The sequence below is a fragment of the Bos taurus genome, chromosome 5 (assembly GCF_002263795.3).
Source record: "Bos taurus isolate L1 Dominette 01449 registration number 42190680 breed Hereford chromosome 5, ARS-UCD2.0, whole genome shotgun sequence".
Taxonomy (NCBI): Eukaryota; Metazoa; Chordata; class Mammalia; order Artiodactyla; family Bovidae; genus Bos; species Bos taurus.
Window position 1 is genome coordinate 78,758,781 of NC_037332.1, and position 288,358 is coordinate 79,047,138.

General features: G+C 38.5%; 2 protein-coding genes and 2 long non-coding RNA genes across 24 annotated transcripts; 2 read left to right on the forward strand and 2 right to left on the reverse strand.

Moving 5' to 3' along the window:
- The first annotated feature begins 39,352 nt into the window (after window positions 1-39,352).
- CAPRIN2 (caprin family member 2) lies at window positions 39,353-82,031 on the forward strand. Of its 18 annotated transcripts, none has more exons than XM_024992582.2 (19): window positions 39,353-39,430; window positions 40,815-41,080; window positions 43,078-43,140; window positions 50,487-50,573; window positions 56,053-56,291; window positions 57,494-57,576; window positions 59,587-59,754; window positions 60,674-60,717; window positions 61,605-62,282; window positions 65,045-65,167; window positions 66,366-66,447; window positions 68,675-68,730; window positions 70,985-71,089; window positions 72,371-72,517; window positions 75,220-75,388; window positions 76,747-76,929; window positions 77,652-77,752; window positions 79,905-79,968; window positions 81,109-82,031. In XM_024992582.2, the coding sequence occupies exons 2-19, from the start codon at window positions 40,829-40,831 to the stop codon at window positions 81,675-81,677; spliced, it is 3,213 nt and encodes a 1,070-aa protein (XP_024848350.1). In that variant the 5' UTR covers window positions 39,353-39,430; window positions 40,815-40,828; the 3' UTR covers window positions 81,678-82,031. The 18 variants fall into 18 exon arrangements, with proteins under 18 accessions (XP_024848350.1, XP_024848354.1, XP_010803678.2 ...); XM_024992586.2 differs by lacking the exon at window positions 39,353-39,430 and adding an exon at window positions 39,489-39,705 and having other exon boundaries at window positions 81,065-82,031; XM_010805376.4 differs by lacking the exon at window positions 39,353-39,430 and adding an exon at window positions 39,489-39,705.
- A 2,797-nt stretch (window positions 82,032-84,828) lies between these two features.
- Window positions 84,829-98,278, reverse strand: LOC104972518 (uncharacterized). Its single transcript, XR_806853.4, has 3 exons — window positions 97,425-98,278; window positions 88,866-88,938; window positions 84,829-87,008 (listed from the first exon to the last, which is right to left on the reverse strand). It is a non-coding gene; the product is annotated as an uncharacterized lncRNA (long non-coding RNA).
- Window positions 96,925-163,580, forward strand: IPO8 (importin 8). 4 transcript variants are annotated; one of them, NM_001206120.1, is made up of 25 exons: window positions 97,148-97,231; window positions 101,172-101,253; window positions 106,740-106,896; window positions 109,407-109,565; window positions 110,545-110,701; window positions 115,447-115,536; window positions 117,208-117,302; window positions 117,740-117,824; window positions 122,136-122,270; window positions 123,138-123,237; window positions 128,735-128,811; window positions 129,099-129,215; window positions 129,649-129,738; window positions 131,150-131,315; window positions 132,350-132,510; window positions 132,961-133,086; window positions 135,327-135,393; window positions 138,135-138,260; window positions 138,928-139,025; window positions 140,450-140,545; window positions 148,996-149,216; window positions 152,050-152,255; window positions 157,105-157,308; window positions 160,394-160,510; window positions 161,589-162,141. In NM_001206120.1, the coding sequence occupies exons 1-25, from the start codon at window positions 97,148-97,150 to the stop codon at window positions 161,684-161,686; spliced, it is 3,114 nt and encodes a 1,037-aa protein (NP_001193049.1). In that variant the 3' UTR covers window positions 161,687-162,141. The 4 variants fall into 4 exon arrangements, with proteins under 4 accessions (XP_024847566.1, NP_001193049.1, XP_059742452.1 ...); XM_024991798.2 differs by lacking the exon at window positions 109,407-109,565 and having other exon boundaries at window positions 96,925-97,231; window positions 161,589-163,580; XM_059886469.1 differs by lacking the exons at window positions 97,148-97,231; window positions 106,740-106,896; window positions 109,407-109,565 and having other exon boundaries at window positions 101,169-101,253; window positions 161,589-163,580.
- Window positions 163,581-214,384: 50,804 nt separating this feature from the next.
- Window positions 214,385-215,920, reverse strand: LOC132345401 (uncharacterized). The gene is made up of 3 exons (XR_009494746.1): window positions 215,836-215,920; window positions 215,228-215,374; window positions 214,385-214,523 (listed from the first exon to the last, which is right to left on the reverse strand). It is a non-coding gene; the product is annotated as an uncharacterized lncRNA (long non-coding RNA).
- Between the last annotated feature and the right edge of the window lie 72,438 nt (window positions 215,921-288,358).

Genomic DNA, 288,358 nt, shown 5'->3' on the forward strand with positions numbered 1-288,358 from the left:
GCAAAACAGAAATAGAGACACAGAGACATAGAGAAAAGCACTAAATTCCCTAACTTGAGAGATCTGGTTTTCTTTAATTAATAATAATTTTTTTTTTAAATTTTATTTTATTTTTAAACTTTACATAATTGTATTAGTTTTGCCAAATATCAAAATGAATCCACCACAGGTATACATGTGTTCCCCATCCTGAACCCTCCTCCCTCCTCCCTCCCCATACCATCCCTCTGGGTCGTCCCAGTGCACTAGCCCCAAGCATCCAGTATCGTGCATCGAACCTGGACTGGGAACTCGTTTCTTACATGATATTTTATATGTTACAATGTCATTCTCCCAAATCTTCCCACCCTCTCCCTCTCCCACAGAGTCCATAAGACTGTTCTATACATCAGTGTCTCTTTTGCTGTCTCGTACACAGGGTTATTGTTACCATCTTTCTAAATTCCATATATATGCGTTAGAATACTGTATTTATGTTTTTCCTTCTGGCTTACTTCACTCTGTATAATAGGCTCCAGTTTCATCCACCTCATTAGAACTGATTCAAATGTATTCTTTTTAATGGCTGAGTAATACTCCATTGTGTATATGTACCACAGCTTTCTTATCCATTCATCTGCTGATGGACATCTAGGTTGCTTCCATGTCTTGGCTATTTTTTTTTTTTTCTAATTTTATTTTATTTTTAAACTTTACATAATTGTATTAGTTTTGTCAAATATCATAATGACTCCGCCACAGGTATACATGTGTTCCCCATCCCGAACCCTCCTCCCTCCTCCCTCCCCATACCATCCCTCTGGGCCGTCCAGTGCACCAGCCCCAAGCATCCAGCATCGTGCATCGAACCTGGATTGGCAACTCGTTTCCTACATGATATTTTACATGTTTCAATGCCATTCTCCCAAATCTTCCCACCCTCTCCCTCTCCCACAGAGTCCATAAGACTGTTCTATACATCAGTGTCTCTTTTGCTGTCTCGTATACAGAGTTATTGTTACCATCTTTCTAAATTCCATATACATGCGTTAGTATACTGTATTTATGTTTTTCCTTCTGGCTTACTTCACTCTGTATGATAGGCTCCAGTTTCATCCACCTCATTAGAACTGATTCAAATGTATTCTTTTTAATGGCTGAGTAATACTCCATTGTGTATATGTACCACAGCTTTCTTATCCATTCATCTGCTGATGGACATCTAGGTTGCTTCCATGTCCTGGCTATTATAAACAGTGCTGCGATGAACATTGGGGTACACGTGTCTCTTTCCCTTCTGGTTTCCTCAGTGTGTATGCCCAGCAGTGGGATTGCTGGATCATAAGGCAGTTCTATTTCCAGTTTTTTAAGGAATCTCCACACTGTTCTCCATAGTGGCTGTACTAGTTTGCATTCCCACCAACAGTGTAAGAGGGTTCCCTTTTCTCCACACCCTCTCCAGCATTTATTATTTGTAGACTTTTGGATCGCAGCCATTCTGACTGGTGTGAAATGGTACCTCATAGTGGTTTTGATTTGCATTTCTCTGATAATGAGTGATGTTGAGCATCTTTTCATGTGTTTGTTAGCCATCTGTATGTCTTCTTTGGAGAAATGTCTATTTAGTTCTTTGGCCCATTTTTTGATTGGGTCGTTTATTTTTCTGGAGTTGAGCTGTAGGAGTTGCTTGTATATTTTTGAGATTAGTTGTTTGTCGGTTGCTTCATTTGCTATTATTTTCTCCCATTCTGAAGGCTGTCTTTTCACCTTGCTAATAGTTTCCTTTGATGTGCAGAAGCTTTTAAGGTTAATTAGGTCCCATTTGTTTATTTTTGTTTTTATTTCCAATATTCTGGGAGGTGGGTCATAGAGGATCCTGCTGTGATGTATGTCGGAGAGTGTTTTGCCTATGTTCTCCTCTAGGAGTTTTATAGTTTCTGGTCTTACATTTAGATCTTTAATCCATTTTGAGTTTATTTTTGTGTATGGTGTTAGAAAGTGGTCCAGTTTCATTCTTTTACAAGTGGTTGACCAGATTTCCCAGCACCACTTGTTAAAGAGATTGTCTTTAATCCATTGTATATTCTTGCCTCCTTTGTCGAAGATAAGGTGTCCATATGTGCGTGGATTTATCTCTGGGCTTTCTATTTTGTTCCATTGATCAATATTTCTGTCTTTGTGCCAGTACCATACTGTCTTGATAACTGTGGCTTTGTAGTAGAGCCTGAAGTCAGGTAGGTTGATTCCTCCAGTTCCATTCTTCTTTCTCAAGATCGCTTTGGCTATTCGAGGTTTTTTGTATTTCCATACAAATTGTGAAATTATTTGTTCTAGCTCTGTGAAGAATACTGTTGGTAGCTTGATAGGGATTGCGTTGAATCTATAAATTGCTTTGGGTAGTATACTCATTTTCACTATATTGATTCTTCCAATCCATGAACATGGTATATTTCTCCATCTATTAGTGTCCTCTTTGATTTCTTTCACCAGTGTTTTATAGTTTTCTATATATAGGTCTTTAGTTTCTTTAGGTAGATATATTCCTAAGTATTTTATTCTTTCTGTTGCAATGGTGAATGGAATTGTTTCCTTAATTTCTCTTTCTGTTTTCTCATTATTAGTGTATAGGAATGCAAGGGATTTCTGTGTGTTGATTTTATATCCTGCAACTTTACTGTAGTCATTGATTATTTCTAGTAATTTTCTGGTGGACTCTTTAGGGTTTTCTATGTAGAGGATCATGTCATCTGCAAATAGTGAGAGTTTTACTTCTTCTTTTCCGATTTGGATTCCTTTTATTTCTTTTTCTGCTCTGATTGCTGTGGCCAAAATTTCCAAAACTATGTTGAATAGTAATGGTGAAAGTGGGCACCCTTGTCTTGTTCCTGACTTTAGAGGAAATGCTTTCAATTTTTCACCATTGAGGATAATGTTTGCAGTGGGTTTGTCATATATAGCTTTTATTATGTTGAGGTATGTTCCTTCTATTCCTGCTTTCTGGAGAGTTTTTATCATAAATGGATGTTGAATTTTGTCAAAGGCTTTCTCTGCATCTATTGAGATAATCATATGGTTTTTATTTTTCAATTTGTTAATGTGGTGTATTACATTGATTGATTTGCGGATATTGAAGAATCCTTGCATCCCTGGGATAAAGCCCACTTGATCATGGTGTATGATCTTTTTAATGTGTTGTTGGATTATGATTGCTAGAATTTTGTTTAGGATTTTTGCATCTATGTTCATCAGTGATATTGGCCTGTAGTTTTCTTTTTTTGTGGCATCTTTGTCAGGTTTTGGTATTAGGGTGATGGTGGCCTCATAGAATGAGTTTGGAAGTTTACCTTCCTCTGCAATTTTCTGGAAGAGTTTAAGCAGGATAGGTGTTAGCTCTTCTCTAAATTTTTGGTAGAATTCAGCTGTGAAGCCATCTGGACCTGGGCTTTTGTTTGCTGGAAGATTTTTGATTACAGTTTCAATTTCCATGCTTGTGATGGGTCTGTTAAGATTTTCTATTTCTTCCTGGTCCAGTTTTGGAAAGTTGTACTTTTCTAAGAATTTGTCCATTTCTTCCACGTTGTCCATTTTATTGGCATATAATTGTTGATAGTACTCTTTTATGATCCTTTGTATTTCTGTGTTGTCTGTTGTGATCTCTCCATTTTCGTTTCTAATTTTGTTGATTTGATTTTTCTCCCTTTGTTTCTTGATGAGTCTGGCTAATGGTTTGTCAATTTTATTTATCCTTTCAAAGAACCAGCTTTTGGTTTTGTTGATTTTTGCTATGGTCTCTTTTGTTTCTTTTGCATTTATTTCTGCTCTAATTTTTAAGATTTCTTTCCTTCTACTAACCCTGGGGTTCTTCATTTCTTCCTTTTCTAGTTGCTTTAGGTGTAGAGTTAGGTTATTTATTTGACTTTTTTCTTGTTTCTTGAGGTGTGCCTGTATTGCTATGAACTTTCCCCTTAGGACTGCTTTTACTGTGTCCCACAGGTTTTGGGTTGTTGTGTTTTCATTTTCATTCGTTTCTATGCAAATTTTGATTTCTTTTTTGATTTCTTCTGTGATTTGTTGGTTATTCAGCAGCGTGTTGTTCAGCCTCCATATGTTGGAATTTTTAATAGTTTTTCTCCTGTAATTGAGATCTAATCTTACTGCATTGTGGTCAGAAAAAATGCTTGGAATGATTTCTATCTTTTTGAATTTACCAAGGCTAGCTTTATGGCCCAGGATGTGATCTATCCTGGAGAAGGTTCCATGTGCGCTTGAGAAAAAGGTGAAATTCATTGTTTTGGGATGAAATGACCTATAGATATCAATTAGGTCTGGCTGGTCTATTGTATCATTTAAAGTTTGTGTTTCCTTGTTAATTTTCTGTTTAGTTGATCTATCCATAGGTGTAAGTGGGGTATTAAAGTCTCCCACTATTATTGTGTTATTGTTAATTTCTCCTTTCATACTTGTTAGCATTTGTCTTACGTACTGTGGTGCTCCCGTGTTGGGTGCATATATATTTATAATTGTTATATCTTCTTCTTGGATTGAACCTTTGATCATTATGTAGTGACCTTTTTTGTCTCTTTTCACAGCCTTTGTTTTAAAGTCTATTTTATCTGATATGAGTATTGCTACTCCTGCTTTCTTTTGGTCCCTATTTGCATGGAAAATCTTTTTCCAGCCCTTCACTTTCAGTCTGTATGTGTCCCCTGTTTTGAGGTGGGTCTCTTGTAGACAACATATGTAGGGGTCTTGTTTTTGTATCCATTCAGCCAGTCTTTGTCTTTTGGTTGGGGCATTCAACCCATTTACGTTTAAGGTAATTACTGATAAGTATGTTCCCGTTGCCATTTACTTTATTGTTTTGGGTTCGAGTTTATACACCATTTTTGTGTTTCCTGTCTAGAGAATATCCTTTAGTATTTGTTGGAGAGCTGGTTTGGTGGTGCAGAATTCTCTCAGCTTTTGCTTGTCTGAAAAGCTTTTGATTTCTCCTTCATACTTGAATGAGATCCTTGCTGGGTACAATAATCTGGGCTGTAGGTTATTTTCTTTCATCATTTTAAGTATGTCTTGCCATTCCCTCCTGGCTTGAAGAGTTTCTATTGAAAGATCAGCTGTTATCCTTATGGGAATTCCCTTGTGTGTTATTTGTTGTTTTTCCCTTGCTGCTTTTAATATTTGTTCTTTGTGTTTGATATTTGTTAATTTGATTAATATGTGTCTTGGGGTGTTTCTCCTTGGGTTTATCCTGTTTGGGACTCTCTGGGTTTCTTGGACTTGGGTGATTATTTCCTTCCCCATTTTAGGGAAGTTTTCCACTATTATCTCCTCAAGTATTTTCTCATGGTCTTTCTTTTTGTCTTCTTCTTCTGGAACCCCTATGATTCGAATGTTGTAGCGTTTAATATTGTCCTGGAGGTCTCTGAGATTGTCCTCATTTCTTTTAATTCGTTTTTCTTTTATCCTCTCTGATTCATTTATTTCTACCATTCTATCTTCTAATTCACTAATCCTGTCTTCTGCCTCTGTTATTCTACTATTTGTTGCCTCCAGAGTGTTTTTAATTTCACTTATTGCATTATTCATTATATATTGACTCTTTTTTATTTCTTCTAGGTCCTTGTTAAACCTTTCTTGCATCTTCTCAATCCTTGTCTCCAGGCTATTTATCTGTGATTCCATTTTAGTTTCAAGATTTTGGATCAATTTCACTATCATTATTCGGAATTCTTTATCAGGTAGATTCCCTATCTCTTCCTCTTTTGTTTGGTTTGGTGGGCATTTATCCTGTTCCTTTATCTGCTGAGTATTCCTCTGTCTCTTCATCTTGTTTAAATTGCTGAGTTTGGGGTGTCCTTTCTGTATTCTGGCAGTTTGTGGAGTTCTCTTTATTGTGGTGTTTCCTCGCTGTGTGTGGGTTTGTACAGGTGGTTTGTCAAGGTTTCCTGGTTAGGGAAGCTTGTGTCGGTGTTCTGGTGGGTGGAGCTGTATTTCTTCTCTCTGGAGTGCAATGAAATGTCCAGTAATGAGTTATGAGATGTCTATAGTTTTGGGGTGACTTTGGGCAGCCTGTATCTTGAAGCTCAGGGCTGTGTTCCTTTGTTGCTGGAGAATTTGCTTGGTATGTCTTGCCCTGGAACTTATTGGCCCTTGTGTGGTGCTTGGTTTCAGTGTCGGTATGGAGGCATTTGATGAGCTCCTGTGAATGAATGTTCCTTGGAGTCAGGAGTTCCCTGGAGTCAGGGTTTGGACTTAAGTCTCCTGCTTCCGATTATCGGTCTTATTTTTACAGTAGTTTCAAAACTTCTCCTTCTATACAGCACCATTGATAAAACATCTACATTAAAGATGATAAGTTTCTCTACAGTGAGGGTCACTCAGAGAGGTTCACAGGGTTACATGGAGAAGAGAAGAGGGAGGAGGGAGTTAGAGGTGACCCAAATGAGATGAGGTGAATCAATAGTGGAGAGAGTGGGCTAGCCAGTAGTCACTTCCTTATGTGCACTCCACAACTGGACCACTCAGAGATGTTCACGGGGTTATACAGAGAAGAGAAGAAGGAGGAAGGTAACAGAGGTGGCCAGAAGGATAAAAGGGGGGAATGAAAAGGAGGGAGACAGATCCAGCCAGTAATCAGTTCCCTAAGTGTTCTCCACCGTCTGGAACACACAGAAATTCACAGAGTTGGGTAGAGTAGAGAGGGGTTAGGGAGGAGACACAGGCGACCTGGTGGAGAAAAAGGAGGGTCCAAAGGGAGAGAGAGCAGTCAAGCCAGTAATCTCACTCCCTAGTGAAAAATGGGTCCTGAAGATTGGGTCCTTAAAGGTACAAAATTGGTAACAAATACATAAAAGCAAAAATTAAAAATCTAGAGTAGAGTTTGGAATTTCAAAAATACGATGTTAAAGAAAAGAAGAAGGAAAAGAAAGAGAGAAAGAACGAACAAACGAAAACAAACAAGGTCGCGAAAATTATAAAGAAAGTACAGGTACAAAATTGATAACTAATACCAGAAAGCGAAAATTAAAAATCTAGAGTAGAGTTTGGAATTTTAAAAATACGATGTTAAAGAAAAGAAGAAGGAAAAGAAAGAGAGAAAAAACGAACAAACAAAAACAAACAAGGTCGCGAAAATTATAAAGAAAGTACAGGTACAAAATTGATAACTAATACCAGAAAGCAAAAATTAAAAATCTAGAGTAGAGTTTGGAATTTCAAAAATACAATGTTAAAAAAAAAAAAAAAAGAAGAAGAAAAATAAAGAGAGAAAACAAACAAACAAATACGAACAATGTCACAAAAATTATAAAGAAAATACAGGTACAAAATTGGTATCAAATACCAAAAAGCATAAATTAAAAATCTAGAGTAAAGTTTGGAATTTCAGATATACAATGTTATATAAAGGAAGAAGAGAAAGAAACAGAGAAGAAGAAAAAAAAAAAAGTCACAGAAATTATATAAAAAAAAACTATAGGTACAAAATTGATAACATATACCAAAAAGCGAAAATTAAAAATCTAGAGTAGAGTTTGGAATTTCAAAAATACAATGTTAAAGAAAAGAAGAAAAAAACAAAAACAAACAAACAAAAAAAAACAAGGTCAAAAAATTATAAAATATATATATATGAAGTTTGCTGAAGAAGAAAAAAATAGGGTCTTTTTTTTTTTTTTTGCAAAGTAATAGGTTATAAAAGTGAAAATTAAAGGAACAATAGAGGACTTAAAATTTTTTTTTTAATTAAAAAAAAAGAAAGAATGATCGTAAAAATAATAAAAATATATCTAGGACTTTTTTTTTTTTTTTTGTGGGTGTTGTGGGTTCAGTTCATTTTTGGCTAGTTCCTTGGTCAGATTTATATTTCTCAAGATCTATAGGCCCCTTCCTATGTAGTCCGTAGTAACCACAGGGTTTTGATCTATTGCCTGTAGCTTCCAAGGCGTTTCCCTCTGTTATATCTTCTTCTGTTTGCTAGTCTCTTCAGTATCTGGTTTCCGCCCTGACTCAAAGGGCACGGTGGAGGACACTTTTTTTTTTTTTTTTTTTTTTTAGGCTTACTTGTTCAGTCGCGCTGTGGGGAGGGAGGGAGGGATGCTGCAGACAAATAACACTGGCGTGGGCTCGCAGTGCCTCAGCCACCCTGGGTCTGCCCCTGCTCACGGCGCATGTAGCCTCCCTGTCCACTCTGCTCGGACTCTAGGTTGTTCCGCCGGGAACAATCCGAGGCTGGCCCTGGGCTGCATGCACCTCCCAGGTCCAAGCCGCTCAGGTTCAGGCACTCGGGTAGTCCTCAGAGGCGCAGACTCAGTTGGGCCTGCGTTTTGTGCTCTTCCCAGGTCCGAGCGCCAATTTGCTCTTCCCAGGCGAGCGCCAATGCTGCGACTTATCGCCTCCCCGCCACTCGGTTATCTGGATGTAAAACCGGCGCACCTTCTCAGGCAGATGTTGACCGTCCAGACCCCCAAGAAGTTTTAGTTAGCAAAGAAGCCTGCTTACAATTTTATAGATAATGTCTCTCTGGGGCTGCGATTGCCCCCTTCCGGCTCTGGCTGCCTGTCACCGGAGGGGGAAGGTCTGCAGCCGGCTATCTCTGTTCAGTCCTTTGTTCCGTGCGCGGGCCTGGCGGTCTTAGGTTAGGGCTGGCTTTTCGCGTGGTAGGTATCCCACAGTCTGGTTTGCTAGCCCAAATTATTTCGCTCAGATAGCACTCAGGGTATTCAGGCCAGATTCTTACTCTCAGCGATGCAGCCCACGCCGCGCCTCCCTGCCCAGCCCCGGTTTGCTAATGGCGGATGCAGGCGTCTGCGCTGTTTCTCTGCTGGGGGAGTTACCGTAGGGCTCGCAATCTGCGAGTTTTAAATTGTTTATTTATTTTTTCTCCCTGTTATGTTGCCCTCTGTGCTTCCAAAGCTCGGCACAGATTCGGCAGTGAGAAGGTTTCCTGATGTTTGGAAACTTCTCTCTTTTTAAGATTCCCTTCCCGGGACGGAACTCCGTCCCTCCCTCTTTTGTCTCTTTTTTTTTGTTTTTAATATTTTTTCCTACCTCCTTTCGAAGAGTTGGGTTGCTTTTCTGGGTGCCTGATGTCCTCTGCCGGCATTCAGAAGTTGTTTTGTGGAATTTACTTGACGTTTAAATGCTCTTTTGATCTAATTAATAATAATTTTTGATGTTCCAACTACCTGGTCTTTCTTACAAAAACTCATGTATCCTGTGTGTGTGTGTTCAGTTGTGTCTGACTTTTCGCAATCCTATAGATTGTAGACCGCCAGACTCCTCTGTCCATGGAATTTTCCAGGCAAGAATACTGGAGTGGGTTACCGTTTTCTCCTCCAGGGGATCTTCCTGACCCAGGGATTGAACCTGCATCTCCTGTGTCTCTTGCATTGTAGGGATATTCTTTACCGCTGAGCCATGGGATCCTGGCTTCTCCCTTACTTCTTTGGAGCAGTATCTCAGAGTGATCTGAGATGCTGTGTCCCAGGCTTGAAGTCCTCAGTTTTGTCTGATGAATAAAAACTCTCTGGGAAAGATTGAGGGCAGGAGAAGGAGCGGGGAACAGAGGATTAGATGGTTGGGTGGTATCACCGACTCAATGGAGATGAGTTCGAACAAACTCCGGGAGATAATGAAGGACAGGGAAGCCTGGGATGCTGCAGTCCATGGGATCACAAACAGTGCAACATGACTGAGCAACTGAACAATGAACAAGAGTTAATTAACAGTGTCGTGTTAGTTTCAGTAGCACAACAAAGTTTCAGTCATACATACACATGAATCTATTCTTTTTCAAATTCTTTTCCCAATTAGATTGTTACATAATATTAAGCAGAGTTCCCTGTACTATACACTAGGTCCTTATTGGTTATCTAAGGCACCCCACTCTAGTACTCTTGCCTGGAAAATCCCACGGATGGATTCCATGGTAGGCTGCAGTCCATGGGGTCACTAAGAGTCGGACATGACCGAGGGACTTCACTTTCACTTTTCACTTTCATGCATTGGAGAAGGAAATGGCAACCCACTCCAGTGCTCTTACCTGGAGAATCCCAGGGATGGGGGAGCCTGGTGGGCTGCTGTCTATGGGGTTGCACAGAGTCGGACAAGACTGAAGCGACTTAGCCACAGAAGAATAAAAGACCTAGGAATGACTGAATTACACTGCCGGTCACCAAAACAGTTTCATATGCAATAAAACGTAAGTTCATATCCTCCAGAGAAATCTACATGGTTAGGGGAGTCCTTCGTCTTCTAAATGTCCAGTGGTTTCTGCCACTAGAGTATATAAATTTCCACTTATGACAACCTAAATCTAGAACCCTTAAAACACAAAACAAAATAGAACACCTTTATTAGGATATAACTCACATGCCATTTGTATTAGTTTCCCGGCACTGCCATAACAAATTACTAGACCACAATCTAGGTGGCTTAGGACAACATTTATTCTGTCATGATTCTGGAAACTACAAGTCCAAAATCAAAATCAAGGTGTTGGCAAGGCCAGTGAGTGAGTGCCTGCTCAGTCATGTCCAACTCTATGACCCCAAGGACTTAAAGCCCTCCAGGCTCCTCTGTGCATGGAATCTTCCAGGCAAGAATACTGGAGAAGGCTGCCATTTCCTCCTCCAGGAGATCTTCCCAACCTAGGGATCGAACCTGCGTCTCCTGCATTGCAGTTGGATTCTTGACCGCTGAGCTACCTGGGAAAGCCTCTCAGCAAAGCCATGGTCCCTCCAAAAGCTCTGAGAAAAATCCTTTGTCTCCTCCTAGTTTCTGGTGGTTGTCAGCAGTCCTTGCTGTTCTTTGATTTATAGCTCTGTGGTTTCAGTCAATGTCTGTTCTCACATGGCATTCTTTCTTTTTTCAGTTATATGTATATATCTACATACTTTTCAGATTATTTTCCATTATAGATTATTACAAGATATTGAATATAACGCCCTGCAAAAAGTAAATCCTTTTTGCTTATCTATTTTATGTGTAGTAGTTTGTATCTATTAATCCCGTACTTCTAATTTATCCCTCCCCGACTCTCTTCCCCTTTGGTAACCCCAACTTTGTTTCCTATGCCTGTGAGTCTGTTTCTGTTTTGCAAATTAGTTCATTTGTATTATTTTTTAAAGATTCCACATATAGTGGATAAGCATGTAAGTGACAGCATATGATATTTGTCTTTCTTTTTCTTACTTCACTAACTATAATATTCTCTAGATCCAAGGCAACATTTATTTCTTTTTTTTTTTTATTTTTAAACTTTACATAATTGTATTAGTTTTGCCAAATATCAAAATGAATCCGCCACAGGTATACATGTGTTCCCCATCCTGAACCCTCCTCCCTCCTCCCTCCCCATAGCATCCCTCTGGGTCGTCCCAGTGCACTAGCCCCAAGCATCCAGTATCGTGTATCGAACCTGGACTGGCAACTCGTTTCTTACATGATATTTTACATGTTTCAATGTCATTCTCCCAAATCTTCCCACCCTCTCCCTCTCCCACAGAGTCCATAAGACTGTTCTATACATCAGTGTCTCTTTCGCTGTCTCGTACACTGGGTTATTGTTACCATCTTTCTAAATTCCATATATATGCGTTAGTATACTGTATTTATGTTTTTCCTTCTGGCTTACTTCACTCTGTATAATAGGCTCCAGTTTCATCCACCTCATTAGAACTGATTCAAATGTATTCTTTTTAATGGCTGAGTAATACTCCATTGTGTATATGTACCACTGCTTTCTTATCCATTCATCTGCTGATGGACATCTAGGTTGCTTCCATGTCCTGGCTATTATAAACAGTGCTGCGATGAACATTGGGGTACACGTGTCTCTTTCCCTTCTGGTTTCCTCAGTGTGTATGCCCAGCAGTGGGATTGCTGGATCATAAGGCAGTTCTATTTCCAGTTTTTTAAGGACTCTCCACACTGTTCTCCATAGTGGCTGTACTAGTTTGCATTCCCACCAACAATGTAAGAGGGTTCCCTTTTCTCCACACCCTCTCCAGCATTTATTATTTGTAGACTTTTGGATCACAGCCATTCTGGTTGGTGTGAAGTGGTACCTCATAGTGGTTTTGATTTGCATTTCTCTGATAATGAGTGATGTTGAGCATCTTTTCATGTGTTTGTTAGCCATCTGTATGTCTTCTTTGGAGAAATGTCTATTTAGTTCTTTGGCCCATTTTTTGATTGGGTCGTTTATTTTTCTGGAGTTGAGCTGTAGGATTTGCTTGTATATTTTTGAGATTAGTTGTTTGTCAGTTGCTTCATTTGCTATTATTTTCTCCCATTCTGAAGGCTGTCTTTTCACCTTGCTAATAGTTTCCTTTGATGTGCAGAAGCTTTTAAGGTTAATTAGGTCCCATTTGTTTATTTTTGATTTTATTTCCAATATTCTGGGAGGTGGGTCATAGAGGATCCTGCTGTGATGTATGTCGGAGAGTGTTTTGCCTATGTTCTCCTCTAGGAGTTTTATAGTTTCTGGTCTTACGTTTAGATCTTTAATCCATTTTGAGTTTATTTTTGTGTATGGTGTTAGAAAGTGGTCTAGTTTCATTCTTTTACAAGTGGTTGACCAGATTTCCCAGCACCACTTGTTAAAGAGATTGTCTTTAATCCATTGTATATTCTTGTCTCCTTTGTCAAAGATAAGGTGTCCATATGGGTGTGGATTTATCTCTGGGCTTTCTATTTTATTCCATTGATCTATATTTCTATCTTTGTGCCAGTACCATACTGTCTTGATAACTGTGGCTTTGTAGTAGAGCCTGAAGTCAGGTAGGTTGATTCCTCCAGTTCCATTCTTCTTTCTCAAGATCGCTTTGGCTATTCGAGGTTTTTTGTATTTCCATACAAATTGTGAAATTATTTGTTCTAGCTCTGTGAAGAATACTGTTGGTAGCTTGATAGGGATTGCATTGAATCTATAAATTGCTTTGGGTAGTATACTCATTTTCACTATATTGATTCTTCCAATCCATGAACATGGTATATTTCTCCATCTATTAGTGTCCTCTTTGATTTCTTTCACCAGTGTTTTATAGTTTTCTATATATAGGTCTTTAGTTTCTTTAGGCAGATATATTCCTAAGTATTTTATTCTTTCCGTTGCAATGGTGAATGGAATTGTTTCCTTCATTTCTCTTTCTGTTTTCTCATTATTAGTGTATAGGAATGCAAGGGATTTCTGTGTGTTGATTTTATATCCTGCAACTTTACTGTAGTCATTGATTATTTCTAGTAATTTTCTGGTGGACTCTTTAGGGTTTTCTATGTAGAGGATCATGTCATCTGCAAATAGTGAGAGTTTTACTTTTCTTTTCCAATTTGGATTCCTTTTATTTCTTTTTCTGCTCTGATTGCTGTGGCCAAAACTTCCAAAACTATGTTGAATAGTAATGGTGAAAGTGGGCACCCTTGTCTTGTTCCTGACTTTAGAGGAAATGCTTTCAATTTTTCACCATTGAGGATAATGTTTGCTGTGGGTTTGTCATATATAGCTTTTATTATGTTGAGGTATGTTCCTTCTATTCCTGCTTTCTGGAGAGTTTTTATCATAAATGGATGTTGAATTTTGTCAAAGGCTTTCTGTGCATCTATTGAGATAATCATATGGTTTTTATTTTTCAATTTGTTAATGTGGTGTATTACATTGATTGATTTGCAGATATTGAAGAATCCTTGCATCCCTGGGATAAAGCCCACTTGATCATGGTGTATGATCTTTTTAATGTGTTGTTGGATTCTGATTGCTAGAATTTTGTTAAGGATTTTTGCATCTATGTTCATCAATGATATTGGCCTGTAGTTTTCTTTTTTTGTGGGATCTTTGTCAGGTTTTGGTATTAGGGTGATGGTGGCCTCATAGAATGAGTTTGGAAGTTTACCTTCCTCTGCAATTTTTTGGAAGAGTTTGAGCAGGATAGGTGTCAGCTCTTTTCTAAATTTTTGGTAGAATTCAGCTGTGAAGCCATCTGGACCTGGGCTTTTGTTTGCTGGAAGATTTTTGATTACAGTTTCAATTTCCATGGTTGTGATGGGTCTGTTAAGATTTTCTATTTCTTCCTGGTCGAGTTTTGGAAAGTTGTACTTTTCTAAGAATTTGTCCATTTCTTTCACGTTGTCCATTTTATTGGCATATAATTGTTGGTAGTAGTCTCTTATGATCCTTTGTATTTCTGTGTTGTCTGTTGTGATCTCTCCATTTTCGTTTCTAATTTTGTTGATATGATTTTTCTCCCTTTGTTTCTTGATGAGTCTAGCTAATGGTTTGTCAATTTTATTTATCCTTTCAAAGAACCAGCTTTTGGTTTTGTCGATTTTTGCTATGGTGTCTTTTGTTTCTTTTGCATTTATTTCTGCTCTAATTTTTAAGATTTCTTTCCTTCTACTAACCCTGGGGTTCTACATTTCTTCCTTTTCTAGTTGCTTTAGGTGTAGAGTTAGGTTATTTATTTGACTTTTTTCTTGTTTCTTGAGGTGTGCCTGTATTGCTATGAACTTTCCCCTTAGGACTGCTTTTACTGTGTCCCACAGGTTTTGGGTTGTTGTGTTTTCATTTTCATTCGTTTCTATGCAAATTTTGATTTCTTTTTTGATTTCTTCTGTGATTTGTTGGTTATTCAGCAGCGTATTGTTCAGCCTCCATATGTTGGAATTTTTAATAGTTTTTCTCCTGTAATTGAGATCTAATCTTACTGCATTGTGGTCAGAAAAAATGCTTGGAATGATTTCTATTTTTTTGAATTTACCAAGGCTAGCTTTATGGCCCAGGATGTGATCTATCCTGGAGAAGGTTCCATGTGCGCTTGAGAAAAAGGTGAAATTCATTGTTTTGGGATGAAATGTCCTGTAGATATCAATTAGGTCTAACTGGTCTATTGTATCATTTAAAGTTTGTCTTTCCTTGTTAATTTTCTGTTTAGTTGATCTATCCATAGGTGTAAGTGGGGTATTAAAGTCTCCCACTATTATTGTGTTATTGTTAATTTCTCCTTTCATACTTGTTAGCATTTGTCTTACGTACTGTGGTGCTCCCGTGTTGGGTGCATATATATTTATAATTGTTATATCTTCTTCTTGGATTGATCCTTTGATCATTATGTAGTGACCTTCTTTGTCTCTTTTCACAGCCTTTGTTTTAAAGTCTATTTTATCTGATATGAGTATTGCTACTCCTGCTTTCTTTTGGTTCCTATTTGCATGGAAAATCTTTTTCCAGCCCTTCACTTTCAGTCTGTATGTGTCCCCTGTTTTGAGGTGGGTCTCTTGTAGACAACATATGTAGGGGTCTTGTTTTTGTATCCATTCAGCCAGTCTTTGTCTTTTGGTTGGGGCATTCAACCCATTTACGTTTAAGGTAATTACTGATAAGTATGATCCCGTTGCCATATACTTTATTGTTTTGGGTTCAAGTTTATACACTGTTTTTGTGTTTCCTGTCTAGAGAATATCCTTTAGTATTTGTTGGAGAGCTGGTTTGGTGGTGCAGAATTCTCTCAGCTTTTGCTTGTCTGAAAAGCTTTTGATTTCTCCTTCATACTTGAATGAGATCCTTGCTGGGCACAATAATCTGGGCTGTAGGTTATTTTCTTTCATCATTTTAAGTATGTCTTGCCATTCCCTCCTGGCTTGAAGAGTTTCTATTGAAAGATCAGCTGTTATCCTTATGGGAATTCCCTTGTGTGTTATTTGTTGTTTTTCCCTTGCTGCTTTTAATATTTGTTCTTTGTGTTTGATCTTTGTTAATTTGATTAATATGTGTCTTGGGGTGTTTCTCCTTGGGTTTATCCTGTTTGGGACTCTCTGGGTTTCTTGGACTTGGGCGATTGTTTCCTTCCCCATTTTAGGGACGTTTTCCACTATTATCTCCTCAAGTATTTTCTCATGGTCTTTCTTTTTGTCTTCTTCTTCTGGAACCCCTATGATTCGAATGTTGTAGCGTTTAATATTGTCCTGGAGGTCTCTGAGATTGTCCTCATTTCTTTTAATTCATTTTTCTTTTATCCTCTCTGATTCATTTATTTCTACCATTCTATCTTCTAATTCACTAATCCTATCTTCTGCCTCTGTTATTCTACTATTTGTTGCCTCCAGAGTGTTTTTAATTTCATTTATTGCATTATTCATTATATATTGATTCTTTTTTTATTTCTTCTAGGTCCTTGTTAAACCTTTCTTGCATCTTCTCAATCCTTGTCTCCAGGCTATTTATCTGTGATTCCATTTTAATTTCAAGATTTTGGATCAATTTCACTATCATTATTCAGAATTCTTTATCAGGTAGATTCCCTATCTCTTCCTCTTTTGTTTGGTTTGGTGGGCATTTATCCTGTTCTTTATCTGCTGAGTATTCCTCTGTCTCTTCATCTTGTTTAAATTTCTGAGTTTGGGGTGTCCTTTGTGTATTCTGGCAGTTTGTGGCGTTCTCTTTATTGTGGCATTTCCTCACTGTGTGTGGGTTTGTACAGGTGGCTTGTCAAGGTTTCCTGGTTAGGGAAGCTTGTGTCGGTGTTCTGGTGGGTGGAGCTGTATTTCTTCTCTCTGGAGTGCAATGAAATGTCCAGTAATGAGTTATGAGATGTCTATAGTTTTGGGGTGACTTTGGGCAGCCTGTATTTTGAAGCTCAGGTCTGTGTTCCTTTGTTGCTGGAGAATTTGCTTGGTATGTCTTGCCCTGGAACTTATTGGCCCTTGTGTGGTGCTTGGTTTCAGTGTCTGTATGGAGGCATTTGATGAGCTCCTGTCAATTAATGTTCCTTGGAGTCAGGAGTTCCCTGGAGTCAGGGTTTGGACTTAAGTCTCCTGCTTCCGGTTATCGGTCTTATTTTTACAGTAGTTTCAAAACTTCTCCTTCTATACAGCGCCATTGATAAAACATCTACATTAAAGATGAAAAGTTTCTCTATGGTGAGGGTCACTCAGAGAGGTTCACAGGGTTACATGGAGAAGAGAAGAAGGAGGAGGGAGTTAGAGGTGACCCAAATGAGATGAGGTGAATCAATAGTGGAGAGAGTGGGCTAGCCAGTAGTCACTTCCTTATGTGCACTCCACAACTGGACCACTCAGAGATGTTCACGGGGTTATACAGAGAAGAGAAGAAGGAGGAAGGTAACAGAGGTGGCCAGAAGGATAAAAGGGGGGAATGAAAAGGAGGGAGACAGATCCAGCCAGTAATCAGTTCCCTAAGTGTTCTCCACCGTCTGGAACACACAGAAATTCACAGAGTTGGGTAGAGTAGAGAGGGGTTAGGGAGGAGACACAGGCGACCTGGTGGAGAAAAAGGAGAGTCCAAAGGGAGAGAGAGCAGTCAAGCCAGTAATCTCGCTCCCTAGTGAAAAATGGGTCCTGAAGATTGGGTTCTTAAAGGTACAAAGTTGGTAACAAATACATAAAAGCAAAAATTAAAAATCTAGAGTAGAGTTTGGAATTTCAAAAATACCATGTTAAAGAAAAGAAGAAGGAAAAGAAAGAGAGAAAAAACAAACAAACAAAAACAAACAAGGTCGCGAAAATTATAAAGAAAGTACAGGTACAAAATTGATAACTAATATCAAAAAGCAAAAATTAAAAATCTAGAGTAGAGTTTGGAATTTCAAAAATACAATGTTAAAAAAAAAGAAGAAGAAAAATAAAGAGAGAAAACAAACAAAAACAAACAATGTCACAAAAATTATAAAGAAAATACAGGTACAAAATTGATGTCATTCAGATATACAATGTTATATAAAAGAAGAAGAGAAAGAAACAGAGAAGAAGAAAAAAAGAAGTCACAGAAATTATATAAAAAAAAACTATAGGTATAAAATTGATAACAAATACCAAAAAGCGAAAATAAAAAATCTAGAGTAGAGTTTGGAATTTCAAAAATACAATGATAAAGAAAAGAAGAAAAAAAAAAAAAACAAGGTTATAAAATATATATATATATATATGAAGTTTGCTGAAGAAGAAAAAATAGGGTCTTTTTTTTTTTTTTTTGCAAAGTAATAGGTTATAAAAGTGAAAATTAAAGGAACAATAGAGGACTTAAAAATTTTTTTTTTAATTAAAAAAAAAGAAAGAAAGAATGATCGTAAAAATAATAAAAATATATCTAGGACTTTCTTGGTTTTGTTGTGGGTTCAGTTCATTTTTGGCTAGTTCCTTGGTCAGATTTATATTTCTCAAGATCTATAGGCCCCTTCCTATGTAGTCCGTAGTAACCACAGGGTTTTGATCTATTGCCTGTAGCTTCCAAGGCGTTTCCCTCTGTTATATCTTCTTCTGTTTGCTAGTCTCTTCAGTATCTGGTTTCCGCCCTGACACAAAGGGGACGGTGGAGGACACTTTTTTTTTTTTTTAGGCTTACTTGTTCAGTCGCGCTGTGGGGAGGGAGGGAGGGATGCTGCAAACAACACTGGCGTGGGCTCGCAGTGCCTCAGCCACCCTGGGTCTGCCCCCGCTCACGGCGAATGTAGCCACCCTGCCCACACTGCTCGGGCTCTAGGTTGTTCCGCCGGGAACAATCCAAGGTCAGCCCTGGGTTGCATGCACCTCCCAGGTCCAAGCCGCTCAGGTTCAGGCACTCGGGTAGTCCTCAGAGGCGCAGACTCAGTTGGGCCTGCGTTTTCTGCTCTTCCCAGGTCCGAGCAGCTCAGGTGATGAGGTGTTTGGCGAGCGCCAATGCTGCGACTTATCGCCTACCCGCCACTCGGTTATCTGGGTGTAAAACCGGTGCACCTTCTCAGGCAGATGTTGACTGTCCAGACCCCCAAGAAGTTTTAGTTAGCAAAGAAGCCTGCTTACAGTTTTATAGATAATGTCTCTCTGGGGCTGCGATTGCCCCCTTCCGGCTCTGGCTGCCTGTCACCGGAGGGGGAAGGTCTGCAGCCGGCTATCTCTGTTCAGTCCTTTGTTCCGTGCGCGGGCCTGGCGGTCTTACGTTAGGGCTGGCTTTTCGCGTGGTAGATATCCCACAGTCTGGTTTGCTAGCCCAAATTATTTCGCTCAGATAGCGCTCAGGGTATTCAGGCCAGATTCTTACTCTCAGTGATGCAGCCCGCGCCGCGCCTCCCTGCCCAGCCCCCGCTTGCTAATGGCGGATGCAGGTGTCTGCGCTGCTTCTCTGCTGGGGGAGTTACCGTAGGGCTCACAATCTGCGAGTTTTAATTGTTTATTTATTTTTTCTCCCTGTTATGTTACCCTCTGTGCTTCCAAAGCTCGGCACAGATTCGGCAGTGAGAAGGTTTCCTGGTGTTTGGAAACTTCTCTCTTTTTAAGATTCCCTTCCCGGGACGGAACTCCGTCCCTCCCTCTTTTGTCTCTTTTTTTTTGTCTTTAATATTTTTTCCTACCTCCTTTCGAAGAGTTGGGTTGCTTTTCTGGGTGCCTGATGTCCTCTGCTGGCATTCAGAAGTTGTTTTGTGGATTTTACTCGACGTTTAAATGCTCTTTTGATGAATTTGTGGGGGAGAAAGTGTTCTCCCCGTCCTACTCCTTCGCCATCTTGGCTCCTCCCCATTTGTTTGTTTTCAACATTTATTTCTTAAGCCAGTCATCTTAAGTCAGTTATCTGTTAATGGGCCAATCATTTGTTGATGGGCACTTGGATTGTTCCTGTGTCTTCGTTGCTGTTGTTCTGTTGGTAAGTCATGTCTGACACTGTGACCCCATGGACACACCAGGCTCCCCTGTCCTTCATTTCTCCCAGAATTTGCTCAGATTCATCTCCATTGAGTCAGTTATGCCATCCAACCGCCTCATCCTTTGTTGTCCCCTTCTTCTCTTGCTCTCAATCTTTCCCAGCATCAGGGTATTTTCTAATGAGTCAGCTCTTCACATCAGGTGGCCAAAGTATTGGAGCTTCAGCTTCAGCATCAGTCCTTCCAATGAATATTCAGGGTTGATTTCCTTTAGAATTGACTGGTTTGATCTCCTTGCTGTCCAAGGGACTCTTGAGTCTTCTCCAAAAAGGGAACCCTCCTACACTGCTGGTGGGAATGTAAATTGATACAGCCAAGAAGGTAGTATCAGCCATGAAAATCAGTATGGAGATTCCTTAAAAAACTAGGAATAAAACCACCATATGCTCTAGAAATACCAGTTCTAGGCTCACACCCTGAAGAAATAAAAACTGAAAAAGACACATGTACTCCAGTGTTCACTGCAGCACTGTTTACAAAAGCCAAGACATGGAAGCAACCTAGATGTCCATCGACAGATGAATGGATAAAGAAGCTGTGGTGCATATATACTATAGAATACTATTCTGCCATAAAAAGGAATGTATTTTAGTCAGTTCTAATGAGGTAGACGAACCTAGAGCCTATTATACTGAGTGAAGTAAGTCAGAAAGAGAAAAACAAATATCTTATATTAACACATATATATGGAATCTAGAAGGGTGATACTGATGAAATCTGTTCACAGAGAAGCAATGGAGATGCAGACATAGAGAAGAGACTTATAGACAAGGGTAGGAGAGAAGAGCGAGAGGGTGAGATAAATGGAGAGAGTAGCATGGATGCATATACACTAACACATGTAAATAGACAGCCAATGGGAATTTGCTGTATGACTCAGGGAACTCAGACTGGGGCTCTGTAATGATCTAGAAGGGTGGGAATGGGTGGGAGGTGGGAGGGAGATTCAAGAGGGAGGGGACATATGTATACCTATGGTTAATTCGTGTTGATGTATGACAGAAATCAAACCAATATTGTAAACCAATCATCAATTAAAAATAAATATTAAAAAAAAAGAGTTCTCCAGCACCATAGTTTGAAAGCATCAGTTCTTTGGTGCTCAGCCTTCTTTATGGTCCAACACTCACATCCATACATGACTACTAGAAAAACCATAGCTTTGATTATACACATATGGACCTTTGATGGCAAAGTGATGCTTCTGCTTTTTAATATGCTGTCTAGGTTTTCATAGTTTTCCTTCCAAGGAGCAAGCACCTTTTAATTTCATGGCTGCAGTCACTGTCCACAATGATTTTAGAGTCCCGATGTAGGGAATATGCTATGCACAGGCCTGTACTATAATTAACAGGGCTTTTTTGAAAAATAAGAATGACTTTCTCATCTCCCCCAGGCGAAGGGCTGGGAGCAGTAAAAAGTACATCTTGGAAAGACATCTTGAAAACAAGATATTGAAGTACTGATGCAACTGATGGAAAACCATTAGTGACTGTTCCTGTAACCAGAGCCTTGAGGGAGTTGCTGAGAAAGGGCGTCACTAGCTGAAGGGCTAAACAAAGTCATGAAAGGCCTGAAGGTTTGACACTGAGGACTGTGCATTCTATATCTTTACCCCCAATCTGAGATTGTAAAGAACAGATATCTCTAGAGCACGAACAAGGAAGTAGAAGTTAACAATAAAAGGCATGCAAGGATTAGTTCAGTTCAGTTCAGTTGCTCAGTCGTGTTCGACTCTTTGCCACCCCATGAACCACAGCACGCCAGGCCTCTCTGTCCATCACCAACTCCCAGAGTCCACCCAAACCCATGTCCATTGAGTTGGTGACGCCATCCAACCATCTCATCCTCTGTTGTCCCCTTCTCCTCCTGCCCTCAATCTTTCCCAGCATCAGGGTCTTTTCCAATGAGTCAGCTCTTTGCATCAGGTGGCCAAAGTATTGCAAGGATTAGGATCTGGGCTTTTGCCTGCGAATGGCATCAGGCCCCTGATTCCCACTTTATTTCTGAGTCTTCTTTTTCTTTATTCCTCTGTGGTACTGATCCCTCAGGTTGGTTCGTTGTTGGACTGGTCCCGACACCAGGAAAATAAAATTTTTCACTGCTTCCACTTTTCCCCTTCCTATTTGCCATTAAGTGGTGGGACCAGATGACATGATCTTAGTTTTTTGGATGTTAAGTTTTAAACCAGCCTTTTCATTCTCCTCTTTTGCCCTCATCAAGTGGCTCTTTAGTTCCTCTTCACTTTCTGCTATTAGAGTACCATTTGCATATCTGAAGCTATTGATATTTCTCCCAGTAATCTTGATTCCAGCTTATGATTCATCCAGCCCAGCATTTTGCATGATGTACTCCATGTCATGGATACTGTAAATGATAATGCTATGAATTCTGGGATATATGTGTCATTCTAAATTAGGGTTTTCAACTTTTCTGGATATATGCCCAGGAGTTGGATTGCTGGATCATATGGTAGCTCTATTTTTCATTTTTTAAGGAACCTCCATATTGTTTTCCATAGTGGTTGTACCAGTTTACATTCCCATCAACAGCATAGGGGGATTTCCTTTTCTCTACATCCTTTCAAGCATTTGTTATTTGTTGACTTTTTGATGATAGCCATCTGACCAGCATGAAGTAATCATTCATTGTGGTTTTGATTTGCATTTCTTTAATCTTTGGAGATGTTGAGCATCCTTTCATATGCCTATTGACCATCTGTATGTTTTCTTTGGAGAAACTTCTATTTAAGTCTTCTGCCCATTTTTTAATTGGGTTGTTTGTGTTTTGATATTGGTTTGTATGAGCTGTCTGTATATTTTGGGTATTAACTCTTTTTTGGTTGCATGTTTTGCAAATATTTTCTCCTTGTCCTTAGGTTGTCTTTTTGTTGAGTTGATGGTTTCTTATGCTATGCAAAAGTTTTATTTATATTAAAAATTTTTCTTAAGTATAGTTAATTTACAATGTTCTGTTGATTTCTGCTGTATAGCAAAGTGATTCAGTTATATATATATCTCTCAACATTCTTTCCATATTCTTTTTTCATATTCTTTTCCATTATCACAGGATATTGAATATAGTTCCCCGTGCTATACTGTAGGACCTGATTGTTTTCCATCCTATAAATAATAATTTGAATATACTAATCCCAGCCTTCCAATCCATTCCTCCCACATCTCCCCTCCACCTTGGCAACCACAAGTTTGTTCTCTACATCTGAGAGTCTATTTCTGTTTAGTAGATGTGTTAATTTGGTCATATTTTAGATTCCACATATAAGTGATACCATATGGTATTTGTCTTTCTCTTTCTGACTTACTTCACTTAGCATGATAATCTCTAGGTTCATTCATATTGCTGCAAAAGGTATTATTTCATTCTTTTTTATATCTGAGTAATATTCCGTGCGTGTGTGTGTGTGTGCACGCACACACACTCAGTCATGTGTGACCCCATGGACTGTAACCTGCCAGGCTCCTCTGTCCATGGAAATTTCCAGGCAAGAATATTGGAGTGGGTTGCCATTTGCTACTTTAATATTCCATTATATATATATATATATATATATATATATATATATATATATACACATACATACATATATATATACTCACATTTTTTTATCCATTTATCTGTCCATGACATTTCAGTTGTTTCCATGTCTCAGCTATTGTAAATGCTGCTGCTATGAACATACAGGTGCATGTATCTTTTCCATTTAAGAGTTTTGTCTGGGAGTGGGATTGCTGTATCATATAGAAACTCTGTTTTTAGTTTTTTAAGGAACTTCCATACTATTTTCCATAGTGGCTTTGTTGTTGTTGCTTAGTCATTAAGTGGTACCTGACTCTTTGCAACCCCATGGACTCTAGCATGCTAGGCTTCCCTGTCCTTTACTATCTCCTGGAGTTTGCTCAGATTCACGTCCATTGAGTTGGTGATGCTATTTACCATCTCATTCTCTGCCACCCTCTTCTCCTTTTGCCTTCAATCTTTCCAAGCATCAGGGTCTTTTCCAATCAGTTGGCTCTTTGCATTAATGGTGGCCAAAGTATTGGCACTTCAGCTTTAGCATCAGTCCTTCCAATGAATATTCAGGGTTGATTTCCTTTAGGATTGACTGGTTTGATCTCCTTGCTGTCCAAGCGACATTGTATGCATGTGTACTAAGTCTCTTCAGTCATGTCTGACTCTGTGATGTTATGGACTATAGCCCATCAGGTTCCTCTGTCCATGGGATTCTCCAGGTAAGAATACTGGAGTGGGTTGCCATGCCCTTCTCCAGGGGATCTTCCTGACTCAGGAATCAAACCAGGATCTCTTACATCTCCTGCATTGGCAGGTGGGTTCTTTACCACTAGGCCACCTCTGACGTGCCCAAGGGACTATATATATATATATATATATATATATATATATATATATGGTGGCCAAATCAATTTACATTCCCACAAACAGGGTTCCCTTTTTTCCACACCTCCTTCAGCATCTGTTATTTGTAGAAAAATCTTTTAAGTTTGATTAGATTCAATTTGTATATTTTTGCCTTTATTTCTTTTGCCTGGGAGACAGGTTGAAGAAAAATATTGCTATAATTTATGTCTGAGAAAGTTTTGACTGTTCTCTCTTCTGAGAGTTTCATGGTGTCAAGTCTTATATTTAGGTCTTTAAATCATTTTGAGTTGTGTATGGTATGAGACAGTGTTCTTATATCATTGGTTTACATATAGCTGTCCAGCTTTCTCAATATCATTTGCTAGAGAATTTTTCATAGTATATTCTCGTTCCCTTTGTTTTAGATTAATTGGCTGTAGGTGTGTAGGTTTAATGTTCTCAGGGCTCTCTGCTCTCTTTCATTGGTCTATACATCTATTTTTGTGCCAAAACTACACTGTTTTAATTACAGTGGCTTTTCAGTATAGTTTGAAGTCTGGGAGAGTTATCCCTCCTGCTTTGCTCTTTTTCCTGAGGATTGTTTGACAGTTTTGGGTCTTTTGTGGTTCCATATAAATTTTAGGATTATTTGTTCTAGTTCTGTGGAAAATGTCATGAGTATTTTCATAGGGATTGCATTAAATCTGTACACTGCTCTGTGTAGTATGACCACATAATGATATTCATTCTTCCGATTGAAGAGCATGGTATAGCTTTTCATTTCTTTGAATCATCTTCAATTTCCTTTATCAATGTTTTATAATTTGCAGTGTATTACCTCCTTGGTTAAGTTTATTCCTAAGTATTTTTGTGTGTGATTTTAAATAGTGTTTTTTGTTTGTTTGCTTGTTACCTTTTCTGATATTTCATAGTTAGTGTAAAGAAATGCAACAGATTTCTATATATTAACCTTGTATCCTGCTACCTTTCTGGATGCATTTATATAGAACAGGCTTATGGACTCTGTGGGAGAGGGAAAGGGTGGGAAGATTTGGGAGAATGGCATTGAAACATGTGAAATATCATGTATGAAACGAGATGCCAGTCCAGGTTCAATGCACGATGCTGGATGCTTGGGGCTGGTGCACTGGGACGACCCAGAGGGATGGTATGGGGAGGGAGGAGGGAGGAGGGTTCAGGATGGGGAACACATGAGAAATAAAGGAATAAAAAATTAAAAAAAAATAGTTTTTGTATGAAGAATTTAGGATTCTCTACATAGAGTATTTTGTCATCTTCAAATTAGGACAGTTTTACCTATTCCCTTTCCATTTGGATACCACGTATTTCTTTTCTTGTTTGATTGCTGTGGCTAGGGCCTCCAATACTATGTAGAAGAGAAGTGGTGAGAATGGGTATCCTTGCCATGTTCCTGAATATAATGAGAAGACTTCAGCTTTTCACCATTGAGTAGTATGTTGGCTGTGGGTTTGTTATAAAAGGCTTTTACTATGTTCTCTCTATATCCCCTTTGGTGAAGAGTTATTTTTACTATCAATGGATGTTGAATTATATCAGATGACTTTTTTTCTTTCTTTTTTTATTTTATTTTATTTTTAAATATTGTATTGGTTTTGCCAAACATAGAAATGAATCTGCCACAGGTATATATGTGTTCCCCATCCTGAACCCTCCTCCCTCCTCCCTCCCCATACCATCCCTCTGGGTCATCCCAGTGCACCAGCCCCAAGCATCCAGTATCGTGCATTGAACCTGGACTGGCGACTCATTTCATATATGATATTATATGTATTTCAATGCCATTCTCCCAAATCATCCCATCCTCTCCCTCTCCCACAGAGTCCAAAAGACTGTTCTATACATCAGTGTCTCTTTTGCTATCTTGTATACAGGGTTATTGTTACCATCTTTCTAAATTCCATATATATGCATTAGTATACTGTATTGGTGTTTTTCTTTCTGGCTTACTTCACTCTATATCAGATGATTTTTTTTTTGCATCTATTGAGACAATTTTGTGGTTCTCATATTTCTTTTCATCACTGTGGTGTATCACATTGATTGATTTACTTATGTTGAACTGGCTTTGTGACCCTGGAATGAGTCCAACTTGACTATGGTGTATGATCCTTTTAAGGGGCTGCACAAGATCACAGAGTAGAAGGACGTGTGCTCATCTCCTGCAAGATCTCCAAAAGTACAACTTGCTGCTGAACAAACATTGACAGGAGAATGTTGGATCCCACCATAAAAGGACACTCCCACATCCAAGGGCAAAGGAGAAGCCCCAGAAAGATGGTAGGAGGGGAAAAATTGCATTTAAAATCAAACCCTACACCTACCAGTAATGCTTAGAGGGCTCAAATAAAACTTTGTGTGCACCAGGACCCAGAGACCACACAGACTGAGCCAGAGAATCCTTTGAGTGTTTGAGTGTTTCCTGCAGAGATACAGGTCAGCAGTGGCCTTCCACAGGGGAAGGGACTCTGGGTGCAGCGGATCTGGGTCACACAACAAGTGGCATAAGCCCTCTTGGAGGAGGTTACCATTAATCCCACTATAGAGCCACCTAGCAGATGACCCACAAACTGTAGAACAATTATACCAAATAAATTCTTGCACTGCTAAGAAAGTTCTAGGACCCAGAACAGATTTCCCAACCTAGGTATCTGACAAAGAGACTGAGAACCCCCAGGGAATTGACTTTGGCGGCCAGGGGGATTTGATTACAGAACTTACACAGGACTGGTGAAACAGACTCTTGGAGGGCACAAACAAAAGTTTGTGCGCACCAGGAGAAACGAGCAGTGACCACACAAGAGACTGAACCAGACTTGCCTGTGAGTGTCCAGGGGATACGACACTGAAAGATGAACTTCCAGGTCAGTAGGTGCCCAATATGCTACTGGAGAAGAGCAGAGAAATTACTCCAGAAACAATGAAGGGACAGAGCCAAAGCAAAAATAACACCCAGTTGTTGATGTGACTGGTGATGGAAGTATGGTCTGATGCTGTAAAGAACAGTATTACATAAGAACCTGGAATGTTAGGTCCATGAATCAAGATAAATTAGAAGTAGTCAAACAGGAGATGGCAAGAGTGAACATTGACATTTTAGGAATAAGTGAACTATAATGGACTGGAATGGGAAAATTTAACTCAGATGACCATGATATCTACTACTGTGGGCAAGAATCTCTTGGAAGAAATGGAGTAGCCCTCATAGTCAACAAAAGAGTCCAAAATGCAGTACTTGGGTGCAATGTCTAAAATGACAGAATGATCTCTGTCTGTTTCCAAGGCAAACCATTCAATATCACAGTAATCCAAGTCTATGCTACAACCAGTAATGCTGAAGAAGTTGAAGTTAAATGGTTCTATAAAGACCTGCAGGGAAAAGGCTAGTAGAGTTTTGCCAAAAGAACGTACTGATCATAGCAAACACTCTCTTTCAACAATACAAGAGAAGACTCTACACATGGACATCACCTGATGGTCAATAGTGAAATCAGACTGATTATATTCTTTGCAGCCAAAGATGGAGAAGCTCTATACAGTCAGCAAAAACAAGACTGGGAGCTGACTATGGCTCAGATCGTGAACTCCTTATTGCCAAATTCAGACTTAAATTGAAGAAAGTAGGGAAAACCACTAGACCATTCAGGCATGACCTATATCATATCCCTTAGGATTATACAGTGGAAGTGACAAATAGATTCAAGGGATTAGATCTGACAGACAGAGTGCTTGATGAACTATGGACAAAGGTTCATGATATTGCACAGGAGGCAGTGATCAAGATCATTCCCAAGAAAAAGAAATGCAAAATGGCAAAATGGTTGTCTGAGGAGGCCTTACAAATAGTTGAGAAAAGAAGAGCAGAGAAAGGCAAAGGATAAAAGGAAAGATATCTTCATTTGAATGAAGAATTCCAAAGAAGAGCAAAGAGAGATAAGAAAGACTTCCTAGTTGAACAATGCAAAAAAAAAAAAAGAGGAAAACAATAGAATGGGAAAGACTAGAGATCTCTTCAAGAAAATTAGAGATATCAAGGGAATGTTTCATGTAGAGATGGGCACACTAAAGGAGAGAAACAGTATGGACCTAACAGAAGCAGAAGATATTAAGAAGAGGTGGCAAGAATACGCAGAAGAACTATATTAAAAAGCTCTTAATGACCCAGATAACCATGATGATATGATCACTCACCTAGAGCCAGACATCCTGGGGTGCAAAGCATCACTATGAAGTAAGCTAGTGGAGGTGATGGAATTCTAGCTCATCTATTTCAAATCCTAAAGGATGATGCTGTTAAAGTGCTACACTCAATGTGTCAGCAAATTTGGAAAACTCAGCAGTAGGCACAGGACTGGAAAAGATCAGTTTTCATTCCTATTCCAAAGAAGGGCAATACCAAAGAATGTTCAAACTACTGCACAATTGTACTCATCTCACATGGGGTCACTAAGAGCTGGACACGACTGAATGACTTCACTTTGACTTTTCACTTCCATGCATTGGAGAAGGAAATGGCAACCCACTCCAGTATTCTTGCCTAGAGAATCCCAGGGATGGGGGAGCCTGGTGGGCTGCTGTCTATGGGGTCACACAGAGTCAGACACGACTGAAATGACTTAGCAGCAGCAGCACATGCTATAAGATAATGCTCAAAATCCTTCAAGCTAGGCTTCAACAGTATGTGAACCGAGAACTTCCAGATCTTAAAGCTGGGTTTAGAAAAGGCAGAGGAACCAGAGATCAAATTACCAACATCTGTTGAATCATAGAAAAAGCTACTGAATTCCAGAGAAACATCTACTTCTGCTTCATTGACTACACTAAAGCCTTTGACTGTGTGGATCACAACAAATTGTGGAAAATTCTAAAAGAGATGGGAATATCAGACCACTTTACCTGCCTCCTGAGAAACCTGTATGCAGATCAAGAAGCAACAGTTAGAATCATACATGGAATAACAGACTGGTTCAAAATTTGGAAAGCAGTACGTTAGGCTGTATATTGTCACCATACTTATTTGACTTATATGCAGAGTGCTGCTGCTGCTGCTAAGTTGCTTCAGTCATGTCCGACTCTGTGTGACCCCAGAGACAGCAGCCCACCAGGTTCCCCCATCCCTGGGAGTCTCCAGGCAAGAACACTGGAGTGGCTTGCCATTTCCTTCTCCAATGCATGAAAGTGAAAAGTGAAAGTGAAGTTGCTCAGTCGTGTCCGACTCCTAGCGACCCCATGGACTGCAGCCTACCAGGCTCCTCCATCCATGGGATTTTCCAGGCAAGAGTACTGGAGTGGGGTGCCATTGCCTTCTCCTATATGTAGAGTACATCATGCAAAATGCTGGGCTGGATGAAGCACAAGCTGGAATCAAGATTCCCAGGAGAAATATCAATAATCTATGATATGCAGATGATGCCACTCTTAAGACAGAAAGTGAAGAGGAGCTAAAGAGCCTCTTGATGAAGGTGAAAGAAAAACGTGAAAAAATGGCTTAAACTTAACATTCAATTGTGCTTCCCAGGTGGCACAGTAGTAAAGAATCTGCCTGCCAATGCAGGAGACAGAGCAGATGTGGGTTCAATCCATGGGTCAGGAAGATCCATTGAAAGAAGAAATGGCAACCCATTTCGGTATTCTTCTCTGGAAAATTCCATGGACAGAGGAGCCTGGTGGGCTATTGTCTAGGGGGTCACAAAGAGACATGATTGAGCGATTGAGGATGCAACATTCAAAACACTGAGATCATGGAATTCAGTCCCATCACTTCATGGGGCAAAATAAATGGGGAAACAATGGAAGCAGTGCAGTGACAGACTTATTTTCTTGGGCTCCAAAATCACTGCAGATGGTGACCCCAGCCATGAAATGAAAAGATGCTTGCTCCTTGGAAGAAAAGCTATGACAACCCTAAACAGTGTATTAAAAATCAGAGACATCACTTTGTCGACAAATGTCTGTATAGTCAAAGCTATGATTTTTCCAGTAGTAACATATAGATGTGAGAGTTGGACCATAAAGAAGACTGAATGACAAAGAATTGATGCTTTCAAACTGTGGTGCTGGAGAAGACTCTTGTGAGTCCCTTGGACAGCAAGGAGATCAAATTAGTCAATCCTAAAGGAAATCAGTCCTGAATATTCATTGGAAGGACTGAGGCCTAAGCTGTAGCTTTAATATTTTGGCCACCTGATGTGAAGAGCTGACTCACTGAAAAGACCCTGAAGCTGGGAAAGGCTGAAGGCAGGAGGAGATGGGGATGACAGAGGACGAGATGGGTGGATGGCATCACTGACTTAATGGACATGAATTTCAGCAAGCTCTGTGAGATGGTGAAGGACAGGGAATCCTGGTGTGCTGCAGCCCATGGAGTTGCAGAGTCAGACACAACTGAATGATTGAAGAACAACAACGTGTATTATGTTTATTTCCTTTGTTTTTCACTTGTCTTTCTGTCTGCTGTTCTGATCTGTCTTCCAGCTCACTTAGTCATTTTTCCTTTGTTATTATTATTTAGCCTGCTATTCTGTTGTTTAGTCTGCTCTTCATTGTTTCTTGGTTGGTTTTTGTCTCAGCAATTGAATTGTCCAATTTTGATTAGTTCATAGTTTCTATTTCCTTTTTACTATGATCTGCTTTTCTTTCAATAATCTTTCTTAATCCCTTCATCATTTCTATTATCTCCTTTTTGAACTCTGGGTCTAGTACAGTAGTGAGGTCTGTTTCATTATTCTTTCAGGGGACTCCTCTCGTTCCTTTGATTGGAAGTATTTCCTTTGTTTTTTCATTTTACATGAATTTCTCTACTGTGGTCTTGAAGCAGTGTTTTAATGTGGTAGCATCCCTGTCTAGACTTCTGTGAGTGCAACATTTTTGGTGAAAGTTCTCCTTTTTTCTGCATACCAGCCATGTCTTTTTTCTGAGTGTGCCAGTTGCTATCCCCTTGACAGGGGATATGATTTGTACTGTGGTGTCCAGAGCCTGTGCTGGATGTGTGGGCAGAGCTTCCTCTGCCCTGCTGCTGTCACTGCCCTAGTGGGGATGGGGTCTTCTCCTAATTGTTGGACTATAAGCCCTGAGGTTTGGGTTCTATCAGGCATTGTTGCCCTTGAGTGTGTGCCCTGCTTCAAAGGAGGTGACTGTTGAAGCAAGTGAGGCCTCTGTGGTCATAGCAAACCTATGTGTTCCCCCTGCCAGTGTCTGCAGTTCTGCCCCAAAGCAGCTGAAGGTTGCATCCTTTCTCTGCTGTGTTTTTCCCAGACCTAGTTCAAGGCTGTGGTGTGGCATTTGCTGGGGTGAGGAAGAGCAAATTTTATATCTTTTATCTGATTCTTTTCTTGTAGCATAATATTTTCAAGATTCATCCATGCTTTTACATGTATCAGCATTTCATTCCTTTTTATGCTTCAATAATATTCCTTTGTATGGGCATGTCGCATTTTATTTATCTACTCATCAGTTGATGAACATTTGGGTTGTTTCTATTTTGTGGTTATGTGAATAATGCTCTTGTGAAAATATGTGTTCAACTTTTTGTGTGGAGATATCTTTTTATTTCTCCTGAGTATATACATATGAGTATATACTTGGAAAGCATATACTTGGAATTGTTGGCTCATATGGAAATTGTATGTTTAATTGTTTGAGGAACTGCCAAACTGTTTTCTGAAGAGGGTGCACCATTTTAGATTTCCACCAGCAGTGCACAAGGAATTCCAACCAATTTCTCCACATCTTCATCAAGATTTCTTATTATCTGTTATTTTGGTTATAATCATTTTAGTTGGTGTGAAGTGGTATCTTACTGTATTTTGATTTGCATTTCCTTGATGACTAATGATGTTGGGTAGCTTTTCACGTACTTATTGGCTATTTTTATGTTTTTATTGCAGAAATGCCAAATCAGGTTCTTTACCCATTTTTAGATTAAAAAAATATTTAGTTGTATACTTCTTCATATATTCTCATATAAAAATGTATAACATTGATGTATATAGTAAAACATATATTGATGATATAAGTACCTTAACAAGTATGTGATTTGAGAATTTTTTCTCCAGTTCTGTGAACTTTTTTATTTTTTGATGGTGTCCTTTAAAGCACAAAAGTCTTCAGTTTTGATGAAGTCCAACTTAATTTTTTCTTTTTTTTGCTCTCCATGTGCTCTCCATGCCTTGTATAAAAAATACAACTCTTTTAAGATGTATTTCTTAATAAAAATGAGTAAATTTATGTGAAAAATTCTGAGGTAATATGATCATGGATAAAAAGTAGTTTTTCAAGTGACAAAATAATTTGTACTATTTTAGGCTTTCTTTTAGGGTAATTTTTTCATGTTTCACTTAGGATTTTTGCCCATTTATGGGGGGAAGAATTATACAAATTACCATTTATTCAAATATTTACTATTATATATTATTTTTGTGGTTCCCATTTGGACAATTAACATTTCTGTTAAATTATCTAAATGATACTTTGTGTCATTTATTGTTTTTCTAACTTCTTATTTGTTCACAGGAAAGTAAAAAGAAGATAATTGACATTCAAAATTATAGTACCCAAACCTAACTCAAAATTAAAATTTAAGATTCATTTATTAGTTAATAATTGTTAATTATTATTTAATAATCATATTATTATTTCATTTGGCTGTGGTGGGGCTTGGTTGTTTCACAGGGCTTTCTCTGGTTGTGGTGAGTGGGGACTTCTTTCCTGTTGTGGGACGTGGGCTTCTCATTGTGGTGGCTTCTCTTGCTGCCGAGCATGGGGTCTCAGTGTGGGCTTCAGTAGCTGTGGCTCATGAGCTCTAGAGAGCAGGCTTAGTAGTTGTGGTGCTGGGCTCAGTTGCTTCGCAGCATGTGGGATCTTCCTGGACCAGCAATCAAGTGTCCCTTGCATTGTAATGCAGATTCTGGACCACCAAGGAAGTTGAACATTTGTTTTAAAAAAAGATGTGTAACATGTTTTAAGTAAAAATGATAGAACTGCCAAATATGTTTAGTACATTTCCATTTTTGTAAAAACATTATATAGATATTTGCTTGGAAATAAAGTCTAGATGGCTGTAAGAAGAAAATTAATAGTCACAGTTTTCATGTTTTGGGGAAAATTTTTGGTCTACTTTGCTCTCTAAAATAAACATATGCTATAAAAATAATGAGGAAAATATCGTCTAGCCTTTTCCATGCATATTTAAAATTAAATGTTTTACAAAATCACAACTGTATTCAATAATGTCTTGTGTATGTGCTCAGTTGCTCAGTTGTGTCTGACTCTTTGCAACCTCATGGACTGTAGACTGCCAGGCTCCTCTGTCCATGGAATTTCCCAAGCAAGAATACTGGAATGGGTTGCCATTTCCTCCTCCAGTGGATCTTCCCCACCCAGGGATCAAACCAGAGTCTCTTGCATCTCCTGCACTGGCAGGCGGATTCTTTATCACTGTGCCATCTGAGAAGGCCAGATGTCTTAAATCATGTTATTACCCTGCTTTTGTTTACTTTGTATAATATCATGCCACTGAATATTTGTACTGCTTGAATTATAATTCATGGGTCAGAGTCTCTTTATTTAGCTATTTCCCTAGTTTGACAGAATGATCTCTGTTTGTTTCCAAGGCAAACAATTCAATATCATAGTAATTCAAGTCTATGCCCCGACCAGTAACCCTGAAGAAGCTGAAGTTGAACAGTTCTATGAAGACCTACAACACCTTCGAGAACTAACACCCAAAAAAGATGTCCTTTTCATTATAGGGGACTGGAATGCAAAAGTAGGATGTCAAGAGATACCTGGAGTAATAGGCAAATTTGGCCTTGGAGTACAGAATGAAGCAGGACAAAGGCTAATAGAGTTCTGCCAAGAGAACACACTGGTCATAGCAAGCACCCTTTTCCAACAACAGAAGAGAAGACTTTACACATGGACATCACCAGATGGTTGACACCGAAATCAGATTGATTATATCCTTTGCAGCCAAAGATGGAGAAGCTCTATACAGTCAGCAAAAATAAGACCGGGAGCTGACTGTGGCTTGGATCATGAACTCCTTATTGCCAAATTCAGACTGAAGTTAAAAAAAGTGGAGAAAACCACTAGACCATTCAGGTATGACCTAGATCAAATCCCTTATGACTATACAGTGGAAGTGAGAAGTAGATTTAAGGGACTAGATCCGATAGACAGAGTGCCTGATGAATTATGGATGGAGGTTCATGACATTGTACAGGAGACAGGAATCAAGACCATCCCCAAGAAAAAGAAATACAAAAAAGCAAAATGGCTGTCTGAGGAGGCCTTACAAATAGCTGTGAAAAGATGGGAAGTGAAAAGCAAAGGAGAAAAGGAAGATATACCCCTTTGAATGCAGAGTTTCAAAGAATAGCCAGGAGAGATAAGAAAGCCTTCCTCAGTGATCAATGTAACGAAATACAGGAAAACAATAGAATGGAAGTTGGTGATGGACAGGAAAGCCTGGCATTCTGCAGTACATGGGGTTGCAAAGAGTCAGACATGACTGAGTGACTGAACTGAGCTGATAAAATGGGAAAGACTACAGAGATCTCTTCAAGAAAATTAGAGATACCAAGGGAACATTTCATGCAAAGATGGTCTCAAAAAAGGACGGAAATGGTAGGGATCTAACAGAAGCAGAAAATATTAAGAAGAGGTGGCAAGAATACACGGAAGAACTGTACCAAAAAGATCTTCATGACCCAGATAATCATGATAGTGTGATCACTCACCTAGAGCCAGACATCCTGGAATGTGAAGTCAAGTGGGCCTTAGAAAGCATCACTACGAACAAAGCTAGTGGAGGTGATGGAATTCCAGTTGAGCTATTTCAAATCCTGAAAGATGATGCTGTGAAAGTGCTGCACTCAATATGCCAGCAAATATAGAAAACTCAGCAGTGGCCACAAGACTGGAAAAGGTCAGTTTTCATTCCAATCCCAAAGAAAGGCAATGCCAAAGAATGCTCAAACTACTGCACAATTGCACTCATCTCACATGCTAGTAAAGTAATGCTCAAAATTCTCCAAGCCAGGCTTCAGCAATATGTGAATGGTGAACTTCCAGATGTTCAAGCTGGATTTAGAAAAGGCAGAGGAACCAGAGATCAAATTGCCAACATCCGCTGGATCATCGAAAAAGCAAGAGAGTTCCAGAAAAACATCTATTTCTGCTTTATTGACTATGCCAAAGCCTTTGACTGTGTGGATCACAATAAACTGTGGAAAATTCTGAAAGAGATGGGCATACCAGACCACTTGACCTGCCTCTTGAGAAACCTGTATGCTGGTCAGGAAGCAACAGTTAGAACTGGACATGGAACAACAGACTGGTTTCAAATAGGAAAAGGAGTACATCAAGGCTGTATATTGTCACCCCGCTTATTTAACTTATATGCAGACAGAGTACATCATGAGAAACTCTGGGCTGGAAGAAGCACAAGCTGGAATCAAGATTTCCAGAAGAAATATCAATAACCTCAGATATGCAGATGACACCACCCTTATGGCAGAAAGTGAAGAAGAACTGAAGAGCCTCTGATGAAAGTGAAAGAGGAGAGTGAAAAAGTTGGCTTAAAGCTCAACATTCAGAAAACTAAGATCATGGCATCTGGTCCCATTACTTCATGGCAAATAGATGGTGAAACAGTGGAAACAGTGGCTGACTTTATTTTTCTGGGCTCCAAAATCACTGCAGATGGTGACTGCAGCCATGAAATTAAAAGACGCCTACTCCTTGGAAGGAAAGTTATGACCAAGCGACACAGCATATTAAAAAGCAGAGACATCACTTTGCCAACAAAAGTCCGTCTAGTCAAGGCTATGGTTTTTCCAGTGGTCATGTATGGATGTGAAAGTTGGACCTAAAGGAAGCTGAGCATCGAAGAATTGATGCTTTTGAACTGTGGTGTTGGAGAAGACTCTTTGAGAGTCCCTTGGATTGCAAAGAAATCCAACCAGTCCATACTAAAGGAGATCAGTGCTGGTTGTTCATTGGAAGGACTGATGTAGAGGCTGTAACTCCAATACTTGCGCCACCTGGTGCAAAGAGCTGACTCATTGGAAAGGACCCTGATGCCGAAAGGTTGAGGGCAGGAGGAGAAGGGGATGACAGAGGATGAGATGGTTGGATGGCATCACCGACTCAACGGACATGGGTTTGGGTGGACTCCGGAAGTTGGTGATGAACAGGGAGGCTTGGCGTGCTGCAGTTTATGGGGTCGCAGTGAGTCGGACACAACTGAGTGACTGAACTGAACTGAACTGAATTAGTTTGAATGCCTCAGTTTTTGTTCACAATTTTTCATCACCAAAAAAAAAGCTGTGATTAGCATTTTGAAAGAGAAATTATTTTCTCCATGTCTGATTATTTCCATAGGGGAGATTTCTAAAGTAAGGGGTTACTGTGTCAAAAGATATGACTATTTTAGGATGTATTGTTCAATAAATTCCTTTGATGATATATTGATATGTGAAAGTACAATACTTTAAAACAACTTTATTATGCTATCTGTTCCATGAGAATCTTTCTTAGCCATTTGTTTATTTATTTTCTTGTTCTCTTTGTGGCAACACTCTAGAAAGCCTTATAGAACCACATAGAGGCAGATTTCTATCACCCATAACAAAATATCTAGAATAATTTCTTCTATCTCCACTCGTGGCAGGAGCTTCAACATCCTTTAGTGAATTAATCTTTCCAGTTTCAACAACTCAAAGCTACATAAATTTTAAGAGACTACAGCATAACCTCCGGAGAAGGCAATGGTACCCCACTCCAGTATTTTTGCCTGGAAAATCCATGGACAGAGAAGCCTGGTAGGCTGCAGTCCATGGGGTCGCTAAGAGTCGGGAACAACTGAGTGACTTCATTTTCACTTTTCACTTTCATGCACTGGAGAAGGAAATGGCAACCCACTTCAGTATTCTTGCCTGGAGAATCCCAGGGACGGGGAAGCCTGGTGGGCTGCCGTCTCTGGGGCTGCACAGAGTCGGACACGACTGAAGCGACTTAGCAGCAGTAGCACGGCATAACCTCAGATGGCTCAGTGATAAATCTGCTGGCCAATGTAGGAGACATAGAAGATGCAGGTTTGATCCCTGGGGTGGGAAGATCCCCTGGAGGAGGAAATGGCAACCCACTCCAGTATTCTTGCCTGGAGAATCCCATAGACAAAAAAGCCCCATGGGCTACAGTCCACGGGGTCGCAAAGAGTTGGACACGACTGAGTGACTGAGCATACACGCGCAGCACAACCATTCCTGCAGGAACCATGTGTTTACCAGACAATGCATATTTAAAATCTTCACATTTTCAAGGGATGTAAAGTTTGACCAATTTTTACAGAAATCAAATGATCCATTATAAGTCTTTAGTATTTTTGTTAATCTATTTTGAGTTGATTGCTTTTGCTACTTATTCCTGCCGCTTTTATTGAATTCCCACGCAGATCCATGAGGTCAGTGGCTATATCTCTCACTCACCAATATATCCCTAACACATAACCCAAGACATACTGGACAATACATACTTGGTTCAGCTAACATAACAATATGTATTTGTTGAATGGATGTGTTCTTCCCTCACTGATTTGAAACAACTTTAAAAATCATATTTGAAACAGTAATTCATTGCTGATCTTCGAGGTGGCTTTCCAAAAATACTCCTCACTGTTTGCAAGGCAAATAAAGGTGTAGAAAATAGGGAATGGGGAGGGGAAAACAAAGAAAATCACTAACAAATAAAAATTGAGGAGGCATGTACTTTCAAAATAAACCGGACTCACTGGCTTTAAAGATCTTTTCTAGCAGAAAAGCTTTTTTTCTGAATCACTTTTTCCATTTTTTAAAGAAAATATCACAACATTATCTATTAGGTACAATCTCCTATAAATGTTATGCTGTGCTTATACAGACTGTACCTTACCAGACTTGAAATTCAATTATTTTTGCTTTTGCATTCTTGATTCATTTTCTGAATCATGTTTGCAAATAAAACGGTATAGATTTATTCAGAATTATTACATTTAGTGGAATATTTAGGATCCATGGCCAGATCTATATGACACAAAGGATAGTTTATTCTTGGTCAATTAGAAGACAAACATATAATGATTAGTATGTCAGAAATACTGTTCATTCTTAGATTCACTATTAGTTCAGGCTACCACAGGCATAAACCTGAGCTGTAACTTTGTTTCTACTCAATGATACGAAAGTGTGTCCTTCACATGTTTTTACCTTTGTTCATTGCTTTTTGCTCTCTTAAGGATGAAGGCGTAGTCTTCCTCCCCTGACGTTCAACAGCTTTGTTCTATCTTTCGTTATAAACAATGAAACAAATGGACAACCTATGATTTGTCCGACCCTCAAGGTCGCATGTGGGATTCAGAGATTCAAAGCTACAATGCAACATAGACTGAAAAGAATGCCGCAAGTTGCAAAATGCTGTATCAAGAAATGTTAAACATCATGATAATTTTTGTGTTGAGTTTCCCCAACATTTTTTAAGTTGGAGTTTTGTTTCCTTGATTATACTCCTGATTTTGCAGTGTTCTTCTCTTGCTAGTCTAAATAATTTTTATCAGAGTCCCAGGTACAGGACCTAAAACATTTTTTTTTTTTTTGGTGTAGTAGCTAGACACATGTATATCTGGGTTTTTTTCTCTCTTTCTTTTCCTCTTTTGGTATGAGAAACACCATCCCTTCCTTCAAAAACAGAGTTGTATTTCCAACCTTTTCTCTTAATTTGATGCAACTGTACCAAGATTTTTATTAGCTTTTTCTCTGAGTGCCAACGAATTAATGTTTCAAAGTAACAAATGACACAGCCTAAATAAACTAAATCTTAGTACTGAAGGTTGCGGAGTCACCCAGATCGTTTTTATGGCAATGCTGGTTTGGAGTATTCTGCTCCTATGAGTCCTTTCGGCGGAAACGGTGATTCCTCTCCACTGGACAGCGAAGGATGGAATCTGGAGGTGAGGGGCAGAGGCACGCCTGCACTTCAAGACTGCCCACCTAAACCACCAAAGGCTCAGGTTCGGTTTAATTGGCAATTCCGCAAAGGGCTCTCTGCGCTTTTCGAGTGATTCAAATCACCTGTTCAAGGTCACGCCAAGAGTTACTGGCAGCAATCAGCAAGGTCGCGTAGAGCTGCGGAGTTCGCGGTCGGCCGGCTCTCGACAACTCAGCGGGCCCACCTGGTGGCCCGCAATCTGCGCAATCGCGGGGAGAACGCGCCCTCTCGCGACGACTTCTCGCCGCATCTGGGCCTGGCACAAGCGTCCCCCACTCCTGGCGGAGGCCCGCGGCGGCGGGGTCCGGCACCGGAAGGAGGAGGTGCGCGCGCGTGGGGGCGGGGCGCACCTATATAGGCCCCCCCCACGGCGTCGAGGGCGGGCCTGGGCAAGAGCGGCTGAGTCGGCGGTGTGCCTGGTGCCGCAGACGCCGCCTGCGAGGACAGGGAGGGGAGAGGGGGAAGGCGGGAGGAGGAGACACGAGTGCGGGGTGGCGCTGGTCCACCTCCGCAGCTCTCCTGGCTCCCGCCGGCTTTCGAAGGCGGGCCCGGGCTGCGGCAGCGGCGGCGGCGGCAGCGGCCTCGGCGGCCTGCGGAGGTGAAGCCAGGCTGCGGCTGCCTGAGTCGGCGCTGCGGGGGCAAGTGGCCGGCCGGCGAGGGTGGGCCGGGTTGGGCGACCGCTGCCTGGAGTGCAGGACGGCTCGGCATCCTTGGGGCGCGGCCCTGGCGGGCAGGTAGCCCGTGCGTCTTACGCAGATCGGCCTCCTAGAGGCACCTGCAGAAGTGGCCCCGGCCCGCTGCTTCGGCGACCGGACGACTGTGGGAGGGCGGGGGTCGCTGCCCTCGGGGGGCCGAGGGCCCTCCCGGTAGAAGCGCCTCTGGCGCGGGCCTTGCGGGGGCCTGGGGCCTGTTTTGTCCTTGCTCTGGGGATGCTCCTCAAGGGGAGTGGGGAGAACAGCGCTGATGCGCGGGGCTGGAGGGGGAGCGAGGGCCACGGTCGGGGCGGTGTAAGGCTCGCCAGGATGCGCCCTTAAACCGGTTGACTTGTGAGTGGTTATGGGTTAGTTTAAACAAAACTGAACACGAACTCGAAGAGGTCGCAGCTTGAGAGTACCTCGCTCCAGTGTCCAGTAGAGACGAGCTTGCCTTGTAGGCCCGAGAGCAATCAAAGGGAAGTTAGCATTCTTGTTCAAGAAGTTTCTCCGCACTTAGTCAAAGAGAGCTCTGAAAGAATTGTGTGTTTGGGATTTTCTTTTAAATGTGGTTGTTAGTGATTGGGGTTGGGGCTGGTGGTGAGAGATAATGTGAAGAGTTTCGAATGGCTGGCTGCCTTGTCCGGATGGGGAAGGCTTATTTTTTGTGTGTGTCATCACTTGACCATAGAAATTATTCAGAATGTGGGTCGCCCTCAGCTCTGAAGCCACTGTTTGATTAGCAGTTCTTCCTCCCTATGTGGGAAATTGAATTTCTGGAAACATCCCCCGTATTGTAGATTTTTGCCTATGCAAAGGCTCCAGTGCTTGGCACGAACTGCCTTCAAGATAGTGAAATGAAAGTACAGTATTTAAAACAACATTAAGTTTTGAGCTCACTTCTGTGGAAGAGAATTTTGTGGGGCGTGGGTCTAGACTTTAAAGGGAATTTAAAGCCTCTAGTCGTAATTTAGTTTTATTCCTAACTTTTTTTTTTTTCCCTTCCCTCTTTCAGCCTCATCTGTTTCAATGGTGCAACTCTCTTCATCTCCTTTTGGTTACCAGTCACCTTCAGGCCATTCAGAGGAGGGAAAACAGAGGACAATGAAGTCAGCCAAGCCCCAAGTGAACCACAGTCAGCATGGGGAAAGCCAGCGGGCGATGAGCCCCTTGCAGTCTGCCCTCAGCTCTGCTGCCTCTCCTTCCCAAGCATATGAGACATATATTGATAATGGACTCATATGCCTTAAACACAAAATTAGAAACATCGAGAAAAAGAAGGTAACTTTTTTCCCCCACCCAGCCCTGTATATACACCATGTTAAATTAGAGTTAAGGAACTTGCTTTTTTACTTTCTATCAGGGCTCCTAGATATTCTTCCTAAAGATTTCTTTCCTGAAGATTTAAGTAACCTTGAGATTTAGCTGGCTGAAAATGTACAAGTGGGCTAAATACTGACTGTATTAAACACTTTATATTTGATTTGCCAGAATAGCTGAATAAAAATATTCTTCATAGTAAAATTATTATGCATGCTACTGTTGAAATATTTGCAGAGGTAGCTACTTTAGCTCAGATTAATTCCTTGCATGTAGTATTAATATTTCTTTTCATAAATGAATAGTGTTCCTTTTTTTTTTAGCTTGTTTTCCTTGTGACTTTCTGCAGCATTTGATATTGCAGTATAACTGCTGCAGTCATTGGAAGCTTTAACGATGGCAGAGCCAGAAGATGTTTTAGCACTAATTTTTGTGTTGCTAGGTGATTGTTTCAGATTGGTTGGTGAAAGCATTGTAGGGAGCCTTGTAAAGATACGCAGGTTGTAACCAGCCTGATGTGACAGTAAATGCTGATGTAAAGATCCAGATCATTCCTCATTTCCTGAGTCATGTAGCCTGTGAAATGGTACTGCACATAGCTTTGTTGTGTCATGATTCTCTTTTGCTTGTGATAGTAGGTGAGTTACTATCTGGACCGAGGAACTTTTGAATATTTCTATGCCAAGATCTAGTTAAATCTAGGAAAGTTGCTTTTGATGCAGGAGGGTGAAGAGATTTTCAAGAGTTTGGTTGACCCTGTTCCTTTCCGTTCCCATTCCCCACCCCCCCCCACCCTCCCCAACACACACTCTAGGAAGATAGTGAAGAAGGGCCAGTTACTGGTAGCTTCTCTGTAGCCTTAGTTCTCACCAGTTGTCTTTTGAATGCATGCAGTTGATCATGAGCATGATAAGGTGAGTGTGCCTGGGTCAGCACAAATTCCCTGCCACTGTGGGAAGTTAGAGTCAGAGCAGGATCTGTTCTAAGCGGGATCTTTTGATAGACTCATAAATGTCTTACCCAGGTGGAGGAACTACATATATATGTGTAATATATGTATAATTATACTCTTCAGCTGAACTATAGTACCTCTTTAATTTTGAATACCAATCTGGTCAGTACTCATACATTTGTTTCAAGCTTCTGAGAAAGTATTTTAAAGCTATAAAGCAAACATAGAAGGTGCCTAAAATTGCTTTTAGAATACCATAAAGGGTCATGTCATTATTTGGACAATAAATGCAATTTATTTGTCATTTATTTACTTAAATATCAGATTTTTAAAAATGAAAGATGGCTTCAAGTTGAGGCTACTATAATTCTAGAAAAAAAATATATTACATTTTTGTACTTCCATTAGGAAGTTTCACTGGACAAATGCTCACATAGTTCAACAGGTAACCATTTAAGCAGGACTTTTCAGCCTCACAAACACTGTTGCCATTTTGTGCTGGATAGTTCTTTGTTGTGGGGGGCTGACCTTTGCACTGTAGGATGCACTGCAGCATTCTATAATGGCCTGGCCTCTACCCTCAGGATGCCAGTGGCACCCACCTCCTCCCTATCCCCTGAGTGGTGATAGCCAGAGATACCTCCAGACATTGTCATGTGTCCTTGGGGGACAAAATTGCCCCTGATTGAGCACCATTGGGTTAGGGGCATATGATTTATTTGTTAAATCCCGATGTGTCATGTAATCTAGTTACAGAGCCCATTAAGAGAAAAAGGGTTTATTACCACTTAACTTTTGTAATTCCAGACTAGTGTTGATTGTGTGTAATATTTTTTTTTCCTGACCGGAATTCATCTACAACTGCCTTTTATCTTGTACTAAAATGTTATTCTTATAGATTGGTAGTTTACTGCAAGAACTTTGTTCTCATGAGAAACAGTCTGGTATTTAGTTTGTTTCAGAATTTTGTATCAGATTGTGGTAGATACAAGTTTCTCTTTTGTAGCTCAAACTGGAAGATTACAAAGATCGCCTGAAAAATGGAGAGCATCTTAATCCAGACCAGTTGGTAAGTGGTTTCTGATCCTTTGGTCAGACTTATTTTCTTAATAAGACTCTAGATGAATTTGGGGGAGACCAAAGAACAGGAGGAGAAGGGGATGATAGAGGATAAAATGGTTGAATGGCATCACCGACACAATGGACATGGGTTTGGGTGGACTCCGGAAGTTGGTGATGGACAGGGAGGCCTGGCATCCTGTGGTTCATGGGGTCGCAAAGAGTCGGACATGACTGAGCTACTGAACTGAACTGAAAGATTTGATAGGCTAAAAAGGAAGAGTGAAAGTCCACTGGGTTTTTCCAAAGACTTTGTCTTCAGCTATCAGGTCTTATATCTTTGACTTTACTTTTGCACTAGTAGATAGTATATGGATGGGGGTGTGTGTTGTCAAATAAGAGTGAAGATGTAGATAATCACAAAGTGTTAATGTATGGATTTAATTAAACTTTCTCTAGAGCGGACTGAAGGAGAAGAGCAGGGAATCACCTAGCTTTCTACTATTTACTCACATATTCTAAACCTGATATCTCTCTGCTCTAAAATGTAAAAGAGTAACTGCTACAGCTTGCCTTAGTTTTCTCTAGCTGCTTCTCCTTAATTCCTTTGATGGTATCTCCCTGCTTTTCTATCCTGCATTGCTATGTTCCTTCTTAGGAGGCATGTTTATCTGATAGATATCAGGCCTTCAAATATTTACTGTTTATGAAAGTTAAAAATACTCTTTACGTTGCTCATGGTATAACTAGTAATTGCAAGTTTTATCTAATGGGATGAAGGATAGTTTTTACCATATGGAAAAATTTAAAAACGCTTTATTGATGTTTGCCTTTTTGATCTGATCACACTTCCTGGCTAAGACAGCACAAAATTAAAAGTTATTTGATCTAGCATGTGGATCTGTTGTCTTTTATGTTATTTAAAGTTTTTGGTTGTGAATTGCAGGTACTGGTATTCAAGGACTTTTTCCTTGCCATGTTGGCTCTTCTTCACTGACCTAGAATTTTTGTGATGTAGTGAATTACTGTTTTGCTGAGACACAGATTTGAATTGTCGAGTTCTGAGAATGATGTGCTCAGATGGCTGGTGAAAGGACTTAGCTGGACATTCAGCATTTCAACACGGTTTTGTTTTTAAGTAGTCCTGGTATGTTCACTAACTTTTAAAGTGATGAAACCTCTGTCTAAACACCCTTGGAGAAAGTGTTCTATTACATGTTTTTGTCTTTGGGGAAACATAGGGGATGGGAATGGGGAGGCTGGTGATTCTCACGGTAGCTCTCTAAGAAATGTTGAGGAGCTCCAGCCAGGTGAACTTTAATCTCACTAGTCTGAGATACACAAGCTACTACATGTTGCTTCTACAGTATTAACTTTGATTGCTTGAGTGATACCTGACAGTCTCCAAATTTATATTGTCAATAGAGCAGTTCTCTGAACTCTAGATTCCTCTGTCCAGTTGCCTTTTACTTCATTTTGCTCCGCAAAACCTGTTCTCCTTTAACCTCCACTATATCAGTTAACAGCCTGATTTACTAGAAGGATGGTATCACTCAAAACCTTGGAGAATTTCTCATTTTTCTCCTCATACCTCGTATCTAGCCCATCAGCAAGTGTGTGGTCAATTCCTCCTTCAAAATAAATTCAGAAACAGACCATTTCTCATAAATTCTGCGTCTGCCTTCCTGTTCCACACCACATCACCTTTCATCTGCATTACTGTAACAGCTCCCTTACAGGTTTTTCTGTTTCTGCTCTCCCTCCACGTCTGTTCTTAACACAGTAGCCACGGTGTGTGTGCCTGCGTGTTTACTCAGTCATGTCTGACTCTTTGCGACTCCATGGTTTCTAGCCAGCCAGGCTCCTCTGTCCCTGGGGTTCTTCAGGCAAAAAAACTGGAGCAGGTTGCCATTTCCTTCTCCAGGGGATCTTCCTGACCCAGGGATCAAACCTGCATTGGCAGGCAGGTTTTTTTTTTTTTTTTTTACCACTGAGCCACCTGGGAAACCCCAGTAGCCTCTGTTGCTGCTAAGTCTCTTCAGTCGTGTCCGACTCTGTGCGACCCCATAGATGGCAGCCCGCCAGGCTCCTCTGTCCCTGGGACTCTCCAGGCAAGAATACTGAAGTGGGTTGCCATTTCCTTCTCCAATGCATGAAAGTGAAAAGTGAAAGTGAAGTCATTCAGTCGTTCCCGACTCTTAGCGACCCCATGGACTGCAGCCTACCAGGCTCCTCCGTCCATGGGATTTTCCAGGCAAGAGTACTGGAGTGGGGTGCCATTGCCTTCTCCAAGTAGCCTCTGTAGTTCTGTTCAAAAACAAGTAGATATCAGTCCTCTCCTCAGAAGTCCCCCCCTATTGGTTCCCATCATGGTGCAGAATGTGATATATAGTAAAGTGTTAGTCGCTCATTCGTGTCCGACTCTTTGCGACCGCATGGACTGTAGCCTGCCAGGCTCCTCTGTCCATGGGATTCTCCAGGCAAGAATACTGGAGTGGGTAGCCATTCCCTTCCTCCAGGGGATCTTGCTAACCCAGGGATTGAACCCGGGTCTCCTGTATTGCAGGTGGATTCTTTACCATCTGAGCCACCAGTGAACCTCAGAATGGCCTGTAAGGCCTGCAAACAAATTATGCTGCCTATTTCCTTTTACATTTTCATTGCATTTCCTGCACTTCTCTCTTGCTGGCTTCATCCCAGCAACACAGGCCTTCTTCTGGTCCTCACATACCGCAGCCGCACTGCTACTTCAGGGTTTTGCTGTGCTCTTTTTACTGCCTGGGGTGCTTTTTCCCCAGATGTCTAAATGGCTCCATTCCCAACCTCCTTCACCTTTTTCTTTGAAGGTCATCTCAGTAAGGCCTGTCCTGATAACACTCCTTTGCTCCTTTCCTTGCTTTAATTTTTTTTAATAAAAGTGCTTCTCTGACAAACTAAAGTTTTATCTCTTCTTCCCTTGCAGTGTAAGTTCTGTTAAAGTAGAGATTTTGTCTGCTTACTGCTGTTTTCCTATTACTAGAATGGTTTATTGCATATGGTAGGTACTTAAATATTACATACAGATTTACTAAATATAAAATGATTGAATATTAGGTTTTTAGGTGTGATTATATAGTTAGTGGTACTTTTGAGAAATAACATCTCGTACAAGGAACATATACTTCAGGCAGAAATTTAGAAAATGCAAATAAGTCAGAAGAAAAAAAATCTATAATCTGAGCCCTCAGAGACCTGTTGTCAATAGTATAGTACTTAATTAAAAAGCCCTTAAGTTTAGTGTTTTAAAATTGGAAGTAATTCACATAGTTTAGAAATAGGAAATGTTAAAAAAGATGTTTTTTCTTTCACCCTGTCCTTCCTCTGTTCAGTACTCATCTTATAAAATAATGATTCTGATAGATTGCTTTGTATCTGTCCAAAGTTTCTTTAAGCCTGTATACAGCTTAGCTTAATATAGGTACTTTCGGTTTCTTTTTTTTTTTTTTGGCAGTTTTAGATTCACAGTAAATTTGAGCAAAAAGTGGAGAGAGTTCCTTGACCCCACACACGCACAGCCTTTTCCACTATCAGCGTTCCTTACCAGAGTGGTCCATTTGTTACAATTGAACCTATGTTGACACAGCATCATCACTCAAAGTCCATAGCTTACATTAGGGTTCAACCCTTGGTATTGTACATTCTGTGGGTTTTGACAAATATATAATGGCATGTATGCTGTCATGGTAACATACAGAATAGTTTCACTGCCTTAAAAATCCTCTGTGCTCTACCTCTTCATCCTTTTTTTTTTTTTTAATATGGTGTCTGTGTTTCCACAGTACTTTTAAATGATTTAAAAGTATTCATTTAAATTGCACATTTCTGTGATGTAGGTCCTATTGTCTTTATAAGTGCTTGAAAACTGAGATGAGAACAGTTAATGGGAAAATTGCTGGTAAATGAAAAGCTGGAGAAATGGAGGAAAAATGGAAGTTCAGTGTTATAAAAAACGAGTTGTTTGTAGAGCAGGAGGGTGCCTCTGTGTTGAAATCTTCTGAAAAGTTAACCAAAATGAGAGCTATACAAGATGCACAGGTTTAAAGGATGGGATTGACATCACTGACCTTCAGTTCAGTTCAGTCGCTCAGTCATGTCCGACTGTTTGCGACCCCATGAACCGCAGCATGCCAGGCCTCCCTGTCCATCACCAACTCCTGGAGTCCACCTAAACCCCTGTCCATTGAGTCAGTGATGCCATTCAACCATCTCTTCCTCTGTCGTCCCCTTCTCCTCCTGCCCCCAATCTTTCCCAGCATCAGGCCAGGACAGTTCTGGTGGAATGGTGGAAACAATCCAGGTTGATAAGGGCTGAAGAGGAAATGGAGACTGTGTAGACATTTTGAAATTTGTCTGAGACTTGAAGGAAGTGGTTGTCAGAAAGGCACTTTTTATTTTTCTTGTGTAGGTTGGGGGAGACTTGAACTTCAGTGCTGGTTTCAGCATCAACAGAGAGGAAGAGGCTTAAGGCATTAAAGAGAGAATCATAGATTAAGTTCTTCTGTGAATGCAGAGTTGAATAGGATCCAGGGCACAGGTGGAAGGATGTCTCTTCCACTGTATAAAAAAGGAGAGAAAGGAAGGGTGGATCCACATCTAATGATGGGAAGTTGAGTTAATATTATTTGGGAGCAGATATGAAGGGGTATTGGAGAAGGAAATGGCAGCCCACTCCAGTGTTCTTGCCTGGAAAATTGCCTGGCGGCGGGCTATAGTCCACAGGATCACAAAGAGTTGGACATGACTGAGTGCACACACACACACACACACACACACAAAGGGGTATTCCTTTGCAGTTTCACATCCCTTTGAGGACTGTTTACTATGGTTATGTTACCTGTGCATTCTTGGTTCTAATATTTGAACTGCCTGTTTTATTAAGAAATATGTAGTCCATACAAAATATTGCATATAAGTTACAGCACCTAATAAAGCAAGTGTCAGAACCCACTGCTGCTGCTGCTCAGTCGCTTCAGTCGTGTCCGACTCTGTGCGACCCCATAGACGGCAGCCCACCAGGCTCTGCTGTCCCTGGGATTCTCTAGACAAGAACACTGGAGTGGGGTGCCATTGCCTTCTCCAGTCAGAACCCACTACTTAGCTCAAATAGTATATTAGGAACACTATTGAAGGACCTTCCCTGAGCTCCTTCCTGTAACCTGACCTTGAACTTCCCCTGTTCATTCCCTTCCTTATGTTTGAAGAGAACTTACTGTCCTTAAATCTGTTAGGGTTACATTTTTTTTTTTTTTTTGAAACTTACAATAAATGTTATACTGTATATTCTGCAGCTTATCTTTTTTCATTCACTACATTTAAGATTTTTATATTGAGGCAAGTATTTCTATTTCATTTGCTTTTCTCTACTGGATAGTAGTCTATAAAGATGTATGTTTGAGTTGTTTGCTCTTATTTTTTGGTATTCTACTTTGATTGGTCTTACATGTAAGATAGAGGTGTAAGATTTCTTCAGGGTGTGTACTTATCATTGGGCTGTAGGGTATACCCATAGTTAACTTCCCAGTAAAAATGCCAAATTAGTTTCCTAAATTATTGTACCAATTTATGTTAAAACTATGTTATGTTATAGTACACAGTTCTGTTGCTCTATACCGTTACAAAGACTTAATAGTGTCTGATTATTTTAAAAACAGCTTTCTTAAGGTATTGTAAATATAACATTAACTCCTTGTAACTGCACAATTCAATAATTTATAGTAAATTTGTAGAGTTATACAACTGTTACAATTGAGTTTTATTTACTTTAAAAAATATTAATTATTTATTTTGGCTCCAGTGAGTCTTAGTTGTGACTTGTGGGAACTTCGTTGCAGCAAGTGGGTTTCTTAGTTGTGGCATGCATGAGGGATCTAGTTACCCAACCAGGGATCGAACTGGCCCCTGCATTGGGAGCGTGGGGTTTTACCTACTGGACAACCAGGGAGGTCCTAGCAGCGAGTTGTAGAACATTTCCATATCCTTTTCAAGTTCTCTTTTGTGCTGTTATTTGCTTTCTGTCTCTATAAATTTGTCTTTTCTGGATATTGCATAGAAAATTAAGTCTTGTATCTGTCTTCTTTGACTTACCATTATGTTTTTCAGGTTCGTTGCATGTTATAGCATGTATCAATAATTCATTTCTTTTTGTTGCTAGCCAGAATTCCTTTGTATGGTTATAACACATTTTGCTTATTCATTTACCAGTTGCTGGATATTTGGATTGTTTTTATCTGGGGCTATAATAAATAATGTGCTGTATAAATTTGTCTACAAGTCTTTAGGTGGGTATATGCTTTCATTTCTTTTGGGTAGATATTCAGAAGTGGAATATTACACTATTTTAACTGTAGAGGCTTTGTAATATGTCTTTATCTGATTAGATGAGTTCCCCATCTTGTTCTGTTTCATATTGGCCCTTTGTTCTTCCATGTAGATTTGAAGTAAAGTCCATAGAAACTTGCGCCTTCTCTAATTATTTACTTTCTTCATCTATGAAATTGAAAAGAAAAATTTGCCTCTTTAAATTTACAGGGAATTCCCTAGTGGTCCAGTGTTTGTGACTCTGCTTTCACTGCCAAGGGCCCAGGTTCAGTCCCTGGTCAGGGAACTGAGCTCTGGCAAGCCATATGGCATACCCTCCAAATTTGCAATATTTCTGTTATAATACTTAATTTGTTGTTATAGGTAATTATTGACAAGTTTTTCCTACCATAGTGTAAATTTCTTGAGGTTGCTTCATCTGTGACTCTCACTGTGCTACTTGTGTAATATATTTGTGTAGTGAATGAATATTGACAGAGGAATCCTGTAGGTTCAGTGTTCTTAAAACCCTCAGGCCTCTCTGACCTTAGACTTTTATGGATAGTCAACTTCATTTTTATTATTATGGTTCAGATTTCTAGCATAAAAGTTGAATTTTTGAATTTAACTTTATTTAACTTCTACTAAATACTTTCTCCTTACTTTTTTGAGTATGTGTAGTAAATGTGTACTTAGTCGTGTCTGACTCTTTGCAACCTCATGGGCTGAAGCCCGCCTGGCTCCTCTGTCCATGGAACTTTCCAGGCAAGAATACTGGAGTGGGTTGCTATTTCCTTCTCCAGGGAATCTTCCTGACCCAGGGATTAAACCTGCGTCTCTTGTGTCTCCTGCATTGGCAGGCGGAGTCTTTACTACTGTGCCACACTTGGGAAGCCCATGTGTAGTGAATGGCTAGTTTCTAAAGTGTTCAATCGCTTCTACTATTATCAAGGAGCACTTATTTTGACATATTGTACTTGGAAATTCACAGAATTGATGTTTTCTTATCTGGTTTGGTAGGAAGCAGTTGAGAAATATGAAGAAGTGCTACATAACTTAGAATTTGCCAAGGAGCTTCAGAAAACCTTTTCTGGACTGAGCCAAGATGTGAGTATGTTTTTTTTTTGCTTTTCTTAAAACCAGCTTAATTACTGACCTTGAAGAGAATGTTAGCTTCTGATAATGGTACTTGGTTATTGTTCATCTAATTCCTGCTGATTTTTTATTCTGGGAGGTGGGGTGGAGGATAGCTACTGAAGAACTCAATACAAATGTTATCTGAATACGAGACATTGTGAATAAAGTATTCATTATCAAATGTATATTATTTCACTATGGAATTATAGAAATCACTGAGAAGTGGAGTGAAAACTTTTTGACAGATTTGTTTATAAAGAAATGTGGGCTTGAAAATTTAAATAATACTGGCTTGTATGTTTAGCATTATTTGACATATGATGAAACATAGAATTGGGAGATCCTTCTTGAGAGCATGACAGTTATTACCAGGAAAATTTATGGTTCATAATTTAAATAGAGTTAAGTGTGGTCTCACTGATACAGTTTGAATTACTCTATATTGGCAATTCAAGTTTTTTTCTCCTATACATTTAACCAGTAATTAATATGAAGTCTTAAGCTTTCATTAATAGGTATTCTTCATTGTTTTAGAGTCTTAGTTTTAGAAAGATGGACCTTTAGAGATCCTGTTCTAACAACTGAGGAAATATTTTGGTGAATTCATTCTGGGGTAGGGAGAATGTCTCATAGGTTTTCTACTTTTCGGATACTTTATTGTATAGTGAATTAAAATTCTCTTCTCCATTCCCCTGGGATCAAAAACAAACAAAATACCACAAAATATCATTCTGAAGTTGATGACATCTACCATCTTAATCTTTGTATTATATAATTCTGAGTAGCTTTTTTCTGGATGTCTGACTTTTAAAAGGTAGTGTGAAATTTAAAATAGCCTAGTATAGAGATACTTCCTTCTGTTTTCTGAATACTTCTGTTAATGCAAGTCTAAGATGATATTAGATTTCATGGCATCTGATATCATGATATTAGATATTCATGGCCTCCAGTCCCATCACTTCATGGAAAATAGATGGGGAAATAAATAATGGAAACAGAGACTTTATTTTCGGGGGCTCCAAAATCATTGCAGATGGTGACTGTAGCCATAAAATTAAAAGTCGCTTGCTCCTTGGAAGAAATGCTATGACCAATCTAGACAGCATATTAAAAAGTAGAGACGTTACTTTGCCAACAAAGGTCTGTCTAGTCAAAGCTATGGTTTTTCCAGTAGTCATGTATGGATATGAGAGTTGGACCATAAAGGTGAGCACTGAAGAATTGATGTTTTTGAGCTGTGATGTTGGAGAAGATTCTTGAGAGTCCCTTGGACTGGAAGGAGATCCAACCAGTCAATCCTAAAGGAAATCAGTCCTGACTATTGATTGGAAGGACTGGTGCTGAAGCTGAAACTCCAGTAGTTTGGCCACCTCGTGCAAAGAACTGACTCATTGGAAAAGACCTTGATGCTGGGAAAGATTGAAGGCAGGAGGAGAAGGGGACTACAGAGGATGAGATGGTTGGATGGCATCACTGACTTGATGGACGTGAGTCTGAGTGAACTCCGGAAGTTGGTGATGGACAGGGAGGCCTGGCATGCTGCGATTCATGGGGTCACAAAGAGTCGGACATGACTGAGCGACTGAACTGAAGATGATACTAGCTTTGTTATCCATAGGGCACTTTAACTCATGTTCACTTTTTCATTACTTAATTTTAATACTTTCTGTTGGCTCCACATCTGTTAAGTATTTCTAGGCTATTTTATTATATTTATTTTTTTGGCTATACCATGTGGCATGTGGGATCTTAGTTCCCTAATCAGGGATGAAACCCATGTCCCCTGCATTGGAAGGGTGGAGTCTTAACAGCTCGGCTGCCAGGGAAGTTCCTCTAGATTATTTTATTATTTTAAAAACTTTTTATTGCTCTAGGCTATTTTCAGTACAGTGTTTTTAAGTCATTTTTTTTTTCTGATACATGTGATTGATTTATCCCTCTTCCAGTGTGTTGAGTTTATTTAGTTTTGGTCCATTGTGCTAAAAGAAAGATGTTTATGTTTACCTTCTGGTTAGAGGTTTGAAGTATATTTCTATAATACTTAATAATTTCTGTTAACTCTTTTCTCAGAGTTAACCCTATCAAATTTTAATTTTCTACCCAGGTGTTTTTTTTAGTGTATATTGTTCTTTTTAGGTTTAAATCTTGTTTTAAACATCATCCATGTGCCAGGCACTATGGAGTTTCACTATTTTTATAATGAAGTACCTTTCAGCCTATTGAGGAATTTTTTTTTTTTTTTTTTTAATGAAGTCTTTCTTTTGTTAGACCTCTGCTATGAGATAGCCTGTTTGCAGTTTGTGTAACATTTTCTTCTTTCCCTTCAAATCAGAGTTGGGAGCCTTCCAATTCAGTCCACATCTCTCTGTTTTTTTGATAAGAGCTTTGTCCTTTGATGGGGATTTATCATTCAGAGTCATGGTTCAGAAAATAAATTTTATGGTTTGGTACTATTGGTTGATGATAATCTACTTCATTTCTTTTTAACTGGTCCTCAACTGAAAGAAGATAAGTAACCTGACTTACTAGTTTCCACATAAATAAGGAGAAATAGGCTGCTGTTAGTGGTTTGCATGATATCTGATTATGACCTGGTTGTCATTCAGCTACTAAGTCGTTCTGATTCTTTGTGACCCTATGGACTACAGCATGCCAGGCTCCCCTGTCCTTCACTATCTCCCAGAGTTTGTTCAAACTCATGTCCATTGAGTCAATGTCATCCAACCATCTCATTCTCTGTCATCCCTTTCTCTTGTCTTCAGTCTTTCTCAGCACCAGGGTCTTTTCCAGTGAGTCAGCTCTTCACATCAGATGGGCAAAGTATTGGAACTTCAGCTTCATCATCAGTCCTTCTAATGAGTATTCAGGGTTGATTTTCTTTAGGATTGACTGGTTTGATCTTGCTGTCCAAGGGAATCTCAAGAGTCTTCTCCAGCACCACAGTTTGAAAGCATCAATTCTTTGATGCTCAGCCTTCTTTACGGTCCAACTCTCACATCTGTACATGGTGGTAGTTAACTCACTAAGTTGTGTCTGACTCTTGCAACCTCATGGACTGTAGCCTCCCAGGCTCCTCTGTCCATGGGGATTCTCCAGGCAAGAGTACTGAAGTGGGTTGCCATTTCCTTCTCCCACATCTGTACATGACTACTGGAAAAACCATACCTTTGACTGTATGGACCTTTGTTGGCAAAATTCTGTCTCTGCTTTTTAATACACTGCTTAGATTTGTCACAGCTTTTTCCTAGGAGATCTGGAAGACAACATATTTCTTACTTGATTAAATCAATAAATATTTGAGGTCCTGTCACATGTCAGAGTCTATGTTGGGTCCTAGTGATATACTGGTGAACAACAGAGATAGAGTCCCTGTCATCATGGAGCTGAGGCTAAGGGGGATGCAGTTCAAGAGAAAGATAAACATTTAATGCAATAGATACTTTGATAGGGGAGGTTCAGTGTGACCTGAGCAATAAGAACACCTAATCCAGCCCTGGGAGGTGGCTAAAGAGAGATCTGAGGTAATCATGTGATACAGTCCCAAAGTGTCCTCAGCACCTTTGTATTTTCTTATACCATCATGAGTTTGTTTCCAAGGGAATCCCACTGTCTTGGAGAGCTAGAATTACCACCTCTTTTGTCTTTCCCCCTCTCAAGCAGAAACTGAATTTGATAAGTGCTATTGAGGTCCATATTGAGGTCTTGGAAAAAGCTTTGCTGAGCCTCTGCCATCCTGGAGAAAATTCCCTTGTTCACATAACCCCCAACCAGTCTGTTTCTCACTCTCAACGTTTTATCTTCACCCATTGTCTCTTATTGGAGAAGGCAATGGCACCCCACTCCAGTACTCTTGCCTGGAAAATCCCATGGATGGAGGAGCCTGGTAGGCTGCAGTCCATGGGGTGGCTAAGAGTCGGACACGACTGAGCGACTTCACTTTCACTTTTCACTTTCATGCATTGGAGAAGGAAATGGCAACCCACTCCAGTGTTCTTGCCTGGAGAATCCCAGGGACGGGGGAGCCTGGTAGGCTACCGTCTGTGGGGTCACACAGAGTCGGACACGACTGAAGTGACTTAGCATAGCATAGCATAACCTTGTCTCTTATCCCTGGTAGTAGTGCAAGTCATAGTTGGCATTCATACCCTGTAGAAAGGAATTAATAATGCCATAATGAATCTTTTTCCTGAGGGTTTTTTTCTTTACCACCATCTTAGTTGATTAGGATTTATGAACATCTTTTTTGTAGAGTTTTGAATATTGATGCAGAATCAAAGTACTTTAATTAATTTATAGGAAAAATCGAAAGGATTTTTTTTTTCTGTTCCCTTAATTTTCATACCTTGGAGAATATCCAGTATGATGGAAACATTACAGACAGAAAAACAGTTATGGGGAGAAAAAACTGTTGAGGTTTCTCAGAGGAAATAGATGGTACTTTTTATTATTGGTATTTTATAAATGAGCAGTCACTTTTGGGACCCACATATTATGTCAGACTTTAAAGTATTATAGTTGTGACCTTTCGAGTAAACTCTAAGCTACTCAGACTATACATACACACATATTCATTTGAGGGAAAACTTACATTCTGCTAATTTTCCATATGTATTTTGTCAACTAAATATTGGAAGATACAGCTCTATCCAGACTGACAACATTTGAAAATATCTCTCAATTTTGCTTAAAAAATCCCTATGTGCTGTGGCTGTTTTTCTGGCATTTGTAAGACATTTTATTTCTGTTTGGTTTTCAATTCCTCATGTTTTAGCCAGTCATTTTTGGTTGGTTGAAAATTAGCCACTTTAGTTTAAATATACTTCCCCTGGAAAATGAGATAAAAAAAAAATAACCCCCAAATTAAACTGAAGCATTTTCTTAAAATACTTAGCCTAAAAAGGCTTGGTATACATGATATGGACAAGTAAAACCTTGGGATTAAATGGACATTAATGATAGATATTTTGCTTCTCATGGTGATAATAGAGGTACTGGATTCAGCCTGGAGTTGGGAGTCACATATTTGGACTTCCTCAGCTCTATTGCACCACTGACAAACCAGCTTAGTACCCGGTGATCTTGTCAGTTTCACAGTCAGTGTTAGAGATTTATCATCCAGTCCCACCTCTTTGGGATTAGACTTCTGTAGACTAATGGAAGGCTTTGCAGGTAGCACAGAGGTAAAGAATCCACCTGCCAATGCAGGAGACGCAAGAGATGTGGGTTCAATCCCTGGGTCAGGAAGATTCACTGGAGTAGGAAATGGCAGCCCACTGTAGTCTTCCTGGGAAAATCCCACGGACTGAGGAGTCTTGTGGGCCACAGTCCGTGGGTAGCAAAGGGCTGGACATGACTGAAGCGACTGAGCAGCACACACACAGCACAGACTATAGATTGCTAATATGGATTGTGGAGAGTTGCTCACTTTAATTAACATTTGTTTTAACAGCTACTTAAAGCGCAGAAGAAAGCCCAGAGAAGGGAGCACATGCTAAAACTTGAGGCTGAAAAGAAAAAGCTTCGCACTATACTTCAAGTTCAGTATGTATTACAGAACTTGATGCAGGAACATGTCCAGAAAGACTTCAAAGGGGGCTTGAATGGTGCAGTGTATTTGCCTTTAAAAGAACTTGACTACCTCATTAAATTTTCAAAACTGACCTGTCCTGAAAGAAATGAAAGTCTGAGGTAAGTTAATAAAAATGTTTTCCTAAAATAAGACACATGACACTTTAGCTTTTCAGTGTATATATTCAGCATTGGAAACATTGGCTGTCCAGGCTCTCACAAGGTTGATAGACTATCTAGTAGGAAAGTGAATTTGAATGGTATCATTAACCTGCTTCTTTATTGTAACACTGATCTTTAAAATGTCTGATAGTTTAGCCTTATACTGGTATTAACCATAATACTAATTAGTATACTCTTAAACATTTTTTTGTAATTATGTCAGACTGTTGTATGACTGAGAGTCTTTGCCTCCTTACTACTGTACCTAATTGGAGGTAAATGAAATTTAACTTGATCCGTATCACTCAGCTGTCAAAGTTAGAATTATTTAGTGTTCTTCTTTTGCTGTGAATAAATACTGAGGAATAAATTTAATAATTTAAAATAAAACCCCAGCAAATTGAGGCATCTCAATTTTTTTCTTCTACAGCTATCTATTTGCTGTTTTTGCTTAAATGGAATATGGAGTAAATCAGCTATTGAGCAGAGCTCTGTGCTTTTGATTTGTTAGATTCAGGTCGTTTCAATGCTGTGTTTGTTAGCCATGCAAAAGCAGAGTTAGTTTCAACTGTTACTAGAAATTACCCTATCAGTTCAGGAAGAAACCTTATAAAACTCTTTAATTACCTATATATAGCCATATATTTATTTATTTACTTATTCCTACCTGATAATCTACTCCACCATCATCGTCTATTTGGTTGCTTCCTTCTAATGCTTCACTTTGATAGATCCAGGGAATAAAGCTTACTTTAATATTTGAAATGTAAGTGAAACCTAATTTGAAAAATGAGCCGCTCTCTTTAAAGTCTGATGTAGCTCTTAATATTTCCAATCCACTGTTCTTTTATCTAGGATGTATACTTGGTAATGAATGATACCATATTGATTGCTTTAAACTCTTTTTGAGTCTATTCCTTAATAGCTGTATTTGGTAAAATCTTTATTTTAGTTGTTTTAAGGAAAAATGCTTATATATATGAAGTCCATAAATGGGCATTTAGTCATCTTTTATAAAATTTCAATTTTTTATTTCCAGAGAGTAGAAAAACACAAAATGAACACTGAATGTCTTAATTGTTGATGGGTTATATTGTATAAATTGGTCTGCTCCATGTGCCTCTAAAACCACTTTTTCTGCTGCTGCTTTTCCTCGTCAGCGTTGAAGACCAGATGGAGCAGTCATCCTTGTACTTTTGGGACCTTTTGGAAGGTAGTGAGAAAGCAGTGGTAGGAACAACATGTGAGTTTTCTCTACTCTGGGCTTATGCAATAAATACTAAACTTTATGTCTAGGAGTTTAGTATGATATCAAGGGCCAAAACTGTGTCAGTCCATCAGAACTTACATGTCTGACAATACTGGATTCATTGGCAGAATGATAGCTTTGTTTTGTTCTGTTAGAAGCAGCTCTTGTTTAATTGTACTCACTAAAATGGAACCTGTGGTGAGTTTTGAGTGGCAATTCACTATGATTTGGGAACAGAGCTATAGACTAGTGCTTGACCATTTTGGGATTCAGTTCTCTGTTCTGCGTGGTAGTACCCATTCTGTTCAGGAAACTTAAATCCACACATTGTTAATATCAAAGTTTATTTACCAGACCTGCTTAAAAAAATAGGAATGGTTTGGCTCCATAGTCTATGGAAACATTGTTGTCTACCGATCTGGAATTGATCTGGAGAGAAAGAGTCCTTTTGGCTTTGTAAGTAGGCTTTGACCAGATGACCAAGTACAAATGTCTGGACTTGAAGTACATAATTTTGTGTGCTAGTTTAAGATAATGAAAACTCACTGGAAGCTGGTAAACATTTTTGTTATTTCCTTTTAAAAAATATTTGAGTATGAATAACTCTCAATTTCTTAAGTCCTTTCAAATTTAAATCACAGGTATTTATTGCTTGGTTAGAATTCAAAGTGATACAAATACTTTGGAAACTAGTTTGTCAGTTTTTTTATAAAATTGTGTATACTTACTATATCACCAAGCAGTTACACTTCTAGTACCCAAGAGAATTGAAAACATACATCCCTTTAAGTACTTGTACACGAATGTTCATACCAGCTTATTCAGAACAGTCCCAAATTGAACCCAGTCCAGATGTACATCAGCTGATAATTAATAAACAAAATGTGATATATCCATACAGTGAAATCATTTCAGCAGTAAAAAAGGAATGAATTATTGATACTGTAGCAGCATGTGTGAATCTCAAAATAAATTATGCTGAATGAAAGAAGCCAGATAAAAAATGAATGCATAATGTATGATTTCATTTATATGAAATTCTAGAAAAGACATAATGTGAATGATAGCGGGTCAGTGGTTGTTAGGGAGTAGGGGGAAGAGATTGTTTATAAAAGGGAAATAAGGGAACTTTTTGAGTTGATTAAAATAGTCTATATTGTGGTTATGGTGGAAGTAACATGACTATTACATACCTGCTAAAACTGTACACTTAAAATGGGAATTTTGTTTCTTGTAAATTTTACCTCAAAGTTGATTTTAAAAGAAAGGTAATCTGTGTCATAGTATTCCTCTGAAAAGAATAGTAGACCCAAATCAAGTTTGAGAACTCTGCTTTATTTGGGAATTATGTTTTTAGTGGCTATCAAAAGTGAAATAGATTTTAGATCTGTTTATGATCTTTAATGTCATTTTAAGGTTTTTCTTGATTATCAAATGGTGATGTGGTAGGAGTGAAATACAGCATAATTCAAGAGTGAAATCTTAATCATGGAATTTTGTACTTTAAACATTCTTTAGAGATTGTCCAAGATAGGTTTTTCTAAAGATTATATTTGAGGAACTGTGTTATTTTACTTCTCCAAAGCCATAGTTACTTGGGGAAGGTAGAGTAATTGCTTATTGTGATGTCTTAGGGGTGGATGGGAAAATTCTATTTTCTCCCAGCTCAGGGAATAAATATGTGCTTTTTATGACACACTAGAGTCTTCAATTGGAATCTCTGATTTTTAGTCATTTTCCAAATGGTGGAAATGGAGGTCCAGAGAAACTTAAATGGCTTGCTAAACTTTGGGATTCTGACTTAAAATGTGTATTCCTTCAGTGTGAGGTAGTGATGGACTACGTATTCCCTTTTTGTAGCGCGGCCAGTCCGTAAGTATCCCCGGTGTGAAATGTTATAACGACATACAGCCAGGATAAAGCTACGTTAAGATTTCTATTTCACATAATTTTCCATGAACTGTTCAGCTATGTGATAACTAACTCTTAGTCACTTTTTGTTAGACAAACACATGAAAGATCTACTCTCTAAATTGCTGAACTCAGGCTATTTTGAAAGTATCCCAGTTCCAAAACATGCTAAGGAAAAAGAGGTATCATTGGAGGAAGAAATGCTAATAAAATCGGAGAAGAAAAAACAATTATTGAAGACTGAATCTGTTAAAGAGTCAGGTTTGTTGTGATCTCTGAAATTCTTTATAGTGGTTGCATTTTTAACACTTAACCAAATGAGTCAAGTCATTGTAAAATGATTGCTTTGTTTTAATTTTATTTTCTGCCTGCATAGAAATCTTTACTAGTCCCAGGATAAGCCTAGGTTTAGGAAACATGTCTAGGCTTTACTACCATGATTGGCAGAGTGAATCTCAATAGAAACTTTAGGGTATACTTTGTTACAAGAGAGTATACTGTTAAAATGAGGCATTTATGGAATTTGAAGGAATCTCTTCGTTAAACTATTAGGATCATTCTATTTAAAACTGTTAAAGTGTAAGTTATAGTAGAGTTCAATACTCTACTGTAGGCCAAGAATATAAATAATCTAAGGTTAACATACTGATCAAAGGAAAAAAATGCCAAAATCAGTTAAAGAAATATTTTTCAAAATTCTACTTTTCTTGGAGAAGAAATACTTTAAGTAAGTAACACGTTTACTAATGATTGTTGAGGCTGGAAAGAAATATTACTTCTAAGGAGGTAGTCCAAGCAGCTTTCTGGTAGCCACTAGCAAGATTCAAGTGTTTCTCATTTATACCTCATGACACCAGAGCTATAACTCTGTCTTGAAAGAAGCTGGTGTTTGTGGGTAAGGGGAGATAGTCCTATTCAGTCAGAAATCAGTTTGTAACTGCAGCTTGAATTCAGAAAACTGTCTTGAGTAAGGAGAGCAACTAGCTCCAACTAGCCTCAGCCCACATGCTTTTGACCAACACCCAATAGTGAGAATTACTTCTTCCATAAATATACTTAATTGCACCATCCTTTTTCTATTACCCTTCTGAAAATTGTTTCTTAAATGAATTATAGTGTAATCAGTCTAAAAACTTACGGTTTACCTGGTATTTATTTAATATTTCTTTTATTTTCTCAGAGTCTCTTATGGAACTGGCACAACCAGAGATACAACCACAAGAGGTAAAGTACTAAAAGGCGGTTTTCAGTCAACTTCGGGTTTTGAGACTTTCGGATAGTGTTGTGGTTAAAAACTGAGGCTCTGGATCTAGACTGCATAAGCTTGAATCCTGGCCTTGCCGCTTATTAGCTTTTTAGTGACTTTGGGCGAGCTACCTAGCTCAGCTGTGTCTGTTATTCTCCTGCACAAAATGGGGATAATGATAATGCCTGCCTTACATAGTTACTGTGAGGTTTGAAGGAGTTCACTTAAATTCTAAGTTACTTACACTTTGGCCTGGCATACAAGCTGCAAGTGTTAGCTGTTGCTGTTTTTGGCTCCTGTACTGGAATTTAAAGATGAGTAGGATTTTGCTCTTGCCAAAATTTACTCATATTGGTAACAGAAGAGGGTATTTGTTCTCTTTCTGAAGTGACATTTTAATTCATGGAGGCTGAAAATAATGGAAGAAGCAGAATTACAGTATGATTGATACATAATGGGAATAAAGAAAAGGTTGGTAATTCAGGGAACATAAGGCTTCAGAATAAAGAGAATAACTTTGTGTAGTTGAACTATCCTCTGCCTTAACATTTGAGGGAGTCAGGTGGTCCCAAAGGCGGCAGAGGCAGAATAACCTTGGTAAGAGAGCCTGAGTCAAGCAAATGTGGCACCAAGATGTGCACTGCTTACCAGTCTGAGGTGAGTCAAATGTAGATCGCTACTTTTGAAGTTTGTCTTTCTGTTAATTGAGGGGAAAGGAATGGACCAAAAAGGAGGAGACTCTCTTCAAGGAGGTTAAGGACAGAAATTTCCTGTTAGCACAGTGGTTCAGACCAGTGGACATAGGAGTTTAGTACTGCCCCCAAGGTCTACAAACTGACTTGAACACGTTTTCCCTCTGGTTTAGTTTCTTAACAGACGCTACATGACAGAAGTAGATTATTCAAGTAAACAAGATGAAGAGCAATCTTGGGAAGCAGATTATGCTAGAAAACCAAATCTCCCTAAATGTTGGGATATGCTTACTGAACCAGATGGGCAGGAGAAGAAACAGGAAACCTTCAAGTCCTGGGAGTCTTCTGTAAAGCACCAGGAGGTATCAAAGCCTGTGGTTTCCTTAGAACAGAGGAAACAAGAGATTCCAAAACTCAGGTCCACTCTGCAGGAAGAGCAGAAGAAGCAGGATGTCTCCAAAACCAAACCAACTCCTGGCCAGTGGAAGCAGGAAGCTTCCAAATCCAAACCAGGGTACATTCAAGAGGAACAGAAGAAGCAGGAAACACTGAAGCCTTGGCCAGTTCAGCCACAGAAAGAACAAGAGCCAAAGAAGCAAACGTCAAAGTCTTGGACACCATCTGTGCAGAGTGACCAGGACATCACCAAGTCATGGACCTCTCCCACGTGTGAAGAACAGGATTCAAGACATCCAGAGACTCCAAAATCCTGGGAAAACAATGTTGAGAGTCAGAAACATCCTTTAACACCACAATCACAGATTTCTCCAAAGTCCTGGGGAGTAGCTGCAGCAAGCCTCATACCAAATGACCAGCTCCTTCCCAGGAAGTTTAATACAGAATCCAAAGATGTGAGTTGATTTGTATCAGTCTGTTCCTGTCATTGTAGGCATAAATAGAGATTTGTGATACTGATAATTTAAAATTTCTCATTAGAAAAAAATCAGTAAAACCCATATTAATATATAAAGTATTTCACTTAACCCTTTAATGCATAGTTTGTTTTTCCTAGAAAATCGAAGCACTTAGTCTGTCTTTTGTGCTTAACCTGAAGTGAAATTTCTACAATTAGAAAATAATGTTTTAATGCTCAAATTTTAATGACATGATATGACATCAAAATAATGATAGTTCAGAGAAGACTATAATGTGAAGTGAGATATGTAAATGCATATCAAAAGGTGGGAGACCTTTTTCTGATGCAAGTTACATTTTTCTGTATTCTCTTCCTTCTCTTTCACTGACTTATAGTCATTCAATTAGCTTGTCCTCTTTGAATAAGGAACAAATGGACAGGAGAAGAAACAGGAATCTTTCATGTTCTGTTTCTGAAGATTAGTGCTTGGGGAGGGAGCTGGATTAGTTGTCTGTTTCTGTTTCAAAATAAAAATTTTCTGCAGATGAAAAGTATAGGTATTTACCATTCTATAATTAAGTTTTGGAGTATGAGATTTGGTTCAAATATGAGGCCTCATTCTGTTAATAATAAATAACTCATGCCAGTAATATAAGGCTTATAATGAATAATCCTTAGATACAGTGCTAGTTAGTCTTGTCTTTTATTAGAAGTTATTTACCACTATTTCAGTGCAGGCTTGTTGAAGACTTGTTATCACCTTGTTTGCTAAGAAGTGTGAACTCACTACCCTCCCAGTGTTCTCCATGTCCATCTCGTAGTGTTCCTGAACTTCCATGACATTTTAGCCAGAAGTGAAAGTGTTAGTTGCTCAGTCATGTCCGACTCCTCGCAACCCCATGGGCTAGCCCAATAGGCTCCTCTGTCCATGGGGTTTCCCAAGGCAAGAATGCTGGAGTGGATTACAATTTCCTTCTCCAGGGGATCTTCCTAACCTAGGGATCGAACCCAGATGTATTGAGGACCATATATCTTTGGTCCTTTAACAGTTTGAAGATTATTTTTGTATGTTGCACAGGGAACTGTACTCAATAGTTTTTAATAACCTATAAAGGAAAAGACTCTGAAAAAGAATGCGCACACATACATGTATAAAAAATGGAATCACTGTGGTGTACACCTGAAACTAACATGATACTGTATATCATAAATCAACTATACTTCAATTAAAAAGTGAGGGGGCAGAAAACATTTTGTTTAGGGAATTCAGATCACTGCATTTTATAAATTATGCCTGCCTCAATTCTACCTTTTGGGAAGAGAATTTTAGAGATATTTGTCTCCTTTTATTTTCCTTTCTTCCTCTTTAAGTGGTAATGTAATTTTAGCTTCATCCTGACCCTGCAGAAGATTGATAGCCTTATTTCACTAACCAGATATGATATGACAGTAATTTTAACAGGATAGCTATCAATATTTTGGGAAATTTATAAACCAAATTTAATACTTCAATAAAGTTGCTCAAAAAACACAGTTAAAAATTCCAGTAGGTATAACAGTGCTGAGCCTTGACCATAGGAAATATTGATACTCTGCTGTTTGTTGAATAGTATTTAAAATCAAGAGTGTTTAATTGTAAAGGTCAGAACTCATTTATTGTACCTTATGGCACAGACATCGTCATATTGAAGTTACAGGGTCTCTCAGTGAGTGCGTGCCTCTATCTGTATTGCAATCTCCACTGTCTTTATTTAATATGACTAAGTACAGTCAAGGGCAAAAAAGAGTTCAAAGACAAAAGACTAGATACATGAAATAAATCACCAAAGTTCATACTTTTCTCCTAAAAGAGCCTTTCATATATTTCCTTAGGGTCTATTAACTATTATTTTATGACGTTGTTGATGTAGCTTAGCTGTGTGATTTCTTAGTGAATTAGAAGGTGGAGAGGAGGAGCTGGTAGGGATTGGTTTGCTGATACCTGTAAGAAATAACCATAAACATGAGGTCTGTTTCAGCAATCTTAAGAAATATAGCTGGAGGGGGACCACATTCTAAACAACAGTAGCCCCGCCAAAGTATACTTACTTTATAACAAAATATAACAATGTATATATAACAAAATATAACAATATATAATAAAATATAACAAAATATAACAAAATATAACAATCCTAAACTCTAGGATATATGTGTATACATTTTTATACCTTAATGTCGCTGAAATCAGATATATATAACAAAATATAACAATATATAATAAAATATAACAAAATACAACAATCCTAAACTCTAGGATATATGTGTATACATTTTTATACCTTAATGTCTCTGAAATCAGATATATATTAAAAATGGGATATATAATTAATGTGATAGTAACTTTTTTCCTTGGAAAAACGTCATTGAGGTGTTTTATATTGTAGGCAGTGGCATCTTGTGGAGGACATAAGGTAACCGATGTCCACAATGAAAGAACTTTTTATCAAGGAAGTTCTGCTGTTATTGGCCTTCCTTTTAAAAAGATGATGATTAGCAACAGTTCCCATTAAAGTTGTACTGAAGGGGGAAACATTTAAAGTTTGTTTAAATTACTTAGAAGAGGCATTTATGTGGAAATTCTTTACCTGAGATAAACCTATAAGTGAACACTGCTATGTGTTTTGATTACATTAAAATGCAGTGATAAGCTAAGTTTCCTGAATCAAGCTGTTGAATTTGAACTTCACTCTTACACATTATGGGTTTATCTTGTAGGTGCCTAAGCCTATGCATCAGCCTGTAGGTTCTTCCTCTACCCTTCCAAAGGATCCAGTATTGAGGAAAGAAAAACTGCAGGATCTGATGACCCAGATTCAAGGAACTTGTAACTTTATGCAAGTATGAGTCATTATTAAGTGAATCTTAAATGCTAGTTATGGGGCTACTAGCTTCTGGTCTGAAGCATTAAATGAAGTCGTTAAGAGCATATATTCTGGTGTTCAGAATGAGTACAAATCTCAGCTCTGCCACTTGCTCACTCTGAGAGTTTAGGCAAGTTACTTAACTTTCTGCCTCAGTTTCTTTTTTGAAAAAAAAAATGAGGATAATAGTTCCTGTTCCTGTTTGTTGTGAGTAATGAAATGAATTAAACATGTAAGAAGCTTAAAGTGCTCAAATGATATTGCTGCTATAGCTCATTAGTAGTTTCTACTCAGACTGGGAGAACCTGTACTATGCTTGGTATTTGATAGATGCCATTGTGTGTAAATAATCATGACATTTATTGTCCTCAAAGAGTTTATATTTCATTTGTATGAGTTAAGTCAATAGTTAAATGTAAAATTGTGTTATACAAACACATGCAGAATTTCAAAATATTGTGATATTATTGAGCTAGGAAGTAGGCAAATAGAGATTTTTGTGTGTTAATAGTAAAAAGATCTTGCTTTGGAGTTAGACCTACATTTAAATCCACTTCTGCCAATTACCAGTTATATAATCTAACAAACTCCCAACCTTCTACTTTTTTTTTAACCTTCTACTTTTTTATTAAGTGAGGGAATTGCTTACTTCTTCAGATTATTTGATGATAAATAAAGAACCTAAAATGATCACTACAAGTGTGTAAGTTAAGTACTCAAAATGTTGGAAATATTTCTGGGATAACCAAGTTAGGCATATGGGAGAAGAGAATGGCTTGTTGTCATGAAAGTGTCTAAGAGCATGAGTTAGTTTAGTGGTTGAAATAAAATAATTAGAACTTCTCATTGGTTATGATAAAAATGAGGGCTCAGTCTATGCTAGGATTAATGTTTATGTTTAAACCTTAAAGTGAGGAGTTTTCCTAACTTGGCCTTAGAATTACTATTAGAATTTTAATACTTGATGGTCTTAAGGTTTGACAGTTACTTTAGATTTACTTTTAATTTCTTCTCCTAAAAGACTTAAGTTATTAACATCTTAGATAGTTATTAGATAAATTCCTATAGCTAATAAGCAGAGGTTTATGACAACATCATAAATAATTTAATGGTAATAGGTTTACCAACAAACGGTGGTCTTTGTTTCCACTCATTATTTAAAATCTTATCTTTAGGAATCTATTCTGGATTTTGACAAACCTTCAAGTGCAATTCCATCGTCACAGCCGCCTTCAGCTACTCCAGGTAGCCCAGTAGGTATGTCCTCATTCTTAAGACTTGTTATACCTACAGCTGTTTGTTCCAATTGTTTCTTTTATAAATAATTTTTCTCTTGACTTGCTTGACTCCTTTCAACTCTGTACATCTAGTGTTGAGGCTTTTGCATCCTGTGAGTGAAATTATATCAGTGGTATTTAGTGCAGTGCTTAACACTGATTAACACAGGACTGGAAAAGGTCAGTTTTCATTCTAATCCCAAAGAAAGGCAATGCCAAAGAATGCTCAAACTACCACACAATTGCACTCATCTCTCACACTAGTAAAGTAATGCTCAAAATTCTCCAAGCCAGGTTTCAACAGTACGTGAACTGTGAACTTCCAGATGTTCAAGCTGGATTTAGAAAAAGAGGAACCAGAGATCAAATTGCCAATATCCACTGGATCACTGAAAAAGCAAGAGAGTTCCAGAAAAACATCTATTTCTGCTTTATTGACTATGCCAAAGCCTTTGACTGTGTGGATCACCACAAACTGTGGAAAATTCTTAGAGATGGGAATACCAGGCCACCTGACCTGCCTCTTGAGAAATCTGTATGCAGGTCAGGAAGCAACAGTTAGAACTGGACATGGAACAACAGACTGGTTCCAAATAGGAAAAGTAGTATGTCAAGGCTGTATATTGTCACCCTGCTTATTTAACTTATATGCAGAGTACATCATGAGAAACACTGGGCTGGATGAAGCACAGGTTGGAATCAATATTGCTGGGAGAAATGTCAGTTACCTCAGATATGCATATGACACCACCATTATGGCAGAAAGCTAAGAAGAACTAAAGAGCCTCTTGATGAAAGTGAAAATGGAGAGTGAAAAAGTTGGCTTAAAGCTCAGCTTTCTGGAAAATTAGATCATGGCATCTGGTCCCATCACTTCATGGCAAATAGATGGGGAAACAATGGAAACAGTGACAGACATTGTTTTTTGGGGCTCCAATATCGCAGATGGTGACTGCAGCCATGAAATTAAAAGACGCTTACTCCTTGGAAGAAAAGTTATGACCAAGCAAAACAGCATATTAAAAAGCAGAGACATTACTTTACCCACAGAGGTCCATCTAGTCAAGGCTATGGTTTTTCCAGTAGTCATGTATGGATGTGAGAGTTGGACTATAAAGAAAGCTGAGCGCAGAAGAATTGATGCTTTTGAACTGTGGTTTTGGAAAAGACTCTTGAGAGTCCCTTGGACTTCAAGGAGATCCAACCAGTCCATCCAGAGGAAATCAGTCCTGAATATTCATTGAAAGGACTGGTATTGAAGCTGAAACTTCAATACTTTGGCCACATGATGTGAAGAACTGACTCATTGGAAAAGACCCTTTTGCTGGGAAAGATTGAAGGTGGGAGGAGAAGGGGACAACAGAGGATGAGATGGTTGGATGGCATCACCAACTTAGTGGATATGAGTTTGAGTAAACTCTGGGAGTTGATGATGAATGATGAACAGGGAGGCCTGGTGTGCTGTAGTCCATGGGGTTGCAAAGAGCCGGATACAACTGAGTGACTGAACTAAACTGACCGAACTGATTAACACTGCACCAACACTGGTTAATCTGAATCTGGTCTGACACTTCAGACTTCAGGCTTTTTGTTCTGCATTAGTTTATCTTAGGAGTGGAATGACATGATCAAAGCCATAGTTCAGCTATAGTAAGCAGTATACACCAACCAGAAGACTGGTGCTGTAATTCCTGGGTCGGGTAAGGAGAAGGAAGAGAGAGTAATTAATAAAAGTGAAGACATTAACAAGAACAAATCAAACTGAAACTATGTAATTGAAAAGTATGTTTAATTTACATGATCAAAGAGAAAAAAAATGAAGAGACAGATGACCGCCGCAAGGACTTATTTTGAAACTTGTAATTCATAGTATATCAGCTAATTACTGCTCATGATAGCTCAGATTTTATCTTCCAGATTACAGCACTGGTTTTTAAAAAGTCACAGTTCTTTTCTTTTAGAAGACTTGAAATGCTGCTTTTGTCCATTTAACCATAAAACATTATTAAATACCACAAATGGAACTAGGATGCTTTTTCTCTATAATCCTCTCTAACTTTTTAAAGCTCTAATAGAAGGGACTTGAGACCCAGTTCTTCTAGCTACTGCTTGGTTTTATAAAATATAAACTTTAGTTTCCATCCAGTTTTTAATGCATAAAGTTTTCTCTTCCCTCAGTAGTTTACTGTTGATTTCACTCTCTACAGCATCTACAGAACAGAATCTATCCAATCAAAGTGATTTTCTTCAAGAGCCATTACAGGTAACTTCTCCAGATTCATCTTTCATTTACTTTTCCAGGAGAAAGTCTTGCGTTGGTATGAACGGTCAGACTCACTGATTCTAATATTCCTAACTAAATTATTGAAAATGTTTTAAGGATATCTAGTTTTTTAGATCAAGTAAAATTGGTCCTCAAAAAATTCCCTAATGAACATGGGCAAGTCATCTGTTACAACAAAGAAGGAAATTTTAGTAAGGAAAGAGCAAGCCTGAAGAATTCAGAGATACTCTGGGAATCTTACTTTGCTGTTTAAGCTACCTAAGTTACTTAGTATATTGGCATAGTAAAGAGTCTAAAGAAAGAAATGAATTTTTCTTAATTCATGGTTAGTCCCTCACCCCACTCCCTGCTTTAGCTAAAGAATTCCACGTTATCTGTTCTAACTATTAGATTCTGTATGAGGCTTTCAGTCAATAAGTTAAGATTTTTTTTTTTTTGATAAACCAGTAGTCTAGTCTAATTGTTCTCACAGGCATGCCTCTGGGGTGGCTGCATCAGAATCATTTGGTCACTTTAATAAAAATACATATAGCTGACCCTTGAACAATATAAGTTTGACCTGCTCAGGTCCTCTTATATGTGTTTTTTTCTCCCACTAAGTCCATACAATACTACATATCTGAGGTTGGTTTAATCTGAAGGTGCGGGACCACAGGTATGGAGGGTTGACTGTAGGGTCTGAGCATCTCTCAATTTTGGTAGCACAGCGAGTCTTGGAACCAGTCCCTGTGGATAACTGAGAGAGGACTATATTGTTAGTTACCACCTTAGACCTGTAAGGTTGGCATTTCCAGGGGTGTTGTCTGTTCATCTATGTTTTTAGTCTGCTCCTTGGGTGAATCTGCACGTTGATTTTTTGGAACCACTGGCCTCCATCATCATGCTTACTCAGAAATACTTAAAACGAACTCTAGCTGGTGTACTTAAAGAGCAATAACTTGGAAGCAAAAACTGCCTTAACTTCTCAATAAATACTAATGTAAAGAATGCTTATCTTCTTTGTTAACCTCTTAACTAAAATTCAAAGTCTCTTAAAGCTTAACTATGAGGTGTGCCAAATTGCCTTAACTTAGTATCTGTGAATTTTTTGGCAGTTAACTTAGTTGTGTTCCCACAACAGCCAATAGCATTTATTTTGGGTGGTTGTCTCATTGTTTTAAAGAGGAGGCCAGAAGCAAGGCCTAGGTTTAAAACACTCCTGTTTTATAATAGTTTGGTCAGATCTAAATTATACCTATTTAAATATATAAAATGCTCTAAAGGATTTCAAAATTTTTTTCATAAGCCCTTTTCCATGAGACTTTTTAAACCTGGTCCCCATCTCCTTCCCAAGAAGCAGCAGCATATCATGATGAACTCTTGGAGAAGATGACTGAAACATAACTGCTCTGTTAGCATTGGGTAACCCATGTATTACTTGGGCTTCTGAGAACTGAATTGAAGCATTTAGATAAAAGGAGTGGATTCACTGACACTTCGGACCTTGTGATTGCTAGAATTTTATGGATTTCTGTTATATTCCAATACCTGTTATGCCATAGAATTCCTTCCTAGCTGCTTTCATAGTTTTTTTTTTTATTGGTTACAGTTGTCAGACTTAGTTCCTATATGCCTTCTCCCAATTTTTATTTTATACATATTAGCTTTAATTTTTGTTGGGATATTGGTGCCATTGTGATTTATATAGAGTTTATCCTTTTTATTTATACTTCTTCCTACTCCTTTAAGACACTGAGAGCACTTAGAGTAAAAGATAGTTGTCATGATTCTGGCAGACCCATGCTCAGAGCGTTAGTGTACCCTGGGCTCTTTGCCCAGGGAGCTTGCTGTTGAGTGCCTGATGGAAAATCTGGCCCCAGATTTCCAGGGCCAAGAATCTTGATAAATGAGGATGGGATTAGATGTGTAGCTTTGGTGACTAGGCCTGGAAAGGCGGTGTAGCTGGCTGCTTGGATTTGAATCTTAGCTCTACCCCTTAATTTTAGAATGATCTTGGGTAAATTATTTAACTTTCTTTGCTTCTGCCTGATTATGAATAAAATGGGAATAGTTGTACCTATTGCACAGGGTTATTGTTAGGAGTAAATATATTAATATGTATTGAAGTGTTAAGCATAGCAATTGGCACTGCTGAGTGTTCAATGAGAGTAATGTGTTGGGAAGGTCAGGGCCCATGTAATATAAAGTGAACAAATTGTGCCTTTTACAATTTTTTATATTTTCCTGTGTCTAGGCTGCTTCTTCTCCAGTTACTTGTAGCTCAAATGCTTGCTTGGTTACTACTGATCAGGCTTCTTCAGGATCTGAAACAGAGTTTATGACCTCAGAGACTCCTGAGGTAATAAGAGACCAATTGTCTTAATTTCATTTCTGACTTAAAGAATAGCAGAACCAGCTTAACATGTGAATTACAGGCATGATCAACTTAATGACTGAACATTTATACTTTACTAATGTTTGCTTTTTATTGATGTTGTAGTCCTGGAACTTACACAGGTAACTTTAACTTTATTGTGACTTTACCATATAAATAGACGTAATAGTGTATTAAATAGACTGAAAAGGCAAGTGTATTGCCTTTTCAGGTACAATAAATTATATCTGAAATGCTAATGTCAGAAGAATGAAAATTTCTAGGTAGGGGTAGGATTAACGATTAGTTCAAGTTTCTCATTATATTTATATTGAAGGACTCCTTAGGAGAAAAATCTTTTATACATATAACTGAAGACTCAATAACTTTATAGTGTTAATATTAGCACTGACTCAGTCAGAATGAGTTCCATTCTCTTTTCAGCTAATTTTGTCAAAGCATTTTGACAGTATTATGTTTGTGCTTTTGATAGTTTTTACTATGTTTGAGCAAATCCTTGAGATAGATATAGCATGATAGGTAGATTTTTAAAATTAATTTAGCAACTCAGGTTTTATTATTATTTCTTGGTTAACTATTATATAAGAATATGTATTCATTATATAAGAAAATAGTTTTTATGATGTTGATTTGGTCTAAATTTAAATTAAGTGTTCGCTACCTAATGAGTCACACCTGTCTGCTTCATTACCTCATTGGGATTGTTTTTTTCCTATCTTTTAAGTATTTGGCTTTATAATCTGTTGTATCAAGGAGTTGCTAATTCCCTTAGTTAAGAGTTATTTACATTAGCTCAGGTTTGGTTTTCTTTTTAAAGGCAGCTGACTAAGGAATCCACTACTAAGACTTTGAAACAGAAAAAAGTTAACACTGACTAAGCAACTCACCCAGGGTTTTTCTTAAACCTAATTCTTCTGTATAAGTTTGGAATAATATTAGATTCTGAACTAGAAAATATTACAGGGTTTGAAAGGGACTAGGTCCTCATAAAAAGTTCAACCCCTCGTCTCTTAGACTGATTAATAGTAAGATTCTCACTTAGTCAGCAAGCTGTGCAAAGCAAATACTAGTGTGCATGCTCAGCAATTGAGATTTGAAATTGTAAGCAAAAGCTATTCTTTTGCATTCCTATGTCCAAATGTCATCCTATAGGACTTGCTGACTTATGCCATCCTGGGGTTTAGTGTAAGTTAACTGCTTGTTGTATGGCAGGTGATTGGCTGATACTGCATTTCTCCTCCCTAGGCAGCAGTTTCCCCAAGCAAGCAACCGTCTTCACTAGCTTCTCCAAATCCTCCCATGTCAAAGGGCTCTGAACAGGGCTTCCAGTCACCTCCAGCAAGTAGTAGTTCAGTAACCATTAACACAGCACCCTTTCAAGCCATGCAGACAGTGAGTATAAAACATGAATGATGATTGCAGTTCATTATTCCATTTAAAAAGCTACTGTTTCTTTAATATTGGGTACTATGTGAAAAAGTTTGCCTTTTCTATTATTCTTATTTGGACTGATAGAATTTGTGTTTGTTCAATGGAAATATTGTTTGTGGAGGGAAGAGTGTTAAATCCAAAGCCTCAATAATTTTGAATGAATATTTTGTCAGGGCATTTACCCTTCTGAAAATTAGTGATAGGCAAAGCTGAGACCACCCATATTAAAGAAATGAAATGTAAGTGGGAAACAATTTTCTATAAATAGCTTAATAATACTAACAATTACTAATATCACAGTTCTGGTATTCCAAGGCATCAATACCCTGAAATACAGGACACATACTTGTGTGTTCTCTTATTGTTGAAACTTTCATTTGATTTCATCTTCATTTATCTCATGCTGGGTTTTGGAGAATTGTTCAAGACTTGTATGGTATTTTGAATTACAATCTACTTCCCTGGTGGCTCAGATGGTAAAGCGTCTGTCTACAATGCAGGAGACCTGGGTTCAATCCCTGGGTCGGGAACATTCCCTGGAGAAGGAAATGGCAACCCCCTCCAGTACTCTTGCCTAGACAATCCCATGGATGGAGGAGCCTGGTGCAGGCTACTGTCCATGGGGTTGCAAAGAGTCGGACATAACTGAGCAAGTTCACTTTCTTTCTTTCTACAAGTTGTAGTTTAAAACTTCTTAAGATTATATTACAACTAAGTTTGTATATTTATTCTCTAAACTTAGAATAAATATAAAACTTCTTTAGAAGAACACAAAGTCTTAGCCAATAAGTACTCTTCCTGATGATGCTTAATGTCCCACTTCATGTCCTTGTGAGTGACAGTAGTGAGATGAGGCCAGTGGAATGGCAGTGGGAAGCAGAAACAAGGCAGGGAGATGGGCTGGTGAATTCAGACACGTGAATTCACTAATCTTATTACTTCCTGCTTGGCCACCTAGAAAAAGCTCAGTGTCCTTGCTTTCCCTCTATGCCTGTCAATCCATCCTACACAGTTTTTTTTTAGTAAAAAAACAAAAATCCAAGCTACATTGGTTTTATTAAGTTTTTCTTATTCCTAATTAAAAGCAAATATTGTTCCATTATTAAATGAAATTGAATGTCTTTACCTGACACTCAGTAACTTTTGAAGCCTGGTATAACTTGCCAGCCTAGTCCCCGGGACTTGCCCTGTACATTCTTATCACAAATACTTCTTTTGCTCATGCCGGTCTGTCTTCTCTACCTGTTTGGTTCCTATTCAGTAGTACAAACTGGTTCTTATTTGTTCATTTACTCATTTATTCAACAAACAGGTAGTTACAAAGCCAGGCACTGTTCAACAATACCTGGGTTGTAACAATGGAGAATAGATGGGTCTTTGTGCTTAAGAAGCTTATACTTTATTATGGAGGTGGGAAGGCTAGAGAGAAAAATACTCATATATATATATTGTATCATATGTGTATTGAGGAAAAATGGAGCAGGATAAGGGGGCTCAAGAATAACAAAAGTGCTTTATTATACTCAGTGACCAGAGTCTGGTCAAATCACTGTCCTGCCACGTGGTAGAAATTCAGTACTGAATTTACAGGTTTTTTTCATTCATCCTCGGTTTCTGAAAAAGTACCCTCTTCCCCTATGAAGTTTTTATTCTCAATAAGCAGCATTATGATAATGTAATATCAGGAGAGTTAGTTTTTGAACTTGATTTAACTTCTGTCAGAAATCAAATAGGAATTTTTTTTTACTGTAGTAAAATGTACATAAAATTTACTGTTTTAACCATTTTAAAATGTATAATTCTGTGGCATTAAGTACATCCACAGTGTTGTACAGCCATCACCACTGTTTTTTTCCAGAACTTTTTCATTATCCCCTTCTTCTCCCTAGCCCCTGGTAACTTGTATTCTACTTTGTCTCTATGAGTTTGCCTATTTTTAGGAACCTCATATAAGTGGACTCATGATATTTGTCCTTTTTCTACCTGGTTTATTTCAGTTAGCATAGTATTTTCAAGGTTCATCCATCCCTGTTGTAGCATGGATCAGAATTTCATTCTTTTTTATGGTGAAATAACATTCCATTGTATGCATATATCACATTCTGTTTACCCTTCATCTGCTGATGGACACTTGGCTGTTTCCACCTTTTAGCTCTTATGAATAATACTGTGCACATAGGTGTGCACATCTCTCTTTGAATCTCTGCTTTCAGCTCTTTGGGTGTATGCCTAGAAGGGGAGTTGCCGGATCATACGCTAATTCTACATTTAGCTCTTTGAAGAACCACCATACTGTTCTCTACAGTCGGCTGTACCACTTGACGTTCCTATCAGCGTTGCATGAGGATTGTAATTTTACCCCACCCTCAGTTATACTTAGATTTTCTGTTTTTTTGTTTTGTTTGTGTTTAAGTAATAGTTGTCCTAACGGGTATGAAGTGGTATCTCATTGTGGTTTTGATTTATTTTTTTGTCTAGCGGCCAATGATGTTGGGCATCTTTTCATGTGCTTATTGGCCATTTATTGTCTTTGAAGAAATGTCTGTTCAAGTCCTTCGCTCATCAGACAGAAGTTTTTGAATGTTGCAGAGTTTGGCCGAATGTCATCCCTCATTACTTTCTATGAAACTTTGCAAGTGACTCAGTGTACTCTGTCTTTTAAGGTATTTAATGTTAATGCACCTCTGCCTCCACGGAAAGAACAAGAAATAAAAGAATCCCCTTATTCACCTGGCTACAATCAAAGTTTTACTACAGCAAGTACACAAACACCACCCCAGTGCCAACTGCCAGCTATACATGTAGAACAGACTGTCCTTTCTCAAGACACTGGTAAGATCTTTGTGTATATTTTGAAGACTTAGATGAGAGCTAATTAAATGGAAAGCAAGTCTGTAGTGACATTTGAGCAGTTCTTTCCTGACTAGTAAGCATTATCTTTTCTCCTGTTCAAGTGCTGAGAAATGCTTAATGCCTTGTCATTTCTTTAGTTAAGTTCACCTGTTACTTTTAACGTTTGTAGAGGTAGGACTTAGATGGCTGATTTAACCTTGGAGTAGGCTTTTTAAAAATCTGATTGCTTTGATTACCATCAGCAGTGGTAGAGGTGCATAAGACACTATCCAGCTGCTTTTATGAAGGCTTTGAAATCATTGTTAACTCTGTGTTATCACAGAGAGATGGCTATCTGACCATTTCTCTTTTCATCTCTCTTGAAATAGAGCATTGATTAATGTGAAGATACATATTTAACTTATTATGCTTATTCCACTCTTTGCTTAGAGATGGGAGGCCCTTTTGGTCTTTCATGCTATTATAATAGGTACATGAAAGAGTAGGCAACTTTGTAGTCATTTCCCAATCATAAGAAGCATTTGTAGATTTTTAATGTTGGTATTTCAGACCCCTGTTGGGTTTTCTAAAACTTAAGCCTAAGTAAACAAATTGAGCATTCTGAGTACTTGGTTAATTGCAAGGGGTGGTGAATGTAAATCCCTGGACCTAGCCACAGATACCTCCTTCTTTTCTCAAAACCTGTGCTGTGAAAACATAGGACGGGCGATGTACATAAAGGATATTGTTTGTCATATGCCTTTTCAATTAAAGTATTAATAAAAGTTCACTTTCTTTTTCTCCATGAGGTGAAATATTTAGCCTTTATTTTTCCTTTGTGGTAAAAATATACATAACATAAAATTCATCATTTTACACATTTTTTAAGTGTATAGGTTTTATGGCATTAAACAATCCAAGTTATTGTGTGGCCCACACCACCATTCATCTCTAGAAATTTTTCATCTTCTCTATTTAACATAACTCCCCATTTCCCTTTCCTTCCAGCCCCTGGCAGCCAGCATTCTACTCTATGAATTTGCTCTAAGTACTTATCTTATATAAATGGAATCATACAATATCTGTTCTTTTGTAACTGACCTATTCCATTTACCATAATGTCTTCAAGATTTATCCATGTTATATTGTAGAGTGTGTCAGAATTTTCTTTCTAGGGCTGAATAATATTTTATTACTTAAACATCTCTATATATACACATGCCATATCTATGGCACCTATTTTTTTTTAAAAGGGAGAAAGTTGTATTAAAGGTTTGCTCTACACTGACTTCTAAGTGTAAAGAATATTAAATTTTTATTACCGTTTAACTCTTGGACTCTAAAACTGTTTCCTTAAGCAGCAAGTTTTCCCGATGGAACTATTCAAGTAAGCAATGGTAGCCTTGCCTTTTACCCAGCACAGACGAATGTATTTCCCAGACCCTCTCAACCATTTGTCAATAGCCGGGGATCTGTTAGAGGATGTACTCGTGGTGGGAGATTACTAACCAATTCGTATCGGTCCCCTGGTGGTTATAAAGGTATGCTCTGAATAAAATTTAATTATACTGAATTATTTTGTCTATATATTTACTTGACTCAAGCTGTTTTTACTTTACCTTGTTCCTTTTTGTTGTTTCTGTTTATAATGTAGTAGAGAATTCCCTATTTCTGCAAAATAGATTATTTCTAATATATCTTTTGTCTATAACAGAGGAACTTTTTGTATGAAAAACAGATTGATCCTGTGACTTACTGAAGTAAAAGGTTGAACATTTTGTTTTTTCCAGGAATTAATTTTGGTTTTCATATTTGAATAATTTCTTTCTTTTGTTAATGGACCTGGCTGGCTCAAAACATGTTATAGTTAAGACAATGCCCATTTCCTAGTTTTTTTGTCAGAGTATACCACAGATGATAACTTTGAGAGTATAATAATGATACTCTTTTAAGTTAGATATGGTTCCAAATATTCTAGTCACTACATGATATTGGCAAAAGTATGCTAGACCAAGGCTTTAACCACCATCCTTTCCCAACCCCATCTGTATCCCAGCAATAGTAAAATTCTACAGTTGGCTTATTTGAAGTCTGTGATATTTTTATAAATGTGTGTTTTATTGTGGAAATAAAGAGTTTTCTTAAGGCATAAATCTAGTGATGGCTTTATAAGATCAGTTTAACTTTTTAAGTGGTATAGAACAGACTATTTAAATTAGTGTAATTTTGCCCATAATTTTAATGTAAGTTGTTTATTTACTAGGTTTTGATAATTATAGAGGACCTCCTTCAATTTCCAATGGAAATTATAGCCAGCTACAGTTCCAAGCTAGAGAGTATCCTGGAACACCTTATTCCCAAAGGGTAAGAATAATTGTCATAATTGAACAATTGATGTGAAGTGCAGTTGATGTGAAGCTAGTGATTAACCTATAGCAGAGTCTTTTACTACTATGGAGAGTTGAGTTGGGAGCTTTTCTAATAACCCAAGTAGGATACATGACAACTGCCTGTTACATGGAACTTAGGAGGTCTTAAGTGTATTAGTTGCTGAGTCGTGTCTGACTCTTTGCAACCCCATGGACTATAGCCTGCCACGCTCCTCCGTCCATGGGATTCTCCAGGCAAGATCTCCACTATCCAAGAGTGGATAGTCATTTCTTCCTCCAGGGGATCTTCCTGACTCAGGGATCGAACCTGGGCCTTCTCCATTGCAGGCAGATTGTTTACCGTGTGAGCCACTAGGGAAGCACAGGAAGTGTTACGGTCTTGATTAAATTTGCATTAACTCATTTACTTCACCACTCTATAAGGGAAACTGGAGTTCAGAAACAAGTAACTTGTATAAGGACATTCAGCAAATAAATGGTAGAAATTATATGCAAGTTTAACTCCATAGCCCATAGGCTTTACTATATTGTCTACAGTTTAGCTTTTCTAGATAATCAAGTATAAGAAAGTCTTTTTGTTAAAAGTTTAATTTTTTGGTTAATTCTTTATTTGAATAGTTCAGATATTCTTCACTGTATGTGGTAAAAGATTGATAGGAAGATGTTAGACTTTCCACTTTAACAGTCCTTGGAAACTCCTTATCTCTGATTATACCTGGATATGAATTTATACTACATTAGCATTTTAAGTTTTGAAGCTTTACAAGCCTTCAGTTATATATGTGGCATTTTACTGAGTTCTGTTGTTAATATACAAAGGATCTATACTTGAAGCACTTACAGTTACATGAGGTAAGATAGATGTCTGTACAGAGGCAGTATGGAAGAACACACTTTGGAGAACACACCATGTCACCTGAATGACTTGAGTTTGACCCCGGATCTCACCACTCCTCTCATTGTGTGATCTTTGACATGTTATATAAACTTTTTGAGCTCTAGTTCCTTAATCTTTTTTTTTTTTTTTAAGTCACTCAGTCGTGTCTGACTCTTTGTGACCCCCATGGACTGTAGCCTACCAGGCTTCTCCATCTATGGGATTTTCCAGGCAAGAGTACTGGAGTGGGTTGCCATTTCCTTCTCCATAGTTCCTTATCTTTTAGATGGAGACTCATCAGTTTGAGTTACTTATATCTGAAGTGTTGAGGATTACTCTGAGAGAGTCTTAGGATTAAATGAAGTGATGGACATAAGTGCTTTGTATGAAAATGCCAGGCATGTATCAAGGATTCAAATACTATTATTACTTGATTGTCAATACTGTGTGTGAAGAGAATATGTTGACTAAAACTAACTTCAATAATAGCACATGTGTTCTCAGTACCAGTATTCTAGTATTTTTTGGTGCTGTTTTCGCTTTCTTATTGAGGAAACATAAGATATCAATGATAGTAGTGTTCTTGGGAAGAGGATGAGGAGTTTGGGGTAGGAATATTATTTTTATTATGTATTTTCTTGTCCTATTGAAACTTTTTATTACACGTTAATAATTAATGACACCGTTAATTATTCTTTTCATGACTTGTACGGGGGGCTTTTATCATACTTGGGAGTCAGTTTGAAATGTTGTCTTTTGGACATTTTTTGGTAAGGATTCCAGGAAATAATATGTTCATGTGTTATAATTCTTACCAATTTCCCTGTCAAAACAAAACCCTTAACACAGTTAATAGTTGTCATCACCCTTTGGTTTATAAATAGAGAGACTGAATTAGTCTGTATTTTTGCTTTATTATGTCCTTTTGTATTGAGATGAGGCACAGAGGACCAGGCCATATTTCTGAATTTCCCTCATAACCTAGTATTGTGTCTTTTATGTAGTGTTATCTAAATGCTTTCCTGTTTTTGCAAGTGTTAACATATCTAACCTGTCAGGTTAATTAACAGATGAAGATATATGTTACTATGACCCTTATTTTGTTTTTCTTGGTGTCATCTGAGCCCCTTTGGTTGGTTGTTGGAGAAGGCCAGATCAAAAGCTCAGAGGACTTAGTCTTACAGATTTATTTGCTAGTAACTATTTTGCATTTTTTTGTGCTGAGGTAAATACTATGTGTTCATTTTAGGATAATTTCCAGCAGTGTTACAAGCGAGGAGGGACATCTGCTGGTCCTCGGGCAAATTCGAGAGGTAAGGATAATTAACTGAGGAATTTATTTACCCAAAACGTACCTCTAGATCTTTCTTTATTCTCTGTCAAGTTCTCCCCAAAGTATGTTGTTTTCAACATTTATCTTTTGAGGTTTTTGGTTTGCTTAAATGCAGTTCTGTAGACCCAAGGGAGATATACTGGACTACTAGAAAGGCTGTGGAGATCATTCGTCACTCTTAAGTGTATGTGGGTGTTGTGTATTTTTTAAATTTGCTTGGCACCAGAGCATAATTTAACCTTAGGTGCATATTCACTATACCAACTTGGTATAGTTTTGGGTGCTGTTTCAGGATGGTGGTTGTGGAATAATGGGCACTCCTAGATACTCTAGTGCCCCTTAGTACATTGACAGATAGGAATAAACAGTGGTTAAGACGCCATGACTTGAATAAAAGCAAAATACTGTAATACTTCTTAAAATGTGAAGGTACAATTAAAAGACTCAGTGTAACTGAGAAAATCAAGAATGAAGATTAACTTTGTCACAAGAAAAAAGAAGCTTTTTCTTTTAAGAAAGTAGCCACTATTCACATTATCTTTGCCTTCTATCTGAGCAGTGTTTTTGTATACTACTGAAAACATTAAAATTTTATGAAATCACATTAACTTAGAAATAAAGATAAGCATTTATTATGGAACTTAGTACCATAACAAAATGTTTGAATGTCTAGTTCCAAAAGTTGCTTCTTTTATGTAATCTCAGTTTTCTTGAGTCCTTCTCTGTTAAATAACTTGGAGATTTATCACTGAGGAATTAATAACTCAGAAATATGGGCGAAAGATAAAGAATAGACTGTTCATTCACATCTGGGTTTTACACTTTGCCCGCTGTAACTAGTGTTAAGTTATCCAACTTTTGGGGGGCCTCATTTTCTTAATATTAAAAAATAAAGCTACTGGACAAAATCATCTAGGTCCTTTCTGGCTTTAGAATAGTACTATACAAACCTATTGTCAGAGAAATCTAGAAAAGTATACTGTAGCTCTACTTTATTGCTTTTTAAAAAACTTACTATAAAATGCATTTTTATCTGTGTTTCAGTAGCCGACTAATGTTAAATATTGTGTTCAAAGCTAACTGCTTCATTATGAGAAACTCACTGTTGCTAATAAAACAGCAGGGTGGAGTGATTCTTCTCAGGTGAGCAGCCCAGAAAGAGACAACGAAACCTTTAACAGTGGTGACTCTGGACAAGGAGACTCCCGTAGCATGACCCCTGTGGATGTGCCAGTGACAAACCCAGCAGCCACCATACTGCCAGTACACGTGTACCCCCTGCCTCAGCAGATGCGCGTTGCCTTCTCAGCAGCCAGAACCTCTAATCTCGCCCCTGGGACTTTAGACCAACCTATTGTGTTTGATCTTCTTCTGAACAACTTGGGAGAAACTTTTGATCTTCAGCTTGGTAGATTTAATTGCCCAGTGAATGGCACTTATGTTTTCATTTTTCATATGCTAAAGCTGGCAGTGAATGTGCCACTGTATGTCAACCTCATGAAGAATGAAGAGGTCTTGGTATCTGCCTATGCCAATGATGGTGCTCCAGACCACGAAACTGCTAGCAATCACGCAATTCTTCAGCTCTTCCAGGGAGACCAGATATGGTTACGTTTGCACAGAGGAGCAATTTATGGAAGTAGCTGGAAATATTCTACATTTTCAGGCTATCTGCTTTACCAAGATTGAAAGTCAGTACAGAATCGACAGTGAAAGGATATGGTGTTCTAATTAGTGGGAATAAGGAAAAGTAGTTCTTGCCCTTGTGACTGATTGGTTAAGGAAAATGTTTTCATTCCTAGGAGGAGGAGGAGATCCTTACTTTTTGTTTTCCTCCTCATGGTGAAAAATTTCAAGCTGAATGACAATTAGCACTAATCTGGCACTTTATAAATTGTGATGTAGCCTCGCTAGTCAAGCTGTGAATGTATATTGTTTGCACTTAATCCTTAACTGTATTAATGTTCAGCTTACTAAACTAACTGCCTCACGTTCAGGCAAATTATAATGCCTTGTTGTGCCTCAATAAAAAAGTTACCTGCATCTTCAGTGTTCTTATTTGATTAAACATTTAGTTAAGAGGTAAGATGTTTAGTTTTTAGTGTTCATCACTGATAACTCTTGGATGGGAATCTTCATGGGTTCATACTGTTTATTTTATTTATTTATTCTTTTTTTTTTTTTTTACTTTACAATATTGTATTGGTTTTGCCATACATCAACATGCATCCGCCACAGGTGTACACGTGTTCCCAATCCCAATCATACTGTTTATTTTAAAATAAGCCTTTTATTTATGAGAGCTCCTTTGAGTTACTTTTCTGTTGTTATACATACCATTCATCAAAGTATTTCATCTGTTTTCCACTGCCTAAATCACATATTCTCCTTGAAGTTATTTTGTAGTAGAGTGTGTTATCCTTTATTTAGCTGTCTTCAAGTTCCTACCATATGAATACAAAATAGAGCAGGAGATACATAGATAATACTACTGGTCCACTGTCAATAAGGCTTATGCTTTTTTGTGGATTCTTAATTTGAGTAGGTAAAATATTTAGTCATCAAAAAGCACACATCGGTCTGTGGTCAGGCAGTGCTGTGTTGGAGTGCTGCTTTTGCCACTTAGTAACTGATCTTGGGCAAGTTATACATCTTAAGATTTTTTAAAAGACCATTTCCCAAGATGTAAAATGGGCATGATAGATCAGCCTCATAGGGCAGTTGTGAAGTTCAGCTAAACAGTTTAATGCATCTAAAAGACTTAACACAATAACTGGCACTTAAGCATTTAATAAACGTTAGGTGCTGTAATTGTGTTTTTGTCATTCTGAAAGCTTGCAGGTTCTGCGTGTGTATATACTGTCTTGCATGCAGTATAGCCAGAGTTCAATGTCCATCTGGGCATACATCATCACAGATCTTGATTTGTTTGTAAATGCTTCTCACTAATAGGAACTTGATAATGTTTCTCAGTGACTTTAAAGAATAGTTTTTTAAAATAAACATTTTGATTGCATATGCTAAGGGCTTATTAAGGGTCAGAGAAATGGCATTCTTACTTTGCAACCAAGCAAGTCACTTGCTGAGGTAGAAAGATCTTGTTCTGATCCTTCACTCACTCTGTTGTTAAATAATCTCAGGAAGATGGTGTAAGAGCATTAAATCATTATGGTTAATATTTTTGAGCTAGGTGTGGTGTTAAATGTTAGTATAGTGCTCTCAAGATAGAGGATGTAATGTGATTCACTATTTAACAGAACTTTTCAACACATGATGTACTTTGTGAGTTAAAGATATCAGTATTCTAGTTAGTTCATGGCTTTTATGTCCAGAGCACAAACTGAAAAGCATACAGGGAAGCCCAAGAATACTGGAGTGGGTAGTCTATTCCTTCTCCAGTGAATCTTCCCAACCCAGGAATTGAACTGAGGTCTTCTGCATTGCAAGCGGATTCTTTACCAACTGACCTATGAGGGAAGCCCCTGTATAGGAAAGCAGAAATACGATTAAATGATTGAGTGGAAAACTTGATGTTTAATAACAGTTGATCAAGTTCAGTGAGGCCTTTCTCAGTCCTTTTTAGCCACTATTTTCTGCTGCATTAGGGTCTTCAGTTTAGTTTTTTATCCAGCACCCAATCAATGTTTATTTAAAATATTGTGAATGACTTTATATTTTTTAAGATAAGTGTCCAACAAGAAGAGATTCATTACCTAGGATATCCCCTCATGAAACTCATGTTTTAGGAGAGTATTTTAAATGAAATACTATTTTTCTAAGTATAAAGATAATGAACTAGAAAATTAATAATTCTTAGACTTAAGGAATGGATGAACAAGATCTTTCATTCTGAAGCACTATAACTTTTGAAGATACAGTTCTTCTGGAATCTTTTAGTAAAAGTCCAGATGTCTTTACAGAAAGATGTACGTAAGCAGATTTTAGATACCTTTGCAAAAGATGGTGGGGATCCATAGATATGCAAAAGCACATTTAGGGACCTTGTATAAGGAACTTATATTTTACTGAGAGGATCTTGTGGGTATGACAGGTGGAAAGGCATTCCATAAAGTTACAATATATCTCTGAATATATAGATTGTTACTTGTCTTACTGGAGATAGAGATAGGGGAGGTGGTTTTTCTAGGAGATAGAGATAGGGGAGGTGGTTTTTCTATTTTCTATAGATTTTCTATAAATTTGCCTTGAGGTTTTTTTTTTTTCCCACTTGAAATCTTTTAGTCTTTTGTTAAATGAATTTCCCCTTAAGAATTGTGAGCAACTGACTCCTATCTCCTCTAAAGTTATTTAGGGAGTAAATGCAGGTATTTAAAGCAGGAAATATTTTTGAGAGGTTTGTTCACTTGCCTCCCATACCAAGTATCTTGTCAACCATTCCGTTTTTAAATTGAAACTTTCTAAACTCCACCCTGGAGGCTCAGTGGTAAAGAAACCTCCTGCAATGTAGGAAATGTGGGTTCAGTCCCTGGGTGGGAAGATCCCCTCAAGAGGGGAATGGCTACCCACTCCAGTGTTCTTGCCTGGAGAATTCCATGGACAGAGAAGCCTGGTGGGCTACAGTCTAAGGGGTAGCAAAGAGCGACATGACTGAATGACTGAGCATGCTTGCGCACATACACAAACTCTGTGATAGCTACAATTTTACAGTGCTTTGACATCACATCCTGTGTTTTTATACTTTAATCTTCCCTGTTTGCAAAATTTTCTTTCTTATTGACTGATGTTCTATTGTGATCTTTGTGATGATACTTTATATATTTTATAAGGTGAAATTTTTGGCATGTAGACTAAAGGTTTTTTCACATGAATTCCACTCTGCTCCCATGACAAACACTTTATTTTGATGAAAGATTTTTGAGTTGTTTCTCTAGGTCCTCCACTTGGTAATGTATCTCAGGGGTATTTTTAATTGTCACTTCAATGATTAGGTCAATACCTTTAATCCTCACTTTTCAGCTTTTGGCGAGTGTTGACAAACTGATAGGGACAGCTCACTTGCTACCACAGCAAGATGCTGAATGCCAGATGATAAAATAGTTACCCGTTTTAAGTATCAGGAAGCCTTGGGCTCACTAATTGTAAGTTTTGTAAGCATTATTATTTTATTTCAAGGGCTTTATGCTTTGAAATAAGTGATTAATTTAGTCTTTCAAATAGCTGGCTTATCTGATTTGTACCTGACTCGGGGGCTACAAAGATGAATGCTCAGACACATCAGTAACAGTTTTATCCATTTCATCTGCTGAGAGCAAATCTCTGAGTTATTTCTCTGATTTCTATCACACTTCTGTTTTTCCTGATCTGTATCTGGAAATCTGACTATTCCAAAGTTAAACCTCATTGGACTGGTTATTTAATCTTCTCATCTTTTCTCTTGTTTCTAAGTTTCACTTCCTGGAAGATTTCCTTGATTTTGTCTTCTGACATTTTTACAGAGTTTTAAATTTCTGGTATGTTAAATTTTTAAGTATACTTCTGTTATCTTGAATGTTCCTTACATGTGTAGTCTATTCGTTTTAAGATTGCATTATTGTCTAATTCTGAGGATAGTTTTTCTCTCTAAGTTTTCTTCCCTTTGTAGTCTGTTTCCTACACTTTCTGTTTGTCCTAATCTCTTATCTGGGGTGTTACATTTGATCAGAATCTTGTGATTATTGGTTGAGTATTCATATTTAAGAAGTGGTACCTAAAAGTGAGTGGAAGCTTTGAATGCAGAGCTGGGGCTTCTTGACTTTTGAGTTCATAGTATCATGATTTTTGTGGAGAGGACACCAGTGTGGAAGTAGGGAGGAGTTGTCTAACACTGAAGCTGTAAAAGATGGATAAATTTGACATGTAGAATTTATACCTCTTAAAGTTCTGTTAGGGAAAATAATGTCAAAAGACAAATGACTGCCTGCAGGAGGAGAAAATCAAGAAAAAGATGGCCAGCAGAATTGAACACTCAGTTCATATGTACTTTAAAAAAATCAGTAAGCATATTGTAAAGTTTTAAAGTGCATCTTGTGGAAAGCATGTGGGAAAACAGGCACGCATACTGTAGATGATAATAAAATGAGTACTTTTTGGAAAGATAAAGTATATGCTTTCTGACGCCGAAATTCCAGTACTAGTAATTTACAAATAGTTTTGGAATTACACTGAGATACAGCATTAATTATAACAGCAAAAACTGGAGAAACAACCTAGATGTCCATCAGTAGGAATTGGTTAAGTCAGAAAAGACTATCCTGCAGTGTGTGCAATGTCATTTGTGTAAAATTTCTGAAAGAAAGTATATGTGGTTGAATTTTTTTTTCCTAGTAGTATGTACAAAATGTGATAGTGTTGGCTCTCAGGAAAAGGGGTTGGTTAGTAGGTATTTTTCATTCTGCATATTACTATAGAACTTTAAATGTACTTGTCACTTTTTTGTTAAAAACTAAAGATAAAATGTTAGATTGCTGTGGTACTTACCCTGTCTTGTTTTTGCTTGGATAGAGCTTGAGGGTCTGCTTTAATTATCATTAAGCCTGGGATAACACATGGAAGAATTTTACTATAAAAACCTTTCACCTTTCACTAATATTTGTATTTCACTTAATGATTTAGAGTACTCTGATTTGTGTAATCTTATTTGATCTTCATAGTGGTCCTGGTGAGGCAGATACTTTTTTAGGAGATAAGAAAATTGGGACAGTTGGAGACTGACTTTGTAAGGCCACTAGCAGAAGTGCCCCAGCCAGGCTTTGAGTCCAAGTACAGTGGCAGCCATTCCTATTGTTCGTGTTGCTCTTCTTTAGTTCTCAGGTGTGGTTTCCTCGTATTTTCCATTGCTTTTCTTTTTCTTTTCTTTTTGCACACAGTTATTTTAGAGGTACTACTCAGCTTTTACTAGGGCAGACTAAACACTGTGAACTGGATACACTGAACCTGGTTGAGGCTGTCATAAGTTATCATTTTTCATATGTCCTGAATTTGAACAGGATGACTCCATTTCCAAAGTGAAATGTGGAAAGTCTGAGGAAATGAAGAAACAGAAGATTTTGAGGAAAAAAACTGATTTGAAAGTACAAATTTCATCTTCAGCCTTAGTTAATACCACTCTTTTTAGTTTCTCTGCCTCCCACCACTACTATCATTTTAGTTTCTTGGAGATGGAAATTTCTGGCTTCTGATCCAAAACTTCCTAACCCTCTATTGCTGCTGCTGCTAAGTCGCTTCAGTTGTGTCCGACTCTGTGCGACCCCATAGACAGCAGCCCACCAGGCTCCCCCGTCCCTGGGATTCTCCAGGCAAGAACACTGGAGTGGGTTGCCATTTCCTTCTCCAATGCATGAAAGTGAAAAGTGAAAGTGAAGTCGCTCAGTCGTGTCCCACTCTTAGCAACCCCATGGACTGCTGCCTACCAGGCTCCTCTGTCCATGGGATTTTCCAGGCAAGAGTACTGGAGTGGGGTACCATTGCCTTCTCCGAACCCTTTATTACTTTAGCTTATAAATACTGATTTCTTATCAGTGTTATCAGTATCAGGTTGGATGGCATCATCGACTCAATGGACATGTCCAAACTCCAGGGTATGGTGAAGGACAGGGAAGTCTGGCGTGTTGTCCACGGAGTCACAAAGAGTCAGACATGACTAAGTGACTAAACAACAACAATAGATTTTTTTGTTTAAAAAAAATTCTTCTTTAACTGAGAGGTCTGTCAGATTCTTCTAAAAAACTCTACTCACGGCTTTTGGTTACATGCGACAGTTCAAAGGAGAGTACCATGCCACTGACTTTATTATACTAACAATACTGAAGATCTTACATTTATGAGACGTATGTAAGTACTGTTGCCTGTATTTCAGGTGCTATGACGTAGAGTTCAGCCAATAGAGACCCTTTTGAAGTAGAGGCATTTAGTCAAAAAATTTATCATACTCACAGATCATTTGAATGATTTAAGATTAAGAGATCATGTAACTTACAGATAGAGATTTTTGTGCATTGGGTTTTAACTCCCATTTTTGTCTTTACCATATGGATGAGATTCAATCCTGCTAACATAGACTTGCTGCTAACATAGCAGATGAGCTGCTGCCAACAGATGGGGAGGACAGCTGTGTGATATTCCATTTAGATGACTGAAATGTTAAATCTTAAAAAAAGGCCACAGTGGTAGTGCTTGGAGTGAAAATTGCTTTCCATAACTTGAGCTGTAATCATGCCAGTTATCCTCTATAGCTGTATTTCTAGGATGATGTCATCTACTTCTATGCTGTCAACTAACTTACATACACAGATGACTCACGGTTCTCTTTACTCCTTCTTGTAACCACCTCCCCGCACCCCGTCTCCCCGTCATAACTTCCTCTTTCTCACCCAGCTATTCTGTTGTGAGATCCAGATGTCAATTTCCAGATGTCACTGGAAATCTACCTGTATAACCCATAAGCACCTCTAGTTCAACATGTCCAAAGACAAATTCATCTTTCCTCCAGAATATAGAACTCTTCCCATTTTCCCAAAGGTCATCAAATCTTGATGCTCTATAATCATTTTTGACTTCCTTTTTGTTACTTTGTGGATATAATCAGTCACAAATTTCTGTTGCGCCAATGAAATCACAAATTTCTGTTGTTTCTGTGAAATGTCTCGTATCTGTCCTATCTTCTTTATTCTTACTGTGTATATCCTGTTTCAGATGCCTTCTCTCTCACACATTCACTTATTTATTCATTCAACCAATATTTACTAATTGCTTATTATGTGTCAGGCATAGTATGGAACTATGTCTCATTTATCAAAGGATGAATAAGGTCTCTCCTCTCCTTAATAGAATACAATGATAATAATTAATACTGAGCATTAGCATGGGCAATGTACTTACCTTATTCAGTCTTCACAGTAGCTTTTGGAAACAGATGAGCAAACAGGCCCAGAAAGGTGAGGCAATAAGCAAACTACAATGAGAAAATACAGCTCACTCAAATTCTATCTTAAGATGAATATGTTAATTTATACAGACATACTCTCATATTGTACATAGTAGTAAAAAAGAGGGAACTCATAAACAGTGAACCATTATAAGCTAAAGATATAGTTTAGGGAAAGCTACTTTAAAACACTTGTAAAGAAATAGGTGTTTATGGGGTTTTTTTGGTGTGTTTTATTTTTGTTGTCTCAGAATTTGACAGCATTATTTTTTAGTAACTTGACTTCACTGCATCTTTTCAAAGCATACACAGTTTTCATGGGAACATCATCTCTTTATTTAATTATATATTTTGTAACTTAAAATTATTTTGAGATAATTGTAGATTCTCATGTAGTTGTAAGAAATAATACAGATGGATCCTGTGTACCCTTTATTCAGTTTCCTTCAAAAGTAACATCTTGCAAAACTGTGATGCAATATCACAACTAGGATAATGAGGTTGATGCAGTTAAGACACAGATTATTTCCATTTGCACAGCAATCCCTCATGTTGCCCTTCCATATTAACATACACTTCCCTCTTGTAGCCATCCCCACTTGAATCCCTCAGAAGCCCCGATCTGTTTTTAATTATTTTATGAATGTCTGTGCGCACCAGGACCCAGGAGAAAGGAGCAGTGACCCCACAAGAGACTGACCCAGACTTGCCTGTGAGTGTCCAGGAGTCTCCTGCGGAGTCATGGGTCAGGCAGTGCCCTACTACAGGGTTGGGGGCACTGAGTGCAGCAGTGCCTGGCATGGGATCTTTTGAAAGAGGTCACCATTTTCTTCATTACCTCCACCATAGTTTGGTCTTAGGTCAAAGAATAGGGAGGAAACACAGCCCCACCCAACAAAGAAAATTGGATTAAAGATTTACTGAGCATGCGCCCCCCGCCCCCCACCCCCACCATCAGAACAAGACCCAGTTTCCCCCACAGACAGTCTCTTGTCCATAAGGCCCTTATCCTTATGAGGGCAGACAGAATGAAAATCACAATCACAGACAACTAATCAAACTGATCACATGGACCACAGCCTTGTCTTAATGAAACTAGGAGCCATGCTGTGTAGGGCCACCCAAGATGTATGGGTCATGGTGGAGACATCTGACAAAATGTGGTCCATTGGAGAACAGAATGGCAAACCACTTCAGTATTCTTGCCTTGAGAATCTCATGAATAGTATTAAAAGGCAAAAAGATAACAAAATTGAAAGATGAACTCCCCAGGTCAGTAGGTGCCCAATATGCTATGGAGAAGAGTAGAGAAATAACTCCAAAACAATGAAGAGAGAGAGCCAAAGCAAAAACAATGCCCAGTTGTTGATGTGACTGGTGATGGAAGTAAAGTCCGATGTTGTAAAGAACAACACTACATAGGAATCTGGAATATTAGGTCCATGAATCAAGGTAAATGGAAATGGTCTAACAGGAGATGGAAAGAGTGAACATTGACATTTTAGGAATCAGTGAACTAAAATGGACTGGAATGGATGAATTTAACTCAGATGACCATGATATCTACTACTGTGGGCAAGAATCCTTTGGAAGAAATGGAGTTAGCGCTCATAATCAACAAAAGAGTCCTAAATGCAGTTCTTGGGTGCAGTCTCAAAAACTGCAGAATGATCTCTGCCTGTTTCCAAGGCAAACCACTCAATGTCACAGTAATCCAAGTCTATGCCCCAACCAGTAATGCTGAAGAAGCTGAAGTTGAACAGTTCAATGAAGACCTACAGGACCTTCTAGAACTAACACCCAAAAAAGATGTCCTTTTCATCATAGGGGACTGGAATTCAAAAGTAGGAAGTCAAGAGATCCCTTGAGTAACAGGCAAATTTGGCCTTGGAGTACAAAATGAGCAGGTCAAAGGCTAACAGACTTTTGCCAAGAGAATGCAGTGGTGATAGCAAACACCCTCTTCCAACAACACAAGAGAAGACTCTACACATGGACATCACCAGATGGTCAACACTGAAATCAGATTGATTATATTCTTTGCAGCCAAAGATGGAGAAGCTCTATACAGTCAGCAAAAACAAGACTGGGAGCTGACTGTGGCTCAGATCATGAACTCCTTATTGCCAAATTCAGACTTAAATTGAAGAAAGTAGGGAAAACCACTAGAGCACTCAGGTATGACCTAAATCATACCCCTTATGATTATACAGTGGAAATGGCAAATAAATTCAAGGGATTAGATATGATAGTGTCTGAAGAACTATGGACTGAAGTTTGTGACATGTACACGCAGCGATCAAGACCATTCCCAAGAAAAAGAAATTCAAAAAGGTAACATGGTTGTCTGAGGAGGCCTTACAAATAGATGAGAAAAGAAGAGAAGCTAAAGGCAAAGGAGAAAAGAAAAGATATACCTATTTGAATGCAGAGTTCCAGTAAGGAGTAGATAAAAGGAGAGATAAAAAAGCCTTCCTCAGTGATCAGTGCAAAGGAATAGAAGAAAACAGTAAGGAGAGATAAAAAAACCTTCCTGAGTGATCAGTGCAAAGAAATAGAAGAAACCAATAGAATAGGAAAGACTAAAGATCTCTTCAAGAAAATTAGAGATAACAAAGCAGCATTTCATGCAAAGATGGGCACAGTAAAGAAAAGAAATGGTATGGACCTAACAGAAACAAGATATTAAGAAGAGATGGCAAGAATACACAGAACTATACAAAAAGATCTTCATGATCCAGATTAGCACGATGGTGTGATCACCCACTTAGAGCCAGACATACTGGAATGTGATGTCAAGTGGGCCATAGGAAGCATTACTACGAACAAAGGTAGTGGAGGTGATGGAATTCTAGTTGAGCTATTTCAAATCCTAATAGATGATGCTGTGAAAGTGTCGCACTCAACGTGTCAGCAAATTTGGAAAACTCAGCAATGGCCACAGGACTGGAAAAGGTCAGTTTTCATTCCAATCCCAAAGAAAGGCAATGCCAAAGAATGCTCAAACTACTGCACAATTGCACTCATCTCATATGCTAGCAAAGAAATGCTCAAAATTCTCCACGTCAGGCTTCAGCAGTACTTGACCCGTGAACTTCCAGATGTTCAAGCTGGATTTAGAAAAGACAGAGGAACCAGAGATCAAATTGTCAGCATCCGTTGGATCATTGAAAGAGCAGGAGAGTTTCAGAAAAACATCTACTTCTGCTTTATTGACTATGCCAAAGCTTTTGACTGTGTGGATCACGACAAACTGTGGAAAATTCAAGAGATGGGAATACCAGACCACCTGACCTGCCTCCTGAGAAATCTGTATGTAGGTCAAGAAGCAATAGTTAGAACTGGATGTGGAACAACAGACTGGTTCCAAATAGGGAAAGAGTATGTCAAGGCTGTATATTGTCACCCTGCTTATTTAACTTCTATGCAGAGTACATCATACAAAATGCCAGGCTGGAGGAAGCACATGCTGGAAAGATTGCTGGGAGAAATATCAATAACCTCAGATATGCAGAGGATACCACCCTTATGGCAGAAAGGGAAGAAGAACTAAAGAGCCTCTTGATGATAGTGAAAGAGGAGTGAAAAATTTGGCTTAAAACTCAACATTCAGAAAACTAAGATCATGGCTTCCGGTCCCATCACTTTATGGCAAATAATGGAAACAATGGAAACAGTGAGAGACTTTATTTTCTTGGGCTCCAAAATCACTGCAGATGGTGACTGCAGCCATGAAATTAAAAGATGCTTGCGCCTTGGAAGAAAAGCTATGACCGACCTAGATAGCATATTAAAAAGCAGAGACATTACTTTGCCAACCAAAGTCCATCTAGTCAAACCTATGGTTTTTCCAGTCGTCATATATGGATGTGAGATTTGGAGTATAAAGAAAGCTGAGCACCAAAGAATTGATGCTTTTGAACTGTAGTGTTGGAGAAGACTCTTGAGAATCCCTTGGATTGCAAGGAGATCCAACCAGTCCATCCTAAAGGAGATCAGTCCTGGGTGTTCACTGGAAGGACTGATGCTGAAGCTGAAACTCCACTACTTGGGCCACCTGATGTGAACTGACTCATTTGAAAAGATCCTGAAGCTGGTAAAGATTGAAGGCGGGAGGAGAAGGGGACGACAGAGGATGAGATGATTGGATGCATCACCAACTCGATGGGCATGAGTTTGAGCAAGCTCCGGGAGTTGGTCAAGGACAGGGAAGCCTGATGTGCTGTAGTCCATGGGGTCGCAAGGAGTCGGGCCCTACTGAGGGACTAAACTGAATTGAACTGATATTTAAAAAATATATAAATATCAAAGAGTATGTAACCTTTTGGGATTGGCTTTTTTTCACTTGTCATAATTCTCATCTAGGATTCATCGAGTATGTTGTTGCCTGTTTTATTCCTTTCAACTGCTCAGTAGTATTCCCATGGTATAAATGTGCCAGATTGTTTAGCCACTGTTTTCCAGAGAGGCTGTACCATTTAAAACTCCAGCCAACAATGTATGAGTGATCCAGTTTCTCTGTATTCTCAGTAGTATTTAGTTGTGTTATACAAAGATACCATATATATATGTATATATGTATGTATATATATATGTGTGTGTGTGTGTGTGTGTGTGTGTGTATACACACAGTACAGTGTTGGATACCAGTGAGAGGTTTTAAGATGAGAACTAAAACTGTATCTTGCATATATCAAGTGCACATACCTTAGATAGTAACTAAGGGATTAGTGTTCACTTTTTGTTGGCAGTTTTAGTGGTAGAAATGAAGGCAGAAGCCTAGGAATAACCGATTGAAGCAAAGTAAGGAAGCGGAGACAAGGAATGAATACCATTCTTTGGAAAAGGATGAACAATAGAGAGTATTATTGCAAAAAAGAGTGTTTTTAACCGGGGGAGATGTTTTTAGGCTGAGGTTGAATCAGTGGAGAGAAAGAGGTTGAAAATAGAGGAAAAATGTTTCACAAATTTTCAACCATAAGTGTAATAATACTCAATTCATTTTAATGAAAAATATATAGAATAGAGATTTGTGGAGCAAGGTCCCAGGGGAATGGGAGATTAGGTTCAGATTGGAGGCAAGGAGGTGTAAAGCAGGGTAAAATGAAAGTGAAGTTGCTCAGTCATGTCTGACTCTTTGCGACCCCATGGACTGTACCCTGCCAGGCTCCTCCGTCCATGGCATTTTCCGGGCAGGAATACTGGAGTGGGTTGCCATTTCCTTCTCCAGGGGACATTCCCCACCCAGGGACTGAACCTGGGTCTCCTGCACTGCAGGCAGACTCTTAACTGTTTGAGTACCAGGGAAACCTGGTAAACAGGCTTAAAGCAGGGAAACAGATTAATTTGTGTTTCAGTGATTGAGCCTGGTGATTTTGTTCATCTTTGCAGGGCTCTGTGGAAAGAGGGAATTTGATAAGAGTCTTGAGGGTTGGAACAGTTGCTGAAGTGATGCTGAGCAAAGGAAAGGAACAGGATTTTGGGGCCTAAGGAAGGAACACACATTTGTAACAGTAACAGTTTTCACATTGGGTCAAGGGTAGACTTGAGAAAGGATGGAAAAGTGATTGTGTTGGAAAATAGGTGTAAAGTAATTAAGGGAGACAGAGACGGAAGAGAAGGTCTTAAACTGAAAAGAAGATATTGGAGTTAAGATTCCAGAGGTCAAGGAGTTTTAGATTCATGAAGTCCAAGAAAGTAGGATAAGGAAATAGTGTGAAGATGAAAGGCACTATGTTTCATAAGACCTTGAGTGGTAAGGAGTTTGTAGTTTGTATTTTATCTTGATATCGATGAGAAGTCATCAAGGAAGGAACATGACAGTATTAATCTGTAAGAAACACTACTCTATGGAAGTTCAGAGAATGGGCAAAACTGGAAGCAACCAGAGACATATTAGGCACTTTTGCACCCAGCTGCAGGATGTGATCCCATTTACAGCCCCTGTAGAGGGGAAAGCGATCAGGCTGCTAAGTTTTCTACCACAAAATTTCTACCTTCTTGATTGAACCCAGTTAATGGAACCATTTTGTTTCAATTATCTGCTCTGGGAAAGATCACACCTCTTCAGATGTATTTTGCCCACAATCATCTTTACAAGTGTAATTAAACTTTTTCAGAGTAACCTCAGGAACAACTAGCTCCTTAATATTTTTATGCCACTGAAATTTGGGGGCCAGATATGGCCACAGTGGGTGGAGACAGCATGACGTTTCTTGCCTTTCACTACTTTTCTGAGAAGATTTGGAAAATTTTCAGAAACTTTCAGTTCAGTTCAGTCGCTCAGTCACGTCCGACTCTTTGTGACCTCATGAATCGCGGCACACCAGGCCTCCCTGTCCATCACCAACTCCCGGAGTTCACTCAGACTCATGTCCATCGAGTCAGTGATGCCATCCAGCCATCTCATCCTCTGTTGTCCCCTTCTCCTCCTGCCCCCAATCCCTCCCAGCATCAGAGTCTTTTCCAATGAGTCAACTCTTCGCATGAGGTGGCCAAAGTACTGGAGTTTCAGCTTTAGCATGATTCCTTCCAAAGAAATCCCAGGGCTGATCTCCTTCAGAATGGACTGGTTGGATCTCCTTGCAGTCCAAGGGACTCTCAAGAGTCTTCTCCAACACCACAGTTCAAAAGCATCAATTCTTTGGCGCTCAGCCTTCTTCACCGTCCAACTCTCACATTCATACATGACCAGAGGAAAAACCATAGCCTTGACTAGACGGACCTTTGTGGGCAAAGTAATGTCTCTGCTTTTCAATATGCTATCTAGGTTGGTCATAACTTTCCTTCCAAGGAGTAAGCGTCTTTTAATTTCATGGCTGCAGTCACCATCTGCAGTGATTTTGGAGCCCAGAAAAATAAAGTCTGACACTGTTTCCACTGTTTCCCCATCTATTTCCCATGAAGTGATGGGACCGGATGCCATGGTCTTCGTTTTCTGAATGTTGAACTTTAAGCCAACTTTTTCACTTTCCACTTTCACTTTCATCAAGAGGCTTTTGAGTTCCTCTTCACTTTCTGCCATAAGGGTGGTGTCATCTGCATATCTGAAGTTATTGATATTTCTCCCGGAAATCTTGATTCCAGCTTGTATTTCTTCCAGTCCAGAGTTTCTCATGATGTACTCTGCATATGAGTTAAATAAGCAGGGTGACAATATACAGCCTTGACTAGGCATATAGTTTCTCTGATCTGGAACAGTTACTTTATGTATATTTGTTTATATTTTTCTCTTCTATCACATTGTGAGTTCTTTCATAGTAACCTGCATTGAATTAATTTTGTTATGTGGTACCTAAGTATCTTGGTACTCTGGCTGAAAAATACCTGTGGCGGATTCATTTTGATATTTGGCAAAACTAATACAATTATGTAAAGTTTAAAAATAGAATTAAAAAAAAAAAACATTCAGGATGTGAGTGAGTAACTGAATGAACGAATGATGGCTCCCACAGAGACAGCTTTGTGCTAGTGGTAAAGAACCCGCCTGCCAATGTAGAAGACATAGGAGATGAGGGTTCAATCCTTGGGTAGGGAAGATTCCCTTGGAGGAGGGCGTGGCAACCCACGCCAGTATTCTTGCCTGGAGAATCCCAATGACAGAGGAGCCTTGTGGGTACAGTCCATAGGGTCGCACAGAGTCGGACACGACTGAAGCGACTTAGCACGCACGCAGATGATCTCAGTTGTAATACCCAAAGAATTTTCAGACTAATAAATAGTGCCATTCCACCCATATACGCTTAATTTGGAAGCAACTGTAAAGAGACACCTTGCGAGCTCGGTTCTCCCAAAGGGAAATGACAGGAAGTTCTTTGCCGTAGGGCAGCACGACGACCGCCTGTTGGAGCTAGTGAGCCGGTTTCCCTGCTGGAAAGAAGCCGAGACCACTTTCCGTACAGCAGCATGGTGGCCGCTAGAGGGGGCGGCCATAGCAGCATGCCCTGGGGAAGAGGCCGCCGTAAAGGAGGCGCCGTTTCCTCTTCTTACTTCTCCCGCCTCCCACCGGCTGTCGTAAAAGGGTGAATGGAGAGCGAGTTGTGGGGGGTAGAAAGGGAGGACAAGGGGCGCGGAGTCAGAGTGGCGCAGCAAGTGGCTGCAGGTGGCGACGGTGGCGGGGGGTGAGGAGTGAGGTAGTTCAGGGGTCGCGGCGGAGGAGGCTGAGAGGGTCAAAAGAAAAACTAAAGCGGCAGTCTGGCCTACTGGTCCGGGGGCCGCGGAGCCCCCGCCTGGGGAGATGGACCTCAACCGGATCATCCAGGCGCTGAAGGGCACCATCGACCCGAAGCTGCGGATTGCGGCCGAGAATGAACTCAACCAGGTGAGGAGCGGGCCCTCCGCCGCCTCGCCGGGCTCTCCCTCTTCGGCGCCCCTGATCTCCACCCCCACCCGGGCCCCGACCCGGGACCCCGGACCCCGGATCTCAACGCGTCTCTCGGCCGGTTCCGTCCCCGCCCCCGCCGCCGGGTCCGGCGGTACCTACTCCTTGGATCTTTTCTCAACGGCTCACGCACCTGTTGGCCACCTTTGCATCTTTCCCTGTCGTTTTTCTTCCCAGTGCAGTTTGTTCAGCTCGCCTGGTCCGCAGAAAGAAGCTTTAGCAAGCTTTGCTAGTGTTTTCGGGATGTGATTTCTTTTCCTTAAGTACGCCGAGTTGGTGGGAAAATCCACTTAAAATTAAAATCTGAGTTCTTTTTTTCTGCAGACCCAGACCTTTTTAGGTGTTGCTGTGGGAAACCCTGTCCATTCGCCTGCTTCTGTGGGTTTGGCAGGACCGTTTAGACCCTGAGTGGCAGAGTTTGTTGGAGCGCTGGGGAAATGCTGGCGGAAGAGTGCTTTGGGAAGAATAGACAGTTTTTATGGTGGTGGTGCTTTGCAAAAGCCACGCCGAATAGTAAGAGTTTGTAGAGGTTTTCTAAAAAACGGTAAAATGTGTGAGACTTTCTTTTATCCCCCTTCCTTTATTCTTGCTAACTAGCTTTGACCTTGTTCCAGTGATATTACCGACATTGGCAAATTGAATGATCCCAAACTCTAGGTTGTATTTTCCTCCTCCCCTGTAAGAATGAATCATAAACTTATCACTACAAAGTACGAAGTAAGGTCTACCCCCAGGATAGAGTGACAGGTTTGAGGTTGCAGTAATCCTTAACATGTAAAGGAATATACCTGAATTAGTGGTTCTCAAAGTGCTGCCCAGAATGAGCAACGTCAACATCATTTGGGAACTTGTTGGAAATGCAAATTATGGGGCTTCACTCTAGACTTAAGGAATTAGAACCTCTGGGGATGGGGCCCAGTTGTGTTTTAATTAACTAGCTAGGTGATTCGGTGCTTCCTACTTTTAAAGTGTGACAATGACTGTCTTAAATAAGTGTGTCCTAGGTTTTCCCTGGATGGAATTGACTTTGAAGTGCAGATATCGGTTGTGAATCTTTGAAAGGGATTGTTTAAATGGGAAATCTGGGTGGAGTTAAGTGTGAATCCAGGATGAGAGAGTGAAAATAACTGACTCTGGAGGGAAGGTTGAGTTCAACTGACACCTAAAGGGAGTGTATTGGTGCTTCAAAGAGAAAAGGACTCTCTCTCAGAATAGGGGAAAGTTAAGGTCAGTACCTGTCCCAGGCTTTGCAGGGTAAAAGTACTACGTGTTGCTTAGTTGGAAGAGTAGTAATCCAGGCGTTGGTTAGGAGGAACAAAGCAAGAGCTGAACTTGCATTCTGCTAGTTGAACAGGGGAGTTGGCCTGTTTATGACCCCCTTCTCTTCACAATGTGGCCAGATGTTATTTTGATAGTGTGGACAGGGATCATATCTTTTTTTCTCTTGTTGTACTGCTCTGCTCTGTGAGCCTATGCTTGTATTGTTTCTGAGTCATCAGTATGTTAAGTGCAGCTGACTTTATAGAAGTGGAAAGGGAAGGTGGAGAACCTGCAGAACTGCAAGAGGTATTTAGGACCCCGTACCCTTTTCTTCGTGGTGTGTGCATGCCTAGTTGGCTCAGTCTTGTCCAACTCTTTGCCACCCTATGGACTGTAACCCACCAGGCTCCTCTGTCCATGGGATTCTCCAGGCAAGAATACTGGAGTGGGTTGCCATGCCTCCTCCAGGGGATCTTCCCAGGGATCAAAACAGTGTCTCTTAGGTCTCCTGCATTGGCCGGTCGGTTCTTCACCACTAGTGCCGCCTGGGAAGCCCCTTTGTTCCTGATATTTCAACCCAAATCCATACCAACCTAACTCTGCCTTGCCCCATATCCACCCAACTCACTATAGACCACAACTACCTCTGCAACTTTCTAAAAGTAGCTTATTGCTGTGTCACTCATTTAGCATTTATATTTAGTACAATATAGTGCTTTGGATTGTAATATGCTCTAAGTATTCTTTTCAATTGTAAGTAGAAGACCAAAGTATAATGTTGCATAACCTTTTAATAAATATGGTTTTAATGTCGCGTTTTGTATGCTTTATCCTTTACCACCACTGTAACATCCTTCTTTGTTGGATAAACCAGTGAGTAACCTACCACAAGGGATTAGGGTCCAGCTCATTTATTTTAGTGACTGAACAACAAGAGTAAATTTTTGAATTATTTTGTAATTGTTGTTCCTTTCATCCTCTATAAACTGCAGAATCTTAAATTTTTGTATATGAAGTAAATTCTTTATCTATAATTGAAACCACTAAGTTGTGTCTGACTCTTTGTGATCCCAAGGACTGCAGCATGCCAGGCTTCCCTGTCCTTCACTGTCTCCCAGAGTTGCCCAAATTCATGTCCATTGAGTCGGTGATGCCATCTGACCATCTCATTCTCTGCCACCCTCTTCTCCTTGTACCTTCTTCAGTCTTTTCCAGTGAGTCTCTTGAGGCTCTTCTCATCAGGTGGCCAAAGTATTGGAGCTTCAGCTTCAGTCCTTCCAATGAATATGAAAAGAACCACTATTTTTAAGATGCCAATTTTCTCCATTTTTTTGGTTAAACATTTATCTCAATGAATGTTATTATAAATAATAGGAAAGGTGATAAATTTAGGAATAGGAGTGGTGTGCATGAATCTAGTGGTGCACTGAAAGAGATGCCAGCATAGATCCAGGGTCTAGGGAGGAGGTAAGCGGAACAGACTCCTTGTGACGTTGTCTGGCTTAGTCTCAGTGAGAATTTATGAGTCTTTTCTGGGAATGTCAGCAGGCATGGCCAAGTGTAAGCTCTGGGAATGTGGCAGGCCTGTAATGTGGTCCAGGTACTAGACATCTGGAGGGAATATGATCAGAAGGAATAGGCTGCTTGCTCGCTCGCTCTCTTTTTTTGCATCTATAGTCGCCATGGCCAAACTCAGGAGTAGGTCAGAGTAAAACATGTCTGTGGGGAGAAATGGCCCAGACAGTAGGCACTTCATCAGTGCAGGCTTGCTTGGGTGCTGCTAAGTTTAAAAGATGCTCTGGCAGCAGAGGGCAGCTGGTGACAGAGCTCTCAACCCTGTCTCCTGAAGTACATATACTGCTGCAATCTGGACTGGCTTGTGCAGAGCCATTGTTCATTTTCTCTGTTGGATCTTCCATTTTCTGTAGCCCATGTTTTCTTTTCATCAAAAGTACTAGCAAAATTGAAGCACAAATAAGCTGGAAAGAAACACTTGTATAAGTCACTCGCCTGGAAAACTGCATTGACAGAGGAGCCTGGCGGGCTGCAGTCTAATGGGGTTGCAGAGTCAGACATGACTTAGCGACTGAGCACAATGTATGAGTCAAATAAAAATTTGAAATTTTAAATTCATAAAATAGCTCCTAGAAGTTACTAAGAATAAAACAAATATTCCTTTTACAGAAGAGTGAGGGGAATAAAGAATTTGTGGAAGAAAACAAATAGCCAACTGACAGGAAAAAAAATTCAAGCTAGAATAAGTGTAATTTAAAGTATGAATAAGGATGAAAAGTTTGGAGGAATGATAATGCTAATCTCTATATTAGATAGATGGGTACACATATAATCTACTGTGGGAAGCATAAATTGCTACACCCTTTCTGGAGAACATTTTGACAATATATATCTAAAAAAACATAAAAGTGTTCTTACTCTTTTATTCATCGATTTATTCTAAGAAATTTTTTTGTATTTTATTAATCTTTATTTTGCTTTGGAGAGTTTCTTTTCTTTTGAAAGTTATTCTTTTGTTTGGATAGGAATGTATTCAGGAACAGGTGCTGACAGTTATTCACTTGTATTGCCCTATTTTTAATAAAACATTTCTTTGTAATTTCAGTCTTACAAGATTATCAATTTTGCCCCCAGTCTACTTCGGATTATAGTGTCTGAGCATGTGGAATTCCCAGTGCGCCAGGCAGGTGAGTTGGTTTTTTCATTCCTTTCTAAGATTATTTATGGGTAAAACTAGAACTAGAGTTTTATTTCATTTCTAAATATCTGCTTTCTTTGAAAACATAGGAAACATACATGAGGTATTTCTCATGGCTTGAAAACTGACTCTCTTTTTCCCTGGAAATTTAGAGGTTCATATGGAGCTCTTAAATCTCCCATAGCTTTTTCTGTCCTCTTCCCCCTTCTAGCTATTAATGCAGTCCCTTTTCCCTATAACTTTGGCATTTTTCCTCTTAGCTTATTCAGGTTTAGTAGCTTTATCTCCCTAATTTTTAATGATTCCTGGTGCCTTTGCCTTTAGACCCATAGATTAACACCATGAATTTGTGTATATGAATTTGGCTCCATTCCATGTGTCAGATCATGGAGGGGGAAGGTTTGCACAGGTGTTCCTAACCGCATGATGGGAAGCAGAACTTTTGTTATAAACATGAACTTTGCTTTTGGGTCTGTGGATCTTAGGGTAGTTCCTTGATTTTTTTTTTATTATTCTTCTTCCTTTTTTAAATGAACTGGTCATTAGAAACCAGAAGGTTAAAAATGGAGCATGAAGAGTCCTGGAAAGAAAATAATTTCAAGTGAAGGGGATCAAATGACAGTAGCTAATTTATATGATTGAAGTGACATACACTCATAAATAAATTTGGCAATATAGAAAAATACACAGAATAAAGTAAAAAAATTACCCTACGTTCATTACTCAGAAATGACTCATCATTAGGTGCCCATTACTCTGTGCATGTGTTCAGATAGAAATAGATGAACACTTTTATAGAAATGGAATTATACTCTACATGCTGATAAAAGTATTTAGTTTTACTTGAACATAACAGAATAAAGTAGGGAATCATTAAATTTTGGAAACATATGTATGATTTCCTAAATGATCCCTTTGTGGTTAAATTATCTTATGGAAAAGATAAGTTTCTTATGAAAAAACTATGGAAAAACATTCATGGTGGAATTATTTTTACTTTAATAAGGTTTATGAGACTTCAGTGTAAGTTTTTTGAAATCACAATTCTCAGTTTAATGTTTGTTTTATAAAATAGGGCTGTTTTGAAACCACATTTTGCTAAATGGAACTTACTTTAATAACTTAAGTGTTTATAGGGCCATTGTGAATTTGCTATAAAGCTTTGCAATAGAAATAGTATTTTTAAGGATCTTAAAGCAGTTTATTAAATTAATAAGTCTTATTTGTATGACATACAACTATTTCAAAAAAACAGAATTTATATTATTAGATTGCTCTTGAACCTTCCCCGAGAGATAGCTACTATCAACTTTGGTGCATGGTTCTCTAATTCTTTTTCTTTTTCTGTAGATATGCTGATTTTAAAAAGTAATAAAAATCTGTTTGCACTACACATGCTATTTTGTAATTTCCTTTTTTTTTTCATTTAACCATATACCCTTGGGAGATCATTCCATGTCAGTGCACATATGTATACTTCATTCTTTGTAACACTTATTTAGTATTTCTTTTTTTTAAAAGAGAAAGTATATTTCTGAGATTTCCATACTCCCATTCCTCTATATATTCTTTTTTTAAAAACATTTATTTTTGTTTGGAGGATAATTGCTTTACAATGTTGAGTTGGTTTCTGCTGTACAATAACATGAGTCAACTGTAAGTATACATATATTCTCTTGAACCTCCCTCCCACCCCTTCCCCACCCCACCCTTCTACGGTACACCCTTCTACAGAGCACTGGGCTGCGCTTCCTGTGTTACAGCAACTTCCCACTAGCTATCTGCTTTATACGTGGTAATGTGTATATTTCAGTGCTACTCTCAGTTTGTCCCATCCTCTCCTGTATTTCTTTGGATTAGAACTACCATAGTGTATTTAAGCAATCTGATACTGGTGGGCATGTCCCTTATTGCCCCTTTTTATTGTTTTTGTTAGAGGCAACGCTAAAATGAACATCTTTGAACACATATCTCTGGATACTAGTGGAGATATTTTCACAGGATGAAACAAACGGAAATGCTAAGTTAATGATATTAACAGCATTAACATTTACAGTTTTGAATCTTGTCACCAAGTTGCATTTGCTTACTTTTTCTATCTACAGTGCATTAGAATGCTGGGTTTCCCATATCCTCACCAGTTCTATACAACTTTGAATCTTAATGACGTAGGTAATTAAGTTTTAATATAAAATGTAATTAGCATTTAAAAGCAATTTTTATTTATAATTTATGTAGATTTTAAATCTGTTAGCCACAGGACAGAGTTTCTCTTGGTTGTTGATCATGTCCTAATTCATTAGGACAACTTTTTACTTTACAGCATCCATTTTATTATACAGTCTGTGTATATACTGTGTAGAAGTCTACATTATAACTATCCTAAATTTAAGTGCCATTTATAAATTTTCTCTTCTGTTTAACCTATTATTAGAATACAAAGGTACCCCAAGAATCATGGTGACCCTCAGACAATTTATCATTTTAGCATGACATTTAAAACAGAATGTTGTGATCTTTGATTTTAAAAAATCAGCCTGTTCATAAAAGTTATGCTATAATATTAAGTGGAAAGACATGGTTCTGTGAAATATTCAGTTCTTGGTATTTTTTGCTTATGGGCAATTAATATTCTTGGCATTATCAGTAAAGCTTGTTAGTGAGTGTCCTTTATTACTTTACTGGTAAGAAATAGGAAATAAATGTAATATTTTGATATTGGCAAGCTAAACAAGATAAATTTGGATGTTTGCTCCACTGTTTTGCTTTTGATTGGTAAGCTTAGTAGCGTTATCAAGGTGGTAACTTCAGTGTTTCAGATTACAGAACCTAGAAATTAACAGGAAGTTGCTTGATTAGTCCAGAAGCACTCCAAGATGCTCTTTTGTTAAAATTCATGGGTCTTATTTGTAGGAAACTCTTACTCAGAATCTATTTAATCTTGTTTTAGATATAATTTACAAACTTCATTACCTTATTTCTTAGCCTTTAACAGATTAATAACAAGAGTGAGAAGGGGAGAAGGGCTACCAAATTACTATGAAAAATTGTAGAAAAACTCAGAAATATCAACTCAAAAAGCATAGATTCCACTTCACTAAGTTTAATTGCATCCTTTCCACTTTGATGTTATAGAACCCAGTTGATCTGTGTGGTGGTGGTGGCTCTGGGTCCAGAACATAGAGCGTACGTGATGATTCATTGTGTTTCAAAAGGGGAGAAATGCATGTATGTTTTAAAGTTAATTTCAAACTTAAGATGCTGAAGTTATAAGTAGATTTTGCAGAAAAACAAATTTTAATACTTAATTTCTTATGAATGAATTAAGATATTTGTATTTACTTAGCTCTGGCATATGGTTAGACAGACATTTGAATTAAATGATTAAAGGGATATTTTTAGATAATTGATAGTTTCAGTTATTTTTGGTATTTTCCCTTCATTATCTTTAGTAATCCATGATTATAAGCATAATTAATATTCTATTTTCAAATTATTACATTAAGTTCAGTTTTATTTTAACTAATTGCATGTTTCTTGCAATCTATACAGTTTGTCAGTGTCTTTTATATAGTCCGTCTCTTATGGTGTCCCAGAATAAAAATATTTTTAGTTATAAAATTAATCGCATTTAATGAATAAACTATGAATAGGTCCATGATTTTACCATGTTTGTATCTTTGCTGTCTGAAAGTGGCTTTTTATTTTCAAGACTAGTTCTGTAGGGATTAAAATGGCATTGTGATTTTTCTTTTTGCAAAGATTAATCTCATGAAATCAGTCTGAACTGCTGACAGGTTGGACCATATTCTTAGATCATTTATTCATTTTTTCCAACAGTTTGTGTATTTTTATTGCCGATGATGGTTACATAATAAAATAAGTATACTGGGGTAAATGATGGTACTTAGTCCAGAGCCTATGTGGTCTGACTTAAAAAAAGATAAAAACCCAAACTCTCACACATAGACACATTTCTCTCTCTCTCTCTCTCCTGCATCTCTCCCTTCCCTTTTCTCTCCCTTCCCACCCCACCACCCGCCCCTCCCCCCGCTTTTTCCCTTTCCCTCTCTCTTTCACTGTCTCAAATAATTTTTGTTTTTATTCTAAAAAATGAAAGTCTTAGGTGAAATTGTCTTTTTCAGACCTTTGTTGAATCAAAACTAATGAAAGAGGAGCTTATAGGATATCAGGTTCATAATTTCACTGGATTTCTGTTGTATTACAGCCAATGTAGAGCATGTTTTGGTTTAGTCTTTGTGGTATAATGCTTTTATGAGCCAGTTTAGCTTATGTTAAAATTGAGATGAAGGGAGGAGTGGGGAAGAAGGGAGAGGAGAAACTTAAGGGAAGACAGTTATAATGCTTTGCAGGTCATCTCTCTTTATTTTTATATTTTATGTATAGATAAGAATATGACATTATAAAAACATATATATTCCCAGTGCTCAGCTGGGTTGGTGAGAAAGCTTTGCATTCCCTGTCAGAACTCTGTAGCAGTATATTAGCTTCTTTCAGAAGTCTTTTGTTAAATGTTACTGCTGCTGCTGCTAAGTCGCTTCAGTCGTGTCCGACTCTGTGCAACTCCATAGATGGCAGCCCACCAGGCTCCCCTGTCCCTGGGATTCTCCAGGCAAGGACACTGAGTGGGTTGCCATTTCCTTCTCTAATGCGTGAAAGTGAAAAGTGAAAGTGAAGTCGTTCAGTCGTGTCCGACTCTTAGCGACCTCATGGACGGCAGCCTGCCAGGCTCCTCGGTCCATGGGATTTTCCAGGCAAGAGTACTGGAGTGGGTTGCTATTGCCTTCTCCCTGTTAAATGTTGAAGGTAATTAAAAAAAGGAACCAAATCATTGATGATTGTACTTTGATAGAAATAAACAGATAAGAGATTTCCCGAGATTTTCCAAAAATATTTGAAAGCTAATGTTCTTTTCTCTATTGTTATATTTGCAAGTGGCAAATATTTCTGAAGGGTTAGATAATAATTACCAATACTATAAAAAGCATACAAATTTCAAAATGGTAGTGTGGGATAATAATACCCAGTGAAAGAAAGACAGAAAAAGCAATCTATGTGAAGGGCTGTAGAATTTCACCTGTTGTCAGTTCAATATTGGGCATTATGAACAGTATGACTCTCATGATCTGAAAATTTTTTAGTAGAGTTGCATTTAGACCATTTTGTATTTAGTATATAGGTACATACTTGAGTTCCTAGGTCATTTTTCTGTCATGTAAACTCTGGAGCTTTATTTAATGAGATGTTTTCTGCTTAGATTTACTTTACTAGCTAAAGAGAAACTTTAAATTCATATTCATTTTCCCTTCTCCATTTGGCTATTTATAAGATTTTCCATTTTTGCTGGGTGTCATATTTAGCATTAAAGGGTTTAGCTTTTCATGCTCTGCAAGGCTAAATGAAAGCCATCTTTTCAATACTGCTACATTAGCTTTTTTTCCCCCTCTAATTTAGCTGCCATTTACTTGAAGAACATGGTGACACAGTACTGGCCGGATCGAGAACCTCCGCCAGGAGAAGCAATATTCCCATTCAACATTCATGAAAACGATCGCCAGCAAATACGTGATAATATTGTGGAAGGAATAATTCGGTCTCCAGATTTAGTGAGGTACATTATACTAAATCTGTGTGCTTTGTGGGAAGCACAGACTATGTGGATGGGGGAGATTAGTATAATCACCAGCCTCAAGTTTGTTTTTTAGAAGAGATACAAAGTAATAAAGATGGTCACTCTAAGAATACAGTTTTAATTATTTGTTTTTGCATTTGTAATTCTTTGCTTATATATATATATAGAGAGAGAGAGAGGTTTTTTTTTTTTTTTTTGGCTGCATCATGTGGCATGTGGGATCTTAGTTCCCCAACCAGGGATCAAACCCATGCCCCCTGCAGTGGGAAAGGAGGAATCTTAACCACTGGACCACCAGAAAGTCCCTGCCTCAAAATATTTTGGAAAGGATTTAGTTGCTATAAGTAGCCACAAAAAGAGTTAAAGCAAACATGTAACTAAAATTGTTGTGTAGATCCCTGTATGTAAATAACCTATGTTCTCAGTTAGAGCCTTTGACTTTTCACTATTTGCTTTTCTTTTCCCTGATACAAGGAAATTGACTTCTGGGGGTTATAACTTAGCACTTTTGTAATACTCTACCTATCTTTTTATTCATTTTTGTGAGCTGAGCATCTGTTCCTTTGAAGAAGATAGGATGGAGAAAGTATAAACTAGAAGCATCTCTGGTTTTTTAAATTTAGATTAGCTGCTGTAGAGTCCAGCTGACTTTCTACGGTGATGGAAATCTTCTGTATCCATACTGTCTGATCCTTAGTCATGTGGCATAGAAGCCAGTGGAGTACTTGAAATATGGCTAGTGTACCTGAGGAACTGAATTTCTAAATTAATTATATAACTGGTGGCTGCCCTTATTGGATAGCACAACTATAGAGTCAAAAAAATTATGCAGTCTTAAAATAGGAAAAACAAATTCTTTTCAACATGAGAGAGTGATTAGGTTTCTTTAGAAAAGGCAGGAGGGAAATAGATGAATCTGAGGTAGGGAAATGAAATGAACTTCAAGAGAGTAGATATAACTTTATCCCTGAGTGTGACAAGCATTGAACTCCTCTTTGTGCAGTTGTTTCATTAAGAGAAGAAAGGAGGTGTTCTGGTGAAAGAAAATAGTCTTTATTCTTGTTGGTTGCCCACATGCCCGTCTGGCACTGGCTTCCCTGTGGTACCATCATGTGTCCATTTCTTGGCAAAATCTTTACATTTTAAATCTCTCTGAATCTTGCAAGCAATGCTTCTACACAGTAATATATGAAAGGATGGCTGTTCATAGACATCCTTTGCTTGGCTTGGAATGAGAAAGGATTAAGAGGGTCAACCTGAAGATGAAATTAAAAAAATGAAAAGTTTCAGTTTTATTGAATACAGATATGATCTGTTGGTTGTTTAGGAACAGCTGCTGGTTGTATAGGAGGTTATCTTTATCTTTATTATGAGACAGTTCTTTGTGGCTTTGTTTCTTTTATGTCCTGAAGGCTTAACTGTAACCACTCTTAAATATTCTCAAAGTTTATTTAAAAGTACTGCAAAGGATCTTTTGCAGATAGATTTGGAGACACAAGGAAAAGGCATTATTTTGTTTGTTTCATTTCAGTGAATTCAAGTTATTGGCTGTTGAACTGAGTATGTATCTTTTTCTTGGCATGGTGGAATCCTAATTTAGCTTGATTCACTTTCTGACCATTTGCAAGTGACCATGTAAGGACACACTGAGAGTCTGTAGGAGAGACAGTTTTTTTCCCTCACTTTCTTTTCAGTTGTGACTGGGATCCAGTTGAGGAAATGATTACTTACCTAAGTGTTATGAGATCACATCTTTTATCACTTAACTTCGTGGTTTTATTGAAGATACTTCTTTTTTTTTTTTTTTTCTGTTTAGTGTCTTGCCTGTTTCTTTTTTCTACGTTTCTTTGGAAATAGCTCTTAACATTCCCCTCCAGGAATTTCCAGCTAGTACTTGGTACTTTGTATAAAATTTAGGATCTAAGGAAGCTTTGATAGGTGCAAAATACTGCATGGCTAGAATTGCTGATGACTCTGATTCCAGACTTTGGCTCACGGAGATGCTTCCCACTGTTACTAGGCTTCCGTTTTACTTACTGTGACCATTTTTAGGTTAAGTTTGTCTAGTTGAAATAATAAAATACTTTTTTGTTTTGTTTCCCTGTAGGATATGATAACCAAAATACAAAATATGACAAGGTGGGAAATTTTATAAGAGCTGGGGTTGATTCATTGTCTTTTTTTTTTGTAGAATTTTTTATGAATTTATTAAATTTTTTTTTTTTTTACAAAGCTTATCTTTAGGATAAGACCATTTGAAAGATCTGATACATTTTAGGCAATCACTCATTCTGTTTATTTTCAGTAAGTTTGAGTTACTAAGGAGGTGTTTTTTTAATAGGACCACTCTTTTTCTTATCACCCAAGATAAATAACTATATAATGTAGATAAATAGGAATCAAAGTGCTTTTGTGTACAGTACTAGAGGTCTTTGAAGCCTGATATTTATAACTACTTAGATTGTGGACTTTTTTCCCCCACCTTATAGAGTCCAGTTAACAATGTGTCTCCGTGCCATCATTAAATACGATTTCCCTGGTCACTGGCCAGCGGTAGTCGACAAGATAGACTATTACTTGCAATCACAGAGCAGTGGAAGCTGGCTTGGCAGTTTGTTATGTCTATATCAACTGGTGAAGACATATGAGTAAGTTGATTTCTATTGGCTGAAGATACCAGCCTTGTGTTACTTAGAAAGAATTACATTGCATAGAGGGGCCTGCTGTGGGTGTTGTGCAGAATCAGGTTAGTTTGGGAAATGTTGGATTAAACACAAATGTGGTAATTTACTACAGTTTTTCAAAGAATCTTTAATCTGCTAATGTGTTAATCTTTCAGGCAGTGCTTCTCAAACTAATTTGTTAGTTTCAGAGGACCATTTATTTAACAGCTTTCCTTGGAAATTTTGATGGAGAGGTACCTTAACATTTGTCTTCAAGTGAGCACATTATTAAGTAAACCAAACATTTACCTTTTTGGATGCAAGGTAGAAAATGTTCAAGTTTCTTTGCTAATGAGTGTCGTTTCTATAAGAATTGCTTGGAAAGTGTGGGACTAGTGTCACGTTTAATAGCATTGCTTTCTAGTTTCGAATTGCTGCTCCTGCATACAAAGTTCTGTAGTCCTCCTTTTAAAATGATTTTTAGAGGATATTTTAGACTTACACCTATTAAAGTGATCTAAGAGCACATAAATTTGTAAACCATTTTAACTTCTCAATATACGGTATAGACAACTGTGTTTTCCACCACATTATTTGTTGTATAATAGGAATATCTATTTAAGCTGGCATATCAGCCTGTATTTTGTGGCAAGAATTGTGGTATGATGAAAATTAATCTAAGTATTAGAAAAATTGATTTAGGAAAGTTGCAAAGCTGTTTTTGATTATTTTGAATTAGTCCAACTCTTGAAAGATTTTAGGTATTCTGCCTGAAACAGGGATGTGCTCTTTTAAAGTTTCTCTCAGGTTTATTCTAACAATCCAAAGTGAAATGTAATACAGTGTTTGGAAAGTTACCATTTTAGTTTTATATAGTTTAGAAATACTGTTTTTCATTCATTGTTTATAGCTCTTTTGTGGGGGGAGAAATTATTGTTCTCTTGTTTTGTCTTTGCTCATGTAGATATAAGAAAGCAGAGGAAAGAGAACCTCTTATAGCAGCAATGCAAATATTTCTGCCTCGTATTCAGCAACAAATCATGCAGCTTCTTCCTGATTCCTCACATTATTCTGTATTAATACAGAAACAGATTCTGAAAATCTTTTATGCACTTGTGCAGGTAAGTTTCTATAGCAGAAGACAAATTTGATGCCATGTATTTCTGCCTGGCACATCGAAAGTGCTCAGTAAGTGCCAGTTATTGTTTATTGTTGAAAATTACATATTATATATTCTCACATGTATTTCTTAAAAAATAAATCCTTATGAGAGAACAGACTTAGAGAGGTCAACTTAATTGTCCAAGGTTATCTGAGTGGCAGAGCTGAGATTCAGTGGCCATATGTCTTTCACCCCAGTGTCTGAAGTCTGAGTATGGAAGAAACAAGGCAGTTAACTGTCCTAAAACCTGATGATTTGACTAATCTGTCCATAGCGTTCTGCCTGTAGATTAGTTATCATTATAGGAGAAGAGAAAGGAAAAGAAGAGAGTTCTTTTTTTATTGAGAAATCATATTGATGGTAGTTTGTTTACATTTGACCCAATTTAAAGCTAACAAATGAGATTGAGTGACTCGTTTACCTTCATTTAAAAATTTTCTTTTTCTTAATTGAAAGCTATAATGAACATTAATATGGAATGTTTTAAATATAAACATATTTAAAATTTAATCCTCGAAAGGCTTGGGTAAGATAGTTAGATCTGGGTGGAGAAAGAATAATTGCTGTTAGTTTAAACTATTTGAGTGATGAATGGATTAAAGCTTTATTTCATGCTTTCTTGTTAACTTAGTCATGGCAAGAGGGTAGTTTCATCAAGCTAGAGAGTCAGGATAGTTTGATTTTGTTCTTGGCTTCTATCTGACTGAAGTACTTTTATATTGTTCTAGAATATTTCACTTCAATAAGGATTTATATTTTTAGCCTCACCTTTTAAACTTTTAATAGAGACAGTCCAGGGAGGATATTTGTGTTTTTTTCAGCTTTGCCTTTTTTGAGGGAGTGGGAAGGGGAAAGGAGGCACCTCTGAGAAAAGAGAAGAAACTAGAATACTAAGAATACACCTTTTTTTCTTTTTTTTAAAAGTAATAAACTAGGAAGATGTATGATGCTTTTGTTTTTGTTTTTCTGTTCAGAAATCTTTCTCAGGAGCATCACTTTGGGGCAAACATTTTTTATTCAGTGAGATGTCTTGCTATTAGACATAGTAATATCCCATTTATTCAGAGCCAGACTTTCCTTTCCCACTGGGAGAAGCATAGCCAGGAACTGTAAGTAAGACAGAGGATGATGAAATAGTTTTCTTAAAGTCTCTACTTCTACTTAGTTTGCTAAGAGAGCAAAAATCTAATTTTTTTTTTCTTAACATGTATGTGCTAAAAACCTAAGAAATCTGGGAAAAAAAAACCCTCATCATTTTAAACCATTTCAGTAATTTATTATGTGCTGATATAGTAATACACTTCAGTGAGGAATCCTGGAAGCAAAAATTTAGAAGGCTTCAAGTGGCATAGTTCCAGTGTTTATGTAAGTAAAGAGTGATTGTCTATAAAGGAAAAGGCAGAAAAATTTATGTTATAAAAAGTATGATATAATGAAATTGATTTTGTGTAAGCATTTATTAAATATTTATTGTGTACAGGGCTCTTGAATATTTTATACATATTTCAGAACTCATTTGTCCAGAAGTGAACTCATTATTATCTTTCCCCTAACCCTGAGCCTGCTGCTCCTCTTTGCTCCATCTTAAAACCAACTGACTGCCCACTGCATTTAGAATAAAGTGTTAATTTCTTCACATGTCCTATAAAACCTTTCATCTCTCGCCTCATCTTATACTATATTTAGCTTTAGCTTTGTTCTTTACACTCCAGCCATATGGAAATTCTTTTAGCTTCATGAGCAGGTCACGTCCTCTTGTCACTGCTGAGCCTTTAAGGCACCGTGCGGCCTGAGCACCCTCCTTCCCCTTTCTGCCCTGGTCCATTTGTGCTCCTTCTCCATGTCTCGGCTTGCGTATCACTTCTTCCACAGAAGTTGTCTCTTCTATTAGCAGGCTGCGTTTACATGGTCCTCATGGGTGCTTTTACCAACATTGTAATGCTTTTATCTGTCCTGTTTATCACACCATATTGTAATTCTTATTTAAATGTTTCTCCCCCCTCAATTAGAATGTAAGCTTTACTTATTATATCCTTAGCATGTAGCAGGTTTTGGAATGCATGGATGCAGAGGTGCTAAGCCTCATCTCCTGTAGCTCAGGGTGTAGTAGGGAAGGGAGTTGTACACTGTAACATAGTGTAGTGGACTGTGACATCATGCCACAGTGTAGACAAAATTAATTGAAAAAAGTGTTTCTTGAAGGAAAGATTTTCATTAAAGTCATTAAATTGGGTTTGCATCACAAAAAGATAATTATGGGAGGAGAAATTAAGGAAACATCCCTATTTACAACTGCATCAGAAATAATAAAATGCTTTGGAATAAAGTTATCCAAGGATGTAAAAGGCCTATATTCTGAAAGCTATAAACATTGATGAATGAGTTTGAAAACAGTACAAAGAAATGGAAAGATATTTTGTGTTCTTGGATTGGAATAATTAATACTGTTAAAATGTCCATACTATCCAAACAGTCTATAGATTTACTGAAATCTGTATCAAAATATTGATGACATTTTTCACAGAATTGCCAAAGCAACCTTGAGAAAAAAGAACAAACTTGGAGATATCACGCTCCCTGACTTCAGACTACACTACAAATACACAATAATCAAAACAGTATCATACTGGCACAAAAACAAGCTTATAGATCAATGGAACAGAACAGAGAACTCAGAAGTAAACCCATGCACATACAGTCAGTTAATCCACAAAAAAGGAAGCAAGAATATATAGTGGAGAAAAGACAGTCCCTTCAGTAAGTGGTGCTGGGAAAACTGGACAGTCATATGTAAATGAATGAGGACATTTCCTCATATCATATACAAAAATGAAGTCAAAATGGGTTAAAAACCTAAATGTAAGACCTGGAAACCATAAAACTAGAAGAAAAAACAGGTAGCACATTTTGACATAAATCATAGCAATATTTTTTTTGGATTTGTTTCCTAAGACAAGGAAATAAAAACAAAAACAAATTGGACCTAATTAAGCTTAAAAGCTTTTGCACAGCAGAGGAAACCATTGACAAAACAAAAAGACAGACTACTAAATGGGAGAAGATATTTGCAAATGATATTAGCAATAAGGGGTTAATATCCAAAATATATAAACAGCTCATATAGCTCAATAACGAACAACGAAAACCCAATTAAAAATGAACAACAACAACGAAAACCCAATTAAAAAATGGGCAGAAGACTTGAATAGACACTTATCCAAACAAGAAATATAGAGAGCCAACAAGCACTTGAAAAGATGCTCAACATTGCTAATCACCAGAGAAATGTAAATCAAAGCCATAATGAGATACCACTTCATTTCAGAATACCTATCATGAAAAAATCTTCAAATAACAAATGTTGACAAGGATGTGGAGAAAGGGGAATCTTCATACACTTTTAGTGGGAATGTAAATTGGTACAGCCATTATGAAAAACTATATGGCATTTCCTCAAAGAACAAAAAATAGGACTGCCATATGATCAGCAATTCTACTGCTAGGTATATATCTGGAAAAAATGAAAACACTAATTCAAAAGATATATACACCCCAGTGTTGGTAACAGTATTATTCACAATAGCCATATTATGGAAGCAACTTAAGTGTCCATCAATAAATTAATGAATGAAGATGTTGTATGTTTATGTACATGCATGTACATACAATGGAATATTACTCAGCCATAAAAAAGAATGAAATTCTGCCATTTGCAGCAATGTGGATGGACCTAGAGTGTTTTACACTTAGAGAAATGTCAGGCAAAGAAGGCAAATACTGTTATCACTTATATGTGGAATCGAAAAAATAAACAAGTGTTTGTAACAAAACAGAAACAGATACATAGATTCAGAGAATAAACTAGTGATTAACAGGAGAGGGAAGTGGGGAGGGTCAAGATGCATATGGGATTAAGAGATATTAACTACTGTGTATAAAATAAATGAGTAACAAGGATGTATTGTACAGTGAAATATAGCCATTATTTTGTAATAACTTTAAATGGAATATGTCTATTAAATTGTGAAGTTACTTGTATACCTGAAAATAATATAATATTTTAAATGAACTACATTTCAAAAATAAAAAGATAATGATAAAAGGTAATGGAAGTATTGACTAATGTTGCTGTAAAAGTAATTTAACAATATATATGTGTATCAAATGATCATGTTGTATACCTTAAACTTACATAGTGTTATATATCAATTCTATCTCAATAAAACTGGAAAGGTGAAGTTTGACACCCAAAGTGGTAAATGGTAAAAAATCACTTATCTAGAGTCTCATGCTGATTAAATGACCTCTTTCTGTATTATTTTTATTATTTTTTACTTAAAAATGTACCAGGGACTTCGTTGGAGGTCCAGTGGTTAACACTCCATGCTCCCAATGCAGGGGGCATGGGTTTGACCCGTAGCTGGGGAACTAAAAGCCTGGATGATGCACAGCATGGCTGAAAATAAAGGAGGAGCTCAGAGAAATAATTTATAGCATGTATATTTTCTAGATTTTAAAAATTTAACTTACACACATATGCTTATAGAGCTGTTTTAAGTTAAATTTTAGGTTGAATCATCTGAAATTACTATTTTCATGGTCAAATGTTAGCCATTTCATGTATTTCAACCTTTCTATATAGATAAGTTGCAGATTTTTTAGAGGGGAGGAATTATTGTCTGATATTGTTTCCTTTGTTTTCAGTATGCATTGCCTCTTCAACTGGTGAATAACCAAACCATGACAGCGTGGATGGAGATCTTCCGAACTATTATTGACAGGACTGTTCCTCCTGTAAGAAAGGGCTGCTGTTTCTAAGAATTGGAAAAAGTTGGATTTGGGTTATTTGTGGTAGACTGATTATTATCCCAGCCAGCTATTTGAGGAAAAAAAAATTACTGTAATAAAAACAATTTATGATACATACTCAGCTATAGAAAATTCGGATAAACAAAATTAATAAAATAACTGTTTAATCCTCTAAAAATAGCCATTTTTAAAACTTGATAATCATTCTCTTTTTTTCTCTGCATTCATATACAACATATTTTTTCCTACAGAAAATACTATAAAATCTTTATAGGAAGAAGTGATTGAAAAGGCTATACTGACAAAATCTTATTAAAAAGTGATTAAAAAGGGTATACAGAGAAAGAAGCATTAATGAAATCCGTCAGGAAGAACAATTATATTTTATTATATTTGTAAGAATGATATATATAGATAGTTGTGTGCATGCGTGTGTGCTCAGTCATGTCTGACTCTTGTGACCCATGGACTGTAGTCCACCAGGCTTCTCTGTCCATGGGATTTCCCAGGCAAGAATACTGGAGTGGGTACTGTTTTGATATTAATTTTCACTTAAAATTTCTTAGAAATATTTTATACGATTTTGAATTTTTTTGTATGGTACATTTTTGCTTAATGCTTCATTTGCTAGATATTTAGCTTGTTATAGGTTTAACTATAAGGATGTAGTTACATTTCTATGCACATACATGCTTATTTTGTTTTGATAACCTCCTTGCTGTTTTAAGGCCTTGACAGATCTTTAGCTAATTAGTAAATTAATTAATAGAAGTAGAGCTGACTCACAATCTTATATTAGTTTCAGGTGTTTGGCATAGTGATTCAGTATTTTTATAGATTATATTCTATTAAAAGTTAGTAGAAAGTAATGGCTATAATTTTCTACTTTGACAGATCTTGAAAACAGCTTTCCAGAAACAGTGTTTGGCTTATACTTTAATAAGCAGTGACTGATACTGTTTTGTTAAATTCTGTGTTTGCCAGTTTGATAGGTGAAAGATGGTGTCTCATTTTTATCTGCAATAGATGTGATACTATATTTCATCTATCAAAATAACTCGAATAACTAATCAGGTTAACTAACTTAAAATATATTAAAATTTAAAAATTATATATAAAATTATATTAAATATATTAAAATATATTAAAATATAAAATTATAAAAATTATAAAATATTTAAAATTTTGAGTTTGTCTCCTGATGTTGTCTCCAGATGTCTCAATATTCCTTCCTTTGTCTATATCTTGTGACAAATTATGTTGAGGTTTAGTTTATACACATGAATGCACAGAAATTAATGAACAGTTCAGTGAATTTTGACAGACTGACACTTGTGTTACTGTCTCCCAGATCAAGATACAGAACTTTTTGGTATCCCAGAGAGTTTCCTTGAGGGATATGGTGCTTTGTATTTTGTTTTCTACTTATTTGGGCCTTTTAAAGACAGGAGATAAATGTGAACAGTAGCACTAGTTAGTTGAAGTTTTGCTTGTTTAATTCCTACCTAGCAATCTGTAAAGTAAGAACTTGGATTTGTATGGCAATCTGAATTCATATTTAATATTGCTTAATTCATATCAACATTTATTCTGCCTTTGTTAGTCACACAAACCCTTTCACTGTAGGAATTTTATCTGGGTGTTTTGTCCTCCTAGGAGACTCTGCAGATTGATGAGGATGATAGACCAGAACTAGTCTGGTGGAAATGCAAGAAGTGGGCACTACACATTGTAGCTCGTCTCTTTGAACGGTAATTCTGGTTATTAGATTCACCATCTGTGGTTAGTATCTCAGTATTGGATATAGTAAAATTGAATAGGTCCCCTTGATGCTGTATGGTATTTGATCATTTTTCTTTAGAGGGCAAAAAGTTATCCTGTGCTTGTTTTAAATCAGGTTTCACTGTGATCCTTGGCTTTGAGATCATAATGAGGTGAACAGTCTTCGCTGGGTCTTTCTAGTCTCTGTAAAAAAGGATGGAGAGATGATATTTCTGTCTGAAATTTTAAGTATGGCCTGCAGTCTAAGTGCTGCTTGTCATAATATCATTTTGGGGCTTGTGAATAAAAGGGAAAGTGTTAGTTTTCTGCCCCAATAAAATGTATCTATCAAAACGTATTTAAACTAATGAGCATGTTTTGTTTACAAAATTCTCAATATTTAAACATTTTCTCTTTGTGTTTTAAGATATGGAAGCCCAGGAAATGTCACAAAAGAATACTTTGAATTTTCTGAATTCTTTTTGAAAACTTATGCAGTGGGAATTCAACAGGTAATAAACTTAACATTTAAAAAATAAAAGGATGGTTACTACTGAAAGTAGTTAAAGTCACTTCTATCATTTAAAAGTAGATTATAAAATATTAATTAATACATTACCTATTTTTAAGGATGAAATGGCAGATCTGGGAATCTAATGCAATGCAGTCAGTTGTAGAAGCAAATGTACTAGGGTACCTACTGCAAGAATTCCCCTCCCAAGCAAACAAGTATGTTGACTGATACTTGTACAGCAGTCACCAGTATTAGATCATGTTCTTCAGTTAACTTTCTGACCTCATATCAGTTTCTTACCCGCTATTTCTTGAAGCCTGCACATCTTTGTTTTAAGTTTTCATATAGGAAGATTTAGGTAATAGGAATTGATCTATTTCAAGAGGAGTTGAACTCAAAAGTTGACATTCAGCTGAGAGCTTACACATTTTTGTGGAAGTTTGGGAACTTTTCTATACAGTGAAAATTAGGAACTCTTAAGAAATACTCCAAGTTGATTTTAATGTTTACAAACTCTTTGTGACCCCACGGTCTGGAGCATGCCAGGCCTCCCTGTCTATCACTAACTCCTGGAGCTTGTTCAAACTCCATGTCCATTGAGTCAGTGATGCCATCCAACCATCTCATCCTCTATCATCCCCTTCTCCTCCCGCCTTCAATCTTTCCTAGCATCAGGGTCTTTTCCATTGAGTCGGTTCTTCGCATCAGGTGGCCAAAGTATTGGAGTTTCAGCTTCAACCTCAGTCCTTCAAATGAATATTCAGGACTGATTTCCTCTAGGATTGACTGGTTTGATCTCCTTGCTGTCCAAGGGACTCTCTAGAGTCTTCTCTGACAACACAGTTTAAAAGCATACGTTCTTCAGTGCTCAGCTTTCTTTATGGTCCAACTCTCACATCCTTATATGACTACTGGAAAAGCCATAGCTTTGACTAGATGGGACCTTTGTTGGCAAAGCAATGTCTCTGCTTTTCAATATGATGTCTAGGTTTGTCATAGCTTTTCTTCCAAGGAGTGTGCATGCGTGCTAAGTTGCTTCAGTCATGTCTGACTCTTTGTGACCCTGTGGGCCATAACCCACCAGGCTTCTCTGTCCAAGGGATTCTCCAGGCAAGAAAACTGGAGTGAGTTGCCATGCCCTGCTCCAGGTGATCTTCCCAATCCAGGGATTGAACCCGCATCTTTTATGTCTCCTGCATTGGCAAGCGGGTTCTTCACCACTTGAGCCACCTGGGAAGTCCTTCCAAGGAGCAAGTGTCTTTTAATTTCACATCTGCAGTCACCATCTGCAGTGATTTTGGAGCCCAAGAAAATACAGTCTGTCACTATTTTCATTGTTTCCCCATCTGTGTCATGAAGTGATGGGACTGGATATCATGATCTTAGTTTTTTGAATTTTGAGTTTTAAGCCAGATTTTTCACTCTCCTCCTTCACCCTCCTCAAGAGGCTCTTTAGTTCCTCTTTGTTTTCTGCCCTTAAGGGCAGTTTGTATTCCATTAGACAGTTTGTATGTCAAATCCTAAAAGATAATGCTGTTAAAGTGCTGCACTCAATATGTCAGCAAATTTGGAAAACACAGCACTGGCCACAGGACAGGAACAGGTCAGTTTTCATTCCAATCCCAAAGTAAGGCAGTACCAAAGAGTATTCAAACTACTGGACAACTGCACTCATTTTGCATGCTAGCAAAGTAGTGCTCAAAATTCTCCAAGTGAGGCTTCAGTAGTACGTGAACCGAGAACTTACAGATGTTCAAACTGGATTTAGAAAAGACAGAGGAACCAGAGAGCAAATTGCCAACATCCATTGGATCATCTTAAAAGCAAGAGAGTTCCAAAAAAACATCTACTTCTGCTTTATTGACTACGCCAAAGTCTTTGACTGTGTGGATCACAACAAACTGGAAAACTCTTCAAGAGATCGGAATACCAGACCACCTTACCTGCCCCCTGAGAAACCTGTGTGCAGGTAAAGAAGCAACAGTTAGAACCGGACATGGAACAATGGACTGGTTCCCAGTTGGGAAAGGAGTACGTCAAGGCTATATATTGTCAACCGCTTATTTAACTTATACGTAGAGTACATCATGTGAAATGCCGGGCAGGATGAAACACAAACTGGAAACAAGATTGCTGGGAGAAATATCAGTAACCTCAGATATACAGATGACACCCTTATGGCAGAAAGTTAAGAAGAACTAAAGAGCCTCTTGATGAAAGTGAAGGAGAGAGTGAAAAAGCTGGTTTAAAACTCAATGATAAAAAATGAAGATCATGGCATCCTGTCCCATCACTTCATGGCAAATAGAGTGGGGAAAAATGAAACAGCACCAGACTTTATTTTCTTGGGCTCCAAAATCACTGCAGATGGTGACTGCAACCATGAAATTAAAAGACACTTGCTCCTTGGAAGGAAAGCTGTGATGAACCTAGACAGCATATCAAAAAGCAGAGACATTACTTGGCCAATAATGGTCCATCTACTTAAAGCTATGGTTTTTCCAGTAGTCACGTAAGGATGTGAGAGTTGGACCATAAGAAAGCTGGGCACTGAAGAATTGATGCTTTTGAACTGTGGTGTTGGAGAAGACTCTTGAGAGTCCCTTGGACTGCAAGGAGATCCAACCAGTCAATCCTAAAGGAAATCAGTCCTGAATATTCATTGGAAGGACTGATGCTGAAGCTGAAACCCCAATACTTTGGCCACCTGATGGGAAGAACTGACTTCTTCGAAAAGATCCTGGTGCTGAGAAAGATTAAAGGTAGGAGAAGAAGGGCGACGACAGAGGATGAGATGGTTGGATGGCATCACCAACTCGATGGACATGAGTTTGAGCATGCTCAGGGAGTTAATGATGGACAGGGAAGCCTGGTGTGCTGGAGTCCATGGGGTCACAAGGAGTCAGACATGACTGAGTGACTGAACTGAACTGAAATATATACTTCGTTGTGGATACCAGGATAATCAAGGAGCTGGTCAGCTCTTTCTCTGCTCTTTCCACTGCTATTAAAGCCCCAGTAAGCATCCTAAAATTGAATCCTTCTTATAGTGTGTTCATTAGAGGTTTTCAGCGTCACATAAACATGTGTAAATACACACACATTTAAATTCCATGCTGTTGCATCCATGCTGTGGAAGCCCTTCACAAAATGGCGCTCATGACTGAACAGCTAAACTGAACTGCATCCACGCCATAAACTGAACCTTGGTTATTTAAGATGTATATTCCTCATATTTTTTAATGTTTTTTTTTTTAAATCAAAAGCTGTTCCTTCGTTAGTGTTGTGTCTCATCTGCTACCTGCACTTCGCGTGAACCACAGCTGTATTAGGGAGAACTGTGTTCAATAGCATCCCTTTTTAGTCTGAATTCCAGAAAGAGTTTCTTGGTGATAGGATTTCTGACAAATTTTATAAACCTGAATTTTATGTGACTTGAACTGAATTCATGTTCTGAATTTATAAATTTTGTATGTGTTTTAAAAGGACACTTTTAAATTTATGCAGCAGTTCAGAGATAAGCTTGTTGTAGTGAAGGACTCTGGAGATCAGGAACCGGAATACTTCGGCTATGTGGTAGTGCAGCCTCCGACATGGGTCATTGCAGTGGCTTTGGGCATGGTTCCTTCCTTAGAAACAGTCTTTAAAAAAAAAAAAATTAATAACTCAATTTTGTGTTATTTCTACAAAGACTTTCCATGGTCTGAGATTATAAAATAAAAAATTTCCACACTCTTTTAGTTATTCTATGGTTTCATTTTTTTGTAGCTGTTGAAATATTTTGCCCATCTGGAATTTATTTTGGTGTGAAGTTTAGTTAGGCAGCTACGTTAATTTTTTAGGAGCTACCTAGTCAACTATCCCAGTACTGTTTTCTTTTGAATGACCTTGTTTCTCTTCCAGTTGAAATGCACCTTTATCAAATATTAAAAATCTGTTTATGGTGTCTCTCACTATATGGATATAGTGTTTTCAGTGTTCATTTAGCCAAGTCTATTATTTTACAGTAGTTTTAATTTATTTGAAGAGCTAGTATGTGGAATAGAATATAGACTTATTTTGAATACTTTCACAGGTTAGAAGTAGGGTAAATGGCAGAAAATCACAGTGAGATACCTTTCAGTTCAGTATAACAAGGACATATCTAAGCTCATGTGCTTTCTCACAAAATATTTATTTCTCTAAAAATCTGTTATTTTTTTTTATCTCTATAACCTCTGACTTGATTTTATGTCATGCCTAAAATGCCCCTCCTGTTAACTTTAAAATTGTTTGTTTTCCTATGTTTTCTCTTCCTGTTTTCCTATAGGTACTACTAAAAATTTTAGACCAGTATAGGCAGAAAGAGTATGTAGCTCCCCGTGTTCTTCAGCAGGCTTTCAACTATCTCAACCAAGGAATTGTTCATTCTGTGACCTGGAAGCAGATGAAGCCGCACATACAGGTTAGTGGCAGTGAGCAGCTCTCCGAAATTATCCTCTGGTTAAAAATTTTCTAGACAAGGTCAGTGTTAACTAATCCAATATTTTATATTTAACATATTTTTGTTTTCATTAATAATTTCAGAAGAGTATCTTATGTTTCATATAAAGAGTTTAGAAGTTTAAATATTTGAGAAGAATGAGGCCTTCAAGTTAAATGAGTTGATCTTGGTTGGAATCTCATTTAGTCTCTGTTTTTCCTCTGATACGTCAGATAGTAGTTTTCTACCTTCCTTACCTGCAAGTTGCTAGGATCAAATGAGGTATTTTGTATAATAGCGTTTTGAAAACAGTCACCAGGCCTGTAGTTAAGGTAGTGTTCTTTTGTAGGAAATGCAGCCTGATACATGACCATTTTCTTTTGTAGGTTTTTATTTCTTTTTTTAGGTTGTTAAATTCTACAGCAAAAGCTAAAGTTTTCTGTTTGTATCAATTTTATTTAAAGGTAGAATTCAGCATTGTTAAGCATTGATTAATTCAGCATTGATAAAGAACAAATCAATGAAAAGTTATAGACCATTGATAAAGTAATATTTACATACAGATAACTGGATAATTTGAAGAATTTAGGAACTAAATTTTTTCCTCTCAAAGAATGCATTCTTTAATTCTGTAATCTCTAAGACGGTAGCTGAAAAGTAAAGCAAATTCTTTTATCTTTGGAATCTAGGATAGATTTTGTTTAGTGTTATCTTATTACAGATCTTAAAGATCTGTTAGAAACATTAATATGACAGTTTGGAAAACTGACTTCCTAAAGCCTTTCATTATTGATATTCCCCAAATATGAATACTCTATATCCATTTATTGGTTTGTTTTTTTCTCTTAGAATATCTCTGAAGATGTGATTTTTTCTGTGATGTGCTATAAAGATGAGGATGAAGAACTGTGGCAGGAAGATCCATATGAGTATATAAGGATGAAATTCGGTAATTGAGATGATTTTATTCTTCATCAGTACCTGGTTATATGAAGTAATATAACTAAATTTATACTTTTAAGTAGATTTATTACTTTGTGAAATTCCCAGAGTTCTGCTTTGCATGATAAACTCCAAAACTCATGAAAGTTTGATGTTCTGCTGAGCCAGTGGTCTTGAGATGAGAAGCTACTTTATTTATCTAACCCTCTCAAGGATGCTGAAGCATTATCATCTCTATACAACTCTTTCTATTGTGATGCTGATCTGCAGAGTCCATTCCTTTCTATGCCTTTTGGGCTACACATTTGGGTTTGTTCTTGGTCTGGGAGATCACTTGCGTATCTGCATATTTTAGGAATGCTCCAATATAGTTTGTGTCCTTATCCTAGGGACTGAATATTCCTCAGGGGAATGAAATACTTATGTTGACACCAGTGTGTGGCCCTGTTCTCTGTGGATTCTTTTAGCCTTGCATCTTCCTGGAAGCTGCCGGACTCTGTAGGTTGCCCAAATTCATTCCCCTTTATTCCCAGTATGAATTAATCACTTCATGCATACTCAGGCAGTTAGTATAGGAAGGTGTTACTTGTGTACTGCTGTTTCTCCCACAGTGAAGAAGCTATCTGGGGGCAGGGACTGTCTTCAGTTCAGTCCAGTTCAGCTGCTTACTCATGTCCGACTCTCTGTGACCCCATGAATTGCAGCACGCCAGGCCTCCCTGTCCATCACCGACTCCCAGAGTTTACCCAAACTCATGTCCATCGAGTTGGTGATGCCGTCCAACCATCTTGTCCTCTGTCATCCCCTTCTCATCCTGCGTTCAATCTTTCTTAGAATCAAGGTCTTTTCCAGAGTTAGTTCTTTGCATCAGGTGGCCAAAATATTGCAATTTCAGCTTCAGTATCACTCCTTCCAATGAATACTCAGGACTGACTTCCTCTAGGATTGACTGGTTTGATCTCCTTGCAGTCCAAGGGATTCTCAAGAGTCTTCTCCAACACCACAGTTCAAAAGCATCAGTTCTTCAGTGCCCAGCTTTCTTATGGTCCAACTCTCACATCCTTACATGACTACTGGAAAAACCATGGCTTTGACTATATGGACTGTTGTTGGCCAAGTAATGTCTCTGCTTTTTGATCTGCTGTCTAGGTTCGTCATAACATTTCTTCCAAGGAGCAAGCGCCTTTTAATTTCATGGCTGCAGTCACTATTTGCAGTGATCTTGGAGCCCAAGAAAATAAAGTCTGGTGCTGTTTCTGTTGTTTCCCCACTCTATTTGCCATGAAGTGATGGGGCTGGATGCCATGATCTTATTTTCTGAATGCTGAGTTTTAAGCCAGCTTTTTCACTCTTTTCCTTCACTTTCATCAAGAGGCTCTAGTTTTTCTTTCCTTTCTGCCATAAGGGTGGTGTCATCTGTGTATTGGAGGTTATTGATATTTCTCCTGGCAGTCTTGATTCCAGCTTGTGCTTCATCCAGCCTGGCATTTCGCATGATGTACTCTGAATATAAGTTAAATAACCAGGCTGACAATATATAGTCTTGATGTACTCCCTTCCCAATTTGGAACCAGTCTGTTGCTTCATGTCTGGTTCTAACTGTTGCTTCTACCTGCATACATATTTCTCAGGAGGCAGGTAAGGTGGTCTGGTATTCCCATCTCTTGAGGAATTTTCCAGTTTGTTGTGATCTACACAGGCAAAGGTTTTGGTATAATCAATAAAGCAGAAGTAGATGTTTTTCCGGAACTCTCTTGCTTTTAAGATGATCCAATGGATGTTGGCAATTTGATCTCTGGTTCCTCTGCCTTTTCTAAAACCAGCTTGAACATCTGGAAGTTCTTGGTTCACGTACTGCTGAAGCCTCACTTGGAGAATTTTGAGCATTAGTTTGCTAGCATGTGAATGAGTGCAATTGTGCAGTAGTTTGAACATTCTTTGACATGGCCTTTCTTTGGGATTGAAATGAAAATTGACCTTTTCCAGTCCTGTGGTCACTGCTGAGTTTTCCAGATTTGCTGACATATTGAGTGCAGCACTTTCTTAGCATCATCTTTTAGGATTTGAAATAGCTCAACTGGAATTCCATTACCTCCACTCGCTTTGTAGTGATGCTTCCTAAGGCCCATTTGATTTCATATTCCAGGATGTCTGGCTCTAGGTGAGTGATCACACCATCATAATGATCTGGGTCATAAAGATCTTTTTTGTATAGTTTTTCTGTGTTTCTTGCCACCTCTTCTTAATACCTTCTGCTTCTGTTAGGTCCTTACCATTTCTGTCCTTTATTGTGCCTGTCTTTGCATGAAATGTTCCCCTGGTATCTCTGTTTTTCTTAAAGAGATCTCTAGTCTTTCCCATTCTATTGTTTTCCTCTATTTCTTTGCATTGATTACTGAGGAAGGCTTTCTTTCTTTTTTTTTTTTTCCATATAAGTGTTCAGAAGAGGCAAATCAATAGGGACAGAAAGAAGAGGAGTGGTTGACTAGGGCTGGCCACGTCGGGCCAGAGAGAGGAACGGGCTATGGTTGCCACTACATGCTGCATTCCCCTTTAGGGTGATGAAAATAGTCGAAATGTAGGTTGTGATGATGAGTGCACAAGTCTGAGAATATTCTAAAAACCCACACATTGTACGCTTTCAATAGGTTAATTTTATGGTATGTCAACTATATCTCAATAAAGGTGTTCATTTTTTTTATTAAAGGAAAACTCAACTGGAAGAGATTCTCTGCTAATGGTTACTCGCTAAAAGGAGTTCAATAAAGAGGGGTGGGGGTGGAATCAAGCTCTTCATGCAATCACCAAGGTCTCTGTAAGAAGAGCTGCTTCCAGGGAAGCCAGTGGGAAGGGTTAGTTAGTCTGAACTACTCTCTAGAATACTCTAGCTGTAGAATCCGGATTCAGAGTCAGTTTTATTTCTATAAAGAACACACACTGCTGGGGAAAGGATTGTATGAGAAATAGCTCAGGGAGGGAGACTTTCACAAGAGAAAGAAAAAAAAATGTCTATTTCCATTCATCTCTTCTATTAAACAAGAGCTCTCAAAGAAGACTTCCTTTTTTTTTTTCTTTCATCAGTTTTATAGTTTCCTATATATAGATCTTTTGTTTCTTTAGGTAGATTTATTCCTAAGTATTTTATTCTTGTCATTGCAATGGTGACTGTAATTGTTTCCTTAATTTTCTTTTTCTTGCTGTTCTTTGAAACTCTGCATTCAAATGGATGTATCTTTCCTTTTCTCCTTTGCCTTTAGCTTTCTTCTTTTCACAGCTATTTGTAAGGCCTCCTCAAACAACTATTTTGTCTTTTGCATTTCTTTTTCTTGAGGATGTTCTTGATCACTGCCTCCTGAAAAATGTCACAAACCTCTGTCTGTAATTCTTCAGGCACTCTGTCTATCAGATCTAATCCCTTGAATCTGTCAGTTCCACTGTATAATCGTAAGGATTTGATTTAGGTCATACCTGAATGGTCTAGTAGTTTTATCTATTTTCTTCAATTTAAATCTGAATTTGGCAATAAGGAGTTCATGATCTGAGCCACAGACAGCTCCCAGTCTTGTTTCTGCTGACTGTATAGAGCTTCTCCATCTTTGGTTGCAAAGAATCAGCCAGTGTGATTTCAGTATTGACCATCTAGTGGTCTGTCTTGCTTTATTTTGCATTCTCCATCCCTTCTAGAGCTCTACACTACTTTGCAAGTTCTTGGCACTAGTCTGCATTCAGTGAAATGTTCAAATAAATAATGTTAAGACTAGCATTACCTAAGGCATGCTGAAGGGGCTGTGACCACAGTGCTTTCCTCTTCTTGGGACATGTGTTTCTGGTTACCTGAATTAAGCCTACTAGAATAGATGCCAGATTATTGGTCCATGTTGTTTTCACAATGCTTATGTTTAGTATTATTTGATTCGGTAAGTTAGGAAGTGCCTCTTTCTCTTGGAGACAAAGTACAGGAAAAGCACAAGTATGAGAAAAGTATTTACCACTGGTTTATCCTTCCATTCTATCATTTCCTTTTCAAATCATGATACATAATGCAGGATTTATTAATTCCCCTTCCTAATGCTTTAATGGGCTTCCCACGTGGCACTAGTGGTAAAGAACCTACCTGCTAATGCAGGAGACTTAAGAGATGTTGCTTCGATCCCTGTGCCAGCTGATCCTCTGAAGGAGGGCATGGCAGCCCACTCCAGTATTCTTGCCTGGTGAATCCCTTGGACAGAGGAGCCTGGTGGGCTTCAGTCCCTAGCACTGCACAGTCGGACACGACTGAAGTGACTCGGCACATGCACAATGCCTTAAATAGCACAGAATTATTTGCCAATCTTTCTTCTGTCTTATTTAAGGCATTCTTTTTAGTGTTTGGCTTTTCTATACCTGTGAACTTTTATAAGTGCAGTGTATTTGTTTAGCTTTCAGAAAACTACTGTTATTTTACTTACTCTTCATATTAAATAAGAAAGTACCTCAGGTTTTGGAAAAATATAATAGTTAAGAGTTCTGTGTGTTACATTTTATTGATTAAAGGAGAATATGGATAACTCAAGACTAGGTTAAGTGCCTTTTTTTCCTTAATAGTTTGCTTCTGTGGACTAGAACGCAGTGGCTAGTGTTTGTATTTTACTTTTAGAAAGCTATTGGGGAAAACAATTACTAGTCTCCTTTTTATATTTTTGTCATGTGCAGTTATTTATATGAACAAAATACTTCTAAGTATATTGACTGATATTAATAATGGTGTGTTTAGATTTGGTAAAAACTGAAGGAGAGGGACTTATCTGCCGGTCCAGTGGCTAAGACTCCATGCTCCTAATGCAGGGTGCCTGGTTTTGATCCCTGGTCAGAAAACTGGATCCTACATGCCATAATTAGAAGATCCCACATGCCCCAACAAAGATCAATAATCCCACAGCCACAACTGAGACCCAGCACAGCCAGAGAAATAAATAAATAATTTTTAAAAAAACAGACTGAAGGAGCTTAGGCCTTGATGTTAAGACAGTCTGGCTGTGAATACCGGCCTAGTCGCTTACTGTGTAACTGTGGACAAATCACCTAACCTCTCTGAGATGCGGTGCTTTCAGCTGTACTGACTTGTGTGCGTTTGTATGTAATCAGTTTGTTTCTTTCTCTTACTGTGTAAGCAACATGAGAACCTTTTTTTGATATTTGTATTCCCAGAGCTTAGAACAGAGCCTGGCACACAATAAGCAGTAAATAAATTTTTATTGTTTTCTTATAGAGGTAAAGCATTTTTCCTATCCTCAGTGGAACTGTATTGTTTGTTTTAATATGATTATTTAAAAGGACAACCTATAGAGTTTGATAAATATTGTTGTGTATGAGAGCAGTCGTGATATGTTCTTAGCTTATAACCAGTGTTATATATGGACTGTTTTATTTCTTGGTTTTAGAATAGTGGTCAGTCAGGTTTAAACTATAATAAGTAGTTGTATTTTTGCTAACATGGTTTAAACTTTTAAAATCTAAAATCTTAGATATTTTCGAAGATTATGCTTCTCCTACCACAGCAGCCCAGACTCTCTTATATACCGCTGCAAAGAAAAGAAAAGAGGTATGTAGTTATTCTTTTTAAATACAAAACTGAAAGGTGACCTGTGTTGATTTGACATTCTAATGAATGCCCCTTGTAATTGAAAAATTATGTTAGTAGTTATAATCTGTAACTTTAAAAAATTTTTGTGTCCTCATAAGGGAAAAGGAATATTTTTTCTTAATTGTAGTTGCTTGATAGAACACAATAAAATGTCTTTATTTTTGAAAATTTGTACATCATTTTTAATATGATAGTAAAGCAGTGAAAGCTCATGTAGACTAAAGTGGATTCTTCTATTTCTTTAGGTGTTGCCAAAAATGATGGCATTCTGTTATCAAATCCTAACAGACCCGAACTTTGATCCTAGGAAGAAAGATGGAGCCCTGCATGTGATTGGTTCCCTAGCTGATATTTTACTGAAGGTTAAGCTACTCAAATTTAATTTACTTAATAACACTGTGAAGCATAGGCAAATGAGATAATATGAGAATTATGGATAATTTAAAACTGCTGACTCTGCATAATTGAGTTGACTGTAAATATTTTTCTGTCATTTTTATTTTTTTAATTTAAAATGACTTTTTATTCACTTTTTCAGTATGAAACTGTTGCTATGTAAAAAAGATGATACAAAATAACTTTAGTGTTGTTTCTAGAAAGATCAGTTAATATCAAGTTTCTATCTAAAGACTATTTCTCTCTTGTTTTAAAATGCATTATGTAGGTCAATAATTTTACAAAATTTAAATAAAAGTATATTAAGTGTAAATCATAAGAAACATGCTTTATTAGGAAGTGATTTTTACATATGAAAAAGACATTAATAAGTTAAACTCAATTTCTATTTCCTAACAGAAGAGTTTATTCAAGGACCAAATGGAGTTATTGTTGCAGAATCACGTATTTCCATTACTATTGTCTAACCTGGGATACCTTCGAGCCAGAGTAGGTTTTTCCATGTTTCATTATAGTGTTTCGAAATCTTCATTTGTAAGTTAATTATTGAACTAAATACTTTTGGACAAATTTATCTTTTACCACACTGGGACAAAATGAAGTTAGTGAGAATGTCTTTTAAAATCATAAAAGCTGAATAAAGAGCAAATTAGTAAATAAAGGGATGTATAGATTTTAACTGCAACTGCCCCTCTTGCCTCACTTGCTGCATATGCAGAACATACTGTGAGAGGGGTGATGCTGCAGTGGTGGTACCATGTAAATTCATAGGCTGATTAATTTTTAGTGCCCAAAACAGCATGAAAATTATATTTTGGCTAAACTCTTGATTATGATTTCCAGTATAATAGTTAGATAGACTTTAATAACATGGAGAAAATAATAATCCATGTACATTTATTTGTATTCTAAGTATATATTATTTATAGAAGCAATATATTTTATGGAGAAATTAAAATAGAACTTTTAACAGCCTAGTGCTTATTTTTGTAACTATATCAACACAACAAAATATCTTGCTAAAACCAATATATGTTAATCATGCCTTGTACACACCAAAGCATTTTATAAATAAAAGACAGGGACTTTCCTGGTGGTCCAGTGGTTAAGACTGTGCTCCCAGTGCAGGGGTTCTGGGTTCAATCCCTGATCAGGGAACTGAGACCTGGAGCAATCAAATAAATAAATAAATGAAAAATATTTAAAAAGAAATAATAGTCACTAGAGAAATATTTGTGTGAATGTAGGTTAGAAATGTAGAGGGTGCACAAGTATTTTTATAAGTAGGCTACTATTTTTACAGACTATTAATTGTATGTCTCTTGCAAGTCGTTAGTCATTCAAATTAATTACTGTCAATTGTATTTTATGCAATAGATTTAAAAAAATAATATGATTTAGTGGTCTAATAGTTTAAAGTTTGATAATTTATACAAGGTTAAAATTTTTTTTATCTTCTGTGACTGAAAAAGTCAAGTTTCTTAAGCTGATTAGTGTAAAGGAAAATAATATTTTATTCATTTGCTTTGAAGACCAGTAAATGAATGTCAACACTGGCTTGTAGTGCTTTTGCATATAAATAATAAGTTGTGAGTCATAATATTTATTAAAGCATTGACAGGATTTTTTTTTAGAGACACTTAAGTTGGGCTCTGTTTAATCTTTCTTATGAATAACGATATTGCATAAAGGTAATTTAGAAGTAATAAAATTGCCTTTCTTATAAGAAGTATGGAATCGAGAAGTTAGCAACTGAGACTAATATGTTTCCCTCCAAAAAACAAATAAATGAATAGTACATGGTAGGATTAATGATGTTTTACCTAGAAGTTTTTATATTCATTATTACATAAAACCATAATCCTAATAGTTTCCTACTAACTTTTTCCTTATAACATAGTCCTGTTGGGTACTTCATGCATTCAGTTCTTTGAAATTTCATAATGAGCTCAACCTAAGAAATGCAGTTGATCTAGCAAAGAAGAGCCTGATTGAGGATAAGGAGATGCCTGTCAAGGTTGAAGCTGCCCTTGCTCTTCAGTCATTAATTTCTAACCAGACACAAGGTAAAGCCAAAATTATTATTAAATTAACAAAATTTAAAATTTAGAATAAAAATACATTTTTTAGAGGGTATTTTTAATTAAATAATTATTTTGATGTGGTCTTCTCAAATAGTTTTGTTTACTTCCTTGTCTTAAAGTTCAGAGTTTGGGTTTTTGAGGTTTTGCCCCCTCAGAATTTTATAAGAGTTTATTCTTGCCACTTTTAGAAATGTCTGTTAACCGTGGTTTCCAGAAAAATTTGAGATTAGGAAACAAGTTGATTGTTAAACATTAGGGTAGATGGGGAATCAAGAGACCTAGGAGTCTAGTTTTGACTGAGCTTCTGCCTTGCCGTCTAGACCTGGGCAAGATATATGATCTGTCAAGGCTTAGATTGCCATATATTTAAATTTAGGGGGATTGGACTAGATGGCTTTAAGATTCCTTTCAGCTCTAGGATTCTGTGATTCTCACAGTTCTGAAAGTAGCAAGTTGCATTTCTAGTGAGTGATAACACATATCTCCTTTGTTGAGAAGAAGGCTCTGTTCAAAATTCAAATAAACCTTTAAAAGTAAATTCTGCATTATGAATAACATTAGCCTTTATCCCTATACAACACTGTTCCAATGGAAGGCAATATTAGATAAACACATGTGGGGAGAAGGGTGGTTGGAGATGGGGTGAAAGAGTGAATGAGCATCATCAATGTTGGGCACAGTCTTTATGTAAATGGTTTTTACACTTGTATCATGCTGTCATATTCATGTTTGATAAGTCATGCTGATGACAGAGGACACATGTGATTCAAATTTCTCAAGGGAGCTATTGGCATTTGGGGCAGGAGAGTTCTTTACTGTGCAGGACTGATTGTATGTTGCTCATGGGAAAATGGATACATTGGTGAACATTATTTTGGTACAACTTTATAACTTACTTACCATCAGGCAAATATGTATCTGGAACCTACTACCCTGTGTTATTTACCTTGTGACCAAGTAACTTTCACTTGTGAATCGCTAATATTTTTTACTGAGTTTGTTTTTTATTGCATTAGCCAAGGAATATATGAAGCCACATGTAAGGCCTATTATGCAGGAGCTGTTGCACATTGTTAGAGAGACAGAAAATGATGATGTTACTAATGTTATCCAGAAGATGATATGTGAATACAGCCAAGAGGTTGCCTCAATTGCTGTGGATATGACTCAGCATTTGGTAAGACTGGGCACAGTTTTATGTTAGTTTGGTATAAAGGCTTTGAATGATCTAAGTAAATTAAACTCCAAAATTTGAAGTTTAGTTTGTATGTAACTGAAATGCTAATGTAAAAATATTTGCTCTAATAATTCTGACAGTTAATTTCAATGTATAGTTTTCAGTTTTCCTAGATTTTGGATTTATTTATTTAATGCAACCAGAAGTTAATTATTTGCTGTTTGATTATAATAGCTAATATATATTCCACTTTAGTGACTAGATAAGGGCAAAGTGGCTATATTTAAAAGATGACAGTTTTTATCATCAATATTCACTTGGCAAACTGCATATCTTAAAGTTTGAGCAGTGGTGGCATTTGGAGATGTGACACTGTCCTTTTGCTCACTTCTCATAGAGAAGTGTGCATGTAGCAGTACTAATTGTTGAATGTGTTTGCTATTTTTGTAGGCTGAGATATTTGGCAAAGTTCTTCAAAGTGATGAATATGAAGAAGTTGAAGACAAGACTGTAATGGCTATGGGAATTTTACATACCATTGATACTATCTTGACAGTTGTAGAAGATCACAAAGAGGTAGGATTTCCTTGTGTTTTATGATGTCATTATAGTAACTGAAATGTATATTATTGGTCATGAATTTTAAATTCTTGACCTTTAAATTGCTGTTTATGTTGCTGGATTTTAAAAATTACCCTCAAATCTTAAAGAAAAGTATTAAAATGATTGAAGGGAAATGTTGCATGTGATTTTAAAGTATATAGTATATAGTATATCTCTTTTGCTAAACTTAGTTCATCACATCTGCTATATGCCAGGGTAGGCTTGGGGGAAAACCAAATTTAATAGGACATATAGTATATAGTATATAGTATATCTCTTTTGCTAAACTTAGTTCATCACATCTGCTATGTGCCAGGGTAGGCTTGGGGGAAAACCAAATTTAATAGGACATAAGCCACACTGTTTGGAATCCACAGTCTGGTCCTCTTGGTAGAGAGAGACTGCCATTCAGTTACAGAGGCAAATTTTAAATAATAGAACAAAATACTGATGTAACAAATACCTGAGAATGCAAGGGAAGAAGAGCTTAAAACATCATCTTCCCTAGGCTGAATTCCAGAACAATATTGGATTAAGAATTTGTGCAGATGTTTGTCAAGCACTCTCATATCCGTTCAGTTCAGTTCAGTTTAGTTGCTCATTCATGTCCAGCTCTTTGCGACCCCATGGACTGTGGCATGCCAGGCTTCCCTGTCCATCACCAACTCCCGGAGCTTGCTCAGACTCATGTGCATCAAGTCGGTGATGCCATCAGCCATCTCATCCTCTGTCGTCCCCTTATCCATTAGCTGACAGAATGTCACCATGTCCCCCGCTGCAGCGCGGGTAATGGTAGTGCCCTTCTGCAGAAGTACAGCACAAGGTTCAGGTAGTATCTCATGTTCACGGAGTTGGGAATTTGTAGATTTAGAGTTGCAGTCAATTGATATATCCTGATAATATATCAATTATTGCCTACCTAAAACCTGCTGCTCTCCTCCCCAAGTATTATATATTATATAGCCTTTACTTAAATTAGATTTGTGTTCATTACTTCTGCCAGCACAGTTGACTTGTTTGGCAATGTTGGCAGCTCTCGTTTTATACAGTGGGACTTAGGAAGCAGGTGCTGGTTCTTTAAATAGCATTGTTAAACCCTGTGGCTGTTGACTTATCCTGTGTTTATCGCATACTTTGGTAAGCAATGGATGCTTACCAGGTTCTTAAAAATGGTTCAATTTTCTTCTCCTGGGCAGGCCTTTCTTTGCCTAAAAGACTTAATGTGAATTTTTGTTTTTATATTCATTATTGTATTGTTGTGTCCTTGTTGAAAGTATATGGGCCTCTCTGTAATGGTGAGATTTTCAAGTTAAATTGCATGTATACTTAAGGATTATTCTTTCCCCGTATATGTAGAACTTGTATTTTAAATTTGAAGAGAGCTTAGAAATCGTCTTGTCAAGTTTTCCCAAATATGTTTGTCTGGAGGATGGGCAGTAGTAGGATAAACATCAGGATTAGTTTGGGAAAAAAAAAAACAAAAACCCACCGTTTTATCTTTCTGTTTTAATTTTTTAATTCTTGATATTACTTTTATTTTGAATTTCAAATAAAGTTAAAGGAGCATGTGACCTTATTGTGATTATCAAAGGAGGAATGGGTTAAAGTTGAGATACACTAATCAAATCTAGCTTCCCTAACCTATAGATGAAAAATCTTAAAGCCTTTAGCTAGATGGCTTTGCCAAGGTCATAGGTAACTAGAGGCAAAACAAGGACTGGAATCTTGGTCTCCTGACTGCCAGTCTTATGATTTTGAACTTTGACTTACTAAAAGCAAGCTTTGAAAGCAAGATTTCCTTAAAAGAAATATTTACATGTGTATAAATACTTAATGTATGAAGAGTAAAATTAGAAATCGGAAAAAGATGGCTAGTATTTTTATGGCTTAAGTCTTCACATTGAAGCCCTAGATATATTATGAATTAAAATATTGGTATAAAATATGAGATAAGGAATTAATTTAACTTGTAATTTTATTATGATTTTAACTCACAGTTCCATCATTAGCCCACTTTTCAGAATTTCCTGGTTATTCTTTGGTGTTTAATTTTTCACATGGAGTTTAGAATTAACTTCTTAATTTCTCTTCTCAAAAAGCTACTATTGGGAAAAAAAAACCTATTGGTATTTTTATTGGGGTAATATTAAATTTATAGATTAAATTAAGGGTTATGATGAATTTTAAACTAAATGTTTAAAATTTGTCTTTAGGTTACTCAGCAGTTAGAGAATATCTGTCTACGGATCATTGATCTTGTTTTACAGAAACATGTAATTGGTAAGTTCAAAGATAGAATAAAAAGGTAAATTGAGACTATTTTAAAATTTGATGAAAAATGCATTTTAGCCCTTCAAATTCAACAAAATGGACAGTTTTGAGAAAGAGAAGCTTGCCTTCTGTTCAATTTTTAGATATACTTTCTAATATTAGATTTCTAGATTTTCATTTAGAGGTAAGCTTAACATACCCAATTAAGAATTTTTGTTGTTGGAGTTTTTAAAGAACAGAGATTTTAAATTTTTTTTAGAAAGAAAGAACTAAGATGAGGTTCAGGTGAGGTTACTTTAGGATTGAAAAATGTGAGATGATAGGCATATATTCTATCAGAAGTGTGCATTAATTGTTATTCTGTTTATGTTATGGTACCTGAATTCTGAGTAGAGTCAGTAGTTAATACTGGACGTTATAGATTGATTGGGATTTGTAGAAGAGGCAACTTTTCATAGTATCCAAGCATTTTGAAGATACCAGCCACAAGTCTTGTGGGTAGGAGAGAAATGTAGCCTGTATAGTGTAAGAGATAGAAAGATGGAACAAAAGCAGGTTATCACATTAGAGCAGCCATCTCCAAACTTTTATCATTCACACCATTAGTAAAAAATTGAGCATGTACTTCTAATGTATGTGAATAATACTTGAATATATATTTATATGCAATATACATGTTACTGTGATACATTTACATACATAAAGAGAAATGTAAAATGTGAAGTTAAATATAAATGAATATATTTATCTCTACTAAGTGTTCTAATACATTCTTCTCCCATTTTAGAGCGTTATCCTCTACTTTGCTAAAGTAGTCCTTACTTTTGAAATCATCACTTTAAAGCAGTAGTTCTCTAACTTTGATGTGGATAAGAATCACTGAGGATCTAGTTAAAATGAGGCTTCTTGGACCATAAATTCAGAGATTCTGATACATCAGAAAGAATGTATTCACTTATGTCCTTTTTGTGAAGAGATGCAACTGAAAATTCTCCATTAAAAATTTTTTTTTAAGGACTTCAAACATGTGGATATTGTATTGACTTACAATATTGTATTAGTTTCAGGTTTACAACATAGTAACTGGATATTTTTATAGAATATTCTATATACAAAGTTATAAAATACTGACTATATCCCCTTTGCTGTGCATTACATAGCAGTCTGACCATGTTTATGTCCACAGTCCAGTCTTTTTCCACTGTTCCACTTTTGCCTCCTTCTTTTGCCTGTTTTTATTGCTAATTTACTCTTGAACTTCATGTTATTAAAAGCTAGGCTTAGCCATTATTGATTTAACTCCTCTATCTTATGTAGTAAGTCAAAGTTAGTACAACCATCCTACCCTAATAGTCCATTGTCTTGGCTGAGACCAAATGAAAAAGCTTCTGGTTAATTTAAACATAAATGGAATTGATGGAAGGATATTTGTAGCTCACCAAAGCAGTGGGAAGGCTGGAGTTGGCCAGAGTCAGCCAGGATTCTGCCATAAAAATGGTCTGCTTAGAAGGCCTGTGCTGCCTTGCTCAACACTGGGTCCTACACTGCTGCCCACCATAGTCCAGACTCCCAACACAGACCGAGAGCCTCCTGATTCTTCCCACCCTCCACAAAAAAACTGGAACAGCTTTGTGCCTTTTAGTTTCTCCCTCAGATTCATAGTCCTCATCTTGAGCATCTCGAGTGGCCTGGTAAATAAAGTACACAGGCTGTAGCCATCAAGAGCATGAAAGGAAATACTGGGCTTCTTTTCTTTCTTTTAGGCTTCATGTTAGGAAGAGGCATTTGCTTTCCTGAACAGAACTTTCAGAAATTTTTTATTCAGGCCATTGGTTGTATTTCAAATGATTGTCTTTCCTAAATTATTTCCCAATATCTATGATTTCCATCTAATTTTGCTTTTGGTAAGGCAAATATCTGTATTGCTAGCTTTTAAATATATTAAAATTTGAATAAGATTACAGAAAAAAATTTTATTCAAGCTTCCAGGGTGAATATTGGTTCCCTTAAATAAGAAGAAGGAAAAAAAAACCCCCAAAACTTTGAAGTTAGACTTTTTTTTTCAGTGACATGGTAGGAAATTTTTGAAATTTTTGTGTTGAGGTTTGTGTTTTCTGATTGTATGTTTAGATATAATTTCCTTCTGAATGAGGGTAAGAATAATAAGTATATGTACAAATGCAAGAATATTCCCTTTGGACTCTTTTAATAGTAAGTATAATTATCTTGAAGTAAGTTGAAAAATATTGTACTAATTTTACAAGCTTTGTAAATTGGCAAAATATATTCTGTATATAGTTTGTAAAAAATACATGCAGCAGACAGATATTTTCACATAGATGAATTAAGTTCTCTGAAGAACATTAATTGTTTGTAAATTTAAAATCCTGTGCATGAGACACATACAATAATTGTTCCTTCTTGTATCCATTTCTGATATAGTTTTATATATAAACTTTATTTTCTATATTACAAAACACAAAAACTATAACTTTTCAGTATTACAAGTAAGTTTAGTAAAAGCAAATCTTTGCCATATCTTATTGAGTAGGGGGCAGATCTTCGTGAGAAATGGAAGATGGCAAATATTAATAGAGATAGCAAGAGATGGGAGCTGAGAAACAGATGTTCAAAAGTATGTTAGATATAAGATATGTGTGAGTATATAGCCTAAATCCTCTTCTGTGTGGTCTTTGTGTTTAATTTTTGCTATTTCCTAGGATTCTAACTGGAGATTCTCTTCTTTCTAGAATTCTATGAAGAAATTCTTTCACTGGCTTACAGTTTAACTTGCCATGGTATTTCTCCTCAAATGTGGCAGCTTCTAGGTATCTTATATGAGGTTTTTCAGCAGGATTGTTTTGAATATTTTACAGGTATGACTTTGACCATGTAACATTTTTGCTGTTCTGTGTCTAGATAGGTATTATTTCCTCTGACACTTAACATAAAGACATATGATTCCAGTACTAATCAGAAAATAATTGTTCTTCCTTTCCTGTTGACTGGTGCTATTGTAGGACTATTTTTTAGCCCTAGGAATAGAGGTCATGGTAGGAAGGCTATATTTCCTACTGAATCTTACTTAAATTACTTTGCAGTCAGAGTATATATCCATATATTAATTAATATTTTCTGAATGTCAGCTATATTCCAAGCAATGTTCTAAGCTCAGCAGTACATCAGAGAACAAAATAGACAGCCCTTGCCCTTTTGACACCTCCATTCTAGTATGGGGTGGGATAGGCTAGGAAACACACAGACAAATAAGCAAATAGAGTGTGTCAGATGGTAATGAGTGCTATGGGGAAAAAGAAGAAAATTCATAACAATCACTACAGTAAATGATGAGAATTTTAATCTTTCTGATCCACATTTCCCTCATCAATAAATAGGGCAGGTGTACCATTTTAGTTTCTCGCATTTTGTGGTTGCAAGGGAAGATAGTAATGTGTGTGTGGTATAAAAATGTGCTTACAGTGGTAATAATTGGTTTCTGCTTCTGTTGCTCAAATCTCATTGAGCGTTTGAATTTTTTTCCAGACATGATGCCTCTTCTGCATAATTATGTGACAATAGATACAAATACTTTACTGTCAAATCCAAAGCATTTAGAAATACTTTTTACTATGTGTAGAAAGGTAAGCATGTCCTAATCAATTTGTCATAATGATTCTTACTAATGTTTACTGACTAGTGTTGTATTTCACTTTAGGTACTCTCTCAATTTATTTTTTATATATTTAGTTGTATATTGCTCTTATGAACATATATTTGTCATTTTGTGTTTTCAAATGGAGTTTGGAATTATATTCTGAAAATTTCATATTGTGTGTTATACTTAATGTTTGCTACTTCTGTAGCTGTGTACTTCACAATGCTTAGGTAAATAATTTTCCATGTAGTTTTTCTTTAAAAAATATAGACTTACTACTTGATTAAAGAAGAGTGCTAGGAAAATACCACACTTTGTGAATTATGATTTTTCTTTTAATTGAATGTATATATTGGAAAACACTAGGTATAGGTAATTTGAACATAAACAAGACACAAAATATTGGAATAGTTGGAAAGATAGCATCATTTAACTCAATACAGGGTAGTTTGTAAGCCACGTAATGACTACTGTTGTATTTATGTACAAGCATGATTGTCTACTACGTTATCTTTGTCACAAATGCCCCCTTGGTTATATCTAGGAGTGACTCATGACTAATGCTTTCCTCCTCTTTTAGGTGAATATGTGTATATTCACAAATATAAAACTGTATTACATAGAGATGGCAGATTTTAGAAAGCTCAAATAGCCAGAAACCTAAGTTTGGCTTTGGAGTTGTTAGTAAGATAGCTAGTGTACAGCCTGTTTTCCTTCCTAGGAGAGATATGTACCAGGCTCTGTTAAAGAGTGCTGAACTCATATTCAGTTTATCTAATTTAGGTCTCAGTTCAGTATGAACATGTGCTTTCTATAATTGTTCATTCAGTGAAAATACAGAATTGTCATTAGGGGAACAGTCTGGTAAGCTTTGTTATATTCATCTTGTGTAATACTGTTTAGTCCTAAATGGTTTAATATCTTCAGAAAGTACTTCGAGTTATAAAGTCCATGTGAGGAAATTAAATGGTATGTAATATTATATTTATGGTTTCATTATGAAAAACTGGGTGGATATAGACAGGATTCAAAAAGAACAGAAAAATACGAAAAATACAGGGTTTGTTTCATTGTTTAAGAAGGTTTTCGTTTTTTTTTTAAATTTCATTGTATCATTTTATTGTTTTTGGTGCCTTACTTAAAGAGAAGCTTTTTTGTATAGACAGGTAACAGCCTACTTTTTAATCCAGAGTTAAATAAAGTGAATCATTACTCATATAAGGAATTAGAGTAGATAAAAAAGATAGATGGACTTCATTTTGAACGTCCTTTTTTTGGTTTGGCAAGGTAAACTCATGATGCAAACGCCATGATTCTAATGGCTGTTTTTTACCTGATACTTACTTTATGTAAACTTGATTAAGGTTTTACAATGCTGTTCACTGCTGAGTGAAATTTTAATTACTGCAGGTACTATGTGGAGATGCAGGAGAAGATGCAGAATGTCATGCAGCCAAACTTCTTGAAGTCATCATTCTTCAGTGCAAAGGAAGGGGAATTGATCAGGTAATATATGTATAGAAAACATCCTACTTGATGTTTAAAATTTTAAATTTACAATGCCTGCTTGACATTTTGTTTATATTATGATGAAAAATTATAAAGATAGCCTATAGTTTGTATTTACTGGTACAAATCTTATAACAAAAATACCCATGCAATTTGGAAATTGTTCCTTGCATTCTAGATACACCGAAAAATATGTAATAACTTAAGAGACTAACAAGTAAATCATGAAGGAGATAAATGTACAAATCCTGCTCAGTTTGATTCCCAGAGATTTGCTTTTTTCCTTTGTTTTTGTGCATGCTATTGAAATATTCCCAGATATCTTTTTCAACCAGAAATGAAGGTGCAAAAAGGAAAAAGTTTTTCTCTATTGATATAAAAATATATATTTTTAATAAGATTAATTCAGTTTTTGATACAACTGTGGTATGATATTCAGTTACTGAGAAAAATGTTCAAGTATAAGTGTAGAGTTTTTTTTTCCAATTCTGTAATATTTACTCCATGTATTTTTGTATAACAGCTTTATTGAGATATAATTTATATACCATCCAGTCAGTCATTTAGAGTTTATGCTTCACTGGTTTTTAATATAGTCACCAAATTGTACAACTATTATCACCGTCAGTTTTCAGAATATTTCGTCACTACCCCTGAGAAAACTCTGTGCCCTTTAGTAGTTATTTCTCATTTCACCTAAATGACCCTCAACCCTAGGCAACCATTATTCTACTTTCTTTTAATTGATAATTCTGTATTTCTTTTAATTGATAAATATTTCATCATACAATTGTATCACATTTATTTTAGCTAATTGTCAATTGATGGACATTTTTCTTATTTACACATTTTGGCTATTGTGAACAATGTTGACATGAACATTTGTATGCTGATTTTTGTGTGGACATGTCTTCGTTTCTCTTGGTATATATGTTTATATATGTATATATATAGGAGTGGTAATTCTGTGTTTAACCATTTGAGGAACTGCCAAACTTTTCCAAAGTAGCTGCACCATTTCCTGTTCCTACCAGTAGTGAATGAGAGTTCTAATTTCTCCATATCTTCACTAACACTTGGTTGGTCTTTTTGTTATAGCCATCCTAGTAGTGATATTTCATGGTTTTGGTTTGCATTTTCCCAGATGGCTTATGATAGTGAGCATCTTTTCATGTGGCTGTTTGTATTTTTTTGAAGAATGTTTATTCGGATTTTTTGGCCTATTTTTGATTAGTTTATTTGTTTTTGAGTTCTAGGGATTCTTTGTATATATTCTAAACTCAAGTTCCTTATCAGATATGTACTTTGTAAAAATTTCCTCCCAATTTTTGTGTTATCACTTTCTTGATGTCCTTTGAAGCACAGGAAAGTTAATTTTGATGATGTCTAATTTATTTTTTTGTTGTTGTTGTGGTTGTCATCATATTTAAGAAATCATTGCTAAATTCAAATTTACAAAACATTTCCATTTTCTTCTAAGAGACTTATGGTCTTAGCTCTAATATTTAAGTCTTTAATTCATTTTGAGTTAATTTTTGTAGATGGTGTGAGGAAAAGGTACAAAGTCATCATTTTACATGTAGATGTCAAGGTGTCTAGGAGCACTATTTGTTGAAAAACTGTTCTTTCCCTGTTGAAATGTCCTGGCACACTTGTCAGATCTATTCACTATAAATGGGAGGATGTATTTGTGGACTTTAATTCAGTTTTGATGAATTTTTTTGTCCTTAATCCAGGATTGCACTATTACTGTAGCTTTGTAGTAAGTTTTTGAAATTAGGAAGTTTAAGTCCTCCGGTTTTCCTGTATAAGATTCTTTTAGCTAATCTAGACCCTTGAATTTCCATATGAATTTTAGGACTGACTTGTCAGTTTAAGGAAAGAAGACAGCTGGAATTGTGATAAGGCATTGTGCTAAATCTTTAGATCACTTTGGGGAGTATTGTCACTTTGAGAATACTTCAATCCCTGAACATAGGATGTCTTTCCTTTTCCTTGTATTTAGGTTATCTTTAGTTTTTTTCAAAAATGTTTTGTAGTTTTCAAGTACATTTCTTTTGTTAAAATCTTCCTAAAATATTTTATCCTTTCTAATGCTGTTGTAAATGGTATTATTTTCTTAATTTTATTTTCAAGTTGTTTATTGCCTGTGTTTAGAAATACATATTTTGGTATATTTATCTTGTTTCTTGCAACTTTGCCAAAGTTGTTTATTAGTTTTAATAGAGTTTCAGAGAATTTCTTTGGATTTTCTGTATACAAGGTCATCTCATCTGCAGATAGAGTTTTGCCTTTCAAACCTGGGTGCTTTTTTTTTTTACTTTTCTTGCCTAGTTGCCTTGGCTAGAACCTTCAGTGCAAGGGTGATTGGTATGGTGACACCTTGTCTTGTTCTTAATCTTAGGTTGGGAAGCATTCCTTTCACCATTAAGTCTAGTGTTAGCTGTGGGTTTTTCATAGCTGTCTTTTATCAGATTGAGTGCGTTCCTGTTTACTCCTGGATTGTTGAGTGTTTCAATCATGAAGGAGTGTCAGATGCTTTTTTGCCTCTCTTGACATGATCATATGGTTTTTGTTCTTTTAATATGGTGGATTTGTTGATTTTCACATGTTAAATCAACATTGAATTCCTGGTGTAAATCCTACTTGATCATGGAATATGATCCTTTTTATATATTTCTAGATTCAGTTAGATGGTATTTTTTATAACTTTTTGTGTCTATATTTATAGGAGATATTGATCTGTAATTTTTTTTCTTGTGATATCTTTGTCTGGATTTGGAATCAGTGTTATGCTGGCCTCGTGGAATGAGTTGGGAAGGGCTCCCTCCTCTTCTATTTTTTGGAAGAATTTATGAAGGTTGGTGTTTTTTAAATATTAGAATATAGCAGTGAAGCCATCTTTGCCTGAGGTTATTTTGTGGGTAGTTTTAAAATTACCAGTTCAATCTCTTAATTGTTATAGGTCTACTTGTATTTCTATTTCTTTTTGAGTTAATATGGGAGTTTGCATCTTTCTTAGAAGTTGTCCATTTCATCTAATTAGTTGGCATGCAGTTCATAATATTTTGTTATCTTTTTGTAATGACCTTGTTTGTTTTTGATTTTAGTAATTATCATCTTCTCTTTCTTTCTCTTTTTTCCCCTTTTGTTATTTCAAGTAAAATTTTGTCAATTTTGTTCATTTTTTCAATGAACCAATTTATGATTTTTCTCTCTCTTGTTTTTCTGTTTGCTATTTCATTAGTTCTTGCTTTAATCCTCATAATTTAGTCTTTTCTACTTTCTTTGAGTTTAGATTGCTCTTCTTTTCCCAGAGTCTTGAGGTGGAAATTTAGGTTATTAGATTGAGGTCTTTCTTGCTTTTTATTATAGAGATTGATAGCTATAAATTTCCTTCTAACTGCTGCTTTAACTACATTAATAAGTTTTGGTATATGTTCATATTCATTCATCTCAAAATATGTTCTTATTTCCACCTTAGATAATGCTGATACAGAGATGTGTCTTGAGGTAGAAAGAAGGGATGTCAAAACTTAAGTCCAATGGCTTTATCTTCTTAGTTAGAATTGTTAAGAAATGAAGAAAGTTTAAATTTCAGTTTGGAGAAGTCTAGTAAGTCTAGTAAAGAAAAATTGAGTAAAGGAATTGCTTTTAGTTGGATAGACTCATTTGAAGTTAGCAAATAAGAATTTCAGGTGTAATACTGTGGATTTCTACTTCTAAAACTGGATTGTCAGAGGGATTGAAAAGTTGGTATCCAAGCATTTCTACGTCAGAAAGTTGAGTTAGCTTACTTTCTAATCTTAGTGAGGTTAGCACTACTGTGCTGAAAGATTATAACACCTTGGAATTAAATTCCTCAGTATTTCCTATAAATTGGTAGTTATATCTAGATATTTTGGTAAGATTTATTTGTGATTTTTTTGGCAAGAATGCTTCATAGGTGGTGGTGTGTGCTCCTACCAGGAGGCACAGATGTCTGGTTGTTTCTCATCTTATGATCTTAGTGCTGATGGTGATGATATTTTAATTCTGTCATTCTTTCTTCATTTATGAGTAGAAATATTTCTATGAAGAAAAGTGTTTTCTCATCAATTTATTAGGTTCCTCTGAGGAACAGTTTGAGTATTTCTCTTTATTTATCATGACTGAGGCAATAAATTTGTTTCCTAGCATCTTCCAAAGATGACCAGTGAGATGTTTTGGGTTTTTTTGTTTTTGGATTTTAGTATTACTTGAACTTACAGATTCACATTTATTTGATGTGTTTCATTTAAATCTGTAAGTTCAAATAATACTAAAATAATACTTCAGAATGTTTCAGGCACACAGAGTTCTTTCAGCCTTGGCTAGTGGGAGCTTCTTGAGTTTGCCATATGAGTGCTTTTGACCTGACTCTAGTAGTGTTTGGGAATTTTCTGCTATCTGGTGTGACTAGATGCTCCAGGTTCATCTTGTACATTTCCTGCCCTACCCTGGGATATGGTATTCCAGGACTATAAGCAGAAGGGATAGCCTCTGCTATTGAGTTGGTCATTATTTCCAGAAAAGAGAACCAGGAAATACACGCTATATTATTTTAAGACTAATGCATTATTAGAAGACATGGATATTTCCAGTTCAAATTCAAGACTACATTATTTTTATTTAACCAAATTGATCCTAATCAATATCCCCTAAACCCAGAATCCTTGTTTTCATCATAATTACTCATTTACTTTATCCCACTAATATGTATTAATATATAGAGTCTCATAAAGGATTAATCTCTGAAATATACAAGCAGTTCATGCAGCTTAATATCAGAAAAACAAACAACCCAATCAAAAGAGCCATTTCCTTCTCCAAAAAAAAAAAAAAAAAAAATGGGAAGAAGACCTAAATAGACATTCTCCAAAGAAGATATACAGATGGCAAATAGACACATGAAAAAATGCTCAACATTGCTTATTTTTAGAGAAATGCAAATTAAAACTGCAATGAGATATCACCTCACACCAGTTGGAATGGCTATCATCAAAGAATCTACAAACTGTGAATGCTGGAGACAATGTGGAGAAAAGGGAACCCTTTTGCACAGTTGGTAGAAATGTAAATTGATGCAGCCACTATGGAGAGTATGGAAACTTCTTAAAAAACTGGGAATAAAATTGCCATATGACCAGCATCCCACTACTAGACATACCCTGTGAAAACCACAATTCTAAAAGATGTGTGTTCCACAGTGTTCACAGCAGCACTATTTACAATAGCCAGGACATCAAAGCAACCTAGATGTCCATATGGATAAAGATGAATGGATAAAGAAGTTGTGGTACATATATATGATGGACTCTTTCTCAGCCATAAAAAGGAACAAATTTGAGGCAATTCTAGTGTGGTAGATGAACCTAGAGCCTGTTATACAGAGTGAAGTAAGTCAGGAAGAGAAAAGCAAATTGAATATTAATAGATATATATGGAATATAGAAAGATGTATTGATGAGACTGTTTGCAGGGCAGCAGTAGAGACACAGACATAGAGAACAGACTTGTGGACACAGTGGGGGAAGTACAGGGTGGGATGAATTGAGAGGTAGTATGGAAACATACATATTACCATATGTAAAATAGATGGCAAATGGGAAGTTGCTGTGTAACACAGGGAGCTCATCCTGGTACTCTGACAATCTAGAGGGATTGGATAGATGGGAGATGGGAGGGAGGTTCAGAAGGGAGGGAACAATGTATACCTGTGGCTGATTCATGTTGATGTATGGCAGAAACCAACACAACATCATAAAGTAATCATTCTCCAGTTAAAAATAATAATAAAAAGTATATACACAGTGTCAGTGTAAAGTTATACCAGCATTGTCACAAACATGTGATTACATTGTCTTAAACATGTGTGTTTAAGATTTTTTAGTAGCTCTTTTTGTCTCAAGGGTATATTCTAGGAATATTTATAGCCAAACATGTCAAGTCACAAATTTTAAAGTAATTTAGAATAATCCCTGTTTGATTATTCATTTTATTTTAACTCCTAGGGATTGCTTAAATTTTTTTATGAATAAATAAAATATATGCATAGTCTAAAGTCTGGTTTATAAAAAACAATGTATATTCAATGTATATTCAGAAAAATCTAGCTTCCATCCCTGTCCACTCTACCATTACTGTCTTTCCCTATTTCCATCTCCCCCAACCCCAGTTTTAGTTCATACTTTCATTAAAAAAAATAAGCAAATAGTTACATTCGTTATCTCCTCACCTTCTTAAGTAGTAGTGTTGTTGTTCTCTCGCTAAGTTGTGTCCAGCTCTTTGTGACCCCATGGACTGCAGCATGCCAGTCTTCCTTGTTCTTCAGTATCTCCTGGGGTTTGCTTAAACTCATGTCTATTGAATTGGTGATGCCAACCAATGGTCTCATCCTCTGTCTCCCCCTTCTCCTCCTGCCTTCAATCTTTCCCATCATCAAGGTCTTTTCCAATGAGTCTGCTCATTACATCAAGTGGCTAAAGTATTGGAGCTTCAACTTGAGTATCAGTCCTTCCAGTGAATATTCAGGACGGATTTCCTTTAGAATTGACTGGTTTGATCTCCTTGCTGTCCAAGGGACTTTCAAGAGTCTTCTCCAGCTCCACAGTTTGAAAGCATCAATTCTTCAGCACTTAGCTTTCTTTATGGACCAACTCTCACATCTGTACATGACTACTAGAAAAATATAGCTTTGACTATGTGGGCCTTTGTTGGCAAAGTGATATCTCTAGTTTTTAATACACTATCTAGGTTTGTCATGGGCTTCCCTCGTGACTCAGATGGTAAAGCGTCTGCCTGCAATGCGGGAGACCCGGGTTTGATCCCTGGGTCGGGAAGATCCCCTGGAGAAGGAAATGGCAATCCACTCTAGCACTCTTGCCTGGAAAATCCCATGGATGGAGGAGCCTGATAGGCTTTTTTCCCAAGAAGGAAGCGTCTTAATTTCGTGGCCTCAGTCACTGTCCGCAGTGATTTTATAACCCAAGAAAATAAAATCTGTCACTGTTTCCACTTTTTTCCCATCTGTTTGCCAGGAAGTGATGGGACTGCATTCCATGATCTTAGTTTTTTGAATGTTGGGTTTTAAGCCAGCTCTTTTACTCACCTCTTTCACCCTGATCAAGAGGCTCTTTAGTTCTTCTTCACTTTCTAACATTAGAGTGGTATCATCTGCATAGCTGAGGTTGTTGATATTTATCCTGGCAATCTTGATTCTAGCTTGTGAGTCATTCAGCTCAGCATTTTGCTTGATGTAACCCAGATAGCATATTAGAAAGCAGAGAGATCACTTTGCCGACAAAGGTCCATATAGTCAAAGCTTGGTTTTTCCAGTAGTCATGTACGGATGTGAGAGTTGGCCCATAAAGAAGATTGAGTGCTAAAGAATTGATGCTTTTGATTTGTGCTGAAGAAGACTCTTGAGGGTGCCTTGGAAAGCACAATCAAATCAGTCAGTCCTAAAGGAAATCAACCCTGAATATTCAACTGGAAGGACTGATGCTTAAGCTGAAGCTACAATATTTTTGCCACCTGATGCAAAGAGCTGACTCATTGGAAAAGACCCTGATGCTGGGGAACATTGAGAGCAGAAATAAAAGGGAGTGACAGGATGAGATGGTTGGATGGCATCATTAACTCAATGGACATGAGTTCGAGCAAACTCTGGGTGATAGTGAAGGACAGGGAAACCTGGGGTGTTGCAGTCCATGCAATTGCAAAGAGTCAGACACACCTTAGTGGCTGAACAACAGCAAACCATGTTATATGTTATATCCCTGTGACTTTTTTGGGAATTCTTTTTCCTCAAGAGAAATTCTGATCACATCATGCTTATTCTAAGTCTCTCTCTCTTTTTTTTTTTGCACTTGATTCTTAAGCAATGCAGGAGTTAGAGGTGCTCACCTTCTGTGCAGTTAGAAATCCGTGTATAACTTCTAGTTGGCCCTCTGTATACATGATTTCTCCCTATCTGAATTTAATTAACCATGGATAGTGTAGAACTGTAGTATTAATTGTTGAAAAAATCTGCATTTAAATGGATCCATATAGTTCAAACCCATTTTGTTCAAGGGTCAAGTGTATTTCCAATTTGATTTATCAAAGAAAAACTCCATCCTAGTCATTTTAACTTAAACATGGAAATGACTGAGTCTACATTTGGATTATTGCAGTTTTTTGATTGTGTATTCTTGTAGGACAACCTTCATCTAACTGTAATCTTCAGTTAAAAGGAAAGGAGACATTTTGGTACTGCTCTAGGACCTTTTTTGGTCATTTAATCTCTCTGAGTTTAATAATTCTGAAAATGATTTAAACTAGCAAGTTCTATTGTCTTTAAGAGTGTCTTATTTAATGATTACACTTTACCAGCATTCAGCTTTCTGTAAAAGTTACTTGATTTCTCTTTTTCTTTTTTCTTCTAGTGCATTCCACTCTTCGTTCAACTTGTTTTGGAGAGATTAACCCGAGGGGTCAAAACTAGTGAGCTTCGTACTATGTGTCTTCAGGTTGCAATTGCTGCCTTGTACTACAACCCTGATTTGCTGCTACATACTTTAGAACGAATTCAGTTGCCTCACAACCCTGGACCTGTAACTGTACAATTTATAAATCAGTGGATGAATGATACAGATTGTTTTCTTGGGTCTGTGTCTTTTTGATTTTACACTGCATTTCTGTTGTTGGAAAGGTGACTTGTAATATGCATGTATAATAGCATATTGAAAGATAGTTTTTATATCTTAGGAATTTTTTAGTGTGTTGTTAACATAATATTTAATTTTTAGAGAATTAAGAATGTGTTTCAGGAGTATAATCTAGTGGAAAAGAACACAGACTCTGAAAATTAGATTTATTACCCTTCTTCACTTGTTTTTGACTTACGTGTATTGTTATATGTCTTGGCAACAAGAATTAAGTGTCTACTTGGGTTCCTTGACTTTAAGTGTCTCTGGGTAACAACATTCTAAATGGAGTCATGTTTCTAAGGAAAGTACTAGTCTGGTAAAAATATGAAAACCTCAAGGAAGCCTGTTCTCAAATGTGAAATCAGAGGATTGTTAGCTATAGTCCAGGTCCTATCCTGGTAGGAGAGTTCAGCTTTGTGTGAAGCACTTTCCTAGCTTTCCAACGTAGGAAAAGTGAGATCCTAAGTCATAGTTATATACCCACCTCAGGTGACCCCACACATATAAGTGACCCTGTTGTGTTAGAATTTGAGAGACTGCTGATTAATTTAGAAATAATTAGTGTTCTTTTTACGTCTTGTAAGATATCATTTAGAAAAATTTACTGAGGGGGAAATAATTCCAGCAGGAGTAGTTAGAATATTACCAAGTGATGGGGAGATGGTGGAGGCCTGAATTAGGATGGTGGAAAAGGAATAGGGAAACATACTTAAAAGCTGCTATGTGTATTCTAATTTTTCTACATATAGGAGACTAGAATTTGTCCCGGATTTAGATTTCTTACTAATACTTTGAAAGGAAGAGCATACTTTAGAAAGAAATTGTACTTAGTTATATCTGACAAAGGTTTACAGAGTAGAGATTTAGTCATTCACAGTTATATAGTTGTTGCTTAGTCACTTAGTCATGTCCAACTCTTCTGCCACCCCATGGACTATAGCCTGCCAGGCTCCTCTGTCCCTGGGATTTCCCAGACAAGAATATTGAAGTGGGTTGCCATTTCCTTCTCCAGGGGATCTTCCTGACCTAGGGATTGAACCCACTTCTCCTGCATTGGCAGGCAGATTCTGTACCACTGAGCCACCAAGGAAGCCCAGTTACACAGTTAGTAGCATCTATAAGCAATTTCCCAAAAATAGAAGGTGTCTCAGCAATTATATAGATTGGGCATGTGTGGATTGTGCTCCCTTGGATTCTTCAGAGCCCCACTCAGTAATCGTCTTTTGTACTGTAATCCATTTGACCCTTGGTGTACACTACTAGGTAGAGCTGCATTAATGAGAAAGTCATCAGGCCAAGCACAGCACCTGTTACAGTATACTGCTTTGGCATTGGTAACTGGAATCAAGCAATGGAAATAATGAAGAATAACAGAAGCTATATTTGTTGTTAGGTTTGTTGTATATTGAGGAGCGCATGGTGTATATTGGGGCTTTCTTGGTGGCTCAGACAGTAAAGAATCTGCCTGCAATGTGGGAGACTGGCATTTGATCCCTGGGTCAGGAAGATCCCCTGGAAAAGGGAATGGCTACCCACTCCAGTATTCTTGCCTGGAGAATCCCATGAACAGAGTAGCCTAGTGGGCTACAGTCCATGGGGTCTCAAAGAGTTGGACATGTTTGAGTGACCTAACACTTCACTTTTTTTGTTGTATATTTAATTTTGAATTACTGCCAGTAAATTTTTTTATTCATGTCTGTGTGAATGGTACACTAATACAGTAACCTTTTCATTCTTAATATTTTTGGTTTTAAACAATTTAGAAGCACTCATGTAAAAATCTTTGTAATGTATATTGTGTGTTTGCTAAATCGCTTCAGTTATGTCTGACTCTGTGCGACCCTATGGACTGTAGCCTGCTAGGCTCCTCTGTTCATTGGATTCTCCAGGCAAGAATACTGGAAGGGGTTTCCATCCCCTCCTCCAGGTGATCTTCTGAACCCAGGGACTGAACCTGGGTATCTTATGTCTCCTGCATTGGTAGGTGAGTTCTTTACCACTAGCTCCACCATTGGTCAAACTTTTTTTCCTTCAGAATTAGTTTTCCTTATCTTATTTTATAGCGCAGAACATTTAATAGATTTACTTGCAGCTATTAAGTTCAGCAGGGCTTTCCGGGTGGTGCAGTGGTAAAGAATCCACCTGCCAATGCAGGAGGCACAGGAGACCTGGGTTCCATCCCGGGGTTGAGAAGATCCTCTGAAGCAGGAAATGGCTACCCACTCCAGTATTCTTGGCTGGAATGTTCCATGGACAGAGGAGCCTGGCAGGCTACAGTCCATGGGACCTGAAAGAATAGGGCATGGCTGAGTAACTGAGCATGCCCACATTAAGTTCAGCTTATTAGACGTTGAGATTTTTAGACTAGCTTTTGGCACCTGGGGGATTAGTATACAATATAGTGTACCTTGTAGACCAGTACAATGAATCAAAGTCTAAGGGACTTTTATTTTTTCACTGGATAGGAATTTTATGCTGTCATATATAGGTATTCTTGCTTTAATAAAACTTGTTTTGTCAAGGCCCAGTTGCAGCATTTGTATTAATCATAAATTGATATTACAGCAAGATTCATCATATCAATTGTAGGCTCCCATAGGTCTTTGATGATGAGAATTGGTTTGCAAAACTTGATTTGCATAGGAATTCATATAGTACAAAATGGTTTTACCTCTGTGTAGCTCCAGTGAATGAACCTTAGAGCACAACTTGGATGTTCCTTTTTGTAATTTCTTCAGAAATTTTTCTTATTTCTCATGTGCACACTTTTTTCCCTTTTATGATTTGTAGGCATCATGATCGGAAGATGTGTATAATAGGACTGAGTATCCTTTTGGAATTGCAAAATCGACCTCCTGCAGTAGATGCTGTGGTGGGACAGATTGTGCCCTCAATTCTTTTCCTTTTCCTTGGACTAAAGCAGGTCTGCGCTACCAGACAACTGGTAAACCGGGAGGATCACTCAAAAGCAGATAAAGCCAATATAGAAGAAAATGGTAAAGTGTTCTAATTGCAGTGAATGCTAGAACTGATTTTTTTGAGTATGTGTTTTCTTTAAGTTTTAGTCTATTTAGAAACATTAAATAGATTTACATTTCTTGGCTTGCTACATGTTTAACAAATATTTTGAGTTTGATTGACTAAATTATATAGTAGTCCCTTCTTACCACAATTTTGGTTTTATGATTTTAGTTGTCTAAAAATGTTAAATGGAAAATTCCAGAAATAAACAGTTCATAACTTTATTTATCTATTTCCCATTGAAGTATAGTTGATCTACAATATTATATTTTTGGTTATACATTTAAGTCTTTAGTTTCAGATGTACAGCATATATAATGATTCACTGTTTTTATAGATTACACTGTTTAAAGTTATTATATTAACATATTCCCTGTGCTGTTCAATATATCCTTGTAGCTTATTTTTTTAAAACTTAAGATTGTACCTCTTAATCTCCTACTCTTGGCCCTCCACTCCCCCCTTCCTAATGGTAACTACTAGTTATCTCTCTGTATCTGTGAGTCTGTTTTATATTCATTTGTTTCTTTCATTTTTTATATTCCATATTTAAATGTAACATATAGAACTTGTCTATCTTTGTTTGACTTACTTCATTAAGCATAATATCCTTTAGGTCTATCCCATTTTGTTGCAAATGGCAAGATGTCATTCTTTGTTTATAGCTGAGTACTAATCCACTGTATATCTCACCACATCTTCATTATCCATTCATTTGTTGATGGACATTTGCATTGCTTCCTTATTTGGCTATTGTAAATAATGCTGCTGTGAACAGTGGGGGGTGTGTGTAGCTTTTTGAGTTATTTTTTAATATATGTATATATACCCAGGAGTGAAATTGCTAGATCATATTTTTAGTTTTTTGAGAAACTTTTCATAGTTTTCCATAAGGGTTGTACGAGTTTACATTCCCACCAACAGTATGCAAGGGTTCCCTTTTCTTTATATCCTTGCCAACATTTGTTATTTGTTGATAGCCATTCTTATTGAGAGGGGTGAAATGATATCTCATTGTGATTTTGAATTGCATTTCTCTAGTGATTAGCCATGTTGAATATCTTTTATGCCTATTCAGGTCTTCTGCTCATTTTTTAATTGGGTCAGTTGGTTTTTTGACATTTGAGTTGTATGAGGTATTTATATATTTTGAGTATTAACCCCTATCATATTATATCATTTCTTGCACTTATTGGTTGTCTTTTCATTTTATTAATGATTTTCTTTGATGCCCCCAAACTTTTAAGTTTAATTAGGTTCCATTTGTTTTTGTTGTTATGTCCTTTGCTTTAGGAGACAGAACCCCCAAAATATTTCTGCAATTTATATCAAAGAGTGTTCTGTTTTTCTGCTAGTAGTTTTATGGTTTCTAGTTATACATTTAGGTCTTTAATCCATTTTGAGTTTATTTTTATCTGTGATGTGAGAAAATGTTCTAGTTTCATTCTTTTACATGTAGCTGTCCAGTTTTTCCAATATGCTTATTATTGAAGAAACTGATATTTTCCATTGTGTATTCTTGCTTCTTTTGTGGTAGGTGAATCAACTCCAAATGTAGAAGTTTATTTCTGGGCTTTTAATTGTTTCCTGTTGATCTATGTGTCTGTTTTTGTGCCATTACCATACTGTTTTGATTACTGTGGCTTTATAGGATAGTCTGAAGTTAAAGCACATGATATCTCCAACCCTGTTCTTTTTCATCAAGATTGCTTTGACAGTTAAGGGTTTTTTGTGGTTCCATATAAATTTTAGGACAATTTGTTCTAATTTTGTGGAGGGTGTCATGGGTATTTTGATAGACATTAAATCTATAGATTGCTTTGGTAGTATGGATAGTTTAACAATATTAACTCTTCCAATCCATAAACACAGGATATCTTTCCATTTTTTGGTATTTTCTTCCATTGTAGAGTATAGGTCTTTTCACTTCCCTCAGTTAAGTTCATTCATAAGTATTTCATTTTCTTCAATACGATTTTAAATAGATTTGTTTTCTTGATTTCTCTTTCTGCAACTTTACTGAATTCATTTATTAGTTCTAAAAGCTTTTTGGTGGAGACTTTATGCTTTTCTATATATAGTATTATGGCATATGAAAATAGTGACAGTTTTACTTCCCTTCCAATTTGGATTCCTTTATTTCTTATTTCTTTTTCTTGTCTGATTGCATGGCTCACCTCCCAATAGTATGTTAAATAGAAGTGGCAAGAATGGGCATCCTTACCTTGTTCCTGAATTTAGAGGAAAATCTTGTAGCTTTCACTGTACCATATGATGTTAGCTGTGGGTTGGCCATAAACAGCCTTTATTATGTTGAGATATGTTATCTCTATACCTACTTCGATGAGAATTTTTGTCACGAATGGATGTTGAATTTTGTCAAGTGCTTTTTGGTAGGTATTATGATCATCATGTGATTTTATTCTTTTTTTTTTGTGGTGTATCACATTGATTGGTGGATATTGAGTCATCTTTGCATTCCTGGAATAAATCTTACTGGATTGTTGTGTATGATCCTTTTTATAAGTTGTTGAATTTGGTTTGCTAATAATTCTGTTGAGGATTTTTGCATTGATATTCATCAGAAATATTAGCCTATAATTCTCTTTCTATTTTTTTTGGTAGTGTCTTTGCTTTTGGTGGCACTGTGGAATGAGTTTGGGAGTGTTCCTCCCTCTTCCGCTTTTTGGAATAGTTTGAGGACAGGTATTAGCTTTTCTTTATACATTTGGAGGAGTTTTCATGTTAAGCCATCCAGTCATGGACTTCTTTTTGCTGGGAGTTTTTTGATTATGAATTCAATTTACTAGAGTGATCTTTTTATTTAGATTGTCTGTTTCTTCCTTATTCAATTTTGGAAGGTTGTATATCTCTAGAAATGTTTCCATTCCTTCTTGGTTGTTCAGTTTGTTGGCTTATAACTATTTGTAGCATTCACTTATGATTTTTTTTGGTATCTCTGTGATATCAGTTGCAATTTCTTTTATTTCTTGTTTTATTTGTTTGAGCCCTCTCTTTTTTCCTCCCACTAAAGGCTTATACATTTTGCTTATTTTTCAAAAATAGTTCTTGATCTTTTCTACTATTTTTTTTTTGGTCTATTTTATTTATTTCCCCTCTAAACTTTATTATTTCTTTCTTCTGACTTTAGGCTTTGTTTGTTCTTTTTTTTATTCTTTTAGATGGTAGGTTAGGCTGTTTATTGATATTTTTCTTGTTTCTTGAGGTAAACCTAAATTTTGCAGTGTTTGTAAATTTGCAAAGTTGTGTTTTTGTTTTCGTCTCAAGGTATTTTCTGATTTCTTTTATGATTTTTTCATTCATCCATTGGTGTTTTAGTAGCATGTTGTTTAGTCTTCATGTGTTTATGTTTTTCATTTTTCTACCTGTGATTGATTTCTAGTTTCATAGTGTGGTCTGAAAAAATGCTTAATATAATTCCTATCCCTTTGCATTCGGTGAGACTTATTTTGTGGCCTAGCATGTGTTCTGTCCTGGAGAATGCTCCACGTGCACTTGGAAGAATGTGCATTCTACCATTTTGGGGATCTAATGTCCTGTAGATATCTGTTAAGTTCAAGTGGTCTGATGTTCATTTAGACACATTAGAAAAACCGCCAAACTACATTTCCATCTGTGTGTGTCTTTAACCCTGAAATTAGTTTCTTCAAGCAATCAGAATTCTTTTTTTCCAGTATGTTGCACTCTTTCTAATTTCTTACTTTGGTCTCTCTTGGCTTATAATTATTAAGACTTGAGGGAAGATTTTTTAGTAATATCCCAGACTTTCTTATTGAATTGCCTACTTAAGTGTATGACCATTAACCAACAAAGGTATCTCTTGCTGTCTTATTATTATCCATTGTATATAGTTTTTAATTTTTTTTTGTATGTGGTAAAAACTATGGTTTCTTGCCTTATCCCTAAAATTATTTTGCAGCTTAATACACGTGCTTCAATATGGTATGTTTTATAGAACTAGATTTAGATTAATAATGCCTGGTTTAAGTTTACTCCAGGTTTTTCCTCTTAGATTGATTTTTGCCCTGCATTTAGTATCTTCCAGTTATTTACAGTACTGGTCTGTCTGGAACAGACTGGCCCTGAAAATAGAAACTCAGTCTATGGAGATACACAGTTCAGCTGTCAACTTTTTAACCCATGTGTAGCTAATTATTTTTCTTTAATATTTCTAAACGTTTCTGTTTCTGTTAGCTGAAATGACCTCTTCATTTGAGCATTTCCAAGCAATTGGTAATTATTAATAGCTTAGTTGGAGAAGGAAATGGCAACCCACTCCAGTGTTCTTGCCTGGAGAATCCCATGGATGGAGAAGCCTGGTGGGCTGCAGTCCATGGGGTCGCACTGAAGCGACTTAGCAGCAGCAGCAGCAGCAATATCTTAGTTAATTGTTAAGAGACTCACATTCTCAATGGGAGGTCATTGTTGTTTAAAACACATGCACTGAGTACACAATCATTTTATGTCTTTTTTTTTTTTTTACAAAAAGGTTAATTTGGGAATCTGTGGCTAAATAGTATTTTTATATTAATGGATATGAAGCAGCCATAGTAAAACAGTAATAATAGTTCATCTAGATCACAGATTTAGAGATAGTTAGAAATTGTTTTAAACGAGGAAGATAAAGTCATTTTCAATTTAGCAAGCTATAGTAAAGGTAAGGTTTATTTTTATAATTTTACATAAAATTATTTGATAGTTTTTCCATTTCTAGAATGTCACTTTATAATTTTTGTTTTCATTTGGATTTATCTTTTGTCCTTATGTGATTTGATTCCTTTTGAATAAATAATGGATTCACAGAAGAGATTTCAAGTGATGAAGAGGAGACTAATGTAACTGCTCAAGCAATGCAGTCAAATAATGGAAGAGGTGAAGATGAAGAGGAAGATGATGATGACTGGGATGAAGAAGTGTTGGAAGAAACTGCTCTTGAGGGATTCAGTACTCCGCTGGACCTTGACAATAGTGTGGATGAATATCAATTTTTTACACAAGCTTTGCTGAGTATGTTGTTACTCCCTGAATCATCAAATATGTTTTTCATTTCCATCTTTTAGAAGTTGTTTGGGGGTCTACCCCAAATTGGTTTAGGATTCCCTGTAAAAATTGTATTTATTTTTAATTATAGAAATCCCCAAACATACATAAAATGAGAGCAGATAGCATAATGTCAGGGTTAGGTTGCAGGATATCCTTATAATAGTGATTTAAGGCAAGAGTATCTGTATATATTGTTCATCCTCTAGGTATAAACAAAGATTTTTACAGAATGAAGTATCTCACATATTTTGCTTAAAAATTGTGGCCATAAACTTATCAGCAATTCATAATCCCCATGGGAAGGAATGGGGTCCATAAGAGAGTAAATTTTTAACTATATAAGCAATATACCAATTTTTTACAGCAAAGGATACTAGAAATACAGTTAAAGTACTCATAAAAGATTGGAAGAAAATACTGTCATGTAAGATCCACAGATTACAGAAACCTTCTATAAATGAATAAGACCAATAACCTTGTATAAGAATGAGATACATAAATAGAAAACTTACAGAATTAAAAATAAGTAATAAACCAATGAGAATATTTGGAAAATTATTATAAACAAGGTATAATGAAAAGAAATCCCACTATATGGGTTGTTTGATAGTTACATTGTATTTCTATGGCAGTATCATAATTTAGCTTATTTCCACTGATGGACATACAGGATATTTCCAGTTTTTGTTTCTTTGCTGTTATAAAGAATATTAAATTGAACATCCTTGTTCAATTTGAACACCAACCCTAAAATATTGTTGTTAATACTAACAAGGTTCAGTTCAGTTCAGTTGCTCAGTTGTGTCCGACTCTTTACGACCCCATGAATTGCAGCACACCAGGCCTCCCTGTCCATCACCAACTCCTGGAGTTCACTCAGACTCACGTCCATCTAGTCAGTGATGCCATCCAGCCATCTCATCCTCTGTCGTCCCCTTCTCCTCCTGCCCCCAATCCTTCCCAGCATCAGAGTTTTTCCAATGAGTCAAATCTTCGCATGAGGTGGCCAAAGTACTGGAGTTTCAGCTTCAGCATCATTCCTTCCAAAGAAATCCCAGGGCTGATCTCCTTCAGAATGGACTGGTTGGATCTCCTTGCAGTCCAAGGGACTCTCAAGAGTCTTCTCCAACACCACAGTTCAAAAGCATCAATTCTTCGGTGCTCAGGCTTCTTCACAGTCCAACTCTCACGTCCATACATGATCACAGGAAAAACCATAGCCTTGACTAGACAGACCTTTGTTGGCAAAGTAATGTCTCTGCTTTTCAATATGCTATCTAGGTTGGTCATAACTTTCCTTCCAAGGAATAAGCATCTTTTAATTTCATGGCTGCAGTCACCATCTGCAGTGATTTTGCAGCCCCCCAAAATAAAGTTTGACACTGTTTCCACTGTTTCCCCATCTATTTCCCATGAAGTGATGGGACCGGATGCTATGATCTTCGTTTTCTGAATGTTGAGCTTTAAGCCAACTTTTTCACTCTTTACTTTCACCTTCATCAACAGGCTTTTGAGTTCCTCTTCACTTTCTGCCATAAGGGTGGTGTCATCTGCATATCTGAGGTTATTGATATTTCTCCCGGTAATCTTGGTACTAACAATGTAGTGGTAGCCTAATATACTGGCATTATGTAGTATGCCAATATATTGCTAATTACAAATACCATTAATGAATCACCTCTATGTTTTATTGAAATTTAGCAGGAACAAGAGTTTGAGAGTCCAGGGAATGATATTCCAAAATATGAGGAAGATAAAGAGCATAAATGTGGAAATTGAAATGCAGAGGGTGTTCTCTAAGGCAGTTGCTACTGGACCTGGGTGTTCATCATAAGCAACAAAGAAGCTCTTTGGTCTTGGGTGGGATCTCAGGATATGTATTTTGAAAATGCTCCTCAAGAGACAGGCAACCAGCTTTGGCTCAGTCAGCACATAGGGACCACTGCTTAAGTCTCTGTGAAGTGGTAAAATTGTACCAAATTGTACCAGCCTTGGATTCTGGACTGAGGTTGTCTTTATCGCATTGCCGATTAGAGTGTTGTTGAATATTTTTGTATAAGGAAGTGATCTTGGGGATGTGGTAGTTTCTTTCAGGGCTATTATCTATTGATAAGGTCCAAAAAGAACTGAAGTGGACTAGACTTGGGAACCAAATGTTAGGAAATTGCTTTATGTAATTAGGGCCCTCGAGAGAAAGGATGGCATTTGATGAAAAAAGCATATAGGTAAAAACCATCAAGAAAGCAGCACAGAATTGGATGTGGAGAGGGTATGACAGTGGTTGACTAGGAGACTAAAAGAACTAGTGATGGAAATGGGGAGATCCAAGGAGAGTTTGAGAGGTAAATGTTAAATTTGGTTATAGTTGTGCTGAGTTTCAGGTGACCTATCCAATGTAAAAGTCCAGGAAGTTTAGTGAACAGTTTTGCCTAAAGGTACAAATTTGAGGTTTTGGTGTAGATGCAGGTAGCATGTGGCATGTGCCGGCAGCATGAGAATTCCTGAGGAAAATGATAACAAGTGAGTAAAGTGTTTCCCATGATCTGGATTTTAGGGAGCTTTCATAGTTAGTGAAACCCCAAGAAGAAGAGGAGATGGCAAAGGAGGCAGAGAACTAGGCAAAGGAGAGATTTGTGGTGTTTCAACCCTTCCACAAGGGGCTTCCCTTGTGGCTCAGCTGGTAAAGAATCCACCTGCAATGCGAAGACCTGGGTTCAATCCTTGGGTTGGGAAGATCCCCTGGAGAAGGGAAAGGCTACCCACACCAGTATTCTGGCCTGGAGAATTATATATATAGTCCATGGGGTCGCAAAGAGTCAGGCACGACTGGCCGACTTTCACTTCACTTCAACCTTCCCTTGTAGCCCCACAGGTTGAGTACTAAAGTGAGTACTCAGGAGTCATTCTTTGTTGGAATAAGTTTTATCACCTATTGTCTGTTATCATTTCATTGTAATTTGGTTATATCATTAGTTATTATCTGAAATAATAATTGTCACTGGACTCCCTTATCATTCCTTCTTCCCTGAAACACTCCGCATTACAACAGCTGTGCAGAATCGGGATGCTGCGTGGTATCAACTGCTGATGGCGCCACTCAGTGAGGATCAGAGGAGGGCGCTGCAGGAGGTGTACACATTGGCCGAGCACCGGAGGACAGTGGCAGGTCAGCCAGCATGATTTTCTGATCGGAGCGCATGTGTCGGTAGTCAGCCTTTATTTTTACCAGCCTGGTGGCACCTAAATACTGTTCTAAAATTTGTTTTTAGAGGCCAACCTTTCAAGATAATAAGAAATTATCATTATTTTATGATCTTTTTAATCACTTACGATACTTTTGCAAAACACCCTGTGTTAACATCTGTCTTCAGTAGTGTTCTTATTCACACCTTTATCCTATTTTGGAGCCAAAGGTAAGACATAAAGGTGGGATGAATCTTGCTAAAGGAGAGTTAACCAGCTGGGTCACCCACCTAACCATCTAAACAGTGAACCAGAGGCATTTTATGAGTTCTTATAAGGACCTTATATTTCTAGAAATGAAATACTCTCCATTTCTTTTTGTTGGGCTTTATGTAGAAGTTGGTGGTTCTTGTTGATTTTCAGTTTTTGAGCTAGAGAAATTATTTTATGCAGACATTATTATGGTCACTTCTGGAAAATTAATGGAAGATTTTGTAATTACAGAAGTATTTTAGTGGAAGACATTATGGAATAGGAATCTAGAGTTTAGAACCCAGGTTCTTCTGCATGGACTTTAGACTTCAGTCCTGCCTAGATTCTGTATCGCCTCTCCTGATGGGAGAAGTGAGTGTGCCCTTTTAGGAGTAGACACTATGGCTTTGAGCCTTGTTTTTATCTTGGCTCAGTTTTAGCAAACAGTTTTTCCAAAATAGAGATTATAATTGCAGTCATTCCTCAGTATCTTCAGAGGGGATTGGTTCCTGGGCTCCCCTCAAATACCAAAATCCTAGGATGCTCAAGTTCCTTGTTAAAATGGTGTGGTGCAGTGGGCCCTCTATATCCTATGTGTCTGTGGGTTACATATCCCCAGATACCTGGACGATGGTACTTACTGACATGGGTTTGTTAAAGGCTAGTGTTCAATTGGGCAGAATAATTAATACCACGATTCACATTCCTTCACAGCGCTAACTCTAAAGAATCTGGCTCCTTTGAGGATATTTCCAACTTTGTCACCTTAGATACTTTTCTCTTTTCCCTGCTTTCTCTTCAAATTCTAGAGGCAAAGAAGAAGATTGAACAACAGGGAGGCTTCACCTTTGAAAACAAAGGAGTCCTTTCTGCATTTAATTTTGGGACTATGCCCACCAACAACTGAAAGAAGGAGCACCAACTGACCAAACGTCATTATTACATTGAACGTCAGCTGGAAGGAGAGGGTCAGTAGAGCTGGGAGGGGCTGCTGTTGGCGCCACCTGCTGTGCCAGTTACACTTGGCCTCTGGCAGCACCTTTCTCTGCCCCTGTGTCCCCTTTGATCTTTCTCACCCTGAAATATATATTTTAAGCAGCTACTGTAATGTATGAAATTAAAGAAAAACAAAATCATAGGACTGAAAAGGACAAAGCATATGCTCCAAAGGATGAACGACCAAGGTGGATTTAGAGGATTGGATGGAATTGCACGTCTCAGGTTTTGCCATGCAGAATCAATGGATTTATGCGAATAACAGTGCCTTCTGTTGTACATGAATTATCTGAAAAAAAATTTTTTTGGAGTGTGTTGCAATTTTTTTTAAAGCATAAAACATATTTCTAGATAAATGTAAACCTTGGCTATATGTTGATTTATTCTGTATTTTACTATGTGAATTTCCTGTTAGACAGTTAGCTATGAGTCACTCTGGTTTCAAAATCATCACTGCTCCCCTTGATCCCCCTGCTGCTGGGGGCTTTCTTCAGGGGTTGTACAATATGCACTGGCTCTGGTTTTTCATAATGTGTTTTTTCCTAAGGATGTGGCTTTCCTAAGAAGTGTCTTATTCTCTCTTCTGTCATATTTTTCAGCCCTGAAAGGGGTAGTATTTCTTTTGAATCAATCTATATGAGTATTGATTTCATTCATAACCTGGTAAGTTCAGGACTCAAAAATTTCTTGGCAGCAAGTGGCAGGGACTCCTTAGTCACTGGAATTAACAATAAGTCCGAGTATTTTCTGAATCATGTACTTAATTATGCAGTTAATTGATAATTATGCTAAAGCACATTGAACTTCTAAGAGAAAGGTGCTGCATAAGCATGCTGTCTTTCTGGATGGGGGCTTGCATTGTCAATAACTTATCATTCCAGCTGTGTTGGACCTGGGTCCAGAACATTTTGTAACAGTATTTTTTATCTAGGAAAAAGACCCAAGTAAATCTAACTTCTTGCTTTCTCACACATCTGACTTTTCTCCTATCTAATCTGAACTGAATCTGTTTTTATTTTAGCTCAGTTTGGCTTCTATTTTTCAGGGGTTGGGATATTGGTCACTGCACTCTTACATTGTAATTATGCAAGATAGCCCAAGAGAAATATTACAGATAGAGGTTACAGCTGTTTTTCTGAACTGATTCAGTGCCAGAACATGGGTCATAGTGTTTTCATTCTGTAAAGTGAAAATGGATTTTCAGAACTTAATATATTTCTGGATATGATACAGTTGTCCTTTTTTATGAACTGTTTGCAGCTTATATTTTCCATCAGTGACTGGAGGAATTTCCTCCAGGTGCTTTCTAGATTACCATCCCTTGTTAATATGAACTGTTTTTAGAATTTTAGGTTATTTAAGTAGATTTTACAGAAGTAGCCCAAGAAGCCATGAGTTTCAGTTAAATGATCCCCTGCTTTCCTCTGCCCCACTCATCCCAAGGCACTGATAGTGTGCCAAATGGGAGTTAGAAGAGAAAGATGGCATTAGGGGAAATTGTTAACATCTTAAGCTTTGAAACTCTTCTTATTCTCCTTATGTCCCAAATGGTTTAATTTTAACATAATATGCCTTCACACTGGATTGTAAAAGGCATGTGATTTTATTTTTGTGATGTATTGTCTCCTGCAGTATTAAAGGGAAAGAAGTGTTAATGTGTATCATCCTATCTTGTTTTTGAAGCCAGGGTAGTTGTACAGTTTTGTTACCAGCAGTGCTAACCTGAATGTGATCTGATAACCTTGGAAATGCAGGAACTCATATGAATGTATAATAAAATGCGGGCTGATTCCCAGGATCCTGAACTCCTCTGTGTGAAATATTTTCTGAAACACCCATCAGGATGTATTCCTGACTCCTGGGGACCTGAAGCAAGGTGGGCATAGGTTGGGGAGGATAAAAAGGGCTCATCAGAAACAGCTAAAGAGTGGGGAGTGTTTGGGGACAAGAGCCCATCTTATAAACCAAGGTGTCCAAATGAGAACTGCAGATGCTCTGAAAAAGCAAGATCATTCAACCACATCAGGACCTTGAAGAAAAGGAAAAGTGGAGCCATTTTCTGATGTGTATGTGCATGCTAAGTCATGTCTGATTCTTTGCAACCCCATGGACTGTCGCCCAGGTTCCTCTGTCCATGGGATTTTTCAGGCAAGAATACTGGAGTGAGTTACCACTTCCTCCTGTAGGGGATCTTTCTGACTCAGGGATCAAACCCAAGTCTCTTGTGTCTCCTGCATTGGTAGGTGGATATTTTGCCACTGTGCCACCTGGGAAGCCCCAGTTTTTTGATGGGTGGCCATCAAATTAGGAGCAGTTGAAACAGTGGAATGGTAAGTGCTGGCCTTTTGTTTCTCAAATATTTACCTAGCATGACAGTAAGCTTCTCCTCCCTACCTCTGATTTATGTTAAGACTGCACTGAACCAGTAAATTGTTCATCTGTGAAAATTACAAAGAAAGAAAATAAATTAGGTTATTTGTTTAATATAGTGAATTACAGTCCAGTTTTCTGTTCAACAGTGGAGGTTGAAAATTGGAATACATTTATGGAGGAAATCAAAGGAAATTTCTCCGTGTGATCAGAGCCTGCCAGTTTTGTGTGTGTGTGTGTGTGTGCGTGCGTGCGCACATGTTTCATCTTTAAAAAAAAAAAAAGTTCAGATAAGCCTTAAGTGGAAATCCATCCTGCTCCTGTTTCACTCTCTCCACTGAGATTAGTGTACAAGTGGGTTGGAAACATCTCAGGCAGTCCATTAGTGACTAAGACCACAAAGTCAGTGAATGAAAGGTTGGGCTGTATTTTTAAGAAGAAGCACAAACACCAGTGCAACCATGGCCAATTCTGTAGCCAGGAGAGAGATTGTGTATGCAGCGGTGGGTTGAGTGGCAGGAGAGTCTGGGGCAGACAGCAGTGCTGGCAGAGAGAAGAGGGCTGTGTTGTGAGAGGGTCTGCACGACTCTTCCATCAAGGGGGAAGGTGAGTGAAGGCCCATGCTCCCTACAGAGCACCTGAGAGGAAGTTCACCTTGGAGATCATCCAGTTTGAAAAAAAGATTCAAGCAGTACGTGGATATCTCTCAAGAGCTAAGAATCAGAGGCTTCACAGAGGGTCTGGAATATACCTGGAGCTAAGAGCAATTCAGGCAGGAGTGACCTTAGAGAGCGTGCGTGCTTAGTTGCTCAATTGTGTCCAACTCTTTGTGATCCCATAGACTGTAGCCCACCAGGCTCTCTGTCCATGGAATTTTGCAGGCAAGAATATTGGAGTGGGTTGCCACTTCCTACTCCAGGGCTCTTCCTGACCTGGGGTTCTAACCTGCGTCTCTTGAGTCTCCTGCATTGGCAGGCGGATTCTTTACCAGCTGAGCCATTGGAGAAGTCCATCATTGGTACCAAGTCCCCACAAAGAAGACTAATAACTAGACTGGAGAATTCAGGGGGACTTGAAACATCCCACCTAAAATTGAATTATTTCTGTGCCTGGCTGCTGTGCAACAAATATTTATTTGTCATATCTCTCAGCTTCTTGGATCTTATTTCTTAGACCAGAGATTGAACCCAGGCCATGTCAGTGAAAGCACCATGTCCTAACCACTGGACCACCCAGTGAATTCTCAAGCAATTATTTAAAAAAGTTTAATAATTTGGTCTCCCCTTTAACCTAGTACTGTTTATGTGTTTACTCAATATTTATTTGGTGAAGTTGGGGAGAAATTTTTTATTAATAGATACTGTATACAAATATTTTCAAAATAAGAGACTTCTATACATTTATTACACACAGTTTTCCAAGCCAGGTAACCCAATACTGGTCATTCCCAATAACGAAAACTACAAACTCAATTTCTCAGTTTTTAGCTTCCTGCAGCTGCTGATATAAGACAACCCTCAGCTAGGTGGTGCCAAAATTAGGGGCATTTTCCACATAAAACAATGTTTGACATCAGTAGATATCAGCAGGAAGTGTTTATCTTTTCTACTTTGGTGGGAACAATAAAACTGGTTTTCATTTCACTAGTTGGTAAATGAGCTGTATTTGGAAACTGTCATCAGCTGGCGCCCTGTTTCCTGGGCGTCCCAGTGAGGTCAGCTCTCCCGACAGCGGGAGTTCCAGGACACACCCTCTGGCCAGCCCCTTCGTGGGGCTGTGGTTGGGCACTTTCACCAGAGATTCCCTGAGGCAGTGACAAGTTAAATAAGCAGATTGTTTACTCTCTCAACATGCCAGCATCTGACAGGCCTTCATTCTTTGCTTCCAATCAAGTTTTGATGAATATGGTACAACCCAGACTTTGGATCTAGAGAGCTGTGTGACTCCAGATGGAGTCTACTTGCTGTGGTAGCCAGCTTCCACGATTGCCCACAACGAGCTTTGATATCTCTTGGGTTGCTCCCTCTCAGATTGTTCCACAGTTAAGCTGTGAGAGCTATAGCATGTAGAAATTATGGTGTGTCACTTCCAAGATTAGATTATAAAAATACGTGACTTAACGTCTTGGATGTGTTTTCTCTCTCCCTCTCTCCATGTGCTCTGGTGGGAGCCATGTTGTGAGTGGCCCTATGGTGAGGACCATATGGTGAGGAGCTGAATGAAGCCTGCCAGGAGACACAGCATGATTTAGGAAATAGATCTTCAAGCTTGTCAAGTCTTCAGCGATCACAGGCCTGGCTGACAGCTTGACTGTAATAACCTCATGAAGGACCCTAAATCATACGCATCCAACCAAGCCACTCCTAGATTCCTGATTCTCAGACACAGACAATAAATGACTGTTGATTCTAGCTGTTTGGTGACATTTTGTTATGCTGCTATAAATAACTAATACACTGTTTACAAAAACTCTCCTATACTTTCTACTATGAATAAATAATACACCCTGGATTGCCAGGAAATAGAATGCTGACATCTGATATGAGGTAGCACTAGATATTTTCCAAGATTTCTCCCCACCCCAAGATTCTACAATAGTTTGAAGACTGACTATAATAACTGAATTTTCCTAAAATAATCTAGATTTTCTACTTTCAAACTGAACTGTATCTAAAAACAGATATGAAAGAACCTGCAGATTAGATTCAGTTTACATCTTGTTTATGGATGTTAGGTGTTTGTTCTCAGGTATTATCCTTTATTTTAATTTTTAGTCAGCTTTATTGTTTAACGTGAAACTTTCTATAAATAAAAAGGCATGGTGCTGTTTATAGGCTATGTTTTTATTGTCATGAAGTATCAGTTGAAACCATGACTGAATTAATTTTTTTGTGTGTTCAGACATTATCTTGAGTTATACTGACCCCGTGGGTCAGCTGTACAAACTCATGCAGTGCAGTTTGTCCGCAGATCACTTTTACATGCATGATGATCTTGCATTGCTGTAAAGCTACTTCTCAGTCCCTTTCAAAAAGATTCACAAGTTTGGACGTGTGTCTCTGCCCTTGGGCTCTATTTTTACTGCATCCTGTTTATATTCAACTTGGAAATTTGATTTTCAGAGACATCTGTGTTTAGAATTGACTGTGGGGCTTAAACACTAGAACAGAATTGCTCTTGTAATATAATAACACAGGCATTTGCCTCCCTAGGTCTTTTGTTGAGCTGTCACTTGCTGATGGTTATTTGGTGACATTGTTTTTTTATTCTCCCTTGTGGAGAACCGCTAAATTAGGGTAATGGATTATGCTGTCAATCAAGTTTGACAGACCCTCTATGAGAAATTGTAATGGAATGAAAGCAACATGGTCCAGTTGTTCTGTGATTAGCAATGTACCTTAATAACTGAAGTAGCCCTTCAGTTATTGAATGCTACAAAGAGCATTTCAGTATGGTGGATCTAGCTTCCCACTGCATGCTTCTATAAGATTGTATGTGTGGTACTCAAGGCAGTTTTTAACCTGTGACACTTTCAAAACAAAGTTTAGACATGCTGTTTAAAAGCATTTGATTATATTTACATATATATATAGTGTGTGTGTGTGTGTGTATGTAAATGTCATTGGAGCGACATTTATGGCATAACAATGTATTGAGGAAAAACTTTTCCTCTGCTCTCTTAGGTTCAGTAACTGTGGTCTTGAGAATTAACCTAAGAAAAGAAAACAGAAAAAGTACAGTTTTTTTATTCATTTTCATATTCATAAGATTTCACAGAAGCAAAACTCAAAGAAGCAGTTAGAAATTTGGAATAACTTCTAAAAGTCAACAAACAAGAATATGGGAGTGAGCTGGACCATATGGCCAGCTTCTGCTTTGCCCACGCACACTGGACAAGCAAGTGACAGGCCATCAGACCATCCGCCTTCAGCCCGGGGCCACCTTCATTCTCTATTACCAATACCAGGCAGAGAAAGGGTGACTTTTCTTGTTCCTAGAATTCTAAAAGCTATTTTTGCCCACACAAATTTCTTTCTTTTTCTTTTCTTTTTTGGGTCATGCTGAGTAGCTTGCAGAATCTCAATTCCCCGACCAGAATTGAACCCAGGTCACGGCAGTGGGAGTCTGGAGTCCCAACCACTAGGCCACCAAAAACCCTCCCTCCTCAACCAAACACATGCAAATTTCTTGATACTCTGTAAAACACTCTAGAATTCTTGATGCTTGGTACAGATTTTCTTGCCTTTAGAAAAAACATTTATGGGCCAACATTCTGTTTAATGGTCATTGACTCTACTTTTGGCATGCTTTTATGCCTCATCTTTCTCATTTATTTTCCCCTCTGGCTTCTAATTTTTCTTTAGATTCTTTTTCATTTCACTGTACTCTTGTCTGAAAATTTAGTTTGTATTGGGAAGCCTGGGAAGTCTACATGCCAAGTTCATTAAATACCTACTAGGGTTTTAGAGATGGAATGATTTTTCAGTCTGGTTCACACTGAATTTTTTTTTTTTTTTTTTTTTCGCCATGCCTCATGGTTTGGGATCTCAGTTCCCCTACCAGGGATTGAACCTGAGCCCCAGCAGTGAACCCAGGCCCCTCCCTCTTGGACCTCCCCCCTCTCCATCCCATCCATCTAAGTCATCATAGAGCACCGAGCTGAGCTCCCTCTGCTATGCAGCAGGTTCTCACTAGCTGTTTATTTTACACAGGGTAGTGAAGTATATTTATGTCAAACCTAATTTCCTAATTCATCCTACCCTCCCCTTCCCCATCCTGTGTCCACACGTCCATGTTCTACATCTTCATTTCTATTCCTGCCCTGCAAATAGATTCATCTGTACCATTTTTCTAGATTCCACAATTATATGCATTAACATATGGTATTTGTTTTTCTTTTTCTGACTTCACTCTGTATGATTCTAGGTTCATCCACATTGCTACAAATGATCCAATGTCACTTCTATTTTTATGGGCGAGTAATAGTCCATCATATATATGTACCACATCTTCGTTACCCATTCAAGTAGATGCTTCTTTAAGAAGAAAAAACAAGATGAAATTTTGAAAGTAGTTGCCTGAGAAACTGGTGGAGATGGCCATTACTGTGATTTTTGATTAGGTTTTTATGTTCCTAAACCTCTATCATCTCTTTTTAAGAATATAATCCGCCCTCCTCCACCCCTCCGCCCACTTTATGCTAAGCTATGTAGAGAGAAAGGAATTTGGAAGGGCAAAGTGAGCCTTGTACCTGAGGCAGGGGGAAGTTAAAATTGCAAGAACTCTAGGTAATTGGTATGTTACAGGATGACAGCTGGGAGATTGGGATGAGGGAAATTGACTGTTTCCTCTGCCCTTAGTTCTAAAATGCACTTAGGGAAAACTCTATAGATCCTTTCCTTACCAAGCTCCTCTCTTTGTTTCTCTTGATAATTAGTCATATTTTTTGCATATCTTTGCATGGTGAGAAATTCTTATTTAATACTGGAAACTTAAAACAAAAAAGGCTTGGGACTTCCCTGGTGGTCTAGTGGTTAAGACTCCACAGGGGGCATGCGTTTCATTCCTGATCAGGGAACTAAGATCCTGCAAGGCCAAAAATAAAAGAGGCTCCACATGATGATGTCTTTCCATGGAGAAAGTTCAAAATTTTCCCTAAGAAAACAGAGTTGGAAGAAGGGAAACATTTTAATACTATCAGCGACTGGGCTGTTATGAGGTTAGATTGCAGTTCTGGTAAGATTCAGTCTACTCTTTGTCCCTTGTACCTAGGGCTTGCTCTTCAGGATTTCAGTTAAGAGACTAGTAGGTCTGGATCTCCTTAGCTCTGAGAACTATGGGAATTTCTGCCCTGCTTTTCACTGGTTTTCAGAAATGCTCTTTAATCTCCCATTATGCACATCTTTGGAGTTAGCTAAATGCCTTGATGTCGGAGACTAGGTCTCAGATCTCCAGCTTTGGCATTTCAGTCCTGAATGCCCACACAAAGCTCTGTGAGTTTCTTTTGTCTTCCCAAAAGAGACCTGTCTGGACCAAGCTCAGATCCTCAGTCTTCAGCCTATGCCCAGAATTGACAGATACGTCCTGGAAAAGTCAACTGCTGGTTCTCAACAGCTTTACAGAAGGTTCTGTCTGTTTAGTCTCTGGAATTTTAGTCCCTCTGTTACTGTTTGCTTTTGTATCTCTCTGTTACCTTAAAAATTTTTAAAGGTTTAAAAAGTTTATCTGGGTTTTGTAGTTCTCAGTAGGAGCATTTTCCTGCCATGAATTCCGTCATATCCAGATGCAGAAATATGCCTTTTATTTTTTGTCCGTTTGATCTGATGTGAACTGAGAGAAATGAAGTAGCCTTCCACTGCTGTTTCCATCTGTTTCTCTTTGTGCTTGCAATAGTTTCTGTTTTTATCAACATTGTTGCTACATAGTTTAGTACAGAGGTATTCATAGCTGTTACATTCTCATTTTGGTTTGTGTGCTCTGACACTGTGAAGTGCCTTTATTATTGCTTTTTGGCTTGATTTCTACCTTCTCTAATATTTTATTACACTAGCCACTTTCTTTTTGTTTTGCTTTTTCTGGTATTTTTTGTTGTTGTTCATCTTTTTAGCTTTTCTGAATAATTTTGTTTTCATTGTTATTCTGTATTATAGCCTAGGAATTGGGTTTGTGACCTAGATCTGTGAATCAATCTGAAAATCAATCTTTTTCTTTTATAAGCTAAATTAAACCTACACATATTGGTATGATTAATTTTAGACCTATGATATGTGTAACATTTTAAAAGTCTCTTCTTTGCAGCCTCTTTCTTTCTGATAGTGGCTACATAATTATATCTTTATTTAATACTTTTATTCTCTTTTTTCTTTAGAATAATATGTAAAATTTTCCTAACATAAGCAGCATTAAAGTTGCGTGTATTCTCTTCTTCCCCTTCATCCTGTCCTCTCCATCCCACAGTTCTGGTAAATAATGCTATCTTTCTTAGTATTGACTTTTGTACTGTCAAATATGTTTTACTTCAAAAACTTGAATTTTCAACTTTAAATATCTCTTGGTTTCTTGGTATTATAGATGAAGCAATCAATGAGTTTATTCTTTTTTCTGCTTTCCCTCTTTCCATTTAAAAAAATTGTTTTTAAGTTGTCAGGTCATATACCACATATATTCTATTCTGCCACTCTATTTTCCCCCCTTTTAAATTTTATATCTGTTGGTAGATATATTTACTGCCATTGAGAAGTCTTTTAACTGAGGCTTCCTCAGTCATCCCTTGGCTGATTACAGTTTTTCCTCTAGTAGTTTCCTTGGGAGGAATATACACGAACATTATTCCCTGAATTCTGGAATGTTCAAGGCAATTTGATAGTATTAACCATTGGAATGAATGTGACTAAAAGCTCTGTTTCTGGCAAGAATATAAATTGGTAAAACCACTGGAAAGCAGGTTTGCAACAACTTATCAAGTTAAACACTCACTACTCTATGACTCAGAAATTTCATGTCTACTCAGGGACAACTCATACACAGGTTTTCAGAAGTCACATAGAGGGCTGTTCATAACAAGATTCTTTATAACAGTAAAAAATTGAATGACAACCAAAAAGCAAATGATAAGTAAATCAAGGTGTATTTGTCAAATTTTATACATCAGTCAAAATGAAAAATCTATAGTCACATTCAACAGTATAGACAAAATCTTAGCAATGTGCTATATTTTACTAATTCTCATCCTTGTCGTTTTAACACTTGTAAAATTGTGATATATATTACAATTCATGGTACGTCATTGTTTAATTAGAGGATATTATCTTTTCTTATTATATAAAATAACACTGTATCTTACATTTCATGGGAACTTGTATTCAAGGACATATGGTAATAATATGTGACATAATGAAGTGTCAGAAGATTACATTCAATATGGTGCCCTTTGTGTAAGGTTGAAACAACTAAAACTAAGCAATTTTATTTATGAACATGTATGTATGACAATACTATGTGTGTCCAAGGGGGTAATAAAAAAATTCAGGATGGTGATTCCTTCTGGTGGGGGAAGTCAAATTGATGAGATATGAAAGAAAGGTAGATGAAAGTTACTGTTTGAGTTCTCATGTTGGTTTCATGGATATTTAGATTATTATTTAACATTTCTTATTTTAATAATCATTAACATAAATTATCATAAATCAAATAAATATATATATATATATATAATACATAAATGACATGTATGGACTAAGAGTGAAAATATGCTTTGAGCCAAGAATTCTGACTAGTTTTATACACCCTGAGGTTGAAACTTTATATTAGAAGTAAAATTTGGCTGGTTCATACTGACCTTGAGTTTAAGTGTTAAAACTACCTTCTGACATTGAAAGTTATTTTTGAGTAATCTGACATCTACCATCATCCTTATTTTCTTTTTCTTTTTCATAAATGATATCATCTTTTTGCTTGGATTTCCAAATGATTTTCTGACTCTTTAAAGACAGTGGATTTACTAAGATATGTCTGTTTTGTTGGAGGTGGATTAAGTTTTCATAATATACAGTGTGCTTTTTCAATAGGTAGGCTTAGATCATGTATTCCAGAAATACTTTCTATAGTTATATTTTCAAATATGCATTCTATTCTACCATTTTGACTTTCTTCTTTTGGACTCTGTATGTCTAAGATACACTTTACTTGTCGTCTGTATCTATGATTTTATCTCTAATCCTGTTGATATTTTTCTCTATTTTGGCTTAATTTTGCTTGCTTTTCTCATTTTTTTCCTGCCTATCTCTTATTGTGCTTTCCATAATATCTATTTTATATATATATACATTTTGCTTCAACATACCTCTCTTTCCTTCCTCCTCCATTGCGTTATTATTAATCATGTATAATACACTATTATAATGACGTGTAAGTGAAGTGAAAGTCACTCAGTTGTGTCCAACTTTTTGCAACCCCTTAGACTATACAGTCCATGGAACTCTCCAGCCCAAAATACTGGAGTGGGTAACCTTTCCCTTCTTCAGGGGATCACTCCAACACAGGGATCGAACCCAGGTCTCCTGCATTGTAGGCAGATTCTTTACCAGCTGAGCCACTAGGGAGGTCCATTATCATAGTGATTATATCTTTGTTAGTTAGAAGTACATCAATATAGCTGTATCATTATTATTTTATACAGTTGTCTTTTAAATCAAGAGAAGAAATAAGTAAAAAATGCATTTATATTATGTTATACATTTACCTATGTGTGTAGACAGAATAATGACTCCCCAAATATGTTCATGTCTTAATCCTCAAAACCTGTGATTATGTTAGGTTATATAACAAAGAAAAATTAAGGTTCTAGATAGAATTAAGACTGTTCAGCTGCTGAGTTTAAGAGAGGGGAGACTATTCTGCATTAGCCCAGTGGATACAACATAATCCTAGTGTTTTTAAAAGTGGAAAAGGGAAGCAGAAGAGAAAATCAGAGTGATATGAGAAGGACCCAACCCACCATTTCTATCTCTTAAGATGTAGGAAGAGAACCACAAGTCAAGGAATGCAGATAGCTTATAGAAGCTGAATGAGAGAACTTAGTGGATTTTCCCCTAGAACTACCAGGAAAGAATGTAGACCAGCTGACAACTTGATTTTAGCCCAGTGAGATCTGTTTTGGACTTCTAAACTTATAGTATTTTTGCATCATTTTAGGCTGCTAAGTCTTTGGTAATCTGTTAACTAAAGCCATGACTTCCCTGGTGGCTCAGATGGTAAGACGTCTGCCTACAATGCAGGAGACCCGGGTTCAATCCCTGGGTCGGGAAGATCTCCTGGAGAAGGAAATGGCAACCCACTCTAGTATTCTTGCCTGGAAAATCCCTTGGATGGAGGAACCTGGTAGGCTACAGTCCATGGGGTCGCAAAGAGCCGGACATGACTGAGCGACTTCACTAAAGCCATAAGAAACTAACAGACTATGTAATTATCTTTACCATGTTCTTTGCTTTTTTCATGTGAATTTATTTATTTATTTATTTTGCAGCCAGGGGAGTGTCTTTTAGAACTTATTGTAAAAGTAGATCTGCAAGCAACAGTTTCTCTGTCTTTTAAAAATCTGGGTATGTCTTTATTTCACCTTCATTTTGGATAGTTTTACTAGATATGTACTTTTTAGTTGACTTTTTTTTTTTTTAATCTTAGCATTTTGAATATATCATCCCACTTTCTTCCAGCCTCCACTGTTGTGATGAAGCTGTTACTCTTACTGAGGGTCCTTTATGGTGAATTGCTTTTCTCTTGCTATGTGGAAAAACTTCTTTTTGTCCCTTGGCAGTTTGAATATGATGTGTCTAGGTATGGATCTGTTTGAATTTATCCTACTTAGGGCTTGTTGAGCTTCTTGGCTGTGTGGATTAATGTTTTTCATCAAATGTGGGAAGTTTTCGGTCATTACTGTGTGTGTGTGCTAAGTTGCTTCAGTTGTGTCTGACTGTGACCCCATGAACTGTAGCCTGCCAGGCTCTCTGTCCATGGGATTCTCCAGGCATGAATACTGAAGTGGGTTGCCATGCCCTCATTCAGGGGATCTTTCTGACCCAGGGACCGAATGCTGTCTCTTATATCTCCTGCATTGGCAGATGGGTTCTTTACCACTAGGATCACTTGGGAAACCTCAGTCATTACTATTTAAAATCTTTTTCTGTGCCCTGCTACACTGCCTTTTTCTCTTTAAAAGTGGCACCTCTGTGTATGCCCCTCTGAACTTCACCTAGTTCAGTATGGTGTCTTCAGCCTTCTTTTGCACGCCCCTGGTTTCTTCACCCAATGCTGTACCTCCTTGGAAGGTGATCCTTCATTTTGGCTGATGCTTTTGATATTTGCTACTCCAGATACCCACAGACACCTTCCATCTTTTTCTCTCTCTCTTCTCCAGCATGTGATATCTATTCAAAGCCAGTCCTGTCTACAACAGGTCTCATACAGGGTGAGGTCCTCACCTTCTGGGGGAATATTTTGCTGGTGATTTCTGAGGTCTTTTACTGCTACATCCCTCTGTGTACTCCTTTGCTCTCTCATTTCTGCATTCTGGTCAGCTGTTTTTAAAAACACTTCTATTTCAATTTAGACTTCGTGGGATTTTTGTTTTTCCCAGTTGCATGAAAACTGAATTTGTGGCTTTTAAAACTCTGTTTTTTTTTTTTTTTCTCCTGTGTTTTTCCAAGAGAAGTCATGGGAAGATTCATTAAATGAACACTATAGCTATACCAAATAGCCCCCATATATGTTAAAAAAATTTCTAGTGTATTTAAAAAAAAATCTATTTACAATGTTCAGAAGAAAGACAAGACAAAACCAAAGTTGGCCTAGAGTTTCAGTCAGATGTTGTGTCTGTCATTTTGTTCACTTCAGTGTACAACATTCAAGGGGGTTGGAGTGTGATGTTACAAGAGACTGGTCACATGTCTAAGGTGAATTTTGAGCAGGTTGAGGTCCTTAACAGGACCTACATCAAATATGAAACTATTATCATTTCTTGGTGAATTCTTCGGTTAATCTTAGAGAAATAAGTCAAAGATGCAAAGAAAGAGAAAAGGCAATGGAATTCTGCAAACAGAATAGAAGATGCAAGTGGAGATGATGTTTTGGGCTAATGAGTAGGACAGAAAAAAAGTGATTTCTTTCTCTGATTAGACAAGAAAGCACACAGAAGTGAACAAATGGGTTTTTGATATAAAACATCGTTTCAGGGACTTCCCTGTGGCTCAGTGGTGAAAAATCCATGGGCCACTGCAAGAGATACAGGTTCCATTCCTGTTCCTGGAAGATCCTGCATGCCGTGGAGCAACTAAGCCTTTGCACCACAACTACTGAGCCTGTGCTCTGGAGCCCACATGCTGCAACTACTGAGGACCACATGCCCTAGATCCCACGCTCCACAAAAGAGGCCACCACAATGAGAAACCCAGGCACTGCATCTAGGGAGTAGCTCCCACTCACTGCAATTAGGGAAAAGCCCACACAGCAATGAAGGCCCAGCACAGCCAAAAATAAATAAATAAGTACAATTATTAAAAAAACAGTTTCAGAGCCTTGTGATATTTCCAGAAAACTTTCATTTTACATTTGTAAACCAAAAGCAAGTTGTTTCAATTGATATACTTCAGTTAAAGTGGTATCATGTAATTTTTAAAAGTCTTGCTCTGTATGTTATACTGTGTATTTAGCTAATACTCATTTTAACAGGAACTTTCCAGGTGCTGCCAGTGATAAAGAACCTGCCTGCCAATGCAGGAGATATAAGAGACTCAGGTTCAATCCCTGGGTCTGCAAGATCCCATGGAGAAGGAAACGGCAACCCACTCCAGTATTCTTGCTTGGAGAATCCCATGGACAGAGGAGCCTGGTGGGCTACAGTCCATAGGGTCACAAAGAGTCAGACATGACTGAAGCGACTAAGCACGCATGCACATTTTAACAGAAAAGCCATCAATGACTGGATTATCAACCTCATCATATGTCTGTTATCTTTTCCAAACTCATTGTATTTCCAGTGTTGTATGCATCACCATCCATCAGAAGACAAGGTCAGCTCTTCAAGTCTTGTGCTTTGAAGAAAGAACCAACCAGCCTCTTTAGCAACAAGAAAGTCAGGAAGACTTAAAGAGCTTGATATCAGATATACTAATAGAAGCTAGAGGAGATCTGTTTGTGAAGGGGATCCTCTCCATAATCTCCAAATCCCAGCATAGATGGCTGCTTGCTAGTTTTTGACTGCTGAGTCTAGACATAATAACTCCTAATGAACTCACCCAGACAAGATGGGAAGGCCTACCATGGAATGCTGGGATGGGATACAAGAGAGAGACAGCAAAGGCTGTTTCTGTAATATGATCTTGCCAGATGGAGTGTTTCATCCTAGGTTAAAAGGTCAGTGCTATGATCTCATTCTTTTTTTTGCAAACATTGTAATGATTGACTTTATTATAGGGATTAAGATCTATGATTAAAGTGATGTAATGTCAACAATCTTTTTTTAATCCTGTATTGATTCAACAACTGCTTTGTATATGCTTTGGTTTAGTTAAATATGATGGAATAGTTTGTAGACCTCTGAATTCCAACAACAATGGACCTACTTACAGTGCAGCTGTGGAACTGATAATCTTTATGACAGTGTTATAGAATGGAGTTATATCGTTACTCTGAATACAACAGGCACGTCTCTTCATTTGTCTACTATATTAAAATGTATTTATATTTAAAAGTCAAGTATTTTTGGTTTTGAAAATACTTAGACTTTGAATCACAGACCAGATTGTTTCATTTTTTTTTTTTTTAGGAAACTTTATAGAATGAATAATACAATCCACTGATAATTTGTATCAGTATTAAAAAATGATTATTTGGGGGACTTTTATAATCCCTTATGATAAGTGATGCCTGCATATGAATGCTGCTCTTGAAATGGGTTCAGGTCATTTAAAAAATAATAGCATGGGTGTTTCTCCTCACTTACTGGTTAAATTCTAGATCAACACACCAGAGTGGTAAAGCTGAGAGAATATAGTGGAGAAATGGTGAGTGGGTGAGAAATAGGGGGAATTGAGATAGATGCTCTGAAGTCCTGTGATACCTGAAAGGATTTTAGAACAAAAATGTAAAAGCACATGAGGTTGCTAAGTTTACATGTGCCACACCCCCCTCCCGTCCCCAACACAAAACACAAGCCTGTGTATTTATTACTTCAGGAAACAGCACAATAGCAGGGTTACCTGTATCATCTGCCTTGAAGTCACAGTCTGTCTGCCTCATCCCCTTCCCACACCTACAGTCCTTTTCTGATAAAAATGAGAGAGGCCAGATGCCTTTGTGGGGTTTTGGGCAAAAACCACGTTCTACAGAGGAACTCCATAGGGAATGGTGACAAACAGATCAACTTTATCCTTTTTAATAAATATGGATTCCATGAGACATGCAGAAATGGAAATTGTATCCCAATGTTTGCTGAGATGTGGGCTGGTGCTCCATGGGGCCTGCCCTCTACCCAAGTCTTTGGGATCAAGAGGGACTGAACAGTCGAGGAAGAGGATTACTTGTGAAAATTAACATGCCCCTGAATCTCTTGAGAGACCCTTGTCACTGAAGGTCACCAGACTTGTTTCTTGTAACCCTGAAAACCACTCTGTACACTAGCAACTAGGTATCTGCTTTAGGGTCTCTGTCTGTATTCCATGTTTCTTCCCAGACCAGAGAGAGCAAAAAGTTGCAGAAAGAACAAAGAGGACACACTTTGGAGTCCCTGGGTTCAGATTCTTGCTCTTGAGCTCAATATCAGCCACTGTCAGATCATTTAGTTCAGATAATTCAATTACAGTCTGTCCAGACTACCCCACAGAGTTCTTACAAGGGTTCAAAAAAATCAGAGCATATCAAACATTAATGTATCCAATGAGGATTTTTGAAAGTTATAAATGATTGTAAATTTCATTTCTTAGCTCACCAAATGTCTTCAATATTGTCTTTTATATATTTTGCCTCCTCTGAGCTGCACAGTAAGATGAGGGATCACCAGAAGGTGCTTAATAAATGCTTTTTCCATGTATGACCACCCTAAAATCATGACCCTTGTAATTCGTTCAGGACTGGAGCCATGTTTAGAGAACAGAACAAAGAGAAATTCAAATCACTAACAAATCAAATGCAGAACTCTAAGGCAGCTCTTACTAAAATCCCTTTCCCCTCCTGTTCTCTCAGTTCAGTTCAGTCGCTCAGTTGTGTCTGACTTTTTGCGACCCCATGAATTGGAGCACGTCAGGCCTCTCTGTCTATCACCAACTCCCGGAGTTCACTCAAACTCATGTGCATCCAGTCGGTGATACCATCCAGGCACCTCATCCTCTGTCGTCCCCTTGTCCCCCTGCCCCCAATCCCTCCCAGCATCAGAGTCTTTTCCAATGAGTCAACTCTTCACATGAGGTGGCCAAAGTACTGGAGTTTCAGCTTCAGCATCATTCCTTCCAAAGAAATCCCAGGGCTGATCTCCTTCAGAATGGACTGGTTGGATCTCCTTGCAGTCCAAGGGACTCTCAAGAGTCTTCTCCAATGCCACAGTTCAAAAGCATCAATTCTTTGGCACTCAGCTTTCTTCACAGTCCAACGCTCACATCCATACATGACCACAGGAAAAACCATAGCCTTGACTAGATGGACCTTTGTTGGCAAAGTAATGTCTCTGCTTTTCAATATGCTGTCTAGGTTGGTCATAACTTTCCTTCCAAGGAGTAAGCGTCTTTTAATTTCATGGCTGAAGTCACCATCTGCATTGATTTTGGAGCCCCCCAAAATAAAGTCTGATACTGTTTCCACTGTTTCCCCATCTATTTCCCTTGAAGTGATGGGACCAGATGCCATAATCATTGTTTTCTGAATGTTGAACTTTAAGCCAACTTTTTCACTCTCCTCTTTCACTTTCATCAAGAGGCTTTTTAGTTCCTCTTCATTTTCTGCCATAAGGGTGGTATCATCTGCATATCTGAGGTGATTGATATTTCTCCCAGCAATCTTGATTCCAGCTTGTGCTTCTTCCAGCCCAGGGTTTCTCATGATGTACTCTGCATATAAGTTAAATAAGCAGGGTGACAATATACAGCCTTGATGTACTCCTTTTCCTATTTGGAACCAGTCTGTTGTTCCATGTCCAGTTCTAACTGTTGCTTCCTGACCTGCATATAGGTTTCTCAAGAGGCAGGTCAGGTGGTCTGGTATTCCCATGTCTTTCAGAATTTTCCACAGTTTATTGTGATCCACACAGTCAAAGGCTTTGGCATAGTCAATAAAGCAGAAACAGATGTTTTTCTGGAACTCTCTTGCTTTTCCCATGATCCAGGGGATGTTGGCAATTTGATCTCTGGTTCCTCTGCCTTTTCTAAAACCAGCTTGAACATCTGGAAGTTCATGGTTCATGTATTGCTGAAGCCTGGCTTGGAGAATTTTGAGCATTACTTTACTAGAATGTGAGATGAGCGCAATTGTGTGGTAGTTTGAGCATTCTTTGGCATTGGCTTTCTTGGGGATTGGAATGAAAACTGACCACTTCCAGTCCTGTGGCCACTGCTGAGTTTCCTGTTCTCTAGCAGCCTGCAACTCTCAAGTTGTCATTGTCACCCTTCTCCCACAGAAAACCCTCTCGTTCACCATCCCTGGCCCATCCGTTACTCTCTCTGGTGGTGGTTTAGTTGATAAGTCATGTCTGGCTCTTGTGCAACCCCATGGACTGTAGCCCATCAGGCTCCTCTGTCCATGTGATTTCCCAGGCAAGAATATAGCAGTGGCTTGCCATTCCCTGGCTTGGAGAATTTTACTTTACTAGCATGTGAAATGAGTGCAATTGTGTGGTAGTTTGAGCATTATTTGGCATTGCCTTTCTTTGGGATTGGAATGAAAACTGACCTTTTCCAGTCCTGTGGCCACTGCTGAGTTTTCCAAATTTGCTGGCATATTGAGTGCAGCACTTTCACAGCATTATCTTTCAGGATTTGGATGGCTCAACTGGAATTCCATCACCTCCACCAGCTTTGTTCATAGTGATGCTTTCTAAGGCCCACTTGACTTCACATTCCAGTATGTCTGGCTCTAGGTCAGTGATCACACCATCATGATTATCTGGGTCATGAAGCTCTTTTTTGTACAGTTCTTCTGTGTATGCTTGCCATCTCTTCTTAGTATCTTCTGCTTCTGTTAGGTCCATACAATTTCTGTCCTTTATCGAGCTCATCTTTACATGAAATGTTCCTTTGGTATCTCTGATTTTCTTGAAGAGATCCCTAGTCTTTCCCATTCTGTTGTTTTCCTCTATTTCTTTGCATTGATTGCTGAAGAAGGCTTTCTTATCTCTTCTTGCTATTCTTTGGAACTCTGCATTCAGATGTTTATATCTTTCCTTTTCTCCTTTGCTTTTCACTTCTCTTCTTTTCACAGCTATTTGTAAGGCCTCCCCAGACAGCCATTTTGCTTTTTTGCATTTCTTTTCCATGGGGATGGTCGTGATCCCTGTCTCCTTCCTGTACAATGTCACGAACCTCATTCCATAGTTCATCAGGCACTCTATCAGATATAGGCCCTTAAATCTATTTCTCACTTCCACTGTATAATCATAAGGGATTTGATTTAGGTTATACCTGAATGGTCTAGTGGTTTTCCCTACTTTCTTCAATTTAAGTCTGAATTTGGCAATAAGGAGTTCATGGTCTGAGCCACAGTCAGCTCCTGGTCTTGTTTTTGCTGACTGTATAGAGCTTCTCCATCTTTGGCTGCAAAGAATATAATCGATCTTATTTCGGTGTTGACCATCTGGTGATGTCCATGTATAGAGTCTTCTCTTGTGTTGCTGGAAGAGGGTGTTTGTTATGACCAGTGCATTTTCTTGGCAAAACTCTATTAGTCTTTGCCCTGCTTCATTCCGTATTCCAAGGCCAAATTTGCCTGTTATTCCAGGTGTTTCTTCACTTCCTACTTTTGCATTCCAGTCCCCTATAATGAAAAGGACATCTTTCTTGGATGTGAGTTCTAAAAAGTCTTGTAGGTCTTCATAGAACCATGCCACCTCATGCGAAGAGTTGACTCATTGGAAAAGACTCTGATGCTGGGAGGGATTGGGGGCAGGAGGAGAAGGGGACGACAGAGAATGAGATGGCTGGATGACATCACTGACTCGATAGACGTGAGTCTCAGTGAACTCCGGGAGTTGGTGATGCACAGGGAGGCCTGGCGTGCTGTGATTCATGGGGTCGCAAAGAGTCGGACATGACTCAGCGACTGATCTGATCTGATCTGCCATTCCCTTCTCCAGGGGATCTTCTTGAACCAGGGATTAAACCACATCTCCTGCTTGGCAAGCAGATTCTTTATCACCGACCCACCAAGAAAGGCTTGTATTCTCTCTAACCCACCACAAACCCATCTCTCCCAGCATTGCACTGGGCCCTCCACACCTCCACATGTGAGATTCCCTAGGGATGGAGGCTCCTTTTTACTCTCATTCTTGTTTTCACTAGACTAAGTCTTTATCCTCAACTCTTTTTCCTAATTCTGCCTCCAAGAGACTGAATATTCTCAGTCCTGTTCAGAGGAAGAAGGGGGAAAGAACTAAGCAGTGAATGGAATCAGGACCCAATTTATTTGGCAGAAAGAAGAGTTGAAACATTCACCATTTTTATCTGACTTTGAAACAGAGCAGGACCCTAAGGTCCTTTCCTGTCTGCCTTTTGTCTGTGGAAAACTTTGGCCAAATAATAAGTTTAATCACAGAGATGAGAAATGCTGAAACAAAAGAAAATAGAAAAAGGGGACCAAATAATAATAATGTAGTCATTAAGCATAGCAAAAGACCATTAATTCCTTCTCAAGGACTATAGATAATATTCTGAGCCATATCCTGTGAACTGTCTTATAGATACAGAAACCCCAGGTGGAACATTAATTACATGATCACCAGACTGTACCCAAGACACAAACTATCACAATTCTGAGAATTGACCTCAAAGAAATAGGAACAAGTAGACCCTGGAACTGAAGATTGTTGTTGTTCAGTTGTGAAGTCATGTCTGATTCTTTGTGACCCCATGGACTACAGCACACCATGCTTCCCTGTCCTTCACTATCTCCCAGAGTTTGTGCAAACTCATGTCCACTGAGTGAGTGATGCCATCCAATCATATTGTCCTCTGTGGCCCTCCTCTCCTCCAGCTCTCAGTCTTTCCCAGCATCATGGTCTTTTCCAGTGAGTCAGTTCTTCAGATGGTGGCCAAAGAATTGGAGCTTCAACTTCAGCATCAGTCTTTCCAATGAATATTCAGGGTTGATTTCCTTTAGGGTTAATTGATTTGATTTCCTTGCAACCATGGAACTCTCAACAGTCTTCTCTAGTACCACAATTCAAAAGCATCAATTCCTCAGTGCTCAGCCTTTTTTATGGTCCAACTCTCACATTCGTACATGACTATTGGAAAAACCATAGCTTTGACTATATAGACCTTTGTCAACAAGTGATGTCTATGCTTTTTAATACACTGTCTGGGCTTGTCATAGTTTTCCTTTCAAGGGCCAAGCATCTTTTAATTTCATGGCTGCATTCACCATCCACAGTGATTGCGGAGCCTAAGAAAATTTGTCACTGTTTCCACTTTTCCCCCATTTATTTGCCATGAAATGATGGGACTGAATGCCATGATTTAGTTTATTGAATGTTGAATTTTGAGCCAGCATTTTCACTATCCTCTTTCACTCTCCTCAAAAGTCTCTTTATAGTTACTTTTAGCTTTCTGCCATAACAGTGGTATCATCTGCATATTTGAGATTGTTGATATTTCTCCCAGCAATCTTAATTCCAACTTGTGATTCAGCTAGCCTGGCATTTCACATGGTGTACTCTGTGTATAAGTTAAATAATCAGGGTTACAATATACAACCTTGATGTAGTCCTTTCCCAATTTTCGTTGTTTCTTCTGCTATTCTAACTGTTGCTGCTTCTTGACTTGCATACAGGTTTTTCAGGAGGCTGGTAAAGTGGTCTGGTATTCCCATCTCTTGAAGAATTTTCCACAGTTTGTTGTGGTTCACATAGTCAAAGGCTTCAGCATAGTCTATGAAGCAGAAATAGGCATTTTTCTGGAACTCCCTTGTTTTTTCTAAGATCTACTGGTTGTTGGCAATTTGATCTCTGGTTCCTCTACCTTTTCTAAAGACAGCTTGTTCATCTGAGGTCCTCTGTTTGCATACTGCTAAAGCCTAGTTTGAAGAATTTTGAGCATTATCCTGCTAGCATGTGAAGTGAATGCAATTGTACCATATTTTGAACATTCTTTCACATTTCCTTTCTTTGGAATTAGAATGGAAACTGACCTTTTCCAGTCCCGTGGCCACTGCTAAGTTTTCCAAATTTGCTGACATATTGAGTACAACACTTTAGCATCATCTTCTTTTAGGATCTTAAATAGCTTAGCTGGAATTCCATCACTTCTACCAGTTTTTTCATAGTAATGCTTTCCAAGGCCCACTTGACTTCACCCTCCAGGATGTCTGGCTCTAGGTGAATGGCCACACCGTCGTCATTATCTGGGTCATTAAGATTTTTTTTATATGATTTTTTGGGTATTCTTGCCACCTCTTCTTAATCTCTTCTGCTTCTGTTAGGTCCATACAATTTCTGTCCTTTATTGAGCCCATCTTTGCATGAAATATTCCCTTGGTATCACCAATTTTCTTGAATAGATCTCTAGTCTTTCCCATTCTATTGTTTTCCTCTGTTTGTTTGCACTGTTCATTGAAGAAGGCTTTCTTATCTCTCCTTGCTATTCTCTGGAACTTTGCCTTCAGTTGGGTATATCTTATCCTTTTTCCTTTGCCTTTCACTTCTGTCCTCAGCTATTTGTAAGGCCTCCTCAGACAACCACTTTTCCTTCTTGAATTTCTTTTTCTTGGGAATGGTTTTGGTCACTTCCTCCTATACTGTGTTATGAACCTTTGTCCATAGTTCTTCAGGCACTCTGTTTACTGGATCTCATCAGTTGAATCTATTCTTCACCTCCACTGTATAATCATAAGCCATTTGATTAAGGTTTTCCCTACTTTCTTCAATTTAAGTCTGAATTTGGCAAAAATGAACTGATAATCTGAGCCACAATCAGCTCCAGGTCTTGTTTTTGCCGACTGTATAGAGCTTCTCCATCTTTGGCTGCAAAAAATAGAATCAATCTGATTTTGGTATTGACCATCTGGTGATGTCCATGTGTAATGTTGTCTTTTGTGTTGTTGGAAGAGGGTGTTTGCTATGACCAGTGCATTCTCTTGGCAAAACTCTGTTAGCCTTTGCCTTGCTTCATTTTGTACTCTAAGGCCAAACTTGTCTGTTACTTGAGGTATCTCTTGACTTCCTACTTTTGCATTCCAGTCCCCTTTGATGAAAAAGATATCTTATTTTGATGTTATTTCTGGAAGGTCTCATAGGTTTTCATAGAACCATTCAACTTCAGCTTCTTTGACATTAGTGTTTGGGGTATAGGCTAGGATTACTGTGATAGTGAATGGTTTTCCTTGGAAACGAACCGAGATCATTCTGTTGTTTTTGAGATTTCACCCAAGTACTGCATTTCGGACTCTTGTTGACTATGAGTGCTACTCCATTTCTTGTAAGGGATTCTTGCCAATAGCAGTAGATATAATGGTTATCTAATTAAATTCGTCCATTCCCATCCATTTAGGAATCGACTGATTCCTAAAATGTCGATGTTCTCTTGCCATCTCCTGCTTGATCACTTTCAATTTACCTTGACTTGTGGATCTAGCATTCCATGTTCCTTTGCAATATTGTTTTTCACAGCATTGGACTTTACTCTCACCGTCAGACACAACCACAACTGTGGGTTGTTCCTGCTTTGGCCCAGCCTCTTCATTCTTTCTTGAGCGAATTCTCCACTCTTCCCCAGTAGCTTATTGGACACCTAGTGACCTGGGGCACTCATCTCTCAATGTCATTTCATTTTGCCTTTTCATACTGTTCATGGTGTTCTCAAGGCAAGAATCCTGGAGTGGTTTTCCATCCCCTACTTCAATGGACTACATTTTGTCAGAACTCTCCACCATGACCCATCCGTCTTGGGTGTCCCTGCATGACATGGCTCATAGTTTTAATGAGTTACACAAGGCTGTGATCCATGTGATTATTTTAGTTAGCTTTCTGTGATTGTGGTTTTCATTCTGGAGGCTGTGTAATTCTGGAGGCTGTGGGAATGTTTCCTCTGTCTGCCCTCTGATGGGTGAGGATAAGAAGCTTGTGCAAGCTTCCTGATGGAAGGGACTGACTTTGGGGAAAACTGAATCTTGCTCTAGTGGGCAGGGCTATGCTCAGTAAATCTTTAACCCAATTGTCTGCTAATAGGTGAGGCTGTGCTCCCTCCCTGCTAGTTGTTTGGCCGGTGGTCGCCCAATCCTGAAGTCTGCATTCTCTATGGTAGGGCTAATGGTGACCTCCAAGAAGACTTATGCCAACACGTGCCTCCCAGGGCTGCTGCTGCTAGTGCCCTTGTCCCCATGCCAGGCCACTGCCAACACACACCCCAGCAGGAGACCCTCAAACATTCACAGGGAGTTCTGGCTCAGTGTCCTCTGGGGTCACTGCTCCTTTCTCCTGGGGCCTGGTGCATGCAAGGTTTTATTTGTGCCCTCCAATAGTCTCTGTTTCCTCCAGTCCTGTGGAAATTCCGTAATCAAATTCCACTGACCTTCAAAATAAGATTCCCTTGGGATTCCCAGTTCCTTATCTGGATCCCCAGGTTTGGTAATCTGATGTGGGGTCTAGAGACTTTGCAACTGTGGGAGAACTTCCTTGGTATAATTGTTCTCAGTTTGGGTCACCAACCTGGCAGGTATAGCATTTGATTTTAATGTGATTGCACTCCACCTGCCATCTCATTGCAGCTTCTCCTTTGTCCTTGGACATGCGTTATCTTTTTTGGTAAGTTTCAGTATCCTCCTGTCGATGGTTCTTCAGCAGTACAGTTCAGTTGCTCAGTCGTGTCCGATTATTTGTGACCCCATGAACTGCAGCACGCCAAGCCTCCCTGTCCAACACCAACTTCCAGAGCCCACCCAAACCCATGTCCATTGTGTCGGTGATCCATCCAACCATCTCATCTTCTATCATCCTCTTCTCCTCCCGCCTTCAATCTTTCCCAGCATCAGGGTCTTGAAGTATTGGAGTTTCAGCTTCATCATCAGTCCTTCCAATGAACACCCAGCACTGATCTCCTTTAGGATGAACTGGTTGGATCTCCTTGCAGTCCAAGGGACTCTCAAGAGTCTTCTCCAACACCACAGTTCAAAAGCATCAATTCATCTGCGCTCAGCTTTCTTTATAGTCCAACTCTTACATCCATACATGACCACTGGAAAAACCATAGCCTTGACTAGATGGACCTATGTTGACAAAGCAATGTCTCTACTTTTTAACATGCTGTCTAGGTTTGTCATAACTTTCCTTCCAAGGAGCAAGCATCTTTTAATTTCATGGCTGCAATCACCATCCGCAGTGATTTTGGAGCCCAGAAAAATAAAGTCAGCCACTGTTTCCACTGTTTCCCCACCTATTTGCCATGAAGTGATGGGACCGGATGCCGTGATCTTAGTTTTCTAAATGTTGAGTTTTAAGCCAACGTTTTCACTCTCTTCTTTCATTTTCATCAAGAGGCTCTTTAGTTCTTCTTTGCTTTCTGCCATAAGGGTGGTGTCATCTGCATATCTGAGGTTATTGATATTTCTCCCGGCAATCTTGATTCCAGCTTGTGCTTCCTCCAGCCCAGCATTTCTTATGATGTACTCTGCATAGAAGTTAAATAAGCAGGGTGACAATATACAACCTTGACGTACTCCTTTTCCTATTTGGAACCAGTCTGTTGTTCCATGTTCAGTTCTAACTGTTGCCTCCTGACCTGCATACAGGTTTCTCAAGAGGTAGGTCAGGTGGTCTGGTATTCCCACCTCTTTCAGAATTTTCCACAGTTGGTGGTGATCCACAGAGTCAAAGGCTTTGGCCTAGTCAATAAAGCAGAAATAGATGTTTTTCTGGAACTCTCTTGCTATTTTGATAATCCAGCGGATGTTGGCAATCTGATCTCTGGTTCCTCTGCCTTTTTAAAATCCAGCTTGAACATCTTGAAGTTCATGGTTCATATATTGCTGAAGGCTGGCTTGGAGAATTTTGAGCATTACTTTACTAGTGTGTGAGATGAGTGCAATTGTGTGGTAGTTTGAGCATTCTTTGGCATTGCCTTTCTTTGGGATTGGAATGAAAACTGACCTTTTCCAGTGCTGTGGCCACTGCTGAGTTTTCCAGATTTGCTGGCATATTGAGTGCAGCACTTTCACACCATCATCTTTCAGGATTTGAAATAGCTCAACTGGAATTCCATCACCTCCACTAGCTTTGTTTGTAGTGATGCTTCCTAAGGCCCACTTGACTTCACATTCCAGGATGTCTGGCTCTAGGTGAGTGAACACACCATTGTGATTATCTTGGTCGTGAAGATCTTTTTTGTACAGTTCTTCTGTGTATTCTTGCCACCTCTTCTTAAAATCTTTCGGTTCTGTTAGGTCCATATTATTTCTGTCCTTTATTGAGCCCATCTTTGCATGAAATATTCCCTTGGTATCTCTAATTTTCTTGAAGAGATGTCTAGTCTTTCCCATTCTATTGTTTTCCTCTATTTCTTTGCATTGATCACTGAGGAATGCTTTCTTATCTCTCCTTGCTATTCTTTGGAACTCTGCATTCAAATGAGTATATCTTTCTTTTCCCCTTTGCTTTTTGCTTCCCTTCTTTTCACAGCTATTTGTAAGGCCTCCTGAGACAGCCATTTTGCTTTTTTTGCATTTCTTTTTCTTGGGGATAGTCTTGATTCCTGTCTCCTGTACAATGTCATGAACCTCTGTCCATAGTTCTTCAGGCACTCTGTCTATCAGATCTAGTCCCTTAAATCTATTTCTCACTTTCTCTGTATGGTCATAAGGGATTTGATTTACGTCATACCTGAATGATCTAGTGGTTTTCTCTACTTTCTTCAATTTCAGTCTGAATTTGGCAAAAATGAACTGATAATCTGAGCCACACTCAGCTCCAGGTCTTGCTTTTGCTGAGTGTATGGAGCTTCTCCATCTTGGCTGCAAAGAATATAATCAATCTGATTTTGGTGTCGACCATCTGGTGACGTCCATGTGTAGAGTCTTTTCTTGTGTTGTTGGAAGAGGGTGTTTGCTATGACTAGTGTGTTCTCTTGGCAGAACCCTATTAACCTTTTCCCTGATTTATTCTGTACTCCAAGGCCAAATTTACCTGCTACTCCAGGTGTTTCTTGACTTCCTACTTTTGCATTCCAGTCCCCTATAATGAAAAGGACATCTTTTTTGGGTGTTAGTTCTCGAAGGTCTTGTAGGTCTTCATAGAACTGTTCAACTTCAGCTTCTTCAGCATTACTAGTCGGGGCATAGACTTGGATTACCATGATATTGAATGGTTGCCTTGGAAATGAACAGAGATCTTTCTGTCGTTTTTGAGATTGCATCCAAGTACTGCATTTCGGACTCTTTTGTTGACCATGATGGCTACTCCATTTCTTCTAAGGGATTCCTGTCCACAGTGGTAGATATAATGGTCATCTGAGTTAAATTCATCCATTCCAGTCCATTTTAGTTCACTGATTCCTAGAATGTCAATGTTCACTCTTGTCATCTCCTGTTTGACCACTTCCAACTTGCCTTGATTCATGGACCTAACATCCAGGTTCCTATGCAATATTGCTCTTTACAGCATCGGACCTTGCTTCTATCACCAGTCCCATCAACAACTGGGTGTTGATTTTGCTTTGGCTCCATCCCTTCATTCTTTCTGGAGTTATTTCTCCACTGATCTCCAGCAGCATAATGAACACCTACCAACATGGGGAGTTGATCTTTCAGTGTCCTATCTTTTTGCTTTTTCATACTGTTCATGGGTTTCTCAAGGCAGGAATACTGAAGTGGTTTGCCATTCCCTTCTCCAGTGGACCACATTCTGTCAGAGCTCTCTACCATGATCCGTCCGTCTTGGGTGGCCCCACATAGCATGTTTTAGTTTCACTGAGTTAGAAAAGGCTGTAGTTCATGTGATCAGATTGGCTAGTTGTCTGTGATTGTGGTTTTAGTCTGTCTGCCCTCTGATGCCCTCTCTCCGTGCCTACCATCTTACTTGGGTTTCTCTTACCTTGGATGTGTGGTATCTCCTCACGGCAACAGCTAGTTGCAATTTGGTGTTCTTGCAGGAGAAGGTGAACACACATCCTTTCCCTCTGCCATCTCATCTCCCACTCTTGTCTTCCTGTCTCAGTCAGGAAGATTAACTGTACCTAAAACAATCGAGGTGACACTGGTCAGACCACCGATGACCAATTTGAAGATGACTGTCCCAGCTGACTGTGCTGTTTCTGCATGTAGCTCCCTCCTTCTATCCAACCAGCTCTTGCCCCACTGGTTGCCAGTTGGTGGAGTCGGCCTATGCATAGATGTTCACCACCCCAGCCCCTAGTTGCCAGCATCTGAAATGAAGCAAACCTCCCTGTCCACCAGCCTGGCCTGTTTGTTGGCTTGTGGGTGGGGAACAGCCAGACTCCATTCCTTCCAGTAACAATTTCATAGAATGTTTAGATGGAGAATAACAGGCTCAGCAAATATCTATTACATTCCTGTTAGGAAACCGGCTCCAGGAATGAGCTGAAAAGAGAAAGCTACACTACTCAGTTGTTGAAGACTGGTGGGGAGAGTGGCGGAGCATTTTTCCAGAAATGTCTGTGAATGATAGAGAAAGTGAAAAGTACTGTAGCAAAAAAAAAAAAAAAAAATTCAACTACTTTCTTAAATATAGTTCAGTGAATTTTGGCAAGTGTATAGTCATCTAACCATCATCCATTGTCCCCAAAAGTTCCACTGTGTTCCTTTTCAGCCAGTTTTCTTTCACTGCTTCCAGCTCTTGTCAACTGCTGGTTGATTTTCTCTATCTGTGGTACCATCTTTTCTAGAACAATGTGTAAATAGAAGTAAAGGTTATGTAGTCTTTTCTTATGTGTATTGATAATTCATTCTTTTTATTGCTGAGTAGTGCTCCATTGTACATACATATTAAATTTGTTTATCCATTCTCCAGTTAATGGGCATTTAAAGTATTTCCAGGCTTGGCTATCATGAACAAAGCTGTTGTGAACATTCATGTAGAGGTCTCCATGTGAACATAGATTTTTGTTTCTCTTGTGTAACTACCTAGGATTTGGGTTGATGTGTTGCATGGTAGGTTATGAGTACTCTTAAAAGAAGCTGCCCTGCTTGTTTCCAGAGTAACTGCATGAGGGTTTAGTTGCTCCACATTCTTGCTGCCACTTGGGATTGTCAGTTGTTTTGATTGTGGTCATTTATGTATCTTTTTTGATGGTGTATCTGTCCAAATCTTTAGCCCATTTCTAATTGTGTTGTATGAGTTGTATCATGAGTTGTATTTTTCCTATTAAGTTTTATTATTGAGTAAAATTTCTTTATGTATTCTAGACACAAGTGCTTTATTGAATGTATATTTTCAAAATATTTTCCACCCAGTCTATGGCTCATTTGTTTTTCTACTTTCTTAATAGTGTTTTTTTTTTTTTAAAGAGCAGAAGTATGTAATTTTGATGACATTCAACTTATCAATTTTCTTCTTTTATAGTTTGTGAGATATCTTTGCCTAACTAATGCAAGGTCACTGTTACTGTTTGAAACGTGTACTCACTCTGGCCCAAACTAGTATGTTAAAGTCTTAACCCTGACTGCCTTGGAATGTAACCTTATATGGAGACAGAATCTCTGTAAAGGTAAGCAAGTTAAAATGAGTTTATTAGGGTGAGTCATAACAGATTTACTTCCGTGGTGACTCAGATGGTAAAGCGTCTGCCTACAATGTGGGAGACCTGGGTTCAATCCCTGGGTTGGGAAGATCTCCTGGAGAAGGAAATGGCAACCCACTCCAGTATTCTTGCCTAGAAAATCCCATGGACAGAGGAACCTGGTAGGCTACAGTCCATGGGGTCGCAACGAGTTGGACATGACTTCACTTTCACTTTCAAAACAGATTATTCCTATAAGGAAAAGAAATTTGGAGACACACACCCACACAGATACACAGAAAGAATGTGATATATCTATAGACCAAAGCATCCCCCAAATGTTAGCACAGCACTAGAAGAAGAGAAAGGCATTGAACATATACTTCCTCACAGCTCTCAGAAGGAGCTAGCCTTTCCAACACCTTGACGTTGGGCTGTCACTCTCCAGAGTTGTGATATAATATATTTCCGTTGTTTCAGCTATTCAGTTTGTGGTACTTTGTTATAACAGTCCTAGCAAACTAATATAGTCACTAAGAGTTTCTCCTACTTTTTTTTTTTAATTTTATTTTATTTTTAAACTTTACAATATTGTATTGATTCTGCCATATATCGAAATGAATTCGCCACAGGCATACACGTGTTCCCCATCCTGAAACTTCCTCCCTCCTCCCTCCCCATACCATCCCTCTGGGTCATCCCAGTGCACCAGCCCCAAGCATCCAGTATCTTGCATCAAACCTGGACTGGTGACTCATTTCATATATGATATTATACATATTTCAATGCCATTCTCCCAAATCATCTCACCCTCTTCCTCTCCCACAGAGTCCAAAAGACTGTTCTATACATCAGTGTCTCTTTTGCTGTCTTGTATACAGGGTTATTGTTACCATCTTTCTAAATTCCATATATATGTGTTAGTATACTGTATTGGTGTTTTTCTTTCTGGCTTACTTCACTCTGTATAATAGGCTCCAGTTTCATCCACCTCATTAGAACTGATTCAAATGTATTCTTTTTAATGCTGAGTAATACTCCATTGTGTATATGTACCACAGCTCTCTTATCCATTCATCTGCTGATGGACATCTAGGCTGCTTCCATGTCCTGGCTATTATAAACAGTGCTGCGATGAACATTGGGGTACACATGTCTCTTTCAATTCTGGTTTCCTCAGTGGAGTTCCTCCTACTTTTTAACTAGAGGTCCTGTAGCATTTTTGTAAGATTAATACAGCAGAGATATGAAAAAGTTCCTGAGATCAAAATGATTTCAGAATGAGTTTAAAGAGCTGGATGATGCTTGTAGCAATAAAATTTTTATAGGAATAAAGAAATTTTGCCTTTGTTTTGGCAAGTAGAGAGAAGTGGATTTCATCTTTGTGAAAACTAATTTCACTGAAGCCATAAAAGTTGGGTACTGTCTCACTATAATTTAATGAATTGGAAATACAATTTTGGGGGACCAAAAGTTGCAGTTTGCTGAACCATCATTCTTTCATTCCATTCTGAGGAAATTCACTGCTTCTTCATAAACAGTGTCCAAATATAAGGTTTTGGAATTAAGGAGCAAAGTGTTGAATGGAGTGTTTAGTAGCTAAGATAGGCAATGAGCTTGTGTTAGATTTTTCACAGAGGCCACTCGTTGAATGGAGTTTCAGATCTCAGCAGTGTTTGGTTACTTAATCTAACTGCTTACAAACATACGGTATTCAAGAAATTCAACTAGCAATTATGACTTGCTTACTGTATACTCAGCATTGTCAAAATAAGCAGAAGCCCAAAACGTGAAGACCCAGTGCTTCAGAAATCTGCAGTACACTGGATTTCAGCCACTGTGGTTTATTAAGGACACCACTTCTGCATCTTCCTGGCTTTCTATGGTAGTCTTGGGAGATCAATGCTCATGTTGGGATCTCAGTAAATGTTTAGAAGCATGCTGGATGGCAGAAGATGCCAATTATTATTCAAAGAAGTGCTGCAGTGTTAAAAAAATACATGATACATCAATAAGGATGATGATTTCTCATTTCTGTGAGTTGAATGGAAGGAAGTATTGTAATTATGTTTTACTAATGAGGAAACAGAAATAGAGAGAATCTATAAGGACATATTCAGAAATACCAGCAATATTTAGCCAAAGCTTTCAATTAAAGTTTTTACTGTATTATTTTGGTCAGAAGTATCTTCTTTACTATTACAGAGTCTTTGTTCATTCGGATATATGGGAGACTATTGTTCTGCAAATTTCCAATCCCTCTTTTCCCCCAACCTCCATGGGTGCTGCGCCTGCCTTCACATCCTGCCGGGCTTGACTCTGGACTCAGTCACCTGATTGCTTTAGGCAACAGGATGTCAATGGAGGTGAGCAAAGGCTTGAAATGTGCTTGCACACGTGGTTTTGGTCTCTAGAGCTCCTGACTTTCACCATGAGAAGAACATGATGTGGACACTGCTCATGTAAGAAGGATGAAAGGCATGGAGCAGACCTGGATGCAGCCTGCAGCTGGGAGTCAGGCCCAGGTTAGCCAGGCCACATCAGCCAAGTCTACAGATGTGTGAGAGAGCAGCATGCTTCTGTAAGCCATTGAAGTATCCAGGTTATTTGTGAGGTATCTTTGTTTAGGTAGGACTACATTTATACGTACTTTTGTAAAACACAAAACAGTTATAGATAACACAGTGTAGTCCTCAGTGCTAATGTGCTGTATGTGTTGTGTTGTGCTCGGTTGCTCCGTAGCGTCTGACTCTTTACGACTCCATTCTGTAGCCCACCAGACTCCTCTGTCCATGGAATTTTCCAGGCAAGAATACTGGAGTTGGTTGCCATTTCCTACTCCAAGGGATCTTCCCAACCCAGGGATTGAACTCGTGTCTCTTATGTCTTCTGCATTGGCAGGTGGATTCTTTACCACTACATAGACTGGAAACAATGAGAATGGAGGCTGAATCATCTGAAGAACTGGCACAGGACTAGAAATCATAAAAGCTGGGTGCAGTGGTTTTGCTATGTTAAATGATAATAGCTTATGAAATGCTGACCATATGCCAGGCATTTTTTCTAGCAGTTTTATTAACTCATTTAATTCTCACAACAACCCTATGAGGCACATTTATTGATATCCCTACCTTAGAAATGAGGAAACTGAGGCACAGAGAAATTAAGAAATCAACTGAGGTCTCACAGTAAGTGGCTGGACTAAGATTGGCACCTGGACAGGCAGTGTAATGGATGCTGTCATGCACCACCCAGATGCCTGGTCACAACTGAGGTGCTCATTTTCCCAGCTGCTGGGAGAGCAGGTTCTTGATGCCTCTCAGCTGAGTCCCTCTCTGGAAGTTGGCCAAAGGAAGTTGCCTCTCTCAAATTACATTCTTTCTTGGGGATAGTACATCCAATGTCTGGTCAATATGTGGCCAAAACCCTGGTCAAAACTTCTTTGTCCACATTAAGGACGACTTGAACTCCCTTCCAACTCAGGAACTCTCAGCAAGATCAGACTAGTCCTTTCATCAACTCTGCCCAATCCTGCTTCCCTCATTTCCTAAAAGGTGTTTTTGACAATGTTCCCTAACAAGCCGACATAAAATTACCTACCTCAGTCTAATTCAAGGAACCCAGTCTGAGATAGCTGCATTCCTGAGTCTGAGTTTCTAGCTACTACACAGTATTGCAAGCCACCACTTGGAGTTTCATTATAAAGGAGGGATGATAATACCCATCTTATTGAGAGGGTTGAAAATGGTAGTATTTTACATTCATTTTCACTCTGGAGAAAGTGGCTATCTGGCTTCTGTCCCCCACTCCTTTTCTCACTCTTTGAAAGCTCTTATCACTAAGGTCATCAATGGCTTTTAATGACAAAACCCAATTGATATTGTTTACACTGGACTCTACTGCATTTGATTTTATCATCACTTGTGAACTCGGTCTTTTGATGATTGTGTTTCACAAGATTCCAATTCTTCTCTTATTCAACTAACGCCTGCATATTCGTGACTCCCTACTCCAACTTTCCCAAGCTTTGGAATAATTGTTCCACAAGCAGTTGATCATGTGTTGCTGCTTATCTTCCAAGTTCTTCAAACTCAGCATTTCTAAAGTGAAATCACCATTTTCTCCAGCAAACTTGTTCCTCCTTCTGTATTTTGTTTTCATCAGTGACGTCATCCTTCCAGGTGACCATTCAAACACAAGGGTGTTTTTCTTGAATATTTCCTCCTCCTCACCCCCACACTAAATAAGTCTGACTAATTTTCTCTTTATCCCCAAACTCCTCCACTATGTCCCTCACTCCAGTCCTTCTGTCATTGCCTTCCCTGAGGCTTCATCAGCTCTGGTTTGAGAAATTGCAATAACTCCCTAAGTGGTCTTCTTGCTTCCAGTTTTGCTTTTTCAAATTCATCATCCAAACCACAGCACATGTGATCTACCTAAAAGGAGAATATGATCATGCTGTTCTTCTGCTTAAAACTCCTCAGTAGCCCCCATTTTCTATAAGATTTTGCCAAACTTCTTACAATAAAAACTTTTTCATGATTTGCATCAGTGCAGTACAGTGCAGTGGCTAAGACGTGGGTTTAGAACCAGGCAGCAGGATAAAATCCTGGCTCCTTTGCCTGTGAGTGATGTGGCCTTGGGCAATACACTTAACCTCGCTAAGAGAGTGGGGATATAATAAAGGCATCTACCTGAGGCAGTTACTCACCAAATATTTCACCCACTCACTACCTGATGTTTTCCAGCCTTTTGTGAAGTTAGGTTGGGACCATGTGATAATCAAGTGGGAGTGGGACTGACGTAAGTCCTGTGACTGGCCTCCTGTCTTCCTCTTTTCTGGCTGTGATGGCTTTGGAGGCCATGTGTTCATGGACGCACAGGACCATGTGCTCCCTGAGGACACAAGGCGCTTCCCTGTGGACACATGACACTTCCTGTGGCATCTCCAGCACTAGAACAGCACCCCGTACATATCAGGTGGTCAACAGATGTTTGCTGAATAAATCAGCACCCACTAGGAAGCTTGGAAAATGGAGTATCTTTCTCTTAAAAATATGCAGAATAGATTTAAACCCTTGTACTATACTAATCTGCTGGGGCTGCCATAACAAAATACCACTGACTGGATGGCTTAAACAACAATGATTAATTTTCTCTGTTTTGTAGGCTAGAAAGCCAAGACCAAGGTGTTAGCAGGTTTTATTCTGAGGCCGCTCTCCCTGGCTGGCAGATGGCCGCCTTCTTGCTGTGTCCTCATGTGGTCTTTCTACAGTATATGCAAGTGTCTGGTGTTGCGCTGTGTCTAAATGTATTCTTTATATGAGGATACCAGTCAAGTTGGATTAAGGCCCAGTTGAACTGAATTACCTCTTTAAAGTATTTATGGTTACAATCAGAGGTTCTAGGGACTAGGACTTCATAGCAGGAATTATTAGGACCCAATACAGTCTATAACAACCCTCATCTGGGGACTACCCTGTTGACTTCAACAGACCAGGGGATCATCTCCTTTTAGAAGAAAAAAAAATCTTGTAGTGAGAATGATCAGGATAGAAGAAAGTAACGCTTGTTGTTGATATGACATGACAGCAGCCCACAGCTACTGTCTACTCACTATGTACAAGGTCTTATGCTAAATTCTGAAAGTGCATTGTCTCTTTCAATCTCAAAATTGAAGTACAGGAAAGTAGAAGAAATTGTTTTGGGACATACAGCTAATAAGTGGTAGAGCTAGGATTTAGTATTTGAATCCTTTTATATTGCCCTACTCCCCATCACAAGTGCCCTGGGAGAGAGCATATGCTTTTATTTTGTTTAAATAAAACTGGTGATAGAATAGCAAACATTTATACACTGTTCTCTGCATGGCAGTACTCTATTAAGTACTTTGTGAAAGCTAACTCATTTATAACCTGACAATAATGCCATGAGTTGGGTGCTGTGTTGTCACTGTCCCATGGCCAGGAGTCCCAGCAAGGAGGAGGCACAAGAAGATTTGAACCTAGGAAAGTCCACCTGCCACACTAAACCAGCACTTGAGATGCAGGTTTAGTAATTTGGCCAAGGGCATGCCTCTTAGAAGGAACATAACTGGGCCTTAAACCTTGGCATCTCTGCAGAACCTGCACTCCCTTCATCACTCCAAAATATGCCTATCTGCAAGCTGGGTTTTTCTCCACATCTTTCATGATGTGAAGAGCTCTGCTGACTCTTATTTCAAGGGAAGGGCTTTAATGCTGAAAAAATCAGAGTTGAAGGAAATGCTCCTTGAAATGTTGTTGGAGTAAACTCTCATTTCCCTCAGCATAACTAGCTGAGTGTTTAAAATTTCAAAACATAATAATCTTTAACAAGTTTGATGGGTTAAATCGGGAAGGAGTGGGAGGCTTAAGCAGGCTGGCAGTTGTGCGCAGACTGTTTGACTTCTTTATATTTATAAAAGTCATGTCTGTCACAAGGCCTCTGGGAACACTTGACAATGTAAAATACAAACTAGAAAAATATGTTGACATAATTGTCTGCCTTAAGGAATTTTTCCATAATCATAGCCTTAACGTAAAAAGTCCCAGTTGGTGTTCCTCCCCAGGCAGAAGTTGAAATGGACAGATGAGACTTTCCTTATGCTTAGAAGTTAGCCTGAAATTCTCTGTCCAAACAAGTTCATTTCAGACTAGAGCTCCCAATAGGCAGCATGTCCAGCCTTCCTTCTCCTTCTGCTTTTCCCCAACCAGGAGCCTGATCCCACTGCCCACTCCCTGTCTCCACCCGCAGACATTGGTGGCTTGGCTGTGCTGTCCCCTCTTGGAGTCTTCAGTGGTCCTCCTGCCCAACTCTAAGGCCATAAGACCTTGTCAAGGATCTGGATCCAGCCAAGTCCTTGGCTTCTTGTCATTCTCTATGGCCTCCACAGTGCCCCCACATTTGTGTCTGTGCTGTCTTGACCTCTGGTTACTTCCTGCTTCTGTATGGGGTCCATGGGTTGTGCTCTGAGTAGGCCAGTTTGAGAGGACTTGATGAGCACAGGTGACCTGTTTTACTTTACAAGCCTTCAGTGTTTCATCTGAAAGTTCAGGGTCCTTTTATAGAGTCCATGTTGTTACTAGTGTCCATTTCTTGACTTCTATCTCAACATTCCAAAAAAAGGGCAGAATCTGGAGATAAAAGCAAGAATGTGTCCAGAGCAGGCATCAATAAAAGGAGATTGCATCTCTTCTTCTACTTAAAAATGATTTTCCATGTTACCTGACTTGTCAAAAAAAGACTCACTTCAGTCACTCAGTCATGTCTGACTCTTTGCAATCCCATGGACAGCAGCACGCCAGGCTTCACCAACTCCTGCAGCTTAATCAAACTCATGGCCATAGAGTCGGTGATGCCATCCAACCATCTCATCCTCTGTCATCGCCTTCTCCTCCTGCCTTCAATCTTTCCAGCATCAGGATCTTTGCAAATGAGTCAGCTCTTTGCATCAGGTGGCCAAAGTATTGGAGTTTCAGCTTCAGCATCGGTACTTCCAATGAACACCCAGGACTGATTTCCTTTAGGATGGACTGGTTGGATCTCCTTGCAGTCCAAGGGACTCTCAAGAGTCTTCTCCAACACCACAGTTCAAAACCATCAATTCTTTGGTGCTCAGCTTTCTTTATAGTCCAACTCACACATCCACATGATGACTGGAAAAACCATAGCTTTGACTAGATGGACCTTTGTTGGGAAAGTATTGTCTCTGTTTTTTAAAATGCTGTCTAGGTTCGTCATAGCTTTTTATCCAAGGAGCAAGCGTCTTTTAATTCCATGGCTGCAGTCACCATCTGCAGTAATTTTGGAGCCCCCCAAAATAAAGTGTCTCACAGTTTCCATGTTTCCCCATCTATTAGCCATAAAGTGATAGGACTAGATGCCATGATCTTAGCTTTCTGAATGTTGAGTTTTAAGCCAACTTTTTCACTTTCCTCTTTCACTTTCATCAAGAGGCTCTTTAGTGCTTCTTCACTTTCTTCGATAATGATAGTGTCATCTGCATATCTGAGGTTATTGATATTGCTCCCGGAAATCTTGATTGCAGCTTGTGCTTCATCCAGCCTGGCGTTTCTCATGATGTACTCTGTATAGACGTTAAATAAGCAGGGTGACAATATACAGCCTTGACGTACTCCTTTCCCCATTTGGAACCATTCTGTTTTTCCATGTCCAGTTCTAACTGTTGCTTCTTGACCTGCATACAGATTTCTCAGGAGGCAGGTCAGGCGGTCTGGTATTCTCATCTCTTTAAGAATTTTCCACAGTTTCTTGTGATCCACACAGTCAAAGGCTTTGGCATAATCAATAAAGCAGAGGTACATGGTTTTCTGAAACTCTCTTGCTTTTTCAATGACCTAACAGATGTTGACAATTTGATCGCTGGTTCCTGTGCCTTTTCTAAAACCAGCTTGAACATCTGGAAGTTGACGGTTCACGTACTGTTGAAGCCCGGTGGAGAATTTTGAGCATTACTTTACTAGCATGTGAGATGAGTGCAATTGTGCGGTAGTTTCAGCATTCTTTGGCATTGCCTTTCTTTGGAATTGGAATGAAAGCAGACCTTTTCCAGTCCTGTTGCCACTGCTGGGTTTTCCAATTTGCTGGTGTATTGACTGAAACACTTTAACAGCATCATCTTTTAGGATTTGAAATAGCTCAACTGGAATTCTATCACCTGCACTCGCTTTGTTTGTAGTGATGCTTCCTAAGGCCCACTTGACTTTGTATTCCAGGATGTCTGGCTCTAGGTGAGTGATCACACTATTGTGGTTATTTGCGTCATGAAGATCTTTTTTGTACAGTTCTTCTGTGTATTCTTGCCACCTCTTCTTAATAACTTCTGCTTATTATGTCCATACCATTTCTGTCCTTTATTGTGCTCATCTTTGCATGAAATTTTTGAGGAACTAAAAAACCTCTTGATGAAAGTGAAAGTGGAGAGTGAAAAAGTTGACTTAAAGCTCAACATTCAGAAAACGAAGATCATGGCATCCGGTCCCATCACTTCATGGGAAATAGATGGGGAAACAGTGGAAACAGTGTCAGACTTTATTTTTTTGGGCTCCAAAATCACTGCAGATGGTGACTGCATCCATGAAATTAAAACACGCTTACTCCTTGGAAGGAAAGGTATGACCAACCTAGATAGCATATTGAAAAGCAAAGACATTACTTTGCCAACAAAGGTCCGTCTAGTCAAGGCTATGGTTTTTCCTGTGGTCATGTATGGATGTGAGAGTTGGACTGTGAAGAAGGCTGAGCGCTGAAGAATTGATGCTTTTGAACTGTGGTGTTGGAGAAGACTCTTGAGAGTCCCCTTGGACTGCAAGGAGATCCAATCAGTCCATTCTGAAGGAGATCAGCCCTGGGATTTCTTTGGAGGGAAAGATGCTGAAGCTGAAACTCCAGTACTTTGGCCACCTCATGCGAAGAGTTGACTCATTGGAAAAGACTCTGATGCTGGGAGGGATTGGGGGCAGGAGGAGAAGGGGACGACAGAGGATGAGATGGCTGGATGGCATCACTGACTCGATGGACGTTAGTCTGAGTGAACTCCGGGAGTTTGTGATGGACATGGAGGCCTGGAATGCTGGGATTCATGGGGTCGCAAAGAGTTGGACACGACTGAGCGACTGAACTGAACTGAACTTGCATGAAATGTTCCTTTGGTATTTCTAATTTTCTTGAAGAGATCTCTAGTCTTTCCCATTCTGGTGTTTTCCTCTATATCTTTGCATTGATCACTGAGGAAGGCTTTCTTATCTCTCCTTGCTATTTTTTGGAACTTTGCATTCAAATGGGTATATCTTTCCTTTTCTGCTTTGCTTTTGCATCTTTTCTTTTCTCAGCTATCTGTAAGGCCTCCTCAGACAACCATTTGGCCTTTTTGCATTTCTTTCTCTTGAGGATGGTCTTGATCCCTGCCTCCTGTGCAATGTCATGAACCTTGTCTCATAGTTCTTCAGGCACTCTATCAGATCTAATCCCTTGAATCTGTCACTTCCACTGTATCATAAGGGATTTGATTTAGGTCATACCTGAGTGGTCTGGTGATTTTCCCTACTTTCTTCAATTTAAGTTAAATTTGGACATAAGGAGTTCATGATCTGAGCCACAGCCAGCTCCTGGTCTTGTTTTTGCTGACTGTATAGAGTTTCTCCATCTTTGGCTGCAAAGAATATAATGAATCTGATTTTGGTATTGACCATCGTAGTGATGTCCATGTGTAGAGTCTTCTCTTGTGTTCTTGGAAGAGGGTATTTTCTATGACCAGTGGTGTCTCTAGGGAAAATTGGTAAACTTTGACCTGCTTCGTTTTGTACTGTAAGGCCAAATTTGCCTGTTACTCTAGGTATGGTATCTCTTGACTTCCTACTTTTGTATTCCAGTCCCCTATAATGAAAAGGACATTTTTTTTTTTTTTTTGGTGTTAGTTCTAGAAGGTCTTGTAGGTCTCTATAGAACTGTTCAACTTCAGCTTCTTCAGCATTACTGGTTGGGGCATAGTTTGGATTACTGTGATATTGAATGGTTTGCTTTGGAGAGGAACAGAGTAATTCTGTTGTTTTTGAGATCGCATCCAAGTACTGCATTTCAGACTCTTCTGTTGACTCTGATGGCTACTCCATTTCTTCTAAGGGATTCTTGACCACAGTAGTATATATAACAGTCACTGAGTTAAATTCACCTCAGTTTAGTTCAGTTCAGTCGCTCAGTAGTGTCCGACTCTTTGCGACCCCATGAATTCCAGCATGCCAAGCCTCCCTGTCCATCACCAATTCCTGGAGTTTATTCAAACTCATGTGCATCGAATTGGTGATGCCATCCAGCCATCTCATCCTCTGTCGTCCCCTTCTCCTCCTGCTCCCAGCATCAGGGTCTTTTCCAATGAGTCAACTCTTCACATGAGGTGGTCGAAGTATTGAAGTTTCAGCTTTAGCATCAGTCCTTCCAAAGAACACCCAGAACTGATCTCCTTTAGAATGGACTGGTTGGATCTCCTTGCAGTCCAAGGGACTCTCAAGAGTCTTCTCCAACACCACAGTTCAAAAGCATCAATTCTTCGGCACTCAGCCTTCTTCACAGTCCAACTTTCACATCCATACATGACCACTGGAAAAACCATAGCCTTGACTAGATGGACCTTTGTTGGCAAAGTAATGTCTCTGCTTTTGAATATGCTATCAAGGTTGGTCATAACTTTCCTTCCATGGACTAAGCGTCTTTTAATTTCATGGCTGCAGTCACCATCTGCAGTGATTTTGGAGCCCCCCAAAATAAAGCCTGACACTGTTTCCACTGTTTCCCCATCTATTTCCCATGAAGTGATGGGACCAGATTCCATGATCTTCGTTTTCTGAATGTTGAGTTTTAAGCCAACTTTTTCACTCTCCTCTTTCACTTTCATCAAGAGGCTTTTTAGTTCTTCTTCACTTTCTGCCATAAGGGTGGTGTCATCTGCATATCTGAGGTTATTGATATTTCTCCCAGCAATCTTGATTCCAGCTTGTGCTTCTTCCAGCCCAGCGTTTCTCATAATGTACTCTGCATAGAAGTTAAATAAGCAGGGTGACAATACACAGCCTTGACGTACTCCTTTTCTTATTTGGAACCAGTCTGTTGTTCCATGAACAGTTCTAACTGTTGCTTCCTGTCATGCTTATAGGTTTCTCAAGAGGCAGGTCAGGTGGTCTGGTATTCCCATCTCTTGAAGAAATGTTCACAGTTTGTTGTGATCCACATGTCAATAAAGCAGAATCAGATATTTTCTGGAGCTCTCTTGCTTATTCAATGATCCAGTGGATGTTGGCAATTTGATCTCTGGTTCCTGTGCCTTTTCTAAATCCAGCTTGAACATCTGGAAGTTCACGGTTCACATATTGTTGAAGCCTGGCTTAGAGAATTTTGAGCATTACTTTGCTAGCATGTGAGATGAGGGCAATTGTTTGGTAGTTTGAGCACTCTTTGGCATTGCCTTTCTTAGGGATTGGAATGAAAACTGACCTTTTCCAGTCTTGTGGCCACTGCTGAGTTTTCCAAATTTTCTGGCATATTGAGTGCAACACTTTCACAGCATCATCTTTTAGAATTTGAAATAGCTCAACTGGAATTCCATCACCTCCACTAGCTTTGTTCATAGTGATGCTTTCTAAGGCCCACTTGACTTCACATTCCAGGATGTCTGGCTCTAGCTGAGTGATTATACCATCGTGATTATCTTGGTCATGAAGATTTTTTTTTGTACAGTTCTTTCTGTGTATTCTTGCCACCTCTTCTTAATATCTTCTACTTCTGTTAGGTCCATACCACCTATTCCAGTCCATTTTAGTTCACTGGTTCCTAAAATGTTGATGTTCACTTTTGCCTTCTCCTGTTTGACCACTTCCAATTTGCCTTGACTCTTGGACCTAAGATTCCAGGTTCCTATGCAGGTATTGCGCTTTACAACATCGGACTTTACTTCCATCCCCAGTCACATCCACAATTGGGTGTTGGTTTTACTTTGACTCCATCCCTTCATTCTTTCTGGAGTTATTTCTCCACTGATCACCAGTAGCATATTGGGCACCTACCAACCTGGGCAGTTCATCTTTCAGTGTCCTGTCTTTTTGCCTTTTCATACTTTCCATGGGATTCTCAAGGCAGGAATACTGAAGTGATTTGCCATTTCCTTCCTCAGTGGACCACGTTTTTTTCAGAACTCTCCATCATGACCCATCTATCTTGGGTGGCCCTACATGCATGGATCATAGTTTCATTGAGTTAGACAGGGTTGTGGTCCATGTGATCAGATTGGTTATCTGTGATTGTTGTTTTCATTTTGTCTGCCCTCTGATGGAGAAAGATAAGAGGTTCATGGACGCTTCCTGATTGCACAGACTGAGGGCGAAACTGGATCTTGTTCTGATGGGCAGGGCCATATTCAGTAAATCTTTAATCCAATTTTCTGTTGATGGGGGGTGACTGTATTCCCTCCCTGTTGTTTGCCATAAGGCCAAATATGGTGGAGGTGAAGAAGATAATGGCGACCTCCTTCAAGCGGTTCCATGCAAGCATTGCTGCACTCAGTGCCCCCAACCCTGCAGCAGGCCACCACTGACCCATGTCTCTGCCAGGGACTCCTGGACACTCACAGGTCGGTCTGGGTCAGTCTCTTGTGGGGTCACTGCTCCTTTCTCCTGGGTCCTGGTGTGCACTAACTTTTGTCTGTGCCCTCCAAGAGTCTGTTTCCCCAGTCCTGTGTAAGTTCTGCTGACTCTATGGTCGGGTTAATGGCGACCTCCTCCGAGAGGGCTTATGCCATACCCAGGTCTACTGCACCCAGAGCTCCTGCCCCTGCAGCAGTCTACTGCTGACCCGTACCTCCGCAGGAGACAGTCACACACAGTTTTGGTTCAGTCTCTGTGGGGTCTCTGGGTCCTGTGTGCACAAGGTTTGTTTGAGACCTCCGAGTGTCTCTGGCAGGTTATGGGGTTTCATTCTAACTGTAATTTCACCCCTCCTATCATCTTGCTGGGGCTTCTCCTTTGCCCCTGGACATGGGGTATCTTTTTTTGGTGGGATCCAACATTCTCCTGTTGATGGTTGTTCAGCAGCAAGTTGTAATTTTGGAGTTCTTGCAGGAGAAGAGAAGTGCACGTTCTCATAAAAGACTGCAGTGAAACAAATTGTTGGAGAGAAACTTGGAACAGTTTTTTTAAGTGAATGTTTTTATTGTGGTAAAATAAACATGATGTAACAGAGAAGGCAATGGCACCCCACTCCAGTACTCTTGTCTGGAGAATCCCATGGATGGAGGAGACTGGTGGGCTGCAGTCCATGGGGTCGTGAAGAGTCAGACACGACTGAGTGACTTCCCTTTCACTTTTCACTTTCATGCATTGGAGAAGGAAATGGTGACCCACTCCAGTGTTCTTGGCTGGAGAATCCCAGGGATCGGGGAGCCTGGTGGGCTGCTGTCTATGGGGTCACACAGAGTAGGACACGACTGAAGTGACTTGGCAGCAGCAGCATACATGACATAAAGCTTACCATTTTGGCAATTTTTATGTATACAGTTTTATGACAGTAGCTACATTCACAATGTTGTGCAACCATCCCCACCATCTACCTCCAAAGCCTTTTCATCTTCTTGAAACTCAACTCGAACATCAACTCCCCATCCTCATTACTTCCCCACCAAGCCCTAGTGACCCATATTCTACTCGGTCTCTATGAATTTGCCTCTTCTGTGTACCTCATAAAAAATCAGATAATATTTGTGTTTTGGTATCTAACATTTCACTTAACATGATGTTTTCAAGGTTCTTCCAAGTTGCAGCATGCTTCAGAGTTCATTCCATTTTAAGGCTGGGTAATATTCCACTGTATGTAGACACCATATTTTCTTTATCCATTCATCGATAGATGGAAATATAGGGTATTGCCAAATCTTGGCTAGTGAATCATGCTGCAGTGAATACAGATATGCAGAGTGCAGATATCTCTATAAAATACTGTCTTTAATCCTTTTGAGTGTATTCCTGAGAGTAGAGTTGCTTTGAGTGTATTCCTGGAAAGTCTTTGTTTAATTTTTTGAGGAATTGTCATGACTTCTATTTACCTCTTTACTCTGTGCTTTTCTTCATCTTCACCCTATTCACAGGCCCTTAGTTCTGTATTTGTGCCTTTTTAGACACCCCAAGAAGAAGGACAGAATTAGTTTAGAAAGCACTTGCTGGACAGGGCATGTGAGATGGGCCTCTGGTCAGCCAGCCTTTAGATGGAGCCTTTGGTCAAGGACTAGTATTTTGGATGAGTTGTGTCCACATTATTGGTGCCATGTGATAAAACTAACTCTGAACAGTAGACTGTGGATATTGTAAACATTCCTCAAAATTAGGCCATATGTAGGCACTCCAGGAAACACCAATTCACAAGGAAACCCCCAGAGGAAATTATAGACCAGTGAGGATTTATTCAATCTGGGATGTAACTTACTGCTTTTCTACAGTGCTGTGGTCTATCCTTTATCTTTAAGTCCACCTCTTCACTACTTGGCAAAGTTTGATGTCATTTGGAAACCTCAAAGACTTCATTGAACAAATGAAAGAATTTGTGAATCCTGAAGATTCATAAGTTAGAATGTAGAGTTCAGTATACTATGGAATACTTCAATCTTGATTTAAAAATGACTTCTCCCCTACCTGGAGAAGGCAATGGCACCCCACTCCAGTACTCTTGACTGGAAAATCCCATGGATGGAGGAGCCTGGAAGGCTGCAGTCCATGGGGTCGCTAGAGTCGGACACGACTGAGCGACTTCACTTTCACTTTTCACTTTCATGCATTGGAGAAGGAAATGGCAACCCACTCCAGTGTTCTTGCCTGGAGAATCCCAGGGATGGGGGAGCCTGGTGGGCTGCTGTCTATGGGGTCGCACAGAGTCGGACACGACTGACGTGACTCAGCAGCAGCAGCTCCCCTACCTCCCCTTGTAGCCTGTAGCCAGTGATTTGGAAGAAGCAATGAAAAGGGAGCAGACGGTTCTTGCTTGAATGGTACCATCATATACTGGCTTTTTATGCTTGGGCCTTGGAAGAAATCTAGAACTGACTCCTATGGATGTCTTCCTGGTTTGCTTGGTTAAAAACTCTGATTACAACTGTCTTGACATGGATGGTGTATTCTCTTTCTTTTCTACAATTCTCTCCCTCAGCCCCACTTTTTCTGATAGTCTATTCTGCACATATTTTCACTATTTGAAGTCCAATTACCCTCTCAGGCAGTGGTCAAAATGATTCCAGTCACCTGCTCACTTACAGTCCATGGGAACCCCTCATGCTTCCCCTGCTCTGACAAATTCTGAGCATTGGGCTGCTCCTGATGTGGTCCTGTGTTCTGTGCAGGCCACTTTTGCTGTCCTTCTCATGAATCAGGCACTGTCCTTTGTACCCCTATAACTGCAGGGACACACGAAAGCTCTCCAGGTGGCCTGCTGAAGCTTTTAACCCTAGACTTGAGCTGAGGGAAGAGTACCCATCCCTTCCCATAAGGGTGAGTCAGGGAGTCAGTTGTTTTCTCCAAATATGTTGAGGGCTTCATCTGCATCAACACTCTGAACCCTTGAAATCACCGTATTATGAGGATGGGTCTGCCTGACACTCTTAGTATTCATTGTATTTTGGTGCTTCAGTTGAAACTTTTAATTAACATCTTATTAACCTTTCTCTTTATTTGCTTTGCATCTAAAGCATTTCCCAAACTATATTAAAGCTCTCCCCCATGTCATTATTACTGTTCTTTCCAGTTGTTTTGAGGTGAAACCCTGCATAGACTTGCAGAAAATCTGAATTGTTATGGTGCAGTATGTAAACTACCGTGCACAATGTGTAGTGGATAGTGAGTACTCAAATGTTAGTTCTTTTTACACCGATACCACCAGTTTCACAAAACGTCTTTGAGAACTGAAAAATTGATATTGAATGTAAATGAATATGATTAATACAATTTTTCAAAATTCAATTGTTTGCTTGAAAGCTGGGATTTTATTATTGGAAACAAAATAATGTCAGTGATTTTCTTGAAGTGATGAGCTCACTTTGTACATTTTGGAGAAACTGCCTGCCAAATACTCAAGCCTGAAAAACCATGGATCTGTCAGTAGTTCTGTCATGTAAAAATTATGTTCCATGAAAAATGTGACCAGATCAACGTGCAGTTCAAACTGGTGTGCACAGGCTTTTCCTTGAAACAACCATTGCTCTTTGTTTTGCAGAAGTGCTTTGGAAGTGTACTTCCTATTTCACCACACAGAGTTTTAAAAATATGTGTATTCATGAATTGAAATCTTATGAAATTAATAACTTTGGCTGCTTCAAGGATATTCTTAAGTGAAATTGACATTTAAAAATTAGGGTACCTCTTGAAAAAGAATATTACTACTTGCAGAGTTTGGATTGCTAAGGTGGTTTAATACACCAGTGCTTTCGCACTGTCCCTACAAATCTCAACACAGTGAAAAAGGCAAACTATTATTATTATTATGAAAATGGTTTTGACTTTGTGGACTCCTTAGTCTCATGGACCCTGAGGGAGCCACAGTCCACAGTTTGAGAATTTCTGATCCAGAACATGCTCTCAATCTTGTTTTTTAAAAAATAACCTTTTGTGACATTGACATTTTGGCAAATTTGGGTCAACTTATTTATAAAATGTCCCACAGTTTGCATTTTCTGATAGTTTCCTCATGTTTAGCTTTCAGATTAAATATTTTTGGCAAGAATAATATAGAGGTGATATATACTTTTTATGCTATTACATCAAGAAACACTTACTGTTTGTTTGTCCCAATATTGGTAATTCTATGTTTGATTACTTGATTATAGGGGTGCCTGACCTATGCTCTTGATAGTAAAGGTACTAATTCCCTTTGAAATTAGTAGCACTTAGAAATTGACACATAATCACCTGCGAAATCATGCTTGGAGACCGTGTGGGTATCTTGTTCTGCAAAATGGTTTTAGCATTTCATTGATAATCTTTGTCTAAATCATGATTATGTTGGAGACTGCAAAATGGTGATTATTCCTTTTACATTTATTCACAGGAGGTATTATATAAAGAATAATATCACCTGTTTCATTCCATCTATTTCTCTTTATAGACTCATAGATTCTTTTCTTTTTAACAATTCAATAAATTAATTGGGCAAATGAGAACCTTTTAAAAGTGCTATTGTGTTCTTTTAACATGTTTCCATTAGTCTTTAAGCATGTCCTTGCTTTCTGGTAGACAGTATTCAAGAATCACTTTCCACTTTCCTTGGATCAATCTTGGAATCAGCTGTGTTTCCCATGAGCTTTGGTTCCCTTTAGTGGGGATGGTATTTAGAAATCAAGTCTGAGTACTGTTTGTATTCATTGTTGTCAAGATGTCATTGTTTTTAGACCCATTCAATAGATAGAGCTATGATATGTGTTTTTAAAAATGATCAATTCAGAATTACTTATACAGGCAACAACATGGTTAAATTTCAAAAAACATTACACTCAATAAAAGAACCCTTTAAAAAGTTCTATAGAGCTGAACCAGAAGTCTGGCCCGGCTGAGCCCAACCTAGAACAACTAAGCCACGGCCCACCTTCAGAACTGTAAGTGAGAAATAAAAGTGTTTTTTTTTCATGCTACTGAGATTTTGAGATTGTTGTGCAGTGTTGTTGCAGCCAAAATCTGAGGAATAAGAAGGAAAGCCTAGAGAGTATGTGCTTTTGAAAGTTATGTTGTGTGCGTGGGTGCTGAGTCTTTGCAACCCCATGTACTGCAGCCAGCCAGGCTCCTCTGTCCAGGGGATTTTCCAAGCCCAGGAATACTGGAGTGGGTTTCCATTTCCTTCTCCAGGGGATCTTCCTGACCCAGGATGGAACCTGTGTCTCTTGTGTCTCCTGCATTGGTAGGTATACTGTTCAGGTCAGTTCAGTTCAGTTCAGTCACTCAGTCATGTCCGACTCTTTGCAACCCCATGAATTGCAGCATGCCAGGCCTCCCTGTCCATCACCAACTCCTGGAATTCACTCAGATTCATGTCCATCGAGTCGGTGATGCCATCCAGCCCTCTCATCCTCTATTGTCCCTTTTTCCTCCTGCCCCCAATCCCTGCCAGCATCAGAGTCTTTTCCAATGAGTCAACTCTTCGCATGAGGTGGCCAAAGTACTGGAGTTTCAGCTTTAGCATCATTCCTTCCAAAGAACACCCAGGACTAATAATCTCCTTTAGAATGGACTGGTTGGATCTCCTTTCAGCCCAAGGGACTCTCAAGAGTCTTCTCCAACACCACAGTTCAAAAGCATCAATTCGTCAGCGCTCAGCTTTCTTCACAATCCAACTCTCACATCCATACATGACTACTGGAAAAACCATAGCCTTGACTAGATGGACCTTTGTTGGCAAAGCAATGTCTCTGCTTTTCAATATGCTATCTAGGTTGGTCATAACTTTTCTTCCAAGGAGTAAGCATCTTTTAATTTCATGGCTGCAATCACCATCTGCAGTGATTTTGGAGACCAGAAAAATAAAGTCTGACACTGTTTTCACTGTTTCCCCATGTAATTCCCATGAAGTGATAGGACCAGATGCCATGAACTTAGTTTTCTGAATGTTGAGCTTTAAACCACCTGGGAAAATTTTTGAAAGTTAAGAAAGTGCTTCAAGGAGGGGTAGCAAAGAATGGTTTCAAATACTGCTATTAACTCTGTTATTGATACTTTGTGGGCTGAGAATGGACACTGAATTTAACAACAAGGAGGTATCAGTGAACTTAATAAGAAATCAGTGTCAGGGACTTGGGGATGGGTGGGTAGAAACTATGATTAGAGCAGGTCTGAGAGAGAATGGGAGATGAGGCATTGGAGACAGAGAGCAGAAAATCTTGTTAGGAGTTTTGGTGAAAAGAAGTAGAGAAGGAAAAGTATGGTCTAAAGAAAGTTTTGTTTCAAATTTAAGATGGAAGAAATAGCAGCATGTTTGTATGGTGATGGGGCAGCCTAGAAGAGAAATGATGGTGCTGTTACCAGATAAAACTTGGGCCCACTCATCTGTGCATAAAGCCAAACAACCACTACCAGTTGTGGTGAAGGAAAGTGAAGTGTTTATTGCAGGGCACCAAGCAAGGAATCCAGGGCAGCTAGTGTTTAAAAGACCTGGACTCCCTGAAGGCTTTCGGGGAAGGTCTTTAAAGACAGGGTGAGGAAGGAGGGTTGTGGGGTGTGTGATCAGCTTGTGGATATTCTTCTGATCAGTTGGTGGTGAGGTAATTGGGAGTTAACATCATCAACCTGGTTCCAACCAGTCTGGGGTCAACACGCTTGTGGGCAGTGTACAGTTAACTTCTTCCACTGGTGGGCATTTCAGTATCTGTAAAACAGCTCAAAGGGCATGGCTCAGAATATTATCTATAGCCCTTAAGGAGGAACCAAAGGTCCTTGACTTTGTTTAATGGCTAAACAATCATTATTTTGTCTTGCTTGATTGTTTTCCTTTCTGCATTTTCTTACTTCTCTGATTAAATTTATTCTTTGACTAGAGTTTTTCTACAGACAAAAGTCAGGTTGAAGACATGGGGAGGGGGTCCTGTTCTAGGACGGTTCCACAGGGTCCTGCTGGGTTACAATGCTGCTGTCAGGGATGTTGCTGGAGTGATCTCCTGGAGGGGGAGGAATGAGTGGTCTCTTTCTCCACAGGCTTCTTATGGGGAGACTCTAACGAATCTCTGTCCATACAACATTGCCCACAACACTTGTTTCTCCATAAATAATAGTTGAATTTACTGGAGTTGAACATATTTTCAAAAAGACTGGTGAATGGCAGTACAATGTTTCAGGGCCTGAAACCCAATTCAGTTGATATCCTCAGCTCTAAATCTGATGCAGGCCTCATACCTGATAAATACTCAGATCAGCACTTTCAGCCTTAATTAAAAAACCTTCCATTTAAATACCACCTGTGAAGAAGTGGCAAATTTCAACCAAAAAAAAAAAAAAAAAAAAAAAGGGGGCCAGCAACTGCAGCTTCTAATCCATCATATTGCAGTGAGAAAACACACACCAAACTAATAATGGTTTTTGGTTTTGTTCAGTCAGATTTATTTCCCTCAAAATGGAATTCCTATCTCTCTGCAGACTATCTTTTTTTTCCCCAATAAGATCTTTATTACCAGCATCATCCTGTTCCCTGAAGACAATTTGAAACCACTATGATCTGTATCTATGCTTCCTACATGCCCTGCTGTAGCAGTCGCACGAAAGCCCCACAGTACTGTTCACTTCCTCAACCATCTACAAGGATTTCGGGAATGATTGCCATGTGCAAGGTGTTGGGCAAGTTCTCTGGATACCAAGTCCTCCAGGATGGGGTGATATAACTTACTTTCATATCATTCCTGGAGCCAGATTTCCAGTAAGAATGTGAATACTGACTTGACTATTCTCCATCTAGTCAATCTATGCTGCTGCTGCTGCTGCTGCTGCTGCTAAGTCGCTTCAGTCATGTCCGACTCTGTGCATCCCCATAGATGGCAACCCACCTGGCTCCTCCGTCCCTGGCATTCTCCAGGCAAGAACACTGGAGTGCGTTGCCATTTCCTTCTCCAAAGCATGAAAGTGAAAAGTGAAAGTGAAGTCGCTCAGTCGTGTCCAACTCCTAGCGACCCCATGGATTGCAGCCTACCAGGCTCCTCCGTCCATGGGATTTGCCAGGCAAGAGTACTGGAGTGGGGTCCCATTGATCTATGGTATGGGTCAAAAGTGACAAATATGTCAGTGAGTGTTCCCAGGTGAAGGAGAATTGCCAGATATGCAACAAACAAATGAAAAGCAGATACCTTGTTATATTTGAATTTCAGATAAAGAATGACCATTTTTTCCAGTATATGAATGTCCTAAATACTGCATGTCTCTTAGACTCCAATGAGCCTTCTCTTGCTAGCACTCCTCAGTTGGCTTACCCCTGGAAGACTTGACCACTTCAAAATATCTCACTCCTTCAAGAATAAGAGCTCTGCTTTCATAGCATCCAAGCCCTTGTATTTTTGGAAATTAAAGGCTGAGAGATGGAATTAGATCTCCAGATTGCAAGTGTAGAAAATGTATGAGTAGAAGCTTATGTGAAATCAAGCAGAAATGGATAAAACACTGTTGCTTCCCTCTGCTTTCCTGTCCTAGTTGCTCTGTATGTTTTCTGCCACAGAAGTGCAAGTCTCTCAGCACCAGGGTTCACAACATGTGTCCTTGAACGTGCCACTCTGACTTCAGAGTTAGAGGGAAGTTTTGTTGGCTGTGTCCTTGCTGGTGTGCAAGCAAGGCCTCCATTCCTGTTTTCTCTTCTGGAAGCACTGGCACTATCCCACAAGACAGATTCTGCTTGTGCAACTGCTGTCTACGTGGGGAGCCCATTCCTGGTGCTTCCTCCTCCAACCTCTGTCAGGATTCCTCTGGTTCCCTCTGTCTAATTCTCAAGAGCTCAACTGAGCTGGAGGGAGCTGAGTTCCCAGGTGTGGGAGTAGCTGACTGAGATGACATGCCCACATGAAAGGAACAAACCTACAACATTTGCTGTGTTAGTATAAGCAGGAAGCTAAGCCAGGGAAAGTGCCCAGTCTTCCTTGTTCCATTTTCCTCATGGAAAGATGTGCTGGTGGAGGGGCAGGTGGATCCTCAGACCTTCCTGCTGAGGTAGCCCCAACGAAAATCTACTACCATATAATGGGGGCGGGGGGACAGTTGGGGAGAAGGGGAAGAGTTGGGAGTGGATAGGTGTTGAGTATGGAGTTAGGGTGGGAAAAATGGAGAAAAGATGGTAAATTTTCACTTTTGTTAGAAAGATCTTAAATAATTTGCAAACCTTTTTTTTTCAGCAAGATTCATCAAGGGTAGATTTTGTCTTGAAAAAAAAAAAAAAAAGGATGGGGGGAGAAAAAGCAAGATTGTTTACCAGTAAAATGTCAGCAAAGAAAAAAAGAGATAGATACAGGAAACTACTATTTTTAAGTAACTCTTCAGTCTTGACGTTAGAGTAAAACTATGGTAAAAATCAGCCAATAGGCTTCTACTGAGTTCGCATGAATTACTTTGTAACTGCAGAGTAATACTTCCTGATCCATGTGATTCTAGTCATGATCAGTAGAGTCACGGTGCTTCATTAATACACTTTAAAAAAAAGAACAAGGGATTTGTGATATTCAACATTCAGATACATAAAGCAGAGTGTAAACTGTTAATTTCACTTTTAATATGCATATTTTTAGTATTCAAAGAATTCAATGAAGATACAGGTTTTTAATCATTTAAAAGGGAAGAAAGAAAAAAACACAAAAGGGAAATCCCAGCCCACATGCACGTTTCTTCTCTATTCATGCTCATCCTGACGTGTGTTTCATCTGGTTTTGTTCCATGGCTGCTTTATCATCTAAATAAATAGTGTTAAAGAGAATGCATCTTTAACACTACAGGGTTGTGGAAACCATTTTCTTCACATACACAAATTTAAATGATTTATATCACAGTTATTTTGAAAGTGAAGTCACTCAGTCATGTCTGACTCTTTGCAACTCCATGGACGGTAGCTCCTCCATCCATGGGATTTTCCAGGCAAGAATACTGGAGTGGGTTGCCATTTCCTTCTCTGGTGGTCATGTATGGATGTGAGAGTTGGACTATAAAGAAAGCTGAGTGCAGAAGAATTGATGCTTTTGAACTGTGGTGTTGGGGAAGATTCTTGAGAATCCCTTGGACTGCAAGGAGATCCAACCAATCCATCCTAAAGGAGATCAGTCCTGGGTATTTATTGGAAGGACTGATGTTGAAGCTGAAATTCCAATACTTTGGCCACCTGATGCGAAGAGCTGACTCATTAGAAAAGACCCTGATGCTGGGAAAGATTGAGGGTAGGAGGAGAAGGGGATGACAGAGCATGAGATGGTTGGATGGCATTACCGACTCAATGGACATGGGTTTGGGTGGACTCTGGGAGTTGGTGATGGACAGGGAGGCCTGGCGTGCTGTAGTTCATGGGGTCGCAAAGAGTTGGACACGACTGAGTGACTGAATTGAACTGAACTGAACAGTTATTTTCTAAAACCATTCACTATTATTTTGCAAAATGTAACACACAGCAAAAGGTGTTGGTTCTAAAGAGAAGGAAACTGGAACATGTAATTTCCCTGCTGAGAGAATTTTGTGGACTTGAAGAGACTGGAGATGCCTGCAGGGAATCCAGGTGAACTGCATTCTACTGCATCACCTTCTGATAGCCTTGACCTGTAAAAAAATGGTGATTTTCAGCTGTTTTAAAAACTACTAAAAATGGAGTTGGTAAACTTTTTTCTCCTTTTTAAAAATTGTGGTACGTAAAATATGCAGTCTTAACCATTTTAAAGTATATATGAACTATACACTGAATGTGGCTTTAAGTACATTTACATTTTTGTGTAACCATCAGCCTTATCCATCTCCAGAATTACTTTCATGTTGAAAAACTGAAACTCTGTACCCACTGAACAAAAATTCCCATTTCCTCTCTCCCCATCTTTTCACATTTTCTGACTATGCTAGGTAACTCATATAAGTGGAATCATATAGTATTTGTCTTTTTGTGACTGGCTTATTTTATTTAGCATAATGTCCTCAAGGTTCATCCATGTTGCAGCATGTGTCAGAATTCGCTTCCCTTTTAAGGCTGAATAGTGAACACAGGGCCTTTGTATGCTCTATTTTGCTACCTTCTTTTCTCTGAAACTTCATCACCCAGTCCTCACTTCCACATCACTCTGCAGGAAAATCTGACTTTCCAGGCCACTCAGGTCCACTGATTATATGCTCTGTAGGGACTCTGCAGCTCTTTGTGATGTCAGAGAGCATGGCTATGGTCCTACATTGGTTTTGTGATTACATGTTTAATACCTATCTCCTCCTTTGGGCTGTGAGCTCTATGAGGGTAAAGGCAGTGTCTTTTTTCTTGTCACTCATCAATTCCTGGTGTCCATAGACGGTCTAGTACATAACATTCAAAAATATTTATTGAGTTCATTCATGAATTTATGGTTGTGTGACTTTTAAAATAGGGCTTCCCTGGTGGAAATAGAGATAAATAATAACAGCTTCTGTGGAAGATGGTTTACCTGCTTTGAAGGTTTTGTTATCAAGATTAAATGTATCCTCATGAGAATGACAAACCACATGATACACAAATGCCGGTCTGTATTTATTATAGAGATCACTGAGGATGAGATGAGATGATTCCACAGAAAATCTTTAGCCCAGAGGTGAGCTAAAAAACCATACGATTTCAAAGGGAAATCTAAGATGGATAGTAATGTGTGAAAAGCTTCCACAAGAGAATAATATGCTAACTGACAATATTTGGGACTGCTCAGCCTTTCCAACATGCAAATTTATGAATTATTTATGTCACTTCCTTTTCTACTTTTGAGTCCAAATAGAACTTTAAGAGTGGCTTTCTTGTCATGATGCTCCTGCTTGCTGTGGGTGACAGACAACAGGTGACAGCATTCAAGGCAGCCAGTCTCCTCTGACACAATGTCATTGTTGTCTTTTCAGCTTTTTTTATCTGATTCACCACAGCCAAAACCTGAGCCTGCAAAACCACGCTGGCCTTGGCTTAGAAGACATTTGGTTATTAGCTTATTAAATAAGGCAACCTTGAATAGCAGCACTGGAAAAATACTTTTCTAAAAAATATACATATTATGTATATTAAATATATATATATTTAGAACAAGAACTTCCCAGGTAGCTCAAGTGGTAAAGAATCTGCCTGCCAATGAAGGGGCAGGAGATGTAAGTTTGATTTGGGAAGATCCCCTGGAGAAAGAAATGCAACCCATTCCAGTATTCTTGCCTGGAGAATCCCATGGACAGAGGAACTTGGTGGGCCACAGTCTATGGGGTTGCAAAGAGTCAGACACCATTGAGCATGCCCCTAAGCATATATATGTATAACATTATATTTGTTCTCCTGACAAAAATTTTCAGTATCTATTGAGCAACATATAGAGCTGTATGTACCACAGTTTATAGTTGTGTATCTTTAATTGTGTGTGACTAGCAAAGATGGCCAAAGCAAAAACAAAAAAACCTACAGAAATAACTTGAGCTTTTAAATGAAAAGTTGACTATGTCAAATCATGACCCAGAGCCACAGTGCCAAATAATTTTTTATATTTTTCACACAGCAGTGTGTTTGTTAGAAAAGTTCATTAATGCTTTTGAACTGTGGTATTGGAGAAGACTCTTGAGAGTCCCTTGGACTGCAAGGAGATCCAATCAGTCCATCCTAAAGGAAATTCGTCCTGAATATTCATTGGAAGGACTGATGCTGAAGCTGAAACTCCAATACTTTGGCCACCTGATGCAAAGAACCCTGATGCTGGGAAAGACTGAAGGCAGGAGGAGAAGGGGACAACAGAGGATGAGATGGTTGGATGGTATCACCGACTCGATGGACATGAGTTTGAGTAAACTCTGGAAGTTGGTGATGGACAGGGAGGGCTGGCGTGTTTCAGTCCATGGGGTCACAAAGAGTTGGACACGACTGAATGACTGAACTGAACTGAATGAGAAGGAAGAGCTTATTTAAAGAGATTTTTCATGAGATAAAACATTTTTTGTGACTTGGCAATGGATCTGATATGAATAAATAAATAATTAAAACCCACAGATTATGTGCCCAATGGTAATTCCCCCAGCAGAGAAGGAGTGCAGACGCCTGCACCCTCTACTAGCAAGAAAGGGCTGGGCAGGGAGGTGTGGGCTGCATTGCTTAGAGTAAGGACTGGGTCTGAATGCCCCAAGGGCAATCTGAGGGAACTAACTTGGGCTAGCTAACCAGCCTGTGGGATAGCTACCTCGGGAAAAGCCTTAACCTAAAACACCGCCAGGCCTGCTCACAGAACAAAGGACTGAGCAGAGCTAGCCAGCTGCAGACCATCGCCCTCTGGTGACAGGCAGCCAGAGCCGGAAGCGGGCAATCGTGGCCCCAGAGAGGCATTATCTACCAAACTGCAAGCAGGCTTTGTTGCTAACTAAGACTTCTTGGGATTTTGGACGGTCAACATCCGCCTGAGAATGTGCGCTGGTTGTACACCCAGAAAACTGAGCGGCAGGAACAGGGGAGGTGATAAGTCGCAGCCACTGCGCTCACCAAACACCTGATCACCTAAGCTGCTCAGACCTGGGAAGGGCACAAAACGCAGGCCCAACCGAGTCAGCGCCTCTGAGGACTACCTGAGTATCTGAACCTGAGCAGCTTAGACCTGGGAAGTGCATACAACCCAGGGCCAGCCTCAGATGGTTCCTGGCCGAGCAACCTAGAGCATGAGCAGTGTGGGCAGGGAGGGCACACACACCATGAGTGGGGGCAAACCCAGTGTGGCTGAGACACTGCGAGCACACGGCAGTGTTATTGGATTGCCGTGTCCCTCCTTCCCCACAGCATGACTGAACAGTTCAGTTCAATGGCTCAGTCGTGTCTGACTCTTTGCAACCCCATGAATCGCAGCACGCCAGGCCTCCCTGTCCATCACCAACTCCCGGAGTTCACTCAAACTTATGTCCATTGAGTTGGTGATGCCATCCAGCCATCTCATCCTCTGTCGTCCCCTTCTCCTCCTGCCCCCAATCCCTCCCTCTGATGCTCTGAAAAGCATCAGTCTTTTCCAATGAGGCAACTCTTCTCATGAGGTGGCCAAAGTACTGGAGTTTCAGCTTTGGCATCATTCCTTCCAAAGAACACCAAGGACTGATCTCCTTTAGAATGGACTGGTTGGATCTCCTTGCAGTCCAAGGGACTCTCAAGAGTCTTCTCCAACACCACAGTTCAAAAGCATCAATTCTTCGGTGCTCAGCTTTCTTCATAGTCCAACTCTCACATCCATACATGACCACTGGAAAAACCATAGCCTTGACTAGACGGACCTTTGTTGGCAAAGTAGTGTCTCTGCTTTTGAATATGCTATTAAGGTTGGTCATAACTTTCCTTCCAAGGAGTGTCTTTTAATTTCATGGCTGCAGTCACCATCTGCAGTGATTTTGGAGCCCAGAAAAATAAAGTCTGACACTGTTTCCACTGTTTCCCCATCTATTTCCCATGAAGTGATGGGGCTGGATGCCATGATCTTCGTTTTCTGAATGTTGAGTTTTAAGCCAACTTTTTCACTCTCCTCTTTCACTTTCATCAAGAGGCTTTTTAGTTCTTCTTCACTTTCTGCCATAAGGGTGGTGTCATCTGCATATCTGAGGTTATTTATATTTCTCCCAGCAATCTTGATTCCAGCTTGTGCTTCTTCCAGACCAGTGTTTCTCATGATGTACTCTGCATAGAAGTTAAATAAGCAGGGTGACAGTATACAGCCTTGACATACTCCTTTTCCTATTTGGAACCAGTCTGTTGTTCCATGTCCAATTCTAATTGTTGGTTTCTGACCTGCATATAGGTATCTCAAGAGGCAGGTCAGGTGATCTGGTATTCCCATCTCTTTCAGAATTTTCCACAGTTTATTGTGATGACAGAACAAGCGAACCTAAAAAAGTATCCACCACCGCCCCCTTGTGTCAGGGTGGAAATTAAACATTGAAGAGACCAGCAAACAGAAGAAGCTAAAACAGAGGGAACCTCCTTGGAAGTGACAGGTGCAATAGATTAAAACCCTGTAGTTAGTACCGACTACATAGGAAGGGGCCTATAGATCTTGAGAAATATAAGCTGGATCAAGGAACTATCCAAAAATGAACTGACCCCACACTGCCAACAACAACACCAGAGAAAAAGTCCTAGATATGGTTTTACTATTTTTACTGTCATTATTTTTTTTAATTAAAAAATTTTAAGTCCTCTATTACTCCTTTAATTTTCATTTTTATAACCTACTATTACTTTGCAAAAAAAAAAGAGACCCTATTTTTTAAAGCAAACATATATATATAATATTTTAAAATTTTTGCAACTTTTTTTTCCTTTTCTTTAATATTGTACTTTTAAAAATCCAACCTATACTCTAGATTTGTAATCTTTGCTTTATGGTATTTGTTATCAATTTTGTACTTTTAAGAACCCAATCTTCAGTACCCTTTTTTACTTGGGAGCAAGATTACTGGCTTAACTACTCTTTCCCCCTTTGGACTCTCCTTTTTCTCCACCAGGTCACCTCTATCTCCTCCCTCCCCCTTCTCTTCTCTACCCAACTCTGTGAATCTCTTTGTGTGTTCCAGATGGTGGAGAACACTTAGGGAACTGATTACTGCCTGGATCTGTCTCTCTTCTTTTGATTTCCCTCTTTGTCCTCCTGGCCACCTCTGTCTCCTTCTTCCCTCTTCTCTTCTCTGTATAACTCCGTGAACGTCTCTGAGCGACCAGACTGTGGAGCTCACATAAGGAAGTGATTACTGGCTAGCTTGCTCTATCCTCTTTTGATTCCACCTCATCTCATTCGGGTCACCCCTATCTCCCTTCTTCCTCTTCGCTTCTCCATGAAACTCTGTGAAACTCTCTGGGCATCCCTCACTGTGGAGAAACTTTTTATCTTTAACCTAGATGTTTTATCAATGGTGTTGTATAGACAGAGAAGTTTTTAGGCTACTGTAAAAATGAGACTGAAAATGAGAAGCAGGAGGCTTAAATCCAAATCCTGAGAACACCAGAGAACTCCTGACTCCAGGGAATATTAATCGACAGGAGCTTATCAAATGGCTCCATACCTACACTTAAACCAAGCACCACTCAAGAGCCAACAAGTTCCAGAGCAAGACATACCATGCAAATTCTCCAGCAACACAGGAACACAGCCCTGAGCTTCAATATATAGGTTGCCCAAAGTCACTCCAAGCCCATTGAGATCTCATAACTCATTACTAGACACCTCATTGCACTCTAGAGAGAAGAAATCCATCTCCACCCACCACAACACTGACACAAGCTTCCCTAACCAGGAAACCTTGACAAGCCACCCATACAACCCCACCCACAGCGAGGAAACTCCACAATAAAGAGAACTCCACAAACTGCCAGAATACAGAAAGGCCACCCCAAACACAGCAATATAAACAAGATGTAGAGACAGAGGAATACCCAGCAGGTAAAGGAACAGGATAAATGCCCACCAAACCAAACAAAAGAGGAAGAGATAAGGAATCTACCTGATAAAGAATTCCAAATAATGATAGTGAAAATGATCCAAAATCTTGAAAACAAAATGGAATCACAGATACATAGCCTGGAGACAAGGATTGAGAAGATGCAAGAAAGGTATAACAAGGACCTAGAAGAAATAAAAAGTCAATATATAATGAATAATGCAATAAATGAGATAAAAAATGCTCTGGAGTGAACAAATAGTAGAATAATGGAGGCAGAAGATAGGATTAGTGAGGTAGAAGATAGAATGGTAGAAATAAATGATTCAGAGAGGAAAAAAGAAAAACAAATTCAAAGAAATGAGGACAATCTCAGACCTCTGGGACAATGTTAAATGCCCCAACATTCGAATCATAGGAGTCCCAGAAGAAGAAGATGAAAAGAAAGACCATGAGAAAATACTTGAGGAGATAATAGTTGAAAACTTCCCTAAAATGGGGAAGGAAATAATCACCTAAATCCAAGAAACCCAGAGAGTCCCAAACAGGATAAACCCAAGGCAAAACACCCCAAGATGCATATTAATCAAATTAACAAAGATCAAACCCAAAGAACAAATATTAAAAGCAGCAAGGGAAAAACAACAAACACACAAGGGGATTCCCGTAAAGATAACAGCTGATCTTTCAATAGAAACTTTTCAGGCCAGGAGGGAATGGCAGGACATACTTAAAGTGATGAAAGAAAATAACCTACAGCCCAGATTACTGTACCCAGCAAGGATCTCATTCAAATATGAAGGAGAAATCAAAAGCTTTACAGACAAGCAAAAGCTGAGAGAATTCAGCACCACCAAACCAGCTCTCCAACTAATGCTAAAGGATCTTCTCTAGACAGGAAACACAAAAAGGGTGTATAAACTCGAACCCAAAATAATAAAGTATATGGCAACGGGATCATACTTATCAATAATTACCTTAAATGCAAATGGGTTGAATGCCCCAACCAAAAGACAAAGACTGGCTGAATGGATAAAAAAACAAGACCCCTATATATATTGTCTACAAGAGACCCACCTCAAGACAAGGGACACATACAGACTGAAAGTGAAGGGCTGGAAAAAGATATTCCATGCAAATAGAGACCAAAAGAAAGCAAGAGTAGCAATACTCATATCAGATAAAATAGACTTAAAACAAAGGCTGTAAAAAGAGATAAAGAAGGACACTACATAATGATCAAAGGATCAATCCAAGAAGAAGAGATAACAATTATAAATATATATGCACCCAACATAGGAGCACCGCAACAAGTAAGACAAATACTAACAAGTATGAAACGGGAAATTAACAATAATATAATAATAGTGGGAGACTTTAATACCCCACTCACACCTATGGATAGATCAACTAAACAGAAAATTAACAAGGAAACACAAACTTTAAATGATACAATAGACCATCAAGACCTAATTGATATCTATAGGACATTTCACCCCAAAACAATGAATTTCACCTTTTTCTCAAGCACACACGGAACCTTCTCCAGGATAGATCACATCCTGGGCCATTAGTCTAGCCTTGGTAAATTCAAAAAAGTTGAAATCATTCCAAGCATATTTTCTGACCACAATGCAGTAAGATTAGATCTCAATTACAGGAGAAAAACTATTAAAAATTCCAACATATGGAGGCTGAACAACACGCTGCTGAATAACCAACAAATCACAGAAGAAATAAAAAAATAAATCAAAATATGTATAGAAACGAATGAAGATGAAAACACAACAACCCAAAACCTGTGAGACACTGTAAAAGCAGTGCTAAGGGGAAGGTTCATAGCAATACAGGTATACCTCAAGAAACAAGAAAAAAGTCAAATAAATAACCTAACTCTACACCTAAAGCAACTAGAAAAGGAAGAAATGAAGAACCCCAGGGTTAGTAGAAGGAAAGAAATCTTAAAAATTAGGGCAGAAATAAGTGCAAAAGAAACAAAAGAGACCATAGCAAAAACCAACAAAGCCAAAAGCTGGTTCTCTGAGAGGATAAGTAAAATTGATAAACCATTAGCTAGACTTATCAAGAAACAAAGGGAGAAAAATCAAATCAATAAAATTAGAAATGAAAATGGAGAGATCACAACAGACAACATAGAAATACAAAGGATCATAAGAGACTACTATCAGCAATTATATGCCAATAAAATGGACAACGTGGAAGAAATGGACAAATTCTTAGAAAAGTACAACTTTACAAAACTGGACCAGGAAGAAATAGAAAATCTTAACAGACCCATCACAAGCACGGAAATTGAAACTGTAATCAAAAATCTTCCAGCAAACAAAAGCCCAGGTCCAGACTGCTTCACAGCTGAATTCTACCAAAAATGTAGAGAAGAGCTAACACCTATCCTACTCAAACTCTTCCAGAAAATTGCAGAGGAAGGTAAACTTCCAAACTCATTCTATGAGGCCACCACCACCCTAATACCAAAACCTGACAAAGATGCCACAAAAAAAGAAAACTACAGGCCAATATCACTGATGAACATAGATGCAAAAATCCTTAACAAAATTCTATCAATCAGAATCCAACAACACATTAAAAAGATCATACTCCATGACCAAGTGGGCTTTATCCCAGGGATTCAAGGATTCTTCAATATCCGCAAATCAATCAATGTAATACACCACAAAAACAAATTGAAAAATAAAAGCCATATGATTATCTCAATAGATGCAGAGAAAGCCTTTGACAAAATTCAACATCCATTCATGATAAAAACTCTCCAGAAAGCAGGAATAGAAGGAATATACCTCAAAATAATAAAAGCTATATATGACAAACCCACAGCAAACGTGTTTGCCTTTCCATACTGTTCATGGGGTTCTCAAGGCAAGAATACTGAAGTGGTTTGCCATTCCCTTCTCCGGTGGACCACATTCTGTCAGATCTCTCCACCATGACCAGCCCATCTTGGGTTGCCCCATGGGCATGGCTTAGTTTCATTGAGTTAGACAAGGCTGTGGTCTTAGTGTGATTAGATTGACTAGTTTTCTGTGAGTATGGTTTCAGTGTGTCTGCCCTCTGATGCCCTCTTGGAACACCTACCATCTTACTTGGGTTTCTCTTACCTTGGGTGTGGGATGGCTGGATGGCATCACTGACTCGATGGACGTGAATCTGGGTGAACTCCAGGAGTTGGTGATGGACAGGGAGGCCTGGCATGCTGTGATTCATGGGGTCACAAAGAGTCATACATGACTGAGCGACTGAACTGAACTGAACAGCAAACATTATCCTCAGTGGTTAAAAATTGAAAGCATTTCCCCTAAAGTCAGGAAAAAGACAAGGGTGCCTACTTTCACCACTACTATTCAACATAGTTTTGGAAGTTTTGGCCACAGCAATCAGAGCAGAAAAAGAAATAAAAGGAATCCAAACTGGAAAAGAAGAAATAAAACTCTCACTGTTTGCAGATGACATGATCATCTACATAGAAAACCCTAAAGACTCCATCAGAAAATTACTAGAGCTAATCAATGACTATAGTAAAGTTGCAGGATATAAAATCAACACACAGAAATCCCTTGCATTCCTATACACTAATAATGAGAAAACAGAAAGAGAAATTAAGGAAACAATTCCATTCACCATTGCAACGGAAAGAATAAAATACTTAGGAATATATCTACCTAAAGAAACTAAAGACCTATATATAGAAAACTATAAAACACTGGTGAAAGAAATCAAAGAGGACACTAATAGATGGAGAAATATACCATGTTCATGGATTGGAAGAATCAATATAGTGAAAATGAGTATACTACCCAAAACAATTTATAGATTCAATGCAATCCCTATCAAGCTACCAACAGTATTCTTCGCAGAGCTAGAACAAATAATTTCACAATTTGTATGGAAATACAAAAAACCTCGAATAGCCAAAGCTATCTTGAGAAAGAAGACTGGAACTGGAGGAATCAACCTACCTGACTTCAGGCTCTATTACAAAGCCACAGTTATCAAGACAGTATGGTACTGGCACAATGACAGAAATACTGATCAATGGAACAAAATAGAAAGCCCAGAGATAAATCCACGCACATATGGACACCTTATCTTTGACAAAGGAGGCAAGAATATACAATGGATTAAAGACAATCTCTTTAACAAGTGGTGCTGGGAAAACTGGTCAACCACTTGTAAAAGAATGAACCTAGAACACTTTCTAACACCATACACAAAAATAAACTCAAAATGGATTAAAGATCTCAACGTAAGACCAGAAACTATAAAACTCCTAGAGGAGAACATAGGCAAAACACTCTCCGACATACATCACAGCAGGATCCTCTATGACCCACCTCCCAGAATATTGGAAATAAAAGCAAAAATAAACAAATGGGACCTAATTAAACTTAAAAGCTTCTGCACATCAAAGGAAACTATTAGCAAGGTGAAAAGACAGCCTTCAGAATGGGAGAAAATAATAGCAAATGAAGCAATGGACAAACAACTAATCTCAAAAATATACAAGCAACTCCTACAGCTCAACTCCAGAAAAATAAATGACCCAATCAAAAAATGGGCCAAAGATCTAGATAGACATTTCTCCAAAAAAGACATACAGATGGCTAACAAACACATGAAAAGATGCTTAACATCACTCATTATCAGAGAAATGCAAATCAAAACCACTATGAGGTACCATTTCACACCAGTCAGAATGGCTGCGATCCAAAAGTCTACAAGCAATAAATGCTGGAGAGGGTGTGGAGAAAAGGGAACTCTCTTACACTGTTGGTGGGAATGCAAACTAGTACAGCCACTATGGAGAACAGTGTGGAGATTCCTTAAAAAACTGGAAATAGAACTGCCTTATGATAAAGCAATCCCACTGCTGGGCATACACACTGAGGAAACCAGAATTGAAAGAGACACGTGTACCCCAATGTTCATCGCAGCACTGTTTATAATAGCCAGGACATGGAAGCAACCTAGATGCCCATCAGCAGATGAATGGATAAGAAAGCAGTGGTACATATACACAATGGAGTATTACTCAGCCATTAAAAAGAATACATTTGAATCAGTTCTAATGAGATGGATGAAACTGGAACCTATTATACAGAGTGAAGTAAGCCAGAAAGAAAAACACCAATACAGTATACTAACGCATATATATGGAATTTAGAAAGATGATAACAATAACCCTGTGTACGAGACAGCAAAAGAGACACTGATGTATAGATAAGTCTTATGGACTCTGTGGGAGAGGGAGAGGGTGGGGAGATTTGGGAGAATAGCATTGAAACATGTATAATATCATGTATGAAACGAGTCGCCAGTCCAGGTTCGATGCACGATACTGGATGCTTGGGGCTGGTGCACTGGGACGACCCAGAGGGATGGTATGGGGAGGGAGGAGGGAGGAGGGTTCAGGATGGGGAACACAGGTATACCTGTGGCGGATTCATTTTGATATTTGGCAAAACTAATACAAATATTGTAAAGTTAAAAAAAAAAAAAAAAAAAAAGAACTGCCATATGACCCAGCAATCCCACTGCTGGGCATACACACCAAGGAAAACAAAATTGAAAGAGATATGTGTACCCCAATGTCCTTCACAGCACTGTTTATCATAGCCAGGACATGGAAGCAGCCTAGATGTCCATCAGCAGATGAATGGATAAGAAAGCAGTGGTACATATACACAATGGAGTATTACTCAGCCATTAAAAAGAATACATTTGAATCAGTTCTAATGAGGTGGATGAAACTGGAACCTATTATACAGAGTGAAGTAAGCCAGAAAGAAAAACACCAACACAGTATACTAACACATATATATGAATTTAGAAAGATGGTAACGATAACCCTGTATGCGAGACAGCAAAAGAGACACAGATGTATAGAACAGTCTTTTGGACTCTGTGGGAGAGGGTGAGGGTGGGATGATTTGGGAGAATGGCATTGAAACATGTATAATATCATACGTGAAATGAATCGTGAGTCCAGGTTTGATTCATGATACACGATGCTCAGGGCTGGTGCACTGGGATGACCCAGAGGGATGGTATGGGGAGGGAGGTGGGAGGGTGGTTCAGGATGGGGAACACGTGTACACCCATGGTGGATTCATGTTGATGTATGGCAAAACCATATTGTAAAGTAATTAGCCTCCAATTAAAATAAATTTATATTAAAAATAATATTTTGCATATTATTTGTCTGTTTTTAGTTGGCGGTAAAATTGAAATATAACATTACTTTCACAGGTCCAATATAATGATTCAATTTTTATATATATTGTGAAATGATCACTGTAATAAGTCTATTTGACATTCCTCATTATACATAGTTACAAATTTTTTGTGTGTGTGATGAGAACTTTTAAGATTTACTCTCTTAGCAATTTCAAATATGCAATACAGTATTATGTAGTATTATTAACTATATATTATACAAAATAAATATTCAGCTGGGCTTCTCCTGTGGCTCAGCAGTAAAGAATCTGCCTGCAATGCAGGAGAGCCCAAGTTTGATCCCTGGTTGAGAAGATCCCCTAGAGGAGGGCATGGCAACCCACTCCAGTATATAGTCACCATATGGTACATTACACCTCCGTAAATTATTTATTTTATAGCTGGAGGTTTGATTTCCTTCACTCATTTTAGCATCCCCACCCCCACTCCCCGGCAACTACTAATCAGTTTTCTGTATCTAAGAACTTGTTTTTTCATTTGTTTGTTTTGTTTTTTAAGATTTCACATGTATGTGAGGTCATGTGGTGTTTGGCTTATTTCACTTAGCATAATGCCTTTAAGGTCCAACCATATTGTTGCAAATGACAAAACTTCCTTCCTTTTTATGACTGAATTGTTTTCCCTTGTGTCTATATACCACATCTTTGTCCATTCATTCATTGATGGACACTAGGTTGTTTCCATATCTTGGCTATTCTAAATAATGCTGCAATGAACAAGAGGATGCATATATATTGTTCTTCTTGAGAAAGAAAATTGATACTATCCAAATGGATGAGGAGATCCAACCAGTCCATCCTAAAGAAAATAAGTCCTGAATATTCATTAGAAGGTCTGATGTTGAAGCCGAAACTTGAATACTTTGGCCACCTGATACGAAGAAGTGACTCATTTGAAAAGACCCTGATGCTAGGAAAGATTGAAGGCAGGAGGAGAAGGGGATGACAGAGGCTGAGATTGTTGGATGGCATTAATGACTCAATGAACATGAGTTTGAGTAAGCTCTGGGAGTTGGTGATGGACAGGGAAGCCTGGCGTGTTGCAGTCCATTGGGTCGCAAAGAGTTGGATACGACTGAGTGACTGAAATGAACTGAACTGAAATGAAAGAAATTAGCTAATATCTTAAGAGCATATCTTATTCAATTAATATTTTTATATGTATTTATTTGTTACTCTTTTTTTCTTTTTTAAAACTGTATTTATTTGTAGTTGAGGATAATTATTTTATGATATTCTGTTGATTTCTGCCATACATCAACATGAATCAACCATAGGTATACACATGTCCCCACCTCCTTGAGCCTCCCTCCCAACTCCCACCCCATCCCACATTAGGTTGTCACAGAGCACCAGGTTGAGCTCCCTGTGCTATACAGCAACATCTCATTGGCCATCTATTTTACATATGGTAATGTATGTATTTCAACCAATTAGTCCCATCCTCTCCTTCCCTTGCTCTGTCCATGTCTGTTCTCTATGTCTGAGCCTCTATTCCTGCCTTACAAATAGGTTCAGCAGTAACATTTTTCTAGTTTTTATATATATGTGTTAATATATAATATTTGTCTTTTTCTTTCTGACTTACTTCACTGTTTGTAACAGGCTCTAGGTTAATCTACCTTATTAGAACTACTGAGTCAAATGCATTCCTTTTTATGATGGAGTTAATATTACACTGTATATATGTACCACAGCTTCTTTATCCATTCATCTATTGACAGACATCTAGGTTGCTTCCATGTCCTGGAAATTGTAAATAGAGCTGTAATGAGCACTGGGCTACATGTGTCTTTTTCAATTATGATTTTCTCAGGGTATATGCCTGGTAGTGAGATTGCTGGGTCAAATGGTAGTTTTATTCCTAGTTTTGAAAGAAATCTCCACATTGATCTCCATAGTGGCTGTATCAATTTACATTTCCACCAATGGTGCAAGAGGGTTCCCTTTTCTCCATACCTCTCCAGCATTTATTGTGTATAGATTTTTTGATGAACCATTCTGACTGGTGTGAGGTGATATCTCATTGTAATTTTGATTTGCATTTCTCTAATAAGTGATGTTGAGCATTTTTTCATATGTTTATTTGCCATCTGTATGTTTTCTTTAGAGAAATGTATATTTAGGTCTTCTGCAATATTTTTAATTGGATTGCTTGTTTTTCTTATGTTGAGCTGTATGAGCTGCTTATATATTTTGGAGATTAATCCTTTGTCAGTTGCTTAATTTGCAATTATTTTCTCCCATTCCGAGGGTTGTCTTTTCACCTTGCTAATAGTTTCCTTTGCTGTGCAAAAGATTTTAAGTTTAATTAGACCTCATTTGTTTATTTTTGTTTTTATTTCCATTACTCTAGAAATGTTCCCTTGGTATCCCTAATTTTCTTGAAGAGATCTCTAGTCTTTCCCATTCCGTTGTTTTCCTCTATTTCTTTGCATTGATTGCTGAGGAAGGCTTTCTTATCTCTTCTTGCTATTCTTTGGAACTCTGCATTCAGATGCTTATATCTTTCCTTTTCTCCTTTGCTTTTCGCTTCTCTTCTCTTCACAGCTATTTGTAAGGCCTCCCCAGACAGCCATTTTGCTTTTTTGCATTTCTATTCCATGGGGATAGTCTTGATCCCTGTCTCCTGTACAATGTCATGAACCTCAGTCCATAGTTCTTCAGGCACTTTATCTATCAGATCTAGTCCCTTAAATCTATTTCTCACTTCTACTGTACAATCATAAATGATTTGATTTAGGTCATACCTGATGGTCTAGTGGTTTTCCCTACTTTCTTCAATTTAAGTCTGAATTTGGCAAAAAGGAGTTCATGATCTGAGCCACAGTCAGCTCCCAGTCTTGTTTTTGCTGACTGTATAGAGTTTCTCCATCTTTGGCTGCAAAGAATATAATCGATCTTATTTCGGTGTTGACCATCTGGTGAAGTCCACGTGTAGAGTCTTCTCTTGTGTTGTTGGAAGAGGGTGTTTGCTATGACCAGTGTGTTCTCTTGGCAAAACTCTATTAGCCTTTGCCCTGCTTCATTCCATATTCCAAGGCCAAATTTGCCTGTTACTCCAGGTGTTTCTTGACTTCCTACTTTTGCATTCCAGCCCCCATTATGAAAAAGACATCTTTTTTGGGTGTTAGTTCTAAAAGGTCTTGTAGGTCTTCATAGAACCGTTCAACTTCAGCTTCTTCAGCATTACTGGTTGGGGCATAGACTTGGATTACTGTGATATTGAATGGTTTGCCTTGGAAACAAACAGAGATCATTCTGTCGTTTTTGAGATTGCATCCAAGTACTGCATTTCAGACTCTTTTGTTGACCATGATGGCTACTCCATTTCTTCTAAGGGATTCCTGCCCACAGTAGTAGATATAATGGTGATCTGAGTTAAATTAACCCATTCCAGTCCATTTTAGTTTGCTGATTCCTAGAATGTCGATGTTCACTCTTGCCATCTCCTGTTTGACCACTTCCCATTTGCCTTGATTCATGGACCGGACATTGCAGGTTCCTATGCAATATTGCTCTTTACAGCATCAGACCTTGCTTCTATCACCAGTCACATCCACAGCTGGGTATTGTTTTTGCTTTGGATCTATCCCTTCATTCTTTCTGGAGTTATTTCTCCACTGATCTCCAGTAGCATATTGGGCACCTACTGACGTGGGGAGTTCCTCTTTCAGTATCCTATCATTTTGCCTTTTCATACTGTTCATGGGGTTCTCAAGGCAAGAATACTGAAGTGGTTTGCCATTCCCTTCTCCAGTGGACCACATTCCGTCAGGCCTCTCCACCATGACCCGTCCATCTTGGGTGGCCCCACAGGGCATGGCTTAGTTTCATTGAGTTAGACAAGGCTGTGGTCCTAGTGTGATTAGATTGACTAGTTTTCTGTGATTATGGTTTCAGTGTGTTTGTCCTCTGATGCCCTCTTGCAGCACCTACCATCTTACTTGGGTTTCTCTTACCTTGGACGTGGGGTATCTCTTCATGGCTGCTCCTTACCTTGGATAAGGGGTATCTCCTCACTGCTGCCCCTCCTGACCTTGAACGTGGAGTAGCTCCTCTAGGCCCTTCTGCGCCCATGCAGCCACCGCTCCTTGGACGTGGGGTTGCTCCTCTCAGCCGCCGCCACTGACCTCGGGCATGGGGTAGCTCCTCTTGGCCGCCGCCTCTGACCTCAGATGTGCGGTAGCTCCTCTCGGCTACAGTCCCTGACCTCGGACATAGGGTAGTTCCTCTCAGCCGTTCCTGTACCGTCACAGCCTGGTACTCTTGGCCACTGCCCCTGATCTTGGACGTGGGGTAGAAATCGTATGGACCTAACAGAAGCAGAAGGTATTAAGAAGAGGTGGCAAGACTACACAGAAGAACTGTACAAAAAGGATCTTCATGACCCAGATAATCACGATGGTATGATCACTCAGCCAGAGCCAGATATTGTGGAAGTGAAGTCAAGTGGGCCTTAGAAAGCATCACTACAAACAAAGCTAGTGGAGGTGATGGAATTCCAGTTGAGCTATTTCAAATCCTGAAAGATGATGGTGTGAAAGTGCTGCACTCAATATGCTAGCAAATTTGGAAAACTCAGGAGTGGCCACAGGACTGGAAAAGGTCAGTTTTCATTCCAATCCCAAAGAAAGGCAATGCCAAAGAGTGCTCAAACTACCACACAATTGCACCCATCTCACATGCTAGTAAAGTAATGCTCAAAATTCTCCAAGCCAGGCTTCAGCAATATGTGAACCATGAACTTCCAGATGTTCAAGCTGGTTTTATAAAAGGCAGAGGAACCAGAGATCAAATTGCCAACATCCGCTGGATCATGGAAAAAGCAAGAGAGTTCCAGAAAATAATGTATTTCTGCTTTATTGACTATGTCAAAGCCTTTGACTGTGTGGATCACAATCAACTGTGGAATATTCTGAAAGAGATGGGAATACCAGACCACCTGACATGCCTCTTGAGAAACCTATATGCAGGTCAGGAAGCAACAGTTAGAACTGGACATGGAACAACAGACTGGTTCCAAGTAGGAAAAGGAGTACATCAAGGCTGTATATTGTCACCCTGCTTATTTAACTTGTATGCAGAGTACATCATGAGAAACACTGGTCTGGAAGAAGCACAAGCTGGAATCAAGATTGCCGGGAGAAATATCATTAACCTCAGATATGCAGATGACACCACCCTTATGGCAGAAAATGAAGAGGAACTAAAAAGCCTCGTGATGAAAGTGAAAGAGGAGAGTGAAAGAGTTGGCTTAAAGCTCAACATTCAGAAAACAAAGATCATGGCATCTGGTCACATCACTTCATGGGAAATAGATGGGGAAACAGTGTCAAACTTTATTTTTTGGGGCTCCAAAATCACTGCAGATGGTGACTGCAGCCATGAAATTAAAAGACGCTTACTACATGGAAGGAAAGTCATGACCAACCTAGATAGCATATTCAAAAGCAGAGACATTACTTTGCCAACAAAGGCCCGTCTAGTCAAGGCTATGGTTTTTCCAGTGGTCATGTATAGATGTGAGAGTTGGACTGTGAAGAAGTCTGAGCACCAAAGAATTGATGCTTTTTAACTGTGGTGTTGGAGAAGACTCTTCAAAGTCCCTTAGACTGCAAGGAGATCCAACCAGTCCATTCTAATGGAGATATGTCCTGGGTGTTCTTTGGAAGGAATGATGCTAAAGCTGAAACTCCAGTACTTTGGCCACCTCATGCGAAGAGTTGACTCATTGGAAAAGACTCTGATGCTGGGAGGGATTGGGGGCAGGAAGAAAAGGGGACGACAGAGGATGAGATGGCTGGATGGCATCACCGACTCGATGGACTTAAGTTTGAGTGAACTCCGGGAGTTGGTGATGGACAGGGAGGCCTGGCGTGCTGCGATTCATGGGGTCGTAAAGAGTTGGACACGACTCAGCGACTGAACTGACTGACTGTAGGAGGTGGGTCATAGAAGATCTTCCTGTGGTTTATGCAAAATGTGTTCTGCTTGTTTCCTCTAAAAAGTCTCATAGTTTCTGATCTTACATTTAGGTCTTTAGTTCATTTGGAGTTTATCTTTGTGTATGGTGTTAGGAACTGTTCTAATTTCATTCTTTTACATGTATCTGTCCAGTTTTCCCAGAACCACTTATTGAAAAGACTATCTTTTCTCCACTGTATGCTCTTGCCTCCCTGTCAAAGATAAGGTGCCTGGAGGTGTGTGGGCTATCTCTGGGCTTCCTATCTTGTTCCATTGTTCTATATATCTGTTTTTGTGCCAGTACTATACTATCTTGATGTCTGTAGCTTTGTAGTATAACCTGAAGTCAGGAAAGCTTGTTCCTCCAGCTCCATTTTTCTTTCTCAAGATTACTTTGACTATTTGAGAGTCTTTTGTGCTTTCATACGAATTGTGACTGTTTTTTTTTTTGTTGTTGTTCTAGTTTTGTGAAAAATGCCAATGGTAATTTGATGGGATTGCATTGGATCTGTAGATTGCTTTGGGTAGTGTAGTCAGTTTTACAATATTGATTCTTCTGATCCAAGAATATGATTATGTCTTTTCACCTATTTATGTCAACTTTGATTTCTTTCATCAGTGTCTTATAGTTTTCTGTGTACAAATCTTGTGTCTCTTCAGGTAGGTTTTTCCCTAGGTGTTTTATTCTTTTTTGTTACAGTGGTGAATAGGATTGATTCCTCAATTTTTATTTCTGATTTTTCATTGTTAGTATATAGGAATGCAAAGGATTTCTGTGTATTGATTTTGTATCTGGCAACTTTAATAAATTCACTAATTAGCTCTAGTAATTTTCTGAGAGTATCTTTAGGGTTTTTTTCTTTCTTTCTTTTTTTTTAAATCATGTCATCTGCAAACAGTGAGAGTTTTACTTCTTTTCCAATCTGAATTCATTTTATTTCTTTTTCTTCTCTGATTGCAGTGGCTAGGACTTCCAAAACTATGTTAAATAATAGTGGCAAGAGTGGGCACCCTTGTCTTGTTCCTGATCTTAGAGGAAATGCTTTCAGTTTTTCACTGTTGAGAATAATGTTTGTTCTGGATTTGTCATATATGGCCTCTATTATGTTGAGAAAGTTTCCTTCTATGCTGATTTTCTGGAGAGCTTTTATACATGGGTACTGAATTTTTTTGAAAATGCTTTCTGACTCTATTAAGATGATTATCATATGGCTTTAATCTTTTAATTTGTTATTATGGTATAACACATTGATTGATTTGTGTATATTGAAGAATCCTTGCATCCCTCATTATCCAATTAATTTTTTTTCTTTTTAAACCCATATTCATAGCAGCACTTTTATTTTTTAATTTAAATTTATTTATTTTAATTAGTGGATAATTACTTTACAATACTGTATTGATTTTGCCATACATCAACATAAATCTGCCACAGGTGTACACGTGTTCCCAATCTTGAAAGTTGATGTGTAATGCTGAGGTCTCTGAACAATTTGCAAAGTGAAGAAAAGGAATTTCTCCATTTTTCAACCATGATGTTCTCTCTCAGTGGTCTGTAGAATCTCTCCATATTTGCCATGGTCACACGGGGATGACTTGGGCTAAGTTTGATGACCCATTGACAATAGGCCCCTGCCCTCTCTGGATTCCCTCTACTCTCTTATGGGCTAGTAAGACTATAACGGCCCTTATTGATAAAACTCTCGAGTTCTTTACTCTCTCCTTTGATGCATCATTCTTCTTCATTATTACAGAGTCATTTGTTGTTTTTGTTGTATAGTTGCTAAATCAGGTCCTACTCTTTTGCAACCCCATAAACTGTAGCCTGCCAGGCAAGGACAGTGGAGTGGGTTATCATTTCCTTCTCCAGGGGATCTTCCTGACCCAGGGATGGAACTCTAGTCTCCCTCATTGGCAGGGAGCCACCTGAGGCTTTACCACTGAGCCACCTAGGAAGCCCCATTAGCATCATACCATCAGTTATTTTTAAATTAGCTTCCTTTAAAAAAATTTCTCCTTGCCACTGCTTAACTTTAGACCATTTTTCTATTTACTTCTATCCTCAAAGAAAATAACAAAAAAGCAACAATAATGATGACAATAATTTTCTGTATAGTGCAATTGCATATACAATAATATAATGACTAATAAAAATTAAAGCTGGTCTCTTTTGCTTCTTGAGTTGTTTTAGTAAAATTTTCTTGATGGTCAACATCCTAGCTAATATGACATTTTGAGACTATCAGTGACTCATTTAGCCGAATACAGTATCTGTATCCTATGAAGATGAAGAAAATCATCCTGAAGAAATTTCTAAGGGAACTGAACCCTCATTTCCTATGTTTCTCACTTGGCAGGTGGGTACTTTACCACTGGACTGTCTGGGAAGTCCTTGAGTTATAAGAGATAAATCCAAATAGATGAAATTACTTTTTATGGGTACAGAAGCTAAAGCATAAGAGGTTTAGAACTTTGAAAAAGATCCCAGAGCAAGAGGAAATCAGAGTGGAAAGTAGAATCAGTTCTTTCTACTCTAGGCAACTTTCTCCAAAATAGCTTCCTAGAGAGATTTCTGAACTTGGATAACTGAACTTGATATGCATGCATACTCAGTCGTGTCTGACTCTTTGTGACCCCATGGACTGTAGCCTGCCAGTCTCCTCTATCCATGGAATTTTCCAGGCAAGAATACTGGAGTGGGTTGCCATTTCCTACTCCAAGGGATCTTCCAGACCCAGAGATTAAACCCACATGACCTGTATCTCCTGCATTGGCAGGTGGATTCTTTACCACTGCTGCTGCTGCTGAGTCACTTCAGTTGTGTCTGACTCTGTGTGACCCCATAGATGGCAGCCCACCAGGCTCCCCCGTCCCTGGGATTCTCCAGGCAAGAACAGTGGAGTGGGTTGCCATTTCCTTCTCCAATGCATGAAAGTGAAAAGTGAAAGTGAAGTCGCTCAGTCGTGTCCAACCCTCAGCAACCCCATGGACTGCAGCTTACCAGGCTCCTCCGTCCATGGGATTTTCCAGGCAAGAATACTGGACTGGGGTGCCTTTGCCTTCTCCGCCTTTTACCACTGAGCCACCTGGAAAGATATACATTTTCCCTTTTGGAATGCTGATACTTTCCAACAATTTCTTCAAATGGGCCACCTTAAAATGAAAATTTGACTGGTAGGAGACAGGAGATAACCCACAGATAAATCTAAATGAAGTAGGTGGCATATGCAGGCAGGGCAGGAGTTGGGTGGAACTTTATAAACATGAAAACACAAAGTGACATATAGTTTTAGTAAGATAAGCAGAATGGATAGTGGGTTGACTTGGAAATTTGATTGTCTGTTGTTGAATAGAAAGACTTCACTTGAGGTTTATTCTGGTTTTAATTTATTAATGTGTATCACTGCTAAATTTTTTTCTAATTTTTGTGTTTTTTTTGCATTTTGTTTATTTTGAAATTGACTTCTAATTTGTATTAGGTTGATTATAAATGAGTGGTAAGAATAATTAAGCTATTTCAAATCCTGACAGATGATGCTGTGAAAGTGCTGCACTCAATATGCCAGCAAATTTGGAAAACTCAGCAGAGGCCACAGGACTGGAAAAGGTCAGTTTTCATTCCAATCACAAAGAAAGGCAATGCCAAAGATGTTCAAACTACTGCACAATTGCACTCATCTCACATGCTAGCAAAGTAATGCTCAAAATTCTCCAAGCCAGGCTACATGAACCGTGAACTTCCAGACGTTCAATCTGATTTTAGAAAAGGCAGAGGAACCAGAGATAAAGTCGCCCACATAAAAATTTAGAAAGGAGTAGGACAAAGCTGTATATTGTCACCCTGCCTATTTAACATATGCAGAGTACATCATGTGAAATGCTGGGCTGGATGAAACACAAGCTGGAATCAAGATATCTGGGAGAAATTTTAATAACCTCAGATATGCAGATGACACCATACTTATGGCAGAAAGCAAAGAAGAACTAAAGAGCCTCTTGAGGAAAGTGAAAGAGGAGAGTGAAAAAGTTGGCTTAAAATTCAACGTCCAGAAAATAAAGATCATGGCATCTGGTCCCATTACGTCATGGCAAATAGATGGGGAAACAATGGAAACAGTGACAGACTTTATTTTTTTGGCTCCAAAAATCACTGCAGATGGTGATTGCAGCCATGAAATTAAAAGATGCTTGCTCCTTGGAAGAAAAGCTATGACCAACCTAGACAGCATATTAAAAAGCAGAATTACTTTGCCAACCAAAGTCTGTCTAGTCAAAGCTATGGTTTTTCCAGAAGTCATGTATGGATGTGAGAGTTGGACTGTAAAGAATGCTGAGCACTGAAGAACTGATACTTTTGAACTGTGGTGTTGGAGAATACTCTTGAGAGTCCCTTGGACTGCAAGGAGATCAAACCAGTCCATCCTAAAGGAAATCAGTCCTGAATACTCACTGGAAGGATTTATGCTGAAGCTGAAACTCCAATACTTTGGCCACCTGATTCGAAGAACTGATTCCTTGAAAAAGACCCTCATGCAAGGAAAGAGTGAAGGCAGGAGAAGGGGAGGACAGAGGATGAGATAGATGGATGGCATCACTGACTCGATGGGCATGAGTTTGAGTAAGGTCTGGGAGTTGGTGAAGGACAGGAAAGCCTGGTGCACCGCAGTCCTTGAGGTCACAAAGATTCGGACACGACTGAGTGACTGAACTGAACTGAACTGAAGAATATCTAGCAATTTTATACACAAGAATAAAAGCAGATTTCTTAGGAAGGTCAGTTTTAAATTAATTCATAATATAATTTATGTTCTAGAAAACAGAAAAGCTTCAGAGGTAGCAGAAAATAAAAACTTCTTTAAACTTGTCTTGTTGAAAAAATAATTAATGCTGAATTTTACTGCAGGCAGCCAGTCTATTAGTTAATGAGAATGAAATAATGTTCTTGTATTAAATTCAGCATCTTTGTTTTCATTATTTATTAGTATTCATTATATGCCAACAATTTATGGAGCTTTGCACAGATCATAAAAAATAGAATTCTTGCCCAATTATATTTTACATTAAATAAGATGCAGTTAGTGTATTTTATAGCATCTGACATGTAAGAGCACAGTATCAATTATCATATTGCTTCTATAAAGTATATTAAAAGGTAAGAGAAAAAGTACTGAAGGTTTGTATTGTCTATGGAAAACTAGTGTCTACATTGTGCTGGGACTAGATTTAAATGCAGGTTGGACAGCACTGTTGAGGTGCATTTCAAGATTGTAGATTGCTAAGAGCAGATCACTACTTCCTAAATCATGAAGACCACTTCCCATATCTTGCAGAGTTTTTTTGCTTAAAGATATGATTAGAAGAGCTGGGCTCATTTGGCTAGGCTGAACTTGAGGATTTAGAGCAGTCACAGTCCAAAGGTACAATGTGACTGTCAAGAGTGCTCACTGTTACTGCCCAGCACAGTGAGGTTTCTTTCTGGGACACTGTTTGGGTCACTGCCCTTTTCTTAGTAGAAAGACCTAGTCAGGCTTATCTCATCTCAACAGAAAAGATGTTCCTCATTCTTATTTTTCAAACTTGGCTAACAAAACTCTGTGGTGTTGTGTAAATCTGAGCTTTCTAGACAGTTCTTTCCTCCAGCTTGATAAATTACCCCATTTTCCTAAACGTGCTCTTTAAAACATAGTAACAGAGAAAAGGCAAGAGGGGTTAAAAAATCAAGAATAAAATCAATTCTACTGGTGGAGGGGAAGGTCCAATGGGAAAAGAACCAACCTTTACTGAACACCTACTGTATCCCAGGTTCTGTCATAATCACTTTATATGCTTTGGTTGCATTTATATAAACATTAACCATAAAAGCATCTACAGTTCTTACCCATGTTTACTAACTTTAAATTTGGTTATTTTTAGTCTTATTTTCCAACAAAAATCTTAAGACTGATAGTCTACTGCACATGCAAAATGAATTGCTTACCAGTTATCTTTTTTTCTCATGTACATCTGTTTCATTGCAAAACTAGAAGAAAAATAGCAGCACAGAACTAGTTTCTCATTGACATGGGTACAGAATCATCTCTGTAGAGGTTGTGACTTCCCCCATAAAACAATCTTATAAAGTATCAGGAAGGGAAAAGGCAAGAGATTGTAATGCCTGGGCGAATGCCTCTGCACTTTAGTGATGTCTGCAAGAAAGAAAATGTCCTCTGCCCTTCTAGGTTCCTCTGGCTGTCTAAGAATTAAGTTGACATGAGACAGATTAACAGGAGAAAATCACTCAAAAGTCCAATAACATATTTATATGAGAGAGACCCAGGAAAACTGAGTAATCTGAGTAATTCACCAAATTGGCCAAAACCTTCATCTTTAACAACACAAAGAGGATATTGAGAGTAGTGGTGTGGGACTTCAAAGAGGAAGAAGCCAATTAACATGGAGATGGAAAAGCAAATGTTTCGTAAACAAATGTTTGCTGGGCCATGCTGGAGACAGGGGGACACAGAGAGGAATTTTAGCAAACAGAAATTGCTAAGTTCCTCCTTATCCACACACCTAGTTCATACTGCAGTTATGTATGGTGATGGCTCCCTTCCTGGAATAGGTCCTCAATCTACATTTCTTAAGCAATTAGTAGGGAAGTCAAAGTTTTTTCCTGTGTCTTTTGGATGTGGATTATTCTCAGCTCCTAATAATCCACATGCCATTGAAAGGTTGCTGCTGTGAGCCATGTATTACACCAGGATTCACGATCTCTGGAGGAGAGGATTTTGATCCAGGGTCAGAGACGAGACTTGACTACTTGGAACTTTTTGTGTAGCAAGGTTTTATTAAAGTATAAGAGAAAGCTTCTGACATAGACATCAGAAAGGGGCAGAAAGAATGCCCACTTCCTAGTTTTTAGCAAGGCATTTTATGTCTGTTCAGTTCAGTTCAGTTCAGTCATTCAGTCATGTCCGACTCTGTGACCCCATGGACTGCAGCACACCAAGCCTTCTGTCCATCACCAACTCCCGGAGTTTACTCAAATTCACGTCCATTGAGTCGGTGATGCCATCCAACCACCTCATCCTTTGTCGGCCCCTTCTCCTCCTGCCTTCAATCTTTCCCAACATCAGGGTCTTTTCAAATGAGTCAGCTCTTCGCATCAGGTGGCCAAAGTATTGGAGTTTCAGCTTCAACATCAGTCCTTCCAATGAACATTCAGGACTGATTTCCTTTAGGATTGACTGGTTGGATCTCCTTGCAGTCCAAGGGACTCTCAAGAGTCTTCTCCAACACCACAGTTCAAAAGCATCAATTCTTTGATGCTCAGCTTTCTTTATACTCCAACTCTCACACCCATACATGACTACTGGAAAAACCATAGCCTTGACGAGATGGACCTTTGTTGGCAAAGTAATGTCCCTGCTTTTTAAAATGCTGTCTAAGTCAGTCATAACTTTTCTTCCAAGGACTAAGCGTCTTTTTATTTCATGGTTGCAGTCACCATCTGCAGTGATTTTGGAGCCCCCACAAAAATAAAGCCTGACGCTGTTTCCACTGTTTCTCCATCTATTTGCCATGAAGCGATAGGACCAGATGCCATGATCTTTGTTTTCTGAATGTTGAGCTTTAAACCAACTTTTTCACTCTCCTCTTTCACTTTCATCAAGAGGTTCTTTAGTTCTTCACTTTCTGCCATAAGGGTGGTGTCATCTGCGTATCTGAGGTTATTGATATTTCTCTCAGCAATCTTGATTCCAGCTTGTGTTTCATCCAGCCCTGCATTTTCCATGATGTACTCTGCATATAAGTTAAATAAGCAGGGTGACAATATACAGCCTTGACGTACTCCTTTTCCTATTTGGAACCAGTCTGTTGTTCCACATCCTATTCTAACTGTTGCTTCCTGATCTGCATATAGATTTCTCAATAGGCAGGTCAGGTAGTCTGGTATTCCCATCTCTTGAAGAAATGTTCACAGTTTATTGTGATCCACACAGTCAATAAAGCAGAAGCAGATGTTTTTCTGGAACTCTCTTGCTTTTTCCATGATCCAATGGATGTTGGCAATTTGATCTTTGGTTCCTGTGCTTTTTCTAAAACCAGCTTGAACATCTGGAAGCTCATGGTTCATGTATTGCTGAAGCCTGGCTTGGAGAATTTTGAGCATTACTTTACTAGCATGTGAGATGAGTGTAATTGTGTGGTAGTTTGAGCATTCTTTGGCATTGCCTTTCTTTGGGATTGGAATGAAAACTGACCTTTTCCAGTCCTGTGGCCACTGCTGAGTTTTCTATATTTGCTGGCATATTGAGTGCAGCACTTTCACACCATCATCTTTTAGAATTTGAAATAGCTCAACTGGAATTCCATCACCTCCACTTGCCTTGTTCACAGTGATCCTTCCTAAGGCCCACGTGACTTCACATTCTAGGATGTCTGGCTCTAGGTGAGTGATCACACCATCGTGATTATCTTGGTCATGAAGATCTTTTTTGTACAGTTTTCCTGTGTATTCTTGCCACCTCTTCTTAATATCTTCTGCTTCTGTTAGGTCCATACCACTTCTGTCCTTTATTGAGCCCATCTTTGCATGAAATGTTCCCTTGGTATCTCTAATTTTCTTGAAGAGATCTCTAGTCTTTCCCATTCTATTGTTTTCCTCTATTTCTTTGCACTGATCACTGAGGAAGGCTTTCTTATCTCTCCTGGCTATTCTTTGGAACTCTGCATTCAAATGGGTATATCTTTCCTTTTCTCCTTTGCTTTTGGCTTCTCTTCTTTTCTCAGCTATTTGTAAGGCCTCCTCAGACAACCATTTTGCATTGGTTAGCTCAAGGCAGAACCAGGTGTTGTCAACACAGAATTAAAAGAAGCTTCCTTTAATTTTGTGTAGAGAAGGAAAAAGTGCCTGCCACTTGCAGTTTATTTCCTCCTGCCACTTGGGGACCTCTGGCCTTCCTACCTGTTACTCTCTTACCATCATCTCACTCCGGTCAGAATGATTGTCATCAAAAAATCGACAAGCAATAAATGCTGGAGAGGATGTGGAGACAAGGGAACCCCACTTGCGTTGTTGGTGGGAATGTAAATTGATACAGCCACTATGGAGAGCAGTATGGAGATTCTTTAAAAAGCTAGGAATAAAACTACCATATATCACAGCAATCCCACTACTGAGCACATACCATAATTCAAAAGACACATGTTAAGAAAAAAAAAAAAAACAGACACATGTACACCAATGTTCATTACAGCACTATTTACAATATCAGGACATGGAAGCAACTTAGGTGGCCATCAACAGATGAAAGGATAAAGAAGTTGTGGTACATATATACAATGGAATGTTACTCAGTTATGAAAAGGAATGATTTTGAGTCAATTAAACTGAGGTGGATGAACCTAGAGCCTGTTATACAGAGTGAAGTAAGTCAGAAAGAAAAAACAAATTTTATATGTTAACACATATACATGGAATCTAGAAAAATGTTACTGATGAACCTATTTTTAGGGCAGGAATAAAGACACAGAGGTAGAGAATGGACTTGTGGGCACAGTGAGGTTGGGACAAATTGAAAGAGTAGCATTGAAATATATACATTACCATGTGTAAAACAGATAGCTAGTGGGAAGTTGCTATATAACACAGGGAACTCAGCTTGGTACTTTGTGACAACCAAGAGGGGTGGGATGGAGGGGCTGGGAGGAAGGCTCCAGAGGGAGGGGATATATGTATACTTATGGTGGATTCACATTGTTGTAGGACAGAAACCAACACAACATAGTAAACAATTATCCTCTAACTAAAAAAAAAAAAAAAATCCACATGCCTGAGACATTTTGGGATGGCAAGTTTTGCTCCCCCACTGTGAGTTTACTGGGACTGTCTCCCCAAAGGCTGCCTTATTTTTTCCTAAACCCTATAAAATGCACTGGAGAGGAAACAGCAATCCACTCCAGTATTGTTGCCTGAAGAATCTCTAGTCTTTCTCATTCTATTGTTTTCTTCTCTGTTTCTTGATTCACATACTGCTGAAGCCTACCTTGAACGATTTTGAGCATAATCCTACTTGCATGTGAAATGAATGCCATTGAATGGTAGTTCAAACATTCTTTGGCATTGCCCTTTTTTGGAGATTGGAATGAAAACTGACCCTTTTCAGTCCTGTGGCCTCTGCTGAGTTTTCCAAATTTGCTGACATATTGAGTGCCACACTTTAACAACATCATATTTTAGGATTTGAAATAGCTCAGTTGGACTTCCATCACTTCTGCTAGCTCTGTTTGTAGTAATGCTTCCTAAGGCCCACTTGACTTCACACTCTAGGATGTCTGACTCTGGGTGAGTGAACATGCCATCATGGTTATCAAGGTCATTAAGATCTTTTTCATAGTTTTTTCGTGTATTCTTGTCACCTTTTCTTAATCTCTTCTGCTTCTGTTAAGTCCTTACTGTTTCTGCCCTTTATCGTGCCCATCCTTGCATGAAATATTCCCTTGATGTCTCCAATTTTCTTGGAAGAGGAGTAAATTATGAGTTTAGGATTGACAGATAAACACTCTATATATAAAACAGATGAACAACAGGACCTATTTAAAACACAGGAAACTATGTTCAATATCTTGTAATAACCTATAATGGAAAATAATCTGAGAAAGAATATGTGTGACTATGTGTACACACACACACACACACACACACACTGCTGTTGCTTAGTCACTCAGTTGTGTCCTACTGTTTGCAGTCCCATGGACAGTATTGTAACCTGCCAGGCTCCTCTGTCCATGGGATTTCCCAGGCAAGAATACTGGAGTGGGCTGGTTATTCTTCTCCAGGAGATTTTCCAGACCAAAGGATCTAACCCATGTCTCTTGCATTGGCAGGTGGGTTCTTTACCACTGAGCCACCAGGGAAGTATCATACATATTTGAATCATTTTGCTGTATATCTGAAACTAACACAACATGGTACATCACCTATACTTCAAAAAAAAAGATAGGAAGGGGCTCAGTGTAATCGACTGCAGAGACTACCCTTAAAGATATGTGAGGTTTTTCTTTTTAACCCAGTGGATCCCGAACACAGATGGCCACCTGCCTTTGAAACAGTAGCAGCTCCACTATGCATTTTAAGGCTCAGCAGTGCCTAAAGCTACTTTTTCAGAGTTTCAAATTTTCAAATTCCCTTTTAACTGCCTGCACAATTCCTCTGGGAGGTGTTGTGTGTGTAAGGGGCTCCTGCCCATTCGTTACTGGGAGATTTCTGCAGCTGGAGGCAGATGGCATGTGAACTAACTGTACTCACAATGACCAGCCTATGCTTCCCTGCTCTGGGCAGGACCCACATCCCTTCTGACCCATCACTCAATCTCACCCTCAGGGCCTGGATTGGTGGCCTCCTCCCCCGGGGACTGTTTCCTGGTGGCCCCCCTGCAGGTCTCTGGCACCGCTATGGGCTCTGGGTATGATCACTATGTAGTTCGTATAACAGGCATTGATGTTCTGTCTGCTGAAGATAGAATCATGCCCCACACTGCCTAGGCAAGCAAGTGCATGCCACTCAACAGAGTAAGCTTAATTTGGCCCACAAAGTGAATGGACATTTTAACATGAGTTGCAAAGACTGAGAAATTTTACATAAAATTCCAGCCTTTTGATTTCTTTTGAAAACGTGGAAGATCTGACATCTCAAAACTCCCATCCCTTTAAAATAGACACACTCAGAGAAGCTGACTCTCCACTGAATGAGGCATATGCCCTTCATTTGACTTAAAGCTCCTGCCTGCAGGCGTTACATTGTGTGAGTCCTTGCTCAGACAGCTTTACATCAAACAAACAGCAAAGCAAACTCATCTTCTTTTTGCCCAAGGCGCCAAGTTCACTTTCAGTATCTATCCCATGGTGTAGGGCTTTTGAGCAGGCTGAATAAATGTTAGTCAGCACTAAATCTCTTTCCCTCCTCATTCAATTCATTTGTGTAGACCCTCACACATCAGAGTACATGTTTCCTGCTGCTAATTTGTTTATGGTCACAGTCCTGCTGGGATCAACAGCAGCCTATTAACTTTCACAGTCATTTTTAACCACAGCCTCAGGGTTTCTCTCTGCTCATTAATTCACTTTTGTGAGAAAGTTTTGAGTGCATTAAAGTGAAGCATTTAAAATAATCCTGATTTAACCAAGTGCATGGCAATCTCATACACACAGCTAACCTGTGGCAGGACAGGGTCAGGTGCTGGCGACAGACCAGGGCCACTAAGCCAGGGCTCCATGTGTGTCCTGGGGCCGCTCAAGAGCACCACCAATACGACTTGCACTTCCACCACACACTGCAACCCAGGTCAGGGTGGAGCCAGGTTCCTAGAAAGATCTACATTAGTTTTTCTTCAAAGAAAATTATGCTCTGTGGGGGTGGGGTACAGCTTCTCACACTGGGCCATGCCCCACCCATATACACTGGTTAAACATAAGAACACTTAATGCATAAGCTTTTCAATTTCAAACTACTTATTTTTCACAACTAAGATCATATCATCACATTTTTTACTTCTGTGTGATAGCTGAATTAATTGAATTAACTAAAATTACTGAGGTTCAACCACAATGAAACGACTTCATAGTACAGCTCTGAAGGGCAGATAAAAGCAGGTGACCCAGCATAAAGCCCAAAGCAATAGTTTCTTTAAGATGATCTGAGTATCGACATTTTTCATAACTTTATGCCAACCTGCTACTATTGAGCATTCAACCAGAAAGATGAAATCAGAATGCAGAGTGATAATTAAATGAACAATTTTGCAGAATAACACCTTTATCTTGTGAATAAAATGTGTTAGAAATTCTCCTCAAGTGCTGTGATGATGATGTTACCTCATCTTATACACCTGGTATCACTAACTTTAGCAACACACGATCATATAAGATGCGCTTTAAAAATTCTGCGAAAACCTTGGATTTCAAGAGCATCATTAGGTCAAACTGGCTACATTAAAATAAATTTCTTCACATTATAACTTGCATATATAACAGTAAACAACAGTTTCCAATGGCAATTACAGGCTTTAATTTTCTTTACTCCCACTTTTTTGCTGATTAAAATAGGCAAAGCATCATATTTTCACCTAAAATGTTTTGCTTGTTTTCTGGATTTCTGAGCTGGATTTCAATTTTGAAGTCCTGAAAGGTAACAAGGGATCCTGGTAATCATTTGCAATAAGAGGAAAGAATCTCTTTAGCTTCAAAATTCTGGTTCAACAAAGTCTTTTCAGTAGCCTGCTTGCTTTCTCTTTCTCTCGCGATCCTAAATTTCAGGGAGTGATGAAAGCTTTACACATAAACTATAAAGGGGAGTCACTGTAGAAGGGAAACGCCTCATGTGCATCTTAGAGTCTATTTTTGTGCTCTCTGGGAAGGCAGTGCATTACTTTTAGTAGTCTAAGTAGTCCAGTTTTTAAGCATTTTAAAGTAATTTTTAAGTAGTCAATTTCAAGCAGTTCATCTCCCATTTAATTCATCAAATTAGAAGTTTCTGAATCAAGCCTGATCATTTGTATTCTCTTGGCATTCTGAGTTCAGGAGGAAAAGAAAGTATTCCCAGGATATCTTGAATTAAAAACACACGTGACCTCAACAACAGTGTTGACAGGCTTACCATCTGCTGTTCACCAGAGTCACCGATCTGTCACCACTTCACACAAGTTAGCCTTGTGGGTAGCAAGTCAAGGGGCAGTGTTCTGCTGGGGCTCCTCTCCAGGGATGAGAAACCACTATGGTGGCACAAAGGTGAAAGCGAGCCATGGGGAGGGAGCAGAACACGGGACACATGCCCTTCTTATGTTGTAGTCACCCACTCTGGGTGACTTTTTATCTTGAGGAAAAAAAAATGAAAAGTGAATCTTCTGAAGAAGGTGAAGGACTCTTGAAAACTATTTTCTTTCTTGGTATAACTGATACAGTTGGAAAACTTCCCTTATGATTCGAGTAGCAAGAGCTTGGAGGAGAAATGGGCATTTACTTAATGGATGGTGTATAATAACATAAACCTACAGCACAGCACAGAAGCCACTGGGTGTGAGATTCCAAGCTAACGAAGGGGAGATGTAACTTGCCACATGTCACCCCTGGAAACTTAACACATGTGCCCACATCACTGCCATGTGGCTGAACCACCTCTGGAGATCCTTCCACTCTAGAGTGAGTCCTGAGTCATCAACCCCACAGCCAACTGACTTTCTAAGGTACTACACCAGTAGGAAGTTGAGGACCAGGGAGTTTAGGTTTATGCTAATTTTTTTTTTTTTTTTAACAAACATGCCATTCAAGTCATACTAATTAAAACAATATAGCAGGAGTTACATCTTCTTTTATGCTCTCTACAAAACAGTCCTCCAACTCATCTGTCACCAACATGGACATTTTATGAGAAACACTTTTCAGTATTTGCTTACTGGTTCATCTTTTACATACAGTTGAAATGAATAATTTAGACTGGCATTCTCCCCGCCCATCCACCCAGCAAATGTGTTTTTCCTTATCTGAGGTTTTCTCAGAACCCAGCAGAGTGTGATCAACATAATACAGTGACAATTTAAGCAAGAAAGAAATATCACTTTAAAGAGGAAATGCCGAGAATTGTAAAAAAGTTAAAAAAAAGTGTGACATGAGTGAGGAGCCACAGACACAGAGGTATACCCCTGTCAGGAGACCGTGGAAATGGAATGGGTGGGATGGGCAGAATAAAAAGAAAAATAAACCATGTGGCAGGTAATTGCAGCTTCCTATTTTTCCAGACCCACATTCATCTCAGACATGTATGCTTTCATTTTCTATACTTCCAGGAACACTGACCCTCTTTCTGTTCCTGGAATCCTTAAGGCCAAACACAGTTTGTTTTGACTTGCCCACTCAGAGAGCAGCAGGATTGTCTGAAAATGCCCAAGGGGTTGTACTTGTAGGAGAAGAGAAATTGACACTGGATACTTTAGGTCTGTACTGCTGACTTAGATTTTATTGGTCCAGTTTTCACTTTATTCTTGTGCTGGGTGAAGTCATACAATAAAACTCAAGAAAGGAAAATAATTGATTTGATGTACTATTAAGTTAATTAGCTTAGTTTAAAAAAAAAAATAGTTCACAAACTTGAGGTGAGTAATTTATAGATGTTTAGAACCATAAAAAATGTTGATTTCTTTTTGTTTTACTGCTGGTGAGTATTATCTGGGGCAGAACTAGGCAGCTCATAATGTTTGTGGGCTTGTGTATATTTAAAAATTTGTCTGTGAAGCAGGGTGACTGCCTGTTCTCAGTGTTGATGGAGGATCAGAGAAGAATCTGTCAGTCGGGGACCACCCCCTTTCTAAATTCAAAACTTTATCTTTGTTTCTTAGTTTTTAAAATTTCTTAGTTGCTTTTTGAAGCAGTAATACTTTCTGTTTGGGAGTTTTAGTCTTTAATTTCTAAGGCAATGTACTTTCATTAGTCTCTTTTATGGCCTCCCTTTCTCTTCCCTTCCTGTACCCCATGAACCTCATTACTTGTTATTATATGACCTTGAGGAAGCTGTTTAGTTCTGTGCATCTCATCTATAAAATAAGTTAAAAATATTGCTTTAAGGTTAATTTCCAAAATTATTCTCCATTTTTATTCACTGCCCTGGAGAATTTCTGTTTAATTTTATTTATTATCTATATATGAAAAAGTCCTAAATCGATATTCCCAGCCTCAGTTTCTCTCACTCCCAATTATCTGTATGCTTTTACGATATATATGTCTCACTAGAATTCAAGGCTTAGGTATTGAACTCTGCTTGTTGAAATGAAATTTCCTCTTTAAGAAAATTAATAGCATATCTTAAGAGTCATGAAATATATTCATGTATATATATAACCCAGGAATTCTAGGAATCCAAAATAAGAAATAGTTCAAGATATATTTTTGGAAAGTATGTTCATTGTTTCTCCTTCACCAAATTGAAAGGAATCTGAATAAACAATAAAAGGGATCAAGTGATTTATGATACATCAACCTGATAAATACTAAAAATCTATTAGAAAGGCTTACTTCCTTTTAGCCACAATGAAATGTGAGTAATATTGTATATAATATAATATAATATAACACATGTGAACTGAACCACTTACAAAGTTCTGGCAGGAAATATATGAAAATGATAATAACTGTGTGTTCAGATGGCAGATCACTTGTGAATCTTTATTTTGTTTTCTCTTTTTCCAAGCTTGCAATTATGTTTTTTACCCCTCTTTTTGTTGGAAAAAAAAAATCTATGTTGAAAACTGATCTTATTTCTTTTCTTCCTAAAGTCTTTTCCCAATGGCTACCAGTGTGTCTTCTCAAGTCCTCTAGGTGCTCAGCTCTGGAGTTTTGAATTTTGTAATTCTTTCCTTTTACCTCTCATATCTCAAATTATACCCAAGAGCCATAGAATCTTCTTCAAAAACAGATTTTGTTCATTACCACCTTCTACCCAAATCCAAACTCTCAGCCACTGTAGCCAGCATGTATTTAATAACCCCTCATGAGATCTCAAAGAGTTGGACATGACTAAATTTGTGTGTGTGCGTGCACATGTGTGCACACACACACACACACACACACACACACACTACCTTATGTAGTTCCTCTCCTCACAAACCTACTTTTTGCTCCCTAATATTTACAATATCAAAATTGGACTCCAGTGTTGATCTTATTACCTTTTCCCATATAATCTCTGTTTAACTTCTCAACTTTGGTTTTCCAAATATCCCTATCTCAAATTCTCTACTTTGGCCAGAAAGCTCTCTGAGTTCCATTTTCATGTTTTGTATCCATCAATCTTTTTACTTCTTGCTTCCAAATTCACTCTCAAGTGTGTATTATATATCCTCTCCACACTTGGGGATTCGTTACTCCATGTATCCTCAGTCCTTACTAAATGGACGTTTTAAGTATCCAAGTATGATAAAATATTTGAAATGTGGTATACAAATATTAGATATTATATTATATTGTTGCAGTATGGCATAATCCTTAAAGTATTATGGTTAATGGCTAATTTAAAAAATTGAAAAATTGGACCTAGAAATAACAGACAGGTTACTATAATATCAGTCACAGAAAAATACTAGGAAGGTTGATGACAGCCATGCTTTTGTTGTCACTGAGGACAAGATACGGCAGTCAGTAGAAGTAATAACAAAGCATTCTAGAATTACTTTGCTAATTTGAGTTCATTAGCCTCGATCAGAGGAATGTTTTCAGCACAGTATTTGACAAAATCTCTTTGACAGCCTTATGGACAAGACTAAGAAATGTGAGCTAGAGGATAATTACTTGAGTAAATTCATAGCCAGTTGAAAAGCTACTCCAAGAATCTTGATTAAGATAGAGATCAACTTGGAAAGATCAACTAAGCTATTTGACTCTGATCTCTTCAGCATTTTTTATCAATGATTTAATGAATAATCAGAAAGTATTCACAGCAAATTTGCCCAATTAAAATAGCTAGATGATATTGTTTATACAATGAATGTCAGGAAAAAAAAAAGAAGAGAGAAAAAGAAAGTCCTCCAAAGTCTAAAATTTCAGACTAACGTTAGGAAGATGAACTAAAGTACAGATAAGTATGAAGCCTTCAATTCAGGTTTAAGAAATTGGCTAAACAATTGCCAGATGGGTGAGACTTTACTTGACAAAAGTTCATGTGAAAACAAATTCCCAGAGGTTTCAGTTGACATTATCCCCAATGTGAGCCAAAGTAATTTGGAGGGAAAACAAACAAACAAACAAGCCATTTTGAGGTAGGAAAGTAATACAGCATCCAGAGCAATGGAAGAACATATTTTAATTTTACCCTGAATTTACTACACTTGAAAAAATAGTTTAATTTTGGGTGCCTTATTTTAAAGGAGGAAGCAGACAATTCAGAGGTAATAGAAACAGCAGAAAGAGAAATGCAAGGAAATTAGGGTAAATGAAGAAGAGGTAAATGGGGTGTTTAGCTTACAAGAGATCACACAAGAAATGCCATGACAACTCTGCTCAGATACATAAATGATTCTCAGGACTTCCCTGGTAATCCAGTGGCTAAGTCTGTGTGCTCCCAATGCAGGGGGCTCAGGTTCAATCCTTGGTCAGGGAACTGGGTCCCACATGCTACGTCTAAGGGTTCATGTGCCACAACTAAAGATCCCGCGTTCTGCAAGGAAGATTGAAGATCTGACGTGCAACAACTAAAATCTGTCATAGCCAAATCAACAAATTAAAATAAAACCCCAAAACTGACTCTCAGGTGAAATAGAAAGTAAGGTCTCACAGAGGGACCAGCGTTTGAAAACAAAGCTTTAATGTACTACGGGGACCTGAGAAGCTGGGATGCTGAATGGAGTGATGTCACCATGGAATGGATTACCTTGCTGCCAAAGAATGGGTCAAATTAATTTTTTGTTTAATAGCTTCTCGGTGCCTGGCATAAGCATCTAGAGCATTCTATAGAAGTCAACACATGATGGTGAAATAATGAAAGTTGGAGACAGGGAGGGCTGTTCTGTGTCTTTGATATGAAAATAAACAGCCTGTGGAGGTGAAATCAAAACTTTTCAATCTTTCAACTATATTCACCAATGTCATAGCATTTTAGAATCATATTTAAGGTATCAAAGACTGGCAAAGCATGTGTGACTTTTCAATTCAGGAAAAGATTTAGTTTTATTAATACACTGCTTTTCTTTAAAATTGTTCACAATATCAACTATGTGAAGTGGAAAACCTCATCAATCTACCTTTCTGGTTTATTTAGATGAAACTTACCATATTATTGATTGGTATTTGATATTTCTTAAACATAAATGCCTTTTAATACTGTTCATACTGTTCATGGGGTTCTAGGTGAAGAGGAACTAAAAAACCTCTTGATGAAAGTGGAAGTGGAGAGTGAAAAAGTTGGCTTAAAGCTCAACATTCAGAAAACGAAGATCATGGCATCCGGTCCCATCACTTCATGGGAAATAGATGGGAAACAGTGGAAACAGTGTCAGACTTTATTTTGGGGCGCTCCAAAATCACTGCAGATGGTGACTGCAGCCATGAAATTAAAAGACGCTTGCTCCTTGGAAGGAAAGTTATGACCAACCTAGATAGCATATTCAAAAGCAGAGACATTACTTTGCCAACAAAGTCCATCTAGTCAAAGCTATGGTTTTTCCTGTGGTCATGTATGGATGTGAGAGTTGGACTGTGAAGAAGACTGAGCGCTGAAGAATTGATGCTTTTGAACTGTGGTGTTGGAGAAGACTCTTGAGAGTCCCTTGGACTGCAAGGAGATCCAACCAGTCCATTCTAAAGGAGATCAGCCCTGGGATTTCTTTGGAAGGAATGATGCTCAAGCTGAAAGTCCAGTACTTTGGCCACCTCATGCTAAGAGTTGACTCATTGGAAAAGTGCTGGGAGCCAGCACAGGAGTTCCCACCCATGACAAAGGTCATGCGGAGAGGACCTGACATGCAAAGGTGAATCAGGACTCGAGAGGCCCCCTGGACCTGCCCAAGCATCTACCCCAAAACCAAAATCTGTCTATTTTACTATTTCATGACTTTCACCAACTCTTCTGACATTAATGGGGGGCTATCCCTAACCACCTTTCTCTGAAGATAGTCAGTTTAGAGCTCTAGTTAATAAGCCTCCTGGGCATAATAGGAGTGTTTCAATTCAAACCCCTCTGATGACTTTCTAGCTTCCCTGACAGGTTTGTTCAGATTCCTGCAGCTATGCATGTGATTGTTCACAGCCTCCCAACCACGAGAGGCACAGGAAGCTTAAGATATTCTAACAATGCAGAGCTTCTCAGAGAGTTAAAATTGGTAGAATAGAACTAGTAGAGAATTTCTTTGTTGAGCTAATGCTTGCTGCCAAGTTTCCATATCCCTTACCTACTGTGTCCCTGGGAGTGTATTGATTAATATAGTTGATATATAGAAATGTAAGTAGTAGCTTTAATGTTTGTAACCTTGGACCCTTGAGTTAATTCTTGTCTTGCTATAGCCCACCACACTTTTGCCCTATAGGAATGCAACTTTATCTAATGCTTTTGGACGGTGGCGCCTGACTTTAGAATAATCACCTTTAGAGAAAAATAAGTTTTCTGAAGAAAGGGTCATAAAATGTTAACAGGCCTCCTGGTCAGAAGATGATGTAAATCACCTAAAGCTTTTGCATATGATAAGTTTTCAGAAAGAAAGCCTGCCTTCAATAAGGATCAAGGACTGCTGACCTTGCATGACTCTACCCCACCCCCCATTATCCTCTATGCACAACTTAAGGTATAAAAACTACTTTGGAAAATAAAGTGTGGGCCTTGCTCACTGAAGCTTGGTCTCCCCAAGTCATTCTTTCTCTTTCCTTTTCCTTTTCAGGCTGATTCCCTGGAGCACAGGGGCCCTCTGTGTTCACTTTCCTGCCTGGGCTTCTAAGACCCACTCGAGAAGGTGCCTAAGTGGGGAACCTTCAGCTATTTGAGAGGGCGCCTGCAGCCTACGTGAACAGAGCAAGTCCTGTGCTGGGGCTTTATTGGCTTTCTGCGTAAACCAAGGAATATCAGCCTCTTTTCTCTCCTCTATTTTCTTAACTGCAAAATTCTTTCCTTATCTCTTTCTCTATTTCTCTCAGTCACCGACGCTGTCCTCCTGAGGGAATTCCTGGCTCCAACTGGGGCTGGACCCCGGTAGAAAAAACTCTGATGCTGGGGGCAGGAGGAGAAGGGGACGACAGAGGATGAGATGGCTGGATGGCATCATTGACTCTATGGACGTGAGTCTGAGTGAACTCTGGGAGTTGGTGATGGACAGGGAGGCCTGGTGTGCTGCAATTCATGGGGTCACAATGAGTCAGACACGACTGAGTAACTAAACTGAACTGAACTGAAACATAAATGAGATAAAAATGCATTTTCATCCATTTTAAAGTTCCACCAACAATAAGAAATTGTCAAGAGGAAGAATGAATGTAGAAACACAGCAGAACTAGACCAAAATCAATTTCAAAATCAGTAACTATCTCAGTAGTTTTCAAATGGTAACTTTTCATGAACTTGCATACTAGTAAGTTGCTGCAGTCACGTCGGACTCTTTGCGACCCAATGGACTGTAGCCCATCAGGCTCCTCTGTCCATAAGATTTTCCTGGCAAGAATATTGGAGTGAGTTGCCATTTCCTCCTCCAGGGGGTCTTGCCAACCCAGGGATCTAACCTATGTCTCTAATGTCTTCTGTGTTGGCAGGCAGGTTGTTTACCACTAGTGCCACCTTGGAGCTTATTAATTTTAAATGACTAAACATTTTAAAGGCTAACATTCAGCCCTGTCCTCCATAAAACAAATACAATTAGAACTTCAGGGAATTATTAAGAAGATAAGCTTTTTTCCAAAAATTAATATTAACTTTGTTATTTGTAGAGAAATTATAATACTAATTATACTAAGAACAACAGAGATTTAAGTTATTAAAATATTGATTGGTGGTTAGTTGATGTAGTTGTTCAGTTGCTAAGTTGTGCCCAGCTCTTTGTGATTCCGTGGACTGCAGTACTCCGGTCTTCCCTGGCCTTCACTGTCTCCTGGAGTTTGCTCAAATTCATGTCCATTGAGTCAGCGATGCTATCTAACCATCTCATCCTCTGCTGCCCTCTTCTCCTTTTGCCATCAATCTTTCCCAGCATCAAAGTCTTTTCCAATGAGTTGGCTGTTTGCATCAGGTGGCTGAAGTACTGGAGATTCAGCTTTAGCAATAGTCCTTCCAATGAATATTCAGAGTTGATCTCCTTTAGGATTTACTGGTTTGATCTCCCTGCAGTCCAAGGGACTCTCAAGAGTCTTCTCCAGCACTGCCATTTGAGAGCATCAATTCTTTGGTGCTCAGCCTTCTTTATGAAACAACTTTCACATCCATATAGTACTACTGTAAAAACCGTAGCTTTGACTATTGGGACCCTTGTCAGAAAAGTGATGTCTGTGCTTTTTTTTAAATATACTGTCTAGGTTTGTCATAACTTTCTTCCCAGGATCAAGTGCTTTTTAATTTCATCGCTGCAGCCATTAAAAAGAATTCATTTGAATCAGTTCTAATGAGGTGGATGAAACTGGAGCCTATTATACAGAGTGAAGTAAGCCAGAAGGAAAAACACCAATACAGTATACTAATGCATATATATGGAATTTAGAAAGATGATAACAATAACCCTGTGTACGAGACAGCAAAAGAGACACTGATGTATGGAACAGTCTTATGGACTCTGTGGGAGAGGGAGAGGGTGGGAAGATTTGGGAGAATGGCATTGAAACATGTAAAATATCATGTATGAAATGAGATGCGAGTCCAGGTTCAATGCACAATACTGGATGCTTGGGGCTAGTGCACTGGGACGACCCAGAGGGATGGTATGGGGAGGGAGGAGGGAGGAGGGTTCAGGATGGGGAGCACATGTATACCTGTGATGGATTCATTTTGATATTTGGCAAAACTAATACAATTATGTAAAGTTTAAAAATAAAATAAAATTAAAAAAAAAACAAAAACAGATAATGGTTAAAAAAAAAAAAAATTTCATCGCTGCAACCACCATCCCTAGTGATTTTGGAGCTGAAGAAAATAAAATCTGTCACTGTTTCCACTCTTTCCCCTTCTACCTGCCATGAAGTTATGGAACTGGATGCCATGATCTTAGTTTTTTGAATGTTGAATTTTAAGCCAGCTTTTTCTCTCTCCTCTTTCACTCTCATCAAGTGACTCTTTAGTTCTTCTTTACTTTCTGCCATCAGAGTGGTATCATCTACATATCTGAGGTTATTCACATTTCTCTTGAGCAATCTTGATTCCAGCTTGTGGTTCATCCAGCTGGCATTTTGCATGAAGTACTCTGCATAGAAGTTAAATAAGCAGGGTGAAATATACAGCCTTGTCATACTCATTTCCCAATTTTGAATCATTCTGTTATTTTACGCCCAGTTCTAACTGTTGCTTCTGATCTGCATACAGGTTTCTCAGGAGACAGATGTGGTGATCTGGTATTCCCATCTCTTTAAGAATTTCCCACAATTTGTTGTGATCCATACAGTCAAAGTCTTTAGTGTAGTCAATGAAGCAGAAGTAAATGTTTTCTGGAATTACCTTGCTTTTTCTATGATCAACAGATGGCAATTTGTTGGCAATTTTATCTCTGGTTCCTGCCTTTTCTAAATCTAGCTTGTACATTTGCAGGTTCTCAGTTCATGTACTGTTGAAGACTAACTTAAAAGATTTGAGCATAACCTTGTGAAATGAGTACAATTGTATGGTAGTTTCAACATTCTCTGGTACTGCCCTTCTTTGGGACTGGAATGAAAACTGACCTTTTCCAGTTGATGTTGGCAAAACTTAAAAATATCCAACTAAAATGTTAGCATAATGCTCATTTTCAGATTTTGAAATAGACACAGAAAAGGACAGAGCCCAAGCCTGCACTGCTGGTTGCTGGAGGGTGAGATTTGGAACAAGGGTCTGCCCAATTCGCAGTCAACTGCTGTTTTATAACACACCACAGGGAACTGAAAAACAAAGTGAATTATCGAGATATGGTATTGAACACCTGATTTATACAATGTGCTGCATTAAGCCCTGGCAGGACTGGATATACAAAGAAAGCCTAGCCCTTTTCTTAAAAAAACAGTTTCTTTAGCTGGGAGACAAGCCTGAATGCATAACAGTCCAAACAAGGCAGAATCCATTAAGCAGTTCTATGAAAGCGCAAAGCAGAGAGGTGCCTCTATGTAGCTTGCTAGTGATCTGTCATGAGAAGGAATGCTAGAACATGTGCAGGAATGCCGGATAACATAGTCTTCATACTTTCGTCACTTAAGACAACTTGTGGAAGAATGAAGCAGGAGACATTTCAGCTCACAGAACTTGTGAGTATGTACAGGCGGGCCCGTGCTTGACTGCAAATTAACAAGAGTTCATGTGACAAGCAGCCTAGTGAGGTAGGGGAGGGTCAACTTGTGACAATTAAGGAGGAAGGACCAGCTAGGCTAAGAGATATATCTGAGTAGAGACAATGTTTTCCTGAGAAAACCTGTTTTTACTTCAATATACAAATGGATGGTGAGGACTGGCAGTATATACCATATGACATGGCCAAAATTATTTCAACTCTTTATTTAAACATGAATTACATCCACTCATCACAGCCATGGAAAAACTCATTAAAATGTCTTTTTGCTAGAGCTACCATATAATGCAGCAATCCTGCTTCTGGATATACATCCAAAAAAAAAAAAAAATGAAATCACAATCTTGAAGAGATACCTGTATTCCCATGTTTATTGCAACATTATTCATAATAACCAAAATATGGAAACAACCTAAGTGTCCACCAATAGATGAATGGATTAAAAAAATGTGACACAATAGGTATAATATGTATTTATATCATATATAGGAATGTACAGGCTTCCCAGGTGGGTCAGCAGGTAAAGAATCCGCCTGCTAATACAGAACCCACAGGAGATGCGGGTTTGATTCCTAGGTTGGAAGACGCCCTGGAGGAAGGAAATGGTCACTTATTCCAGTATTCTTGCCTGGGAAAATTCCATGGCTGGAGGAAGCTCGCAGGCTACAGCACATGGGGTCGCAAAGAGTCAGACATGACTGAGCAACTGAACGTGCGTGCAATATATGCACATACACACATGCAAACAATGGGATATTATTCAGCCATGAGAAAGGTTAGCCTGCTGTTTGTGACAACATGGGTGGATCTTGAGGGCATTACATGAAGTGAAATAAATCAGACAGAGAAAGACAAAATACTCTGTGACATCACTTATATATAGAATCTGAATAAGTCGTGTATCAAAGGCAGGTGATTTTATGTGCAATTTATGTTGAAGAATGTGGAAGATCAGCTCTTCTAATACCATCTTTTTATTGTAATAAGCTGCCTCTGTCTCCCACTGTTGGCTTGGAGGAGCCTGGAAGTTACCCAAGGCCTCAAAGTTACTGATCTCTCAGTGAAGATGCTCTTCTACTGGTAGAAGAAGATTCTACCAAGAAGAATCTACTGGTAGAGTCTCTTCTACTGAAGAGGGCCATAGGAAGCCATCAACTAGGCTGTAATGTCTTTCCAGACATTGCTTGCTCTGCTGTTACCTGAGCTCACCAAGTGCCACCTGTGTTCCTGCTTGCTGCCAGGACGTTCCTCGGCACATGGGGCAGGTGAGGAGCAGAACCCTCAGAACAACACGAATAACCTGTGTTTACCATCCACTTAGTAAGCAGTTACTGAGCACAGGCTATGTATAGAGCATTCCCCTGTATGTTTACAGTAAGGTATCCAATTCTCATAAGGATCTGGTGAGGTGAGGATTATCACCCTATTACTTTGATGATGCCCTCTTCCCATGAGACAATTTGGATACAAAGAAGTTAAATGATTCTTCTGGGGTCATATAACCAGTCTTCTGACTCCAGGTTCAGTGCCTTCCATCACCCCATCTGCTTACTCTGCCTGGCTATTCAGGAATCCCCTTTTCTTCTATGACTTTGTTACATCAGTGTGGCCCATAGACCCCATCTTAGCATTGTAACAGATCAGACTCTATGGGACCTTCCCTGGACAGATCCCTCCCCCAAATTTTCTGCTTAGATCGTCTCTGAAGTATTTACATAATAGTTTCTCATGCACATCTCCTGAGTTGTTTTACAGATGCTAAAACCACCACCGAATGGGAGAAATGAACTACTTGATAACCCTGAGCACATGGCCCCCAGACTGACTGGCGCCTGGAGATAATGTGAATCCCTGTTACACTGTCCCATTACCTCACCATCAACCAACCAGAGAATTATTCATGAGCTGATTGCATACTCTGGGATGCCCCTCTCTCACCTTGCCTTTAAAAATGCTTTGGTGAAACCCTTCAGGGAGTTTGGATTTGGGTTAGCACAAGTTGCCTGTCCTTGCTCGGCCATGCAATACACCATTTTCTGCTCCAGGCTCCAAGGTTTCAGTTTGTTTGGTTTTACTGTGTGTCAGGCATATGAATCTGTGCTTGGTAAAAGCAACACCTAGGAGCTTGATAGAAAGGCTGAGTCTTGGGCCTCTTCCAGACCTGCTGACTTAGACCTTGCCTTTTTATTTGCTTATTTATTCATTTATTTTTGTTGTTGCTGGTTTTAATTTTAATTTTTAACTAGAAGATAATTGATTTACAATGTTTGTCAGTTTCTGCCATATAACAACATGAATCAGCTATGGGTTTACATATGTCCCTTCCTCCTTGAACCTCCTTCCTACCCCCTACATTATCCCATCCCTCTAGGTTGTCACAGAGCACCAGGTTGAGCTCCCTGTGTCACACCAAAAATTCCCGGTGGCTATCCATTTTACATATGGTAATGTATATGTTACCCACTCCAGTGTTCTTGCCTGGAGAATCCCAGGGACAGGGGAGCCTGGTGGGCTGCTGTCTATGGGGTCACACAGAGTCGGACACAACTGAAGCGACTTAGCAGCAGCAATGTGTATGTTTCAATGCTACTCTTTGAATGTGTAGCATTTTTTCTTCCCCCATTGTCTCCACAAATCTGTTCTCTATTGTTGCATCTCTATTGCTGCCCTGCAAATAGGTTCATCAGCATCATTTTTCTAGATTCCATATATGTGACTTAACATATGATATTTGTCTTTCTCTTTCTGACTTACTTCACTCTGTATAACAGACTCTAGGTTCATCCACCTCACTATAACTGATTCAAATTCATTCCTTTTTATGGCTGAATAATTCTCCATTGTATAAATGTATTACAATTTCTTTATCCATTCAAATGTCGATAGACATCTAAGCTGCTTCCATGTGCTGGCTACTGTAAATATTGCTGTAATGTACATTGCAGTAGACGTACTTTTTCAATTATGGTTTTTTCAGGGTATAGGCCCAGTAGTGGGATTGCTGCAGATCTTGTATTTTAACAAGACCCCACACAGTCTGTCTGCACACTGAGATCTCAGCAGAACTGCTGCATGAATCATAAAATCAGCTGGGAGCAGCTCCTCCTATAGAACCCTTTGGCTCCAGTCTCTGCAGGATTAAATTCTGCAGAGGAAAACTAATTTTGACTCTGTTAGTCTTACTTCTTTAGTGCCAGAGCAGCTTATTAGGAGGTGATTTCACCTGGAAGGTAGTTTCCTACCACAGACGTGAAAAAAAATTTCCCACACAGATCTTACATTTAATGATTCTGTTTTGCAAATATTTATTGCTGTCTGTTATTTGCCAGGCACTGAGTGGGGTGCAGGGCTTAGTGCTTTCCCATGGGACACAGCTGTCCACGCTACTTCTGGCTTACTATGATTCAGGCAATTCCTGGTTTTAAAGTTGCATGTTTATAGTAAAGTTGCATCTGCACTTCTCTTAATGCTTTCTTGTTGAGTCATTCATTAGGTCAAATGACATATTTTTTCAGACAACAAACATCTTTCACTGATGAAGTCTATTGTATTTAAGTATACGATGAAGTCCATTATATTTATACATATTTGTGTTTCCATAAATATTATATCCTGAAACAATCCTTAATGGAAACATATTTTTTAAAGGAAGACTTGTAAAAAATCATGGTCATTTTGCTACTCTTTCATGGTTAGCAGAACTCCCTCTCTGAAGTTTCATAACTCAATAGAGTTAACTTGGAAATCCTCCCAGGAAACCAATGCTGAAAATTAAGTTTCTCAGGACACGTTGTTGTCTCCATAATTTAACCTGGATGCTATTCAAAATTTGAAGAGAAATTTTTTTTTTCAAAATTTTTCATTTTGATTTCAAACAGAGCTTCTTAAGACAATAGCAAGTCTTGTAGTGACTGGAACTTAAGAGAGGTGGAGAATTTAAATACTTAGGGCCTTCCATCAACATCAAAATTATAGGCTGAGAACTCTGTCCCTTTATGGGAAACTAGTTCTAAAAGTAGTTCTGAAAATCCCTTGAGGTGATGACATACTCCTGGGAAAAATATCTCCCTGAGTAATTTACTTTTATATGGGAGTATTAAAAGATGAAAAGACTTTAGGCAAAGGACTTCTTATCTCCACAGTTGAGGATAATTCTATTTTGCTTGGGAGTCTTTGGGGAATAATTAGTTTTCAAGGATTCAGACTTACTATATCCTGAAGAATGTTTTGAAATGTTTTCAGTTCAATTCAGTTGTTCAGTCATGTCCGACTCTTTGCGACCCTGTGGATTGCAGCACGCCAGGCTTCCCTGTCCATCACCAACTCCTGGAGCTTGCTCAAACTCATTTTCATTGAGTCGGTGATGCCATCCAACCATCTCATTCTCTGTCGTTCCTTTTCCTGCCTTAAATCTTTCCCAGAATCAGGGTCTTTTCCAATGAGTCAGTTCTTCACATCAGGTGGCCAGAGTATTGGAGTTTCAGCTTCAACATTGGTCCTTCCAATGAATGTTCAGGACTGATTTCCTTTAGAATGGACTGGTTTGATCTCCTTGCAGTCCAAGGGTTTTTCAAGAGTCTTCTCCAACACCACAGTCAAAAGCATCAATTATTCAGCGCCCAGCTTTCTTTACACTCCAACTCTAACATCCATACCTGACTACTGGAAAAACCATAGCTTTGACTAGATTGACCTTTGTTGGCAAAGTAATGTCTCTGCTTCTTAATATGCTATCTAGGTTGGTCATAGCTTTTCTCCCAAGGAGCAAGGGTCTTTTAGCCCCCCAAAATAAAGTCTGTTACTGTTTCCATTGTTTCCCCATCTATTTGCCATAAATTTATGGGATTGGCTGCCATGATCTTCTTTTTTGAATGTTGAGTTTTAAGCTAGCTTTTTCACTCTCCTCTTTCACTTTCATCAAGAGGCTCTTCAGTTCCTCTTCACTTTCTGCCATAAGGGTGGTGTCATCTGCATATCTGAGGTTATTGATATTTTTCCCAGCTATCTTGATTCCAGCTTCTGCTTCATCCATCCCAGCATTTCGCATGATGTGCTCCGCATATAAGTTAAATAAACAGGGTGACAATATACAACCTTGACGTACTCCTTTCCCAATTTGGAACCAGTCTGTTGTTCCATTTCCAGTTCTAACTGTTGCTTCTTGACCTGCATACAGATTTCTCAGGAGGTAGGAAAGGTGGTCTGGCATTTCCATCTCTTGAACAGTTTTCCACAGTTTGTTGTGATCCACAGAAAGTCTTTGGCACAGTCAATAAAGCAGAAATAGATGTTTTTCTGGAACTCTCTTGCTTTTTCGATGATCAAACAGATGTTGGCAATTTGATCTCTAGTTACTCTGCCTTTTCTAAATCCAGCCTGAACATCTGGAAATTCATGGTCACATACTGTTGAAGCCTGACTTGGTGAATTTTGAGCATTACTTTGCTAGCATGTGAGATGAATGCAATTGTGTGGTAGCTTGAACATTCTTTGGCATTGCCTTTCTTTGGAATTGGAATGAAAACTGACCTTTTGCAGTCCTGTGGCCACTGCTGTGTTTTCCAAATTTGCTGGCATATTGAATGCAGCACTTTCACAGCATCATCTGTTTGGATTTGAAATTGCTCAACTGGGATTCCATCACCCGCACTAGCTTTGTTCATAGTGATGCTTCCTAAGGCGCACTTAACTTTTCATTCCAGGATGTCTGGCTCTACATGAGTTATCACACCATTTTGTGATCTGGGTCATGAAGATCTTTTTTGTATATTCTTCCATGTATTCTTGCCACCTCTTCTTAATATGTTCTGCTTCTGTTAGGTCCATGCCATTTCTGTCCTTTCTTGTGCCCATCTTTGCATGAAATATTCCCTTGGTATCTCCAGTTTTGTTGAAGAGATCTCTAGTCTTTCCCATTCTATTCTTTTCCTATATTTCTTTGCATTGACCACTAAAGAAGGTATTCTTATCTCTCCTGGCTATTCTTTAGAACTCTGCATTCAGATGAGTATATCTTTCCTTTTCTCCTTTCCCTTTCACTTCTCTTCTTTTCTCAGCTATTTGTAAGGCCTCCTCAGACAACCATTTTGCTTTTTTGCATTTCTTTTTTTGGGGGGATGCTCTTGATCCCTGCCTCCTATACAATGTCACGAACCTCTGTCCATAGTTCTTCAGGCGCTCTGCCTATGAAATCCAATTCCTTGAATCTATTTCTCACTTCCACTGTATAATTGTAAAGGGTTTGATTTAAGTCATACATGAATGGTCTAGTGGTTTTCCCTACTTTCTTCAATTTAATTCTGAATTTGGCAATAAGGAGTTCATGATCTGAGCCACAGTCAGCTCCCAGTCTTGTTTTTGCTGATTGTATAGAGCTTCTCCATCTTTGGCTGCAAAGAATATAATCAATCTGATTTTGGTATTAACCATCATGGTGATGTCCATGTGTAGAGTCTTCTCTTGTGTTCTTGGAAGAGGGTATTTGCTATGACCAGTGGGTTCTCTTGGCAGAAAAAGACTGACAAGATAGTGGAGTAGAAGGATGTGAACTCATAATCTCCTGTGAGAACTCCAAAATTACAGCTTGCTGTTGAACAAGCATCAATAGGAAATTGTTGAATCCCACCCAAAAAAGACACCCCATGCCAAGGGCAAAGGAGCAGCCCCAGCAAGATGTTAGGAGGGGCAAAATTGCGTTTATAATCATGCCCCACACCCATCAGAGATGCTCAGAGGGCTGAAACAATACCTTGTGCTCACCAGGACCCAGAGACCACACAGAGACTGAGCCAGACCTGTGTTTGAATCTCCTATGGAGGTACCAGTCAGCAGTGGCCTGCCACAGGGACAGGGGCTCTGGGTGCAGCAGGCCTGTGACATAAGCCCTCTTGGGGGAGGTCATCATTAACCCCACATAGAGCCGCTGAACAGATGACCCACAAACTGCAGAAAAAGTATACCAAGGAAATTATTGCACTGTTTTAAGAAAGTTGTAGGACCCACAACACATTTCCCAACCTGGGGATCTGGCAAAGGGACTGAGAACCCACAGGGAATTTGACTTTGGAGGCCAGTAGGATTTGATTACAGAACTTGCACAGGACTGGGGAAACAAACTCTTGGAGGGCACAAACAAAACCTTCTATGCACCAGGACCCAGGAGAAAGGAGCAGTGACCCCACAAGAGACTGACCCAGACTTGCCTGTGAGTATCCAAGAGTCTCCAGTGGAGGTGTGGGTTGGTGGTAGCCTGCTGCAGGGTCGGGGGCACTGTGTAGGGCAGTGCATGCATGGGACCTTTTGAACGAGGTTGCCCTTATCTTCAGTACCTCCACCATAGTTTGGTCTCAGGTCAAACAACAGGGAGGGAAAGCAGCCCCGCCCATCAACAGAAAACTGGATTAAAGATTTACCAAGCATGGCCCCGCCCATCAGAACAAGACCCAGTTTCCCCCTCAGTCAGTCTCTCCCATCAGGAAGCTTCCTTAAGCCTCTTATCCTTCTCCATCAGAGGGCAGACAGAATGAAAACCACTATCCAAGAAAACTAATCAAACTGATCACATGGACCATCTGACACAAACGTGGTCCACTGGAAAAGGGAATGGCAAACCACTTCAGTATTCTTGCCTTCAGAACCCCATGAACAGTATGAAAAGGCGAAAAGATATGACACTGAAAGATGAACTCCCCAGGCCAGTAGGTGCCCAATATACTACTGGAGAAGAGTGGAGAAATAACTCCAGAAAGAATGAAGAGACGGAGCCAAAGCAAAAACAATGCCCAGCTGTGGATGTGACTGGTGATGGAAGTAAAGAACAATATTGCCTAGGAACCTGGAATGTTAGGTCCATGAATCAAGGTAAATTAAAAGTGGTGAAACAGGAGATAGCAAGAGTGAACATCATTTTAGGAATCAGTGAACTAAAATAGACTGGAATGGTCAAATTTAATTCAGATGCCCACAGTCTACTATTGTGGACAAGAATCCCTTACAAGAAATGGAGTAGTCCACATAGTCAACAAAAGAGTCCAAAATGTAGTACGTGGGTGCAATCTCAAAAACGGCAGAATGATCTCTGTTCGTTTCCAAGGCAAATCTTTCAATATCACAGTAAACCAAATCTATTCCCCAACCAGTAATGCTGAAGAAGCTCAAATCGAACAGTTCTATGAAGACCTACAAGACCTTCTAGAACACCCTAAAAAGATGTCCTTTTCATTATAGGGGACTGAAATGCAAAAGTAGGAAGTCAAGAGATACCTGGAGTAACAGGCAAATTTTGCTTTGGAGTACAAAATGGAGCAGGCTAACAGTATTTTGCCAAGAGAATGCACTGGTCATAGCATATTGTTACCCTGATAATTTAGCTTGTGTACAGAGTACATCATGCGAAATGCTGGGCTGGATGAAGCACAAGCTGGAATCAAGATTGCCTGAGATATATCAATAACCTCAGATACGTAGATGACAGCAGCCTTATGGCAGAAAGCTAAGAAGAACTGTAGAGTGTCTTGATGAAACTGAAAGAGGAGAGTGAAAAAGCTGGCTTAAAACTCGGTATTCAAAAAATGAAGTTCATGGCATGTGGTCCCATCACTTCATAGCAAATAGATGGGGAAACAGTGAAAACAGTGACAGACTATTTTCTTGGGCTCCAAAATCACTGCAAATGGTGGCTGCATCCATGAAATTAAGAAATCCTTCCTCCTTGGAAGAAAAGCTATGTCCAACGTAGACAGCATAATAAAAAGCAGAGACATTACTTTGCCAACAAAGGTCTGTCTAGTCAAACCTATGGTTTTTCCAGTCGTCATGTATGGTTGTGAGAGTCAGACCATAAGGAAAGCTGAGCACCGAAGAATTGATGCTTTTGAACCGTGGTGTTGGAGAAGACTCTTGCGAGTTCTTTGGACTGCAAGGAGATCAAACTGGTTAATCTTAAAGAAAATCAGTCCTGAATATTCATTGAAAGGACTGATGCTAAAGCTGAAGCCCCACTATTTTGGTCACCTGAGGTGAAGAACTGATTCATTGGAAAAGATCCTGATTCTGGGAAAGATTGAAGGCAGGAGGAGAAGGGGATGGCAGAGGATGAGATGGTTGGATGGCTTCACTGACTCTATGGACATGAGTTTGATCAAGCTCCAGGAATTGGTAATAGACAGGAAGCCTGGCATGCTGCAGTTCATGGGTTGCAAAGAGCTGGACAGAACTGAGCAACTGAACTGAACTAAACTCATTAAGCCTCACCAAGAATCTTTAGGTACCTCTCAAGGGCTATGAAAATATTCTGAGCCATATCCTGTGTGCTGTCTTATAGATAATGAAACCCGAGGTAGAGTAGTTAACTATATGATGGCCAGACTGTAGTCATGACATAAGCTGCAACTATTTCTAGAAGTGGACTCAAAGAAATGGTAACAAACTGACTCTGAAGTTGGAACTGAAGATTAATCATATCTCAAACAGTCAAGATGATGCTGGTCAGACTGATGATGAATTTCAAGACGACTGTCAGAGCTGACTGATCTGTCTCTGCATGTAGCCCCCTCTCTCTGTGTATAAAAAGTCTTGCTCCCTGACTTTCAGGGGGTGGGGGGTCAGCTTTTGGGTAGGTGTTCATCCTCCCCTCACTCTGGTTGTTGGCATCCAAAAGAAAGCAAACATTCTTCTTCATCAGCCTGGCCTCTTCATTGACTTTTGAGTGGTGAGCAACCAGATCCCACTTTCTGTAACAAGAGCAACATTTACTAGAAATTAGATCCCATTCATAGGATACAGATACAGATTTTCATAGTTTATTTTGGCAATTAAAGGCTTGCTTGTTTGTCAATTCTGGAAAAGTTTTCAGCTTTCCATGTCTGAGGTTTCATGATTTTTTCATTTAAACTGAAACTTGGTACTTTGACAAGTATTGATATTTAGGGAGAATTTAAGAAACACGTTACAGAAGTTAGTGGACTTAGCGAACCACTTGGTGGCAGTAAACTCCTTGTTAATCACAATGTGAACCTGAACTGCTGTACGGGCTTCTTAACTCCTATTCCTTTGTGCAAGTCCTTTTTTTCTCTATAATTATTTTTGATCCCCAAACAATGTCTCTGTCAAATGAAAAAGATGTGGTTTCTTCTTGTTTTTTTTTTTTTTTCCCCTAACAGACTGAATTTTATGTATAGATTATACGTCGTGAAGAATTTTTACAATTTAATTCTCAAAACTCAATACTTTTAGAAGAAGTCACAACGTATAATCTTTACATATAATTCAGTCTGTTAGGGGAAAAAAATAACAACAAGAAGAAATCACACCTTTTTCATTTGACAGAGACATTGTTTGGGGATCAAAAATAATTATAAATTATACTTATCATTGCAGCAATAGTGAGAGGCAGCTTGGGTAGTCCATTCTGCACAGTGTGGTTAGAAAAACTTTGGTTACCTTGGGGCATTTCACTCTCCCTTGCTGAAGATGGAGGAATAGAATGATTGATCTTCCTCCACTTACAATGGGTTTTACATCTTGATAAACCCACTGTAAGCTGGAAATATCCTAAACTGGTGTAAATACACATAACCTACTGAACATTGTAGCTTAGCCTCGCCTACCTTAAACACAGAACACTTTTTTTAGCCTATAGTTGGACAAAATTATCTAACACAAAGTCGGTTTTATCATAAAATGTTAACTGTCTCACATAACTTATTGAGTACTGTGTGAAAGTGAAAAACAGAATGGTTGCATGGGTGCAGAGGGGTTGTAAGTATATGACAGTTTACCCTTATGATCCTGTGGCCAGCTGGGAGCTGGCTGCCACTGCCCAGCACCATGAGAGAGTATCATACTATACATCGCTAGCCTGGGCAAAGATCAAATTTTAAAGTACAGTTTTTACTGAAGGTGTTTTACTTTTGCACGATCACAAAGTTGAAAAATGTTAAGTTGTGCCATCGTAAGTCAGGGACTCTGTATCTAAAAGTTCTGACTCTAGATAAGAAGGGCAGAATCAGAACTGACTCACATAAGAGACCTCACACAGGGTCAGACACACATAGGGACTTAGTAATGTTAGTCCCAAGCCTCTCCGTATTTGTTCCTTTGAAGTATCTAGTATTCACTAGCTCTTTGAAGGCATTTGCTTCTGAACCCCAGCTGGCAGTTGCTTACTACCTTATGATCTTGTTACTGCACATGGGGAGCCAGTTCTCTGTTAAGAGTGACCTGACATGGTCGAGGTGGGACATTAGTTCCAAGCCTAAAGTATTTCAAATACACGAAAATATTTATGCTAAACTATCTAAGACAGGAAAGAAAGCATTAAAAGTGTTCATCAGCAGAAAGCACATCAAATTATACTTAATTGTCAAAGGCCAAAATTGAGAATAAGGTAAGAATGTCTATTCTTATCACTTCAACTCAACATTGTCCTGGAGGTCCATGTCAGTAAAATAAGGCAAGAAAAAAAAAATTAAAGGTATACAGGTTGGACAAGAAAAAGTAAATGGTCTTTACTCACAAATGACATGATTATATAGGTAGAAAATTCCAAGCACTCTACCAAAAATAATAAAACTTATTAATACCAGAAATTTTATTTAGGAAACTTGCCAGGTAAAAGGTTAATATACAGAGGTTGTCTTCTTATATATTAGCAATACAAAATTAGAAAATATCTAAAAGATGTCATTAACAGTAACATCACAAAGCATAAAACTCCTCAGGGGAAATTCTAACAAAAATATAACATCTCTATGTTGAAACTACAAAACATTAGTGAAAAAAATTTTTAAAGTGATAAATAAACAGATAAGCCAAATTCATGAGTTGGGAAACATATTGTTAAGATGTCATTATCCCCCAGTTGATCTATAGATTCAGTGAAATCCCAATCAGAATCTCAGGAGTCTTTTTATAGAAACTGACAAATTGACTCTAAAACATATTTGGAAGTGAAAAGTACACAAAAAGACCAAGACAATTCTGACAGACTTTTAATTACTTAATTTTGAGGCTTAATATAATATAAAACTATAGCAATCAAGACAGTATGGTACTTGCATGAATACAAACATTTAGATCAATGAACATAATAGAGTCCAGAAATAGACTCACACAAATATGATCAACTTATGACAAACATGAAAGAGTAATTCAATGGCTTTAAGGATAATCTTCTCAACAAGCTGATGTTGCAACAATTAGATATCACTTTGCAAAAGACTAAGAAAGTCAACCTAAACCTCACCCCTTTGATGAAAATGAATGGAAAGCGGATCAGAGATTTAAAAATATAAAGTAAAACTACAAAAAATTTAAAGAAAACACATGGAAAAATCTTCCTGATTAGGGGTTAAGCAAATCTTAGATATGACACCAAAAGTGCAATCTGTAAAAGAAAAATTTAATTTCATCTAATTTAAAGCTTTCATGCTTCAAAGGACACCATCAAGAAAGAAAAAAGAAAACCTACAGAATATTTGCTGAGGGATAAAATATTTGCAAATCATATGTTTGATTATGTGTTGTGCCCAGAACATGTAAGGAACACCTTAAATGCAATAATAAAAAGGTAAACCAGTTAAAAGATGGTGAAGGATATGAACAGACACGTCACCAAAGAAGAAATATGGATGGCCAATAAACATACGAAAAGATGACCAACATCACTACTTGCTAGGGAATTGTCAGTTGAAACCACAAACCTCTCACCACACTGAATGGCTATAATAAGAAAGATGGTCAACAAAGAAGTGTTGAAGAGAATAAGGACAGATTGCCACTCATACAGTAATTGGGAAAAATGTAAAATGGTGCAATCACTTTGGAAGAGTTTAGTAACTTCTCAAAAAGTTAAATATAAAGTTACCATATGACCAGCGATTCCATTCCTAGGTATTTACCCAAGAGAAATGAAAATATGTTCACATAAAAGCTTGTCCATTCATAGCAGCATTAATCACAATAATCAAAGAGTGGAAAAAACCCAATGTCCTTTAATGGATGAAAGGATAAAAAAATGTGATATATCCATACAGTGGAATAGTTCCATACAAAGAGTAAAGTTATTAATGAATATGTGCAGCAACATGGGTGAGCTTAGAAAACACCTTGCTGATTGAAAGAAGTCAGACACATATTGTATGATTTCATTTATAGGAAACATTCAAAATAGACCAATGCATAAGAGGAAGAATAATAATCCAAGTAGATTATTGGATGCCAAGAGCTGGGTAGAGGGAAGATTGGGGGGTGACTTTTAAGTGGTACAGGTGTTTTTGGGGTTTGATAAAAATGTTCTAGAATGATGTTGATGATAGTCACACAAGTTCAAGTATACTAAAACTCACTGAATTGTACCCTGAAACAATAAATTAATAAAAGTCACTTATGTAGATTCATACTACATAACTTTCAAGGATATGTACATACCTAAGAATACACTTAAACATATTGGGAATGCCTTTGGGTGGAGAATAAAATAAATACGAAGAGAATTCTGCCCCCTCCAAAAAACCCCCCAGTGAAACAGAGAATACTTCAGTGGTTGACAGGGGTCAGGAGTAGAGGCAGAATTTAGTTATAAAAGGGCAACACAAAGGAATCTTATATCCAGTGATGAAATTGTTCTGTATCTTGATTGTTGTGGTGTTTTCACAAATCTACATGTGTGATAAAGCTCATAGAATTGCATACCAAAAGAAAAAGTTACTTTTTAATGAACATAAAGTTTTAAAAAATTGTATTGAGACATGTGCCTTGTATCTATTATTTATTTTTATTTATCATATATAATATATTATTAACTATATATGTATTATTATTGTAACCCTCTTCCACTTTTTCATAAAGTGTCTATATTACTCTTTTCTATGTGAATAACCTCCTTTAATTTATTTTTAACTAAGTCACGTATTAATCAGTCTGTTGGGTAATTCTCAGTTTAGTACATATAAGGTATGCTGCATGGATGAACCTTACATATATTATTTTTGTATTTGCGTTTAAAGGTTTTGATTTCTTCTGCATTGGAAGTGGCCTAACATGTTGAAAACAGTCATTTATCAGTATAAAACTGAGGATTTTGTTCAAACCCAGAAGCTAATTGTGTAAAAGAGCTTCCACTCTGTGTTTATAATACTTGCTCTATGGTAGTCACCACAAACATTGTGGGTGGTATTACTAACTCCTTTAGATTAATTAGAACATACTTTTATGAATTTCTCTTGTCTTTTAAAAAGGGACTTTATTTAAAAAATTGAGATGTACAAAGATTTTCCATATACCATTTTCCCCCACATGAATAACCTCATCCATTTTATCATGGTATCACTGTACCAGAATGGTACATTTGTTTTAAACCAGGGATAATCTTCTTTGACATATCATTATCACCCGAAGTCCATAACTTACCTCAAGATTCACTCTTGGTTTTATACAGTTATGGTGGTGGTGGTTTAGTCGGTAAGTTGTGTCCAACTCTTATGACTACATGGGCTATAGCCTGCCAGGCTCCTCTGTCCATAGGGTTTCCCAGGCAAGAATACTGGAGTGGGTTGCCATTTCCTTCTCCAGGGGACCTTCCCGACCCAGAAATTGGATCCAGGTCTCTTACATTGCAGGCAGATTCTTTAAGGACTGATCTTCAAGGGAAAGGCAACCCACTCCAGTACTCTTGCCTAGAAAATCCCATGGATTGAGGAGCCTGGTGTCCATGGGGTCGCAAAGAATCAGACACGACTGAGCGACTTCACTTTCACTGCAAGGGAATCGTATACAGTCTATGGGTTTGGACAACAGTATAAGTATCCATTGTTACGGTATCATACAGATATTTAACTGCTCTAAAAATCTCCTGTGCTCTGCCCTTTCATCATTTCCCTTCCATCCCCTGGCATTACAGATCATTTTACTTAATCTAGCAGTTTGACTTTTTCCAGAATGTCACTTAGTTGGAATCTGATAGCATGCAGTCTCTTCAGAGTGACTTCTTTTGCTGAATAACATACATTTAAGGTTCCTCCATGTCTTTTCATGGATTGTTAGCTCATTTTTCTTTAGTGCTAAATGATATTCTGTTGTGTGCATGTACAAAGTATATTTATCCATTCACCTACTGAATGAAATTTTGGTTGTTTCCAAGTTTGGTAATTACGAATAAAGTTCCTGTGAACATGCATGTATGGGTTTCTGTGTGGACAGAAGTTTTCAAATCCTTTGGGTAATACCAAAGAGTGCAATCATATGGTAAGACTATGTTTAGTTTTGTGAGAAACTACCAGACTGTCTTCCAAAGTGTCTGTATCATTTTATACTCTCGCCAGTAATGTTTCAGAACTCCTGTGGCTTCATACCCTTTCCAGAATTTGATGTGATCACTGTCTCAGATTTTGGCCATTCAAATAGGTGTGTAGTGGTATCCTATTGTTTTAATTTACATTTCTCTAACAATGTGATGAGCCGTATCCTGTCTTAGGCTTATTGTCATCTGTGTATTTTATTTGGCAAAGTATCTGTTAATGTTTTGGCTGGCTTTTTAACTAAGTTGATATTTTCTTCTTGTTGAATTTCAAGAGTTCTTTGTATATTTTGGATAGCAGCCCTTTATCAAGTGTGTCTTTTGCAAATATTTTCTCCCAAACTATGGATTGTCTTCTCATTGTCTTGATGTCCTCTTTCACAGAGCATAAATGTTCAATTTTGATGAAATCTAGTTTGTCTTTCCTCTTTTTTTGTTTCTATTATTTTATTTTAAAAGTACTATTAAACTTTTTATTTCAAATTGGAGAATAGTTGATTAACAGTGTTGTGTTATTTTAGGTGTAAAGCAAAGTGATTCAGTTATTTATTGTTTTTAAAATTCTTTTCACATTTAGTTTGTTACATAACATTGAACAGATTTCCCTGTGCAATACAGTAGGTCCTTATTGGCTATCCATTTTAAATAGAGCAGTGTATGCATATCAGTCCCAAATTCCCCAACTATCCTTTCCCTCCCCTCTTCCATCGTGGTATTTAATTTAATATGATAAGTTTGTTCTCTAAGCCTACGAGTCTATTACTGTTTTGTAATAAGTTCATTTGTATCATTTTTTTTAAATTCCATGTATAAGCAGTATCACATGGTATTTGTCTTTTTCTGATTTGGTTCAGTATATTTATTTCTAAGCCATCCATGTTGCTGCACATGGCATTATTTCATTTTAAAAAATGGCTGAGTAATATTCCATTGTATATATTACCACATCTTCTTTATCAATTCACCATAATTTTGATCTGCGGGGTTACATGGTAACACTATTTTTAGCTTTTTAAGGAACCTCCATACTGTTTTCCATAGCAGCTGTACCAGTTTACATTTCCACCAACAGTGTAAGAGGGTTGCCTTCTTTCTACACACTCTCCAGCATTTATAGTTTGTAGATTTTTTGATGATGGCCCTTCTAACTTATAAGAAGTGATACTTCACTGTATCAATAGTTTTGATTTTCATTTCTCTGATAATTAATGATGTTGAACATCTTTTCACCTGCTTCCTGGCCATCTGTATGTCTTCTTTGGAAAAATGTCTATTAAGGTCTTCTGTCCATTTTTTGATTGGATTGTTTGCTTTGATGATATTAAGCCACATGAGCTGTTTGTAAATTTTGGAAGCTAATCCCTAGTCTATAACATTGTTTGCAGATATCTTCTCCCATTCTTTGGGTTGTCTTTTCATTTTGTTTAAGGTTGCCTTTGCTGCACAAAAGCTTTTGAGTTTAACTAGGTCCCATTTGTTTATTTTTGTTTTTATTTTCATAACTCTTAAGAGACTGATGGAAAAAAATATTGCTGAGATTTACATCAAAGAGTATTCTTCCCAGGTTTTCCTCTAAGAGTTTATAATGTCTGGACTAACATTTAGGTCTTTAATCCATTTTCAGTTTATTGTGTATGATGTTTAAGAGTGTTTTAATTTCATTTTTAAACATATGGCTGACCAGTTTTCCCAGTGCCATTTACTGAAGAGACTGTCTTTCCTCCATTGTATAGTCTTATCTCCTTTGTCACAGATTAATTGATCATCTATTAATTGATCCACAGGACTGGATCTGGAAAAGGTCAGTTTTCATTCCAAACACAAAGAAGGGCAATGGCAAAGAATGTTCAAACTGTCGCACAATTGAACTCATCTCACACACTAGCAAAGTAATGCTCAAAATTCTCCAAGCCAGGCTTCAATAGTCTGTAAACCGTGAACTTCCAAATGTTCAAGCTGGATTTAGAAAAGGCAGAGGAACCAGGGATCAAATTGCCAACATCCACTGGATCATAGGAAAAGCAAGAGAGTTCCAAAAAAAAATCTACTTCTGCTATATTGACTGTGCCAAAGCCTTTGTGTGGATCACAACAAGCTGGGAAATTCTTCAAGAGATGGGAATACCAGACCACCTGGCCTGCTTCCTGAGAAATCTGTATGTAGTCAAAAAACAACAGTTAAAACCAGACATGGAACAACTGACTGGTTCCAAATGGGGAAAGGAGTACGTCAAGGTTGTATATTGTCACCCTGTTTATTTGACTTCTATGCAGAGTACATAATGAGAAATCCCAGGCTGGATAAAACACAAGCTGGAATCAAGATTACCAGGAGAAATATCAACAACCTCAATATGCAGATGACACCACCCTTATGGCAGAAAGTGAAGAAGAATTAGAGCCTCCTGATGAAAGTGAAAGAGGAGAGTGAAAAAGTGGATTAAAACTCAACATTCAGGAAACTAAGGTCATGGAATCCAGTCCCATCACTTCATGGCAAATAGATGGGGAAACAATGGAAACAGTGAGAGGCTTCATTTTGGGGGGCTCCAAAATTACTGCAGATGGTGACTGCAGCCATGAAATTAAAAGATGCTTGCTCCTTGGAAGAAAAGCCATGGCCAACCTAGACAGCATATTGAAAAGCAGAGATATTACTTTGCCAACAAAGGTCCATCTAGTCAAAGCTATGGTTGTTCCAGTAATCGTGTATGGATGTGAGAGTTGGACTATAAAGAAAGCTGAACACCAAAGAATTGATGTTTTTGAACTGTGGTGTTGGAGAAGACTCTTGAGAGTCCCTTGGACTGCAAGGAGATCCAACCAGTCCATCCTAAAGGAAATCAATCCTGAATATTCATGGGAAGGACCAATGCTGAAGCTGAAAGTCCAATACATTAGCCACCTGATGTGAAGAACTGACTCATTGGAAAAGATCCTGATTCTGGGAAAGATTGAAGGCAGGAGGAGAAGGGGATGACAGAGGATGAGATGGTTGAATGGCATCACCGACTCAATGGACATGAGTGTAAGCAGGGTCCGGGAGCTGATAATGGACAGGGAATCCTGGTGTGCTGCAGTTCAAGGGTCACAAAGAGTCGGACATGACTGAGTGACTGAATTGAACTGAACTGAATTGATCATAGGTACATGGGTTTACTTCTGAGCTTTATATCCTGTTCCAGTAATTTATATTTCTGTTTTTGTGCCAGTACCATACTGTTTTGATGACTATAGCTTTGTAATATAGCCTGAACCCAGGGAGATTGATTCTTTCAGTTTCTTTTTTCTTTCAAGATTGTTTTGGTTATTCAAAGACTTTTATGTCTCCATACAAATGTTAAAGTTTTTTTGTATTAGGTTTGTGAAAAATGTCATTGGTAATTTGATAGGGTTTGTATTGAATCTGTAGATTGCCTTGGGTAGTACAGTCATTTTAACAATATTGATTCTTCCAATCCAAGAACATGGTATATCTTTCCACTTGTTTGTGTCATCTTTAATTTCTTTTCATTAGCATCTTATAGTTTTCAGAGTACAGGTCTTTTTGTCTCCTTAGGTGGGTTTATTCCTAGGTATTTTATTTCTTTTTGATGTAATGGTAAATGGGAGTATTTCTTTAATTTCTCTTTCTGATTTTTTTGTTCTTATGGTGTAGAAATGCAACATATTTCTATGTATTAATTTCATAGACTGCGATTTCACCAAATTCATTGATGAGGTCTAGTAGTTTTCCAAGAGCATCTGCAAAATTTTCTACTTATGGTATTATGTCATCTGCACTAACAGTTTAACTTCTTCTTTTCCAATTTGAATTCCTTTTATCTCATTTTATTCTCTGATTTCCATAGCTAGGACTTCCAAGACACTGTTGAATAAAGGTGGTGAGAGTGGATCCCTTGTTTTGTTTCTGATCTTAGAGGAAATGCTTTCAGTTTTTCACCACTGAATGTGATGTTAGCTGTAGATTTTTCATACATGATCTTTATTGTGTTAGGTATGTTCCTTCCATGCCAACTTTCTGGAGAGTTTTTATCATAAATAAGTGTTGAATTTTGTCAAAAGCTGTTCCTGCCTCTATTGAGAAGATCACATGATATTTATTCTTCAGTTTGTTCATGTGGGTATCATATTGATTGATTTGTAGATATTGAAAGCCCCTTGCTTCCTTGGGATAAATTCCACTTGATCATGGTGTATGATACTTTTAATGTATTGGTGGATTCAGATTTGCTAGTGTTTTGTTTAGGATTTTTGCATCTATGTTCATTAGTGATTCTGGCCCATAATTTTCTTTTATTTCTTTTTTTTGTGTGATATCATTGTCTGATTTTGCTATCAGAGTGATGGTGGCATCATAGAATGAGTTGGGAGTATTTTTTCTTCTGCAATTTTTTGGAACAGTTTGAGAAGGATAGATGTTAGCTCTTTTCTAATTATTTGATAGGATTTGACTGTGACGCTAACTGGTCCTGGAATTTTGTTTTTTGAGAGTTTTAAAATCACAGTTTCAATTTCATTGCTTGTGCTTAGTCTGTCCATATTTTCTATTTCTTCCTGGTTTTACCTTAGAAGAGTGTATCTTTCCAAAAATTTGTACATTTTTTCCCCAGGATGTCCATTTTATTGGTATACAGTTGCTTGTAGTAATCTCTTATGAGTTTATCAGTTGTAACTTTTTTCATTTGTAATTTCATTGATTTGCATCCTCTTTCTTTTCTCTTCATGAGTTGGACTAAAGGTTTATTAATTTTGTTTGCCTACTCAGTTCAGTTTAGTCGCTCAGTCATAGCTGACTCTTTGTTACCCCATGGACTGCAGCACACCAGGCTCTCCTGTCCATCACCAACTCACAAAGTTTGCTCAAACTCATGTCCACAGAATCAGTAATGCCATCCAGCCATCTCATCCTCTGTTGTCCCCTTCTCCTCCTGCCTTCAATCTTTCCCAGAATCAGGGTCTTTTCCAGTGAGTCAGTTCTTTGCATCAGGTGACCAAAGTAGTGGAGCTTCAGCTTCAGCATCAGTCCTTCCAATGAATATTCAGGACTGATTTCTTTTAGGATTGACTGATTGGATCTCTTTGCAATCCAAGGGACTCTCAAGAGTCTTCTCCAACACCATAGTTCAAAAGCATCAATTCTTTGGTGCTCTGCTTTCTTTATGGTTCAACTCTCACATTCATACATGACTACTGCAAAAACCATAGCTTTGACTAGACAGACCTTTCTTGAAAAATTAATGTCTCTGCTTTTTAATATGCTGTTGAGGTTGATCATAGCTTTTCTTCCAAGGAGCAAGCATTTTTGAAGTTCATGGCTGCAGTCAGCATCTGCAGTGATTTTGGAGCCCAAGAAAATAAAGTCTCTCACTGTTTCCATTGTTTCCCCATCTATTTGCCATGAAGTGATGGCACCAGATACCATGATCTTAGTTTTTTGAGTGAGTTTTAAGTTTATGATTTCTTTCCTTCTACTAACTTTAGCTCTTCTTTGTTCTTTCTCTTATCATTTTAAGTGTAAGATTAGGTTACTTATTTGAAATTTTTTTTTGTTTCTTGAGGTAAGAGTGTATTGGTATAAACTTCCCTCTTAGAATTGTTTTTTTAAGTATCCCATAGATTTTTGATTGTTGTACTTTCATTTTCTTTTCTCTCTAGGTATTTTTTGATTTCCTCTAATTTCTCCAGTGATCCATTGGTTCTTTAGTAGCATATTGCTTAGCCTCCATGTGTTTGTGTGTTTTTTAATGTTTTTTTCCTTGTATTTTTCTTGTAATTTGTTTCTAATCTTGTAGTGTTGTGGTTGGAAAAGATGCTTGATAAAGTTTCAGTTTTCTTAAGTATACCAACACTCACTTTGTGGTTCAGTATGTGGTCAATTTTGGAGAATGTTTCATGTATACATGAGAAAATGTGTATTCTATATGTGGTCTTTTCTGCTTAGAGAAGTTCCCTTATCACTTTTTGCAAAGCTGGTTTGGTGGTGCCGAATTCTCCTAGTTCTTGCTTGTCTGTAAAGCTTTTGATTTCTCTATTAAATCTGAATGAAGGCCTTGCTGGGTAGAATATTCTTTGTTGTAGGTTCTTCCCCTTCAATTTAAATATATCATGCCATTTCCTTCTGGCCTGCAGAGTTTCTGCTGAAAAATCTGCTGTTAGCCTTATGGGTTTTCTGTTATATGTTATTTGTTACTTTTAATATTTTTTCCTTGTCTTTAATTTTTGTCACTTTGATTACTGTGTGTTTCCCTGTGTTCCTACTTTGGTTTATCTTGCCTGGAACTCTGTACTTCCTGGACTTGGGTGACTTTTCTTTTCCATGTTAAGGAAGTTTACAGCTATATCTCTTCAAAAAATTTCTCAGGTCCTTTCTCTTGTCTCCTTCTGAGATCCTTATAATGAATATATAATGATGATATATATACACCATATAATGGTGTATTTAATGTTGTTGCAGAGTGCCCTTAGATGGTTTTCATTTCTTTTAATAGTTTTTTCTTTATTCTATTCTGCAGCAGTTATTACCACCATCGTGTCTTCCAGGCTCCTTATCTATTCTTCTGTCTCAGTTATTCTGCTATTGATTCCTTCTAATGTATTCTTCTTTTCAGTTATTGTATCATTCTTCTGTTTCTTTATTATTTTTTTCTTTTAAAATCTAACTTGTTGCTTTCTTTTTCATTGGTGATAGGTGAAACATTCATCTAAATGGATGTTCACAAACATGGATCTAAATGTCCAGTCCACATCATAACACCACAGAGAAGAAGCATTCCACCTTCCCTTCTCCCATTTAGCCCTCAGGTCCACGTTTGGGAACCAGTCTCTGGAACATGGCCAGCCTGTTCTCCCCCTAGCACAGCCAGGTAAGAAGCCTGTTGTAAATCTTGCTTTTGAAGTGAGTGTATCACAATGGCACTAGCTACTTGCCAGAATGATTTTGTGCGCGCGCGCACACACACACACACACACAAGCTATGGTCCCTTTTTCCTAGGAGTTTTCCTGAGAAAGGAAAATTGTATAAATAATCATTTAAAAGACTATTAGATATAATTCTGAAGAGCTGTATGTAAATGGGAAAGTTGAAGCTATTTCAAGTGTATCAGGGGAAACTTCCTTTTAAAAGGAAGAGTCAATTCCTAATTGATCACTTTATCAGTTTTAAATTTTGTATATTAGGACCTTTTAAATCAGGACACACCTTGATTTCTAGGGCATTAAAAAACTGTTTTTAAAAATAATATTCACGTGCTAAGATGCAGTGAATTTTATTAGTATACATTTATTTTGTGGAAACCCATTTGGAAAGTCAGTAGAAATTAATCTAGGTTTTGAGGACAAGGAAGTCCTTTTCAAACTTTCTCATCCCTTGGCATTTATATGAGGACAGTACCTTGAGGGGAGTTCAGGGTGGGGAAGGTTCATCAAGTCTCAGGGAAGAGCCTGCACCTGAGCCTGCCAGGGGGCTTAGAAGGGCAGAGAAGGCCTTGAATGGTATGGGCCAGTGATACCCAAAACATTTCAGCTGAGGAACTCATTCTTCAAAGGAACCATGCACAAAAGCCTAATATTAATAGATAAACAAACAAAAGCCATGCTACTGTGCCTGAAGCAAAGTAGGGAGCCTGGAATCCTACTGATAGAAGTCAGTTTTGAGCATGCAGTTAACTGTGTATCACTGACTGGAAGATGAGATTGACTGGGTCTTCCACTCACCAGCTATGTGGCTTGGATTAGCTGTGCTACCTCTGTGAGCTGCAGGGTCCTAACCTGTAAAATGAAGGTTTCCAGTATCCTGAAGGGCTTAAGACTCTAACATGGGTATTGTGCTTGGCAGAAGTTCTGTACAGGGTAAGGCTCAATAAACCATAGTTCCTTCCCCAGTAACCAGCCAGCTCCCCACGTGGCTTTAAATTTCCATCTAAAAGATCACAGATAACAAAATTGGGTGAACTGTCTCCAAAGGAAAACTGTTAAAATTCAAATGTTGTGTTTGAAGAGGAAAGGGACCCATAATTTCTTCTCTGTGCTTTTTTTCATTGACACTTGGGTTTAGAGTTGAGAATCTCAGACACATATAATTCCAAACACAGATTCTTAGAACAGTCTGTAAGAGCACCTAGTCAACAACTTCATTTAAAAATATGAAAACAGAGTGTTCTAGAGGTCATTTGATCATCCAAAATTGTACTGGTAGGACATGGATGACTTTCTTGAGCCTGTTTCCTTTCTGAGAAATGGGAATGATGACTTCCTATTTTGACTCATGAGAGAAGAGCCTTGTAAATTGACTTTAAGATGTCAATTTCTGTTTCTCTCTTCACTTGGAGGAGGAGAGTAGTAGAAAAGTGAGGGACAGAGGGCTCTGTGAATAAGCACAGACAGGTAGCACCAATGGGAGGCACCAGGTTGGGGAGGTTGAGCCCTGTTTGAAAGTGATGAAAATAGGAGGTTGGTAGGACCTGCCCAGGTTGGCTGCCAAAAAAGGGAGGAAGCCATCACAAAAGGAGGGAGTCTTATAGGCAGGCAGCTCCCCTAAGGGCAAGTGTGATTCAGAGGGAACTTATCAGAGTGTTGTACTTTGTTATACTTTTTTCTCATTGCTGTTAATCTAAAATTATTCATATGTTTCTTTCAAGCCTACATAGAGCATTTTTAGATTGGAAAGTCTTTTGATAACATCAAAAGTCTTAGATACAAAAACTCAGTCTGTAAGGCAGGGTAAAAAAATATCCCTGACTGGTTTAAGATAGGAAGCTGAAGAATTAAAGGAAGTTGAGGCAGTACCCTAAAGTAAGACAATGTGTACAAGAGGGGATTTCTAACGAATACACCCAACTTCTCAGATTCTTTTAATTCAATAATTCCCTCCTCAACCCACATTCTGATTCATGAGTTGTTTCAAGTCATTACTCAGGATAGAAGCTTAATGGGTATGAATTTTAAATTCTTTCGGGAAGGTTTCTGAGCCTACAGAGCTGGGAAAAGAGTTTCCCGATAGGGGAGACCACTGACAGTTCTGATCACTTACAACGTCTAGTCTCTGTTGGAACTATTTATGCAATAGAAGAAAACCTTCCAGTTTCTCCAGGAGAATGAAAACAAAAGCAGGAGGTTCCTCACAGCTTTGCTCTCACCTTCTGTGTTTTCAGGGCAAAACTGTCTCCTGGCCTCAACAATGTCTATTGCAGCCATTATAGCAAAAGAAACGATGGTGAAAAAAAATTCCTTTGCAAATCAGATTTAATGTGGTGAATTTCTTAACAACATGCTATGTTCAATAGAAATCACAATTTGAATGGACAGATTTTAGTGAGATCAAGGTGGGTTGTAGGAACACTCACAAAAAACACTTTAACAATTACAAATGTTTAATTCCCAAATATTGAGAGAATACATAAGCATTTTAGTCAGCATTTTACAAATAACAGTTTTATATAAAAAACTAAGTGTAACAGTCTCCGACATGCATCACAACAGGATCCTCTATGACCCACCTCCCAGAATATTGGAAATAAAAGCAAAAATAAACAAATGGGACCTAATTAAACTTAAAAGCTTCTGCACAACAAAGGAAACTATAAGCAAGGTGAAAAGACAGCCTTCAGAATGGGAGAAAATAATAGCAGATGAAGCAACTGACAAAGAACTAATCTCAAAAATATACAAGCGACTCCTACAGCTCAATTCCAGAAAAATAAATGACCCAATCAAAAAATGGGCCAAAGAACTAAATAGACATTTCTCCAAAGAAGACATACAGATGGCTAACAAACACATGAAAAGATGCTCAACATCACTCATTATCAGAGAAATGCAAATCAAAACCACAATGAGGTACCATTTCATGCCAGTCAGAATGGCTACAAGCAATAAATGCTGGAGAGGGTGTGGAGAAAAGGGAACCCTCTTACACTGTTGGTGGGAATGCAAACTAGTACAGCCACTATGGAGAACAGTGTGGAGATTCCTTAAAAATCTGGAAATAGAACTGCCTTATGACCCAGCAATCCCACTGCTGGGCATACACACTGAGGAAACCAGAATTGAAAGAGACACGTGTACCCATTGTTCATCACAGCACTGTTTATAATAGCCAGGACATGGAAGCAACCTAGATGCCCATCAGCAGATGAATGGATAAGAAAGCTGTGGTACATATACACAATGGAGTATTACTCAGCATTAAAAAGAATACATTTGAATCAGTTCTAATGAGGTGGATGAAACTGGAGCCTATTATACAGAGTGAAGTAAACCAGAAAGAAAAACACCAATACAGTATACTAATGCATATACATGGAATTTAGAAAGATGGTAACAATAACCCTGTATGCGAGACAGCAAAAGAGACACAGATGTATAGAACAGTCTTTTGGACTCTGTGGGAGAGGGAGAGGGTGGGGAGATTTGGGAGAATGGCATTGAAACATGTATAATATCATATATGAAATGAGTCGCCAGTCCAGGTTCGATGCATGATACTGGATGCTTGGGGCTGGTGCACTGGGATGACCCAGAGGGAGGGTATGGGGAAGGAGGAGGGAGGAGGGTTCAGGATGGGGAACACATGTATACCTGTGGAGGATTCATTTTGATATATGGCAAAACCAATACAATATTGTAAAGTTAAAAAAGAAAAACAGTGTAAGTAAATAAAAATGCAAATGAAAGAACATTCTAAATGAACTGAAAGGAGTCTCACTTTTCAAAATACCCATCAATGAATTTCTTTGTGTCTACTTAATAAGTTTTTAATATTTACATTTATTTGTTTTCTCCTGACAACAAACATGAGGTTTCTGGATCAGAGGCAGAGTGATTACCTACAGAACATCTTAGTGTTGGTTTCTCCTGCCCCAGTCTCCCCTTTGGGGCAGGGATGAGAGCAGATATCATCTGCATGTACAGAGAAGTCCATAATGTAGGAGAGGAAATCATGAAACTCTGGGTTTATATAGGAACTGCTGTGCAAGTACTCACTACTCTCTAGAGAGAAGGAGAGGAACTGTATATTTCACTGTAAACAAATCCTATGTTGGAAGAAAAAAGCAGATGGTCCCTAGATGTTACAGCTCTTTGAAATATAAATGAATGGCTCAGAATTTTATTACCCTTTGAAATATAAGTAAATGGCTGCAGGGGGAGAGAAACCTATAAATCTCTCAGGGATAATTAATTCACCATTTCTAACTTCCAAGGCATGGTTAGTGGTCAGTCATTCTTTAACACAGTTTGCCGGTAATTTTTTTGTTCAAGAAACTCTGGTTGTGCAGAACATGAAAATATTAGCTATTTGTCAGCACCGTAAAACATACTTAGATGGAATTGTATTTTCCATTCATTGACAACTGATCATTTTGTCTGGAGGGCTGTAGAGCATAAGAGAGTAATAGAAGATAGTGGTGAAAAGTAACTCAATTATGGAGAGTCATAAATGTTAAAGTCCATTCTGAAGGAGATCAGCCCTGGGTGTTCTTTGGAAGGAATGATGCTAAAGCTGAAACTCCAGTACTTTGGCCACCTCATGCGAAGAGTTGACTCATTGGAAAAGACTCTGATGCTGGGAGGGATTGGGGGCAAAAGGAGAAGGGGACGACAGAGGATGAGATGGCTGGATGGCATCACTGACTCGCTGGACATGAATCTGAGTGAACTCCGGGAGTTGGTGATGGACAGGGAGGCCTGGTGTGCTGCGTTTCATGGGGTCGCAAAGAGTTGGACATGACTGAGTGACTGATCTGATCTGATCTTGGATAATATATGTACAGGCAATGGATAAGCCACAAATATCTCTGATCTTGTAAATTCAGAGGATGAGTGGGAAAAGCGTGGTGTCAGCTTCAGAGAAACAAAATAATGAATGACCACATGATCCAAGAATGAGAGACTTTTGAAAATGTGGGGGTCAGAGTTAGCAGGAATAAGAAGATAAGGAGAAAAGGGAATAGTAAGAGGTTTAGGACAACAGTGTCAAATTCTTCATTTTGGAGAAACCAAGATGACTGAGGCCTGAGAGAAGCCCTTAAGAGTCCACTTTAGATTAACTCAGTATTCCTAATAAAAGCTTTGAGTGATGTTGTCTGCTATTGAGTATATACGGGACACAGTGGAAGGGACGGGAGGAGGCATGATTAGGAAAGAAGAATATATTTAGGAGAAAATCCACACAAGATACATTGTTTTTTGCCCAATGTTTTCTTTAGAGTTTTGCAAATGTCCCATTCAATTCAAATTTGTCATTTTGTCCTTCAACCTTTGGAATTTAAGTGAGAAGGTCTAGAGAAATCAGGAAGCAGGCAGTGGGGCTACCCAGGGTTGGGTCCAGCCAGGCAGTTACAAAGACAATAAGGACTTGAAAAAGTCTAGGCTAAACCCTGTTACTTTTTAATTTTATTATTTATCTATGTCTATTTATATATTTTATGTTACACATATTTTGACTTAATTTTTCTTACTACTCAGATAGCAGAGCGAGCTACAGATGGATCTAGGGATTGTGAAGGTGGTAAGAAGTAGAGAGGCCAGAAGCCCTAGCACAGTAGAGTGTGGTGGTTACAATAGTTTTTGAGCATCTTACTCATTTCTCAATTTTAGTTTCCTTATGTTTTTATATCTGTAATATGTATTCTAGTTCTACCTTGCAGGGATGCTCAAATTTAGTCTAAACTCATCATTTGTAAAGAGTGAACACTGGTTCCTAGAATGGCTATTAAGTTCCAGATTTAAAGAGTTTTTTAAAGGTAAAATCATGCCTGTTATACAAATAGAAGCTAAACGTGTGCTAAAAATTTTAACTCACTGATTAGTGAGAGAACCAGTACAATGCTGTAACTATCTCGAAGAATTCAGAGGAAAACTGACAGAAATTTACAAATAGAAGCAAGACTGGTCAGTATCCAGAGGGCAATAATTAATTGCATTCTGCTAGAGACAATTTATATTTCTATAGAGTAGAATCATTCACAAAAAAACCAATCATGTTGGTTCTCTACAAGGTTTTCACATTTTATCTTGATACATATTGCAAAAAGGATAATGTTCATGGGTAAAAGAAGTTAGCTGCTCAGAAAGAAGTAAACAGCATCTTAAATAGTAAATGGAGCACATAAAAATCAAATTGAAAATGCCCTCTCTTTCTGCCTTTGCTGCTGCTATAATTCAGAAGCAAAGATGTCTTAAGGAAAGTGTATTAAAATTCAGTTAACTAAATTTGGATGATCCCTGCTGTTTTCTGGGTCACCTTTCTTTGTCACTTAGGGATGCTGGCTTAGGAAATGTAAGCCAACTTTATTGTCTCCTTGAGAAAGATATATTCAGGAAGATGTTTTCCCTAAAGAAGCAAACATGCATAATTATAAAATTAAATATAAATAGAACCAAGCAGAACCCTGTGCCCTCTCCCATCCACCCAAGTACAAAGGCTCCTATGTGTGTCCTGCCTCTTGTTTATAGAAAAGCTGTCTCCCAGGCCTCCCTGAATCACAAAAGACCAGACTCAAGCAGTTGATGATTAGGACAATACAGTCACAGAGTCTTTCAGTGTCTGACGCACAATCCTCAGTCATTTTACAGATAGACTAACTGCCACCAGAGGAAAAAAGCATGATGAGCAAACTGCAGCCATGACATAAGCTAATCCATCTTGAGCAACACTGAATATAGGGCTAGCACAATTCCAAGAACTGGCCTTAAGTGAATGTGATTCACTATTGCTCATAATAATCTATATCTTTGTAGGCATCCAAATAATTATAGCTTGTTCTCCCCATATATATAAGCAAGCAGGCAACTAAAATTGTTAGCAAATAGAGACTATACAGACCCATGTTAATACCTTCCACTCTGAGAATATGGTGCTGTGTGTCAGTGTGAAGAATTTACAGAAGGTGGACTTTCACCCATAAACCCCTAGAAATGGAATAATATTCTTACAAAGTGGGGATTTGTAAGCAGCTTTTGGCAGGCAAGGGCCCCTTTTACTTTGTCACTTTAGCAAAGCTGTATTGAAACTAATCTTAAGCCAGGCACCCCCATCCTCTACTCATCTCTAGCCCTAGCCCATCTTTCATACAATACTTTGCCTAAGCTGTTGGTTCTTTCCTAGATCAAAGAAGTAAAAATGAAGAATAAACAATTAACAACCCGATCTCTTCCCTAGCTCTCCCTTCAGTAATTCCATGAACCAACTATGTGAACAAGACAACAAAGAAAGATCACACGGAGTCGACAAGTCTGCACTCAGTGGGAGATGGTGGAGTCTGGTCCCTGATCTCCATAATTAATTGAAATTACTTCCCCTTTTCCCTTTAAAAACTTTCATGGCTGGGCAGAATCTTCAGAATTGGTTTCAGGGACATAAGTCTGCCTTCTTCCCAGATTGCCAGCTTTTCTGTTTAAAGCAACTTTCCTTTGTATCAACACTTGCCTCTGAGTATTAATGTTTTTTTTTTTTTTTTTTAAGTAGTCTGATGTTTTTATTGTGTTTTTGTGTAAGTTCTGGCTTGCGAAGGATTGGAAATTTTTAAAAAGATTTAAGAAATCTTTTAAAAGTTTCTTCATCTCAGATTGTTTAAGCAGCACTGTTCTAGAATCATTACAAGTTAGCCATACGTATACCATGTAACTATAGGTAGAACCAGTGCAAAATAAAGAACACATTAAAATAAACATTCCAAGTGAAAGCTCAGAAATAAGGTATCTTTAACTTAACAATGCTCAAGTACTTAAATGTTCTTATGAGAAAAGCAGTGGTATGGTCTAAGCATGGGAAGTAAATTAAGTAAAGTCAAGTCGCTCAGTCGTGTCTGACTCTTTGCGACCCCATGGACTATAGCCCACCAGGCTTCTCCATCCATGGGATTTTCCAGGCAAGAATACTGGAGTGGGTTGCCATTTCCTTCTCCATAATTTCTGAGTGTCAAGCAGCTGGACCTGAGTTCAGCAATGTACATTTCTGCGTTGGAGAGGTATTTGAGCACCATGGAGTATGGATAAAAAGGTGGACAAGGAATCAGAGGTCATTGATTCAAGCCTGAATCTTCTATTGTTACAATCAAGAAAAAGAAAAAACCCACTAATTTTGGAAACCTCAGTTTCTTTATATTTAAATAGAATGATTATAATAATACTAATATCAAAACATTTTTGAAAAGACGAAATTAAATTGTGAATATAAACATATTCTATAAAGTATTCTAATGTTAGCTATTGCCACAATTTTACTCTCCTGGATTATCTACAGATAATGTAAATCTGTGTGTGGAGCAGATGGTAAAGCAGGTTGGCAAGCCCTGTTTTGAAATGAACTTTCTATATGATCCTGAACAAGCCATTGAAACTTCAGAGCTTCATTGCCTCACCATCTCTTTTTATCTCACAAACTAATTGTGAGGTTCTAATGAAATAATGACTGCTGGAAAATCCATAGATTTGACTATACAGACTTTTGTCAGCAAAGTGATGTCTCTTCTTTTTGAGAGTCCTTTTTAGAGCAAGAAGATTAAATCAGTCAATCCTACAGGAAATCAACCCTGAGTATTCATTGGAAGGACTGATGCTGAAGCTGAAGCTCCAATATTTGGCCACCTGATGAGAAGAGTTAACTCACTGGGAAAAACTCTGATGCTAGGAAAGATTGAGGGCAAGAGGAGAAGCGGGTAAC

Coding starts and splice junctions, on each gene's coding strand:
- CAPRIN2 (XM_024992582.2), top strand. CDS start 40,829: ATGGTGCAACTCTCTTCATCTCCTTTTGGTTACCAGTCACCTTCAGGC. Junction 62,283..65,044: donor TTAATACAGAATCCAAAGAT/GTGAGTTGATTT, acceptor TTTATCTTGTAG/GTGCCTAAGCCTATGCATCA. Junction 71,090..72,370: donor TGACCTCAGAGACTCCTGAG/GTAATAAGAGAC, acceptor TCTCCTCCCTAG/GCAGCAGTTTCCCCAAGCAA.
- IPO8 (NM_001206120.1), top strand. CDS start 97,148: ATGGACCTCAACCGGATCATCCAGGCGCTGAAGGGCACCATCGACCCG. Junction 149,217..152,049: donor GATACAGATTGTTTTCTTGG/GTCTGTGTCTTT, acceptor TATGATTTGTAG/GCATCATGATCGGAAGATGT. Junction 152,256..157,104: donor AGCCAATATAGAAGAAAATG/GTAAAGTGTTCT, acceptor ATGGATTCACAG/AAGAGATTTCAAGTGATGAA.